The 288358-nt window shown below is 39.1% G+C and overlaps 8 protein-coding genes and 1 long non-coding RNA gene across 26 annotated transcripts in view; 5 read left to right on the forward strand and 4 right to left on the reverse strand.

Moving 5' to 3' along the window:
* Window positions 1–13914: 13914 nt before the first annotated feature.
* Window positions 13915–37578, reverse strand: LOC136760417 (TBC1 domain family member 20). 2 transcript variants are annotated; one of them, XM_066715811.1, is made up of 8 exons: window positions 37307–37578; window positions 36245–36430; window positions 35389–35469; window positions 34858–35044; window positions 31062–31163; window positions 24731–24872; window positions 22996–23180; window positions 13915–15922 (listed from the first exon to the last, which is right to left on the reverse strand). In XM_066715811.1, exons 1-8 carry the CDS (start codon window positions 37380–37382, stop codon window positions 15670–15672), a joined length of 1212 nt encoding a protein of 403 aa, XP_066571908.1. In that variant the 5' UTR covers window positions 37383–37578; the 3' UTR covers window positions 13915–15669. The 2 variants fall into 2 exon arrangements, with proteins under 2 accessions (XP_066571908.1, XP_066571909.1); XM_066715812.1 differs by lacking the exon at window positions 31062–31163.
* Window positions 37579–38127: 549 nt separating this feature from the next.
* On the forward strand, window positions 38128–63086 carry dgat1a (diacylglycerol O-acyltransferase 1a). Its single transcript, XM_066715813.1, has 17 exons — window positions 38128–38523; window positions 41430–41517; window positions 50222–50262; window positions 51439–51524; window positions 52503–52555; window positions 53174–53279; window positions 54783–54911; window positions 55847–55921; window positions 56004–56107; window positions 56564–56602; window positions 56859–56900; window positions 56999–57043; window positions 57771–57883; window positions 59386–59451; window positions 59909–59996; window positions 60785–60847; window positions 61046–63086. The coding sequence occupies exons 1-17, from the start codon at window positions 38285–38287 to the stop codon at window positions 61202–61204; spliced, it is 1536 nt and encodes a 511-aa protein (XP_066571910.1). The 5' UTR covers window positions 38128–38284; the 3' UTR covers window positions 61205–63086.
* Window positions 63087–63368: 282 nt separating this feature from the next.
* On the reverse strand, window positions 63369–66782 carry cfap20 (cilia and flagella associated protein 20). 2 transcript variants are annotated; one of them, XM_066715814.1, is made up of 7 exons: window positions 66628–66782; window positions 66038–66176; window positions 65256–65335; window positions 64928–65039; window positions 64503–64691; window positions 63917–64027; window positions 63369–63546 (listed from the first exon to the last, which is right to left on the reverse strand). In XM_066715814.1, exons 2-7 carry the CDS (start codon window positions 66119–66121, stop codon window positions 63541–63543), a joined length of 582 nt encoding a protein of 193 aa, XP_066571911.1. In that variant the 5' UTR covers window positions 66122–66176; window positions 66628–66782; the 3' UTR covers window positions 63369–63540. The 2 variants fall into 2 exon arrangements, with proteins under 2 accessions (XP_066571911.1, XP_066571912.1); XM_066715815.1 differs by having other exon boundaries at window positions 66038–66315; window positions 66628–66769.
* A 4323-nt stretch (window positions 66783–71105) lies between these two features.
* On the forward strand, window positions 71106–92021 carry trpn1 (transient receptor potential cation channel, subfamily N, member 1). Its single transcript, XM_066715817.1, has 28 exons — window positions 71106–71466; window positions 72227–72328; window positions 75533–75628; window positions 76968–77081; window positions 77236–77340; window positions 78260–78358; window positions 78613–78714; window positions 78865–78966; window positions 79360–79458; window positions 79813–80013; window positions 80233–80334; window positions 80685–80783; window positions 80905–81033; window positions 81298–81426; window positions 81826–81942; window positions 82302–82400; window positions 82563–82763; window positions 83198–83296; window positions 83622–83828; window positions 84739–84840; window positions 85264–85362; window positions 85794–85940; window positions 86094–86201; window positions 86687–86884; window positions 87304–87510; window positions 88215–89574; window positions 90075–90221; window positions 90786–92021. The coding sequence occupies exons 1-28, from the start codon at window positions 71326–71328 to the stop codon at window positions 90998–91000; spliced, it is 4926 nt and encodes a 1641-aa protein (XP_066571914.1). The 5' UTR covers window positions 71106–71325; the 3' UTR covers window positions 91001–92021.
* LOC136760423 (uncharacterized) lies at window positions 84203–116832 on the reverse strand. 2 transcript variants are annotated; one of them, XR_010820202.1, is made up of 5 exons: window positions 116707–116832; window positions 87722–87784; window positions 87267–87462; window positions 84678–84823; window positions 84203–84338 (listed from the first exon to the last, which is right to left on the reverse strand). It is a non-coding gene; the product is annotated as an uncharacterized LOC136760423 (long non-coding RNA). The 2 variants fall into 2 exon arrangements; XR_010820203.1 differs by having other exon boundaries at window positions 84678–84826.
* LOC136760421 (G-protein coupled receptor 20) lies at window positions 100514–109393 on the forward strand. The gene is made up of 2 exons (XM_066715816.1): window positions 100514–100897; window positions 107579–109393. Exon 2 carries the CDS (start codon window positions 107603–107605, stop codon window positions 108677–108679), a length of 1077 nt encoding a protein of 358 aa, XP_066571913.1. The 5' UTR covers window positions 100514–100897; window positions 107579–107602; the 3' UTR covers window positions 108680–109393.
* A 5472-nt stretch (window positions 116833–122304) lies between the features above and the next one.
* Window positions 122305–182840, forward strand: slc45a4a (solute carrier family 45 member 4a). Its single transcript, XM_066715818.1, has 8 exons — window positions 122305–122477; window positions 146128–146807; window positions 174227–174415; window positions 177788–177967; window positions 179298–180400; window positions 180832–180931; window positions 181104–181315; window positions 181573–182840. Exons 2-8 carry the CDS (start codon window positions 146561–146563, stop codon window positions 181936–181938), a joined length of 2397 nt encoding a protein of 798 aa, XP_066571915.1. The 5' UTR covers window positions 122305–122477; window positions 146128–146560; the 3' UTR covers window positions 181939–182840.
* A 9162-nt stretch (window positions 182841–192002) lies between these two features.
* Window positions 192003–220433, reverse strand: dennd3a (DENN/MADD domain containing 3a). 2 transcript variants are annotated; one of them, XM_066715819.1, is made up of 25 exons: window positions 220212–220433; window positions 216420–216557; window positions 215996–216266; window positions 213766–213881; window positions 213132–213256; window positions 210775–210886; window positions 210303–210422; window positions 209116–209334; window positions 208577–208692; window positions 206726–206881; window positions 206105–206201; window positions 205224–205327; window positions 204731–204912; window positions 203873–204397; window positions 201572–201661; window positions 200419–200678; window positions 200122–200292; window positions 197685–197814; window positions 197404–197511; window positions 196289–196431; window positions 194952–195112; window positions 194689–194828; window positions 194255–194373; window positions 193704–193841; window positions 192003–193500 (listed from the first exon to the last, which is right to left on the reverse strand). In XM_066715819.1, exons 2-25 carry the CDS (start codon window positions 216501–216503, stop codon window positions 193300–193302), a joined length of 3888 nt encoding a protein of 1295 aa, XP_066571916.1. In that variant the 5' UTR covers window positions 216504–216557; window positions 220212–220433; the 3' UTR covers window positions 192003–193299. The 2 variants fall into 2 exon arrangements, with proteins under 2 accessions (XP_066571916.1, XP_066571917.1); XM_066715820.1 differs by lacking the exon at window positions 201572–201661.
* A 12415-nt stretch (window positions 220434–232848) lies between these two features.
* Window positions 232849–288358, forward strand: part of LOC136760427 (focal adhesion kinase 1) — a 127033-nt gene continuing 71523 nt past the window's right edge. For 8 of the 14 annotated variants that reach the window (XM_066715821.1, XM_066715822.1, XM_066715828.1 and 5 more), the window contains exons 1-3: window positions 232849–233056; window positions 263604–263630; window positions 287992–288218. In XM_066715821.1, the coding sequence (XP_066571918.1) occupies window positions 232864–233056; window positions 263604–263630; window positions 287992–288218 (447 nt within the window). In that variant the 5' untranslated portion in view covers window positions 232849–232863. Of the gene's footprint in view, window positions 233057–243328; window positions 243417–257298; window positions 257503–263603; window positions 263631–273695; window positions 273934–283282; window positions 283685–287991; window positions 288219–288358 lie in introns of those variants that run through there. The other 6 variants (XM_066715833.1, XM_066715834.1, XM_066715830.1 and 3 more) reach the window with 5 other exon arrangements.

The raw sequence follows: 288358 nt of genomic DNA on the forward strand, positions 1-288358 counted from the left end.
GAGCTTTCAGTAGCGGTGTCAAATATTTTTTCTTTAGAACAACTCCCTGAATTTGGCACATAAAAGCAGAATCTGGCTCTTAAAAATAAAAAATGAAATAAAAACCTTTGATAATCCTAAGACTTTTAAGGGCTCTTTATCATGAATGCTATCTCTCAGACAGACCTCGTCTTCCCCTCTCTCAATAAGCAGCCAGCATCGTTCCCACCAGAACCAGCCTAGACCCCCTGTTCTTCAGACATTTCTGTCTTTTGCATTTTCGAATGACGCCTGTCAGAGAAACACACACCCACCAACACATGCACAGAAAACTCAGGCCAGACACATTGGGAGTGTGGATATCAATCATATACAGAATTGAGGTCATTTCTCTCAGTGATGGGGTTAATAGTGGTTACTCCAGGGAAAATACAAATCAGAAACAATTACCTACCCTCATCAGGACAAGCCATCAGACGCTGACCAAAACAAGAGGATACTGGCAGGCAATAACAGAAGTAGCCTTCCAGCCTACTCTTATGTGGTTACAGAAACTCCACTATTAGTAGAAATATACTTGCTTCCCATTACCCAGGTAACCGTACAACATCACACCTGGGTGATACTTCGGAAGCAATATAATATGACTGTGCTTTTTAAGGCAATTTAATATGTTTTTAATCAAATCAGCTGCTCCATTTGAAAAATAAAGACTTACACTTGACTAGATAGGCCATGTATTGCATCCCTGCAACTGAGATGAAATCATCTGATGAAAACATTGCTATTGTATTTACATTTGTTAATGGAATTTAAAACGGAAGCTTTGAGGGGATGCTGCTCTCTCAAAATGCCAATGTATTTTAAATCACCCTATGAGGTCAAAATCCATCTCCCTGTGCTTCACCCTGTTAAACACCTTTGTGCTAGATATTCAATACAGTATCAAATATTACAAGACTTAAGTCAGATATAGAATAATTCAAGAGAAAACTGTGTTCTATAATCTACCTTTCTAAAATGACGTTCTTCTAAGTATTTCTCTCTTTCCCCAATCAAACTTTTGCTTCGGAGAAAAGACATATAACAGTGTCTTGTATCGAGTGAATCCCATCATTTTGTGGAAAACCAGAGTCACTTTGTACAATCTATTTCAATGATTGGAAATGCCAAGGGCATGAATAGTTTTGGGCTGTGCAGGCTGCTCTAACTGTACAGAAACCAATTAGTTATCTTTGACATGCTGTATACATAACATTTCCTGCATACGCATGTTTCTTGAGCAAAGTATCGAGATGCAACACATAACAAGACAGAATCCCTGCTGAATTGTGTGCTTCCATAATTATAGGCATCATCGTTTACATTGCGTTCTCTTAAAAAAGAGGGGGTGGTGTGTGTGCAAACTACATTTTATCATTTTTATTCATGTTTGAAGAGTCACTAGTTGGTCGAGCTGTTCCAGTCAGCATATTAAATTGCACCTATGAGCTATCCAGGATGTTCATGCCACAACACTACTTGACAATACTCTGGTGAAGTGCTCTGCAGCAGTATACAGGCAAGGCCACAGTAAGCAAGCAGCAATCTGGAGAAGGAAAACAAAGTGTCTCCCCTACAGCAACAAAAACGAACGGACAGAAACAAGACTAATACGACCTTCCCAATTAGCCCGGCCCTTGTTGGAAATCTCTGGCATGTCTTGCTAAAGGCCAGGATCAATCATTGCTTTACAAAACAAATGTTGCTCTGCGGTTACCATTATATTTGAATGTGCACAAACAAATTCTATGCACTTGTGTTAAGCAAATGTATTTATATTAAGTGTACAGTTTAGTGTGGGTATGGTTTGGTTGCTGGAGGCATTGCAGATATAAATGCTGTGTACTTCAGTGGCAATTCAGAGCTAAGGTACACCTTACACTGGTGTGTATCACAAATAGAAAACAAACAAAAAAAATGAATCGACCCCTCAAGAAGCATAATCATAAACTGTTATAATTGAATAGAAGTGTTTTAAATTGCGATTGTGAAAGGTGAAGGACAGTGGCACACACTACAGCCAGTCACTGTCATAGCTGGCATGAGGAACGCTTCCTCTCATAGCTTTGCCAGAGGACCTCAATGCTGATCTGAAGACCCCCTGCCATTTCCCCCTGGTTCTCAGCCAAGAGCAACTTCTCCGTTGTAACAATGTGCTGTTGGTTTTGTGACTTGCAACTCCACTGGGATTACCAGACCAATTTGGCTTGTATCTGCATTTGACCAAAGCCTTGCCTAGGTAACAGCAATGTGATAAAATGAAACAAATTAGTTAAAATAAGGACCATTTCCTTTTAAAATCACCAGATTTCCCTATTGGCTAGCTACAAAATCTATTAACTTCAATGCTGCATGTATACAATATAGAGGAAAGATAACAGAACAACACACAATCGTGGAGCAAAAGAGTATGTATCTTAAAAGTACATTGATTGATTTGTATAATAATAATGAGTTCATGTTCAACAGGTTTGGTACATTTAATTATATAAAATAAATAGTTCTCAGAAAATGGAAATTTAACATAATAAGGGGATCTAGTTGCTTTTAGATTCTGACCATGCTATGGACAGATATTGGCATGCAATTTTTTTTCTTCCCATCATCTACAAACATCCAACCCGTCAGAGATAAAAGCAAAATATGAAACAAACACCCTGTATAAATATAATCCACTGCTTCGCCACACACATACCCTACGAGCAGCACAGGAAATACTGCTAGACTGTCAAAATTATTTAACCTGCCATGCAACTTCCAATTTAACACTGGATTCACTGAAGCCCCATCTTTTGATTCCAATTACTTTTTGGCAGGAACCCATCGGCTTTGAATCAGAGTCTTCAGCAATTCTACCCAAGCCCTGCCACAGCTGTTCAGCCATCCACTGTCACCTTATTGGGACTGCTGTGTCCAAGTCAACCATGACAAAGACAATGGCTGACAGGTCGAGAGACTGGGATGCCCAAACTGTCCTCCTGCAAAAACACCTTGGAGCTGCAGAATGAGGGAGTGATTTGGGAGAGAGAGTGAATGATGGATCTGACTCCAATTAAAGCTGGCCAGATGGCAACACATGTCTGCAGATCACAGTCTTTTTTGGGGGGGGTAGTTGTTCTTGCTTCTTTTTATTTTTTGTGGTCATGGTAGCAGCAGTTGTATGCAGATCGCCAACTGTTGTGAACCCAAATGCCCTAGACTACAATTTGAAGCCATGTTTGCTTTTTTTTGAATGACAATGAAGTGCTTAAGCCTATAATATCAAATACTTTCCCAGAGTTTATTCCTTTATAATAGATAATGGTAATTATTTGTCCGAATCATTATTCAATTATGACTACTTTTTATGGCTACTGCACTCCAATGGAAACAGCCAGCGCTCAGCACTGTTAAATTACTTAGGTTTCAGCTGGATTGGGGAGGTTAGGCATGCTATGATCCTGAAATATCTCCCCCACTGTGTAAAACCGCAAGAAATTTAAATACAAATTTAAAGAAATTGTATTGTAATACATCGCTGATTCATTTACCCATTTCCTCCCAGAATCCCTTAGAAGCATGATTACTTGAAAATATATAAAACACATTAAGAAAACAGTATTAATGACAATGGGCCACATTCATATTGTTTTTAACATTGTTTTATACATAAAATCTAATGTCTCTTGAAATATGAAATAACTAAGGAGCTTCTTGATGCCTTACTGTATGTAATCAGTTTGATGATGATAGCTTATTATCATAACCCCGGTTCCCTGAAAAAGAAAGACAGCCGTTACCAAATGGGAAGAGCCTTCTGACCTGCCAATCAGTGAAAACATTTACCAAAGCGGCCCAATAGGGGCCCTGCTGGCAGGAGGGCGACCCGCCCCCAGCGACTGTGAAAAGTCTCCTCCTGACTGCAGCTGCCTGCCATTTCTTCACCAGGAATGTCATCTGGCCGAGCGACCCCTGAAGGGTATTGGCTGTCTTTCATTTTCAGGGAACCGGGGTTATGATAATAACCTATCGTTCCCTTTCAAATCGAAAGACAGCCATTACTGAATGGGAAGACTATACCAGAGCTGTCACGAGTCCTGATACCTGATTTAAGCCCCAATCCCATCATGACAAGCATAGCAGAGCCTCACAGCACCTGAGGGCCAGCTGTTTGAAGTACCTGGGGTCTGCCACGTTGTAGAACCTTGTGATGGTCTGTTGACCGGACCAGGTTGCAGCAATACACAAGTCTTCAAGTGTGGTGCCGTGAAAGAAAGCCCACGACATGGCCTGTCCCCTTGTTGAGTGCGGTGAGATGTGTTTAGGCATGGGAACGTTAGCAGTCTCAGGTGAGCCGGATCTTGTCCGCTATCCAGTGCATCAGTCGTTGTTTTGAAACCGCCCTCCCTCAGGTTCTGGAACTGTAGCAGAGAAACAGCTGGTCAGATTTGTGGCTTTGCGCAAGCCCAGACAGGGTAGACTGCGTGTAGTCTGTGGTCCTCATCCGATGTATGTGGAGGGGGATGGAAAGACTCCAGGACAACAGGTTGGTTTATACGGAACACGACCTTAGGTAGGAAGGCCAGGTTTGTCCTCAGAGTAATTTTGTCATTGCTTCCTGAGAAGATCAGATAGCCTTTATCCACGGACAAGGCATGAATTTCACTAATTCTCCTTGCCAACATTATTGACATCTCGGAAGGCTGCCTTGAGCAAGAGAAAGCGAAGCTCCCTTGTGGACAGGAGCTCAAAGGGAGCACCGCCAAGTCCTCGCAGAACCAATTCCAAGTCCCAGGTTGGAATTGTATTCTTTATTGGTGGTCTCAAACGTCTTGCACCCTTCAGAAATTGGGTTGCCAGGAAATGGGCTCCTGGGGAGACATTGTCAATATTATCATGGCATGCTGAGATGGCAGCCAGATGTACCTTCAATGTGGATGCAGATTTCCCATCTTCTAGCAGCTGTTGCAGGAAGCACAGGATGGTCGACATGGAGCACGACAACAGATCCACATGTCTGGCTAGACAGCAGTTCTGGAAGGCTGACCACTTATAAGTATATTGGGCCCTGGTGGAGGGGGCCCTGGATGACTGCAGTGTTTCCACGACATTATCAGGCAGCCCCATAGACATTAGGTGGTGCCTTTCAGGGGCCAAAACCACAACTGGAGCTGAGCTGGGTTGGGATGCCAAAGCAATCCCTCTGCTTGGCTCAGCAAGTCCTGTCAAAGCAGAAGCTGCCATGGATCCACAAGCTGATCATCTGTGCCACAAAAACCACAACTGTCTCAGCCACTGGGGGGCAATCAGGAGGACTTGGGCACCATCCTGGTGAATCCTCTCCAGTGTCAGTGAAAGAAGTGGCAGTTGGGGGAAAACGTACAGCAGTTCCTGCGGACATCGCTGAGCAAAAGCTTCCACACCCAGGGTACAGCCTCCTGTTTCCATGGACAACCACAGAGGGCAGTGGGTGGTTGCCTGTGTGGCAAAGAGGTCGACTCAAGCTCGTCCCATCCTTTCCCAGATTTGTTCCACCCCCTGAGGATTCAGTCTCCACTCCGAGTTGTCTGGACCTCCCCTGAAGAAAATGTCCACCGCTGTATTGGACACAACGGCAGGGCAGGTGTATTGCCCGTATGGAGCGAAGATTGTCCTGTGCCCACAGAAGAAGTCTGCACACCACACAGTGTAGTGTGGGGGAGTGTAGTCCCCCCTGGTGGTTGATGTAGGCCACCACTGACGTGTTGTCTGTCCGAACCAGGACATGCCTGTCTGTCAGAACATTGCGAAAGTGGTGCAGCACCAGCCGGATGCAAGGCTGCATCCATGCACTTCTAGACTGAGCCAGTGAGAAGCCGAATGGCATCACACTGAACACATATGCCTGGCATTGGAAGGTGGAGCACAGGTATTTCCTGTGTGCTATGAGGATGGGGACATAGAAGTATGCGTCCCTGAAGTCTATTGACATGAACCAGTCACCCACCCAGACAGAATGGAGGATACGCTGTGCAGTCAACATGCAGAATTTTATTTTCTTCAGAAACATGCTGAGGCCCCTCAGGTCAAGAATGGGCCTGAAGCCTCTGTCCTTCTTTGGCACTAGGAAGTACCCCGAGTAGAACCCTGCTCAAGAGTCCTCTACGGCCACTAGTCGTATCGCTCATTTCTCCCGCATCACAGAGATTTCCTGTGACAGAGCTTTCACCCTTTCAGGGCATCTGACAGTAGTGGTCAGCATCCCCATGAAGGGGGGGCCAGAGTGGAATTAGAGGGCGTATCGGTGGGTCATCGTTGTTTGCACCCAGGATTCCTAGCCTGTTGGAGATCTGCATACTTTGAAGCTGTCTCCTTAGCTTTAGCCGACAGCTCAATCAAGAGGTCCACCGTCTCACCAAACGTCCGGCCGGGGGTGATAGGAGCATCAAGAAGCACCGCCTTCTCCGTGTCCTGGAGCTTGGCCTGCGTGAGCCAAAGATGGCATCGGGCTGCTAGCATGGCTACGAGGGATCTCCCCATGGCTTTCCCTCCCTCGCGCAGCAAATCTGTCATATATGTCGACACAAGCTCCAGCTCCTCTGCATCTCCCGCAGAGTGTCGCTCCCTCATCCAACACGCCGGGTGTCCCATGTAGAGGACTAGGATGGCCTGTATGTTGGCTGCCCGGACCACTGAAGTTTTGTCGGAGTATGCTTTCTTGAGCATAGCATCCATGGTCCTGCACTGCTTGTTAGGACAAAGGGATTCTTTGCCTAACAACGTGTTAGCCTGCACCAGTCTGACCACTCCTATTGGTGGGAAGGATCCCAGGCCCTTCTGGTCCACCCCTGCTGTTGTGCACATCGTGTCTGCTTGCCTGGAAGTCACAGGAGTAGATGCTGGCAGGTTCCAGATGGACTGGACAGTGTCCACATAATTCTCGAAGATGGGCAAGGCTTCCGAGGGTCTAGAGGCTTTTTCTCTCATAAGCCTATTTCTCGGAACCTCCTCCTGAGGGGACCAGGTAATCTCCACTGCCTCTGCAGCACACCTCATCAGCGCCTTGCACTCAGGCCCGTGAAATGCTCAGAAACTGAACTTGCCTCTCAGTCTCCCCAGTGTAGGATGGGGGATCTGAGATGTCAGAGCGAGAAGCCACATGGGGAAGTGTCTCCTCAGGCGGCGGTGGTAGCTGTGGGGTGGAGTGGTGCCTCCTCTCTTCACGGCAGCTGCTCCCACATGTTGTTCAGCATGCGCTGCTGATTGGCCAAGGTCTCTGTCACTTCCCCAAATCGGTGGAGCATCATGCTCTTAAACTCCTCTTCTTCCTCTCTCCAGGAGGGAGTTGTCCCTTGCCTTCTAGGGGGAGGGGACCAGCGTGGTGAAACTCGCTGCGGAGTAGCCGAGATGAGCAAGATCAGAACCGTCTATCCCTCGGGGATCTCCTTCTGGGGGAGCGTGGTCTCCTCTCTGGAGAATGCCCGTGAGGAGGCGGACATGGAGAAGCAGACTGCACCCTCGCCGGGGAGGCCCTGGAAGAAGACAATCGCTGTCTGGCTTGTCGTAATGGAGAAACTCGCAGGGGGGGCCTGCATGGGGCTGAACCTGCAGAAGAGTGGTGGGCAGAGTTTCCACTGCAACGGCTTCTAGAAGGTCTTGCAGACAGCGGGGAGTTCCTGGTTCTCTTGTGGCGCATAGCCTCCGTGAAGGCTGTACAATGCTCGCAGCCTCCATCGCCTGTCAGTGCTTGTTGGGTGTGTTCAGCACCCAGGCATCGGACACAGAAGTCGTGCCCATCGTCAGAGGACAGCTTGCTCTGGCACCCAGAGCACCGATGAAATGCCCTTTTAGGCTTCAACCTGGACAGCAAAAGGTCTGTCCTGATGTCTTCCTCGTCCAGACCTTCGATATATACGCACAATTTCTGAGGTATGGGAACTTTGCCGAACCCCTCACAGGAAATACTGTCTACCTCAATGTTGTCAAATCGAACGTTGATTTTGGTCGAGGTTTGTTGACAGGTAATCCTGGCGCCTCAAAATCGATCAAAGTTGTCGACATCGAGTCGACATGTCGACAGGATCATCGGGACGTCGATGATGAGAGGTGGACGTTTCAACAGATGTAGATGTCGAGGGAATTTGGTCGTGTTGCTCTTTATGTGCTGAATGGTGTAGACTCCTGCCGGCAGAGATTGAGTCAACGTGGGGATTTCCCCGACCGGGAGATGGGAAGAGAAGCGGGAAGCAAAGAAGCAAAGATCCAAGAGTAGCGATAAAACTCTGAAGAGCGCAAGTGGATAGTTATCCAAATAATCTGACTCCAGAGAGCAAGAGAGCACACTTCTCCAACTTTTAGTATGCACGCAAGCGAACAAGACTAACAGCAGTATCACTGGCAAGGTGAAAGAAGAAATGGCAGGGAGCTGTAGTCATGAAGAGACTTTTCACAGATGCCGGGGGTGGGTCTTCCTCCTGCCAGCAGGGCCCCTATTGGGCAGCTTTGGTCCATGTTTTCACTGATTGGCATGTCAGAAGGCTCTTCCCATTCGTTAATGGCTGTCTTTCGATTTGAAAGGGAATCACATCTTTTTAAAGTGCTTTTTGCAGCAGCACTGACTTATTGAATTCGAACTCCAAAGGCTTCATTGAAATATTGAACTGCTGGAAGCGCTTTTAAATTGTTGGATTGTGGGATAGTGCTCCTTAATTTAGATGAAATCAGGGTCAACAGGCCTCTGCTCCACTGGTCCAAGCTGTACTTACAAACAGAGCTCTCTGTGCTGCCTTAGGAAGGAAACTTTGGATCCAATCGCCTTGGCTCACCAAGTCCCCAAAGACCCCATTTTGTGAAAACCTTGTTGCTTCCTTTATTTAAAAACCATCTCCCTGCTGTCTGCCTCAACAAAATGTACAAGGACTGTATATATTTTTCCTCTTTACTTCTGCTAAAGCAACTGAATAAATAATGCAGCTCCCTCAGACATCTGTGTGGGGAATTGACAAGAGATAGTCAGAATAGAGGAAGCCAGGGGGCATAACAACAGAGGAATCGTAAAACGACTGGGGAGGAAATCCCAGATCTGAATTGCACCCCCCACCCCCTTCCCATTTGCCCTCTACTGATAACTTTTTACGACATGGATTTGTACAAATCTGAAGTCTTCACACAAACTGGGCACATTTGTTTACACATGGCACAAATCAGCACACTCGGGGCAACAATAGCAACAGATAGAGAGAGGGACACGATCACATCATTAATCTAATTCAGCCCTCCAGAGTTTTGGGCTGTATTTCAGTGATGGCTCCACTGCTTTCTCTGTAAGTGGGGAAAATAACTAATAGTAATATTTAGACTTAAAATTCATGTTGGGTCTTCATACCTTTACAATTTCCCTTAATTAAAAGACAAACAAGAAAAGGTTTAGAGGATGACAACAACAATTACTGTCACAAATAATGAGACTTTCACATTTTACAACCATTCCATAGAATACTGCAGTCGGCCTGGCTTCAGAAGCAAAGATTGACATTTGGTTGGTCTGTAACTCCAAGAATAACTCTGAATAATTCAAATCATAAAATCTTTTTCACATAGAATTGTGAAAAACAATGTCATACCCACAGTGAATTATGGAGGTGGATCTGTTTTGCTTTGGGAATGTTTTGTATCCTCTAGTGCCCCTGCTTAGAAGTGAGGGAAGGGTGGATTCCAAAGCATACCAGAATATTTAAGACAGACACTTGCGGCACCCTCTATAAAAAGCACACTCTTGGTAACAAACAGATGATAATGATGCAAAGCACACATCAACGTCTAAGACCAAGTGGTTAAAGGAGCACAAAATCAATGTTTTTGATTGGCCATCACAATCTCCAGACCTCAATCCAATAGAAAATTAATGTTATGAACTGAAAAAAGACATTCATGAGCATAATCTACATAACCTGAGGAGCTAAATGGGTTCTGCATGGAGGAGTGATCAAATAGGCCTCCTGAAAAGTGGATAAACTTATTAAAATGCTACAGATTGTGCCTTCTCCATGTTATGAAAGCCAGAGGAGGATTTGCAAAGTACTGGTTGCTAGGGTGTAAACAACTTTAAACATGAACATATTTAGAAACCTACACCTCCAGATTTATGGCACCCTTGATAAATATGAGCACAAAAGGCTGTATAAAGTAAACAACAGAAGTAATGATATATTTTGACTATATTTTATGCTCACAAATATGGGGAAATTATATTATTTTATACTAATGCAATTGATCAGAGAAAAATAAAAATCCCTCAAAAAGACAGGTGTCAAAATTATTGGCACCCTTAAAGGCTCTAATAAATACAATCCAACAAATTTAAAACTGCACTAACATTCTATTTTTAAGTACATCTCAGTCTTGAGGAACTGCATCGTGGCCTCCCATGGATTCCTTTTTCACTGGGGAATAAAAATGAGGTAACACAAAAAATATGAAATCTTGCGGATATTAAGAATTAGGATTTCCTCTGTTACCTTATGAGGGGAACTGTCACCATTTCAATTGCTTCACTGGCCACATCAGAATTTCTCACAGTAGCTTTTTTATGTGCACATGCTGAATATCACAGTCCATGCTTTGAAAATCACAATTCGCTAATAAACAATCCTTAATCCCCATAACCTCTCGGAGTTTACCTGAAACATGCAGTAATATACCTATCATTCAGAGAGCAAAGGTCCTTCAAGGAACGGCACATCCTCAGAAGATAAGGGGAGCCTTTATCGGTACCTTTGAATAGAGAATATTTTCCGCTGTGTGTAGAGTTCAAATGTGAAACCAGAACAATCAGCCTGCTGTTAAATCGAGACACCCTGTGCCCTGGTGGATAACAAAACACATTGCAGACCAAATATGTAATTGCTGTGTGGGCCATAGTTCAGATTTAATCCAGCCCAGGTCTCGGTAATATACTACACATTTGTAGTTTTATGATGATAAGAAAAACAATCAGTGCGTTTTGGGAGTGTACGAAACATCATCTTTAAAATGGGATGCTTTCGAACAACTAGTCGTCACCAATGGCAGGCACAGAAAGACCAGCACCAGGAATGCCATACTTGAATGCCCAATGCAAAGAATGATAGATGCATATATTATAAATAAAGGAATCAAACACATACCAGACTGCAGTGCACTGTGCAAGAAAACCAAATCTGTCTTCTACACATTTTAATTGTTTACAGATCGAGGGTTGCGTGTCTGAGTATTTTTATCTCCTTCCAGACAAAGAGGCATTAAGTTAGAAGAGCCACACAGACAGACACTTAAAACCTTTGCATGCCAGAAAAGTGATCCTTACTGTTGCACATTTACTGGAACTAATGTTTTATAGATTTGACCCAATATGTGGCTATATATAGTGCTAGGAATGTCACTTCCTGATTCTAAGGTTATCTCTTCTGTTTGTATTTGTCTGTAATGGCACTGGGTATAAGAAACTTTACTTTGTATACATAATAGCACATTCAACTGTCAAGGTCATGTCTTTGACCCTTCTCTTTTCCAGATCCTGTTCCAAACCTCACTTTACAGAAAGACCATGATCAAAAAGTACAGTGATGTGACAGCCAGGTTGGTGACTCATTATTAAAGTTTAAGGAGCTCAGGGGCCAATTAACTGGAGCTCATTTCCTACCTGCAAATGGAAACACTTAACAGTCATTTTTCATTATTAATACTTTAATATTACAGACAGAGGGGATGAATTTAATTCCATCAATTAACCTGCCATGAACTATTTTGGAGAGTTTGAAGCTTCCCCCACCCCCCTGTCTTCCAGTGAATGGTAAGGAGCGACTTCTGCGGAATATTAATATTAATTTTCACCTTTGTTATTTGGAGACACTTCAGAGAACAACATGCAGAGCAGAGGCCCTTGACTTTAATTTCTAGAAGAAGTGTTGACCTTTGGTGACAGCAGATCTTATCACTTTCTTATCAAGATGTGCTTTTTTTCTTTTTTCTTAATACACATTCTGGTCACTAACAAAACTTCATATGTCTTCTGGGATACATGACAGTCTACCGATTAGTACAACAGGTATAATGGTGAGAACGAAACTAAGCTTTAAAAAACTTCAATGTGAATTTTCAAACAGAGGTACCAATGATGCGTCTTTTTCTCTGCAGTCGGACTCTTTTTTAAGGAGGAATAAAACGGCATCAAAGTGAGTGATTATAGGCACAAAACATCAGTTACATTATCATTTTTACAAGCCAATAATTTCAGTTTGGCAGTCAAAGTTTATTCTTCCAGTATACACGCTGACCAAAACCAAACAAGCAAATCAGTATCTTTCTGAAACATGTATTGTACCCACTGCTAAGCTAATGAAAGCATTTCAGAAACACAAAGACAGGGACTATGACAGCCATCAAAAGGCTTAATATGGCAGCTAAATACAACGAACAAACCCCAGATCTAATCCAACACTCCTGTTGCCTGTGTGTGTAGATCACGTTAGCTTTGAGATGTCAAAAACCAAACCATATTTAAGTGCAACTGTCACTCGAGAATCTGATGTGCAAGCTATGCTTTAATTCACCTCCCTTCTGTGTCTGGACAAATGCAGTCTCCCCAGCCACATCTCCTGTCACTTTCTATTCCTTGCACTTGATGTGTGCGTCGTCCACCTCCATCTCTTTCAAAGAACGACAGCATTTTACCACAGCGGCTTGGCACGGGCACCTGCTGCAGAGACGAAGAAGGAGGCCAGCGCTCCTGCTGTCTCCGTAGCCATTGGACAACACCGCTGTGGTCCTGTCGAGCTTGTGCCCTTCTACGAAGCACGGGCAGCACCACCCTCCCGGCTCCTCGGAGCGACTGTCCCCCTCCTATCATTGAGAGAGCTGTGGTAACCCCACTCTCAAGGACTGCACCGTTTGTTCTCTCTGCAGAATTAACAGCACATGGAAGGTTGTCCCGTTTTGCTTACTTCTATGATATACCGCAGGGATTCATCTACAGAAGGGCAAGGTATAGGGGGAAAAGGGATAAAAATAAAACGATTTTGGCAGGCATTTATCCTGCATGAGAATGACTGTGCTAGCATTATCGTACTCGTACCCATCACTTGAACGACAAGTTTATTTAAAAAAGTGTCGCAAGGTGGATATATATATATTTTTTATTATTATTATTATTATTTCTGTTTCATAACATTTATTTCCCTGTTAGACAAATAGGGAGGGGTATTTAATGATGTCACTCATTCCTTAGACATATATAACCCCCACCCCCATACACAAAAACACTCTGTTCAGCAGGTTTTGATTGAGAGGAGTATAACATTAGTTTTTGTGCAGGAAACACTTCAATAGTGACTGGAGAAAAAAAATAATGTCAATTATAAGCTCAACAATATGATTTTGGAGATTAAATAACTTATACATGGTATGTCTTCTAACAAACATCTGAGAGCAAAGAGATGAGATGTAAACATGGGAATAGATTTGCTTGGCCAATTGTCTTTTCCATATGTGTTGTACCGTTAATGGTCAGTGCAAAATCCAACAGGCTTTTACCACATTTAACAGTTTTTAACCAACAATGTATTTTTTCATTGACAATTAAACTTGCTACACTGATGTGGTCTCTTACAAAGTGGTGTGGCACATATTTTTCAAAGGCACACAAAGGGAGTCAAAACTTCAGTGGCTCTGAAAAAAAAAAAAACAGCAATGGAAGTTATTTTTGTACAAAATAAAATTATACACAAACTCGTACAGTACAGTATAGATTGATAAGGGGGATCATGAGAAATCTGCATATGTTTTTATAAAAGAAACCTGACAGGTACAGAACAACGAGTGGAGACACGATCAAATTTTGAGATAACTAATGAATACATGGAATCTACCATTGGTGAGGAATCAAACAAGTACAAACGGTTTACATTTTAATTTCAATTTTAATCAATTTTCATTCTGTAGGAACAGAGAACAACTATTATTACTTGCCTACTTGACCACATTTAAAATAAGGATTCAGGTGTATACATAAATGAAAAAAAAGTATTGCACTTCGTCCCTTTATTTCGGTAGATTAGTAATCATTGTGTCTGGTCACCCACATTAATTCGCTTTGACAAACACGTGTTTAGTAGATTCCAAGATAATGGCACACATTATCATGGTAGGACATCAAAATGGATGTGTTTAAACTGGGCCTTAAGGCTCACTGACCGGCAAAGAGGGGGACTAGCGGCTTGGGTTCAAATTATTATGATGGCATCGTGAATCTTGGCAAGAACTGGAAAACAAACCACAATATAAAAAAAAAATCATTCTGCACAAATTGCCAGTCACTTTGGCATTAAGGTATATGTTTAGTGCCTTTAATAGAAACCACAAATATCAGTCAGGGTGCAGTATAATGTTATCTGGAAGGTCTTTTCAGTTGTAGTGGTACTAGCATCTCTGAGTCATGTTCAACTTCTACAAAGTAGGGGGGAAAAACACCAGACCGCTCAGAATGACCGGAAATCGACAAAATAGAGTTTGACTTCAGTTGTTTTTTGTTTCTTCCTTTAAGTTGTTTTTGTTTTATCCAGTTGGAGGACAAAGCTAGTTTTAAGAAACTAATAAATGGGTAAAGCAAATAAAATTAAAATATTAATAAAAGGCTGTAAGACTTCAAAAGCAGCAGGTTGTAAAATTATGTGTTTTAGGTTAAGGTGAGGACATGGCAGTCTGTTAAAGTACTAGTCAAATAAAATGTAAAAAAAAAATAATCAAACAGCCTTCTCTGTGCTATGCTCCTTTGTAATGGGGGGAAATGAGTTTACAGCACCTTGGCCTCTCCAGACTCATACTCAGGGAGGCTGAGCATCTGTTTCCTGACATCCCCGTATCAGGTGTGACTGATAGCAGTAATTGAAGTCTTGCTCTCTGACTAAAGGGATTCTCTCAGCGGCAACAGGTTTAAAACAGTTAGGAAACTGAATTTGAAGCGCTGTGCTTTCCTGACACGGAGCCAGGAGGGATAAGCACACGCTGGCCGCAAGACACCCCTCTCCTTCTCAAAAGCTGCTGTGACAAGTCGAGGATCCTCATCTCGGTGATGGCCACCTCGGACTGAGAGTCAGTAGTGGTGCAGGCTGCTTCGCAACCAACAAAGGATACCGGGTGATGCGTCAGCTTTCTGCACGCTTCACTGGGGAGATGGTGGGAGACTCACAAGGACCTCTTTCTTCAGAGAGACACTTTTTTTTTAATAAACTAAAAAAATGCCTACTTCCTTCCGGACAAATTTAAAAAAACGAGAGAGAATTTTTGATAAAAGTACTGCTTAGCTGTTTAACACCCTCTCCACTCTCTCTCTCTCTCTCTCTCTCACACACACACTTTTGCCATTTCAAGGCTTTTTTTTATACCCAAAAATGCACTAATGGCATTTTGTAGTCAAGCCCCACCCCACCTCCCCCACCGCCACTGCAGCTCAGCTATTTGTGCATCTGCATGGCTGTATCGCTGACATGAATGCAATGACAGTGCTTTTCGTCGCAATAATTAAATCTACTTTTCTAATAGTACATGAAAAATGTAGAAAAAACTACTGAATAAATAAGACAGTAGTCTTATTTTAGACAATGTCATGTCATTTGGCACCGTCTCTCGTCTCCCTCTTCCTGCTTCCAGTGGGGTTTAAAAGAGCTGCAGTAAAAACTCGGGGGCCCAGTCCAGAGCCGTCTGTGCCACCGCCAGCGCAGCAGCACCTAGTGTCGCAGAGATGCCCCACACGGCCATCTTGACTAGCTGGCTGGTTCCCGTCGGTGCCACTTCCTCCGGGACGGCTAGCTCCAGGGCAGGTCTGTCCCGTACCTGACGACGCAGCACGGTGTCGGGCCGCTGCTTGAAGGTGGCCATCTGAAAGTCTTTGAAAGAACTGATGGTGATACTGTGGAGGAAGAGGAGAGAGAAAGGAGTGAAGTTCAACTGGGAGACTATTTCTTGCAGTACACACTGCCACATGGAAAAAACCCAAAAGCATGCCATTTTCAAACCACGCTGTATTATTTATGGTTGATTTTAGCGTGATGTCATTGATTTATTTATTTTATAGTCGGTGACCTTCAGAAATGCCTCAGCTTTTTCACTTGTTTGTATCCCATGGGCAGAGTTTATATAAAAAAGCAGTCTAAAAAGCGGTAACCTTAAGAAACAAGGAAACAGATTACAACTGAAAAGTAGGAGCAGGCTGAGCAAGCAACAAGCAGGAGGTTCACACTGCTCTTTCATGCCCTTTACAGCAGCAACGCTTTCAGTCTCACATGGAGACGTCGAGTTTATACTTTTTTTGGTGGGGGCGGATTAACAGATTTGGTATATTTGTAACTGATTCGGATCCTGCATAAACACTGTACAATGACAAATATGTGAATGCTCAAGACTTTTTGAATGTCATATTTTCTAAACAGTAGCTTAGTACACAATGTTACTCACTCATTGTTACGCAGGTTCATATTTTCACACAAGAATGTGTTCAAATAATCTGGAATCAAAGGCATAATTTATGGACAACAAACTCTCCTCCCAATTATATCCAGAGAGGTTTAAAACATAAGACTTTGAACTTTATGCAATTAGTTGTATCATCGCTTCTTCTTTTAGTACATTGGACAAATGATCTGGAAAGTTGTGTCTTAAAACCAAAACGAACCGAAAAAATATATGTAAGCTCAATGTCTTAAAGAAAACAAAGTAAATTTTTTAATTAGACATCTGATTTATCTCCTCCAACTCTCATTAGGATCTAGCACTAATGCTGTAAAGCTGAAAATAGCTGACAGGTAACTCCAGAGCAATTAACTTTTAAACTTTGATTTCAACAGCTTAAAACCCGAGAGACCTGGAGTTTTTTTAATCTTTTCTTTAAATGAAACTTATTCCCCAATAAATAACAGTGTATTCTTATTTGTACAAGTATCTCACTTCCCCCGTTGCAATAATTTATTTTAGATGTTCATTGCACAGGTGGTGAATGCCAAAATGTGCCATTTTTCATGTTGAAACATTCCAATACACTTGAATATGGAGGCCTTGTCAACAGGCATCAACAGCGAGATTTCCTTATTCATGTTCTTTCTATCTTTCTTCTTTTTTTAACTTTTTATAAAACTGACCCAAACCTTACATTCCTGGCATTCAAACAGCTTGATGATATTTTTATAAAACCCCTCACAGTGCTCAATGCATTGGGGATAGGGAATGCCAAAATTCTGTCCTTCCTGTCACTGCTCAGCCAGAACGACAGGGCAGCGCCGCAATCGCCAAACACCACCGATCACCTGCATTTCCCTATACTGCCCTCAGAGCACTCCTGTATGTATAAGCCGCAGAAAGCCTTTCATAGGCAGGATAGTAATATCCACCTTAAACATTCGTTTCCCTGCCCTGAGTACCATAGGCTCTCAAGTCTTTCTACTCTTCAGATAAGGCACTTGAAAGGGCAGCCCCCTGCAGCACAGTGTGCCCTTATACTGAAGTGGTGCAGAGATGGAGCTGGGACTTAAGACACTCCTCTAAGCAACCAGTTATGATCCAACATTCCTGGAGCAAATCGTCCTCTTATACCTTATTAGTTAATTTTCAAAGGCAGGGAACAAAGGAGACGAACGCAAAAACCATTGGGGAAAAACCACAGGAAAAAACCATGGAAAAAAAGGGAGTTCAAAAAGCACAGTAGACCTAACCTATATGTATTGTGCATATAGTAGTTAAGTAAAAGCTCTTGGATTCAAAAAGACTGGTACGAGAAACTTTTTTTTGTACTGGCCGCCAGTTTTGACATTACTGTTTCTACCAAAGACACAGAATTCCAATTATATTTATTGCAGCGTATTCATTACATGTTAGGAAACTGATTTTGTGACTTAAGTTGCCTTCTGTGTTTTCATTCACTTTAAAAAACACACAATCTTATTTGCCCTCAAAAAATGTGTTCCGAATAGATCTGTGAAGACGATGCAAAACATAATTTCTGTGCTATTGCTGAACAATTAAACTCCTTGAGGCAGAAAGTAACCTCCCCCTATTATTCTATGCACATTGCACGAGAAACTCATGCAGCTACAGACAGACAGTCTGCCTTTTCTTATGTTGTCTGATCTACTAACCAAAGAGTCAGCATCAAAAGTAGTTCAAGGGGTGCTGTCTGGACTGCAGGGAACAAGATAGAGCCTGTGGGTAAAAGCAAATAAATCTTTGACGATCTTTAGGTGGGCTATATTCAATGAGTTAATATGCCCCCATATCACAGTGTTTAAGTGCACTCGTATTGACTTATTTCCCTTATACTAGAGTAACAGGTGCATCTCTCGATTTATATTCTTTACCACTTAGCAGCGCCTGAATTACGCTAGACAGCACTCGAGCCTCTCCCTGGCTCGTTTCTCATTTGGATGTCATCCTAATTTGTCCTGTGCTGTCTCTCCAATGAGAAACGGCCCACACTGATTCAGCACAAATTCCACTGGAAACAAAGTACAGCTTATGGGACACCAGAGGGAATGAAAAGCAATTTGTAACTGACTGTCACTCAAGGCCTTTATGAAATAAATATGTTTGCGTGGTGGGGGGATGTAGATTAAATTTACAAAAGGAGAGGCTTGAATGCAGGAACAACAGGGAGAAACTGAGCTGTCGGGAAGACGCGGGCTGCGCTTGACCTTGCGCGGGGTGAAGACCCGATCCGACGTTGCCTGGGCGATGAGTGTGACCTACAGAAATCAACATTCCTAACCCAATGGATCTGCACTGCAGCCTTATCTCATATCGATCACTTCCTTCCTGATACTTTAATAACCCTCTTCCTCTTATTGAGGTATCTGTAACTGGTATAGAGCGAGAAGTGTGCAGAAAAAAAGATCAAGAAAAAAAACGATGAGGCAACATCAAAACACTGAAAATAAAAATTGGAAGCCTAAATCTCTAAATGTTTTCACAACGTGGCTTCCAAAGAGAGAGACTTTGCATTGCCCGTGTTTACCTCCTTTTGTCTATCTGTGGACTGTGCTACTTCCACCTTTTTCTCCTCCCTCACCTCTTCCCTCGATTCTCTCTGCCCTCTCATGTCTCTACCTGCTCGTCCCTCCCCCGCCCGCAGCCCTGGATCTCCTCTGTCCTCCACTCCTGATCCACTCTGCGCTCTGCCGAAGAGACATGGAAGAGGTCCAAACTCCCAGCTGCCCTTGACCTCACTCAGTTCTCCTCCTCACTCACCTTGGCCAAAAAGTCTAACTTTAAATCACTCTTTGAATCCTCTGCCAATAACCCCTGCAAACTTCTCTCCACCTTCTCCTTCCTCTTCGCCCCCCCCCCACCCCTTCCTCCTCCTCCTTCTATCTCTGAGGACAACGTCTGCTCATCTGGTGTTCTCTCTGCCCCAATTCGCAGACACTACTCCACTAGTCCGCTCCAGATCTTGGCTTGCATGCAGTCCAAGACATTGACTCTTACCTACCCATGCCTCTCCGTACACTCCCTCCAGACTTCTCTGGTCCTCCTGCACCAGAAGACTAAATTTGCCCCCTCTCCGCTCCCCTTCCTCCAGAGCCCACGCCTTTCAACCCTTGCCCCTAAGTGGTGAAATGACCTTCCTACTGAGGTCAGGACAGCAGAGTTCCTGACCACCTTCCAAGTGATTACTCAAGACACATCTGTTCATACTCTACTGATGCTGCTTATTCTCCTGAGCTGTTCAGCACTTTAATTTTACACTTCATATGCTTCCTTCTGCTCCTGCTCACTTCTACATTGTTAGAAGTCCTGTTGTTTTACAGTGATTTCCCCTATGCTCCCTCCCTTTAGCACTAGGACTTCACTGCATCATATCTGCACTTGCTACCTCTTTGAACTAGGATGTATGCTTTGTATATTAATTGTACTTCTGCCCTTTTGTCATTCTTAAACTGTACTTTGTATTGATTATATATGCACTTTTTGAATGCTAAAATCGAATGTTGTATTGATTTGTAATACTGCACTTTCGTAATGCTTGTAAGTTGTAAGTCACACTGGATAAGGGCGTCTGCCAAGAAATAAATAATCTAAATAATAAAGTCCAGCCAGAGTTAATACAGTAAATCACAAGATTTGGCAGGATGATGCCTGCCAGTGGGGAAAAATTTCACACCAAATGCTGTACACATTCTCTGATTTGAAACAGTCTGGAGAGTACTGTGGTACTTGTTACAGGTGGAGACTGCAGTGAGAAGGACAGCCTAACCGTATGTTGCTGGGCTGCTATCTTTAGCACAATTCATTTATATGGGCTATCATTTTACAATCCATAGGCCTATCTCTCAGTACTCCTCTTAAGAGAATGTGGCCCACACTGCAGATAGGCTGAACAATTGAGAGATATCCTCCAGAAAATATACATATATATTATTATTACCGCCCTATTATTAATAATACTAATAATAATATTAATAATAAATCATTATTGCTATTATTATTAATAATAATAACAATAACACTGGGGTAAAAGCATTTAAATTTAGAAGACATTATTCCCTCCATTGCTCTACACTTTCAGGTCAGGCAGTATAATGGAGAGAAAGGTTAAAGCATCATGCATGCTCATTTCATCACCTCAAACGAACAATGAGAGTAGGAGCACACGGGCCCCTGGCACCCTGCTGTGGAGCGCCAGCCTCGCGAGGCCGCAGATGCTGAGGGGAAATGTAATTTATGCAAAATTAGGCATGCACATAATTACCAAGGGACATGTCTTATTTATTGCATGAGGTATCTGCCCCCATGAGGGGCGTGAAGTCCCTTTGACTCCAGAAAGGCATTGTAAAGTAAATCTGAAGTACCTCCAACTCTAAAATACTCTTCATTTTCACACACTTGCTCTTTGTTGCTCTAAAAAGATATACATATTCCTGTACAGGGTGTTTTCTTCATAGTGATTTTGGATGAGAGAGAAACAAAATAAACTGTTGATGCTTTTGAATGGCAAAGTGGTTTTTTTGGGGGTTTTTTTGGTTGTTTTTAATAGAATCCTAAAATACTTTTTCCTTCTACGAAATGAGATCTACAAATTCAATCTCCAGTCTGACCAGTAACATTTAGAAATGTAGAATTGTAATTGAGACAGGCAGGACAGAGGGCTGTTATATTACAATACTGTTAACCTTATCGACCACAAAGGACTTCTGTTTGTGATTTCATACTCAACAGCCCCACCTTCTGGTCAAGCAGCTCCGGTGACATAAAATGATAAGTCTTCTGAGCTCTGATTTCACGTCAGTCACACACAACTATTTCCATCTCTTGGTAAAATAACATTAAGACATCTGATTTCCGTTTTTAAAATGCTGATTATTTTACATTTGAACAGGCAAGTAAAATAAACATTTAGAGTTCTGATTGATAAAGTTTAAAATCTATTATTTTTCAATTTTCAATTTTTAAGGAGCGTGGAAATGCATACACTACTGTTTTATTATTATAAACTATTTAAAAGATAAAACAGGCAGCTTTGTAAATGAGGAAAGACACATCAGATCAACAAACTGTTGTCTTGAGATGGCAGGGAGGGAGCCATGCCTTGAAACTGCACAATTCCTGTCTAAGCAAGACTACTTTCAAGGAGTTTCTGTAATGATCTGCACAACTCTCAATCAGTTCAACTGCCTTTGCCTACCTTAAGTAAAGCGCCTTATCCTGTGCATCCTGTGCATCCTGACAGAAATCTACTCCTCCCGTGTCTATGCACTTCTCTCGGGCATTGGCGCCTTCACAATGTAACAGTCAGCACTTGTGATTAGTGCTGAATTCTCCAGGTTTGGTTGCGTCTTAGCAAGGCTACACGCTGTCATTTACACTAAAGCTACACAACGGACTGAGTCCACTGATATCAAGGACAAACCAAAAAACAACACAATGTACTATATTTACCCCAAACCGCTTCCATGCTGAATCAGATTATATCTGTGTCCAGAGGGCACCCAGTACTGACCACACTAATCACATTGCACAAGGTGGCACCTGTGCTATGTGCCTGGAAGGTTTCTGGTCTATATTGAGACCATCCTTAATGGCCAATAAGGGAACCAGCTGAAGACAATGGAATCCATTGTCCCAGGGATCCCAATCCTCTATGCAGGAGTGAAGGGTGAGGTCAAGAGGAGACTGTTCAAGAGGAACAGCACCCTCTAGTGCACAGGAACTGTCAGGTCCAGCAATGAGAAGCGAGGGTGTGTTTGAGTTGCATGACCCTTGTGATGTGACAGACATGTGTAACCGGTCACTCCACATTAAAAAGAAAAGTAACAGTGTGCTGATTGTATTCATTAGACCCCAATACAGAGACTGCTTCATAGGCAATAACAATTCACAAAACCAAAGACAAGCAAACAGTTAGTTCAAGGCTGGCACACAGAGGCTGAAAAAAAAAATGAGGTTCTGCTTTTAAAGACAGCAGATAAGGAAGCAAATATGGATAAATAAGGAAGCGTTTTTCATTCTGGTTTCAGCCACACTGTTAGAGAAGCCTCAGGAAAACCCATGATCCTGTCTTTTCTACTAAATGTTTTCTCTTGAGTTTGTATCACTTTTGTTAATGGCTTTTGCAAACAGTAGGCGCAATGTACACTATATATTTCTTTGGAGCCTATAAAAGTTTTTCACCAGCGCAGCACTACTTGAAAAAGCCCACTATTGCAAGATCAGATCAAAAGCAGCTTTGCTGACTACTCAGTGATGCTCGCTCCATTCCAGCACACTTGAATCTGAGCATCTGACAGGTGAGAAGATACATAAAGTCGTTTTCAAGGTAACCCACCACTCGGTTAGGTAATCCAATGCACTCTGTAACACATTCAAACATGTCATATGCAAGCAATGCTCCAAGGTTACATCTAGGCACTGTCATAGGAGGGGAAAATTCAAGAAGTAAAAATCCCTCCAATTCCAGAGTGGTTTCACTGCACTTTGTAATACCTCATCTCTCCCACTTACCTCTTGCGGGGCTGGAGGGCCGCTTTCTTGGCCAGCAGTGTGGGAGGGTAGCATGTGAAGAGCTCGTGTGCGGTGCTGATCAGCTCCTCGTAAGGGAGATTCTGGGGGATCTGGGAGAGGAGGTGGTGGACGCTAGCCATATCACACTCACTGCTTTTCACTTCCTTTTCTCTGTGCAAAACGATCTGAAATGGAGGCAGAAGGAGAAAAGAAGTCAAATATTTTAGCTTTTTTGGTTTGTCTGTTTGCTTTTGAAAATAAAATCCACATTGGTTTTAAGTGGGGGAACATTTTTACTATGTTTTTTATGTCTTCGTAGTCTCTTACCACAATTCCACCGTTCAACTCTACAAGTCCATTCAGAAAATTGGTAATACATTTTGATCTGGATCAAAAAGCTCTGAGAATCATCGTGCTCCGGTTGGACACTAGCTACCTAACAAGGCAAGCTGAGCTATATTTTTCAGCCGCTTTATTATCCAAACTTCAAACACAAGCATGCCCCTTTTGGTTTCCATCCAGCATCTAAAGGGGGATAGGCTTATGGAGAAAGAAGAAAGGAGCCATTTAAACTAATCTTGCACAAACAGCAAAAGTCTTCCAAACAAACCTCTAGTGAGATCATTATAGCTTTTTAATTAACTGGTCTACAACAAAGTGCTCCAGATTCCCAAATGATGTGAGAATAAGAAACAAAAACTAATGAAAAGTTTTATTAAAACCTTGCTTTTCTTTTAAACTTTTAAAACAAACAAAAAACACTGAACGCAAATATAACTAAAAACATAAGCAATTCAAGTACCAAAATGTGCTCTTTACACCAGATTCCAATTAGTTTAAAGAGCATTAGAATGACTGGATACCGAAGAAAATTAAAATATAAAAGACAACAACAAAATTATATAGATTTAAATGGTTTTATGCCTATTATTCTAATCCAACATCCACAGATCTGACAGGATACTTACGAAAAAAACATTGTTTTATATGTATATGCCCTACGTGAGTATGTTTACACGTGTGAGTATGTGTGACTGAAACCTGGAACTTTGAGAGCGATTTCTGTCTGATTCTGATTAACATTCCTTCAAATCAGTGCTATTCCTGGGAAACAACCTCTCGATTTTAATTCTATGGTTCTATCAGGGGAATCTGTCTCTCTGAAATTAATCTTTTCCATAATCAACAAATTCTGGGGGAGCTTCGGTGCAGTTTACTGCAGTGCTTGTTTGCATTCTTTAATAATAATAATAATAATAATAATAATAATGTGTATTCCATCAATAATAATAATAAATCAAAGCTTTTACAGTTTTCAGCTTTTTCATTAGGTAGTAAGGAAGTGTTGTTGTAATGGAGGATCATGGGAAATGAAAAACGTCCGATGAACATGTGCACGTTTAGAATCATTCTTCTTCACTTATCATCTTAAAAACATTACCCATGTATAGAAAATACATCTTGAAAATCAATCTGTAGTAAAAGATAATTCCCTAAAATGGTGTAGCATTAACTAAATGTAACACACTTTACATACTGCTTTGAAATTGAAGGAATTGGAAGAACAGAAGAATTACAGCCTGGGCCATTCAGAGATGCCTGTTAACCTTTTTCTGAATCAGGCCCTGACTCAAAGTACCAAGTCCCACACCCCCACCTATTCCTGCATGCACATCATACACAGGGACAAGTACCAGAATGCAAAGAGGCCCCCGATAAGAAAACTGATTCATACCACTGCGGCAAAGTAAATAGCCATCAAGGGGTGGGAGGCCAGGAAGAAGTCGTAGAGCCTGAGGACATGTCGGAAATCTGAGAGCACATGACCATACCAGGTTATCAGCCAACTCAACGCAAAGATGGTCCCCACTTCAGCCCTGTGGAAATCAAAACAGACATGATGGGAAGGGTCCTAGTGGGGAATTAAATATTCATGAATAAATAAATACATAAAAAACAATAAAGGATTTTGTTCTCAGGACAGGTCATTCAAAATGGTTAAAGTCAGGCTAGACTATGGTGTTCTCACAGAGCCTTGACATGCTCAAAATGCTTCTCCACTTCCACAGCAGAAAATTGGTTGCTGACTTTTCCATTCGTTGAAACACTTAACTAGGAAAAACTCCTCAGATGGAACACTTTGTGCCCTGAAGCGAAACAGCATTTGCCCAGCTACAGGTACAGCATACATTAGCAACCGAATATCACAATTGATATTCAGAGTGCAAAACTCTGCTGTTTATACCAATACTGCGGTGCTGGACGGCCAGTCAATTAGTGCAAAACGAGGTCTGACACCTCAAAGTGGTTCTCTGAGGCAATTAATCAAATGAATATGGTATACTTAAAACTCCTATAATTAACTTTAAATGTAACACGTTGAAAAGCCTGTAAGACAAGTCACTGCCATATGTGAAAAATAAAGATATTATTTTCATAATAAAAGCAAAATGGGTTTTTATGCTAAACCTACAATATCAGTGTATGAGTGATGCACACTTAACAGTAGTCTGGATCTTGCTGTTTGGTGCAGGCCAAGATCTGGATTAAGAACAACTATAAAGCTCTGCCACGAAAGCATGTTTCCTAGGTTACACACAGCTTTCTAGCCCATCTTCCTCAGCTCTGCTTTCCCCAGTCTTCCCTTCAGACCAAGTACAGCACTGTAGTCCTTGACTTGACTGCGAAATTGCTGACAATGGTGCCAGTTATGATGCAGATATCTGTCTGCTGGGATCTGAACTGAGACAGGCTGGCTTTCGGTCACTAATGATTCTGAACGAAAGCGGCAAGGCAACACTGTGATAAAAGACTTTGGCGTCTTTTATTCCATGTTAGGATGAGTAATTTCTTCTTCTCAACTTCATTACAGCCCAAGGACAAGATCTTGCCGAACCCCATACTTTTCCAGTCCTGTGCTGTCACTTCGGGCTTATGGAACACGACCAGCCAAGTGTGACAGCTCTCGGGATCACAGAATGGCTCTGGGACTGTTCGGCCAAAGCAGGGGAGTCTTATCTGCTCTCCTGTGATTGCAGTGCAGAAAATTTGTTTTATTCTCCAGAAAGTGTACAACGGACACCAAAGATATTTTACTGAGCAAAGTAAAGGAGGGCAGCACTTACGCAAAAGGCTATGTTTACTTTATTTTATCTGACCCAACAGGAGCAGGCAAACCTTCCCCTCCAGCTCCTCAGATGCAAATATGAATTATTTATTTGGATCCTCTTATTCTCTAAATTTTGTATGTTCCTCTTTAAAAAATACCTTTATTTATGTTCTCTACCACTAAAGCTGCATGCAACCAAAACACCTTCATTGGCTGCTCCAAATAAACACCCAAAAGAACACAGAGGATTTGTCACTATAGTGAATTTAAAAAAATGTCAAAGAGTCAGAGTGCAAATCATTGTCCACTACAAATTGTGTTAATTGATTCATTCACTTACAGTTTTGAATAAAGGCCTCCACATTTTAAATTTCAAACAAATACATTGACAGAACTTAAAATATCAGTAAGGAAAACAACAGAAATACAGCACATACATTTTCTCACTTTTCTATGGGGAGTGATGTTAACGTTTCTTTACCAGACTGATGCAGTTACACCTGCCTGACACGTGAGTAGGAAAAGCAACCAAAATATGTCATTTTCAGAAGTGGGACAATATTAAGGCAGCAATAAAAACAAAACAAAAATCCAACTGTGCACTTTATACATCTGCCGACAGCTTCTTTCAAAGAGTACACAGTTCTGAGATAGTCAAACCTGTAGCTTCCCCAATTATATTTTGCAGAGGTACATTTTTTGTCAGGTGATCAATTATGCACATAGAGACATGGGAAAAATGTTCCTGATAAACAGGAAATTTATTGTATTAATTTACTGGAAAGTTTTTTTTCCCCGTACTTTTCCCTTCTCGCATTGCATCAGTCTTGCTAGCTCAGGAGCACAGAGGAGGAAGTGCAGTAGAGGAAATCAATAGAATAGATTTTCTCCATATCTGTTTCTTTTGATCTTCTGCAATTAATATCCTGTGACAGACTTGTATCCTGCACTCTCCAGACATACTACATACAAACTGCAAAGCAAAAATATACACAAACCCCCTCTGGAGAGGAAATGATTTATTACATTGCATCTGATCATTGCGAAGTAATCCAAATACTGTTCAAATAAGAATGCTATTAATTTGTCCTATGTGTATTTAAATAAAAGAGCATCTGCTTTTGTGTTTAAATAAAACATAACTTGTACTAAAAATAACCATTTGTACCATTTAAATATTTCACTGCCACCGCAGATTGTGTTAGTATAAATGGAATAGTACCTCTAAAAAAAATGTTATATTAAACCAGAGACAGATTAATAAAATGTTATTTGGAGCACATATGTTAGTGTGCGACTCCATTTTTACCTTTACATTTCTTTACAAGATTCCTTACAAGATTATGGATGCGAGTATGTTTCCTTTGCATCGTCCTCTCTGGATATACATTTAATTTTTTGAGTGGAAAAAAGTTGAAAAATTTAAAACGTACACTATGCAAATGCCTAGTCTTCAATCCTGAGGAAGATCATAGCCAACGAAACAGTGATTTGTACTGAAATACATAATTTTTTGGAGCATATATACATGTATGCAGGTATTAGTATTTAGATTTAATGCTCTCAAATGTAACCTTCTATTTTTTTTAAAAACTAACCTGCCATCAATTCTGCTGCATTTCTGAGACAAACACATGAAACACTGTTATCAGCAGTTTACAAAAGACGGATGCTGACTGACATAAAAGCTGTGCTGTTTTGAAAATGAACCGTGTGCATTCTTTCTGTGTAATCATTCAACAGAGAATATGGTTATGCTGGCAATTCACAAAGAAATTAATTCATTGCCTAGCAAATAGTTAAATTTTCATTCATGGTCCACCTTTCATGAAAAGCATCCAAATGATGTACAGTGGAGAAAAACATAAGTCACAACCAATTTATGGCATGGCTTCTTTTACTACATATTCAAAATACACAAAATAACAGGGCATAGCAGGGCATTTTATAATCATAGGACATAAGAGGAGAGTGTGCACAGGGTGGACCTGAGAAGACCGTAATTCTACCTTTGATAAACAAGTGTTATCAGGAGAATAGGTCTAATGCAGGTTATTTAAATATGAAGGAGCAGAGCCACTGAGTGCCCTGTACGTCAATACCAACACGCTGTCTGTTGATTTGCAACAAGAGTATAGAAAGAAGGAGAAGGGTCACATGCTTAGGCATTTTCTATTTAATTTGGAATGCAAAGAAATCAAATAGAATTTCATTTTTTGCAATACAAAATAAAGAAGAGCAGTAATAAGTTATATAGTGATAAAAGGATGTACTAGTTTTTCAGCATCAGGTGAGGAAATATAAGACTGATCAATATTACCTAAGTGAGAAAGGATATCTATCTGACACTGCAATGTCAAATCAGAATAAAAAAAATGACTCCAACAATTCTGATCATAGCATTGGAAGTACTGAGATGAAGAACTAGTCTATAATTATTAAAAGGTACTTATCTGATTCTGAGGATAAACCACCATGTCTTAAATCCTACCAGCATTTAACTACATTCAAAAATTAATATCCTGAAAGCAAGATGATAGCACACAGGCAATTAACAGAGTATCATAATTAGTTCTCAATTAAATTTGATTGTCAGCAACATAGAAGTGAAAACAAACGTCATGTTGCAGAATGATATATCCCAGGGGTAATATTTAAATACTCCATAGCAAAGGACCCAGAGAGGAACCTTGGGGGACAGCACTTATAACAGCTGTAGAGGCAGATGGGTAAACAAAACAAATCATGTACTGATACAAACATATGAGGTGCAAAATTCATAAAGCGAATATGGCCAACACTAACAAACACAGCACCTACAACCAGTTATATAATAGAATGACTGCACTAATAACAGTAGTCTTTGGGCTATGTTGAGGAGTTAAAGCAGATTAAAGTGGCTGGCATGAATTATTATGATCTATACAATACTGCAGCTGATTGCAGTGGCAATCGGTTAATGTCTCTATAGGTAAACAGTTTTAAATCACGGTTATCCTAACTTCACCTGTTCTCTCAATGTATTGCGTGTTCACCCGGAGCATTTTCAGACTGTGCCCCTCAACATCCTTCATCAGTAGCTTCCCCGAGAAGATACTGTATGGTACTGGAGGTGATGTAAGCATCTGGGGTTTTTGTGTTAAGTGAGGGACTGCAGTGCATATAAAGGGGAAGAGAGGATAAATAGGGGCCCCATGAGCAGATTTAGACTAGAAGCAGAGTTGTATGTGAGAATTGAGAAAGAGATTGGTGTTGAGCCTGATATAACCGTTTCCCTGCAAATAGTTATTGCTTTAATCCTGACTCTCCTCTATTTATTATTTTACGCAAAATGGTGAATCCCGTAGAAAGAAGCCGAAAATCCTACATTTGGTGTCAGTAGTGGGATAGAATCTATGCCACAACTGGAAAAAATATATTATTAGACTCACTGCGCTAAACAAGAAGAGAGGAAATGTGGGGTGCTGTGGCCTGGAGTTGCCCTGAGAAAGAAGGTTTAAGTTTAAGTTTCGTAAGTATAAGTTCTGAAGGCTGAGACAAAAGCCTGAACACACCGAGTACTTCTGGGAGCTCTGGGACGCAGCCTGGTTGGTCTATCCAAAGTGGGACAGAGTTACTGCAACTTGTCCTATGGCAGTTCAAGTGGGGTGCCAGCGATGATCCCACGCCAGAGGCAGATACTGAAGACGTGAATGAGGCCCAGATGGCAGAGACGAACCCCCGCTAGAGGCAGCAGCTGAGACAATGAGAGGGGCCCAACAGCAGTACAATAGCAGAGACGAACCTGCGCCAGAGGCAGCAGCCGAGACGGTGAGTGAGGCCCAGAAGGGGGTGGCAGTGACGAGTCCCCGCTTGAGGGAACTACCGAGATGGAGAGCGACAGTGGCACAGAGCAGCAGCACAGCTACACTGAAGAGGCCCAGTGAGAGAGAAGCTACACAGAGCTGGTTAGCAAGGGCCAGCGACAGCTCTTGGCTGACGAGAAAGACATCCAACTGGAGGGGGAGCACCCGGGTCACGCACAACGAGCAGGCGATGATAGTGAGGCTCCACCAGAACAGGCCTGCACTTTACCAAAGAGTGCACAGCAGAATGACAGAGACCCTTGAGCAGCAAAGAAAGGAAGATACAGAAGCGAGTGAGTACCAGGAGCAGTTGGTGCAGTCGCGGCTTCCGCTCGAGGAGGGCAACATTCAGACCGAGTGCTTGCCGAAGCGTGATATGTGTGGTGTCCGAGAGAGGGATCCACTGCAGCAGCAGGCTGAATGTGCCTAAGAGAAACGCAAAGCAAAGCCTTCACCCAGCAGTGGATCCATATAGGCTGATAGTGGTGATGATATATATATATATATATATATATATGTATAACTATATATACACAAACAAACATTTAGCCCAGCAGACTTCTACCTACACTCAAGCTGACAACCTGTCACCACCAGAGAGCACAAATCCTCATTGTACTGAGGGGAGCTGCAGAAAAACAGACATCACTGGATCCTGATAAGTTAATGATATCTGTCAATGTGCAATTAGAAAACATTAAACACTGCCCAAGCCCTACTGCAATGTTTAAGTGAGAGACGTTAATGGCCTATTAGTTTGTGAAGTGTACTGAATTATCTCTTCAGGAAGTAACTCCTTTTAATTTGTGCAGAAGCCAGGTGAGATGCTGTTCAGTCCCAGTGGACGAGAGCTACTGATATTTTGTATTTTGTGTTTTTCTTCAAGATCAAGGTGAAAAAGCTTCGCCATTCTGTTGCCTACCTGTAGTACCCAGCCTATGATTGCTTTCTCTTTGATCTTCATCTGCATCTTCCATATATCTGTTCATATGCCAGTATGGAAAGAAATCTTGAACTATGTTCCCCGTTATTTTTTTAAGTTTAACCATAAATAAAGCTGTTTTTAAAACTGAAAAATAAAGAACTGTGGCAATCAAATTCAATGGTCATACCTTTGCATGAAAGTGTGAAGTTCTGGATCAACTTGCTCCAAAATTGGCATCAAATAATTTAATATGTGCTTTGTGCTGTCCATGGTGGGGTCCATAAAATCCCTAAAAAAATTAAAAAAATAAAAAATAAAACATTTTACATATATCTTTATAGTGCCCAATCCCATAACAAAACAACCCAAATGTACTTTTGAACTTCAGTAGCTGTTTTCACACTACACCATTCTTCAGTGGACCCGGACCAGCCCCAGGTGACTTGCCCCTGAGTTCAGCCCCGCTTGCATTACCATTGGCGCTACAAAACACAGGTTATGATTTGCCCCGGGGTTGGACATGACCATTTCACATTACATATTATTATCCCAGGTCAAACATAGTGTTGGGAGAGAGAAAAAGTAGTTTCTTTGCTCACTTCCCGATTGTTTACGATTGTAATCTTTAACTTTATATATATATATATATAATTTATTTATTTTTCTTGCAGCACTGAGATGCACTTCTGTCATACACAGCATTCTGCATGGCAGTCGACAACCGTGTGAACACTTTTAAATTGCATTTTGATCCATCCATCTGTCGCTGGATATTTTCATTTGCCCACAGCAGGACCAACTCCCGGACTTCATTCTCACAGCTCTCTTGCCAATTTCATTTACAAACACACACAGATACGTGTCCCTTGCCCTTTGAGTTTGTTTTTGTTTTCAATCCGAGGACAGCGTAACCCCATTGTATTCACATTCATATTTTGTAACCCAAGGTAAGTGCTTCGTCCTGGGTTGGAAATCCGAACCCTGGTCTCTAGCAGGGGAGAGTTCACACCTGCTTCAGAATTTCATCTAAGGTTGAAAATGACAATGTGAGAGCACTTCATTTTCAATGCAGGGCCACCGGGGTTCAACTGTCTAATGTGAAAGCAGCTAGTGTGTGGTGTGATTATTTATGACGCAGAAACAGCACTGACATTTTAGATCCCTGTATCGCAGACTTACTCTGTATTTGCGGATTATTGTCTCCAATTTTGAACCAATCCCATTTATTTCCCATAGATACCCTGCTCACCCGGTTCCACTTCCTAGCAAATACAATTTCCCCAGTATACAAAGAGACTCTCTGGCATGAAAGGGCTGTCACCATGATGGGTCAATGCACACAACAGCAGGGAAGTGAAGCACCATAACACCAACCTAGGTTGGAAAATTACTGCACTTTCACAATTGTACCTTCCTGGCTGGAGTCAGCTTCCTACTCTGATCTCTCAAAACCAAAAACAGCAGAAAACAAGGATTGCATTTGACCAGTATATGTGATCAGCAGTGCTCTGGATAGTTACTTTCCATAATTCAAACAGAAAGCAATCTGAATAATTAAATGGGGAATTTGCAGAGACCCAATGAAGCAAATGTTTGGATAAAAGGGAAAAATAATCAAACTCCTCATTTAAAACCAAGAACTAAGGATCTTGGGAATTAATTTGTATTTTTCTATTTTTGTTTTAGAACACAAACACAAACATAGATTTTGTTTAAAGGATTCATATAAACATATCAACACAATATGCTCTCTTGGCAAGATCCCCAAAATGTACTGAATACGATTTGATAATTTTCCAAAAATGTGCGTTCCGGTCTTCACTAGAGGTTAAGAGACAAGGCCCTATGACACTTTCAAGAAGAGCACATTTCTACAGCCTCTGAAATAATACCAACATGCTTACATTTATAAATTGGTGACATGTTTATGTGAACCCATTAAAGTTCAAATGTATTACTTTTTCTTAAATAAAAGATTTTTTTTTTTTTTAATTAAGTTTGAACATACACTACCATTCAGAAGTTTGGGGTCACTTAGAAATGTCCTTGTTTTCGAAAGAAAAGCACATTTTTTTGTCCATTAAAATTACATCAAATTGATCAGAAATACAGTGTAGACATTGTTAATGTTGTAAAGAAAAAGCCGCATCTCAGACTGGCCACTAAAAAGAAAAGATTAAGATGGGCAAAAGAACACAGACACTGGACAGAGGAAGATTGGAAAAAGTGTTGTGGACAGACGAATCTAAGTCTGAGTTGTTCGGTTCACAAAGAACATTTGTGAGACGCAGACCAAATGAAAAGATGCTGGAGGAGTGTTTGACGCCATCTGTCAAGCATGGTGGCGGCAATGTGATGGTCTGGGGGTGCTTTGGTGGTGGTAAAGTGGGAGATTTGTACAGGGTAAAAGGGATCTTGAAGAAGGAAAACTATCACTCCCTTTGCAATGCCATGCCATACCCTGTGGACAGCGCTTGATTGGAGCCAATTTCCTCCTACAACAGGACAATGACCCAAAGCACGGCTCAAACTATGCAAGAACTATTTAGGGAAGAGGCAGTCAGCTGGTATTCTGTCTATAATGGAGTGGCCAGCACAGTCACCGGATCTCAACCCTATTGAGCTGTTGTGGGAGCAGCTTGACTGTATTGTATGTAAGAAGTGCCCATCAAGCCAATCCAATTTATGGGAGGTGCTTCAGGAAGCATGGGGTGAAATCTCTTCAGATTACCTCAACAAATTGACAACTAGAACGCCTGTAATTGCTGAAAATGGAGGATTCTTTGACAAAAGAATTGGAAGTTGTAAAATGTATTATATTTTGAATTGCTATGTTTAAAGTAAATTTGAATTTGTAATGTTTGGTGCCTTGTACTTAACTGTATTCTTGCACTTTTTATGTTGTAAGTTGGCCTGGATAAGGGAATCTGCAAATAAATAGATTAAAAATAATAATAATAATAATAATAATAATAATAATAATAATAATAATAATAATACAAGTTTGAAGGACACAATTATTATTTCAATTAAAAATCATTATTTCTAACCTTGTCAATGACTATATTTCCTATTAATTTTGCTATATTTCCTATTAATTTTGCTATATTTCCTATTCAAACTCATTTCATGTATGTTTTCAAGGAAAACAAGGAAATTTCTAAATGACCCAAAACGTTTGAACGGTACGTGTCCATTTCATGCTTAAAGTTTATGTCCAATCTTGGTAAAACAGAAATATTCATATTATAAAATACAGTGAAATTCTATATATATATATAGGATATAGTAACATGTACCACGCATCCCTGAGTGTGGTGTACCGAGCAGAAACGAGTATTCAGTGACATTATTCCAAATACAAAAATGCTTTGTCAATGTTTTATCTGTTTTTGTTTGTGTTTACCGAACAAAATAGGTTACATTAGAAAAATATGCAAACAAGAGATCAACATTTTGAGATAAAATCGAGTTCAGTCTGTAGTGTCCACTCTGAATGCAGTGCATATATACTGTGCTGTTGCAGAGAGCATCGAGGCTATCCATTGCAATGAAGACACTGTGTTGGGACTAGGGTTAGGTGATATGCAGCCCTGCCTTTTAAAAAAAGGGTGGAAGGGTGCAGATACAAACAGCAGAAGGGATACCCCAATTCAGGATACTCATTCAACAAATAAATAAAGGGACAGAAAACGTTTGTGCAGTTGAACAAGTGTCGAGGTTTGATTTATAATATAACATCAGAGAGGCAACGTTGACCCATTTCTGAAACTATCTCCACCTTCGAATGAGAATAGGAAGGGGCGTTATTCTGATCCATGAATGTTACAGCTGTGTGATGCCAAGTTTCATATTCTTCAAGTACATAATTTAAGAGCCGTTCTGAATAGCGTACTATGTGTTTGTACATCGCTGTTATCTCTGTATATTCATGTGTGTGTGTGTGTGTGTGTGTGTGTTACAATACGAGAAAGCTTTTTTACCTGAGGTGATGATTAGACAGCTTCTCCACCATAGCTATTGCCATCCTCTCCCCAACAACCAATAAGAAGGTGACAACAATGTCATGGTAGCCTTGATAGTAATGAAGCTGGGGATTCTTCTTCAGAACGTCCAGGATGATGTCAATCAGTTGTTCCTGCAGGACCTCCCTCTGGTCAGCACGCATCCCTGAGAAAGAAAGACAGTAGTATTGTAACTGCAACAGACTGGACCATCTATGGTCTACAGCACTGTGCATAAAGTGTTCTCTATTTTCCACTTTGCATTATAACCTATCACTTTCTAGGTATTTTTTCATCTCTTGGTATCCATTCAATATCTTCTTCCAGTGCATCCAGCCCAATTGCCATTTTAACATTTTAACTCATACATATGTGTTGGATATCTTGTATAACCTTGCACCACTGTAATACAATGCAGGTTGCAAGTAATTTGTGTTTCCTGTGTACTCTGTGGTAATTGGGTCTGTCTTTTCAAAAGTTGTTAGCTCGCAGCTCCAACATTAACTATACCTTTTGGGAAACGTCGCATAGACCTGCGGACATCAAGGAGCACTTGGTCGAAATCCTTGTGGTTTTCCCTGACATCTTTTCCTGGAGATAGTCAAGCATATATGTTAGTAATTTTTCTAGTTTCATTTGGGGGGTTTTCCTGGAAGTACAATAAAATAATGAATCACATTTGGATTGCAATTCCAAAAACACTACATTAAAAACAACAATGAGCCAAGACTCCTTCTCATGGTAAAGGATTTTACAACGGGATCATGCGTTATGAAGTGCTTTAAATTCACCATAATACATAACATCGAAACCTGATATTCTGGACAAGTGTACTGATAGTGCTGATGGAATTGTGATGACTGTCCAAATATCTACCATCATGAAAATATGATGTCACAAAGCTGAGAGTGTGATATAGTGTACAAAACATTTAATTGCCTTTTCAGACACCTAACCTCCATCTCAGAGACCACCTAAACTAGAAACTGCATGGCACAATCCATTTATCTTATCCTCAGTGTCTTTCCTTTGCATCTCACCTTTCTGAAATTGTATGCAATAACTTTTAGTAAAAGCCAATACAATTTACTCTTCAACCAAGTCATTCAAAAGCATATTGCAAGTCTGCCCCTGCTATGTATCACTATGAGAGCATTGCAGTCACACCAGGTGCAACGAAATCAACACTTGTGGCAGCACAGAGGGCAAGAAGTCATTCAAGAGCAACAGATGACTAGCTTTCATCTGCACCCTGTGAAATGTAGATTCTCGTGACTCACAGGCACACACACCGAAACAGTGTGTGTGACGACACGTGTGCACGCACATACACAGACCCATGTAGAGTTGACACTGCACCACTCACCCGGCTTGGCAGGCAGATCATACACATTGACGCTGAGCAGTTTGGGCCACACTTTCCGTCTGATCTCATCTGTCAAGAGGCCACCTTCACTCACTGCGGCTTTCCGCAGGGTCTCAACATCCACCGGATCGCTGTTTAGAGCCTTGTGGATCTCCACCAGTTTCTGCCTTTTCCTCGACTCTTGTTCTGCAGGAGAAGTTAAAATGGCAATTATTTTATTTTAAATATGTCCTGTACGATCACAGTATGGGTCTAAAAGTGCCATACCCTTGTCTTTGCAGGTAGGCAGGTCTCCAGTAAGAAAGTACCTCAGTGTAGTGTAGAATGTTGTTCTTCTGATAGTGTATATCAATCTTAAATAAATGATTTGTTTGTGCATGCCGAGATTATACGCATTTTAAAGATGTTTTGTATTATTATTTTATCAATCGGAAGACCTGAGTGCTCATGTGTCACTTTGAGGTCAGTCACCATTACACTCATTCCTCAATGTACCTGTAGTGACATATTGTTTACTCTAAATACTTTGTCTAAATACTGCTCCTCATAAAGTGGAATGAAGGGCGAATAACAGAAAACAGTACAAAACACCTGAGAAAGGATTAGACTTTAGTTTCATGAAGAGGTGTTTGTGTGTGTGTGTGTGTCATGTACTAGCCTACATAGGCCCACTTAAATGAGCTGTACCGCTTTATTATATGAACTATCTGAACTATCTTATATGAACTGTTCAAGGATATCCATGCAAAAAATACAGTGTGATGGGATGCATAGTCCGAGACAACTGGACTGTACCTGTAAATATCATAGCTGTGCTTTTGTTTAAACATAAATGTGTCTTTTTCAGCCCCACATCTGTTCTAGATCGGCGAGAGAACAGTACCACGTAAGCACATATGGAGACAGATCCAGTTATGATGACAGCTGTAGTGTTATGGAATGAGTATTGTTACAGTGTCCCATACAAATGCACGTCTGCCTTTGCTTGAGAAAAAAAAAAAGATACACACATGCAGGACAAACCGAAAAGTTAATAGTACAATCACAATTTAATCTTCATACCTCCCTGTTTCTTTACGTTTCCATTTCCAGGCACTTGGGGTACAGTATTCTGCTGAGGTTTCTTTGCCTTCTTCATGTCCGTTTCAAATACGATATTATCGCAATTGTTTTCAGTTAAATGCCCAATACTTTTTAAAAAAGGAGGTGGAAAAAGTTGTACAGTATAAATCAGTAAAGCTGCCTTCTGACATCGTATTATGTGTCGCTTGACTGGTATTGTCTTTTGAAGCAAACGCAAAAAAAAAAACAAATAAAAGAAGGAAGTGTGGTTTATCTTTCTCTGATTGGCTGAGGCGTGAGGAAAACCTCAAGGACACGTTTCTGATTGGCTTAATTCTGTGCTCCAGGGTTCTCTTCCACAAGGAGCTGTCAAGCAAGTTTAAACGAGAGGGACGTGCCACGCAATGGATTGTGGGACGTGTAGTTTAACGCAATCAACAACTAAGTTTGCATTTATTAAAAGTATAGGGTTATATGAACAGCAGAAACAAATAAATTACATTTATAATTACTTTAATTATCTTTATTTATTTCTTCATTTTCTTAATTAGGCTATTGTTGTAAATACTACTAGTAGTATAGGAATAGTAGTAGAAGTAGTGCTAATATACAACTAGTTCTATCTTCGCCTTTTCCAAGCAGCAGTATTGATGTACTCAGATACGTACATTTAAATGAGGTACAATATACGTAGGTTGTCATTTAAGTGAAAGGCAAATAAACCTTTCTTAAATCTCTTGAGACGATGAAACTTCAACTCCCAGCATTCCCGGTTTTCCCATTGAGACAAGTGAACTACATCTCCCATGGTCAACGCGACTTTTCGCCACACTGCCTGTGGAGGATGTCTTGGCAACAGAGAAGGGGTTGGTGAAAGGCTACCCCTTTGAGTAGCCAAGAGACGGGTTGAGCTGCCATCCAGTAAACTTGAGGACAACTTTCATTTATACACCAAGCTTTGAATGCCTCCTCCAGAAAATGGGAGATAAACACGAGAAAGGGCCTGCGAGCCGTAAAAGGAGAACCACCATCTCGGGTGGATCGGGGTCAAGTTTGAGAGCGAACGGTAGCAAGTCTGGGGGAGAAACTATTGATACAAAGTACAGCAGCAGCAATAACAATGCGAGAGGGAAAGAGGAAAAGATACAAGATGCGTCCGCGGTATCGAGAAAGGAGAAGGAGAAGGGAAAGCCTGAAAACAACTATGACAGACTCAGGTAATCGATAGTTTGTCCATTGATCTTTTTCTGTGACTTACACTACGATCAGGCTGTGTTTGGTATACCTGTCCTTAGGCTGTTTGCAAGAATGCGGAATAGTGTAGCTACACGTCCAAATGACTGAGGTGACAACACCCATGAGTGTTTCCTTTAGAAACTGCTTACTTGCACAAAGAAACCTAAAAAGTATAGTTGCATGTAGTGCATAAGTCGCCCCCCAAATGCTACTGTTTATACCATGGTCAACATTATCCCAGGCCATCACATTTCTTTATGTTTCCCACTGCCACACATACTTGTTAGGCTGGATCTTTGTATTGCTGAGGTTGTTGGTTTAGTTTTTGCAATGTCCTACACTTTGAAACTCCTTATCTGTTTTATCATGGTGTAGTGCTTTAGGAGCTTGCAATTTAGATTAAAAATATATAATATTAGACTACACGGTATGTAGGTAAACATGTTTCATTGCAAGTCCAGGCTGCACAACTTGTGTTTGCACTTGGTTTGACTTGATGTTTTCATTGGCTTATTGATACTTCAGATCTTAAGTTGTGAGCAAACAAGATGAAAATAAAACACGTTTTGCTTGTTGTTCATCCCATGCCAGCAACAGGGTAAGATACACTTGCACACATTTAATCAAGTGATAATATAAGCATGCACATTTACAGTTGCCTCCTGTGTGTAGCCCTGTGCGTAGCCCTGTGCTGGTATTGAGCTGATCTCTATATATATTTGCCTAAAGTTGACCTAAGATCAGCTGTTTCTTAAAGGATAAGGGATCTGTTTCAGAAATGAATGGAAGTCCTTATTCACTTGAACTGTTCTGCCTACTGCCCTGTTGCTGGATCTCTACCAGAATGTAAACAACATTCTCATAACTCATAACTCATAACTCATAACTCATAACTCATGGCTCATGGCTCTGGTTTCTCATACACAGAGCAGCCGTCTATCCAACCTTATTTAAAAGTTAGGATCGTTCAAGACTAATGCTCATTGAGGTCTATGAAACCAGCTGAAAGGGTTTAATCTGAGGAAATCGTTAACAGAGCTAGATTACACCCAGTCATTTGTATTGCTTATAAATATGATGCTATTGTTGAATTGTCCTTTTCTTGCTAATACCTGTTAACAAAAAAATAAACCGGTTAAGTTCATACCACAGGTTATAGTGTCAGTACATGTACAGTAGGTAAAATGTCAGATATAGCATTTCCCAATAATGCTGTTGCCTATCGAACACACAGAAGGTCCACTCGTTGCGCAAGTCTGTTGCAAAATGTGCAATTTTACGGCTCTTTCCGGAAATTGTCTCACTTTGAAAGTCAAGAGTGTAAATGTTGTAGTACAGCACTGTATACAGCATGGCTCTAAGTCATATGGTAATCAGATATTGTATTGTGTGTGTATTAGACTACATTGTGCAAAAAGTAGAAGGATAATATTAATTTACTCTGCGTACACAGACAATAGCCTCCACAGGCTAGGCCAGATGGCTCTTCATTCCTATGCTATCCCACAAGGTAGTAGAAGGGATGCAGAATTAATTCACTTGCAAACCATTTTCTTGATTACAGTGAATGTCTTATCAAACTTTAAATATTTAATTTGCAATCATCAGGTATTTTGTTTCCCCATATGAATAAATCCCTTGAGAATCATCATGTCATTTCAAGCATACCGAAACATGTTATAAAAAAACTTTCCCCACATTTTACCATTGATTTGTACAGGTTGGAATGTGATTGTCTGATAAATATGTATGATCTGCCTTTTTATATTTTTCCCACCCTAAACTAACATCTCATGTGGCACATTTTTCATAGTAATGTTCCCTAGTCTTCGATATTCGATTCTATCACTGTGTGTCATTGCGATGTGGTTTGTTTAGTTAGTGAAACTTAAAAGCTTAACTAATTTCTTTGTGTCGTTGCCTTGAAAGGGATGTTCTGTAGATATTCAAGGTGTGTCCTTGGTGTTTGCACAACTCAGAAGGTTTAAGGTCATTAAAGGCATATATTAACCTCAGCATGGGAGGGGGGAGGGGGCAGCAGGAACAGGTATGTTGATTTAAAAAGTACACTTGCTAAGTATAACCTTTTTAGACCATAACGTTTGTTTCAGTTATTTTACAGGATAGGAGAGCAAGTATTCGAAGTATGAAAGCTGACTGTTTGACTTCACAAAATATGTTTGCCTGAAAAGTAGACCTATTACCCTTTTCGTAGTGTAGCCCAGAGCTGTATTAAAAATTATTGGCTTTTTGGGGGGGGGGAATAAAATATGAGGGGAAGAAATTGATATAATTCTAGCTGGCCTCCCCAAAATGATACTTTCTACAGAGCACAGCATGGCGAGGTAATGAGGACTCTGGCAGTTGTGGTTTCCGATTTGTAGAGCACTCTGGGTTTTCATTAGGTCAGTTGTCTGAAGTGCTGAGATTTAAGCTTAAGGGAAATATTTTGAAATGCTAATACATCTAAGCTAATGACATTTTAAAAATTGGAAAAAAAAATAATCCTAATTTAAATGCATTAAACTTTGAGGCACTAACAAAATGTCAGTTTCAATCCAACAAAAAAAAAAAAAGTTGAAGGCTCTATATTCTGTGTTATATTTTATACACACACACGCATGCATTAAATTAAGTTTGCCAAAGCTAGTTGGTAACCGCAGTGTTATAATAAAGTCCAGCTAAGGCAAACCATAAATACAAGGAGTAATCCATCCAGGATTGTAGCAAAGATTTAATTTTAATTTATTGACTTTCTCTCCCCAAGCTGTAACTTGAGTTCTGGCAGGTGTTATTGATGCTCATTCTTTTTTAGAATGATAGAGGTCACTTCACTCAATTTAATATAATTGTGTTTATTTGCCCTGTGTGTTTTTGTGTTCCCTAGTTGCCACAAGCTACAGGAGTCCCTGCTCAGCTCAGCCAGTGGCTACAGCAACTACAGGGGGATACTGAACTGGTGTGTTGTCATGCTGGTAAGTACCTAATCATACAATTTGTTCTTTAGAGGCTAATTCTGTTCCAACTAAAAATGAGAAAATCAAGCTTTTGTTTTAGCTGGTATTGCATGCCATAAGTAGTGGCAATGAAAAACCCATAAATCAATGAGAAACAAAAACTCTATACAGTATCTGTTTATTTTTCCCACCAAACCATATTACGGTTGTAAATCAAATTTTATTGAAAGATTAGGCTATGCAGTTATAGTGCTGAGCAGTGCTGTTTTAAAAGCAGGCAACTTGCAAAATAAAAACAAATCTTTAAATATGTCCATGGCAGTTAAATGGTTTCAAATACAACTCAGATTTAACAAACTAAAAATATGTAATTGGGTAAGAAATAACCAGGATATAATTTTCACACGGATCAATAAAAACGTATAAAAAATCTAGTTGTAAGCCTATACCAACTTGATCTATTGTATGTGATCAATAAATTGCAGGATATTATGAATACTTTTGTCTAAATACTGTTTAGTGTTCTTAATGCTATAGTTGTACCTGTATTATGAGTTCATTAGAAGTGCCTTATCTGAATTATTTCAAACCTGCATGCATTGCTTTCTAAACCAAAAACTCAATTCTTCCACCCAGCACATTCTGATTACATTAATTAATTTATGTTTTCATTATGAAATTCTGATGTAATGAACATTCCTGTTGATGTGTAGTACCATTCACGGATGTTGGAGCTTGAACTGATCTGCTTCGGTCAGTTAGTGGCTGCTCCAGCTCCATGCTCTGGCTCCGATTAAATAATTAACTTCATAATAATATTTGAAAGAAAGTGATATCACTGATTGGCATAAAATAATTATTTTATTTTGTCCATCTGCACTAAATCCATAAAACGCTTGAATACCATGCAGACTGATACAGAGCAACTAAAATCAATTGTATAATGGTCAAATAGTAATGTTTTGTAATAAATTTAAATTCTTATTCCTGAAGGATTGTGTTGTATCAGAAAATTTTGAAACAAATGCAGACAGGTCAAATTCTACCTGTTGCTCAAATGCCTGGTACCACTTCCCACCGATTTAATTCTAACTGTAATTTTAAAGAAGTTAGGCTAGTCTTTTTGCTATGATTAATGCACAGAAGGTACTGCAAGCATTTAAGGAAGAATAAATGTAGGTGGGTTGAATGGCACAATAATTAAAAATAAGAATAATACAACTTATAAATAGACAAAAATGTATGTGCATATATCAAGAGATATATACAAAAAAATAATATAATGTATCTATTTGGTATTCATGGTTAGAAAATTACCACATAAATTGACAGGTGTCACCAGTGATGCAAAAATGGGCAAGTCTGTATTTTTCCTGATATGTGCACTTCCATTGTTGCAACAGAGGACGATGCATACTATTTACCAAAACTGTTACTGTAAATTCCCCCGAGCAGGGAGGAGTCAAAGTAGGCAGAAAAAAAAACATTGGCTTCTATGAGTGTGAACGTCACAATTTAATCTGCTCATGTAGTAATAATTAGAACCGATATTAAATTGAAACAGCTTCAGTACGCAGTACGATGGAAATGCCCCCTAGCACTTTTGGAGAGTTTTTTTTAATACTTATATCTAAAAGCTTTTGCTGATTTTCTCACAGGTTTTCAATGTGTTTCCAGTTTGACAAACCACTGCACCACAGGGCATAGGAAAGCACATGGACTCGAGGATTTCCTTTTTCCACAAAAGTGTAAAATCAAAACCATATGAGCACTTAGTCAATCACTTAGGCCTTGCAATAAAACAAATGTAACCGGTCAGATCTATACACATGATAAACTGTAGAAAGAATAACACTGCAATCCTCTGAACTATGTTTCCAAACCTATAAATTACACAGCATCTTCCACTTATCTGTGTATTAAGCCTCCACTTGTTTGCTTCATTTAAATGGTTTTAATTTAGAAAAGCATAATGTTGGCACACAGCAGCTTTCAGTGTTTATCTCTAATTATGCCTTTGTTTGAGTGACAACAATTTGACAGAATTATCACAACAGAAATGGCTAGATTTTGTACTGTGATAATGTTTTGTCTTGTTTTTCTTGTTTTTAAAATAATAATGTCCTGGCACCAGTTTTCCTGTGTGGTTTTTGTGTCAAAAAGTCTCACTTAGGATCATGGTTTATATCCTCATTCATAAATCAAGCATACTTCTCGGGTGACTTTGACTACACAGGGAGGCAGAAACAAAAGAGCATGTCTGTGAATAGGCTATATCTGTTGGTCTTACTTCAAGTTAAATGAAGCGTTCATTATGTCTATAGTTCCTGTGTAATGCAACTAATTCTGTTAAACCAACCAGATGCTATTGTGGCTTTGTGTCTGCTAGTCTCCAGGCTGTAGACTAGGCTTGCTGGTATGAACTGTTTTTTAGAAGCACTCCCTGACTTTAAAGCAGGATATGTTTAGAACTGGGCCTAGTTCAAAAATGTATCCCAGTGAATTTGTCATCTCCTAAAGTAATATCACCCCTATTCAATTGCTTCCATAGATATAATGGGTATAATCATTTGGCACCAACATAACATGATGTTAACATGAGTTATCTTATCTTTTCATTTCAAGAGTTTATTTTTCCATCTATTTTATAGGTAGAGACAGTTCATTTGTAACTTGGATCTTACAAATGCACAGCTGCATGTTTTTTTTAACAACAGGAATCAGACACATTCCTGTCTCTTTCTAAATTAATACCTGCTTGAGTTTAGTTTCTTACTACCTGACAATTGAACAGCAACAGTAAAGCTGGTAAAGTAGTGTCCATAAAGCAAAATGCATCTTTAACAGTGAATATTATCTGAGGTGAGTGGCATGTTCTGAATGGCGTTCTTTCACTTCATGTGTACGAACTGAGATCAAAGACAGACATACTGAATGGAAGAGGACCTGCCTGTGGGGCATGTAGGAAGAGAACACACACACAAAAAAACTGAGGAGAGGAGACCTTTTAGACCATTTGTTCTGGGTGGGAAACGCAACAAAAAAATATACAGATTCATTAAAACTGAAGAGATCTCAAGGTCTTCATGTTTCTGGCTGGGGGTTATCACAAAATGTGTTGGTTTGTTCCCTTAAAGTGCTGCAAATGTCACAGAATTAGGTTTACCTTAATAAGTATGTTCAGATTATTATTTTCAGGATTTTGTGTTTTCACATGAAAAGTAATATTTCACATATATCACATTTCTAAAGGTCAGGCAGAAATAATAGGGACCACCCAGCATTTTTGTTTGATTAATTCTAACCTTAAATCAGTGTATGCATTATATTTTAGTCCAATATATATTCTTGCTAAACTTTATTCACCTATTCTGAAAGCTATAATTAAGTCCCTGCATAATATATTTTCTGAATCCACCCTCACCCCAGTGATATTTCCTCATGCAAACCCTCTGTACAATACATGTAAAATTGTCAAAAATGTAATGATGAAAAACACTTTTTCACTGAGGCAAAACCCATCTGCAGTGGCATTACAGTGCTGAGGCACCAATGGCAGCTTCAGAGTGAATGTGTCTAAGCATTGTGTGCTATTTTTAAACGCACTGAATAGCATCCTTTTCATGTAGCCAAGAGAAAAGACACTGCAGTACCATAACGTTGCATTACTAGGAAGCCCTGCACCTATACATTATTCATTCGGTGTGTTTCAATGCGGACTGTCCGTCCCTAATAGAAAGCAGCTTGATAAACTCTGACCTCTACCACTGGCAATATGGAGACATGGCATATCAATAATGACCAGCTGTTTCTCTACTTTTGCTTTAAGGACACCAGTAGCAAAGCTTTAAATATGTTAAATATAAGTGGTATGCAGTATTTCGCAGAATTTTCTTCTTAAATCCACAACATCGGCTGTATACTGGCAGTTGCAGTGATTTAGGCAGAAGCTTTATTGCACACAAACTAGTATCAAAGTTCTCTGTTGTTATTGTTATTCAATTTTTCGAGTAGAAAAGCAAATTAGGCATATTTATTTTTAGTTTAGCTGCATGCTGAAATTCTGAATTCGTTTTTTCTGCTGATCCCCATTGTCACACACGGGTCTGATGAGGATTTGGGCAATTCCTTTGTTCTGTAAAGCCAGTTGTTAAACAGAAGAAGCACGATTAAAATACCAGAAATTACCATTACAATACTATTTTTTCTTTTATGGTAAATAAGTCTAACTGTAAGTGGATGACTATACATCAGTAGCAGTATACATCTTATAATCCCTGTACTCCACAGTTGTCATAGGAAAGAACTATAATTTTGTGTTTCGTTACAAAATAGAATTCTATTATGAGCTTTAATATGAAGAATTAAATCAGTAATGTAGTTCCCCCTGCTGTGATGTGTGGTTGTGCCTGCTGTGTACAGTTTACTGTGGATTTACTGGAGCTCAGTATCAAGGTGCTCGAAGGTGACATTGGTGCAGTACAATGCCTTGGCTCAGTTTCATGCAGCTCACTGAGTTAAGGGCAGGCCAAGTTATCTTTTGCATACAACATGTATTGAGCTAATGTAGAGATTAAAATGTTTCACTGATAACACAATGAACTGGTACAACACAATTTGTTTCTAATTTTGCTCAATCTTAGAATATAGAAACAGATGGTTTACAGTAGTGCTTTCTTTCTATTTAAGGAGTGTCCATAGTCTTTTAGAACTAGTAAAGTTTAAGGACTGCTCATATAAATACTTTAATTGTTGATTCTGTATATTTTTTAAAATAAAATATATAACTTGCATTCTGCTGTATTGTAGGTTACACACAGTATACACTCCCTATACTGTTATAATACAGAATATATGTGTTGCACCAGTAGAGGTTATCCTGGCCAGTTAATAATAATATAATAATTTTAAATTTAAACCTTTTAGTAGTACTTGTTTGATCCCCCTTATCAACTTATTTTAATAGCATTCAAATATATATTGTTTCTGAAGTGTTTGTTTTTCAAATCCTCAATCCAAGCATTGACACTTAGTAATATATATATATATATATATACACACACAGTGAGGGGAAAAAGTATTTGATCCCTTGCTGATTTTGTACGTTTGCCCACTGACAAAGAAATGATCAGTCTATAATTTTAGTACTTGGTGGCAAAACCCTTGTTGGCAATCACAGAGGTCAGACGTTTCTTGTAGTTGGCCACCAGGTTTGCACACATCTCAGGAGGGGTTTTGTCCCACTCCTCTTTGCAGATCCTCTCCAAGTCATTAAGGTTTCGAGGCTGACGTTTGGCAACTCTTTTCTATGGGATTAAGGTCTGGAGACTGGCTAGGCCACTCCAGGACCTTAATGTGCTTCTTCTTGAGCCACTCCTTTGTTTCCTTGGCTGTGTGTTTTGGGTCATTGTCATGCTGGAATACCCATCCACGACCCATTTTCAATGCCCTGGCTGAGGGAAGGAGGTTCTCACCCAAGATTTGACGGTACATGGCCCCGTCCATCGTCCCTTTGATGTGGTGCAGTTGTCCTGTCCCCTTAGCAGAAAAACACCCCCAAAGCATAATGTTTCCACCTCCATGTTTGACGGTGGGGATGGTGTTCTTGGGGTCATTCCTCCTCCTCCAAACACGGCGAGTTGAGTTGATGCCAAAGAGCTCGATTTTGGTCTCATCTGACCACAACACTTTCACCCAGTTCTCCTCTGAATCATTCAGATGTTGGCAAACTTCAGACGGGCCTGTACATGTGTTTTCTTGAGCAGGGGGACATTGCAGGCGCTGCAGGATTTCAGTCCTTCACGGCGTAGTGTGTTATCAATTGTTTTCTTGGTGACTATGGTCCCAGCTGCCTTGAGATTATTAACAAGATCCTCCCGTGTAGTTCTGAGCTGATTGCTCACCGTTCTCATGATCACTGAAACTCCACGAGGTGAGATCTTGCATGGAGCCCCAGACCGAGGGAGACTGACAGTTATTTAGTGTTTCTTCCATTTGTGAATAATCGCACCAACTGTTGTCACCTTCTCACCAAGCTGCTTGGCGATGGTCTTGTAGCCCATTCCAGCCTTGTGTATGTCTACAATCTTGTCCCTGACATCCTTGGACAGCTCTTTGGTCTTGGCCATGGTGGAGAGTTTGGAATCTGATTGATGATTGCTTCTGTGGACAGGTGTCTTTTATACAGGTAACGAGCTGAGATTAGTGGAGATCTCCCTTTAAGAGAGTGCTCCTAATCTCAGCTCGTTAGCTGTATAAAAGACACCTGGGAGCCAGAAATCTTGCTGATTGATAGGGGATCAAACACTTATTTCCCTCAATAACATGCAAATAAATGTATAACTAAGTTTTTCTGGATTTGTTTGTTGTTATTCTGTCTCTCACTGTTAAAATACACCTACCATTAAAATTATAGACTGATCATTTCTTTGTCAGTGGGCAAACGTACAAAATCAGCAGGGGATCAAATACTTTTTTCCCTCACTGTGTGTATATATATATATATATATATATATATATATATTTTTTTTTTATTATTATTATTATTCTTTTTTTTAATTATTATTATTTTTTTTTTAAAGGGGTGTGTTTTTCCTAAAGGAGACATAATTCTATGAGTCAGTAAAAGGGTTTATTTAGAGGATATCCATTTGCATTACAAGTGCAAATCCGTAGCCTGTATTACAATTGCCTAGTATATGCTAATTGCTGTACATCTTTCAGGGAGAAAAGAAAGAGAAAACCGTATCGTGTGACATCTTAAAATAAACAGCCTGCAACAGCTAGCCCCTCTGAATTGTAAAATTTGGAGTGCCGCCAACTAAGTATTTTCCTTCAAAGCAACCCAGAATAAATATAAAATTCTTATGATGGTATTAATCCACTCTTTGAAACAAGATAATTTTGACATCAGAATGGGGATATGTTTTAATACTTTGTGAACTTTTATCTTATTGCTGCAGAACATGCAGCATTCTTTGTATTTTTAATAATGAGAAATTACAAACCAAAGTGGAAAATTGGCACAGTGAAAAAAGACAGAAAGGAGAACAAACCAAATTGGTATATAGATTATTATCCGCAATGACATTTCTTATTTTAGCTCTTGAAAGCGAAGCCGGAGTATTTACCAAGCACCCCTGGCAGTTCGTACTTCGGAATTACAATAAATGCACACTACCATAATGCATGTATGTAAATAAAAAGCATATTAAACTATTTCATAAATGTTTAATATTGCTTGTTTTTAGTGTAAAACATACAGAATGCTGACTTGCATAATTTAGTTTACCTATCACACAGGGAATGTGAGGCAGGCTGTTCCCTGGGGAAGTTGCTCCAGCATTCCCACACTTTGAGATACAGGGGTAGGGAGATTTAAAGAGAACTTGTTTGGAAGATACAGCTGTTTATTGCTGATTGGCACACAGCCGGAACAATCATAGCCCGCTTGTACGTACACACAAGGGAGAATGGATACAAAAATAACAACTGGGAGATGAAGATTAATGTGTGCTGTATTTTTGTGGGGAGCCAGCACACAGCTCTGCAGTCCTGTTCCAGAGAGAACCCAATGATGTATGCAGCATTTTTAAAGGAAATGTAAAAGTAGGCACTTTTTTCTTACCTGCAAATTCCTTTTTTTTTTTTTTTTTCTTCCTCTTCCCACTCTTCATATACTGCATTTTACTCCAGAACTTTCAGTTCATATGAATTTCACACTATGGAAGAAGTCAGTCTCTTTTTGGTTTTTTAAACATAGTGGATGAATTGGATAGAAAAATACTGCTATTGATTTTCACAAAAACGTCAATGCTTTAATTAACACAATTCCTTTTTTTAATTTAAGAAGTATAAATCTCTCTCTTTCTACTTCTAACATAAGGTCATAGCCCTTTCTCCACCACAAGTAGTACCACAAAATATACACGTAGTGGCAACCCATCGTGAGCAATGGAATTACATCTGTTTTCCTTTCTGCCCCAACTTGTGGAAGATGGATGGATGTATGTCTGTCCCCGTTGAAATGTTCTATGGGGTATGAGGTTGCTGTACTATTCAGAGTTAATTTCAGCCCTACACAAGTTCAGAGAGTTTAAATGTATTACTCAACATGACATACAATTGAGGTCATACCAATGACTCGACACCAGTGGTTTGTCCTGGACCTTCTCCAAGTGTAGTATATGAAGTAATAATTTGAATCTAAATCTGTTTGTTCTTTTTGAGTTACAAATTATTGAAGCTTTTATGTTAAAATGTGTATCTTTGTTAAACACCAGCAGATGCATATTCTTTAAAATGACATAGGACTATCAGAGAACTGCTGCTCTTTGTAAATCATGAGCTTAGCATTTGAGAAAATGTAAAAATGATTGCCAAACTCTTAAACCTAAGACGTTTATTAGTTTTTTCCCAATAACGATATTACTGAAGACTGTTTAGTGTTAATTGCAGATTCTATCGTTGCTACTTTATGGCTGTGGTAAGTGAGTATGGCTCTCAGATCCATATCTTTGAAGACTTTGATCTGTCTTTTACACCTTTCATCCAGCTGTTATCAGAGTGAACTCTCTCTTCACATTGGAAAACCTCTTTCTATCTCCTGAAGGATGGAGGTAAATTCTTAAGTGGTTAGTTTGGTGATAAGAGAGATTATCAAATTCTTGCAACAGACTAGTTGTACATATGTATTGATTACAGTATGTGTTGTCTATTTCAGGTCTTGAGCAATGCACGTCTTTTCCTAGAGAACCTAATAAAGTAAGTATTAAGTATAATACATCATATGTACACCAAACATGTTTTCCTATTTCTTTTTGTGAACTTGCACATGGTATTATGTTTAAAGATACCGTTACTGCCCAGTCAATACTAGTCAATATATACATATAAAAATGTCATACTTTACAGCAATGTACAGTTTATAAATGGTTTTAGGGTTTGGAAGACCAGGGTTGGTTTTAAAAAGAGATGAAGAAAATATGATGTTAATCTCCTTCTAGTCAGAACCCTTTACAAAGAATATTATTTCAGTGTTTTAATTCTAACAAGTTTGTAGTCCTGTTTGATTAATGGGCCAATTGGACAGATTTTTAAAAAACATTGAAGAACTCTCTGAAGACTACAGTTCGATTTTGTTGCTTAGGAACAAATAAATGACATATCTAATCTGAATTATCCATGTGTTCAAGTGTTCCCGTTTTATTTTTTTTGGTTGATGTTATTTTTGACAGGATTAACATAGCTTTTATGCTTGAAACTTTTAATCCCATTTAATGTGTTTATGTATAACCACCTGTTAGCTTTTTATTTAAATAATTAAATCTCCCTGTATATCACAAATTACAGTTCATAGCACATTTTTAATGTAGTTGTTTCAGATCTTTATTTACACAACCTTTGACAAGAAGAAATATGAACTAATATTTCAAAAAGCGGATAGCTGTGTAAGCCACCATGCTGTATGCCATATGCTGCAATGTGAAATATTGCAAGTTTGAAGCGTGCTGTTTTTCCCAGATGTCACTAATTGCTGCATCCTCTTTCCCCCATATTGCCAAGTAGAAGTTGCCAAGGTTTAGGGGCATTCTTTGGGTTTGGTTTGGTTTGGTTTGGTTTGGTTTTAAAATAACTGCCTTCTACAGTGCTGCCTTATATATTGTTTTTTTTAATTATTTGTAATTATTTCAGATCTTTCCTTGTTTTACATTTCCTCAACTGTATGAAATGTGATACTTTTCAATGACAGTTATAATGAAACTGACTGAACTGAGCATCTGACACTTAATATCCAAGTGCTTATGTTCTGCAGACTCAAAAACGTTCTGTGTATATGCTAGGTCTTAGTTTAATAGCTAAGGTAAAATACTGTTCAACACAACACCTATCTTATCTTTTAAGTTGCCTTTTCTTCTCTTTTCAATTTCTTTCAATTAGGTATGGTATATTAGTGGACCCAATCCAAGTGGTTTCACTGTTCTTAAAGGACCCTTATAGCTGGCCAGCTCTGTGCCTTGTAATTGGTATGTATTCCAGATTTCTCTGGGGGAATTTTCAGTGCAGTTTCAGTTAAGTTCATTATCTCTGTTTGGCGTTGAGGTTGCCTAAAGGGGTGGGCCTTCTGTTCTAAAAGCAGTAGCATGCTCTGTAGTTTTTGGAGGAAGGTTATTACTTGCTGCCTTGCTGTTATCGTCTCCGGAGATGCTTCTCCCTGCCCTAGTTTATTAATATACTGAAGCATACAGCAAAAAATGAATCTTCACGTGAGCTTCAATCACATGACTGGTTTGCAGGAGAACATCCTACACTTAAAGATACAAGTAAAAAAGTGCCCTCAGTGCTTATTTCTGTTAAAAGCAGCACTTCTTGGCAAAGGACACGTTAATATGACTTTCCTAGCTCATGCCATAAAAAAACTTGACTGTTTTAGAAAGTCATACGTTTATTTTAATTTTATTTTTTTTAAGAATCTGTCTCCAGAAAAGCATTATGATTCATAGAAAAGCACTAAATGCTTCTTGCCTCAGAGCTTCACTGCTTGTGTTCTTTAATGTAGTTGTTCACTAGCAAAACTGCCCTACTGACAGGTTGTCGGTATCACACAAGGAAGTGACAGCAACAAGAATAAAGAACAACAGAAGCCTAAAGAATTTACTATAAAAATAGCTTTGATTTGTTTTATCTATATATTTTCCCAACAGTCTTTTAAAAATGTTGTTTCATGATTTCAAGACGTATATAACTGGTTTTCAGTTCAGGCAGTTTTTGCTGATTATGTTTTAATATGTAACTGTATATGTTTTGTTTCAAAACATGCAACAAAACCTTAAGTTGGCACTTCAATTGGAAGAAGACTTCAGAAATTCTAAAACATTCTGATAAAATACACTTAACATACTCTAAACACAAAATATAGCTTATGGACATACCTGTTGTTATATAAATTAGGAACAGTTCTGTGTCTGTCTTTTAAATCCTTGTATTTTCTGTTTCTTTTTCAGTGTCAAATGTATTTATATTTGCAGCATTGTACACTGAAAGAAGGCTATCAGTGGTGGGTATAATCTCTTAAAATGGGCATTTTAATATGTGCATTTATGTTAGTGTATTCTTTTTTTATAAGAATAATTTAACTACAGTACTTGATGTACTTCATTTTGAAGATTATTTGAATACATTTTTATCAAAATCAAAGGTTTTGTAGCTTTATTTTTGAAAATGGGATAGGGTACCTTGAATATTCAATTTTCACTTTCTAAAATATAAATTGTTTGTTCCCGTTCTCTCTTTATTGTATAAAAATCAATGCCCTTTGTATTTGATGTACACACCCATTTACTGGATGGCTATTATCAGTCCAGCGATTTACATGTTCAAAGGGTGTAGGTGCTGAATCTTACAACTGGCCATAAACCATTCAATAAAAACAATAGATATAGGTCTTTGAGTTTGTGAAAGTATATATCCAAATGTTAGTTTCCTATTCTGTAAGTGTTTTAAAGACATTTCTTTTAAATTACCTTTTCAAGCACAGAGGAATAGATTTGCATATGAAATGTCCCAGTAGCCAGTGCAACCAGTGAACGTTAAACTGTATGCAGTATACAGAATACTGATTTCCGTTTACAGGAGACAATGGTACGAGTCTAATTAAAGGATGTGGTTCTTTCAGGGCACCTTTTCAGAGAGTGTGGGATCCTTTATCCACTTTGTCAGCCTGTCTACCATCCTGTGTTTCCCAGTTGCTGTCGTCCTAATGGTTAATTCTATGACCCCAGGTAAGCCTTGCTAGCCTGGTCTATTTCATTACTGCTAACCTCATGCAAAGTAGTACAAAAAAACTGCCACCTAGAAGTTGATATGTATGTTTTGAAGGCATAGCCCGAAACATCAGCTACGATTTGAATAAGGAGCAAGTAGGGGGCTGACACAGTAAGGGTGTAAGGGTGCAATATAGCTGAATGAGTTGCTGCATGGAAACATGGTGGGTTCCAAGATCAGAGAGGTAATACTATTCTGAGTGGGTTAGGAGAAGCATGCTGAACATCATTTCAACCTGGATAAACTGTTAGAGAAGACTTCAGTGAGAAGTTGTACATTCAAAAGATCACACTTACTTTATTTTTAAACTTGCTACAATATGGATTGAATGTAGTAAAATAACTTCACAACTCTCACTGTGTGCTGCAGTGTATCCACAAGCCAAAGTTTCCTTTTATTTCTTTTGACAAAGAGCATATTTTAATCAGCTCCCAGCTTCTTTCAAAATTATATTCCTTTATAAAAAAAAAATAAGGATGAAGAATAAGGTAAGACTGCATTCTATTGTTACCTTGGGAAAGTGTTTAATGACAGTTTTTTTTCTCTCATCTGTTAACACCACAGGGTGTGACAAAGATCCACCATCTGTCAGTTGTACCTCACACAGGGTGACTGTTTATATATCAAGGTCAGGTGATTGTGCTACTGCTGCCTGTCTAGGCAAGGGAACTCCTAGCTTTATCTCGGTGTTGATAGCATCCATAGGAGCTCCAACAAGGAGTATAGTTTATATGGGCAGTAGTCTGTCGTGAATGTATTGGTGATTTTTTTAACTTGTTGCTTTGATTTTGTTTTTGGTCTAATTTGCATGTCACTTCCTGGAGTTTATCCAAAGAATCTTGAAGTTTTAAGAAATACATGTGAGATCCAAAAATTCATTTTATATATTGATAGTTGAGCAATGCCATTTGATTTAGTACTTGCCTGAATACAATGAAATACCATGCAGACAAAATTCCACATATAAAAATGTAAAATATGCATTAGCTGTACAAGTCTAAACCATACCAGAATGCATCAACCGAAATTTGGAAATAAAATTAGGCTCAATCTCAGACTGAAAAAATTTGCTAGGTTATGGATCTGCTAAGCCTAAAGCATTACATTTAAAGTTGGCTTCTTCTTTTGCAGTTTTCTGCATTTCAAGCCACCTGGTTCTTGCTGTGAAATGAGAAATTAGCTTGGCTGACATATTTATATTGTATAACAGCCGAAGTTGTATGTGGCGTAATGACAATGTAGAAAAGGCATTGCAGGTTATTTCTATATCGTATAGAGAAATGTTCTCAAGCGAGGGGGGGGGGTTGTGAAAGCAGGCCCAGAAGCTGTGTCCAGATCCTATCTAAGGCCATGAAAGTAATACGGAGGCAGTAGCTTATGAAATGGAAAACAACAGTTTGAAAATTTGACCGCTGGGCCTTGAAACTCATTCTTTCACTTTTCTTTCTTTTTTTTAATAGTTGGTGCAGTTTTTGCACTTTCAGTCTACACTATCCTCTTCCTCAAGCTGTATTCCTATAAGGATGTGAATAAATGGTGCAGGGAGATCAGGCAGGCCAAGGCCCGCACCCTAGCCCGATCCCAATCCTGTAAGTATCCATGTGTCGAACGCACCTTTACACTATTATTCCGGCTTGCATTGGATTTATGAGTAACACTCCTGAAAATACTTGTGATTATGAAACCTTTTTGTAAAAAAAATTTTATCCCCATTGAAGAATGCATTTTTAGGACACGTTGCGGCTTTTGTTTCTTATTCTTAAAATGTGGGTTTGCGCCTTCCGATTTGCAGTGCGTCTCTCGGTTTGATCTCGGCAAGAACCTGTGATCAGCAGAATAAGTCCTAGAACACAACAGTGCTTTTCTCACCCACCCAGGGATGGTGATATTGTACTGAGCTGTCTCGCCTACAGAACTCGTGCATAATGCAAGAAATTATGCTGACCTTCCTACATACCTACATGCATCTGGAAAGTAGAAAAAAAAAAAGCCTTAATCAGGTTTATGACTAATGTATAAATAAATTCCATGACCCATTTTCTCTTGGGCACTGTTCTGTTTACTGCTGATCTGTTTTCTGTAAGTCTTTTTTCTTTTTTCTTTAAATATTTACATTGTACCCTACATTCTACCTTTAATTTTGAATCGACTGCAGCATGTACTGCCCTCTGCTGGTTTGTGAACATACGACAGTCCCACCGGATACTTATAGTGCATGTGTATGTGAACTCGTGTCATGGTGTGATCCTTGCGTTTCTTGCGTTGCCATCTCCAAAAACGTACAGCACAAGCAGTAGGGTAAACAAACGATTAACAACACACATGCTGTAATCTATATCGGATTATACATTGCTAACTGTCATTCTATATATAATTCTGTGAGGAGAAATGACACAAATCCTGTATACAATGAAAACAACCTTTGCTTAGTTGTGTAAACTGGTTAAGGAAAAGGCTATATGTGTGTTTGTAAGCAGGAAGTCGTCCTATACTGACTAAATCTACTTCCTACACCATTGAACAGGTCCAACGGTGCAGAAGTCGAATGGTTCTGCAGTGCAAGCTCATGTGTCCTACCCAGGGAATCTCACACACCGAGGTCAGTATAGCTCTGGGTGTCCGCCACGAGAGGAAGATGAGATTATCAGTATTGTGTAATATTTTCTTTTCCTTTTCCCCAGATCTGTACTACTTCCTTTTCGCTCCTACCCTCTGCTATGAATTAAATTTCCCTCGCTCTCCTCGGATACGCAAGCGCTTTCTGCTCAGGAGGCTTTTTGAAATGGTGAGTGGTGATGCTTTCAAATCTTCACTTAGAAGGGTAATGCCGTTGTAGGTTTTTGTTTGTTTGTTTGTTTGTTTGTTTATTGCATGTTTTATTTACTTGATGGCCTCGAACGAAGAAAAACTGCAACATAATTTAATTGTTTATAATACCTTTATATGGCTTTATAAACCACCATCTGAATATCAGACCCGTATGGAGTGCTACAATCTCACAGTTGAGGGTCTGTTCACCTAAAGAATTAAAAACAGAAAGGAAGGCTTCTGTTCGACAAACCATATTATACACAGTGTTCTTTAGTAGAGAAAGTTCAACTTGAAGGCAGCCCTACACCACCTAATTTATTATTTACATTTGGGGAATAAATTCCTTGTGCCCTAAGACACTTGTTTGCCTGTTTAAGATTTATGTACTGTTTAAGCCTGACCTGTTTGTTTTGTTTTGTTTTTTCTCCAGCTATTCTTCATACAGTTGTTGGTGGGATTAATACAGCAGGTATGAATTGTGTTATCTGTAATACTAGAAGGTATGGGAACTTCATTTTAATGGCATTTCCAGTACTGAGACTTACAGTTTCATCATCTCCTCATAAATGCTTTGTGTTTTCCTCAACTAGAGTGTATTTTTAAGCGTATTAAGAGTCTATAAACAGTCAGCTTATAACCCCAATAAAGCATACATATCACTGTTATATATTTCTGCCAAAATCAATTGGATAATTCTGTTGTAATATGACCATTTTTCTTTTCAGTGGATGGTTCCAACTATTCAAAATTCAATGAAGCCATTTAAGGTAAACTGGTATTATTAGTCCTGTTTTTTTACCCTGCTGTATATTGTGTTTTGTTAGCCCCTGTATCTCAGTGTCTTTCTCATTTTCTGTTTTTGTAGGATATGGACTATTCGAGAATGATTGAGCGCCTCTTGAAGCTTGCTGTAAGTACACTTGGTATGATAGTGGTCTCAATAATGTTATGTGTTTTAAGATTAAGGGCTGTCCATCTTTCCCCTGAGAGAGGAAATAAATATTAGCTGGACTGGCAAAAGCAAACTTGTAATTAATCCAATTTGGTGATACACTGCCATAATTATTTAGAATTGTTATTTGTGTGTGCCCTTTTTTTTTTTAACCAAACTAAAGTCATGAATAACGAGTCACTTCAACCCAAGTCTCTTCTGCAGCAGCTTAGGGGAGTTGAAAACCGCACACAAGTAACCACTACAACATGTGCATTTCTGAGCCACCCACTTCATTTCACACATAACACAAATGGCAAGACTGGCACAGCCCTTGCAGATAGTGCACAGTTTCACATGGACCCCAGCACAGACAGGGTTCACTGGTGCGTGAAGAGGCAAGGATGTATGTATGGTGCTTAAACCCAGCATACATCAACCCCCAGCAGCTCCCATACACAGTGGGTTTGTGGCATAGCCTGGACTGAACCCACAAATGAATCTCCACAGAGGCCTTCTGTATGATTGTGTTAAAGAAAACTCAATCAAAAGGGTTATTTTAATTGTTAAAAATACAAAAAAAAAAAAAAAAAAGAATTAATTTTTCATGTTTGATTGCCTGGATGTTTTTTTTTTTTTACGTCATATAATAACCTGTTTATTTTAAAACTGTTTAAAAGCACAGGGTTTCCCTTTACCCCAACAGGTCCCCAATCACTTAATCTGGCTGATATTTTTCTATTGGTTTTTCCACTCCTCCATGAATTTTGTAGCTGAGCTCATGCAGTTCGGAGACCGGGAGTTCTACAGAGACTGGTGGTAGGTGAAAAAACATCGTTTCTGTCACTGGCATAACACGCACCACTCAAATGATGCAAAGTGACGCAATACTTGAGAGCACTTAGCTTGGAAACCTAGCACAAGAGATTTTAAAACGCAGAATAAACAAAGCGGCTGAATGTGTTTGTGACTTTGCTCTTCTGTTAGCATCGCTGTATCTTTCAGACAGGTGACTTTGGAAAAGTAAACAATCTCTGTGATTTTGTGTCAGAGCAATTTGTGGGTGTCATTATCGTGAAGCTCACCAATACTCCATATAACAATTTTCTTTGACTTTTATTTTTAGCCAGTGTGTTTATGTGAAGGGCTGGAACTTTTAAGAAAATTAGATTGGAGTTTTCTTGCAGAGAAGAATGGGGATTATATAAGAATGACCTGGAATTTCACTACTACAGTGTCAGTTATTATTCTTATTTTCAGACCATCCCTTTCAGTAATGTGTGTTAAACACCACTTCCTGCATAACGAGATAACAAAGTAACAAGACTAGCTATGAGCCAGTCTAGTTGAGGATTTTGAAACCACTGCTATAAACTTGACTGTTTCATTATAATAATTTCGAGAATGTAATCAATGATGGTCTGCTACTGAGAATGTGGTGCAGTGTCTTGGGTAAAGGAGAATTTATATTAGTTTTCAGATTTGCCCCCTTGGTTCAGAAGGCCAAAATGGACCTTCTATGTTATCCCAGCTTCTGAATTTATTGCTGAGGAAATTATCTCACAGGGACAGTGCTTAGGTTTAGATTATGGATTCTTTTTCAAAAGTGTAGTTGCCAGTAATGAGCTGTGAAAGGGGTTTCTATTTGTAATTTGAAACAGCCTAATTTCTCACACTGTTTTTAATAATGAAGACTGAGTCACAGGCCTCAGAAATGAGTCGTTCCTTATTGCTGCCAAGAGGAGGCCAGTCCAAATCATCTGCTTGTGTGTCTGTGTCTGCTGAAAGGTATTTCTGAGCAATGCTTTTTAAATGAAGATTGTAAGGTAATCTTAGTAATAAATCCTTCCTTCCAGAGGTCTTCTCTTTTGCCTCAGGACTGGTGCCTCTTGGAAGTAATTTGGTAAAAAGGCTTAAGTGGCTATTGGCCTGGAGTGCCAGTGATAAGACAGTGTATTATGAAGGCTTTGACAACACTTCAAATCTAGGACAAACACTGCAACATAATTTAATAAATATCTCCTGCTGTTCCATGCTGTTAATCTTGCGTGTACGTTTGAAAGAAACTTATACTTTTTTGATTGCGGACAAGAAACAGCAGAGCTCTCCGCTGTGATATTTTTCAGCAGGAAAGAGATGCCTGAATAATAAAGTGAATAATTGTGAAATAATCTTAAAAATCTGTAACAGGGTGGGCTAGTTTAAATTAGCAAATGATCTACAGTTGTTTTTAACACTGAATATGTCTTATGGTGCGTCAATCTAACCTCCATTATCAGGCGTCTGTATTCCACGTACATTCAAGAGGTTGTGTTTTGCAGGAACTCTGAAACAGTCACATACTTCTGGCAGAACTGGAATATTCCTGTCCACAAATGGTGTTTACGGTGAGTCTCCCTGTGAGAGATTTATTTTACATTTTTAAATATTCTTCCGTCACCTCAAACAAATTCTACCTGGATTCCTAAATGCTAATTCCTGACATTATATTCACAGTACTATGAAAGCTTCCCCAAGTACAGAGTTTGCAGTCAATGTTGCTAAATTGATTATTTATTATATTAAAGGATGAGGTATGAGAAGCTTATATTTAAAAAGTTGAACATGATGAATGGGAGTAGTGGAGTAGTGTTGAATTTTAAGGAAGAATATTTAAACGAGATGATCAAATAATTTTTACACATCAGTTTCCAAGCAATCTGGTATTTATTGGCATTCAAAAACTTTCATTTGAACACTGAGAGGAAAAAAATCATTTGTCAGTTTTCAAGGCCTAAACGTGTAACAAACTAATTTGAGTTCACAGATGTCCTATTATTTTTAATCTCTTGATTTCCTTTGAAGCCACTTTTACAAACCTATACTGAAGAGAGGCGCTAGTAAATGGGTGGCCCAGACAGCAGTATTCCTGGCTTCAGCTTTCTTTCATGAGGTGAGGACTGACGGCTTATCTGCAAATGGTTTCTGGGAAGCTCACTTGTTTAATAATAGATTTAAGAGGTTTCTTTTCCTTTTTTTATTTCAGACTTGTCTCACGTCAATTATGTATTGAAATCCTTAGTACCTGTCTGATAAGCAAAACTTTCCAGTTGTAATTGGTTTCTCAGATAAGAAGCCTGAAAACACTAGAATATAATTTAGACCGTCGGTTAACATTTTAGTTTATTTTTTATTTTTTTGAAATACATATTTTTTTCCCTACCATCTTAGAGGGACTTACACTGCTGGTGTGACTAAGGTTATATCTGGTAGGATTCCTATCTATGAATCTATGTGGTCTTCATAACCAAGAGGTTGCCGTCTTATGCCATAAGCTAGCTGCTTTCATTGTTTTAATTTTTATTTTGTAATAATTTTGCATGTGTCCATCTTTGTATGCTGAAATGATCCATCATCACAAGAAATTCTATTTGTCAGTTGTAAGAGATGGAACTAGAACAACCGGAATAGAAAGAATAGAAAGTTTATCCGAGTTTTAAGATTTTAACCTTCAGGAACACCTGCATGGTCCAGCTATGTTCTGTCCCTTATAAGGTCTCTCTTTGATAACGAGAGAGGAGACTAGTTGTCCCTGTTTGAATGATACCTAAAAGTATTAAAGCAAAACAATAACTTGAGCTCTCTTCTTTGCCTCCTACAGGCAAGGTAAATATTTGGATTTTACGGTTCTCTGTTATAGGAGTCTTTTATGCAAGTCTTATTTGTGTTCCCGTTTCTCAGTACCTTGTCAGTGTTCCTCTGAAGATGTTCCGGCTGTGGGCGTTCATGGGCATGATGGCTCAGGTCAGAGCTAATTACACACACTATCCCGCTTCTGTTTTAGTCCCGAGACATTTTATTTTCCTTTTTTTTTTTTTGTACTTGTATGGAAACTACAGAAATGTAAATAGTCACCTTTTTTAACGTCATGCCTCTTGTTATAAATAGTACGATATCTAAACACACATCCAACTTTTTCATGTGCCCTGTCTGCATTTTCAGATTCCTCTGGCGTGGTTCGTTGGCCGATTTCTAAGAGGCAACTATGGCAACGCAGCTGTGTGGATCTCCCTCATCATTGGCCAGCCCGTGGCGGTGCTAATGTACGTCCATGACTACTACATCCTGAATTATGAGGAGACCCCGGCTGCAAGCGTTTGACCGTAAGACAGAGCAAACCCCAAGAGGCCTGACAGTTACTGGTTCAAGAATGACAATCCCTTGTGTGTATATATTTTTTTCTTTTAAATGAGGGGAACAACAAAAGTTTATACATCTTGAAAGAAATTGAGATTTAGAGGGGAAACATGGTACATCCCTATAGTATTACCTGAATACAATGAGGATCTCTTTGGCAACACCAGTAAGAGGGAAATCATTTGCCGTCCAGTATCAAGCTGTCTTTACGAGCAGGATTGTGATTCTGTTCCCTCCATAGGAACTTGCTCACTGTGGTATTGTCTTTACTGATACTCTGCACTTTACTATTGCAGACGCTGGGCTCTTAATGTTTTTGTGTGATTGGTAACTTTGAAACACTGCCTAGTCAAAGCAAGATTTCAAGACGTTTTTATGCCTTTTTCATTTTTTTACTTAAGAATGACGCTCTCCAGTAGAATCTGATCAATGCAAGTGTCCTCATTGAACGTATCATCTTGGCAATATCTTTTTTTTGTTTGTATTGGCTTCTCATGTCAACGGGTCATCTTTGATGCCTTTTAAGATGGCCAGATGTGGTCTTTCAGGGGATTTTATTAAAAACGGTTCTTAGAAATATTAACTGCAAACTAATTCTGCTTTTCATAAATGTGTATTGTGGGTTGGTTTTGAGGAAATTTCTAGTCAATTTTGTGGTGTCCTTTAGTTTCAGTTGAGATCCTCTTAGCAATTAGACTTCAAACTTCAAACTCTGAAGGCAGAGTTTTAGAATAATCTCTGTGTCAGATCTCTAAATTTAAGATGCTGAGTGTTTTGGAAGTATACATTGTGATCATGTCTCATTGAACTTGTTAAGAGTGCTTACACAGTTTAAACACATGAAAAAGCACCTTATAGACCAGCCACGGTCACAGCCTTTTCATTTTCCTATTATATGGGGAGAATTGAAACATGTGTTCAGTATTCAGTATAGCTCATGAATCTGCTATACTGTAACTCTTAACTTGCCAAATAATAAAGTGAAAAAGCATCGTCTACCTTAATTACCTTCATGTTAATATGTACCGCTGTGGAAATATCTGAACAATTTTAAACAAGTACATTTTCTGGCAAACGAAAGTTTCTCAGAAGAGGTTTCCTTCTCGGCAGCATTTTTGTTTTGTTTTGTCTAAATTGTCGATACTGTAACATGTTTGTATTCAATCTAGGCTTTTGGGTATTTACTGCTGCATTAATAATATTGGTTTAAAAAATATTGTGGATATACAGTGGACAATGTTTTGATTTATTCTCCGCCCCCCAATACTGTACTGAGTATTGTCACTCATGGAGTGTCTGGCAGGGTAGACAGATCTACTCACATGATTTCTTTCAGGTAATGTACAGTATTCAAAGGCATTTATAAGAAAATGTGCATTCAGGGATGCAGATGCTCCAGAGTTACTTTGGATTCTCATCAGAAGACAAGCAGAATGTGTCAGTCACATAAATAAATATTTTACTGGTTTCATAAGTGAGATAACATACTGCTATTGTAGTATTTAAAACGTTTAATTTAGTTTTGAAAAAGGGATTTTTTTTATTTGATTTTTTTTTATATATATATAAAAAAAAATGTTTTTGTTGTAAGAATCTACTTTAACCTTCAAGGTACAACTAGTGGTACATTTAAAGAAAATGCATAAAGGGCCGACAGGGAGGAGACATTTGAATTTCTCCTGTTGATGGATCAGGATGTTCCAGAAAATACCTGTTTTGTGATTTGTTTTGTTTTTCGTAATGGAAGTGTTTTGTACATTTCAATACTTGCCGTTTTATTTTTCAGTGTGTTTAGCTACCATTGTGTTAGCTAATGTGCTTGTAAAATAAAAGCTTGCCTTCTGAATTTTGTTAACATTTCTTTCAATTAGTGTGTCCCTAGCCAATGGAGAAATTTTTCAAATAAAGATAGAGATAGTTTACATGTAATGCACAGTAAACAACTTATTTAAATTAATAAGTGAATGTTTGCAAGGCCTTTTGTTTCAACCAAATGGGTTTTTCCATTAATGAATTCTCAGCTCATCTGTTTTAGCAAAATAAAACCTATTAAAATAAGTATTTTTCCCTGTTAAGTTAATTATAATGTTACTGGATTAATTTGTATGTTTAAACCTACAAACAGCAATTTTTAGTTGTTTTTTTTATATACAAAACTTTTATTGTGCACAGGATATACATAGGGTAAAACGGAGACAATCACAGTTTGAAATCGAAACCATCATCTTGTATCATTGTAGGGGTCTTAATCTGAAGATAAATTAAAGTCTGGAATGAAGTGACACGTTGCTGCATAGGTCCTACTGCTGCAAAGAAAGAAATGGACAATGATGTCATATGCCTGCAGAATTAATGGCTAATAAACAGTAATGCATACTATTTTGAAAGGTTAATATAAAATCAAAAAATACAGACTAGTTTAAAATAAATGAATACAACACCAGCTGTCAATGACATTTTAAAATACTGTTGAAGGATTCCTATATTATTTTATATATTATTTTACTTGTGATTTCATCATATCCTCCCATGATACTGCACTTGAAAGACCCATGCTTTTAGAAAAGGTAGCAATGTCTAACTTCCTTCATAAGCAAATAGAAAAGGGATAGAAATTCATAAAACAAAAGTACAATGGCACCTCCCCAATTAATATTTTTGTATCTGAAGCCTTACCTTTGCTTTATTCTGAACAGGTAGATAAAGTTTAAATTCTGCTGGGAGTTCATCTTCTGAATACAGTCTATCTGAGAAATATACCCTTCGGATACGGCAATTTGCATGAATCTAAAAAACAAAATGACAAGAAAAAAACATTCAGTCATAATGATTGAACTGACATCTCCAGGAAGAGGTTCTGTAAGCTTTACTGTAATTCAATTCAAGTCTTTCCTGAATGAGGAAACCAAAGAATACAGTGACACACATCAAATTTTAATTTCAATAAATCAAACACGCTATGATGTGGTGAGAGCCTTCCTTTCCCAACAACACACAATCTGTCTGCAGGTAAATCAAACTTCCATCGCACCCAGCAGCTGCAAATTCAAAAACCAATGACTGACAGTAGGTTCTGTTTAATAGAGAATTCCTCCTTAGACAATTGATGGACAACCTGCCATTCATGTACTGTTAGGAATTTGCAACTCAGTCAAAGTTTTGATGTACTCTGGGCCTTCATATCAGTCCGCAAACTGTAAAGGTACTTATTTAAGCGACTCCACTAACTATTTGATCTGGTCTTGAGCCAGTCTTCCCTCACCTGTACTCGGAGCGTCTCGATGTAATTGGTGCCGTAGGCTCGACGAGTGAAATCCGACAGATTGAACTGAATCTGGTTCCAGCCGTCATCAAGCCTCATAGGCATGGTGCAGATGAATGGTTTCACACGTGTGGTGCTCTGGTAATTGCTTGCCCGAAAACGCCGCCTGACATTTTTGTCATCTAACACCTAGAAACAAACGCAGGACAAATACTTCAGAAGACCGTTTCCCTAAAAGAACTAAATAAAAGTTCACCCGTAAACACTTTACCAAAAAAATTAAAATCGGCTTTTTCTTTTTGTAGCAGGGTTGCCGATTTACTTCCACATTGTTTTGACAGACAGCAGCTTTGTCTTTGTACAACTGTGCAGAAGAATACAAAGTGTCCAGGAGACCGAGCCAGTAACCAGGACTTTCACCTTACCTGGACTTCAAAGGTGAAATACTTCTTTAAATTCTTGATGATCATAACCAGAAACGGAAGTTTAATTCCCAAAGTTTTCTTGGGATCAGCTGGACATGTTATATATGTTGTGCTGCAAATGCAAAAAATAGTAGTTTAACTCAATATGGACTTCTAACACTGAGGAAGACAACTATGACCCGAACAGTAATATGCTTCCATTTTGGCAGTTTAAACTAAACAAAAAAGGTCAAATATCAAATGCAGTAGCTCCAAGAAACAATACGTGTTGATTTGTTTCTTTGCATTTCAAGTCAATGAAACATAAACCATTATTGTGCCTCCTTACCTGACATTAGTGCCTTCCACTTCCAACACCAGTGACTGAATGTCGTTGTCCGTTATCCGTTTAATGTGACCATTTCTCACCTAAAATAAGGAAGAATCGAAGTTAGATCCGATCCAAGGCTTGTTATCCCTCGACACAGATCGTATTGGAGAATCGATCCAGTGAACAACCAGGCTTATTTTCACTATTAGGAGAAGCTGGTGGTGAAGAATATATTTTAAGTAGAATATTCTTCTAGATGACACCACCATTTTTTGCTAAGCATACCTAAAACTAATCTCAACTGTGAAGTCTTCAGTTGCTATGATATATTAGTGTGTTTTGGTAATAATACATCTGTTTCCTTCATTATGTGCACCATCATTTTTGATTCAATGGCAGTGTGTGTGGGTCAGGTGATTCCTTAGCAACGCAGCATCACTAACATGTGTTGGTGCTTAGATACCGAGGGACACACATCCCATCCCTCCAGCTTTCATTAGAAAAACACACCTGCTGAGCCAAATACAGTTCATGTGTCAGACCTAACTTGAACACTGTAAAGTACTGGATATCATACGGTTGAAAGGGTGTCTTTCCTTAATCATCCCCTTAATTTTTCGGGTGATTTATAGTAGGCTAATGAGTGCTGACTAACTCAATATATGCCGAGATCATCATACTCATAATAGGCTACTGTCATTTACTGTGCCAACAACATTTCAAAAGCAACCAATTACAATTAGATGTCGATAGCTGGCGTGCAAAAACACAAACTTAACTACAGTATCCCAACAATTTACCTTTTTATCCCAGATCTGAAGAGGTTTGCTCCCGATGCTGTACAGAATGGACAAGAACCCACTCTGGAACGTGTTTTTAAACATCTTCTTCTCCTTTCGCCGACTTGTTACCAAACTGCTCTTCTCTCCCACACCGTCACTGTAGTCGGATCCAAACAACACCAGCGACAACCATGAAATAAAGCTCCCCGATTCAAAGCCCCGCCGCCCCTTCCGCTCCGTGCGCACTTGTGCTCCGTGTGGCAGCCAAACCCGCCGCCGCAGCGCTTTCCGTTCCGCTGCCGAGAGAGGGCAATTGACAGATATGCATTTAAAACGCCACTTCATTATGACACCGGGGGGCAGGAATCCGTCCATAATGTGCAGCTGAACTGTAACGTTAAGCAAGAAAAGCTACTCGACTCCTAAATCACAATGCAATGCCGTCTCGCCGCCAATCAGGCCTATAAAGAGAACATTCAGTCACACTTTCGACTTCTAAACATTCTTTTCACATTCTACTAGCTATATGACGTGTGCAAACGTGTCCCTGCAAAGACCTATTCACCATCCCCATGAATTCCCTTTTTTTAAATAATCTTCAAAATTACCTTTTGTTTCTGGAGAACAAACCCGATTAGTTTTAGTGTGAAAAAGGTGAAAATGAATGTAAATGGAGCTGTCCGGGTGTGTTCTGTGAGGATCCCTGCAGCAGGAGCAGTCCGCAGCTGCACGCCCGCTGTCTGCGCTTGTATTTTTGAGTTGCTATGAAACGCCGCACTCCTCACTGTTGTCACATCATAGTTGCCATCGTAACGCAAATATATGCAAAAGGGAGGTGCCTGCTGGATCAAGTCCTGCCTATAATATCACCCTTCCACATGAAGCTCAAATATTGTTCTGTAGTATGTCAGCTAAGTGTCTGAATTATATGTGCATTTTTATTATTTAATGTATTTGAATTTAGCAGTAATAACTTTCTGCAAGTTCTAAAGCAGAGGGGGATTCATTTGCATTCCTCTAGCATATCCCCCTTAGAATCTGAATGATGCAAATGAAGCCTGGGTGTATACATGTGTGTTCTAGGCATGTATGTACAATGTCTGCATATCTGCAAAGTAGTGCCTGCTATTCCCATGTCGATGTGGCACTGCATGCCTATACAGGGAGTCGGAGCAGGATGATATTGAGTAGTTATTGTTATTGTTATTGTTATTGTTAGACTGAGGCAGCTGTACTGTCTGTGTGTGGAGACAGTGAAGGAAGTGCTGACAGGAAGTTTTATTCTCAATGTTCTGGGTGAGGAGCTGGCAGAGGCAAATCTTTCCCTGTCATCAGCTGTAAAGGCAGATCTATACAGAAAAGTGAGAGATGAGACAAGCTGCAGAGAGAGGTCTCCACTACTCATGTCAGTTCTCTGTATGCAGTGCAGAGAGACATGTCACAGTTTTACTAGGAGAAAACAAACGCAAAGGAGAAATTAGATTGTAGTTAGGCTCTACTGTAGAGATGGAAGTGGTAAAGGAGAAGTTCATATTTGATATCTTACACGGAGAGCAACACATAGAAACATTATATCATCAAGTTTCTGAATTACTGAATGTTTTGTCCATATACATTTGCCTAAACCACCTACCATGGTTTCTTCAAGAAAAGGCTGGGTGAAATTCTGGGAACGATAAACTACCAGAAATATGCCTAAATATGCCTGCTTGATGTTTAGTAAGGAGTGATAACTGTATTTTACACAGGAACATTACAATGAGCCAGTCATGCCGAATGGAATAATAAATCAACACTTGGCCAAAAATCACGTATGTGTTACCTATGGCCCACTTACAATAATGTATTTGATATTATCTATGTGGCAAAACTTCAGATAATACACCTGCTTGTCATAGTATCATGACATACTGGTTATGGTCTGATATAATATCATGTCTGCTGCTCCCAGCATTAGAAGTCATACTGTGTTACCTTTGTTGGAGAAGAATTATGTGTCAATCGCTCCTTTCTTATTACCTGGAATGGAGGGTGCAGTAACAGTTATATATTAGGGTTCAGTTTCTCATTAATGCAATTATCTAACCAATCAATCACATGGCAGTTGCTTCAATGCATTTAGGGGTGTGGTCCTGGTCAAGACAATCTCCTGAACTCCAAACTGAATGTCTGAATGGGAAAGAAAGGTGATTTAAGCAATTTTGAGCGTGGCATGGTTGTTGGTGCCAGACGGGCCGGTCTGAGTATTTCACAATCTGCTCAGTTACTGGGATTTTCACACACAACCATTTCTAGGGTTTACAAAGAATGGTGTGAAAAGGGAAAAACATCCAGTATGCGGCAGTCCTGTGGGCGAAAATGCCTTGTTGATGCTAGAGGTCAGAGGAGAATGGGCCGACTGATTCAAGCTGATAGAAGAGCAACTTTGACTGAAATAACCACTCGTTACAACCGAGGTATGCAGCAAAGCATTTGTGAAGCCACAACACGTACAACCTTGAGGCGGATGGACTACAACAGCAGAAGACCCCACCGGGTACCACTCATCTCCACTACAAATAGGAAAAAGAGGCTACAATTTGCACAAGCTCACCAAAATTGGACAGTTGAAGACTGGAAAAATGTTGCCTGGTCTGATGAGTCTCGATTTCTGTTGAGACATTCAGATGGTAGAGTCAGAATTTGGCGTAAACAGAATGAGAACATGGATCCATCATGCCTTGTTACCACTGTGCAGGCTGGTGGTGGTGGTGTAATGGTGTGGGGGATGTTTTCTTGGCACACTTTAGGCCCCTTAGTGCCAATTGGGCATCGTTTAAATGCCACGGCCTACCTGAGCATTGTTTCTGACCATGTCCATCCCTTTATGACCACCATGTACCCATCCTCTGATGGCTACTTCCAGCAGGATAATGCACCATGTCACAAAGGTCGAATCATTTCAAATTGGTTTCTTGAACATGACAATGAGTTCACTGTACTAAACTGGCCCCCACAGTCACCAGATCTCAACCCAATAGAGCATCTTTGGGATGTGGTGGAACGGGAGCTTCGTGCCCTGGATGTGCATCCCACAAATCTCCATCAACTGCAAGTTGCTTTCCTATCAATATGGGCCAACATTTCTAAAGAATGCTTTCAGCACCTTGTTGAATCAATGCCACGTAGAATTAAGGCAGTTCTGAAGGCGAAAGGGGGTCAAACACAGTATTAGTATGGTGTTCCTAATAATCCTTTAGGTGAGTGTATATTAGCTTGGGATGCTCCCAGATTAAGTAAACTTGGATAAACTGTGACATGTGTTGGCTTATATCATGTCCAGCTGTAATGAAAGTACTGTACATACAGCATGTGAGCATCATCCATTGTAAACATATCCCTGGAAATGAATTAAAATTTGTAGTTTGCTTCTTTTACCCTTTTTCAGTCTTTTTGGGAAAAATAAAATACATCAATCTCAGAAGGTTACGGCACAACATGAAAGGAAAGAAAGAGCAGAATTGCATTCCATCTGTACACTCTCATTCCCCCGGTGACATCTGAAGTGGCCCCTTGATAGTTTTTGTAATATCTCAGAATTAGGAAATTTATTACTTTTATATACTGTAATTTTATAATAACTTTCGTACGGATATTTGATAGAACAAAAACTCCAAAGGAAACTTGGTTATTGCACATTGCAGAGCAGTAATTTGTATTGATTACCACCATGTTGTAGATGCAGTGGATAATCTCTTCATATCTAGGCTTATTAGCTGAGGTGCAGTGCAGTGTGGAACGCTTATTGTTATGTCTTGTGGCAATCCTATGATTGCGTATCCATCAAAGAAAATCTAATGAACACTAGCACATATCATTTTTTCATAACCTAACCTTATCCAGCAACCAGAATGACACTGCTATTTACAGATACGGTTTTGTGTATTAGCCTCAGATTTGATTACCCTTGCTTAAGGTTTCGGTTGAGAAAAGACGAGTTCTTGAGGGTATTGTAATGTTTGGTTTACTGCAGATTAGAGGTATTGTCTTTCCTGTGTCAATCCAGTTTTTCTATTTTTAGATATTATCTAGTAATTGGATCTCAACATCTGAGCCAGGTAATGGATAATCGTAAGCATGATACAGTCAAACCACTTATTTCCTGGTAATATACAGTTACTTGGTAATATACAGTTAGCTGCTGATACTACTATATCATTTCTGTAAATATACACAGATGAGCTGAGGATAATGGGTAAACTAGATTGCAGATGCTACTTATAGTTTATATAATGGTATATCATATTTTTACAGAAAGGGCAAAACAGTTTCCTAGATATGTAATACATTTAAAGGAAAGAACATTAACCAATAAGAGTGAAATACAATCATTAACATATGGTATGACGATATAACTAATAACATATTGTAGTACAATTAAATTATAGTCTTCTGAAAATGCCTGTACACCTTTAATAGACTTGGATGTCACTCACTTAATATAGGCCCAACATACAATACATTCTAATATTTAGGATGGGGCTGACATTTGTATACATCCAGAAGATGTCACTGTGATAAAGTTGAAAACTTCAGCCCTTTAATTAGGGCACTTTGTTAAAACAAAAGTGGGGGTTTCCCTACATATTCCCTCATATATAGGCCTATATATAGTTGTGGTAATTTGAGAATGAAGCTGGGAACACCAAAATGACATGAAATAAATAAACCCTCTTCTAATAGTCGATGTTGGATGACAACAACTATTACAAGATTAAATATTTAAATTTAATTTCATACAGAATATTTCACGAGGATGTTTTACATCATTTAAACAAAATAATACATAATAAAAGTCATACGTATTATTATTATTATTATTAGTAGTAGTAGTAGTAGTAGTTAATAATAATAATAATAACAATAATAATATGTGTACAAAAACAACTTTTTCAGGATTAGTGGGAATGGGGGTGGGATAATAAAAGCCTTTCCCTCTTTACTGTTGGAAAACAAGCCTTTTTGGCTAATCTGCTGCCGAATCCAAGGTAACAGGAACACAAAGGCGGAGTTGGAAAAGTTTAACCAGCGGCTGGACAGAGGGGGTCTGAGCGCCAGTGTGGAGCCGCAGACACAGAGCCGGCGCCTCCCTCCCAGCACAGGCCAGCGGCCAGCCAAGCGCTCAGGGACAAGGGATGCGCAGATCTGCAGCTCCCACTGAGCACACCGCTTGATCAGAGGAGGGATAGCTCAACAAGTTGTGTATTTTGCATTTGAAATCGTACTGAAATGGAAAACAGCTGGAGGTGCCTGCGGGGGGTTTAAACATGTCCGAAAGTTGCTCTGTCAGCCCGGGCTGTTGCGCTCAGCGAGTCCTGCTGTTGGCCAGTAAGGGGGAGTGGGTCGCACTGGAACAGACTCTCAAAGCGCTGGACAAGGGAGACCCAGAGCTCTCCCAGCCTGAGGAGGTAAGGAAATACAGTCCATTAGGACATTCGTCAACAGATACAACTGTGTCTTTTTGGAGCAGAAACGCCACGCTTTATACATGCTGTAAACAGAGAATAGATTTGCTCTTGTTATATTATTTATTCCGACACAATGTAGAGTGTAATAAAGTTACATTTTCTGCAATGACAACTGTAGCATTTCACAATCAATGTTGCCTGCAGAACTGATACACAACTGCCACTATCTATAGGCCCCGGTTGAAATCAAGTTTACACAAAATCTACTTTTAATGCAAAGATATATCTTGTGGCCTGAAATTTGTTTTAAAACTTGTATTCTGTCGCAAACAATATATGCAATAATACAAATATGTTAGAATCAGTGGTTGTTTGTAAACCAACATTCTGAATTCCTTGAAATAGTTCATTCATATAATTACAAAATGTTATTAAGAAGAAAAGAAAATTGCACAGAAACAACCCATCAAAAGAGATAAATACAGGAAATACTCATCGCATACATTGCTACCTTAAAATCGTACAATTTTAAACATTGGTATAAGGCAGTGTGCTTGATGTAATGCATAAAGTTCTCTGAATTTTGAGATATGTGAGTGTGGATCATATACTGGACATTCTGAAGTTCAATGAATGAGTCTGAGACTTCTTGAAGACGTTCAGAAAGAGCCTTCATCAAATCCTGCCTCCAAAAATGTATGTCAGTTATTTCCTTTAATAAACTAAATGTCACTCATTGAAATGTCTGGTGATCTCACAGGAGTCATGGTTGACCCCGCTGATGATTGCTGTGAAGGAGAATCGGCTGTCCATAGTGGACAGACTGCTGGAGCTTGGAGCAAACCTCACTGATCAAACAAAGGTAAGGTCATTGATTTGTAAATAGTAATATTCATAATTGATTGATTTATGGATCTTGCAACAAACCCATCTGGTGAGAAAGACTGAATTATCAGGTGGAAGAGAATTTTCGAAAAGTCATATTTTTAGTCTTTCCTCCCTTGTTTTCAGTCATTGTTTTCAGGATTGTTGTGTGTTTTTATTCAGATTGTTCATTTTTGATTTTGAAAAAAAACATAGTTACATAAATAAATAAAATACATTATGCAAAACACCAATGCCTAGAAGGAGCTTGAAAGCACCTTGCTACACTCCAACAAGCTCATCCTTCTTCATTTTACGGTGCTGGACGTGAGAAGAATGCAAAGCTGAAGTTTATGTGAGGAAGGTGGGGGCACGGGGGTTGATGTTCCTCAAGGAAAAGGTCAGCAGCAGAAAAAGGGGAGGGGGGAGAGACAGACATAAAGCAGCCTAGATATAATACTGACCTTTAAATAGAAATACTGCCAATGAGTTCTCCCAAACTTGTGAAGTGCTTGCCCTGTTGCATGAGGAGTCTGCACAAACACAGCATGGCTTTGGCTGTGAATTCATGGTGAAGAGTTCAGTTTCAGACTACAAGTGTAAATTATAATGTGTAAAAACAATAGCCTTGACCAGAGTTTGTCCAGTTTTGGCAAATGCACCTGAAATACACAAGATTGTGCTCCAGATGGGACAGTGGTGGAAATCAAATTGTGTACAGTGCAAAAAAACACACTATGGAAGTGATTAAGGGCCTGACTGAATGGATTCACTTTTTCATGTTTTGTAGTTTGGTATTTTAAAAAGAATCAACAGTAAAGGCATACCGATATAGAAATGAATACTACAAAGTATTGAATGTATTACATTTGTATGCAAAACAAGACCACTCATCCCTTGAAAAAATAAAGTGTTTTGTTCTGAAAGGTATTATTTTTTCTTTCACTTTCTTAACCACAGGCCTTGAGTGTTTTTGTTAACACAGTAACTCTGCGCTACATGGGACAACAATGACGCAGAGAAAGAACAACAGACTCGGGCAGCCGGGTTATTGTTTCAGTCACTTCTCTTAGTCTATTTCATTGGCTAGACCACCCCCAGGAGTGCCGACATGATTAGACTACTTTTTGCTCAGCTGCACAAGCCACTACAGGGAAAGAAAGAGGGATTCTTTTATTTCCAAAGTAATAAAGACAGAATGGGTTTCTTGTTTGTAAATGCCAGCAACTCAGTGATTAAAAAGAAAAAAACTGAATGCTGCACTTGGCTTTAGTTCATCTTCTTATTTTTCTTCTCACAAATAAAGTAATGTATGATATTGGTATTATATGATTGTACAGTTCTTGAAATGTGCAACCGGTGAATTTCACTTTTAACAGGAGCAACAGCGTGTTTCATTTTGTTGCCTCGGGATTGGGATTGTAATTACTTGTTAAATAGTTTGGGATTACATGCGCTGTATCCTTTAAAAACTAATTTAACCAGGGATTACTCTGAGGAACTGGTGTAAAAACTATTAATAAGCATTGGGTGAGGAGTAAGAAGCGGTGTTAAATTTTGACAAAGTTCCAAAAGGTCATGTTTGATTAGCCTCCCAGGAAGGCTGGTCTGGGATGGACACAGTGCCTTTCTGTCTTCTCTATTATAATATAGAAAGCAAATGTCTTCAGAATAATACAAATTGAATTTGTAAGTATAACAAAACAACAATAACCGGGATATTGCTTAATCCCTAGTAACAATGTATTTTTAAAAAACAACAACACTATTTGCTCTCCAACTATCACATTTTGCCATGTATTCTGTGAGACACACTTTTTGTTCTAGATATTCAAAAAATACAATATCTGCACTTAAGAACTGTACTTAAGGGATTTTATTAATTGAAGGCCTTGGTAAATCCTTTATGGATGGCAGATCATGAGAATGAGCAATAAACAATAATGCAAATATCTTAACAAATCTGCTCTGATTGTAACAGGAACTTTTAATCTTGCACATGAAAATGGTCGTTTAATTTCATGTACTTTTCTAATAAAAACAAAGTATACTATAACATTTAATTTACTGCTCAAGGTATAATAGCTTTGGAAGCTGAAGTCCATTGTAAATGTTCCCAGATTGCACAGCTCCTCCTGGTACGTATTCGCAGTCTAACAGAAGGAAGTTGCAGATATCTCGGTTTTACTCAGGAGCCTGATAGGTTTTCCACTTGGTCACTTACAAAGAATGCATTCAGGACTCTGGCAAAGCCTGTGAAAGCAGACAACTGAAGAGGAAGCTCTGAACATGTAATATAATTATTCATATACTTGATAGTTCAGCAACTTTTGTCAAGGTCTGACAGTTTCACTAAGTTTCCTCATAACGTTCCTGGGCCTGTCTTTATTAACTGAAGAAGGAATTAAGCCACCAAAAGCAATTGGAATCTAAAGTGCAATTTGAAAGCAAATCACACTGTATGGTTTGTGTGCTGAATCCGTCTCTCTGGATTTTCTGATTTAATTAATATTGTAGCGTTGCATTCTGTTTAGTAAGGAGCATTCAGCTTTCCATTTCTAAAGGGGTAGATGTTATAGTCAGGGGTGGTAAAATGCTCGATACATTCAGTTTCCTCAGGACGAAAAGCAACCCCAACCTTAACAAAAGCCTAAGTTTACTTTTGTTTACCCTATTGTGTTCCTCCTCAATGTTCCTAAGGCAGTACATGACACAGCAGGAAGTTATTTGTATTTTACATTACGATAATTGATATCTCAAAGCAGAAAGACTGAACGTTTGATTCTGTGGCTGAAACTTCTGGTTGTTTTCCCCATTTTCCGCATCTCTATGCACAAGAAAGGCCATCCACTACATCAATCACTCTCTCAACCCTGGAGTGATGAAAGAAACTTAGATGGTCTTTACAAAGTTTTATTGCAGTCAGAACGAAATGGTTCCCACACCATCCCCTCTCTACCCCAGTGCTTGCCAAATTAAACCATTAGTGGTTTATTGCTATGAAGATCTTCCCAGTTCTCAGCTTGGTAGGCAGTCTACCAGCCTCCCACAACAAGCATAATTTTAGTACTTGTGACTTTTGTTGACCTTGGCTTGGGATCAAATCTAATACCTAGAACACTTCCAGTAGCCTTTTACCTCTCATTCTCCCCCTCCCCCCCCACCCCTCTGTCATATTAAGAACTTGTGTTTGATTGTCTAGGATGGCAGGACAGTTCTGCATGTGGCAGCAGCTCATTCCCGAGATGAAATTGTGAAGTTGCTGGTGAAGAAAGCTGACTCTAACGTGCTGGGAGGGGTAGGTGCTACTCGTGTGTTTCCTTTTGCTTTGTGCAAATTGATTTCCTCTATAAAGTGTAACAGTGACATCAAACTTATTTTTTTTTAAATATGTATATACTAGATCTTTAATGAGAGGTTTACAGTGAGGAAGTATTTGCTTGCCTGCATTAACCAAAGTAAATTGATTTTTTGAAATCATATTGTACAGCAGTAATTAAATCTTATTAAATGTTTTTATAAGAGACATTCTGAGTGTTCGTGCAATCTGACAGCGGTGTTTGAGAGACAGGGATGCAGGTTGACATACTAGGGGCAAATTGCTCCAGTGCAGCCTCTCAAAATGTAGAGCTATAATGTAGAACAATTTGCTGTTGTTGACTCTGCAGATTCAAGCCAAGATAATGATATACACATCTAGTTATCCTCTCAGTCCTGGTGCCTTCCACATGTTTATTTTTCTAACAAAGCTGTCTAAGCTGTAATGAATGGTTTAGAAATGCATTTATAGGTGAGATTTCTTCTTTTCTTTGATGCACTCATATATCCAGTGGAATGGTTTCGGTTACTAAGGAGGATAGATACATTGATTTATGAGGGAGTGTTTAAGGTTCTGTGGTTTTAGTTATGTGTTAATACAGATAAATATTCTGAACACTCTGTATAGGACTTTGCAGTAGAAGCAATAGTTGTATAAGAAGATGCACAAATGTAGGCAGATATTCTGGCATTTGTCAGCCTTGACTAAGAAAGAAGACAGATGTTTAGAAATCTCCAACAGAATGAGCTGTACCCCCTAGGAAGCCTGTTGACAATACCCTTTGGAAAAACAGTGATGCCTATAGACTTCAAAAAAGCCACAGAGGGAAAATCCGCTCATTTAAGCCTTCCAAGTAGGGCAGCTTCCTGCAGACTTGCTGAAAGGGCTGAAGGAGAGGTTACCCCACACTTAGAGCTGACTGTATGAACCAGAGATAAAGAGTGCATTCAGATACACTGTACAGTGCCAAAGCACTATTTTGGCCTGAATAAAATGTAAATCCTATTTGCATCTGCAAGACAAGAACCACCACTTGAAATGTACCACCAAATAGAACATCCCCTCCCCAGCAACCTACAGGAAGTGCGATAGAGATACAATTTCTACAACTGCGTATCTGAACGTTTGGACTCTTATTTTGCAACAGTTTTGGAGCATCTCCGTGCTAGATATCAATGTCTTTGGCTGTGCTTGTTGTCCATTTTTCAAGCGCAGTTTTTGATTGCAAAACAGAGATGCTTACTGGTGTCACCACTGCCTGTCATAGCCACCTGACTTTAACATTTCATCTTTCTCATTTCCACCTTGTCGTTTCCAGCCAAAGGACCAGCTGCCATTGCACTATGCTGCATCTCGACCCACGGGTGCCCAGAGCGTTATACAGACATTACTCAAGTTTTCCCACAAAGATGCTCGCCTGATACAGGACAAGGTAATGAGTAAGAGTAGTACAAGCAACTTGGTCCCATACACCTACAAGTACTGATAAAGTTACATTATAAGATTTGCATTATATGAACAGTGCATGGAGGATATTGTGTTTTATTGGGCTATAATTGTACTGTTTGGACCCCTGTCTCCTGCAGGAAGGCTGCATTCCTCTGTTTTTAGCAATAGAAGCTGGGAATATAGGAGTTGTCAAGGAATTCCTTGGAGCAATGACAGAGGCCCAGCTCAGAGCTCAGAGGAAGGTAAATAATTTGGACCACCTCTGAATTTCTTACTTTTATCTTCCCACGGTAGTTTTGTTCTACACTGCAGACGTGTCTCATTTTGTATAGCTTCAGTGATTCTGCTAAGTAATTTACCCTTCGCAAAAACGTGTTATCAGAGCGCATGGTGAGGCACTAATTCATGCTTTCAAATATTTGTGAGCTTGCTCCTCTATTAAAGAGCAACGTTCAGATCAATTTAAAATGGTGCTGTTGCTGACAGTACAGCTATCGAATTGTCTGTCAACTACTGCTTCTTTTGATCAGTGCGTGTTTGTTTGTGTTGTACAGCTGTACAAAGCAGTCAACTGTTCTGTTTAACTTCACAGTCACTGGAGTTGTCCCACATATCTTCCATTCAACATGACTGTACCCAACTTTATGCTTCCAAGTAACTCACAGCTCTTTCCTTCTTTCAGAGCCTATTTGAGTTGTGTCTCCTTTACCTGGGCAGGTGAGCTCCAGGTGTAGCTTAATTTAGCCTCCTCTTAAATAAAGGGTAATAATGATCATTGCTGGGAGGTACAGATATTATCATACAGTACTTTAAGTGGTGAATGGAAAAACACATTGGAACTGAAACTGAATTTAACTGAGACAGTCCATGAGCACATTGTTCTTGGTCAATATGTATGAAACCTAAGAGGTGAAAAAGCCCTTGATATTGTGTCCAGTGATTCTTATCTTTAAAACAGTGTTTTGTGCCATTGCCTTATTCTTCTTAGTTATCTAAGTTATCATTGATTGCCGTGTCCTGTTGTGTTTACATTTTAACAGTCTCATTCTGCACAAATGGATGGAGATGTCTTGATTAGTGTTTGGTAAACTCTTTTCCCTCATAAAAGTATGCTGTCTCATCTATTTTATTAGTCTATTTATCTGTTTTATGTGTCTTCAGGGGAGTGGTGATGCTGCTCTCCATGTTTGCTGCAGAAGGAAAGACGTGGAGATGGCCAAACTGCTAATGGAATACGGGGCCAGTGTAGATTTTCAAAACGTAAGCATTTATTGGTGGATCCTTGGCATGTCCCACCCCGGACAGAAGTATTAGCCTAAAGAGTAAATGCCGATACAATAAGGACACGTTTGTGAGATCCATATATCTTATGTAAGTGTGAATGCAAGTCTTCAGGAACATGCTAGAGACCGGTGCACAGAATGATGAATGTTCAATAAGCTCCTTTGACTAAGACACAACATGGACCCTTTTTTCAGTTTAAATTTGAAAATGTTTCCATTTTCTTAATGCAGGATGAAGGGCAGACTGCTCTTCATGTAGCAGCCTGGGAAGGAGATGAGGCCATGCTGAAATATTTCTACCAGTGCAAAGCCAACCCCAATATAGTAGACAAGGTATGAAGGAGGGTATAATAAAGAAATGTGGAAGGAAAATACACCTTAAAAGACACTTAATGTGGCTTAATGTGGCTAACCGAGTATTCTTTAGATAGTCTTAAACACTCTTTATATAATAAATATATCTCTTTGTGTGCCGTTCCCCAGATGGACAGATCTCCGTTGCATATAGCAGCAGAACGAGGCCACAGCAACGTTGTGGAAGTACTGACAGAGAAATTCAGATCCAATGTTTTGGCCCGGACCAAGGTACAGTACCAGGCTAATTCAGGTTAATGCCTCCTGAGTATATTTTTGTAACGTTGTCTTTGGTTCAAGCTGATTTCAGGTTAATCTGAAGTCATTGTATGTATGAATTCAGATCTTTACATGCAAAATCAGTAGAGCATTCCTTCATTATGGTCTCAGATATCAAATTTAGTATCTGTTATACTGATTCGAATGCCATGCAGGTTCAGGTCTGTTGGTGGATGTTGCTATGGTATTGAGCGGCCTCACTGGGCAGCTGCTTAGTAGGGCTATATATACATGGTACAATTCAATCTAGTAAAATCGACCTTGTTAACAAACTGGAATTCACATAACGTTGACTCAACCTGAGCCCATTTTGTTCAGTCACAGGAACCAGTGTTTCTCTTGCAGGATGGCAGTACGCTGATGCACATAGCCTCCCACTGTGGCCATCCAGAAACTGCGCTGACATTCCTGAAGAAAGGGGTTCCTCTGCACATGCCGAACAAGGTAAGCTATACGACAGACAGGGATTTAATATCGCCGATGCATTATACTGAGTTATAATCATCATTACTATTACATACCTCATTTTCAGGACCCATTTGTGTCAAAGAACATCTAGATGTTATAGAGAAAGCATAATTTAAGAACCTGACATGTGAAGAAAATTCCATCGTATCTTCAACAGGAATTTGGGTCTCGTGGGTTTTATTTCAAGACTTAGTGTTTATTTTAAGAATTTATTTCTCTCTTCCCCCAAATTGAAGCAAACATTTTCAAGTGGGCACCTGTGATTCACTGCTATTTTACAATTTTCCTGTTCCACTCACTGACCCGACACATTATGCTGTGCTTTCCCAGACCGGAGCAGTGTGTCTCCATACGGCTGCCAAGAGGGGCCACACTGCCGTGGTGAAGGCCCTGCTGCAGAAAGGGGCCCACGTGGACGCCACAACCAAGGACAGTTACACTGCCCTCCACATCGCCGTGCAGAGCTGCAAGCCGCTGGTGGTGCAGACCCTGCTGGGCTTCGGGGCACAGGTCCAGCTGAAAGGAGGGAAGGTTTGTTTTGTATATTTGCTCAGGTTATTAAAATTGATGTTTTTTAATACACATATCATTGTTCCACCTGCTTCATATAAGGACAAAGAACAAGACATATAATACAGACAAAAAATACAGTCTGTTTGAATATAAGCCATATTTTTATGTGGTATGTGATCAATCATGCATGTACAATCTTTGGCCCTGTGGCTCTGATTGCTGTGCCCCTGTGTCCAGGCCGGGGAGACCCCTCTGCATATTGCTGCCAGGGTGAAGGAGGGCGAGAAAGCGGCGGAGATGCTGCTGAAGAGCGGGGCGGATGTCAACGACGAGCAGGAGGTTCGGTTTGGGATTTCAGGTTCATTCGGGGAATCCAAACATATGTAGGATTAGAAAGAGAAGTAAAGACAAGAAAGTTCAATTCACCAACGCACAGGGCTTTGGTGGGCTGTATGAATCTTGGTGAAGGAAATAAGTTTACAAATGTCCTCCATAGGCAAGTCTTGAAATCAGCTTTTAATTTGCTTTAATTTGCTAAGAAAAAACAATCTTGAAGGTATTTTGAGTTTTGAGACAATCAAACATTGAAAATCAGTACGTACCTCCCTCCGTGATTGGATGACCAGCTGCTAAACCTGTGCCATTACTGACTAGGACAGCGCTCTGACCCCTGCCGGTCTTTTCTGTAGAACGGGGAGACGGCCATGCATATTGCAGCTCGCCACGGTAGCCTGAGGATGATGCAAGCTCTGATCGAGGAAGCAGGGGACCTGACCTGGAAGTCTAAGGTTGTGACATGTACTCCTGTGATGTAAAACATGTAGTGATTAATACCTCACATACTTTGTGTTTTGACAAATACAACTAGTATTTCCTGAATTAAATACCTGTCTGTCTGTCTGTCTCCAGGCAGGGGAGAACCCTTTGCATATTGCAGTGCGCCACTGCCACGCTCATGTTGTTCAGGAGATACTCACCTATCTGGACAGTGAGAGGAGCCCCGGAGAAGCTGTGACCTGTGTCAGCCAGGACAACCAGGTGAGGTGGCCAGAGAGATGGTGTGTGTGTGTGTGTGTGTGTGTGTGTGTGTGTGTGTGTGTGTGTGTGCGTGTGAGTGTCTGTCCACGGCCTGGATTAGATCAAATCTGATTCACCTGACAATTGTAAATTACGTACCTAGTACTTTTTGCCATCTTCTGGAAACTACAAGGAGCAAGTGCCATCCTGTGGTTGGGAAGTGCCATTACACTGTGAGTATATTCAGGCAAAGTTAATTTAGTTCTATTAAAAAACTGTTTGTAGGATGGAGAGACACCCTTGCACCTGGCAGCTGAAATTAAGAAAGAAATGACACACTGTGAGGGGGAAGACACACGCATCATCAAAATCCTCATGGAGTACGAAGCTGACATCACTGCCGCAACCAAAGTGGTAATGCCCTGAGGGGGACTCTGTTCTGTACTGTGGGAAAGAGGATTGTTTTTTCTTCTCAAATTCCTGTATAACTGTCCCTTGAGTCACACCTGCTATATCAATAAAGTTTCTGCCTGTCTTGCTGTCTTAAAACCAACCTTAAAAAGCAGGCAATTATTTCACACACATGCAAAATCCAATCCAATATTTATCAGCAGTGTTTATCTCTATAGAGGTAGATGTCAAAGTTAACTGTGATATTGAAAAAAAATGATCAAATCAAACAACTGTAACACTTTGAAGGAGGGCAGATATGAATTGAAAGAGTTACATAAAAACGGTATCTATAATTTCCAGGACACAAATCATTGAAATGTATGACTACTTGGTTTGTTTGGTGTTTTGGGATTGTTGCAGTGTGGGGAGACTCCCCTGCACTACTGTGCCAGGGTGGGCAACACAGCTGTCCTCCTGGAGATGCTGCAGAACTTCAAATCCAGCCGACTGCAGCAAGCCATCAACAAGCACAGCAAGGTACGGTATATCACCTCTCTGCTCACATATGTTGTACACGCCATGTTTGTCCTTTCCAGAAGTGAAGAGAAACTTATCATCAAAAGAAAGACAGGCCAAAGACCCATGAAGAGATCTGAGGGAAATCTTAACCAGTTGTTTTTGATATTGATACAGAAAGAGGAACTCAAAAAATAAATAATAGTAAGTGGTCATGGCACTATATAGGCAGTGAAACTCTAAATACTATTTCTCGATTTATGTGAAAGATAGTTAAACCTTGCTGCTCATATGGTGTGTTTTGCATAATATAAAAATGAAATACACTTGCTATTATTTGTGTGTATTTGTTGTAACTTGTCCCTGGGGTGTTGGGATAGAATGGCTGGTCCCCCTTGCTGCTGGCCGCAGAGCAAGGCCATACCGAGATTGTCAAGATCCTGCTGCAGAACCACGCTAGGGTTGATGTCTTTGATGAAGTAAGAGATCAGTTTTAACTCTAATATCATTACAATGAATCAATGTTCCAAGTTTCATATTACTCAGTTTCATTGTCTGGAACTCTATAAGATACCCACAAAGTTCTTGACCTCAGTTTGACTTGACCCTTGACCCTTGACCCTTGACAATGGTTTGTTTAGAATGGCAAGGCTGCCCTCCACCTGGCAGCAGAGAATGGTCATGAGGAGATTGTGGATATCTTGCTGTCACACAAAGCCTTTGTCAACGCCAAAACCAAGCTGGGCATGACGCCTCTCCACTTAGGGGCACAGAATGGGTACAACAAGCTGGTGAGGCTGCTGGTGGAGACACACATGGCCAGCATTGATGCCCTGTCTTTGGTAAGATTCCTCAAGGCCTTGTTCATTTGTGTTCTTCTTTTATGTATCTCTCACTATTCAGTTGGGTGACACATTACAGCTTTATATTTCATTTTATTGGCTCCTTTTGAGAACACTAAAATCTGCTGCTATGTGAATGTTTCTGGGCTGTATTTAGTGTTGGGTGGAACTTTCCTGTAAAATGTTTAATATTATATTCAAATTATTATTCAATGCATTGTGAGTGTAATAAATATATATCCTCAGGTGTTACAGGTCACACAATGGGTTTCGGTAACCAACATATAATTTACCTCTCATCTGTAAATCAGTTTTAAAGATACTACTAAGTCATATATGTAAAATATGCAGTTTTTAACTCACTTTCCCTGTGTTCATAAAAGTTTATCTGGTCTGCAGCTTAAAAGACAGAATTGTTGTGTTGTCTCTTCTAGAGTAAACAGACACCTCTTCACCTTGCAGCCCTCAACGGGCAGTTGGACGTGTGCAACAGTTTGCTGAACATGAAGGCTGATGTCAATGCCACAGACATTGTGAGTATGACCTGTGAGCCATGAGGATGGATAGATTTTTTTATGATCAGTACACATGCAAACCACGGTTGACTTATCGAGGGATCTTGTCACAGTTTTTGTGTTTTAACCCATAGGAACCCATTCTGATATACGTGTAAATAGGTAAATTGGCTAAACCACTTTGGTCACATTGTGTACAATTTTGTAAACCACTTCTATCAGGCATAAATACTTAAAGGGACAAAATACGGTAACTCCGAATAAGTCATGTTCTGAGGCTCTTGGTGACTAGGCGTGCCCTGTGCATTAGTCTCTGTGATGATACAGGGCCTTTCCTCTGCAGCATGGACAGAGCCCCCTGCACCTCGCAGCAGAGAACGACCACTCTGAGGTCGTGAAGCTCTTCCTGAAGCACAGACCTGAGCTGGCTACCCTGGCCAACGTGGAAGGGGCCACCTGTGCCCACATCGCCGCCTCCAAGGGTAGCGTGGCCGTCATCAAGGAGCTGCTCAAATTCAGCAAGGGTGGCATGACCTCGGCGCACAACAAGGTGAGTTCCTGTAAAGAGACAATGTGTCTGTGTGCAGTGAAGTCAAGATCCAAGCTCCCAACTCAAGCATTCAGGTCTGGACTGTTATGAGGCTGACGTTTTGCTTCCTCTAAGCAAGTTTATCTCTTTATGAAAATCAAGTATAATCAATTTGGAGGAGGAATGAAGATAAGAGATTGCAAAATTGAGGTTTAAAGTGTAGCTGTTCAGACTTGGGGGAAAGAGAGGTATCAAGTAACATATTGCATCTATAACTACCAACCATAAGCTGACACTTATCTGTTTATTATCACATTACAGAATTATTGAAAGCTTTTAAACTGTAATACAAGCCAAATGAACAGGAGACTGCAGACAATCTGAATTGTGGGAAAATTAGTGCATAATTTAATCAACTAGGTCAACTAGGACACATTGTTTCAAATCAATACACAATGGGTATTCTGCTCATTCTGATTGGAGTGGAGTCTGTTGTGTTTCTTTAACTCCCGTGGTTTCCAAAATGACACCCTGTGAATGGAAAAGCAGGAACAGTAATTCAAATCTCAGGGGAATCTGTGGAATTTGCAAGTGGAAACATAGAAAAATGCATTTGGAGAACATCTGTGAAAAGGTCAGGATAATATCCCCTAGTGTAATATGGAGGGGAGATTATGGTTTCATGGATTTTTAGAAGTCAGTCTCTTGCAGTTAGTATTTATTTTCTTACTGCAATTTAATTAAATAAGATAACCAAACTGAAGAGCAGAAAGGAAACACTTTGGTGCTTTGATATACTTTAATAAAGCCGAGTGTATGTTTTTAGTGTACTTGTGCACTGGCAGTGCTTTATGATTTAGCCAACCTTACACTGGGGTTGCCCTTGAAGCCGAATGTTTTGGGATTCTGTATTTGTTTGGCTCCTTCCCAGACGAATGGCTCGAGCCCAGTGCACTTGGCAGCTGCCGGAGGTCACACGGAGGTTGTGAAGGTTTTGCTGGAGGCCGGAGCTTCAGCTGCTGAGGAGAATGCAGTGAGTGAACTTGCTTCATAATACTGTGAGAACAGGTCGAGGCACTGAGAGATTTGACTTTGGGCTGGCTTCACAGAGACTAATGCAATCGCTTAATTAGCTCTTCAGAGTGATAAGGTATTCCTGTATCAGTGCCAGCCCAAGTCTGAGAGTACTGTCTGAATTTCAAGTACATAATTTATGGCTATATTTTCTGTGTAAATACACCTCCATAAAGGCTTTAAAATCGAGGTAGCGAGATAAACAAAATATAGAGTATAAATATAGAAAGCATTGGTACCATAGCAGGAATACAGAAAGATGTTTGAGATTTATATTTGATATTTTCTGTGCTCTGCCATGTATGACATTTTGCATACTGTATGTGTCACTCTGTATTCTTCACATAACACTTTAATACCTTTATGTGTTCTTTTCCTGTAGGAAGGAATGACTTCTATTCATTTAGCTGCCAAGAATGGGCACACGCATGTGCTGGATGTGTTGAAGGACAGCATTTCCTTTAAAATTACCAGCACCAAGGTCCCAACTTATCTTTGCTCTACTTATCCATTTTCATTAGTGACTACTCAACAATGACTTGATTAGTTTTGTTACGAATTCTGTCTGGTTGAAGTTGTGTTTGATTTTGACTTGATCTTACTTTACAGTGGAATCTGTATATATTTACATTGTATCAACACTGATTTTTGAACAGCAATAAAAGGTTCTGAACCATGTCTCTCTATATTTCTAGTGATAGTAGTTCCATAATTCATCAGTTTAACACATCACAACATAATTCTGAGGTGAATGTGGAGTGATCTTAAATTACATCATTATAGGTCAATAAAATAATATCTGAGTAGCATGATAGTGTATCACAATTACTCATTGTCTACATAAATGGGTAGCTTAAAACTGTGTCCTTTTTTAGGTAGTTAACTGTCTTTTTTTCCTGTTCCCCCTTGTAGACAGGCCTGACTGCACTCCATGTGGCGGCTTCCTTTGGCCAGGTGGACTTTGTGCGTGAGATTCTCACTAAGGTGCCCGCCACGATGTGCAGTGAAGCCCCCCGGAGCGCCACCGAGGGACTGCCCAGCCGAGAGCGGCCTGCCGAGGTTTCAGACCTAAATATACACCCTGCCCCTGGTTGAATGACACATCTCAGCTCCCTTTTATTATAATCATTAGTATTATCATCATTATCAATATCATTCCTTTTTTTGTGACGTCCTGTTCAGGCTGTTCTCTGAACTGTCTCCCTCCCTCAGTCAGGGTTTACCCCCCTCCACCTCGCCGCACAGTCTGGTCATGAAGGCCTGGTACGGCTTCTGCTCAACTACCCCGGAGTGCAGGCCGACGCAGAGACCAGCCTACAGGCAAGTCACTCAGTGGGTTGGATTCAGGGAGCACAGGTTACTTATCTCAGCACTCACTAGAGAGTAAAGGGCTTTTAATGGTACAATGTCATAATGCACTGCTGAAACAGGGGTGTTTGACATGGACGAAGCAAGCTCCAAAATGTATTATTCCAAATGTTAGGAGGGTGTAGTGACTATATGAAAATATATATTATGTCTGGAGGCACCTATTATTATGTTTGACAAGTACAATGAAAAATTAGGAATAATATGTTTGCCTCCAGAAGAAGGGTGTTTAAATCGCAGTTGACTGGTATGTGTAGGTGAAAATGCACCTGTTGCAGCAATCAGACATACTTATCTACAGGTTCACTGCCAAATTCAGTGTTGATCTGTCGAGGGAACATTTAGAAGAGGCATGTTTGGGAATAGACATGGATGTCATTAGTGTGTGTTGGTGTTTGCCAGTGAGTGTCTCTCCTCACTGTGCTCTCCCTCCGCAGGGCTCGACTCCTCTGCACCTGGCTGCTCAAAATGGCCACACAGCAGTGGTGGGGCTCCTGCTCAGCAAGTCCACCTCCCACCTGCACCTGAAGGACAAGCGGGGCCGCACCTGCCTCCACCTGGCGGCTGCCAGTGGTCACATCGACATGGTCAGGGTGCTGCTGGGCCAGGGGGCTGAGATCAATGACACAGACAAGGTGCGAGTAACACCAGCATTGAGAGGGAGAAGGCACTGGGTGATGTTTCATTCTGCCTTGCTTGGAAACTGCAGCATGGACTCTTTTGTTCAGGCTTTATCTTTAATGACACTGGTTGTGCTGCTGGTAGTGGTAAATATGTAGTCGTGATTCACAGGATTTACCATTTCTTTTGTAATCTAGTACAAGAGGAGATGAGGTACCTTCTTTTTCATTGTCTTAGAACATGCACTGACCCCAATTTCTTTCAGGAAACATGGCTTCACAGACATATCAAAAATAGAATTGTGAAGCTTTATTTTAGGTGGCCCTGGGGGAAGAAATCAAAGAACAATAGCTAGGAGTAAGCAGGTTTATATGAGGTAAGTGAAGCAAAACTCACAAATTCCATTGATACTTGTTTTTCTTCCCACCCTAAGAACGGCTGGACGCCCCTGCACTATGCAGCAAAGTCTGGTTCCCTGGAGATGGTGCGCTTCCTGGTGGAGAGCGGAGCCTCGGCCCGGCTGGAGTGTAAGGAGGGCAGGACGCCCATTCAGTACGCCGCTGAGGAGAACCACCAGGACACCGTCAGCTTCCTGCTCCGGAGAAACAACAACACCCTCAAACTGGTGGAGGACAGGAAGGCAGGCCATGTTTCTCTATTTCTCAATGCACACAGACACAAAGCAGGGCTGAGCTGATAAGTAAAGCAAAACTGAACTTCCATTTTAAAGGACAGGTCTTAGTAGTTCTGAAATTATGTTTCTGTGTTGTTATAGTGCTTAGGTAAGATACAGACCACTCTTCCAGATCAAATCCATCATATAAGCAAGTTATGTAAAATTGAAAACTTACCAAATAATGTCAAACAAGCATTTTATCTCTCTCGATGCGTCAGAAGTGTCGTGTTATAACATCCTATTGAGCAGAAAAAGCATGAATCACCAGATTTTTCTTCCCCACGGAAGTATTGTACATCAGAAGAAAATGTTGAATACAGCTTAAATGTGATCTAAGCGATTCAGCACTGCACTGTTCAGAATTAATTATAGCCCATGCCCAGTAGTTTTTGCTAAATTGACCTACGACTTTGCACCACAAGATGGCAGTGTAAATTAATAAAGCGACAATATGCTGATACAGGGACATATTGCCATCACAGTAACTTTAATCATTATGTGACCAATAGTCACACCAAATGTTTAACACCATTTAGAAAGGAACATTAGAGGATATTATAGAATGTCAATATCACCTTAGTTTCAGGGCACCATTTGTGGAATCAGTGGAAATATTACATACATTTACGCTGACACTTTTTGTTTTATTCCATGTTGGTTTTTTTCAGTTTATTTTTGACCTAATGGTGTGCAGCAAGTTGAATAACAACACTGTGATCGAGGACTTTGTGCTGCACTCCCCTGCACCTCTGGACACAGCAGTCAAACTCTCGCGCGCCTTTGGCCTGACTGCGCTGAAGGAGAAGGAGCGCTCCATGGAGCTCCTGAATGCAGCCAAATACTGCGAGGGCATGGCCACAGAGCTCCTCACTGTCGCATCGGGGGGCAAGAGCGCCGGCTACATCCTGCGGGCACTGGATCAGCGCAACACAACCATGCTAGACTGCCTGATTGAGGGCCAGCAGAAGGACGTGGTGGCCCACCCCGCTGTGCAGAAATACCTTACAGAGGTGTGGTACGGGAGTCTTAAGTGGGCATCCTGGAAGATAGTCCTCCTGTTCTTCTGCCTCCTGGTCTGTCCACCTCTCTGGTTGCTCTTCTCCCTGCCACTGAAGCACAAGTTCAACAAGATCCCCATCATGAAGTTCATGAGCCACCTGGTGTCCCACATCTTCCTGCTGGTGCTCTTCATTCTCACCATCGTCTACCCCCCGGTCAACCCCATCTATCTGGGCAATCTGCTGCCTGGCTGGAACGAGTGGCTCCTTCTCGCCTGGCTTTCAGGGATGCTGGTGTCTGAGCTGACGCACCCAGGCGAGCGGGCCGGTCTCGCATGGATCCGAGTCCTAGTCCTGGGATTCTCGGCTGTGGCTTTCTTCTGTCACTTGCTGGCTTTTGCCTTCCACTCCCCAGACCATTTTCACTGTCTTTTTGCCCGCAACATCTTCTTAGCTGTAGCCATGACACTCAGTTTTGTGCAGTTCCTGGAGTTCCTGACCTTTCACCACCTGTTTGGTCCCTGGGCTATAATCATCAGGGACCTCATTAAAGACCTTGCCAGGTTTGCAGTCATCCTGGTTCTCTTCCACACTGCATTCACCATGAATCTCTGCGCGGTCTACCAGCCAGTCTACCCAGTGGATTTCTCGTCGGGCAATGGAACTGCAGATGTCAATGGCACAAAGATACAAACCCCCTTGGAGATATCTATCAAGCTGTTCTTCGCCCTCTTTGGGCTGATAGATCCCGACTCAATGCCATCCCTCCATCGGTCGCCCGCTTTCACGGGTGTCATCACACACTTTGTGTTTGGAATCTACTTGGTGGTGACAGTGATCGTGCTGGTCAATCTGCTGATCGCCATGATGAGCGACACATATCAGCGCATCCAGGCACAGTCTGATACCGAGTGGAAGTTCGGCAGGGCAGTCCTAATCCGGGACATGAATCGGAAATCTGGCACGCCATCCCCTTTCAACCTCTTCACCAACCTCTTTTTCTACATCAAGATGCTCTGCAAACACGGAGGTATCTGTATATTTTCCTCTTTCTTTTTGTGTAAAGTCCTTAGCAACAGTTTCACAATCAAATATCAATGCATAGCTGAGAAAAAGCAGGAAGTTACTGAGAAAGTACGGTGTGTGAAAATTGTGTAAAAACCAGGACTTCCTTTGGGTTTCCCTGTGTTGTAATCTATATATACCACAAAATCAATCCAAAACGTTCCTGAACTGAGCTTAGTTCAAGTCTTCAGCCTTACTTTAAATAAGTTAATTTATTTTGGGATATTCAATGTTTACATTTGTACCCAACCTCAAATCTAATTAGCATGATTCACGATAGGAATTTGCATTTCATACCTTTTATGTCCAAGACATCACCTTATAAATCTTTCTCGTTCTTTGTTGTTGCAATAAAATAAATGTTTTGACAGGAGCCCATGCAAATCTGCTTTCTCAGAAAGTGTAACAGTCACTCATATACTATCTAGTTTGTTTGTGGTGGTTTTAAAGCCCTGTGTTGCTCAGGAAAGATCTGCTCGTCTGAAGGCAGAGAGCTGATGACAAATGAGGAGGACCTGGAAGCCATCTCAGACACCCGCTCCCTGGACCTGCTGGCTCACACATCTGTCGGCTGGATGAGAACCAACAAGAGGAGCCAGATCTCCCCAGAGGGCACGTACACCCTTCATCGTCACTATCTGTGTGTTTGACATCGCACTGTTGTCTAGTGCAGTGTTTCCAAACTCCAGCACAGGGGACCATCCAAAGTCTATCTATCAAACATCTATCCTGTTATTTTAAAACTGCTTTACATTCCATTAAAAACACCCCCCTGTTCTGGGAGCGAAATTGGCTCTGGGAATTAATACATGTGCACCACTTGTCTGCTTTCTGTTTTCTGTACAAACGTAAAAGGTGCAAACCTGGGTGGTTAGTGAGTTCCTAGAATTAATATCAGGGATGAATTCCCTACACTTACTGTGGTTATATAATTTTCTTTACATCTTTTGAACAAAATAAAAAAAGAACACAGGATGTTTTTCTAGATTAATGTTTTTTTTAGATACTTTATTTAACATGAACCTGAGTGCTTGAATAATATATATACATTATACCTTGTTTGGAGTATGCCCCACACCTTTGGTGCATAGAACAGGGCCTTTTTACATACATAGTTTGTTTGGCATTCAACACTCCTGTGACAGAAATCTGACAGTGCTGCTGTTTGTTTTGTAGGCGGCTTTATCCTGCCCTCCAGACAGAGTGGGCTTGTGCACATAGATGAAGTGACTGACTGGCAGGTGGTGGCTCTTCGATACCTGGCCCTGAAAGGTCAAACTGATGGAACACTGCTGGAGAAAGAATCCTCTCCCAATATGAAACCCACTGTGGTGCGTTTAAAAATTTCCACCGACACAAATATTTCAGATTGCATCTCACGACCAGAATGATGCTTAATGTTTCAGTGTTATGTTATCTCTCATCTCTGCCTTTCATGCAGACAGCCCTGCAATCTGTATGATATAAGCATACTTGGAAGTCCAAAATTAGGCCTTCCTGTCAGGACAAACCTTCTTGCCAACACCTTACGAGACCCAGTCTGAGGCTGTCAGTACGTCCTGTGATTTTTAGTAATGGCACAAAACGAAATAGAAGAGGAAAGCCACTGTACTGCCTACCAGTGTTGCAAGCTCATTTCCACAGCTCTTCAATGCTGATTAAGAAGCTGATAATGTATATTAGTGTAACCTTTGCAAAGCATCAACAGGAAACTCAAGGGTGCTGATAAGTTTCCTGTACATCAAATAGTGGATGTCAAATCGAAGGGGGGGTTTGGTTATGTAGTGTTGGTTATGTATGTATTTAACACTTAAATCTGAAGATAATTCTGAATATTCTTTACCCTGTATTATTTAGAACACTGTCACTCACTGACTCACTATGCTATACACATTTCTCTAACAGGACAAGATATGTAGCATTCGCTTATATATTGTATTTTCTGTTCCCACTTTACTTCCTTTAGTCGATGTAGCTTATTTGCTCTAAGGGATGCCAATGTAATCATTCGATCGGTTCTACACGGTGCTCGAGATGTGGTCTGTTGAATCAGGTCACATGACTTATCTTCTGTTTAAGTTTGTTTTGCTGAGCTGTGCATTAGGATATTTATTATCCCTGCTCATTCTCCTTCCCACCTGTACTGTGTTTGTTAAATATGTCTGTGACTTAGCTGCCATTATGACCACAGACAATTTTTTTATGCCTTTTGAGCACTTTTCTCAATAATACAGACATTTGAGTCATCATGACAGGTCATGTGACCACCTCCAACCCTGAAGAATGACATCTCATTACTTACATCTTCATTTTGTAAACATACGCCATTTGGCCTCACATTGTGTTTGTTTAGAAGTGCAAAGCTGAATGATGTACATTTTGTAGTAATAAAGTGCATTATCCTTCTTAATAATAAAAAAAGTAATTGTATATTTAATGCATGCATTTTTATTTGTGTATTTCTCTGAGCTTCAATTTAACTTCACTTTTGAATGGCTGCTGATACCTTGGTAAGATTAGAGGTCTTTGTGGTGTGTTCTCAGTACAAAACCTTCTGCCCTGTGCAACTTGCTACCAGCAAGAAGCTGTGGTTTGCCTTATATATGTCATCACCTTTCAATTTTCCACTCTTGATATGCACAAACCCTATACAAAACACCCAGAAAGCATATGGTGCTCTAGTTAAGAAATTATTAGCTTACACTTGTCCATAAAATACAGCACATTTCTTCAAGTAAAATTCAGGAAATATAAATAGTTATTTAAATCTAAATGGAAGAAATAGGGAATACTTACATTTTACATTAAGTAAAATCTAAAGAGTAAAGGCACAGGTGACCTTTCCTGTGTAATAAAATGTAATGATACTCTATTACATTGCTATTACTATTATACAATGTAGTAATAGCGCAAATGCCCAACATTTATTCCATTATATTTAATCTTTAAACAGCACAATAATTCTGTCAGACAGTAGCCTCTATGTGACTTTTTCTGTTACAAAAAGCATGATAAGACTATGTTGGTTGAACAAATATAACCCTAGTGCTATTGCTGAAAACTTGCAAAACTAAGACTCATTAAAAACAAAATAAAAATCTACTTTTGCCAACATATGCAATATCCACTTTTAAGACCTTTATAGGCCACAGCAATAGCTGCTTTCTGCATATTTCTAACAGTGAATAATGTTTCCAAGCATGAAATGCCTCAGAATATGTTCATTTACATTTACAGCTTTTAAAACTGACAGCATAGTTTTCACATTTAATGCATTTAATTATTTTTTGCTGCATAGATTTGCCAAGTAGCAATAAAAGTGGCATTACCTAAAGATTTATTTGATAAAGGCCTAATGCAGCAGTTTCGAAATGTGACCTATACAGAAATCCAGAGAACTGAGATATCAGAATATAGAATTTAGAAGTTGGAAATGTTGAAAAGGTTACAAATGCAATGAGGCAATCTGCTTATCGATTTAGTGACCTTATGAAGCCGTATTTTGAATTATCCTATTCTCTCAGCCTTCACAACATAATATGATATTAGTTCTGTATTCCCAAACCTTTTCAATTTAAGACCCAGGGATGGAGTACATGAGATTTGCCAAAAAAGTGTCCAATTTAATTAATTATGAATTTCGCATACATTTTTTTCTTCTTCTGTGAATAAATTACAATTGGCTTTGCTATGACAGTTAAGTGAAATACAGCGCCATCCCTGGCATAGTCCCTTGTAGCTGTCTTAATTACCTTTTAGACTAAACTTCCGTTTCACTGATTCTACAAACGTCTTCGAGGGCAACTTGCATTAAATTCTGCTGGATTTCAAACTGCAAGAAAAACTGAAGAGGTCATTCAAACATCCTGTAGCTGTGTACATGAATCTATTTTTTCCCCTTTAATTTTTTTTTAAAAGCTTTTACCCAGCATTGAAACGAAAAGGAACCAATGTCTCCAAGACCCGTTCATATTGCTCCAGTGAGCGATGACACAGATGCATTAGTCTGTGTGTAAGATGGTGTTCATCATCCTAGTTAGAAGGAAAAGAAGAGCTGGCCTGACTTCTAAATGATAAAAGTGTCAACACTGAAGTTTTAACAATAACGCAGTGATACAAAGCAGGGACCACGAATGTCCTACTAGACTGATGCGTGAAGAAGATGGAGTAATTTTCCAGTCTTATGCTGGTGTCTCAAGTTCAACCTGATGTTGCAAACGGCCATCTCCTGTCAAGGTGAAATTAGCCAAGCAGAGCAGCCGTGCTGCACGTGGTTGTCTGTACAGGGAGTTTCCATTCTTTGTGTTCCTCAGAGAGTTACCCCTGCACTTCATTACCTGTATTGCTATGCTGGGTGTGCTGGTGTTGTCAGAAATCCAGTCAGAGTTGTTACCTTTCTCCCCCTATCTAACAGTTTAATATGGTGAAGATTTGTACAAGCCTCAAGAATCTGGTTTCGAAATTGGTCACATTGAGAGGTGGGTTGTTGCTCAGCATCTGCTGCAAACTGTCTCTCCTCTACTCTACATCAGATACAAGCAGCACAATCAAATGTTGTGTTCATGAACTGTATAATTTTGACACCTTCTGTGTGTTTCCATCTACTGTAAATTGAGAAAGTGCAGTTGCCTTGCTTTTCCTTGCAGAGCCCTATTGTATAATTTATGTGGATTCTCAACAAGGTTTGGCTCTTAAAAACGATGAATTAACCAATATGCCTAATTTATTTAATAATGCTAAACTGCTACAATAACAACATTTTTTTGTAGACAGCATTTATCTTAATTTGCAGTCTGCGGAGCATAAGCTTTGCGACTGTTTACAAATATAGGAGAGGGTCATTATTTTCGCCCAGCACTGTACAAGAGATTAACCTCTATCTCTCTCTCTGTAAACAGTGGGAATGGTAAATAACTGAGTGAACTTTGTTGCTCTTTTCATTCTGTGTTCATTAGTGTTGATAAATGATATGTTTATTATTGTTGGGTTTACAACGAGGTGTTCGGAGATTTCCACTTCTGTAAGTAACAATTGCTGGGCATGTATTTATAAAGTTGTAAAGATCAGCACCAAAGTAACTTTCTCTAAAGCAGAACAGAAAGGTTAAACTCAATAATAACTCTCACGCAAGTCAGAATCAGAGCTGTGTGTTTATTAACACTTTGCACTGTGTGAGCGGACTACTCCTATTGCTTACTAAACTTGCTTTCACTTCTCTGCTTTTCTAACTGTGTTTGAGTCAGTGCCTTTCTAATTCTCCTGTGATAGCAGCTTTATTTCTCAAAGATTTGTTCTGGGAAATAAAGCCTGTTGTTTTGTTTAAAATGTCATTAAGACTAAGATTTGTTTGCACATTGTTCATGGGGTAAAATAAACTAAGTGCTAGCTAATTTTTTTAAGAAAAGCAGGGCTTATTATAAGCCATGTAAAATGTTAATTGTAAGCAGGAGATGGGAGAAACAAAACATGTTGCCAGCTCACAATAACATCAAGAACATCTAATGTTTTTCTTAGATTCCATGAAGCAGTAATGAAAAGAAGTGCAGTAAACATTCTTTTGCATACAGGCTACTTGTCTGGGACAGACAACAATTCCCTGCTGTCAACATGCCAGTATTTCAAATATAGGCCTAAGCAGTGCAAAATGTCCTAATTTAGCCACAAGATGAATTATTGTCATAGATGTTCATTATCGGAAAAATAACATAAATATAGATAGATAGAGCTAGACTTTTTTCCCAGGCTGAAAAGCATGAGTGAGGTCTGATGAAAGTGAAAGAGAGCTAAATCTATTTAGCCTTTTGTAGGCATCACTGAGGAGAGGGTAAATGTTTTCAGCAGGCTTGAATGACAAGAAAAAGGTTGATCCCTGCATTTCCAGCCTTAACACAAAGCCCGAAAGTGACATGCAGATGTAGAACAAGTTGTTAACCTTTATTACACATAAAATATATTAAAAATGAAACCATTATTTTGTTTTATTTTTTCAGATATTTTGTGTGAGGTTTAATTTAGGGATCTCCTTACAGCATTTTCTTTAATTGGGGGGTTGAATCAGTCTAGACTGATTGAAAGAAAATAATCATAGCTCTACAGTCTTATTTGGGACACATGTTCAGATTGATGCCACTTGCTTTGTGTTAACAACATATTGAAGACCGTTGATTACAGCTTTAAAGGATGTTAAATAACATACAAACAAGTGTCACCACTGAACACACTTCAGTATAATTTTTCTTCCTGTGGTACAAAAGTATTCTAAAGGGATTCCTCCATGCCATTAATATTTTTAAGAATCACTGATTATTTCCATTTTTGTCTATGCAGGGTATGTTCTCGAATGACTGTTCACTGCTATTTTTCGGTGTCTGAAAAGAAACATTCATCCCCTGTTCTTTGTCACGGTGACATCCTGTTTAGTCATGTTTGGAGACTGTTGGCCGTGTTACTAGCTGGCTATTCTCCTGAACGGTACACTCACATACGAGATTGCTATAGACCATGTCACCACTCACAGAGAAGAGGTTTAGTATGTTCATAATATAGCTGACTCGTTAAAAAAACAAGAAAAAATTTGAAGTTATTTAGAATGAGGTTGTCATGCCCTATCCTCTTCAAACATTGTGTATGTTTTGTGTGTATGTTTGTATATATATATATATATATATATATATATATATATATATATATATTCTTCACCATTTACTTTAAAGAGCAAGCTTTTTTGGTATTGTATAAATAAATTGTTCTGGAAAACATTTTAACTTCATTGCCATTTTGAATGAAGAAAACAGCTGATGATGATATTGAAGAAGATGAGGAAGTAGATGCTGAAGAAAATGTTGATTATTTTAAATACAAAGAAAACTGAAATAAGTATCCAAATCTCTGACATTCTGCAAGAATAAGAGAAAAGAAAAGAAATTTTAAAAAGCAGGCCTTCAGACCACCCCAGACTCAATCCCTAAATGGATTGTATTTATTCCCAAACCTCAGCATTAGACTGTACAATGTAAATGCATTATCTGTGGAGAAATCAAAACAATGACTTGACGTCAGTAAATCAAAAGTTGGCCCGTGTCAGCCTCTTTGTTCCTATTCCAGTCAGCAGGCTCAAAGGGGAGTATAGATGGCTGACTGTGTCCTTCTGAAAGCACGGGTTTCTTTAAAATGCTGTAGAATGGGAATGCTGATGGGAGCCTATGTGATTATTTATGTGGTGCATGTTTATGCATGATAGAAAATATATTCACACATATATAAGAACTCTCACATAAAATATTTGGATTAGCAAAAGACATTCAAATCACACTAACAGAACAAACTAAAGAATTAGAATAAGTTGATTCTACTGATATCTGTAGTGAGGATGCCGTGTCTGTCATTGAATGAATTGGGATCTGATGGGGGTGCCCAAATGCCAGCTCTTGTTTATATTTATTTTATATGTTGAAAATATGTTGTAGAAATTAACCTCACCGTGTATTTTCAACAATATATGGAGTACAGTCTAAAATATATTTGAAATGCATCCCATATATTTTAAATTTACAAAAAGGGGAAAATGTTGGCAATAAGGATGACATATTTCTGCCATATATAAACATTATATGTTTGTTATGTGTGGATTGTGTGACAGACCAAGATGTCACCTGCTTTGCAATTGATTCAGTTCTTGTTTTATCTGAAACTGTGCAAAATAGATTTTTATTTTATTTTATATTTTAATTATTTTATATACACCGATCAGCCATAACATTATGACCACCTGCCTAATATTGTGTAGGTCCCCCTTTTGCCGCCAAAACAGCCCTGACCCGTCGAGGCATGGACTCCACTAGACCTCTGAAGGTGTGCCGTGGTATCTGGCAACAAGACGATAGCATAACGATATGCAGATGCCTCCAAACAGGTGTACTGCATGATACAGTTAAGCAATTAACATCCTATCAAACTCTGTGGGATGTATACAAATGCTGAGCAGGCCCCGATGACCTCGATTTCGGATCAAGATGGCAAGAGGAAAGGATCTAAGTGACTTTGAAACAGGGGTCATTATTGGGGCATGAAGACTGCTCAACTGGCTAGTGTTTCAATAGGAACATTACATCTGCATTTAGTTCTATGGGAAATACATCAGTAAATAGGGTTGGAAATTGTGGTGGAAAGCGCACATTCGATGACCATGATGCTTGTGCATTACTGCGATTTGTAAGGAAAAACAGAAGAGCAATTCTTTCCCAAGTGACTGAGAATGTAATTGCAGGACGTGATCAGACTGTAAACAAGAACAGTCCATCGAGAACTACACAGAGAGGGATATTATAGCAGGGTTGCAGTGCATAAACCCCTCATTACAAAGACAAATGCACATTTGACAGTTCAGTAGTGCAAAAACCATAGGCACTGGTCTACAAACGTGGAAAAAAGTGATATTGTCAGATGAGTCATCCTTCACCATATTCTCGACAAGTGGGCGAGTGCATGTGTGGCAACACCAAAAGAACGGCACAGGTCTGACTGCTTGACCCCTACAGTGAGGGGGTCCGGAGGCTCTGGGGCATTTTCCTGGCATGGTTTGGGTGCACTTCAAATCATTACAAATATTCTGAGTGATCACCTTTATCCTGTGGTGACACATTTCTATCCTGATGGGAGTAGTCTCTTCCAGGATGACAATGCCCCCATCCACAGGGCACGAGGGTCACTGAATGGTTTGATGAGTATGAAAATGATGTGAATCATATGCTATGGCCTTCGCAGTCACCAGATCTCAGCCCAATTGAACACCTATGGGAGATTTTGAACCGATGTGTTAGACAGCGCTCTCCACCACCACCATCATCAAAACACCAACTGAGGGAATATCTTTTGGAAGAATGGTGTTCATCCCTCCAGTAGAGTCCAGAGACTCGTAGAATCTGTGCCAAGAGCATTGAAGCTGTTCTGGTGGCTCGTGGTGTCCAACACCTTACTGACACACTTTATATTGTTTTTTCCTTTAATTTGTCACCCATCTGTGATAGATGTATGTATATGTGTATCTCACATTTAATCACAGAAACAATTTGATGCTGAAAGTGCTTAAACTGAATTTAATTTAAAATAAGAGGAAATCATAAAATAAAATTCTAAGCGATTCCATTAATGCAAGGTTTCCCTCAAATGTCTCTTTTAGAGATACAGATTCCACATTATGAGTTTCAATAAAGATTATTACAAATGAAGTTGTGATAAATGGATACTGCTCATTCACAGACCACTGGCCATAAAAGGTGTAGTGACAGTTTTATATGTAGTAGTAAGTCTGCCAGAGGGAATTTTGTGGAGCTGTTGGAAATAGTTTAAACATAATTTGAATTAGAGTATTACATTTCATTACCCTGTGTGGTAATCAAATGATGGGTGTCAACACTGCAACTTCATTAAATTAATTTATATGTATAATATATATTTTTTACAATGCTTTAAAAAATATATTTACAGAAAAAAAGAAAATGACCCTTTGCGCCAAGGAAACTGTTCATTGTATTTCTCCATCTATGCCTCCAGCTATCCAAATCTCCTCTGCATCTCCACTGAGCCACAGTGTAATTCTCTCAGTCTTCGCCGTAGTAAATGATTCCTTCTCATACATTTCTCTACAGGTTTGTCAAGCCGAACAAATCCTCATTATACAGTTTGAGTTTCTGGGAGTTTTCCAAGTAATTGTCCTGGGCTTTAATTTGCTTTTACCAACTGGTTTTCTACAATACAAATAACCTCTCACCTCAAAACTTTCTCTTTTCAAAACCAGATTTGCGGTAACATTTGAATTCACTCGTAAAAGACTGATGCCCAAACTGCATAACAGAAATGGATAATAAGGTGAGGATCAACGTGAAAGATTAATATTGCTCATTAGAGAGGTATGAATCCTCAGATATGAACTGTTGCATTTCGGTCAATGTGGAGACTATGTCAAGGTTTCTTTAAAAGGGCCTATTCCTGTAAAAGCGGATGCATTAAATAACCCATCTTTCAAAATGTATTTCAGTGTAGTATCAGCCAGAGAAATATTTGGACAGTCAGTGAAACGTATAGTTTTTAAGGCACATCAGAAACTGACAAGATTTCTGTAGGCGTTTTTATACAATTGTAAGTAAAGTCTAGATAGAGTCTTTTGGAGATTAAAGTCATCAACTGAAATAAAATTAAACAGACACCAGGAGTGAAAGCAACCTGATAAACTACACAACTGCTGTGCACCTATATGTCCCGTTTCCTGTGGAAATAGGTTGTGGTTTGTTTGTTGGGTTTTGTTTCACTGTTTGAGGCCTGACTTTACTGGCACATTCCACAGATAAGAAAGCCCAAGTCCAGCAACACAATCAATGCAGTTAACAGTGACGGTCACGTAAAAGTAAAATGGAAGTAATTGTGTAACAGTTACAGTTTCCAGAGTTGTAGAGGATTTGAGGAGGGTAGAAGAGAGTTGCCCAACTTCAGCTGGGTAAACTAAACAGTTTTTGCATATTGTATTATACTCTTTTATTACAAATTTGTATTTGTACGTATTTTACCACTATCTTATATTTGTATTGTTAATAAAAAATTAACAAAACACATTAAAAATAATTGGTGCACATCAGCTTATTTGTTCGTTCCCAGTATTTAGCAGTTGGTTGCATGTAGTAGATACACACCAAAAATATAGAGCAAATGAATCAATTAATGCAAATTAAAACACTTCAGAAAAAAAATGTGCACAATGTGCTGTAGATTTGCCTTTTTTCCCTTCAAAAATGCACCCTGCCCTTTCAATAAGGCTATGACTGTAGTAGGGAAGAGTAAGCTTCTAAACTTCTTGTCCTGACGTCACTCTAAAAGTAAACTTAGGAAGATTTAGTTCCTCTTCAAGTGTCCAGAGCTGGGGGAGAAAGCTCAGGCAGCTCTGTCAGTGATTATAGTCATCTGGGAAACTGAGAAGTAGAGAGACGCACTTTCACTGCAGCAGCTGGCATCACTCAGTGGGGCTGGGGGAACCTTCTCCTCTAGGAAAAACAAGAACTGCACTTGAAAGTACAAGGCATGCATTCCCATTGGGTTTTTTATTTTAAAGCTGAAACTTGCCACCGAGAGGGGAGAAAAAAAATCAGTAGCAGAAAATAACAAGGTCAATGAGTCACTAGTGTAAGGCACAGAGTCAAGGCCCTGGACTGACTCCACTGAAATTGTTCCTCACTGGCTTCAGACCTCCATCCAGAGTACAGCCTGGTCTACAGCTCACACAGTTCCCCTGCTTAAAGGTAGGTAAACCATGATCCGTGGCTGCAAATTAGTATTCGGAAAGCATTGTACCTGTGTGGACTTACTATGCCTACTGCACTGTATTTTTACACTTTGTATTGTGCTTATATTTTGTAAGTCGCCCTGAATAATAATAATAATAATAATAATAATAATAATAATAATAATAATAATAATAATGGATAATTTTTTGTTAAACTGTGTAAAAGGTTTACAGTCAAAAGATTACTCTGGAAGTGCTCAAAAGAATGCTAACATGTATTGATGTATTGGTTTGTATTAGGAGATAGACTGTTTATTATACTTAATTATGTACAGATATTATTAGATTTTATGCCAAATGGGGATTTTACACTTTTACAGTAGAATGTCTATTGTCAAAATATATCAATTCCTATTTTATTGCAGTTAAAAGATCACTTTGTTTTACATCTCTTGAAATTCTTGCTCATCTACAAGTATACGCATTCTTTGTGGATTCATTATAGATATAAAGTTACAGATCCTGTCATTTATGAGAAAAGCTGAACAGCATCAACTCCTATAGACTTTAAACAGTACTCACCGTCATGCACAACCCATGTAACAAGTTAAAGGAAAATGTATTCTCTCACACATTCAAATGTAATATAATACTTATAATGTAATATAAAAATTTCTACACTTTAAATTCCACATGCTTTTGAGAGTGGCATTGACGCAGCTAATTGGAAAAATGAAATGTCCACAATTACATTGAACATTCATTAATATTTACTGGAGATACAGTTTTTAAGCCTACAAGGTCTATAAGGGTTGTCGTTATTACGAAAAATAGCATACTTTTTTTTTTTACCAAGGTTGATCTAAAATTAATCTTTCTTGAAAACTGCAGCTAACTTTATCTTAAAATATCTAGTTATGTAACCTATTTATGCAATCCTTAAGGAATTCTGCCTCCTCAGTGCTGAGTTGGTGATGCTCTTTTCACTGTTTGTTCTCTTCTAAACTCTTCTGCTTAGGAAACCGTGGTAACGGCCGGGCGACTGTGTTAAAATCGTAATTTAATAGCAATCAAAAATAAATGGGGGAAAAAATTACAAAGACAAACTGTATCACTCATTTAATTGTGAAAATCAGACACAGCTAACTGATCAATTTAAGTCACCACGTACTACCACTATGTTGTCAGGTAAATTGAAGGTGATTATATACAAAACACATTTTCATGCATTTAATTAAATTATTATAAAATATATTGTAATTTTTTTAAATATGTGATTCCAAGACTTCATTCCAACACTATACCATAGCCTGAGTAATTGTGTCTGTCACTAACAAAGGATAAATCTTCTATGTTTAGTGCAGGATTTGAGACAATCCACCTTTATTTGAGTGCATTGCTCTTGTAAATTACTTGTGAATTATGTTTTCCTCCATACTTTACCTGGAAATGTACTATATTGGAGGAGAATGTGCACAAAACGGTCAGAGATTATCTTCTACTTTCATTTGTCGTGTATTTATTCTTTATGAAACATCATCCCATCAGTAGATAAATTCCTCAGAGAGTGTAATAGTGTAAATTGTTGCTTGGAAATGTGGCCACCTTCAATTTATGTGTAAACCACTGATGAAAAGTTTGCTTTACACTGCAGCTTCCTCCTCTTTTGAACAAAGATTTATCCCAGGTTATTGTTATTTTAGAGCAGCTGCAAACACATCCTTAAGGGTAAATGTTTATCATGAATTCAGATTATCGTCCGTTAATTTTAAAGCTGTGTCAAGTACTGCAAAGGGAGAGAGAAGAAACTTAAGGAGAGCATGAACTCTCTCACACAGTAATGCCTACCCCATTTTTAGATGGGTTATACTTGTCATTTTAATTGAGACAAATGTCTTGACATCTGAATTGCCTTCACAAATATTCAACATCACTGGGAACCACAGTAGACCTTCTGCTGGAGTTTTGAACTTTTGAGTTCCCTGTTGTTTCAGGATATCAATCAAACTCTAACCAAGTGTAGCATTCATTTACATTGGGAAAACAAAATACAATAATTAATGTAAGAGGAAACTCTGGATTGTTTAAATCTGAAGAAACATTACTTCTACAGTACTTTATATTGTCCTTTCACAGTACAAGAAAGCCTACCCAAGGTCAGCGAAGAGAGTCTTGGAGTCTGGAAGAGAAACTAGGAAACAGTTTTTTTTTTTTACAGGTTAATTAGTGTTTTGAGATGATTTAATTGCTATCTTTTTGAAGGTTTTGAAAATAAGCAGCTTCTGAAAACCATTAAAAAACTGATGAGCTATACAATCTAGTTTTAACTGTATAAGTCCCCTCGTGGATTTCTAATGTGATTTCTAAAACATGTTTCTAGTAATTTCTGAAGTAGGCAAAGACATTTTGGCTCAAATCTAACATACTATAAATTAGAATTAAATCTAAATAATTTACATATCTTTCTGAATTATGGACGTTTAGCTAGGCAAGTGAAATGAAAGCAATTGATTAATGGCTTAGGCACTATGACATCTCGGCAAGGGGCCTGTCAGCCTTTCCGTGGTGCAACAGAAAAAACGTTCTGCGGTGAGTGGGGTTTGATATCCTCCGTTCCTCTGTTAATCTTTGCTCTGGCTCATGGCGTCTCTCTCACGCTCGTTCCCTAATTTGGTCAATTACAAGCTGAGGACATGGATAAATCAAAAGACCTGCATCCTTGAACATTTTGCGATTCGTCCCATTATTGCTAACAAGTCAATAAATCTGGGCTGAGAATTAAACAAAGAGGTTCGCAGTAAGATAAAGGAAAATTGTTCAGGACTCCATCGTTACTATGTGTTCCAAGAGTTCCCTCTCTGTCAGGCTGTCTGGTTCCTTCCTGGCATATGTAAATAGTGTAAGTAGGCAGTTGCTTCTTATAAATCATCAATGGTAAAGCCACCCGTCTGCTGTCCAGCTGGACAGTGTCCAGGCACTTTCCTTGCCTTCATTGCAGGCTTCTGGATGTGTTTCCTCAAGGGTGGCTGACAAATCGATGACTTTGATGGGAAAGCTCAACCCCAGAGAATATCCAGTAACACTGTGTTGTGGATTGTATCATATATATATATATATATATATATATACACATATTTTTTTGTATTTGGATTGCAGTGAATGGCGTGAGGAAAGGCAGGTATGCTAGTCACTGTCCAATTTGACCATTTGAGGATTGGAACAAAGCTTATTCTTAGGCTCATTAATTCTGAAACCTGAATTGCTCTTGAATTTGTTCATTGCAGGAGCACACTTATGATCTAATCCAGGCATGTTTTTGTTTGTTTGTTCGTTTGCGGGTTTGTCTGTTTTGATTCAATAAGTTTCGCCTTCGTTTTGGAAGTGAAAACCTGGCATGTGAGATGTCTTTAAATAAGTATTTATAAAAGTTTAGTATTTACTTTCAGCATTCTGTATCAAATGTTTTCTGAATTATTTTTTTATATCATTCACATTAAGACAACATTATGCCTTGTGATTTTGCCCAGATGAAAAACTCTTAGATAGTCCAGTCTGTAATAACCAGAAACACAATCCATAGTGGAACCAACCAAAGATGCTCAAAGAGCTAATTTTCTTCTGTCCCTCGTGGCTGAACTTTGTACATATGTAAGGCAATGAATCCCAGCACAGTATTTTGCTTTCTTTTATGTTAATAACTAAATTCTTCTCTGGCCTTCCGGCAGAACCTTCCATAAATACATTTGTTAACTTGGATGAGACACTTGAACACAAAATTCCTCTGTGGTGACACAGTAAGTGACAGTGAGAAAGATGTTTCAGCTCCAAAACATTTTACCACCACTGAATTATGTTGTGCAGTGCTTATGAAACAGTTTAGATTATGAATGCATTTTGCACCATCATTGGAAATAATACTGTGTCACAATGCTACAGACATTTTCTTGAGGCGTAAATGGAAAAAAGGAAAACAAATATTAATTTGCATAGTGTTATGAGACTTCTAGCATCAGCTAAAGGCATTTCAATATAACAAGAGAAACATGAAGAATATCACCAGTACTGTTTTTACTAATAATAATAACAATACAGGGAACTGGAGTTTAAAAGTGTTTTTACAAAATGGTTTATTCATTCCACATGCTTGAGGATTTCGGACACAATTGCTATTTTTGGGTAAATAAACTTTGAGAAGCAGTGGCTATCTCATCCAGCTCGGGCCAACCTAAATAAATACGTCCTGAGTTCAGAAAGAAAAAAAGGCCTCAGCACAGAGTCTGCAATGACAGAGTTTATCAGCTCTGGTCAAGCTTGTGCTAAAGGTGTGTTTTGCTTTGGCCTGTCTTTCCTTGTTCTCATGAGCCCTGGTAAAATCATGCTGTGGTGCTGAGCTCCGCATTATGGACCCGGTCCAGGCCTCTGGGTCTCCATGCACACTGTCCCCCTGATACATACACAGCCAGGACTTTGTGTTCATGTTCACATCCTTCTTTATTTTCTTAGGATATCCTGAGATATTTGCTTGGGTTCTGCTGGTATCTGATTTCACAGCTGATCTGGCTATGAAACACAGATGTGACGGATCTTAGGAGAGTGTTTGTGTATAAAGAGCAATATCAACCGAAAATAGGAAAACGGACGTATACACATATGTTTATCAGCAAAGCTAATTTTACCCACTTAATTCAGCAGATATCTGAACCAGCTCAAGTTCACTTGCTGTATTGGAAAAAAAAGTCACCACTTAGTCCATCAGACAAAATAAGGTCAATATAAAGAACTTACCATGTGAAAGTGTATTTAATTCAGTACATTCTTAAATTCATTTTAAAACATGGCGTAAACGTTCCAGAGCAACAAGCAATGTGTTCTGTGTATTCTCCGATTTTCTTCATCGATCTATTCCTTTGAATAACCCTAATCTTTTTGATTTGAGACTCATCATATATTTTGACTGGTAACTAGGGTATTATAGGACATGACCCATGACACATTAATGTTTGACTTGTAGGTGCTGAGAATCATTTTTAGATTCATTTTGGGGAAGGATATGTTTTGGAACGCTGAAACCCTGAAAGAGGTAGTTAGAAGGCTGACACGGAAGCTGTTAATAGTTTTTTGCAGAACATTTGTCAGTGCAGTTTTCAGACATTGTACAATACAGATATTGTACAATAAGCCATGTTGTGTAACTATAAGGAGCAGAACGCATACCCTGACAGTCACTTTCTCAAATTTCCCAAGAGCAGAGGCCACCCACCCAGCAAGGCACTTCTCTTATTGCTCCCAAACGTGTTTACTGAAAATGTGCATTGAAGGTGCTGAGTAATTACGAAAAAACACAGAGAAACACACACAAGTGCACAGTTTCTAAATTTACATCAGAGAATACAATGCAATAATATGCAGTAAAAGAGCTAACTATCCGATATGCTAAATGCCACATGCTCTAGCCAAAAAAATATTTAATTACATCATGCTTATTAAAAGGAATGCCATTTTAAACAGCTTTTTATTAGTAAAATAACAGTTGCCACCCCCACATCCCCTCCAAAAAAGGCAACTAAACCAACTTTAGGTATAAAGGCAATGGATGTAATGAAAAATGGAAGGGCCCTATTTTTTCTTAGTACTCTTTTTAAGAATTAACACGACAGCAGTTAATTGCATCTGAGTTCATCCTGCACAACAAAGGGACATCAAAATATACCAACTAAAAGTAGATTGAGAGCAGATTCGAGGGGAGGATGGTGGCTATTGTTTGGAATTGTGTGATTAACTGATTAACCATGTCACCAAATTAAAAAAGCTGGTAGCTTAGTTTGCCACCTGGATCCATATTAAAAAGAGATTTATTTATGTATATATTGTGATACCCCCCAACATTTACACATTTTAACTGCATTGACACCAATGCTTTATATCTTGCAGGCAGCATAATCATTGAATAAAAGCACTATTGTGTATCATGTCATGTCATTTTTTATTTTCATGTGTTATTGTTTTGATTTGTCTTTTAATTATCCATGTTTTAAAATAGCTGTTGACATTTTGCTAATCATCACAAGAGCCTTCATTTAATCCAGTCACATCTGGAATATGTGAATTGCTTCCAAAAACAGTACATTTCCATTTAGCACACTCTGTAGTTAGAACTCCTCCAAACTCAAGCTGGAAATCAAAGAGAATTGTTTCTGACATTTACAGCATCATCAACCTGTTCTAGTCATGTTGATTGATAATGGTAAAGGCATTGGGAGGAGCAAGATGGTCTAAAAATCCCTTGACACATGGTTTCTTTTGTGGAAGGCATGAGTTGTCAATCTCGTGACAAATAGCACACAGGAAACTGCAAGTCAGGAAAGTTAAGGGGAAGTTCCCTTTATTTTGTAAGACCAGTATATTTTGGGGAACGGGCACATGTAACATGTAAAACGTTCAAAGATTGACAAATAAACTGACCCAGTACCAATGTAATCCAACTCCCTACCCACATTAAGTGACATTGGCATGACAAAAAGAGAGTTTGTGGTGAGAGAGAACATAAGTGCAGCTTTGGTATTTAAGATAAGATTTTTGTGGCTTTGCCCCAGGAGTAAGAAGCAGGGTGGGAATACTACCAGTATGTTGTTGTTTTTATTCTCCACTAGTCTACTATTCAGCCTCTTAAATCTAATTCATTGCTTGTCACTTTCAGACTGGAGTATTCTCACAAAGGCAAATGGAGTCCTTGTATACTGGAGGGCCACTGTATGTCAATGTGACCCCCGTGCCTGCGAACAATTTCAGCCATCTTCACAAAGAGCCCTACCTGCACAAGCTGGCACACCTTGACGAGGGTCTTTACAAAGACTTCTACAGCCTGTGGATATCCCTGGTGGTCATCAATGCCGTGATCTTTGTGGTGGGCATTGTCCTCAACAGCCTGGCGCTGTACGTCTTCTGCTTCCGGACGAAGCCCAAGACCACCTCCGTCATCTACACCATCAACCTTGTTGTGACAGACCTCCTGGTGGGGCTCTCTCTGCCCACCCGCATCGTCATGTACTACAGTGGTGGGGAGTGCCTCACCTGCTCCTTTGTGCACATCTTCAGCTACTTTGTCAACATGTACTGCAGCATCCTCTTCCTCACCTGCATCTGTGTGGACCGCTACCTGGCCATCGTCCAACTGGAGGCCTCGCGCCGGTGGAGGAACCCCAACTTCGCCAAGGGCATCTGCATCTTCATCTGGTTGTTTGCCATCGTGGTCACCTACTCCATCCTGACCACGGCTATCAAGTACGCCGCCTGCTGCCTCTCTAAGCTCTTCGCCCTGACCGTCTTCGAGTTCTTCCTGCCCCTGATCATCATCGTGGTCTTCACCATCCGGATCATGTGCGCCCTGGCCAACCCCAACCTGATGCAGCAGAGCAGGGAGCGCCGGATGAGGGCTGTCCAGCTGCTGGTCACCGTGCTGGTCATCTTCACCATCTGCTTCACCCCCTTCCATGTGCGACAGGTGCTGGTGTACGCCTACCCGGATATGCCCCACCACATCAGCCTGATTGTCTACCACATCACCGTCACCCTCAGCAGCCTCAACAGCTGCATGGACCCCATCGTCTACTGCTTTGTCACCAACAACTTCCAGTCCACCATGCGGGGCATCTTCCGCAAGCGCGAGGTGGAGCATACCAGTGGCGACGTTATTAGTATGCAGAAAAGCTCCAAGGGCTCTGGGACAGTGACGGCCATCGCCCGTAGCATGGTGCTGATTAGCCTGCCCAGCACCCTGGAGGGAAGCTCCCAGGTGTGACACAGCCTCCATATTAGGCAATGGAAAAAGCCACCAAATTTCACTGGATTAACCTACCTGCCATTTCGTTAACAGGCCCCTGTGTGTGTGTGTGTGTGTGTGTGTGTGTGTGTGTGTGTGTGTGTTTGCTTATATGTGTGTCTGTGCTGTGTGTGCTGAGGATGCATTTGATTCTGGCTGTATATATTTCAAGTAAAAAACTTTTTATGGGGATGCATTCTGAGTGAGTGTACTACAGGTGTTTTTGTTTTCCTTGTCCATGAATATATCAATTCCAGATTGAGGTAACAAAAGGGGGAAGTAATTGGACAATTGAAATAGTAATTTAAACAAATATAAATATAATATTAATAATAAAAAAAACATGTTGTATTAATGCTTATGGTGCACTGTCTGACTTTAAACTCATGCTACGTAGCTGTAAATACGATCTAAAAGTGATATTTAAGTTCATCTTCAAAATGTTAAATGTGTAAAGACATACAATATATGTATACTTCCTTAGAAGTATGGGACTGTTTCATTTGTTTATTAATATTGTGAAAATGTTTTTATTTTGTGACTTCTTCAGCCAATGTAATTCTTTGACAGCTTTTGTACTTTTGTAATGCTTTCTCTGTCTAAGGAAATTAAGTAGTATGTGTTATGTGGAAATAGTGAGAAACGTGTTGTATTATTCACTTGTAATAAACAGTCAACACCATTCAAATAAAACTGCATTGGGAAGTGATTCTATAACAGCTAGGTTCCTATTGCTTTGTTAGCTGTAGACATAGTCATATTAATACACAATGTTCACCTTTCTAAAGAACTGTGATGTTTTCATTTCACTTAACTATGTTATCATGCATGTAACCACTAATTCTTAATATGTCATTTGCCCTTATGTGAGATTTCCAGTTTGTTGGGATGTCCTTTCTTAGGAAACGGTAGCACAACTATTTGTGTATCGCTTCCACTATTCTCCGTGGTCCTCACTAGCCGCTTCATAAACAGGAATGACTCCAGCTCGCAAATGAAATAATGTCTTGCTTCGGTTCGAGTCATTAATAATCGGAGAAGAAACACTGTTGAAAATTAAAAATGAAACATAAGGTAAACATTTTACACTTTGTTTAAATTATATTCCATTAAGTGCAAGGAGGCCTGGCAACCCTTTTTTGTGTCGTATAACTTGAACTAATAAATATACAGAGATGACGAGGATGTCCATGTTTGACCACCCCTCGTACAGTAATGGAAAGAGTCCCTATCTGGGTTTGGAGTCAAGGTGAAAAGGTAACATCAGAGAAAGGCCTCTCCAATCCATGTTATTTAGGCTCCTGTGTCAGAATATACAAAAATCCCTCCCACAATCTTGCTAGGTCTGTGTAATCCAACTAGCTTCCTGATCTGAAGCTTGTACACGTTCCTAAGCAGGGCTGAATATTATACCTCTTCAAAACAGTATTTTCCAGATGTATTTCATTTATTTAAATTGTTCTTATTATTCAAGTAAATAATTTCATGTTTTAATATTTAATATTAATATTATGTGTGAGTCTCATATGTGCATTCGTCTTGTGGGCTAAAGAAATTGTAAACAAAACCTAAATTCCCTGCCACCTCAGTTTCCACACTGCAATGGGAACAATGACATCATCCTCTGAATATTCTACCTGACAGCCATGTAATCACTATTTTACCACTGACAAATTGTTTATGTCGAGTTATAAACTGTTTCATAAACAAGTGGTGCAGCCAGGACCTCGTGTTCATAAAACGCTGGGGGAGACTTCTACAGCGCCCCTATGGTGATTCGAGATTTTTGTGTGAAACTGATTTATTGATTTGGTGTAGTGTCACACCTTGCTTGGATGAGAAGACATTTCTGAGGTTTGCGCTTCCACGCTGTGCTCAGTCTCTCACCATGACATTCCTGACAACAAGTGGACACACTTTTAAATGCTCAGGCTGACCTACTGTCGATATATAAGTACACATTCCAAAATAATGAACTTATCTGCTGCCAGCAGAGCCACCCACAGAGACACCGCGCTCTGTAATCCTGGGACAATTTCAAAGAGCAAGTTTCAACGTTTCGCCTACATTGAAAGAAATGCAGTGCTCAGAAATTAGACTGTGTTCAAGTCGTTTGGAGAAATCAAGGAAGTATCATGTACAGTTTAATATATCCTCACCACCCTCTGGAACTGTCAGTCTTTGATCCCAGACAGCAAATTGTGAAATTGAATTGGAAGTACAGCATTGTGAATCCAGACGTTTGTGTTTCAAAGTACACCACTAGGTGGAGCCTTTGTCGTTATGTTACAGTGGTGCACCTAACACAGAACAAGTTGAACAACCTCTGTAAACGGAAAACCACATCTCCATGTTGAATCTCTTCAATTTCATAATTTGAAGAAGGAGACAAATGTTTCAGGGTTTTATGATCTGTGTGTTTACCTTCACACTTGACATTTCTAGACCATAAAGTGTGCGGTTTTTAAGGGGAATTTAACACTACTCTTCCATATCAGGTTGCTGCTGTTTATACTCTAAAGTCTACAGGACTAGAGAGTACAGTTTCATCGACGCATGGTCCAGTGCATCTGTACATGTATTGCTGTTTTTGGAATAGAGAAAAATATTATAATAATCTGTCTACCTTAAACGCACTGTGGGAAAAAAAGACAAACTACTGCATTCATTTCTTAACTGATGATGAAAATATATTCTAAAAATACTAGGTTTGAAGAAGTCAATAGAAGAGTGTCCAGATTTTTAGTTTGGAAGCAGAAGGACTCAGGATTGGGGCTGGACAGCCGCAGCCAGGACCATTGTTACAGAAACACAAAGAGCCGTGTTGCTGCACTCCAGCCAGCACAGGCATTCCTGTGGGTAGGACGAATCTGGCTGGGGTTCACGTTCGCGCAGCAGGTGTGGGGTGACTTTTATGTGACCAGAGCTCAGCACATTTCGAAGATCACCATTATTTTATAGTTTAGCTCCCAGATTCAGGAATACCACTTCATCCACGTAATAAAAGGTAGATTCCCGTTCAGGACAAAAGACTTGATGGTCTTTTATGAGTTGCACCCCTGTCCAAATCCACTGGAATTTCCTGAGCTTCAGACTATTTTATAACTTACAATGAGTACAGAAACCTGGCATGACAGAGTTCTTTGACTGTAAACTATAAATTATATACTGTAAATTATATTTCCTGTAAAGACCTATTGAATGGAGGAGTTATATCATGATGCACCTGCAGATATCTGTGCTGAGCCTGTTTTCTGTGGAAGGTTTGATCAGCTGCATTTGTAGTTAAACTATTGGCGGGTACTGAACCCTTGATAAAAACAGTGCCATATTTTTTGTGTTGAATTTATTACATTAAGCACATCAGCCAGTCATATGGAGCACAACCTCAGCTCTTCTTCATCATTGTTCTCTTTTTTCACATTATATTATGCATTTTTATGCAATTATATATTTCACATTATACACTATTATGCATAATAGTTATAGAGTTATAATACAATTTTAAGGCCATTTCAGAGTATATTATTAAGAATATTATAATGCCCCCCTGGCTATTAAACAAAACAGGGGAAAGCATGCGCTATGAAGGAAAAACCTAAATTAGCAGGAAAAAGATTCAACTGAAGCAGCACTCTGGGGTTTTAGTTATCAGAGCTGTTTTTCTGAAAGTATATTTAAATTGTTCAACAAAACTCGTGGGCTTTAAAGAATTAATGGATTTAAATCTCTGGAGATTTTTTTCTTCACAATTGTAATTATTTTTTCCATTTATTTGATAACTCTTCATACATACAGTACTGTGCAAAAGTTTTAGGCAGGTGTGAAAAAATGCTCTGAAGTAAGAATGTTTTCAAAAATAGATGTTAATAGATTATATTTATCAATAAACTAAATGCAAAGTGAATGAACAGAAGAAAAATCTACATCAAATCCATATTTGGTGTGACCACCCTTTGCCTTCAAAACAGCATTTATAACAATTTAAAGAGTTTTTGCCTTCTTACATTGAAAATATCCTCCAGAAAAGAAGACATTATTGATGGATAATAACACAGAAATTAAGTTTTCATTACTTTATTATTAATTAATTGTGTTAATGACAAAATAAATGTAACATTTCAAAGATAAATGTGGGTACTACAGTTCCAGGACTTTCATTTGGTTCTCATTTTAATGCTTTACTGTCCTAAACAAATGTCTCAGAAAGGCCACCGTCCTGCAGCTTTTATACTGTTTATCAGGTAAGCTTTTTTTTTGTATTGTATTACAATCCTTCACTCAACTTTAGTATGACTATAAAGTATTAAACTACAACTTTCATCAGCAAAAGCTACAAGATCGTTCAATAAACTAAATTTACAGAGTGTTACAGTTTGATCTGCTTTTCTTTGAATTAGTCTCATGTACAGGTATTTCCAAAAAGCCCATTCGTGTGTTTTGCGTCTGAAAAATAAATACAAAAACCTTTATCCTCCTCTCACCAAGCATTTTCTCCTGGGAGTAAAAGTGGACTAATTTGGTTTAAAGGATCAGTTTACTGTGAGTCACAAACAACTCATTACTGATAACCTTAACTTACTTTGCACTAGAAAGACCTTTAGCAAGTTCAGACAAGCGTTGCATGGAAACACGCATTTTAACACTCCCACATACATGTCATGAAACTGAAATACATTTCAGTGATTAAACTGACAAGTCTGAATGATCTAAAACTGTTTATTCGTGGGAAAGAGGGGAGGTCAAAGGTCAAGGATTGTTGGATGGGTACAAAATCATCATTAGTCCAGTTATGTGACTTCTTAGGTGGGTAGTTGAAAACACATTCTCTCCCCTTCTCCCTTCTGAAGCGACATCGTAGCCAATTTCATCCACCAAACTGTCATCTATATCCATTATTGTACAGCTGTATTGGAACAAAATCACAAGGCAGCATTCAGGGCTGAAAAAAACAATGCACATCAATACTGGACACACATAATTCAGATATCAAGATCACCTGACGACTTCTGTGCCCGTGCAATCTGATTAATAACTCTTAATTCTCTCACGTCCAGGTTTAATTCCTAATTCCTTCCTCGTTTGTCAATGGCATTTAATGAGGTTGTGTTAAATCCAAAGAATTCAAGGTGAAAGGCGAAAGAAATGGTATTTATAGACGGCACAAACCATATCCCATAGAATAAGCACAACAATGAACAAAAAAGTCTTTTTTAAAACACTGGGCAACCACTCAAAAATATTTATTAGTTCTATTAAGGCCAAGCATGTGGATGGACTTGAAGAAAGCAAGCCGGGAGTTTAGGAAAACTAATCTCTTGAGATTAAAGAGCTGCTGGTTTTTAAAAAGAGTCTGTTTGGCATATCCATGGAAACATAAACATATGTTGCAGAGTTAGCAGTGTACGATTTCAAGTGACTGAGATGTATGTTCTTGCTGGTCGTACTCAGTCAGAGTCCTGCTTTCTTATAAGAGACAGATAAGAGATTTCTAGTTACCTTATTAAGCCTCCCCCTGTTCTGGCAGTACAAACTGTAATTGAATCTCTCATGCACTTTGCCATGAAGACTTATTATAAATCACACAAATGAGGATTCTCCCCACAAAGTAGCTTTTAAGCTTAATTAACTTGTAATCTTTGTATATACAGCACTCTGGCAAATTCCTCTTTACACTTGTGATGCTCTGGTCAGCTGTTTATGCTACATTTCAAAGACAAGTTGGGACTATTGTTAACTTACATACATTTGTTCATAAAAGCCAGTGAAACGTATTTCTCCAATATGAGCTGCCTTTTATGTGGAGATGTTCCTGCAAACGTATTAAGCCTTTAAGGGAAATTCAAACTGAAGTGAAGTTACAGAATCTGTTCTAAACCCTCAGCGTCCCACGTGCATTGCATTCTTACCAGGAATAGTCTTTAACTTTGCTCCATTCACAGTAAGCAACACCGTAAACATCTCAGCTCAACACAAGTAATGCTCTGTTTGCTGAATTGAGTTTTCTATTACTCCTGAGTGAGTGATCCAATAAATAACCTCGGCCTCGACTACAGGGTCTGAGCCTAGTCTGGGCTCCCAGGAGGATGAGTGCAACTGGGTGAGTGCTGGGATTGATGTGGCAGATGGTTTTCTCGGTTTGCCATGCCGCACCTGCTCTACTACTGTGACTGGGTGCCCGAGCTGACAGTAAATGCTGGGCCTTTGTCTCGGTCTTCCTCGTGTTGACAGTAAAACCCCAATGATTCTGTGTTCGTAAAAAATAAATAAATAAATAGGCAAAACACCCGCCTCTGGAGTGAATAATAACTGGTTACCCAATGTGGGCTGTATAAAAGAGAAAAAGCAAGGGCTCGATTTGAACTTTGATCTCTAATTATGCAAACCATTTGATCAAATTGTACATTATGATATCTTATGAATTTGGCAACTGCGCCATTTTTTATACTCTAATCTAATTGCAGTTTACTTCTTGCTAATCACGAACACACCCATAAATGGAAGACTATGAAAAAGGACATGCAAAGGCTGACATATTAATTATTTCATCTATTTATTTACTTCATTAATTACTTTAAGGAAGCTGAATACATTTGGAAGCTGACTGCAAGCTGTTATATAGTTGTACAGTTTTTCCATTTTTCAAAGATACTTTTGTAGATTTTCATTACGGAAATACGGGATGTTTTTATGTTTCAAATCGGCTTGACCATTTTCACACATTTAAGCGCTGACCCTAATCAATATGCAAAACCAATGCATAGGCTAATGTGCAATTTCCCATCACAGGGGTTTTTGTCACATCACGGCTGTTTAAAAGCGAAGCACTGTACGTGCCTGCTCAGCAGAAAATCACAACACAGATTTTGTTATGATTACATTTAAACTATACTAATGCCTACTTTGAGATGCCTATACATTATACCCCACAAACATACTTAAACAAATCATATAATTCATCAATATTTTATTGCCATAACTTAAATATCAGGTGCATACAATTATCCACTGAAAGCAACGTTTGTTTAACTGCGTCACCGTGATAAAGTATAACAATGTGAGTAAGAAGGAGACTTGGCAGATAGAGCTTACTGTAAAATTACTGTAACATTTGCAATTTTCTTCTTTATTTCCACTGCAAATATTTATGTCCAGCTTGATTTACAGACTTACAACAGTTCAAAGCCTTTTCAATGTCCTTTTAACTTCACTAAGGAGCATGCAGTACTTTCTAATAGAACAGATTGCTGTCAATGTAAATTAAATAAATTAACTTTCTAGCTTTTTTCACATACAGTGCATTGCAAACGTATTCAGACCCGTTCCTATGGTGTCCCATTATGTGAAATTACAAAACAATGCATACACATTTAATTGCATACACAATGCATTCACTTCAAAATAATTTCAAAACTTGAATGTTCAAACTGGAGACTTCTAAGAGTAAGATCAATTATGGTATGTGTTAGCAAGAAAACAATGAAATATGTTGATTTGAATAAGTATTCAGACCCGTCAACTCAGTATTTGTTGGAAGCACCTTTGGCAGCAATTACAGCTGCAGTCTTTTTGGTTAAGTCTCTACCAACTTTGGGCACCATCTTGGTGCAATTTTTGCCCATTCTTCTTGACAAATTTCCTCAAGTTCTCTCAGGTTGCTTGGGGATGGCTTAAGAATAGCAGACTGAACAGGTTTTCCTCTAGTACTTGCCTGTACTTTGCGCCATCCAATTTTCCTTCAATCCTAACAAGCTTTCCAATCCCTGCTCAGGAGAAGCATCCCCATAGCATGATGCTGCCACCACCATACTGTGGGGATGGCATTGACTGAGAGATATGCAGTGTTGCTTGTCATTTAGACCAGATATTTCCAATTTGGTCTTGCCTGATCACACCTTTTGTACAATTGTTTTCAAGGCTCACTCACACCATCAGTCCCTTACAACACTTTGAAGGTCGAAAAGTGACATTGTATACCAACAGTTAAAACAGAGATATTTACTAACCTATCAGCAGCATTCTTCTGCCATCAGGGGCCTGTCATGATTTTGGGTGCTGAAAAGGGATTGTTCTGATGCTGTCTTTCTAGAACAAACAATTAATCACACTGTGGTGCGCTCTTATTGATTGGCTGTTGCTTTGTGGAGTAGACATGTGACTGTTGCCATCTGCGGCCGTACTCTCATTACTTTCATTCCAGTATCACGTTGTTCTAGCTTAGCCAAATATGATCTGATAATGCACTGGTATTCTGTAATGTGCTCTTGTCATCCTCACATATTTATAGACCGGTTGACTGTGGTTGCCAGTGGCACACTCTTAATCTAAGATGTGTGGGTCTTATCAGTGTAGTGAGTCAAGTGCAGTTTTAGGTGAGAATTTAAGGCCGTTGAAGGTATTATTGTAAGAAAGTGGATATGCTGATAAGAAAGAGAAACAATAGAATTTGAAAAAAACGCCTGAGTCAGGTTTCCTCTTTCACTGAGGTATTGCAAAGCAGGAAATTCACCTTTTGTATTATTTTTCCCACAGTGTGGCAGGGCCAGGTAGGGTGTTGAGAGACTTGAAGGTGAATCTGTCATTAATGTGGTAAGTGTGCTCAGCAATTAAGTCGTTCAGCTCCTTGCCTATCCATGTAGTGTTCTGATCCGATTTGGCAAGTAGTTTCCACATTAAATGTTTGATTTGATTTTCTTGTACTTGACTAGTTTCTAGGTGTATGGCTGTGAGAGCTGAGGTGGTTACTGTGGTGACAGTGTTTGGCAAATCTGAGGTTCAGTCTTTGTCAACCTTAAAAGAACAAAGCTTTCATGTTTCCCAGAAGAAAACATCCAGTGTTCAATCAGGAAGTCTTTTGTGAAGTTTTTTTTGTTTTTCTAACACATATAGTATATAGCACTGGCAAGTAATAACTTAGCATCTGTCTTTTAAATATTTGTATTTCTTACTTTCCCCCCTTTTAAAACCATAACATAACATTCATCAGATTCAAAGTGTGGATTTCAACATTATCCCACATGCTCAAGTGATTTGTTTTGTTAGTTTGTTGGTAATGATTGTTCCCAGTAAGAAATTATGTAAGACTTTAAAGAAACTGGTGTTTCAGCGTTCCTACAGAAGTGCTTCTCAACCCTTTAAAACACAGTGGGAACTTTGGTATCAGGAAATACAATTATAATTTTTTTCATACCACTAATTTAATCACCTTGAGGAAAGAGTCACATGGTTTTCATTGAAATCTCTATTCATATATGAAGCTTTTCTGGCGTGAACTAGAAAAGAGACACTATACATTGAAACAAGGCCTTCATCCAGCAGTGGATCGATATAGGCTGATGGTGATGGTGGTGATGATGATAATGCTATACATATTTATAATTTAGTGAGTCAAAATGTGTTTATTTGTCCTGTATATCTCAAATATGGGGTATTATATGTACTCCAAGTGGGCACTGTATACTTGCTGTAAAGCATGCTTCAATTTCGTTTAAAAGTCATTATTGGTCAGTCTGGAACTAACGTTGGAGATGTAGCAGCTTGAAATACATTTGTCAAACAGGAGATACATAATAGATGAAGCGGACACAGAAATAAATGAAGGCTCTATTATATGATAACATGTCTTATATATACATAGATTATATACAGATATATTGGGATGGGATACAAAGATGGGACCCACAAGTATAGAACTGCTATTCTAAACAGTACTTTCTTCACTTTAGTTTGAAATCTTTTTTTTTTTTTTTTTTTTTTTGCTAATGACACTTAAGAAAAATGGCTTTTGGATTTCCTTCTATGAATAATACGAGTTCTGCCACATGTTTGCTTAAGAACAGAAACCAAAATATAAACTTCCTTAAAAGAAGAGAATGACCGGCCTTACGTTTCCTGAGATATCTTTTGCAGAATCAACACTTTCTGTGCTTTGCTTCTGGAAAGACCAGAGTGTTCTTGTTTTGTTCTTAATTACATGAATCCCACTTATACACCTTCAGTATATTGACAGTGGGCCCCTGAAAGGTGTTTTGAATTATAATTCATCAATCTCAAACACCTATATTATCAAACATATTTGGACAACAGACAAACCACCTTACACCATCGATGACAATGCATTTGACTTGGTGTAGTCACATGGTACAGACCTCCTACAGTACAGCTACTCTCGAAGTCAGAGATATTGTTCTCTCCCTGAGTCACTGGGTTTTCGATAGAATTGTTATTTGTGATTAAGGGCTCTGGTGAGGCCATTTTGTTACAGTTACAGTTTGTGGAAAAGCTCATCCCATTGTGCTTGGTGCTATAAAGTATGTGTATGAAACTACAAATGTGTAATTTCAGTCCAGCTTCTGAACACTTCTCTAATGTGTCCACCGCCATCCTTGAACAGTCTCCAAGTCCAAATGGTGTCTAAAGATGAAAGGTGGTGTCCTTCATTTCGCCTATAGACGAGTTAATCTGATCCTACTGTTCAGCCTGTTTTAGGGTGATTATTGCCCTGTGTTCTTCAGGTGATGCAGTCAAGGCTTTCTACACAAACATTAGCAGCATTTTCATAGGGAATGACGGAGGTGAAGTTAGAAGTTTCTTCCTCTACATCTGGGCTTTATCAATCAAACTGTATTGCTACACTCCCAGATTTCAAAAGGCAACAAAACTAAACATTCAGTACTCTGTAAGCATATGTGTGAAAATGTTTTAATCTTAATATTATTCTTCCCTATGCATTTACATTAGGGCGTAATGTAGGCACCAGTATTGTAGTTTTCCAGTGAGTGCCTATTGCTGTTTGTCACTGGTATATGACACATGAAAGGATATCTCAAGGTAGTTGTTGACACCTTTGTCATTCCTGTTTATTTTTATTGTTATTGTAGTGGAGTCAAAACAAAGAGCTTTGTCACATGCACAATGCGCTTGTTTGGATAAGGTTGTTAAATTGACACGTTCCAGTGTATACAAAGGCGTTTCCTATTATATGATTGTGATGGGTACTACCATTTCAGGAAGCCAATGATGAGACAGGAAATGCTGGTCACATGGTACATGTAACATAAACATTAAATCCTCAGACTGCAGGATGAAGCTATGGCACAGAACAGACATCTTGGGAAGATATCATCAATTCCCTCTTTGACAGCAAAACTGGTTTAAATACCATATATCTTCTCCACCCTAACCAAATGCAAAAAGATCTCCTAAAATTCAGCTCCAGGTAGAGAATTTGGTGCACTGGCTTGATATTACTAGACTTAACTCTTGGTTGCCAATAAATACTGTTTGGAAAATACAGAATGCAGAAAACACAAATGCAGAAAGAACATAAGAACATAAGAAGGTTTACAAACGAGAGGAGGCCATTCGACCCATCGTGCTCGTTTGGTGTCCATTAATATCTAAGTGATCCAAGGATCCTATCCAGTCTATTTTTAAATGTTCCCAAATTTTCAGCTTCAACCACATCGCTGGGGAGTTTGTTCAGATTGTGACGCCTCTCTGTGTGAAGAAGTGTCTCCTGTTTTCCGTCTTGAATGCCTTGAAGCCCAATTTCCATTTGTGTCCCCGGGTGCGTGTGTCCCTGCTGATCTGGAAAAGCTCCTCTGGTTTGATGTGGTCGATGCCTTTCATGATTTTGAAGACTTGAATCAAGTCCCCACGTAGTCTCCTCTGTTCCAGGGTTAAAAGGTTCAGTTCCTCAGTCTCTCAGTAGGACTTTCCCTTCAGACCTGGAATAAGTCTGGTTGCTCTCCTCTGAACTGCCTCTAGAGCAGCGATATCTTTCTTGAAGTGTGGAGCCCAGAACTGCACACAGTATCCAGATGAGGTCTAACTAGTGCATTGTACAGTCTGAACATTACTGCCCTTGATCTACACTCTACACTTTTGACAAAATACCATAACATCCTATTGAAAGAATGTTGATTTCAGTAACATGAAGATATTTCTAATGATATAAATCACCATTCAAACATTGTAACTTCACCTGAAGTCCTTGGAAATAGCTGACATTAAGCAACATAAGGTCAAGAGAAATCTCTAAGTTGATAAGGGATCTAAGGCATGTGAAATATATAGACCAAATTCGCATGCAATAAAGAGTAAGTCATTAAAATATTATGTCTTTATTTAGGCATTGCAACATTTTACAGCCAGTGTGAGACTCCCAGATATTAAAAAAAGAGTGGCATGAAATGGAGATATTACCCCAAACTAGTCCACACCCCTTGTAATACGCTTGCATTTACTGCCACGAAACACCCCTTAAACAGCCAATGACAGGCTGGCACACAAACACTTACGTAGACAAAAACTTGAGACATAAAACATTGTGACACACACCAAACAAACCAGCTCAACTTTGGGCCTTAAAGTTGCTGATCACGCTCGAGTCAGGCATTCCTTATTTGTCAATCAAAACAAAATGAGACCAAAATGTGAAGTCTATATAGAGCCAATGTCAGAACAGTAGTCCAAAGAATGTGCAGAACTAGCATTTACATTATCTGACAATTACTGCAAAGGTGTCTGATAAATAAATCAAGCAATTAATAAACAGAAAAGCCTATTCAGTCTAACCTATTACTCAGGCATACATATACAGGAAAATGGGATAGAATTACATTATGCACAAACAATGGCCATAACTTAAGCAGCTGGTGTGAAGCGAAATAATAGGAAACAAGTGCAATCTAAACAAGTGAATTTTGAGGAGGCAGAAGGCAGTGAGAGCTGTTGTAAGCATACACTTGGGGATGTATAATACATATTAACATTTTAAATGCATCTCAATTTAAAAAAAAAAAAAAAAAAAACCTAAAGAACAGAAATGCTTTTTTAAAGGCCTGTGAAATATGCTTGATTTACACACAGACTTAAACAAATAGACCATAAATCAAACGTATTAATATCTGGAAATCTGGAAGTGCCTTTGCCCGGAACTGTATCAGGAACATTAAATAACCATCTAACCACATCAAGTACACACATCGATACAAGTAAACTGATTACACGTACTTTATTTTCTGTGAAATCAAAACATGTCATGGAGTATAAAGAACACCCCCATCCCTGCCTTCCCCCATCAGACACACACCCAACAAATGCTGCAGGATTCCTGCAATCAACTTCTATATACTGAGCATGTAAATACAGCCTGGTTCAGGGCCCATGATCAATATGGAATTTATATTACCCTAATTGAGATCCCCCACATGCTTTTTATGTGTGCTTAAATTACAGTAGCCACCCTGAGAGATTCCACTGGAATAAAAAATGTGGATGCAAAACTGCAAGACTTCTGAAGACACCCTACAAAATGTACTACTGTAATATTCTTGTACAGGAGAGGCTGCAATAACGCACCCAGCGATCGATGCTGTGCGCTCTGCCCCTTTAAGCAGCTCTGGCCTGACAGCGGACGGCCGCTATCTCATCCCTTTAAGGCCGGCTGCAGTGTGCGGCTCCGCCTCCAGCCGGCGGCGATCAATTGCTTCATTTACATATCCTCCCCGTCACTTCCCCTTTAAATCCGAATCCCCGCCTCCTCATTCCAAATCCGTCAGCGGAAGCGGGGAGATTTTATTTCCGACAGAAATATCCTTTTAAAGGAGAATTATTAAGTGTGGAGACACAACTGCAAGACCTGTCGGAGGATAGCGATCCCTTTAATGCACCAATTCCCCAAAATACCTTCCGAAGGGGGTTAAAAAAGGGGGAAAACAGCACCAGCGGCAAGGTATTAAACTAACACATTCCAGTAGAAAGAGGAAATCAGGTAATTTTTTTTTTTCTCATTATATATGTTTATCATATTTTATGCAAATGTTGGATTGACTGCTTCGTTACGCTGCAGGGCAGTGTGTGCTGATAACCAAAATCTATGTAACCAAGCCATGCCTTATTTACTTATTCTGTATTGTGTGTAATGAACATGAAATGACCCTGTGGGACATTAGGATGCCCGGAGTATGGCAGTACGGTTATGACAAGTGCAATGAAACCATGATCTAGCGACACCTGTGTCCCCATCGGTGAGCTGGACCGGCTGGCATTATCGTATGGTGCTGTGCGGCTGCAGTGCCGGGACGGGGGCCGTGTGCAGGTGCGTCGGACACCGGGCTGCAGGGAATTAGCGCGGACTCCCTCAACTGCTGGCAAAAATGGACACTTTGTGAATTGTGTGCTACAGCAATATCAGTGCAGCACGATCTGTGTCGGTTAGATAAATAATAACATCAGTGCAGAGTAATCGGTATCTTTTTTTTTTTTTTTTACTTGGTCGTGCGATCGTCGACTTTTGCCACAAAATGAAAGAAAGTCGTAAAAGAAAAAAAAAAAGCACAACTCGCGTTTCGCTTGAGTTGCTTTTACGTGTTGATTGACCTCTCTCTGCAAAGGCGATCGTGCCAGGTAGTCTTGATGGACAGCGTAGATGCCACGTTTTGTCTGATATGAATGTGGTTTGATGTTAAATGTAAAATGTGAAAGTGTGAGAGAAAGTGCATCCTTAAACTACTAGCCTTGCCTTTAGCGCGAATAAGGAGGCATGCATGGGTGTGTTGTCAAGCCCTTGGATTACTGGATTTTCTACACACTATATATATACATATATATATACATATATACATACACCCAATATGGATCAGAAATAATACCACGCTGTTCTATACGGACAAGGTTGTAAACGCCATACTTTGGGCTTCACTTGTGTTTTTTGAAATCCCAATTTGTTTCGTGCTCACAAAGTCATTTACATGTCTCTGCTTTGCGTGTTTATCCATCAGATAACATGTCTATTGTCCATGGAGTACATACCAAATGTCTGCAGTTCATGCTTAGACAGTAGGTAGCTATGATATTATATACAAGCAAATTAGAGTCCAATGCTGCTGGGCAATGAATACAGTTAGTGTGTCTGTAACAGTGTATGTATTATGTCCTCTAACATCCCATAATAATACTAATTAGTAGTAAGTAGTAGTATCTGCCTCACAGGATTGTTTTCTTAAACGTACAATTCATTCCTATATATACATAACAAAAAACATGTGCGGTTTGGCTCTCATGCAATCCTGTACTTTTCCATCCTCTTGTAGGTTGTCAAGTCATGCTTTCCAATTGTTTAGCTTTCTATTTCTCCTTCCCGCCCATCCAGTTAGTCATGAAGGTTCACTCTCCGCAGGAATAATATTACCAGTGAGCATACATACTGGTAAAATGTGCTTAACTTGAATTTCTCTCTGTTAGCCTTTTATTTCGCCATAACAGCCAATGAAGGCAGGTGCAATATTATGCTCAAAGCAAGTCTGCCGTGTTTGAGATATTTCTTTTACAAGCCAATTCTACTTCAACCACTGGGCTACGCTCCTGGGTATGTGACATGGGGCGTCTCCGTGTTAGATGCACAGGTTGTTACCATACATGTCCATTGTGGCGTTGATGTCCAGATTGTCAAAATAGGTGGTGGCGGTCATTGCACCCCTTGGAAAAAACTCACCAGCCCTAGAAAATAAACATCCACACAATCACAATGCCATCTTCAGTTTGGGATCTAAAAGTGTTCCCTGAAACCTGCACTCTGTCACTGTGTAAACATTGTAGCTCTCAACATGCATGCATTGTGCATAATTGTCAGGAACTGGTTGTTCTAGATTGTAGTTTTTCCTTACACTTACAGACCTTCTAAATATGGTAATGCGTGGTCTTTTGTATAATCCATTACTGGTTGAGGGTAGCTTGTCCCAATACCTTTATTAATCAGGTTCTCTATTTATATGATATATGCTGCATTAATGCACATCATCAGTAGAGCATGGGGCCAAAATGAAACTGATAGGATTTAACTACTTCTGCCTGTTCTGGGATGTTAACTGTGAGAATGGTGCTCCTGGTCTAGGCTATTTTTTTCCTCCCCTTTGCCAGAGAGAAGGCAAAAGAGTTTGGCAGGAGGTCAATACCAACATCGGCTACTTTTTCGTAATAATTAATGTGTCTCTGCCTATTTGTTTAGTTTTGGAAATTCCGCAGATGCATGCCTGAAATTATAATAATTTACCAATTCTTGTGAACAATGTAAATAGTTCATCAGCATAATTGTTTACCAGCCAAATTTCAACTTGCCTTTTTTTGTATCATCGGCTTTTTCACATTTGCTGTACTGTTTTGCAATTCTGTGGCTTACTGTTCCAGTAGAAAACTGCAGTTTGCCGATGCACAAATTAATAAAACAAATGACAGCTATATACTTTTATAGTTTTTAACTGATATTTTGACATCCCTACTGGGCTTGGTTTGAGCAGACAATTCTGCTGTATGCATTTGAATAAATGTAAATCATACACAAATGCAGAGCATAAAAGGATTCTCCTTGAAGCCAATCTCTACATCGTGTGTCATTCCTGACAGAAAACATTGGTTTTGGATTTCTGCATTATGTGAATAACATTTAATAAATATTGATAAAGATCACCACTCCCTGTTTTAACAGCACAAGACTCTCTGCAGAAATGGTTATCCTCAGTGATACACCTCCCACACCATTGTATGTGTGTCTGTGTGTGCGTGCGTGTGCGTGTGCGTGTGCGTGTGCGTGTGCGTGTGTGTGTGTGTCTGTCTGTGTGTGTAGTTCACAGGAGGCAGTCTAGTATTGTAAGTGTTGCAGCTTTAGTCAGTGTCTGAGTAAGAGAGAGTTTTGCCTCTTTCATGAGGGAATTCAGTATCTCAGAGATAATGGAAAACTCATATTTATGATTTCATTGTGTCTTGGGTCAGACCGCTGCGTGCTTGAAGTTTGTTGATTTGTATTTCACAGTGGTTGAACACTTGATATTTTCTGTGGCCTGCTGTTTTTTGTTGATTAATTTTGAAAAAAATGTTTTGCCATGTTGTTAATCACCTTTAACAACCATTTTTTTTATTTGCGTTGGTTTTGTTATGTTTTCAGTTTTTTTTCTGAATCTTAGAAAGCGGGCACAAATATTTTTATTACTGAATGCTCTCCATGAGACATACTGTAGTATTGCCTTCTAGGCCTTACTTTTATTGGCGAGACTACAGACTGCTGTACACACTGGCCACTGTTTGCATCAAGTGTCATTAAAATCCAGCTTACATCACTCCCCAGAGGGAGCTGAAATTCTAAGCAGGATACATGTTTACTGTGCAACACTGTTGAATGTGCAGATCAAATCAAAACTTTGGCCCATCCGCAAATTGCAAATCATGAAGTTGTACCCTATCATGAATTGATTTATAGATCAGAAGGTGGCTTCTAACAATAAATTAAAATGTGATTTACGGATTATGGATTTGTACTTTGTGATTCACAGGTGGTCAAAGTTTGACTTTGGTCTAGCCCCTAGTCAGTCTTAGTCGTGTGTTTAGAAAAATACATTTTAACTGCTGTCATTTATTGACCTTTGCGGATGCCAAGATTGTTCTACTTGCCACTTACTGCATTGCAGCTTTCTAGCCTGTGTAATTGTTAAAGGCTGGGAGATATTTATGAAGCATACAAGGCTCACGGGTGAGTCAGACTTTGCAGATGTACTGTAATGTAGCTGTTGAAAAGAGAGTGTGGGTGCTTAGAGAAAAGTGCTTTGAGCATGTTTACATGGTAAAATATGATCATTAGAGAAAGTGTACATTAGATTCCCTTGCATTTATAATATTTATTGAGATTTTTAGAAAAAAGACAGTCAGTGTTTACCTATTGTATTGTTTTTACTGGTCATTAAAGGTAGTGATTTATTGCAGTAGGGCTAGAAACAAAAATATGTATTTAGGAAGCACGTATGTATAACAAAAATCACATTGTGAAGATATTGTGCATCAGCCTTGCTTTGGAGCTACAACTGACTGAGGAAAGTAGAAGAGTCTGATTGTTGGGCACCATCAGATTCTCCTGTCATCAGCAAAAGCTAATCAGAACATTGAATGTCACTGTGAAGAGCCCTGCCTTTGAAAGGTGCAAATCAGGTATTGAAAGCTTTCTATTTATGCGTTATCTTTTTATATTTAGTCTAAAGACGGATGCAGAATAGTTCCAGATCAAATTAAAGCCTAGGCCTACCCTCTAAACACGTATTATAATCCCTTGTATGGGTCCAGTGCAGTCTTGTAATTTGCAATTAGCACTTGGGTCAAAGGTTTGATTTGGTCTGGGTCACCATTTCAATGTCATGTGAATGTTAAAAAAAAAAGCTGTAAGCATGTGATATTCTACATGGTCTTTGAGCTGAGATGGCAACATCTAAATCTTGCTAAGTCTCAACATTGCTGTGTGGCTGCAGTGAATATTTCATGAAATTTAACCATTACTTCCCGTTACTGTTATTGATTAACTGCACTCCTGCTGGCTCAGCTGAAAATTGCACTGGACTGTAGAGAACTAGAGAAGGAAACGAAACAAATTCTTTCTTGTGATCACATAAAGCTGCCCTTGTTCCCTTTTGAATGAAAAGAAGAAAAGCCTATGAGGCCAGTAGAAGTAAACTGCCTGAATGTACCATAGATGGTCAATCTATAGGCTCCCTTTAATATTCATAAAGCTTCTTAAATGTCTAGCCTATGGAGTGTTAAGTGAAGTAAACATCAGGTTACTGTTTAACTTTTTGTGATCAGGGAAGCTCAAGCCTTTTATTGTGTTATACCCAGTTCAACATAAGCTGGGTACACAAGCAGCACAGATCTTGTAATCATACACATAATCTTGTTATTTTTATTGTGTAACATCTTGCAGTAATACGCTTGTATAATCCATGCTTGAGTAAGGTGTGCATCTGGTTAATGCTGTTTGATAGATAATCAAAGGCAGTTGTGACACCAAATAACCTTTACTTCTTTCATTGTGCTGTGGTTAATGCATTGCCCTACTTATTACACTCCTTCTGTAGTCACATCTAACAAACCAGGTGTTCCACATTTAAACATTGTACCTAACAGTAAATGTACTACAAAGTATAGTACCTACACAGCAAATAAGGTTGAAGGATTACAATACACTATGCTTGAATACAATCATATAATAAAACCTAACAATGCAAAAATAGGTGCTTTTGATCTTGTCTTCGATGCCTGGCAAAGTGAATTAATGTTGTACTAGTAATACTAGTAATTGTTTTTGGTATCAAATCAGAGTCATCCAGTGTGTGGGTGCAGTCTAAATAAGTGTGCTTTCAGGAGGTGTCAGTCTGTGGTCAGTGAGGGTGCAGCTCTGATTATATCTTAGGTAGCTGGTTTACCCACAGGCCATTGGGGTGGAGAAAGCACCCAGCAGAAGATAAGCAGAGCGAACCAAGGGCTTCAAGATTGGAAGGGCTTCATTTTACTCTTTGGGCTCGGATCCCTCTTAAACCCTAATCACTCCAGTATGAACTGCTTGCCTTGCTACTTCTGGGCTGATACCACGAAGTGTCCGGCCACAGCGTTTCCTCCTTCTCCAAGACCTTGAAACTTAGGTGAAGGGGACCTTTTCTTCCTAAAAGTGTGGCATCAACGAATGAAATTCAATAGCTATGATGGGTTTCTCTGAACGTGGTCCTGGTGCTCTACTGCGTGGGCTGTTTGGTTTAATCAGACAAGGTCATTGTGGCATATCATTATGAGTCTTTTAATATCTGTTTTGTACTTTCTTGTGTCATATACTCCCATGGACTCTTCAGCACTATAATTCACTACTCACTTCTGGGGTCCATATAGCAAATCCTTAATTTAGCCTACCCACTTTGTGTCAGTACTTAGTGTGCTATTCATTAATGCTCAACACCTCAACACTGTTAATAATAGGTGATGTGAAGAGTGAGACAATTCATTAATTTGCCTCCCCTTGGAAGATCTAGGAATACTGCTCTGAACCATCAAGTTAGTAGGCCAGCTGGTTGCCTTCTCTGAATAAACTAACTTATTGTTTTCCTGAACTTGGTCATAAGGTGTACTACATAGAAGTTACAGCATCATAAGTTAACTGCACCACTGAAAATGCCCCTAGGTGTGTTGTATTTATTTATTTAAGTATCTATCTGTTTATCTATTTATCATTTTGCTTAGCCTGATGGGATTTATTCTGCATAGATCAACTGAGATCACAGGACTGAGAAATAAACCAGGAAAGGCTATATGTTTGTTATTTGTTTTTGGTTTCATGTATTGATATGATATTTATAAGCTTCACAAACCAGAGTGTAGAAGCCTTTGACAGTTTAGTGTCTGGTTGGACTCACTGCTCTTGTAGTATTTTTTTTCTCTTCTCATGCAGCTGTTGTGAGTGAAGATGGATGTTGTAGTTGTAGTTTATCTGGGAAGAGGCTTCCTCCTGTGTTGTTCCCTCTGCCCATGAGCCTGGGGCACTGGGAGGGTGGGACAAATGAAGAGAGTGGAACAATCTTTTATTTTAACATTTTCACAAAGCAAGGCAGAACTGTGAAGGATGTGATATGGATATTTCCCTGCTTGATTTTGGTTCACTATGCCCAGAGAGTGTGCATAGAAACAGGCTAACTGGCTCTACAGAAATCCAAGATACAGCTGGAAACGTAAAAGAAGTTTACCACTTTCTTGCCAAATATGTTTTTTCTGGCTTTTGTGCAAAAGCTGGGGGTTCTGGGTGGTTACCTTTCCTTGGAAGTCTTATTTTCTCTGCACAGTGTTGTCTGAAACAGGCTGTTGTTGTTACCTGAGTTACATTAGGTAAGTTTCCTGGGTGTGACCATGTTGTTTCCAGGGGAGAGCTGGCAGTGATGCAAGAAAGACATTTGAGTATGCACAGTCACTAACAAACAAATAGTGTAAATCAGAATGCATTTCCTTTGATTGTACATTGTCTTAAGATGTGTGGACCAGATCAGTTAATGCATGCCTTGTCCTTCAGTGAAATGTGTTTACCTGAGATCATGGTAAAGGATACTAACTTAATTATTAAGATTCTGCGGAGTCAGCATAATTACAAATACACATCCCCCTACTTTGAGCAGAAATAAAAAGTTGAAAACTCAAATTTTTGCATTTGATAGTTTATATACTGTCATGCCTGATTTTCAGTGCATTACAGTCTACACAAATTTAAATTAAAAATTAAAAATAATTATAATAATAATAGTAATGAGGCTTTTTGATCTTAATAGCACTTGCAAACTGAATGTCAGTTTTTCTAAGTCGATTTCTCATTCTTAGAAACCTTTACCTAAGTGTAAGCACCATGGTTCCTTGTTGATCATTTTTATGCTGATAAGCAGGTTGCCATTCATTAAATTATGTTTTGCATGCAAATAGCACCGAACCCATTGATACGGAGGGACTGACCAGATTGTGAGCTACGTAAAGGTTTAAAATTGAACTTTGACGTATATTAAGCAGTGTGATGTGTTTTATGGGGCTTAAATTTTAAAATTTATTTCCTAAATAATCGCTTCACCAAAAAGCTTAGCCAGCTGTTTCAGACTAGTAGAGGATGTCAGCTAATAAGTAGCCTATGCCTTATATAATACTTGTAAGGTTGTCTAGTTGTTTATACTAACAAAACAACACAATCTGATGAATGTTATATAATAAGTTCCTCCTTCAAAGGTAGCATATAAGCTTTTCATTCTACTGGAAATCTACAATGCATGTCTTGTACTGAACTGGCCTGAGTATAAGGCCATTCATAACTAATCTCACTGCTTAAGATCTGAATTGTGGTATTTGCTCAAAATAAGTAATTGTAGAAATGCCTGAACTTGTAAATATATTCAGATGGAGTGTTGCAGTCCAAAATATTTTAATCCTCCTGGTTTGATATTTGGTGATAATGCCTAATTACAACATTCTGTATAATATTTGTGTGTTCTACCCTTTGCAATTCATACCATGTACATATGGCCATAATATTATTTTGTTGGTTCAATTTATTTCTGATGACCAAGGGAAAATTGATTAATTTAAGTTCAGGTTCTCCTTGCTTGTTGATAATCTATGTGAGGGTGGAATTTTATTTACAAACAAAACTTGATCAATTTCCAAACTTCTGATCTTAACAGCAGGGAGATAATTCAGTGCTGTATAGATGGTCTTATCCTGAGGTCAATTCAGTACAAGAACATTTTTTTTTAACCTTCTGTGCTGGATTGTAATGACAAAACGGTTATTTTTAATATTTTAGATTGTGTTGTTCTGATGTATGGCTGCTAACTGTAAACAGTAAAAAAGCAGCTTCAGAGCACAATGAGGAAAGTAAGGCAAGGTTGGAACAATACTTGAAAGTCCAAGGGTCATGCTTTCAGGCTCTACCTGGTAGGCCTATCTCTCAAAGTGAATTAGACCTCCTTCGGACACCAGTCTTACGATCCCCAAATTAATGCCTTCTGGTTGCCCAAAACCCAACCCCAAGTGGCAGGTAATTTGCCTCTTATGACTTATGGCAGCATATAGTGTAAATGCAGAATGAGGGCGGACATATTAATAACACAAATTTCTTCTGACCTGGCCTGAAATAAACCAACACAAAACTTAATTGTCAAAAGTACCTGCATTTAAGTAATAAAAATTGATATGTAAATGAAGAAATTAAGATGTAGGCCTACACTATGCAGCCATTAGTATTTTAAACTTGTAATCGACTGTAAGGGAGTGAAATGCAGGCAGAATGTGTTGCGCTTTGCATGAAAATCTGTAAACTTTCACATCAAACCTAACCTTGCTTTTTAAAAGCAATTAAAAAAGCACTTGTCATGAAAGTGTGTATAGCATTTACCGGCAGTGGTTTGTGTTTTGTGTACTGTAGGTGGGAAAGTTTTCTGGTACTGAACTGAGAGCTGAGTAATGACGCATTTCATTCAATTTAAATTGCAGTATGATATAAAAAAATACAATCAAACTGTAATGATTCGAGTAAAAGGCCATAAAGACACAGCATTGAGTCACATAAGTTTATCAGAGTCAAGTAACATTATATCTGAGACATCCAGAGGATGCCAGGGGATTAATGACGTTTCTGTTTATGCAGGCATTTTCTAGTAAGTTCTATACTGATGGGTGGAGCCATACTCAGAAATGCTTATTGCTGTGTTTTAACTTTACAAACCCCTTTATTTAGCTGTTGTAGTTCTAAGTATAGCATGTGGGAATATAGAGCAAAGGCAAAATATCCATCACATTTTCAGAAGGATGGAGTTGTGAACTTCGTATAAACTGGGTGAGTTTGTAAGGTGTCATGAGTGATGTAAAGGATTGCTTATCCATGCTGTACCAGGTATTTGGGAAAGCACCATCAAGGCAAAGCTTTGAACAAAACAAATCAACTCAATGTCTAGATAATCAATTGATAACCGCTAATAACCAATGCATGATAACATATGTGTTATACCACTGTCGCCAATGCATGGAATGGAATGTCAAGGCACAATCTATTGCATAGTCTGTGTACTTTTTAAGGAACCAACAGGATTCAACCAACATTTTGTCCAGGCTTTCTTACAACAATCTCTTTCTGGTTAAGGTGACCTTAACATGAAACACTATAATAATAGTTGGTTGTAAAAGAATCATAAGTTAGTACTTCCCTATAAAACTGTATGAACAACTTGTGTAGGGACTGTGCAACCTGGAGTTTGTTTTGTTTGTTTAAAGTTTTTCTGGCTGGGTTGCCCTGCTCTTCTTAGACCTACTACCAGTGTACATTCATTTTTGTGTTTTGAATACATTTATTGTATCAAATGTGCCTAGAAGATATTATCTGGAGTCAACTTTCTTCAGGTCTTGAACACAAATGATCTCTTTACTGCACTGACTTACATAAGTAGAAATTACTAAAGCGACTGATGTAATTTTAAATAAAAGGAGTTTTTAGATTGAAAGCTTGGGAGTCCTTTGAGCCAGTGTTTTTTTTTTTTTTTTTTTTTCCTCCTTCCTTGTGCTTCCTTTTGCTTCAGAATACCACCCCTCCCCTCCTCCACATGCATACACACAAAACAGTCTTTTCACAACTCTGAATGGATAAAAGGAGATTCCTGCCAGTTGTCAAAAGAATATTGTATCATCCTAAAGACATGATCAGTGCGTGTCATCCACAAGAGCAGCTGTTTGTTTTTTATCCGAGCCCTCCCCGGGAATGTATTTTAGTAATCCCGTTCCCAACTCTTACCTGAATTGACCCTCATTTGGAAAACATAGAAGCGAAATACTTACTCAACGGAAAAATATAAATATAAGTAATAAAAAAACAGCAATATTTTAATTACTCTTGATAAATAGGTGAGAGAGCCTGTTGTAACATATGTTTTATTGATTATTAATTGTGTTAATCTTTTCCTGACTGACAGTGAATCCCTCCTGTTCCCACTAGCTTATCTCTATTGTTTTTGCTTGTGTGTTCCCGTTTACAGATTATAAATGCATATTGGCAGTTGCTTATTAATTATTCAGTCATTTGGCAGCAGTTGGTATCTGTTAAAGATGGTGCTTGTGGAAGGCATTCATTTCAAAAAGAACAAAACATCAAAATAGACTTTCATTTATTACAAACTGCAGCAAAGCAGCCAAATGTGAAATGCCAAGCATATTTTACACAGAACTATTTTACTTTCAAGAAATTACTTTGCAATTATACAGTTTATATACATTTATTTATGTACTTATTTATTTTCATCAAATGGCTTTAATCTGGTGGAAAAATCTGATGCCTTTAGCAAAAATGTCAAATTCAATAAAATACCAATTGTATTTAATAACTCGCAATTTCATAAGAGGGATTAAAATGCAATAAAGTGAGGCAGAGCAAATAAGGTCCTTGTTTCTGTGTTTATTATCCATCAATCACCTATGTTTGTTTGACGCTGACATGTAAAGTAAACATATGCGAAGGCCACTTAATACCACAGGCAAACCCAACGCAGGCAGCTTGGCCAAAGCGCTGGGCCGAAAAGATCTAAACATGAGCAGTGCGGTGCCTTGTGACTGTCTCTTGTCAGGCTTCATCCATGCGTACGGCGCTCTTTGCTGCAGCTTGGTGACTCAGGCCGGCCCCTATGAAACAATCAGTCAACCAGCTGAGTTGTTGCTGCACTGCAGCTGAGTAATTGAAGAAACCCCATTAGCAAAACTGGCTGTGCACCAGCAATGAGTAAGAGCTTTTGTTAGGTCTGCCTTCCTTTGCCCTATGAAGATTGTTGCGGGAACAAAATGAATAAAATCAACATGCCAAAGTATCTTACTTTAGGACATGTAGATGTTGCTTTGATTAGTCCTGGCTTTATAGCAGCTTTTACTTTGTTTTTTAAATCCCAGGTTGAATAAATGGGTATTATTTATATAATAGGCTATTCTGTTGGTGGATTTGGCCGGCCCCAGGTGCATTGAGAATGGAGGACCTCATACTCCTGGAAATGCCTCATCTGGCATTTCTTTCCCAGAATGCATTTGTGGGACCTATGTCAACAGTGGGTATGTTACTGAGTGGCTATGTGGGAACGGAGAGTTGAAACATCCAGAAAAACTCTTCAGGTTTTTTTCAAAACTTGAACTGAGTGTTAGTTTTTTTTATATCTGGGCTAAATCAATAGATCCGTTTATGAGGCAGTTTTCTTTTTTTTTTTTTTTCCCTTGAGTAAAACTCCTCCAGTGTCTTGCAGATCTGTCTTCTAAGCCCACAACTATACACTCACATACACCTTTGCAGCAACAAACCCCTCTTGGGCAGGGTGTAAATCATCTTAATAGCCTATAAATAACTTACCCTCGATTCCAGCAGGCATCTTCTTTCGTTTTTAGCCATCATCATGGTGGAGTGGTTGGAGACTATATTCTTAAACATTTGTAAATTTGACTCGGCTTTACATTTCAACACCATCAGCATACTTATAATTCTCCCTCCCCCATTATCTGAAGGGTTTCTTAGTGAATACTGATTGTATAATGTATTTTTCGTGAGTGCGTCAATATAAAAATGTTTTTCTATTTAAATTGGCCCATGGTTTAACAGGTTTTTATTAAAAGTGTGATTCTGGCACAGTGATTTTCTGAGCATTGCAGTTAGCCTGGAGTGTGCAAAATGCATTATGAGTTGGCTGCTTACACGTATTTGTAACATACTTTTTGATGTGTGTGATTAAGTGTCACCATAATTTGACACTCTGTCACAGTAGGCAGCCTATTGAGCTTTGCTGGGTTCAGCTCATCCACAGAGAATTTCACTTTATATCACTGAACACCTTCTCTGTAAGATTGATTTTAGCATGATGTGGGGAATCATCCCTACACTAGGCCTTAGCCAAGGTCAGCATCTCCTCAAAAATTGGATTGCACACAGACCTGACATTTTGATATGAAACTTGTGACTTTTCCTGAATAGATAGTTATATTTCAATAATACAAATTAATAATAATAATTATTGTTATTACTAATCAAAATTAAAGTGTTTATGTTATTGAGGAAATGACACAAGAATAAAATGGTGTTACTATAGTTGTTTTTATCTGGACCCTCAAAGCATTCTTTGAAAGGATATATTTCAGTGGGGAAACCAGATACGTGCATAGACGATCTGGGTTACAGCAGGTTACATCTGGCCCCTCAGTGTGCCCAGAGAAACGGGAGAGCAGAGGGGGCCAACGTCATGAATTTAGGAGCGCTAGGTTTTCTAAATTAAGCCTGGGATGGATAGCCTTATAATAGTCTAGTAAGCGTGTACAATCTTTGCCAGGACTGTTAAAGAACAAGTCAGTGACCTGAAAGCAGAATTGTCAAGGCCATATACCAAGTCTCCTACAAGCATTCTAACTTTCTCCTTTCTCTTCTCGGTTAATTTTCCCAGCCATGTGAGTACACACTACACATTTCTTGTGTAGAAGGAAGATACTGACTGTGCCCAGCAACAGCAAATGCTGCTCTGTAATGTTGGGCTGACTGTTATCAGTGCCGTCCCCGCAGTTATCTAGGAGCAAGAGTTGCGAATCACAAGGCTTGTTTGTTGTCAAGACTGCCCTAAGCTGTTTTACATGTCAAACTTCAGCTGTTTACGGCCACACAATGGGAGCCAGCACGTTTTGCAGCTCTTGAGGTGCAGAGGAGGTGGGCAGCCAGCGCGGTAGTGTGCTGTCATTTTGCCTATTCACGTGTTCATGCATGTGGGTTTTCTCCTCTGCAGTTGCGAAAAAGAGAGGATGCAAGGCTTCATTTTCTGTGTGTACGTGTGTACGTATGTACGTGTGTGTGTGTGTGTGTGTTTGCCTCTTGATTTATCCACACAAATGTCTCATTGAGAAAGTCTGGGGCTGCTAAAAGGTTTATGTAGCAATGGTTTGCATTGTTTCAGGAAAACAATGGATGGCGTGAACAACATTTCAATACCACAAACTGCTACTACTACTCCTAATCCTATTCCTAAGGTCCAGTTTCCAGAATCTTAAGTGTTTTTTGTGTGTACTTTTCTTGTGTTCATATTCCTCATGACTGGAAAGACGTCTTCTGCACTTGGTTCATGTTCAGATGACCAGAATAATCAGTGGGTGAGTCTAAACCCATCCTTGACAAAGCACAAATAATCATCAGTATTGAAAACTTGGGAAATCTGGGAATATTGTACAGACATGAAAGGCCGTATTAGAACCTGTACCAAGCAGTGTGGTAACTGCACAGGGGTCCACAAGAGGATTTATGCCAGATTAGCCACTCACAAGTCAATGATGCTCCGTGCTACACTGTTTGGGAGAGGTTTGGTGTTGGAGCAGCAAAGAGAACAGTGGACCCACAGTGCACTGCCCTAACTTTTAACGGTGGAGATTGCAGCATGATAGCAGTGTTTGTCCTGGCCTGGATGTGGCTGTTGGTTGTTGTGCAGTGTTCCATGACAACTTATAATGACATTGTTCTTCCATGGATGGGATCTTATGGTGAATGCCCTAAAACCAAGCTATACAATCCACTATGTGACAAAGCTGGGATGTAACATTGTGTTTCAAGGAGAACAGCACTGAAAACATTGAATGGCCTGATTTGAAATGATTTTGAACACCTAGTCTGACAAACTATTATTTGTATTATTTGTGCTATTTATATATTTGTATTTGGTTTATATCTGCTGTTAAGGATGGAGAAAGTGAGTTGTATTTTATTACTTAGTTTGTTTAGTCTCTGATGAATCGTTGTTCTGTCTTGTGCTGATTATAGAAATCTGTGAACCAAGATCTTCTGTTACCAGATTATTCCTGGTCATCTGATGTAATCTAGAGTCTCTTGGTGTAATGAATGAAGCCTGTTTTAAGGCTGTTTTTATTTTATTTTTGTTCACATTCCTTTGAAGAAATCACCCAGATTTACAGTGGATATGTATTGGGTCATAAAGTTCACAAAAATACATAGGCCTATTTTTTCAGTTTCCTGCACCCATTGTTGGCACTGAATTTCAAATTGCAAAAAAAATACTACATACACGTAGCAGCTAGAGTATCATTGAGGTAGCAATCTTTGAAGACATGTTTTGGTATCCGGTTTGCTTGCAGAGAAGCGTGTATGCAGACCTACAAATTTAAACTTGATAGCCCGTTCCCATCAGCTGGCCTCTCCGCAGTAGCATGTAGTGTAATCCATCTCTTGTCTTTTTTAGATCAGCCGGGCCTTCTAGGCTACTGGTTGTTCTCTAACTTATCCTCCGATCTTTGCTAGAGTTGGAAAAATAAACACTTCTGAAGAATAACACTTGCTATGCAAAAACTGGAGCTTTCACGAGCCAAAAACAAAGAGGAGGAGACCTTCACAGCACAAAAATGACAGAAAAGTAAACCCACCTCAAATCGTGGACTGCAAGAACAGCTGCATTATATTCAAGTTTCAGATCGTGGAAAGTCTGTGCCAGTGGAATTTCCTTGCACAAGCAAGTACAGTAATGTTCTTTTGTTTCCGTTCTTGTGTATGTATGTATATATATATATAAAAAGAATGAGCATTGAAAAACAGTAATGCTGAGAACAGTTTCTCTATACCTGTCATTGTGTTTAAAAATAAATAAATGAAATGTCTGCAGCTCAGGAGGACTTCTAAAAATCGGTAGTTTGACGTGTTACCCTAAAGTCTCCGGATTCTTCTTGGTGAGCAGTTATGTAAGAGGGTGAGATCTGAGGGTGCATGAATTCATTTTGTAACACCAGGCCTCTAAATACTGCAGGTGCAATTTTTAATGTGTTCAGAATAGTATGATATGTCAAAATCATAATGGTTCTAAACTTCCAATACAATACAATACAACTACCCAGATTTAAGTTTCATAATACCGTTACTTAACCAGTTTTCTAGATTGCTTTAGAAAAACAGAACTGAGAGAAGGCATCAAATATTTACTTTGAAAAGATACCAATTTATACCTCATTAAGCATGGGAGCAAAGGGGGAAATAGGGTATTTAAACTTCCTTTTGTACTATTCACAAAATCAGGAAAAGAATGTGGCATGTTTTAACAGGAATGTGATACATTTGCCAGGAAAAAAATAATATTTAAATTGCTTCTGAGGACTCTCTGTAGCTGGTAGGGATGTTAATTATTTAGGGTTTATTTGAAATATTTAGCCTATAAATTGTGTTTTTAACAAAATCAAGTACCCCACATCACTGGAGTTTGTAGTTTTATTCTTTCAATTGTCAATTTACTGCTCTGTTTGTCAAGTTCAATGCCATGTCGACTAACTTTAATTTACATTTTTTTGTTGTTGGTTAATTATAAAAAAACTATTTTAATATTCAACAAAGTTGGCATCACAATGTACCATAACTGAATTTAGGTAAATAATTACATTAATATAACCATACCTGCACTCACTGGTTAGTAGGTTACAGTTTAACATTGGACCAATGTGTCTAGCACTATGCTACAGATTACTGTTTTCTGCTGGGCATTATTTCAGTGAGTGGCATTTTCTGGTCAGCTCACTGAAAACACTTTACAGAGTAGTCGAGCTACTGCATTACACGTCCACTGTAGAAAATGACATGTTCAAATTTCAAGATAGAAGAGCCGATAAACTCCCGAGTTATTTTGTTATTGACCTTGAACTTCAGTGGTAGCAGTCTGGTTTCCTTGCTCTTACCTTACTGTTTATTTTGGAGGCCTCTGTGGATCTGCAGGCAAAATGTTTTCTGCAGTTCAGATATTTGCACTGGAAGCTTTGGGAGGTGTCATACAAAGAGATAGAGTTACAAGACCGTACAAACCAGTTGTTATGCCTTTGCATGGAGTAGGCTTTGCGTGCTTCAGCTCTAGCATTAAAGTGCTATGCTAAGGTAAAGTATGGGTGCTTTCATTATTGCAAGCACTGTTATCTAGCCTTCAGTTGAGCGTCTTGTCTTTTTCAATAAACTGTGATCTGATTAACAGCATGCAGTTGAAATAAATATAGTGGAGAGATGTAATGTTTGTATGTTTACATGAGATTGGCTTGCTTGAATTAGTATTTTTTAAATTCATTTAATAACTGTTAGGCTATTTATTTTGTAAATTCTCTCCAAACCATATAGTGTGTGTTTACATTTCCATGAGTATTTCAGAAAGTGGTTTCATTTGTGACCTAAATGGTCAGTCGCCTGTCGATTTAAGCAACAAACTTACGAGTCTCCTGTAAAACCGCATGCCAGGCAAGCTGCTCTTATCGGTGACAGATTAGTTTCTTCCAGCTCAGTCGGATCTTGACTGATTAAAGGGTCACGGTTGTGTCATCTAAACTGACACAATTGAATGATTGAATTCCCCTATAGTTTGACGTCTGCTGAGGATTCAATCAAGCACCTTTCTGAAGCTCACGAAAACATCCTCAGAAATAAATCCGTGGTGTACAATGTGGTGTATTACTTCATGTAGGCCTAGATTTATTATTAGTAGGGTGTTATTCACCCACACCAGCTTGCATTGCTGTAAAACTATGTAATAGAGTTTGAAGTGTTTATTTTTCTTTCTTTTGTTGTTGTTTGGGTTTTTTCTCACATGCTCATTAGATGGTGGGAGCAAATGAAACCTGTTGGAGTTTCACAATTCGGAAGGAAAGAGCAGGGTGGGAGAGAAATACATTTCTACTGTGTAGTTGGTTTCCTTGATAATATTAACTGGTTATCAAGGGAAATGGAGAACTTTAAAGCAAGGAGGAAAAGTATGTGAAATTATATTCTAGAAGCTTATTATCTTGAATACAGAACATACTGTTAAACAATCTGATCAACAGAAAATGGATTCTAGCATTGCTTAAAATTTCATTATTGCATACAAATTCCATGAAGGCAACTGAAAAAATGTGAAATATGTCAACACAGGATATTTAGAAATGGAGTGTCTGTGAAATGTTAAATGTTGTACCCATCTAGTATCACCTGCACCATCAATCCAGCTCCTGCATCAATCAATCACTTTAGATTTTGTAATGATGCACTTTTGAGCTCTCAGTATGCTGGCTCTGACAAGCTGAGTTTTAGCATGTAAACAGCTTAGGTCAGCCTTAAAAATAAGCTTGATATATATCATTCATATTCCCGGGTGCAGTTTATCAGAGCAGACTGTAAATGCTGTAACTTCCTTTTTTTTCTTAACTGAGCCTTGCAGAAGCTTAGTATTTGTAGATGTCTGGACATGAATACAGTATAATTTTGTTACTTTTAATCATTGTATTAATTTATTTGTACACGTGTGTGTGTGTGTGTTTCCCTGAAATGTAACAAAGAGTAAAGCTGTTTATTAGAGTAGAGTTACATTTATAATGTCAATAATTAATGTATTTCATTGCCAATATTTTCTTGTGTACCTACTTCACTAATATGAAGGCCCATTCATTTCAGTTGAACCTGCTCTCTAATTTGTACTCGGGAGAAACCAGTGAGGTTTTGGTGGAACGTGTCCCGTGTTCATCCCTCCTCATTTGCTCTGTTATGCGTGGAGCTAAAGCTGTTGTGTATTTTTGCCACTGCACCACTGGTGCCAGAATTTAAAATTTTAAACAGACCATAAATGGATTGGAAAGGCACAGATCTGGATACATAAAAAAATAGTAGAGTGCTGACTTTTGCTGTCTTTTTTTTTGTGAGGAGGGGGGTAGAAAAGCATGGTGGTTTTAGAGAGCTTCTCATAAACACCCCAGAGGTTGCAATCAACAGCTGGCAAATTTATTTTAATTATCTCTTACTAGTCTTAAGAATATGTGCATCTTTACAAACTTAAGGATTTTATCACGTAAATAACATGAAAGCACTGAAACCACAGTGATACAATTCTTCACATACTAAGCAAGCCATTTAGTTTAGCAAATAAGTGGCATGTGTGCCATGTGCAATGTTTAAGAGTTTTAAAGTACAATTCCACACAAAGGTTTTAAAAAGGAAACTCTTTAAGGAATTAACTGATATCCAAAGGCCGTGTTAATATATCAACCTCTCTTTAGCTGGGGATGTGGATTTTGCACAGTATCCTTGGGACATTATGTCAGCTGTATTAGTTCCTTTCAGCTCTTTGATCAGGTGTTAAAATATTTATGATGAGCTACTGTGTTTTCTATGCATACAGTAATGTTTAGTGTTTTCCTCTGCAGTTTTTAAAACCGCCTCAACACCCACAGGTATTGTGATGCTGCCATCTGCATTGGCAATATCGTCAACAGTGTAACAGAATGCTTCCGTTTACGTTTTCAGTACATGAAGGGTTTTTGGTTCTTGGGAATTATACGTTTTTATTTTTTTTATTTTCTCATGACGGTATCTCTTCTAAAGCAGAGTCACGGGGGAAGACTCAAGAAGATTTCATACAGACAGTTGCTAGAGTGCGATTAGATTGCAGGGAAAATGTAATCTCGGCCCAAGTCTCCAGAGAACAAAGCAATTACTCCTAATGGCTTTGCCATTTTTAAAGGCAGACTGCTACTCCATCGAACAACTTTTGATCATAATGTAAGTGTGTGAAGTGCACATAGAGTGCCCAGTAGTGGAGAAAATAGGGGGGTATTTATTTATATTCTATTCTTTTTTTTTTTTTTTGTGATTTTTCTGAATGCTGTCTATAATACTACTTGCATAAGTGCCTTTTCAAAGGAAGTAAAGAAGATGCAAAATGACTGATTTTAAAGGCCAAATAGAATACTAGGTAAAGATGGTGAAATAGCCACTGATGCGACTCTGCTATAGAAAGCAGTGTCCCAAACTACCCACTTTGAAAGTCCTAGACCTCTTGGAAGAGCAGGCCTACATTTCCCCATTATTGATATATAACTTATTAAGGAGCTCTTGCTGTCAGACTACTTCATACTGACAATATGATCACACAAAGCAGGTTGCATGTGTGTGCTTTTGGACCTGAAATGGTGGTAAAAAAGTGTTTTACCGGTTATTGGAAAAATCATCATTAGTTAAGGAAGCTGCTACAATTGTGCCCAGTTCAGCCCAGTTCATCAACACTATATGAACTTGACTTTAGTTGATCCGTGTCCAGAAACTGTGGTGTAAGAGTACATTGTAAATCGATATTGTAAACTAAAGCATTGCTTTTGTGCTGTAATCAAAGGCAATTATCATTCTCCAAAGTTTTAGACTGCAAATTATATTTTGTGAGCTCATGCAGAACTGGATAATATTGATCTTTATCGTCCTAGTTTTCAGGTTAGTCCCGACACCTCAGGGTGAATCGGCAAGTGTCTAGTCTTTGAGCAAGGTACGAGTAATGCTAGTGCAGTGTGAGTGTATTCATATCTGTAATTAGGGATAATTATTATTTTGCACTACCTAATAAAGTATGCTCTGTCTAAACAGGTTAATACTCCCTGCTGTAAACAAACTATCTGTAAACAGCAGATAACAAAGATGCCTTTGAAATGGGATTTTCTGTAGATGGAGTTTTCACATTGCTGCCACCCTTACTAAGAGTATTGCTATTTGTCTGCTTTTCATCCCCAAAAAAGGCAATGGATTTATACAGAGAACTGTCGGGGCGTACTACAATATGCTCCGGAATGCAGGCCTGTGCCATTTACTAGCTTTAATAAGAACATAAGAAAGTGTACAAACAAGAGGAGGCCATTCGACCCATCATGCTCATTTGGTGACCATTTGCAACTAAGTGATCCAAGGATCCTATCCAGTCTATATTTAAATGTTCCCAACTTTTCAGCTTCAACCACATCGCTGGGTAGTTTGTTCCAGATTGTGATGCCTCTCTGTATAAAGAAGTGTCTCCTGTTTTCTGTCTTGAATGAATTGAAGCCCAATTTCCATTTGTGTCTCCGGGTGCGTGTGTCCCTGCTGATCTGGAAAAGCTCCTCTGGTTTGATGTGGTCGATGCCTTTCTTGATTTTGAAGACTTGAATCAAGTCCCCACATAGTCTCCTCTGTTCCAGGGTGAAAAGGTTCAGTTCCTCAGTCTCTCAGTAGGATTTTCCCTTCAGACCTGGAATAAGTCTGGTTGCTCTCCTCTGAACTGCCTCTAGAGCAGCAATATCCTTCTTGAAGTGTGGAGCCCAGAACTGTACACAGTATCCAGATGAGGTCTAACTAGTGCATTGTACAGTCTGAACATCACTGCCCTTGTTTTAAATTCTACACTTTTGACAATATACCCTAACAGTCCATTTGCCTTTTTTATTGCTTCCCCACATTGTTTGGATGGAGAAAGTGAGGAGTCCACATAGACTCCTAGGTCTTTCTCATCCGTTACTTTATCTAGTTCTATTCCTCCCATATATAGTGGTTATAGTGGACATTTTTGTTACCTGCATGTATTACCTTGCACTTGTCCACATTGAAATTCATCTGCCAGGTATCAGCCCACAACTGAATATTATCCAAGTCCCTTTGAATAGCCTGTGCTGCCAAGATTGTATCTGCTGAGCCACCTATTTTAGTATCATCTGCAAATTTGACAAGTTTGCTAACTATCCCAGAGTCCAGATCATTAATATAGATTAGAAAAAGAAAAGGCCCTAGTACTGATCCCTGTGGAATTCCACTAAGAACCTCACTCCAGTTAGAAGCAACTCCTCTAATCGACACCCTCTGCTTCCTATACATCAACCAGTTCATAATCCATCTACTTACATTACCCTGAATGCCTACAGCTTCCAATTTGAGGATCAGTCTTTGGTGTTGAACCTTATCAAAAGCTTTTTGAAAATCTAAGTATATCATATCATATGCTTTCTCATGGTCTACAGCTGCAGTTGCATGTTCAAAAAATTCTAATAAATTAGTAAGACATGATCTGCCTCGTCTTAACCCTATCACCAAGAATATGGTTTTCATTAAGATGCTCCTCTATTTTCTGTATAATAATTTTTTCCAACATTTTACAAGTGATGCAGGTGAGACTGATTGGTCTGTAATTTCCTGGCCAGTTTTGTCCCCTTTCTTGTGGATTGGTATGATGTTTGCTTTCTTCCAGTCAGTTGGCACATCCCCTGTTCTAAGTGTCATTTGGAATATTTGAGTTAGCGGCCTATAAATAAAAATACTGTTGGAAATATCCCATCTGGCCCAGGTGATTTGTTTGTTTTTAATTCTGCTAGTCCCTTTAGTACCTCCTCCTCATTTATCCTGATCTCTTTTAGGGTTTGACTGGACTGGTTGTTAACCTGTGGCATGTTATCCGTTTTTTCTTTTGTAAAATCCTCTGTGAAATACTAATTTAGAACATTTACCACATCTTGTTCATTTTCCAAGATACTTCAATTTTTACCCTTTATCTGTTTCACTTCCTCCTTTATTGACCTCTTGCTGTTGTAATATTGAAAAAAGCTCTTTGCATTAGTTTAAGCTCCAAGAGCTGTGTTTCTTTCTATTTTCCTTTGCTTTCCTGATCCCTTTCTTAAGATCTCTTTGAAGTTCAACATATTCTTTGTATTTTGTTTTGTCTCTATCCCTTTTGTATGCGCTATACAACATTTTCTTTCTCTTGATATTTTTTTGCATACTTTTTGGCCAGTGTTTTTTGGTCCTCAATTTGCTACATTTTGGTTCAAATTTCTCCTGAACCTCAAGTAGTATTTTCTTAAAATATAACCATCCATTTTCAACTGAATCTGTATCCAATGTGCTCTAGTCTAACTCTTAAAAAGTGCTGCCTCATACCTTCAAGGTTTGCTTTTCTAAAATTGTAGACTTGGTCTTTGTTTTTTGAAAGAATGCCTCAACGCTAACTATATTGTGATCACAGTTTGCCATTGGTTCTCTAACTAGTGTCCCTCTGACTCTATCTTGGTCATTTGAAAATATCAAGTCAATGTATGCTCTCTCTCTGGTTGGTTCCCTGACAAATTGAATTAGAATGCAGTCGTTTGCCATCTCGACCATTTCTCTGCTTCTGTAGTCCCAACTGGGCTGTCCCAGTCTATGTTTGGGGAATCGAAATCCCCGATTATAACAGCCACATCCTTGCTACATGCAGTCCTGATTACACTGTACAATGCAACATCTTTCTGAATATCAGAATTGGGAGGTCTGTAACACACTCCTACCACTAATCCGCTGGATCTTTTATAAAAGGTAGCAATTAGTTGCAGCTCTGCAGATTAGTTGTTGTACTTGTTAGAAACTTTCACATTAATAAATGAACAAAGACCATTATTTTACAGTTGTATTAAAAAAAGAAAAGAAAAATCAATAGAATTTGGTAGCTATTTTTCCAGATCTTATTCCTTTTAAGTAGCTTAAAGAGGGGCATGGTTACATGAGCTGTTTATTATTATTATTATTATTATTATTATTATTATTATTATTATTATTATTATTATGCCTCTGTCTGTTTGTTTTCAAACAGTTTATTTCAGGAAAACGCCTTTAGTGTTGTGGTGCAAGGCTAATCTCTGTAAGGGGCAGCAATCTGCAGAAACATGTTAATGCAGCTAAGTGCTCAAATACCTTAAGAATTCAAGTTGCTGCTCCTGAAAGTGGTGTTATTCACAAAACACAAGAGGATGTTTTTTTTCCTCTTAAATGTACAGTTTTGTATCTGCCTGTTAACTTTCTTGTTTCTTTTTTGTTTTATGTAATTGACATTACAGGTTAATCTGCTTCTGATGCACTGACGTGTGAATGAAAACTGAGCTTGTCAGTAAAGTTAGCTTTAGTCCTTTTTCAGTATCTCGGAGCTCTAACCAGAAGTGTGAAGTTTTTCTCTATTTGACCTCAAAAGGCTTTAATGTGGCACCCAGGATTAAGCCTCATGTGGTCTAAAAAGAAACCATGGCTTCTGTAGGCATGGTTACATGAGCTGTTATGCCTAGAGCAGAGGGTTGGCCTTTTTGTGGTTCATAATGTTGCGATGGGCATCCTCCAAGCATGTTCCCCTGGACACACACAGTCAGCGGTGGCTTTGGAGCAGCTCCCCTATTGGCCTGCTGACATTGTATTGTCCTTTGAACAGAATGAGGTGTGTGTGACTGTTTTTCTTCACTAGCTTGCTAACTTTTTGTCTCTTTCTCTCCCTCTCCGGACCTGGGCTCTGCAGATCAATCAGCCACTCGATGGGGATTCACAGAGGAGCTCCCACTTGTGTCGCCCGCCCACTGCTCCACTGCTCACCTTCCCTCTTCAGCACCTCTTCCTCCGAAATCATGAAACTCGTATTAACTGAATGGCAATTAATATGGATTTTTACTAATTGTAGTAGACAGTAAAACCCACGACAAAAGCCATATGTTTTTCAATATCCTTACCAAAAACCTGTCTGTGCTCAGACGGACACATCTGAATACCTCTTTCGAGACCCCGAGGGATGTATTCCTGTTTTGAGAAATTTCTGGAGTGTTGAAGGAAGGAAACCGAACAAAAGGAACAAAGTGCAATCCAAGAAAAAGCAACGAGATATTCTGTTTGAGTTGCCTCTCTCTCTCTGTCTCTCTTTCTCTCTATATAATATATACACATATATCATTTCATATATGCTGACAACAATGGCTCCCCAGAATGCTGACTCGGATACTATGCAAGTCCAGGATATTGCTGTGGCCCCTGTGAAAAAGGCCAGCGGTGGGAAAGAGGTCGAGAGCCAGGATGAATCGGTCAGCGAGGGCTCTATAGACCGCATTCCCATGCGCCGCTGGGTGATGCATGGTGCCGTGATGTTTGGACGGGAATTCTGTTACGCCATGGAGACTGCCCTTGTCACACCAGTGTTGTTGCAAATCGGTAAGCAATGCTCGTTTTAAATGCAACTCATCAACTCATTTGGCAATTCCTTTTGTCATACACAAGTTAAACAGCCATACGTGATGAAAAGCATGTCAACAGATATTGGTCGTGTAATCAAAGTATCTAAAAGTAACATGAGCTAATTGAAGTTAAGGATTGGTCCCATTCTTACAATACAGTGGTTTGGCATGTTTGTGAACCTTGGGGTATGTGTATAAAGCTGACTGTGTTATTCTGTGCTGTGCCAATCAAAGTAAGCACCACAACTTGGAGAGAACAGATTAATACAATGTGAGAAAATGTTCCAAATACACAGTACAGTACCTGCAGTCCCTGTAAGGGCTCTCTCTTGCAGGGTATAGAAGTTGTCCTATTTTTCAGATTTTACCAGTTAAAGACTTGTATAAAACTTCAGTATGAATTCAGCCAATGAGGTTGCATTGGTTCCTTTGGACAAAAACAGACTGTTTATGCCCTAAAATTATACCTCTGCTTTAGTTGTTGAAACAGTACACATTGAAACATACCTTCCGCAAGCTGCACTGGCACAAATTATCTTGAGGTGTTTATTGTTGCTGAGCACAATAGAAACACAATCCCCAACACTGAAAAAGAATACAGATCTACTTAAGCTTGCCAGGTCAGTCATTCTTGTGTTTTGTTTTTCCTTCCAATCTGAAATGTTAGTCCTTTTTGTTTTTAACAGATAGAGGAATTATGCAACTCTTATTAAATACAGATGAGTATGAGCTGCAGTGGGACATCTTAACAGTGCTGGAGAACTGTGATATTTGCATTACACCTTGTAGGAACTAAAAATGTAGTTATTTTTTTCTTTCAGGCCATGACTCAGACAACAGAGCACAGAGAATTGACAATGCTATTCAGCTCTGGTGTCAAAGAAAGATGTTTCAAACTAAACATCATACGAGCCTAAATTCTCAGAATGCTACTATTTGTGTGGCATTATGTACATTATGGAAGAATAAAGGTTGAAAAAAATCACAGCAGCAGTAAGAAAGACATGGAACACATAAGGGCTTTTGAACCTATTTAGGAATGATCAATTGTAAGTGAATCCCATAGGTACTTCAATTACCCAGGACTTTCCCTACCTTTAGTTGCTGTCGTAATCCACCGGGATTAAATAATAGATATGATTTAAAAATAGATGGGTATGGTGCAGAATTTGCATCAATAGTGACTGACTTAAGTACAGTATTTCAAATAAAAATGTTAGTGTTCTGTGTGAAATCAATACTGCGTAAACGGACCGCAAAACAAAACCGTTACTGTACGGTGTGATGAACCCCGCTGAGAATATTGTCTGTTTTACTTCACAGAGAATGAGATCAGCTGCCGAACATAGAAACAGTCTTTTATGTTATTTATAATTCGTCTTTTTTTTCCTCCAAGCAGGTTTGTATTTAAGAACAATGGATGCTTTAATACTGTTTTATTGAATAAGTATTTTACATTACATTATAAAAACATTAAAAAAATATATTCTTATGATAATTTTTTTTTAATCTATTCTAAAAAAAAATCTAAAACATTAAACTCTTAAAGTGAAACAAGATACAAAAGTGAATTCAAAATAAATGCATTAAAGCATAAAGCAATTAAATTTGTGCTTAAATTTGGCAAACTGCCAAAAACAATACAACAAAAAATTATCAAAACAATCTGATGCATTTAAAAAAAACATAAAACAATCAATACATTAGATAAAATCAATCGAAACAATAAAACATTTTTTTTAAAACAAGTCTTTATAAAATGTTAAAAGACAAGTAAAAACACTTGGACTCGGGCTCCAGCAGGGGGAGCATCCGTCCCCGGAGGTGGGATCCCATCATGGAATTCTAAGCTCCCCCAGATCTTGGATTTTTCCAGTTCTTAAAGGCTTCCTCCTTGCCCCTCTGTTGGATCTCCAGATTGATGTGGTTTCTCACTAGGACCATGCCCCTCCTTGCGATTGTCTTTGGGTGCAGCTCCTGCTTATTGAACAAGCAGATGTTCCGTCCCTCCCACAGGGCCTGTTTCACTGCGCAGACGACACGCCACCAGCACCTCAGAGTGGATGTTGTCAGTCCTCAGGCTGGTCCATATAGGATCTGCTGGCCGGTCGTCTGCACAGGTACGGCAAACCTGTGGAGGAACATACAGAACGAGAGCCAGACCCTCCAAGCGGAGGGGCGTTCCTTAAAAATGTGAGCCTCTGTCTCCTTTCCGAGGCAGCCCTTGTAGGGGCAGGTGTGAAATAGGCCAAACCCATTCTGTACATGAACACTTGAGTGGGGAGACACCGACTAACAGCCATCCAAGAGACATCTTTCTGCGTATTTGTGAGGCAAACATGTGTAGTGTTAGCCCAGATATTTCTGCAGGTTTCGGGAGGAAAATCTTCTATTCTGCTGGTCAACTGGCAAACAGCGATGCTTTGTGGAGGCCTACTTCGAGTGCGAAGGCTCGGAGCGCCCTGTAGAACAGCAGGGGATCCCACGAGTGCAGCTTGGTGTTATCCATGGCACAGAGGCCTAATGGTCTCAGGCTGCTGGCAAAGTAGAGGCAGTTCATGAAACTCACTTTCTTGCCAGCAGCCTGGATGTTCTTAACCACAAATGCCAGCCCCTGCGCCTTAATGAGCCGCACAACATCAGGGATCCCCCTACCTCCATCCAGGGCACCCTTTACCATCAGTACTCTTTTCAGCCTCTCCATTTTACTCCCCCAGACAAACCGAAATATGATTCTAGTAATTAACTTACTGGTATGCCTGTCTGGGGGAAATATCATGCCTACATAGAGAAGAATAGGGAAGAGGGTGGTCAACCAGCACCTTACCAGTCATCGTCAAGGTCCTTGTGCTCCAGCCGTGGATCTTTTCATACTTTAGTTACAGCAGCCCCCATCATTCTGCAGAAGCTGTCCAGCAGTTCTTCCACCCTGGCCTGGCAGACCACAGCCGCGGCGTTGATGTAGGCCAGGGCTTTCAGTTGCTCTCTGCCGCTGCCCGGGAGGTGGAAACCTGTCACCCAGGCATCCCAGCGGATTGCCTGCATGAATGGCTCCAGACAGAGGACGTACAGCAGGGCCAACAGGGGAAGACCCTGTTGAACCCCCAACCTGACCGGAAATGTTTGGGTCAGGTGGCAGTTCACAAGTACAATGCTGCTTAGGCTGCTGTAATTGATCTTTACCCATCTCCTCAGGCCAAGAGCGAGACCCATCCTCTCCATCACAAGCTGCAGGTATTCGTGGCCCACTCCGTCGAAGGCTTTCTCCTGGTCCAGGATGATTAGGACCAGGGGAAGCTCTCTCTCATTCAAGTAGGCCACAACATCCCTGAGCAGCATGGTGTTGTTGGCCGCCGATCTCCCCCAGTCACCGCAGATCTGGTCGGGACCTAAGACTTGAGGGAGTGGCCGCTGCAGCAGGAGCATGAGTGCTTTGGCCAGTATCTTGTAGTTGGTGTACAGGAGGCTGACCGGCTGCCAGTTCTTTAGATCCTTAGTCTATCCTCTCTGTATACTGACCCCAAGACCTGTGCCAGATCTTCCTTAAGCACCTTCCAAAATATCTTATAGAATTCAGCAGGGATCCCATCATGACCCAGTGTCCTTCCAGAGTGGAGACTCTTTATCACCTGGGAGAGTTCAGTGGTGTTGATCTCTGGATCCTCCTCCTCGTCCCCTTCCTTTCAGGACTCCAACAGGGACAGAAAGTGTTGGATCAGATTTTGATCCACCACCTTCTGATCGTACAACTCCCTGTAGAAGTCCCGCAACACTGTTTCAACAGCCCTCCACCTCCTGCCCCAAGGAGTCGATCATGGAGAAAATTGTAGGCCGCCTCTCCTTCGTCTTCTTGAAGAAGTGGCTAAGTTTCTCATCGTCCTCCGTGATTCGGACCCTGGAAAGCACCTTGATATTTTCCTGTTCCTCTCTATAGAGGGCGGAGATGCTCCATTTCACCCGGGCCACCTCATCAGCCAGGTCAAAGCCTCTGAGCTGTAACAGACTCAGGCGCTGGTTCAGATGGTAATTTCTCACCCGCCTCTCACAAGCTTTCCGTTTTCCCTAGCTGAATGAAGTAGCCCTTGGTTCTAACCCTCATCATCTCCCACCACTCTATGGGAGAATCAAAAAGGTCTCTCGGGGTCCTCCACTGCTCGAAGTTTCTGCCAAAAGTCTTTACAACATGAGGGTCATCGAGCTTTGAGACTAGACCTTCAAGGGTTAAGTATGTGAGGCTACGGACACTCGTTCTTTCCCCTGGAGTGTTAACAGGCCAGGCCCAGCCTCCCATGGGAACCTGCATCCAGAGGAATAACAGCTGCTGTAGGCCTCAAGACAAAGTGCAGTAGTGCAGGATTTGACATCAGAGTTTTAATACACTGTTATGCCTTTTGTGAAGTAGAATCTGGCTCTTCAGTTTGTGTAGCTCATCCTTTGAGTTGTGTTTCGGCAGAAAAATAATAAAACAAAAGTTCTATCTCCTGATTTTATCTTTCAGCAAAATATCTCAGGCTGGGATCCAATCTGAAAGAGAATAGATAGGGGATTAAGTCATGCTACTTAACATGTTTTGATTCAGGATAAGACCGCCTCTCTGCTTCCTTTCTTCCCCATCAGTTTTAAATGGACACTGCCAACATCTGTGAAATTGGACCTGTTTTATTGTATAGCTAGTAATGTACAATTAGCCAACAGACCATAGCTGGTGATCAGTACGGTGGAAGCTGAGATTAAATGTAATTGAGCTACAATAATGAGATTTAAAGAATTAAATTTTTCAATTGATTTATCATTTTCAGACAGTGGAAAATAATGCTTTTCGTACTCTGAATGTTACAAAAAAAATAATAAGGCCATCTACTGTGAGGCATGTTTTAATGGAATAATTTTGGCACAGAGTGAGATATGGATCAGCCATAATATAAAGTGAAAACCGAGGAAAAGGATAATGGCTCCACAGAGGATATGCTCAATGAGGAGCAGATGAGGTGTTTTCTCATGATCTGTGTATGTTTTAGAGCCCATGCCATTTTAATAGAGTTCAGGTTGATTTGTGCCATTTGTGTTGTGTCTGTCCAACCCCGTCCAACCCCGCCCACCCCCTCCTAGTAAGACGTTTTCTTTTAGGAAACCTGTTAAAAATCACTGAAAGAAAGTCACACTGCTCCTGTAGAGGAGTTTAATTCAAGCTACAGAGCAAGACCAACACCGAGAGCCAGTATGAGCTATTTAGATGGTATAGCCACCAGAAACGCACACCATTTTGGGTTACTTGATATAGTAGGGGCTATATCAGCTTGCTTCAGTCCTTTTTTTCTGAGGAGTTCAGTGTCATCATTTGTGCTGAACCAAGCAGTAAGATTGCATTTTACTTGCGGAGTCAGATTATGCAGCCATTATTATTTAACTGTTATTCATGTCCAGAGCGTGTCCACAGTGAAGAGCAGCCTGCTGATTTTGCCCTGGAGCTCTTGCTTGGCCAGCGAGTGAGACGGATAGTGACAGGGCAGGCCAGATAGCACAGGAGCTACTTATCTCCAGTGACAGCATTTCCTGAGACAGCTCAGTCAGACGTGAAGTACCCTGCGAATGAAATGGCATCATCTTTGAATCCTATTGTGGGTCGATCCTAAGCAGAATGCCAGTGTCTGCCGGTCTCAGATTGGGTGGCTGGCACAGACAACGCTAACTTATGAGTGCTTACATTGTGAAACGCAGGATTCAGGTCAGCATCTCCTCTGTCTGAGTTCGGCTGCTTTCACATTGCTTCACTGGCCCAGGGTCATCGCCTCACAGGCCTTTCTGACATTGTGAACATGGAAAAGCAGTGCATTTCCCAAACTCCAGATTGGGTCTGAAAATATCACCGCATGAGTGGGTGGTTCTGCTTTTGTCCCCAGTACATTTTTTAAAATATTAATTGTAATACATTAATTATTCAGTGTTAACATTTTTATAGCATGTGTTGCATGCTGTCAGTGTGGATTTATATGTTAATAATTACTTCTATTAATAACTGCCTCTCTTAAAGGAAATTAACTATGCAGAAATCATCTTAACTAAATGGTATGAATAGCACAGTGATGTGGACTTGATGGAAGAGAGTGCTTTTTCAGGCTGGGGTGAGAATCTGTACTGTAAATATGGATGGATGGGCAGACGACCTTATCCAGGGAAACATGAACCAGATCAAACCTTTCTCTGTCATCATGCTGTGATTCTTGTATTCTGATTTTCTTTATGGTCAGCTGCCATAAATACAAAGGGAATTAACTTATTAAGTAGATACCAACACAAGTTTATTTTAATTCATAAGTTATTTGACAATCCGTGGAGTATCCACATAGATGACTGCTTCTCAATAAAATGTTATCATCATTCTAAGTCACCGGAACATAAATGCATGTTGTTGTAGTGATTTAGTGTATAAAACCAGAAGCAGACAGCTTTCTTTAATGGCCTAGCTATCAGCATCATATTTTCATTAGATCATCCATTAGACCTTGACATTTTTTCTCAAAAAAAAAAAATCTTCACGCTTTTGTCTTCGTTTTAAAAGTTTTGACCATGGTTGTGCTCTTTGTTCTTCGTGGTGGTAAGCAGTATTGGCTTTCAGAGACCCCTCTTTAGGGCCGTATGAAAATGATTTAGTGTTAACCACTTTGTTTGGCCTTCAACATTCTTGGTAACAAAACAGTATTTGCACAACTGAAATATATGACACTGCACTGGTCTGTTGAGAGTTACTGACCCAGGATAGGAGTAACAGTGCATAAAAATCCAAATGCTTGAAGTCGTATTGAAACAACAGTATGAAGAAATAGTGTGCTGGTACATTTTAAAAACAACTCACTATTTATCAATAAATGATTAACGGAATTTTTCACAGTTCTCGGTGAAAAACAAACAAACGGAGGTGAAGGGTTATGAATGACTGCAGCAGCCCTTTGAGAATTTTCATTGCGTACTGTATGACGCACTGAACAAAAACTCCTTCAGCTGCAGCCTGGCTTTGAATGGTATTTGCTGGAAAAGACTGGAAACCAAAATAAACATTATCTTCTGATTTAAGGATCCAGTGCCTAGGTCTTGCAGTTCTAAGTGCATGTGTGCTATTTATGTCTCAAGTCTGGTTGACAAATTCCACAAGGAACATTTAAATGTAACAACCAGACTAGAGCAACAGATTATAAACAAGTAAGGATTCTTATAGTGATCAGGCCACTAAACAAGAGAAAAAGTCCCACATTCTTAGACCCCTGCCTTTAACTGCAGTGTTGTGCCATTCCCTGCTTGCAGTATATTCGTATTGTTGATAGCTTTTAAGGATATGTAGTAGAAAGAATAATACCCTCATCAAAGAACATATATTCTACATTTTCCCTCATGTATTATAAATGAATAGTGCTTTGTTTTCTTTCACTTGGCATATTACTGAAACCCATTCTATGTGTGAGCGTGACTGCTGCAGTGCTCTCTGGGAGACCTTCCTCTACCAAGGTGTGCCCTGGTATCTTTATTGATTCAGTTTCTAGGTATGATTTTTTGGGACTTGCCAAAGTGACACTGTCAGTTATTTTTATAATAACCAGCAAGTGACAATAATGGCTCGGTAGTTCCCAGTTTCACAAACCAATAGATACCGGGTAGAGTGAGAATTGCTCCGCCAGCCCCTTAAATACCTAAACATCCTAAACCTGTCCTTGGGCTGACATACTTGCTGCTCTGGGAGATAGCTGTCATTTCTTTTCTGTCACCTGACTGGTGAAGGCCAAGGCAACAAGGCTTGCAGATATGATGGCGTTTTTGTTTCTGGTGAATGAAAGTTATCATTCATTTTCAGGTGTTTGAAAGAGCTCGACGCGTCAGAGATATGAATGGAAAGATGGCATATTGTTTCTTTGCAGGAATGCATGGACATGACTCATTTTTGAATATGAATATTTGATTCATTTTTGAAGCAGATTTTTTCTGGACATCTTTTGATGAGAAATGTTAAGGATCCAGGGGGAAAATATTGTTTTAAGTGCCCGTTTTGGGCTTGACTCTTTTACAATGACAGGCCTCATAAGTCAAAGATAATTCTTTGTGATGTGGCTTCAATATGCAGAATATTTTCATAGTCTTCCCAGCCTTAGGTCCTGTCTGATAGGCTGCATTCTGTCAGGTTAGTTTGGATGAAGAGTTCTTGTCTGAGCCATCTTTTCTGGGCACTTTTCTGTTTGAATTTGTGGGGTCAACGGGCAAAGGGGGGAACTATAAAGAAAGCGTTCCTGTTCATCATAAGAACATCTATAAAGCTGCATCCTGAATTTGGCCAGGATTTCCAGCCTTCTCACTCTTACAGGATGGTTTTAATAGTAAAATAGACTTTTGGTTTAGTCTCGTGGAGCTTTGTATCAGTAACAGGTCAGTAACATCATCCATCTTATTCTTTGAACAGCTTCAGTTCTCAGATAGATACAGTTGAAAGTTTATTAATCCATCCCAAAAGCAGCTTCAGAAGTTGAAAAAGCACAACGATAATAATATTCATTGATGTGATCTCTGATATGCCAGGAATCATATTTAAAATGTCTTGATAAAGTGACTGATATCCCTTTCTGGTTAATTTGACAGCTTGATAATAGCCCCGAAACAGTCTCTCTAGGTCTGCTTACATAACAATATAAGGCCTACCAGGCTTTTAATCATGCTCTGTTAAAAATAAAAACCTTCATACATTTCTTTTCCATATGGCATCATGGGTTTGATCCTAGCAATTCTGAAATAATACAATTTCTGTAATCTGACTGGCTCCTGGAGAGAGATTGAGAGGCCATTGGAGTGCCAGTCTAACAGATTGTGCCTGATGAAATAATGATTACGCATTGCCAGCTGTGTGATCTGTGGGTATATAGGCGTACTTTGCGAGTGAGTTTGTGTGGGAATGCTGAATGTTTGTGCAAGTGTGAATGCGTGTGAAAGGGGGCAAATGTTCATCTCCCTGCACTTCTATCTATCTCCAGAAATTCTGCACACCACACATGCTTGGCTCGAGCTTTGTTTGCTGGAAATTGCTTATCTAGTTGAGAAACAAAAAATCAAGACTGAAGGCTTGCATGGCTGCAGATTCTTCTCCCTGACCTTGAGTTTAATAGACTGTGCAATGTTTTTTTCTTTGGAAGATCTACATGCAGCTGTTAGTCGCAGAGTCCTTCACTTATTAATCCCTGAGACTTGCTATTTAAAGAACTAGTGTTAGACTTCAAATAAGAAAGGCCCAGGCCTATGTATTCTTTTAAACTGAGTAGAACCTTTATTTCCAAATGGGAATACGGCTCATTTTCAGGTCATAGAACTCAAGTAATTGCAGGGCAACAGTACTAGCCCAGCTGATTATTTTTAGATAATTCTGCATTGCATTTTATGGGCAAACTTATTCCAGCATTAATACATAATGTGGTCTGTTTGCGGTTGCAACATAATATGATCATAACATGGTTGCTCGATGTTTTACGGTTTAAAGTATGTTCTAAAACAACTAAGCTTCAATAATAAAATTAGGTTTCAATTAAGTGGTCTGAGTATTCATGTTTGTATAATGGGAGAGGGGATAGTATAATGCACCCTAGAGGATGGGAAAGGACTTTCTTCACCAAGCCACCTCACTTTACTCTCCTTTAAGCCTTCTTGGTTGACAGTATTGGATTAAAGTGCTTGTACAGCATAAGGCCTTAATAAGATGGTGTTTTTCATATTGCACATGGACTCACAGCAACGGTCTTTTGATCCCTGCTCTGTTTAAGCTGCCGGTTTTACTTGCTGTGTGGTACTCTTAATGGTGCTGGCACCATCCAACTAATAGACACATCAAAAGCCCTTGGGTCACATAATCCCTTGAAAGGGTGGGCCATGACCCTTCATGTTGTGTGTGGTGTTTCTGAAGTTTGTGGGTTGTGTATTTAAGAACTTTAGCATGGAGAGTCTGAATTAAAGCTTCCAAATTAGTCTGTCTTTGAAAAGAGATCATAAAACTTTTAATCTACAGAACCCCTATGTAAGGAGGTGAGAGATAATAGTGGTTGAAGTAATGGAGTTTATTTGGCCTTGACCTGCTTGGTTGAGGGAACGGTGGTCTGTCAATGAGGAGGAGGCCATCGGTGGGAGGAGCCAAGGGCTGCTGTAAAGTCATAAAGATGTTATTTGTAATGTTTTAAGCAAGTGGGAGTGTGGTTGCAGCACTATGGGAGTGAGCTACTGACACAGGGGAAAGGAACTTGTAACATGGCCTTTATGATAGTGTGTTTAGTACGCAATGGTGCGTCTGATTGGTTGTGCTTGGAGTAAGAGTGATGTGAAATTGGGGGTTGTCGTCCTCCCAAACTTTAGTTTACAACTCTATTTGATGGATAAACTGCCACTATTGATAGTACTTACATTTACAGACATTCTTTTGACTGTAGACAATTTTGAGCCTTAAAATTTAAAATCAAGTAAAGTGAATTGTGTTCTGGGATTGGCCAACAGACTACAATAGATACCACCACTAGTAGTACAATTGTATTGATTTAAATTCTATATAAAAAAAAAAATCATTCTCCATTTTGTTTGTGCGCAGAATGAAGGCCTAACATGTCACTTCATTTGTGCCATTGATTAGTTTTGCTACAGCGAGAGTTACAGCTAGTTTAGATGGGAGATCCTCTGTAGCCCTAGGCGGGAAACCGTAGCTTGCTTTTTTTTAATTATTTTTCTTCATCTAATGCCCCAGAGCATGGCTTCTGTATTTATGATGTTCAATACATTTTAGAAAAATGCCTTTTGCATGTAGTGTCCGCAGTGGAAAACGAACGCATGATGAACAACTGTAAGATAAATTGATAAGGAAGGACTGAGATTTGCAATTTGTTCCAACATGATAACCTGTAAGATTCTAATGGCTTGAATATGTGTGCACAAAAGTAGAGATTCAATGAGATCAACAGAATGAAGCAGAAGGGTTTGACTTGCACTAATTGTTAAATCAGTAGTTAGCAGATACAGAACTTATTCTTAAGGTTTGGTCTGCATTGATGTGAACAAGCTGAAATAGCTGAAAGTGCCCATGTTGCTGCAACACTCAAAGATATAAACAGTAGAGCTCTGATATATGGGGAGACACATAAATGATCCACTAATGAAGAGCAAGCTAATTCACAAGAGTTGCACTTTGTATTAAAGAGAAAATGGTATTCATGCCGATGGTGTTAGTTGCTGGGACAAATCAATGGATTGAACCCTATTTGCTGTTTATGTTGGGTGCTGGGAATTTTCCGCTGCGATTCCTGTTCTGTGTGAACTGCGGAGTATGCATGTTGGGTGTATACTGTACAATGTAGGGGAATATCTGATGTTCAGTTATGCTATAATGTAGGTTAATCCCTGTAAATGCCAGGTTCACCCCTTTTAAAAGGAAGCGAGAAATGTTAACTATTTGCAACGACAGCAAGAAGGAGACCATTTCCACAAATGTTTACCTCCAACACAAAAAATAACAATGGAGGTTACAAAGATTGGTAAGTATGGTGGGAATGTTTGAGTCAGCACATTTTTAGCTTCCTGTTTTTCAGTTGTGGATGATTTAAGAGGGAGGTGAGCACCAATCACTGCGTAGATAAGGCATTGTGAATCCCATTTGTCATTTAAGCTTTTTTTTTAAGTGGGGGGGGGCTGATATAATAGTCTTTTGTGTATTTTAATTTGATTGTTTAATTGAGCACTATAGTGAACAGAAATAACCCTGCAAATTGCCACAGACTAATATGCTTGCCGCCACATTAGTCTTGTGGTACATCGGTCAAGAAATGATCCTGTGTATATTTCAAACCGCAGAGAATGCCATGGCACAGTCAAGGCTGCTGATCACATGGCCGTAGGTCTTTGGATTCAATGGAGCTCTCTTTGGCATTACTGGCAGATAAGAAAGATCCGCTGTTCTCAGGAGGTTACGTAAATATTAAGCACTGCATTCGAAAATATGTTCTACTGTTACGGAATTGTTTTGAGTCTGTGCCCCCATTTGATCAATCACTCTGCCCCCGCTGGCTTTTGAGTTGCTTCTTTTTCATTGAGGCAAAATTTGTTTCACAACTTTTCGCACATTTTCACATACTTAATGCATCGTTGGAAATGTTTTACAGATGGAGTTGGAAAAGCTGCCATGTTTGAGCATTGTGGTTTCGTTTTCTAAACCAGAGTAGTACCTGAACAATTAAGTAATGTTTGATTGCATTTTAATGCAGTAGACCAACGTCCCAAGCACTTTCATTATAAAACAATACATTTACAGATGTGTATTTTTTTTAGAGACCGTCACTTTTTTGTTAAAATGTATTACTAAAGTTTGAAACATTTTGGAACTGTGTAAACTGCAGTTTTATAGTGTAAAATCCTAATTGTCAAATTTTCTTAAAGAACAGGCACTTATTTACTTATATGTTGTCAGCCACATGGCAGAAGATGCTGAATTCTTGGAAATTAATATAGAAGTACTACATTTATTTTGCACTTAATATATCGGCAATACAGTGTACCTTTAATAAGGACTATAAATGCATAGATAAGGAATTCAATAGACAGTGATGCATTGTACCATATGTCCTGAAGGTGAAAACATCCATGATTGCTTATAGAGAAGAACACTACAGTTTGTTAAGCTCTTTAAATATACTTGTTTAAGCCCCTTTCTTTTAGGAGAACATGTCAGGAGACTTAGAATTATGTTCTTGTAGAAGAGAACACATGAAAGACTCCCAGAGCTCCTGTGCATCCTGGGAGAGAGTTTCGTAACTTCGGTCTGTATTCCTCAAGGGCAATCCTATGAACAAACTATTCTTTCTATTAAAAGGGGGTGTTCATTCTTCCCTCTATCACATCCCAGCCATACAGTATCCAGCAGAAAAGGGTTGTAAACAACTGAAATCAAATATTTACATGTGTATTTGTTTACAATTGTACAGTATCTGTGTATACAAACTGTTGCCTGCTATATGGAGTGTATGGGGAGTTTAAAGTTATAGAAAGGCAACCTGCTATATCCACTTCCAGCCGTTGTGACACACAGAGCGGTGCTGACAGCGTTACAGTGTGAAATGGAGGTTGGTTTCCATCGCACACGTATGACTCGGACTAAAGCAAATTGGTTTAATTGCAAGCCAGCCACAGTTAGCTACAATGGCTTCAAAACCACCGAAACTGGGGTTTGGGGGATATAAAAGGGAAACTTAATAACATAAAATAAAATAAAAACATTGTGTTTGTATTTGTGTATTAATGTTTTTTTGGTTCGGTTATGGTTTTTGAGGTAATTGTTTTTTACTATTTATTATAAGCAATGGACTAATAAATATAATCAGGATAGTTGTTTTTTCCTTTTTCTTTTTCTAAACCTTGCATGCATACACAATATTTCAGTGACAGTCCCTTGATGTTTCAGAGAAAATCATGTTGGCTGAGGACAGACTCCAGCTTGGAGCCCTAGTTTCCGATTACGAGCCTCCGAGACGTGGTTCGCAGTGTCGTGCCAGGCTGTTGCTTTGGCTCAACAGGCCTTCGTTCAATAGTCTGCCACATTTCACACACTGGTGGAAAGTTTGGCAATGTGCTGCATGGCAAGGTCTATGTTATAATAGCTTGTTAGCAGTGTATGTTGCATTGAGGGTAAATTATTGACTACATTATGATGCTTATATCAGTACATTTCTTTGTGTTGAAGCATATTTTTATATATTTTTTCTTATTGGGAAGCTTTTGCAGAATCTATTGAATACTGTGCTTTAGTGAAGTATTTGTGAATTTGAAAACGTTTCCTTAAGTATAAAATAGCTCTGTTCTCTTTATTTCCGAAACCCACTGTGTTTAAATAAATCTGCATTCGCTGAAACCTTGAATTATTCACTGGAATACAAAGAAAATCATGAGCATCCATTTTTAGAACCTCATTGTTTTACTCTGTTGTATTGTTTTGCTTTACTTGTGCTATTTTTTAACACATGGGCTGAGGTTAATCCATGGTAGTATTGTCTGAGATTTCCATCACAAGGATTTATTTGAAAAAATATATAAAATCTCCAATACAATATGAAAAGTCAGCAGTAGTTGTAAAAGCTATATTTATTCCCCAAAGGTTGAACCGTTTAATTATAATTAGTGCCTACATTGTTTTTTTTAATGTAACCTAGCTTGTGACTTCAGTTAATTCACTTCTCATTGTTTTTAACCAGGGTTGATGAGACCAAAATCATAAATAACCACAAAACGTTTGAGAGCACCATATCAGTGGCACTATTTTCTTTCCCTTGCAGAATCATAGTGAGTTCAGGGTTAAATGCTGCAGTATTATGTAATGGGCACAAGAGAGGAATAGAAGTGTTCTGTGTGAAATTCATGCAGTTTTAATTATGCCCTTCAGGATGTGGAACGGGGGGGGGGGAAATACATTGCCGCAGAAGCAACAACATCCCCACATTAGGAGTCAGCTCAGCAGCTACCAATCAATGCGGCCCCCGTGTAAACATCATTCAGTGCATCAGCCACCGCTATGCCGGTGACCTTCACAGAGCAACAGTGGTTTACACTGATGCTATGCAGGGAAGAGGAGAGGAAAGGAGGGACGGAGAGAGTGCAGCTGTGTAACGAGAGCATTGGGTGTCAGGAGCAATCGGGTTTTAAAACCTAAATGACATGTGACTAATATACATGTTTAATGGCACACCACAGACATGCGAGTGTTACTAATGCACATCTTTAATATCTGTTTAAAAGACTTGAACAGGGCGCTGTAGTGTGCTTTTTACAGACCACAACATTCTCAAAAGGAAAGTAATTTTTGTCTTCGAAGCACCCTTTCTTTGCGCATTGTCCAGCACTGTTTCGTTGCTGGCGCGCAGTGCCTGCAGATTAATTATTTAGCCATAATATTTGCATCACTTTTTTGATCAATTCTAATCTTAACCCGGTGATACATTACTGAGATGGAGAAGCTATAGGACATCACCATTTATAATCAAATGCTTTACATGATCGTGACTCCCCAGACTGCCCTGTGTGGTAATTGAAAGTCGTGTGTGTGTCAGCCACCTTTGTAAACTAATTAACGTACGTCCCAAGAATAGCTCTACTTGCTGTGTCACCTCCTTCAGTGGCCACTGTGTCTGCGTCCTATCTCTCAGAGGTCAGTGGTAATAATGACGTGATCTTATGTCCGCACTTAATACCTCCACTTCTGTTGTCTTCTTAAAGTGTCCCAAAATCCTTCCTTTAAAATCACAGGCACAATGCATTAGGTTTTAAACATTTATGCCTCATGGATGTCTGACAGGCTGACACTTTCACACCTTTGACCAGATGTGTTTATTAATCTCAGTGTGTCTCTTGTTCATTAAACTCTGAAAAGAAAGCATTTGTAAATGTGTATAATTGAATCAACCATATTTAAAACTCAATGTATCACAAAATAATAGGCCGACAGTTTCAAATGTTCAACCCCAACTATGCATTTTAATAACCAGTGTCTGTGTCTGTGTTGCTTTTCATTTGCAATTGATACAGGACAAATCACTGAAGACATTAGAATTGTTTTAAGTAAAAGATCATTTATTGAGCCAAGTTAACAATTCCCATTTGGTTCCCTGGTGGCTGGTAAGACCAGGAGGAACTGGTGCACTTGCCCGTGTTAGGCTCCACCAGCACACTAAACAAGTGCACGCACCTGTTTCCTCTCCACTTAACAGTCTCTGTGCCAGCATTCATCAAGTCTGAAGGCACTTAACCCCTGACCCATTGCTTCCTATTTCCCCTTTTCCCTTTTACTTTTCACACCATTGAAAAAGACTCAGATTTCTTGGCAAATCCAGATTTTCTCACAAAAAAAAACCGCTAAACGGATTTAGGAAGAATGAAACAAAACAAAAAAAGGCAATGTTTTACTTAAATGGATGCATTCACGACTCCAACATGAATCACTTAATTAGGTTCAGCAGAAACTGTAATGATTCATGGGATCTTTCGAGACCAGTCCAGAAGAATTTCTAATCATCTGGCAAGGAATGGGATGAGTTCGGAAGAGCACTCTCTCTCAACTTCCCCTCTTTTCTACAGTAATAAAAGGCTTGAATGTGCAAAACTGCTTCTTTAACAGGGTTATTGTTTTAACCCCTTTAGCATAATTGTGTTGATTAGAAATGGATTGCAGTTTTTTTTCCCAGACTTTTAAGTTGTATGAATAAAAATATAAACACAAATAATAATAAGACACACACCTATTAGTAATAAGGTTCCTGAAAGAATTAGGATAAATATTTGACTAAAGGATGAAAATTATAAACAGGTACTGTTGTTAGACTGTAAATAAAGCACTCCCCCCAAACTCTGGTAGTCAGTTTTGTTGACAAGTGAATCGGCAATCCTGCTTCTGTTATAGAGTTCTACTGCATTTACCTGAAGGCTACGATGATTTTGGGTTTGTTTCACTAATTGGTGCATATATCTCTTGTTCTTCTACAATTTGAGTCAGGCCTACACATAGTCAGACTACAGTCTCTGCCCTACATTCAGACACTTATTGCAATGCATGTGATGAGAAGACTGATGTGAAAAGCGAGATGTTAAATAGTCTGAGAAATTGAATGTGTACTAGATTTGTTAAAGGGCTCCACTGTCTGATTTCTTATTATGTTGTGCGGATTGTGCATGAATACACCCTTTGTGGCTGCTGCTTTAGTTTTCCAGAAATAGATTACCTGAGATCCATTCCTTTCTGTTAAATGTTTGTTTGGGCTGATTATTTATATTATTCAAATATTTCTTTCCGTTAAATGTGATTTGTTTTAAAGAAAGCAGCACATGGATGTGTTTTGGAAGTCAAAAGTTGAACCACGTCCTAGACTAATAAGAGGAGATGCACAGTAAGCTACTATTGTATTGTTGGGACCTAGGGGGTCTTGTGAATGACCTACTCATTGTCAAGCACTGGCTTTACTCAGTCTGCTGAGTCACTGAAGGCAGCTATCTTGCACGGTAGAGTTATGTATTCCATTTTCTTCTCCTGATATAACATTGAGCCTTTGTTCCTCTCACTGTTTTATCCAACACCTTGTTTTTGGTTTTAGTTCATGTGAGTTTTCTCTTGTTTTGCTTCTTTCTGACCTGCTGTAAACCCCCTTCTCCTCCAACCGCTGTGGCACAATAAGTATTTCCTGGAGTCCGTGACTCTTGCAGCTCTCAGTATTGTTACCCGTTTTTGTACTGATGGAAAAACACAGCATTATTTACTATAATCTGATGTCCTGTTTGGATGTTTACGAGACTTGTTTGAAAAAACAGAACTATCTGGCTGATTAAATCTGTTTATTGTTTTTTGTTTTGCAACTGAGAATTGTTAGAGAAAAAAAAGGCATTTTTTCCCATAATCTCACAACAACAAAAAATAGGAAGAGGAAGTTGAGGCTGACAAGTGATCCAGGAGCTCTGTCATTAAACCGGGAAGAAAGTTGGGTATGAAATATAATAATGGGACATGTTCCCAAGCCAGGTCACTAATATTGTCAATTGTTATTTCATGTGAATTCTGAGAACCTGTCTGCATAAAGGCTACATGTCTACTTTGAGGTAGCAACTGATAAGGGCTTCCAGAAATTTCTTCTCACGCTAACTGCTGTACTCGGTGGACTACAGCAATGCAGCGAAAGATAACTTCGCTTAAACAGTGATGTTTAAGCAGAAAGAATAATTTATCTTTAGGGCTTCTAAACTTAAGAAGATTTACAACACATTAAATAAAAAAAAAGATTATTCTACTAGTCTTGCTAACTTATCATGACCTGACCCTTAAGCAAGTTACAGTCATTAAAAAATAATCCATTATGTTTATTGAGAGAAACTTGAATGTCTTCACTTGACACGTGTGCACTGAATCCAATAATTGCTGCGGCACAAAGTTAGACTGAATGAATTATCTTTTTTTATTTTTTCTGCTTACACATTATACTGCACTACTGGAGATTTTGAGTGCGTCTGACTGTGAGCAAAACTGAACACCTTTCACTTAAGTGCCCATGGTGCAGGGTGGTAACACCTGCATGACGCAATGAAATTTGAGTTCCTACTGGTTGTGGTGTTTGGTGATACTCTAAAAGATGTAGGTGGAAAATTAAGTAGGGATTTTTTTTTCTCTCATTTTCAGCTTCATGTTGCAGTTTGTTTTTATAATTTTTGTAATGAAATTAGGCCAATCAGCTGAATATACCCTGGAGATCTACTGAGCTAAGAAGAATTAATCTGGTTAAGTGATAGTACTGTAAACTCACTTACTGAAAGGTAATTGTGGGCTAGTTCTCGATTTCTTCAACTCTTCACCTTTCGTGATGCAGAGTGACATTGAAACTAAGTTGGAAGCTAACAGAACAACCCTAAACACTAACCACAACATTGCATTAGCATATGAATTGAGTGTATCCTCTTCTGCATCAATACAGTCTGTCTTAATAATTAATTGAGATCGAAGGAAACATGACGTTAGCGCTTGCTGAAAATGTCATGACAACGCAGGCTGCCAAATTCCAGTTGTGTGCCTCTCATTATGTTTATTTGTTTAAATTGTTGTGGGTTTCCTACCTGAACAATGGAGTACCATCCCCGGTGGAATGTGCTTAAGTGTCATAATTCAATCAAGTATCCTATTACGCAGATTACTTTATTTATCAGGAAGGTTGTCATTATCCAGGGCTGTTAAACCTGTTGTTCTTAGACCATAAATTGAGGATATTTTGCAATTGGAACACTGTGAAACTGTATTGTCACATTAACAGAGTTTTCTATTTTGTTTGTTAGTGTTTTATTATATATATATATATATATATATATACACTCACCTAAAGGATTATTAGGAACACCATACTAATACTGTGTTTGACCCCTTTTCGCCTTCAGAACTGCCTTAATTCTACGTGGCATTGATTCAACAAGGTGCTGAAAGCATTCTTTAGAAATGTTGGCCCATATTGATAGGATAGCATCTTGTAGTTGATGGAGATTTGTGGGATGCACATCCAGGGCACGAAGCTCCCGTTCCACCACATCCCAAAGATGCTCTATTGGGTTGAGATCTGGTGACTGTGGGGGCCAGTTTAGTACAGTGAACTCATTGTCATGTTCAAGAAACCAATTTGAAATGATTCGACCTTTGTGACATGGTGCATTATCCTGCTGGAAGTAGCCATCAGAGGATGGGTACATGGTGGTCATAAAGGGATGGACATGGTCAGAAACAATGCTCAGGTAGGCCGTGGCATTTAACGATGCCCAATTGGCACTAAGGGGCCTAAAGTGTGCCAAGAAAACATCCCCCACACCATTACACCACCACCACCAGCCTGCACAGTGGTAACAAGGTATGATGGATCCATGTTCTCATTCTGTTTACGCCAAATTCTGACTCTACCATCTGAATGTCTCAACAGAAATCGAGACTCATCAGACCAGGCAACATTTTTCCAGTCTTCAACTGTCCAATTTTGGTGAGCTTGTGCAAATTGTAGCCTCTTTTTCCTATTTGTAGTGGAGATGAGTGGTACCCGGTGGGGTCTTCTGCTGTTGTAGCCCATCCGCCTCAAGGTTGTACGTGTTGTGGCTTCACAAATGCTTTGCTGCATACCTCGGTTGTAACAAGTGGTTATTTCAGTCAAAGTTGCTCTTCTATCAGCTTGATTCAGTCGGCCCATTCTCCTCTGACCTCTAGCATCAACAAGGCATTTTCGCCCACAGGACTGCCGCATACTGGATGTTTTTCCCTTTTCACACCATTCTTTGTAAACCCTAGAAATGGTTGTGCGTGAAAATCCCAGTAACTGAGCAGATTGTGAAATACTCAGACCGGCCCGTCTGGCACCAACAACCATGCCACGCTCAAAATTGCTTAAATCACCTTTCTTTCCCATTCAGACATTCAGTTTGGAGTTCAGGAGATTGTCTTGACCAGGACCACACCCCTAAATGCATTGAAGCAACTGCCATGTGATTGGTTGGTTAGATAATTGCATTAATGAGAAATTGAACAGGTGTTCCTAATAATCCTTTAGGTGAGTGTATATATATATATATATATATATATATATATATATATATATATATATATATTGGGGCATTTTCAGGGCCTGGGTCCTGTCAAATCTTGTTTCCAAATCATGGTTAAAGTCTCACTTGGAATACAACAAAGCCAGGGAAGATAATGTTTTTTACGAAGTCAGAAGAGATCATTTGACTGTAATACCACAGCACCAGTCTGACTGTCTAAATCCCTCATTTTTAAGATACAACATTAACTCCTAGAGGAAAACAATAATAGTTTTCACTATCATGAATAGTCATCTCATTGCTTGAAATGAGGAGCAGAGGCCAAAAACAACAACCCTAAAATAAGTTCTATAAATTACATATCTTCAGTGTTTTTATTGTAAATGCTGTTCTATTAATAGTTGAAACCTTAAGAAGAGAGCATTGATAGGTTTTCACAGTTTGTTTTATTTTTATTTTTATCTTTCTGGATAAATCTGGTAAAGTGTCTGTGTCTAATGAATATGCCTTGTTGTGTTTCATCAAGTATCATATGATAGATATCAGTACCGCAGAGTTTTAGGCAAAGGTTTTGATTTTACTACAGATGGTAAACGCAGTGCACCAGTGAATAAACAAAGGAAAGGTATTTAAGGCCCGTTTTCAGAACTCCTTGTAAAATATCAGCTTCAGCTGGACTCTCTTTCTCGGCACATTGAATAAAAGGAACATTGGCAAACAGGTTTGTACAAATTGTGTTAAAATGAAAATATGTAGCAGTATATATATATAAGATGGACACCTCCAAGGTACGATCCCTACACTTTGTTAATAATACTACACATTCTAACAGGAGATGAGACTGAAACATGTCAGTCTTGGCAAAGCATTCCTAATGGATTTTCCCCAATTCACATTTTGATTCTTACAGTGCCCTATTGATGCCATGTATTCTCACTGGCCAGTAGGCTACAAGGAAAATTCCTGTACTGAGAACGTTACTTTTAAGTGCAAATATATTAAGCCAAATTGGTGACATCTTAGCTTACATCTGATTACGGCTCAACTCAGATTGTTCTTTTTTCAAAGCCGTGTAGGGAGCTGTTAATATAAACACTGCTGTTTTAAGAACTTATGTTTATGTTTTCTGTTTTGATGTAATTGTACAGAGTACAATGCACATACTGCTTTCAGATTAAGTTTATTGTAATGCCTAAAACAACCAAAGGTGCAAGAAAAACAATCACAAAACATTTAACAGTCTTCAGTGACCCAGTCTGACCGTTCCTCCATACAGTTGCATACCTTTATCAGTGTTTCATCTGAAGATGCCCCTGTCACCTGGATCTACCATCATTTTTTCATTTGCAAATGTAATCAGTACAATACACAAGGTTCATTCTGATGAAGGGATTTCTAGCTGAAGCTTTGTTTTTAGAGTGTGATTAAAACCGTTCAGATGTGCAGAGCTTTCACTGAATGCATCCTGCAAACATAACAGTCACTTGGGAGGTGCTCTGGTGTAATTCTGCCTCCCACCTTTCTTATCTCCAGTAATCTACCCTTTCACACAAAAGCAGGGTTAATGAACAGCAGACATGATGAAACTGGTAGCTCCACTGTATTTTGTCAGAAGGGGACGTTCTCCAGAGATTATGAAATTGCAGACAGAGGAGTGGGGGACCTTACAAAAATTAAAAAGGACTTTGAACCATATTATGGCCATAAAAATACTGTTGAATGTGCCTTGTCATGTATGGAGTGGTATGGATTAATAGGTCATTACCTTTTATTCACCTTCATATTATTTTGCCTTATATGATAACACATCCAAAGGGATAGTTTCCTGTTTTCTATTTTAACCAGTATAGTTTAATTTGCCTTTGATATGCCCTTACATGAAAACACCCATTCACATGTTAGGCCTCCCAGCTCACCACAACCCACAAATGATTTGATTGGATGACTGATGATAAATGGATTTCCTCTATGACTGTAGTTTGCCGATAATAAACCATTATAGGGTTCAGCTGTTCTGTTCTTACCTAGGCTTTCTGGGCAGCTGGTTATATGGGATGTCTGCAGTAAATCAAATATCCGCCACTCTGTAAATGAAGGCCAATGGAAAGCCCTATCAAGGACGAGACAGATGACCAAAAATTATTGAGAGGAGACATAAATCACTGATCTCTCCTGATCTGTCAGTGTTATTCTGTCCCCAAAGAACTTTGTGAGCAGCAATGTGACCGACAAAAAGGTTTGCCATCACCGCACTGTAGGAGTCTGTGCTGTCCAACACTAGGTTTTGCATTATGGTGCTCTTAAAGTGCTGGGCAACGCATTACTGCATAGGTTAACCACAAAATTCAGTTTCAGTATGAAGGACTCTTGAATTCAATGACAAGTGTAATGGTAAATCCCTCTCTGAGTTCATATAAGGCAGCTGTCAGCCCAAAGTGTACATAGTCTGGAGGCCTTTAGTAGCTAAATATATGGTTATATTGCTAAGGCACTGCTGCATTCTCTTTCATAAATACATGCAAACAGTTCTCTAAGTAAGGATCTGAAAAAGTAATCATATCTCCTGATGATTCTGTACTACTGAAGGATACTACCTAGCATTTTATTTTACAAGGTTTCTTTTTTACAATTATGTTAATAATCCTTTTTCTATCCTTCATTTAAAGCTGAATTGAGATTGTACCATGTCCTCGTAATCTTGTATTTCATCACCCATCATGCTGTATGAGCAGCTTTTAATGCCGTCCCTGTGCAATACCCTATTGTGCTCTACCTTCAAGGTGCAACTTCAGGTGTCTGTCACATATTTGGCTGAAGACGCCTAATTGTAAAATATTGCAAAACCCAGGGCACACCTCATGTGTGAGTTAAACTATGCAATCTGTTGTGCATTTTACTAGCCCATATCATACTTTTTAGAATAATCTAGATAAAGTGATTATTGCTTAAAGCTTATAACAAGCATCAAAAGATTAGATTGTGTTTAAATATCCCGGGTATTTTATCTCATGTAAAAAATTTTTTTACTTTTACCTGATGTGGCAAATGCACAGCCTGGAAAGCCACTTTGTGTTCATATTGCTTTTAAGCTTTACATGAGCTATTTTCTTTTACCTCTTGGCTATTATGTATGACCACAATGTACTGTGTGAAGTGAGAATGTTTAAAATTATAAGCCACACACAATGGAAAAAAGATGATATTACTAAACCTATTTTTGTTACCCCAGTGTAGCCCTGAAGTGAATTATGCAACGCTACTTGGCAAGGGATTTACCAGAGATTACAGATGTTCTTTTGGCAGTTTTGAAAGAGTAGTGTTTATTAGCAAATAAAAATGTCAATAATATATCCTATTTCTTATTGTGTGAAAGCTAAATAGTGTGCATGTTCTTTGAGAGAAAAACTGAATTAATTGTTCATGTACTGTATTAATTTCAAATCATGTATTTAGCCTAGAAAATCCCATTGAAGAGCGAGATCCTGTTTATAGTTTCTATGGATTTTGCAGGAAATTTGAGATTTCAGGTGTTGTCAAAATCTGGAGGTTGTTTTTAGTTTGTGTTTTGAAAGTATATTAAACAAAAGCCTGTTCTTCAGCCTATGAACTCCACAACCATGAACTATTAGAGTGCATTTAGCCTTAATGTGAAATAATGTTACTGTATTGTGTTCTGCTTGGCTTGTGCAGTACAGTGCATCACCCTCAGCCCTGTGTTGTGTCTTGAATTCCACAATAGGTGGACTACAACCGCTTGGGTGTATTCTTTTAAGCACATCTTTAGACCAGATCCCCATATGGAGCCGGTCTGGCCTCTGGCTGTGTTGTCCAGCGCTGCACGTGTTTTTGAATCTGCATCGTCTTAGTGAGACATCCGGCCAGGAGACAGTTTCTTTGATATTGGATTGCATAATGGGTTTCTTTGCCTATAATAGCACAAGGTCACAGAGCGTCTTGACATCTGAAGGCTCTGATAATAACCTTAAAGTCTGATTAATCCTGATCCTGTTATGTGTGGTTGCGGGACTAGAAGCCAATGCCCTTGTTGTCTCAACACCCAGCTTGAAGGCACCTTTTCACTTATGGATGTATAATCTGGCTACATGTAATGTCTTCTGGTTGTGTTTGAATGTTGGGCTGTGTTGCACCTTCTTGGGATGGTCGTTTATATTCAGTTCCCATTAATTTTGAAGTACAGTGACTGAATTAAACCTTAACAAAGAGGGTGGAGTGGCAGTCCCCATCAAACATCTAGGTTATTTTTAATCAAATCTTGTATACCACGTTTTCAATTAAAAGTTGAGGCACAGACACCGAGTGGTACAGAATAAACTACATTTGCTTTTCTTATCTCTGAAAGAATAGGAAATAGGAAAAACAGGTGTTAACTTCACTCAGCAGCAAATGTTTTATGAATATGACCCCTCATCGCTTGCAGTTATGCCCGACTTGAACATATTGTTATTCTGTGTGTGCCATTGTCAGAATTTGATTCAGGAGGTAGAACTGAAACATGTGCCCTTGCTGAGGGCTATATTACTAGCATACCATGCTAAGCCAAACAGAATGTGTGCCCAGTGTCAGTCGGTTGTTAGTGTGAAAGCCAACTATGCGATCTGCCTTTGAGACACTTCTTTTTGCTGTAAGGATACTCTGCCTCTGCCTGACCCAATCTTAAAATGAGTGGTTCTCTCAGTAATTAACTCCTTTTCATAAACGCACACATCAAGGAAATGTTTTGTTCCAAAACTTTTCTAAAACAGGGCTATAAGCCATGTTGCACTTATTATTATACAAGTATTCGCTTCACCTATGGAAGATTTTAAGGATGTTACTCCTTCAGTTCTGAGTACCAGGAAGATGAATAATTGCAAAGGGGTGGCTGTTTGTTCTTTCTACAGTGTGAGTTTTTCTGTGTTAAGACAGAAATTAAGAAGACTTTCCTCTGTCCAAAACAGCGCCGTTCACTTTGTCTATATTTGGGCATTTATTTCTGATTATTGAGGTTGCCACAAATGTTTCAAAACAATGATCTTAAATGGTAAAAAGAGGAAAACTACTTCCTGCTTAAACTGCTTTCATTACTGATTTATTTGTGATGAATTTTGAGATCAGGAAGAATTCATGGGAGAGAGCAAATTTAAAATGTGGTTATATGCATTTCCTGAAATTTCACATTGATTTTGAATGTAGCCTATTTTTTGTTAGGGGGTTCTGGGAAATGTTTGTTTGCTCTCATTTTGCTTAGTATTTTTGTAAAAGAGTTCTTGCTTATTCTTAATGAAACGGTGTCAATAATTATTTCATGACTTTTTTAAAAACATTTCTTGTGTAGGCATTGGGAGTACAGCAGCTAAAATGTGAAGGAAACAGATGCGTGACTTGATTATGTAAACATAAGCTGGCCAGTTACGTTATCTCAGCACTGGTGGTTGTAATTAACTGCCGAGTCATGGTTTGGATGCTGATTTAAATCGGATGCCTCAAGAAAAGTATTGACAGGCTGCAGGAAACCAAAAAGCATTATTGACTGAATGGTCACCTCTTTTTGTCACTTATATTCTCCTGATATTGAACAAATATTGGTTAAAATGAAATCTGTGGGTTTCGGATTGAATGTGGTTTTAACAGGGATGTGTTTTTCTATTGATACGCATGTACAGACAGAAAGGAAAAAGTGGCAGGTGCAAATTAAGTGACATACATTTTGGCAATGTTTAGGCCCTTAACAAGACTCTTGAGATATTTGCATGCTGAGTTGATATATGTCTTATGTTGCCATTGCTATTAAATGAGACTTAATAAATGATACGTCTATATGTATTTTAATGTTACAATGTTTAGATAACATTCTATCTATTATGAAAATATATATGTACATATTTGAGTAGGTCTTTGTGGTTTGACATTGTAGTGTCAAAGGGGGGTGGATAAATGTTAACGGTTACTGCATATTGCAGCTCGATTAATTTATACATAAGACAGACATGCTAGCTAAGTATAGCATATGTTTTCTCCTTCAAAAATATGGGTTTCACTTCTCTTGCAGCTATTTCCCAATTTAACCTTTTTCAATGAGTTTTTGTGACTCACATTATGCAACTTTAATCAATATTTGTGATCTACAGCATTGCATACGCATTATGGCCTCTAGCATTGAAAACAAAAGAAATCTTTACCATGGGGATTTGAAATTATATTCGCGCACACACATAAGTGTGCATATGTACAGTATATACATGTTTTATTTTTTTGCACAGCATGAAGTGTGGCATGAATGTGGCACAAAAGTGTTCTTTATTTAGGTCTGTGCTTCCATTTTCTATCTCAGAGATTAGCTGTCTTCATACAGCCCAGTATTTTGAGTTGGGAACATTATAATCTTTCTTAAGCCTTTAGTTCTAAGGGTCAGTTCTAGGATTAATAAAGTACTGAGGTGGGAAAGCAAAGGCCCAAAGTCAGAAGTTGGCATTTTTTGAAACTGTTGTTCTGTTATCCTCCCAGTTGATTTTGTAATATTTTCAAGATAAACTCTCATATTTAAGGCTATTCAAGGATCTTCAGTATGAAAATGTGTTCAAACAACAGTGCCTCTTTAATGGCACTGTATTAAGATGTATTTTTTTTTGTGAGATGAAATCATTCCTCTCATGACGTCCTGTGTGGGAGAGGGGGATGGAAAATGGAGGGACATCTTTTCCCTTTAGTTGTGTGAGAACTGCTCAGTTCTCCAAATGTTTTTATGTATTTATGTATTTATATATTTATTTCCCCCCACTTGTCATGACGGTTTACCTTTGATAGGAACCACTCAAGTGGAGTAACACTAGCTAGCGCTAGGCCTTTATTTACCAAGCAGAGAAATCTAGTAGAATATTTACAAACGATTACCCAACTTTATTTTGATTCATCTTGTGGGACTTCTGGATAAAAAAAAAAATATATATATATATATAAGAAATACAAAGTAACAAAATGTTGGAAGAACAGTATTGATTAATCAAATATATAGGCAGGTTTAACCTTGTGAGCAGTTGCATTCTAATTTCAAGACATTTTTCCTTTGGCGTGTTTACATTTCAAAAATTGTATTGAAGTAAATATTATCTGTATTAAAGGTCTTTAGTGAATATTTAAATCTGATTTTAAAAACTTGTTTTTAACAACTCCATACACCAAAAAGACATTTACCAGGAGGGTATGTGCCATCACTTGTTGCAGCCATTTGAATGTGGGTTTGGAGTTTAAACTGGAGTTAAGCGGTGGAGAAGTGTTGACGTTTGTCCCGTATTACTCTCTGTGCAGGTCTTCCAGAACAGTATTACAGCTTGACGTGGTTCCTCAGCCCAATCCTGGGATTGATCTTCACCCCTCTGATTGGATCAGCCAGTGACCGCTGCACCTTGAGATGGGGCCGCCGGCGGCCATTCATCCTGGCTCTTTGCGTGGGTGTCCTGATGGGGGTGGCGCTCTTCCTCAATGGATCACTCATAGGTAAGGAGGCTCTGCAGACCAAATCGTTTATTTCATGTTGTCAGGCCTGAAACATGGTTTGTGAGCCTCAATCCTCAACAGAAAGCGGATTGTTAAAGTTAAGGATTTGATTTGTGTTATAGCTTATTTTGCACTAAAGATTTACTGTAAATGTAAATTTGCAACTTAGATATTTAGATTGATTTACCAATCCTCTTGAAATTGTTGACCCTCCTGAAACATTGTTTGTGATTTCTCCTTAACTTAGAATCCCTATGGCTTTACAGTAAAATATACCTGATTCAGTTTTAATCTTATTAAATTGTTTGCAAGAGAGAATCTCCACAAACAATGAGGGAAAGACCTGGCCAGTACAATATCCCTGTCTATGTTTTGTGCTGTGTTCCTTTGCTTGTAGTGAATTCAAAACATTTATTTATTGCTTCCCATTTTTCAGAAGAATGTCGAGTTTTCTGAAAGAAAAAAAAAAACTAAACAATAACACAAACAAGTTATTATTCAGACTTTTTTCACAGAGAAAGGAAACTGTTCTTTGCTGACATATTTAGCCATTGAAGAAGAGAAAAAAAAAAAGAAAAAGCAAATGTCCCAGTCATAAGTCTGAACTGTGTGTACAGTGGCCGTGCAGTGTTCCTGACAATGGAGCAGACGTGTAGTAGGGAATGTGGAGATGCTTTTTTTAAATAAGGCTGGAGACAGGAAGTATTTCCAGATAGGCAATGAAAGGTAAAAGGGGCACAACAGGAAATATTACCCTGTGAACTGGTTCCTACTCCTTTCCCATGTCACAGAGACTGACAGAGTCTGCGCTTCCCGCCTCGCACACTGCAAGCGCTGGTGTTACTCACTGACCTATTATTCTGACTAGTTAAGGTGATGAATTATATATGGGTATCTGGGGAGCTAGGGGACTATGAAAGACATAATGCTACAACTATTTGCGATCAAAGCCAGACCGCCACATTAAAAGAGCTCACTCAGAAGCATCAGAAACTCATATTAAAAACCCAGCAGAGCTACAAACTGCGACATGCCACATGTGAACATTTCTACATGCATGTGCAGTTTACCACATGCAAAATAGATCCAAGGCAAAGTAAAAACTGTTTTCCATGGTTGTTTTAGTTTCTTCAGATTTCACGTCCGCATTATCTCTTCCTCGTTTGGATCCCACTTTGGATTCAATAAATTCTTCCAGTTACCAAAAATGTTCTTTTGTGAACAACTTTCACAACATATGAATCAAATCACTGGCATGATGCTGTTCCACTCAGTTCTGCAAAACTTTTTTTTTGTTTTTATGATCCTCTCTTCAGAACTTCAGTTCTCACTCCCAGTTGGTACAGTAAAGTAGGGTGGTGATGTTTTCCTGTTTGAAAGCCCTACCTCAGTGCAACTAGGAACTCTCCCAGACCCTGTTGATGCAGACCCTCAGCACAGCCAGGTCTTGCAGCAGAGTGTCACAGAAATCGGCCACAGCCCTCTCTGGGTGCATGTGATGGATTGGAAGCGACATTTTTGCACTGATTATTTCTATTTTGGCTCTGGCACGAAATAGTTAAATCAGCACTCTTGTTGCTGCGTACTAGCCGAAGTGCTTCAGCAGTCCCATTAAATCAATAAATGTTATTAAAGTGCTTTTCGCCGGAATCCCCACACACAACATTGAGTGGGTCATTGGGGTTTTGTAATGCAGAGAGAGCATTGAACAGTTCAGAGAGCAGCAAATTCAAGAACCAAGTCCACATGCAAATAAACTAGGAACAGTAAGTAAAGCATAGATCACATGGCTAAGCACATGACCTGTAAACCTAATGTCAACATTTCGGATTGATACTGTGCTCTCGTTCATTGTGTGTGCATAGATTTTACAAGGATGGAGAGATGGGTAATATTTTAGATCAATAGGAAATGAGAGCGCGATAGGTCAATTGTGTGTGTGTAGGGATAGTATGCAATGTATAAAATTACCCCCTTTTCTTCTAATAGGTCGTATACTATAGCTTACTTTCGATCAAACATTACTACATATTTTGGTTTCTCTGAATGAGTCTATACATTTAGAAAGTTCTGTATTACATATGCTATGCAAAAGAGATCTCGCAGTCTACACAGCAACATGATACATGTTAGCCAATTTCTCTACATGCACACAACAGAAGAAAACCCAGTATTTTCTGGAAAATAAACTTCAAGATCAATGTCCCTGTTTAGATTGGACACAGTTTTTATTTCCTTCACTCTACTGTCAGTGCTTGAGCTGCCGTTCTAAAAACTGAATGTGATTTTATGAGAAAATGGCATTTAAATCCCATTCATCACTGGATGCACAGACCTCGGCAGATTACTCAGTGTTGATTGTCAGAACGATACGAGTGTTGGAGAGTTAACATTCAGTCATTTCGGGAGTGTGAAATGAAATAGACGTACCCGTGTGTGTGTACAATGCACTGTAATCAGATTACAACGTCTCAAGAGTTCACATTCCAACTGTTCTTAAATTTTAATTAGTCTGAAGTGACACATTGTTGGATATGATCCCTTTAGAGATCTGCTGTTTGAGGGGGTCCTGCTGTTTTGGCTCTAAAGAAACAGTTTAGTAACTGTTGGTTAATGAAGTTGAATGTGTGGGGCGTGTGGCGTCTGCCTTGGTAACCAACAACATGTACAGATTGAATTTAAATGTAGGCCATGTTTGCAGTCTCTTATTTCAGAAAAGGACTGATGCCAAATGTTGTCCTTCTGCCAAAACTTGATTTGATTTAAAAAAAAGAAAAAAAGAAAAAGGAACTACATATAAATATTTAAATAGCTCTGGTGGGATTTTTATTTATTTATTTATTTATTTTCAGCATTTCAGTTGTGATTTTTATTGTCCATTGTTAGCTTTTGGAGGGAACAAATGCAATTAAAAATGCATTCATAGCCATAAAAAGAAAAAAAAAATGTGCACCAACGTATGTTTAAAGAAATTAACCCAGGGTCATTGAAGCTTTAGGACATCTTAACAATACTGGGAAACTAGGATGCTTCCTTGTGCAATTTTCTACCTGTTCATATTTTGTAATATGGCACTGCAGTCAATGCCATGGCAGGGGTTTACATGAAGCTCTGCATGTTTTTTGAAGACAAAATATCTAAAAACTAAAACGAAAATAAGTTAAAAGGACGTTGTTTTAATGAATCAGATTTCAGGGGGAAAACCTGACTGTTGTGTTGGTGTTTTTTTTGTGGTTGGTTTTCCTTACGGGACTGCAATTGTGTGTAATTATGGTAACTCGGAATTGTACAAGTGTTTCTGACATAAAGCATAGTTTTCCACAGTGGCTCTTATTTTCCACTGTTAACGTGTTTGTTTGTGTTGTGCTGCAGGTCTGGCCATTGGCGATGTTCCCGGCACCCAGCCCATTGGGATCGTTTTGACTGTCCTGGGGGTGGTGGTGCTGGATTTCTGTGCAGACGCTACTGAAGGGCCAATCCGTGCCTACCTGCTGGATGTGGCAGACACAGAGGAACAAGACATGGCACTCAACATCCATGCTTTTTCTGCTGGTATGAAGCGAGCTCATAGCCTCCCTCACACAACACAGCCTGGACAGTCATTTTATTGAGGTTTATTGAGTCGCACGGTTTATTAAATTCCTGGGAAGATTCATGTCAAGAGCTAGAATGAGTGGGGGAAGAGGGGGAACAGATTATCTTCAAACTCATCAAGGGAATTGAGAGTTCTTGTGAGCCGCTGCTTAATTCACGGCACAAGCCCCAAGTCTGGACTGCAAAGGCTTTACTAAGCCTGCTGGGGTCTTCTGTCTGCTCAGCTGGAGACGTCTTTTTACATATCTTCATATGTCATACTCTAGTCCCATCAATAGCCAACATGTGGAACAGTGTGGTATTAAGCTTAGTGGACACTAATAGAGATTGAGTCCATTGGCTTTGTTGAGTTGACCCACTGCTTGCTGAACTGTCCTGTCTCAGTGCATGCAGAAAACAAAAGAGAAATTTGAACTCGGGATGCTTGGCAGAAGCCCCACTCTCTGTCTGTTCCAGAACTGGAACACTTGTAAAGTTGGCAACGAGTAACACAATGCAGTCAGTGTTATTTTTTTAACCCAGTAAACCTAATCCCACGAGTAGCCTATACTGTGCATTAGCTATGCTCTGATCCAGCGATGCTGCATTTTAAAGTGCATCTTCTTTTCCCGGGGCTACAAAGCCTGTGATATTTTGCTAAAAGTAAGTCGAACAGACTTCATTACAGCACAGAAAGTGTGTAATCATGCTGCCTGTTTTAGCTCTGACTCATTATTACAGCACAGCTACAAGGCCCCTGCTGGGAGAGAGAAGTGAAGCTGGCTGAACTCTTAATTTTAGCATATTCCTTGGTGCTGTCAGCAGGACACTTGATCCAGCACTTTTGGGCTTTGCCTTCATCAATATTTAAGGCTGATGAATAATAAATAAGAGGAGCCATCCATCTGAACAGTGTTTGTGTTTGCTTGGCTGCCCCCAAAAATTCTCCAGCAGAATAAACAAATTAAGTTTCTCTAAACAATTGCTCGATCTTGGTATAGGTGGACAGTGCAATCAAAACAATGTTGCAATTCTCATCCCGGATTTCTCTATATGAAGTCCAAAGTCCACTCAGTTTGTATAAGGTCCCACTTTTCCACAATTCCTGACATTAGTAGATGTATAAAGACTTTTGCTAAAGGCTTTATTGTTGTGTATTATATTGATATGGGATGATATTCTTTTACATGATGATTATATTCATTGATTTATTCAGTGATTAATCTTAAAATAAAAGGTGTTCATTGGCCTTGCACAAAGAAAATATCCGATGAGTCTAGTAAATGTCTGTATTGGTCCGTTTCTACAGGGTTGGGAGGAGCGGTGGGCTATATGCTGGGTGGTCTCGACTGGACTCATACCTTCCTGGGCCTTGCCTTCAAGTCTCAGGAGCAGGTCCTGTTCTTCTTTGCTGCCATCTTGTTCACCATCTCTGTGGGGCTGCATCTGTGCAGCATCGAAGAGCAGCAGTACAGCCCCCAGCAGGACCGTGTGGACGAGGAGGCGGATGCCACGTCGTCGGTGAAGCTCAACGGCAGCCTTGCAGTCCCTGCCCTCCCTAGGCTGGATCTGATTGGCGAAGAGGAGCCCTACTGCCTTTACGACGAGGCCCGCTCTGAGAACGACCTCGACATGGACTTCCTGGACCTGGAGATTGTGCGGAGCAAGAGCGACTCGGTGCTGCACATGACGGATGCCACCCTGGAGATGGACGGCGAGGCCCTGTTCCTGCGGGACATCGAGCCCTCCATCTTCCAGGACCAGCTGTCCTCCTATCACAGCACCCCCCCACGGCGCAGCAGCAGTGTGGGCAGCCAGGAGCTCCTCCGGGCCAAGTTCACCCGCCTGTCTGGCTTCCTTAATGAGAACGAGAGAGACGGGGAGGAGATGCTGCTGAACAACCAGCTCAACGAAGCCAAAGCGCCAAACGGAGACACTGCGGGCTCCAGCAGCAATGGCATCAACGGGCACGCGAACATTGGCATGAAGCAGTCCAACACCACGGCCTCCATGCGCCGGCGCCGGCACACGTTCTACCGCCAGCCATCCTGCACCTTCTCGTACTATGGGCGCGTTGGCACCCACCGCTACCGTTACCGGCGGGCCAACGCCGTGGTGCTCATAAAGTCCTCGCGCAGCATGAACGACATCTACGAGATGCAGAAGCGCCAGAAGAGGCAGAGGCAGCGCCAACGGCACCAGAGCGGCAACACCAACTCCAGTGGGGACACGGAGAGCGAGGAGGGGGAGACGGAGACCACCGTGCGCTTGCTCTGGCTCTCCATGCTCAAGATGCCCCCAGAGCTGCTCCGGCTGTGTGTGTGTCACCTGCTCACCTGGTTCTCCATCATTGCAGAGGCCGTCTTCTACACAGACTTCATGGGCCAGGTCATCTATGAGGGGGACCCCAAGGTAAACGCCTAGCTGTTTCAATCTGTTTCCTTTCGGTCTCACTCTCCTGGAACTGTTTATAAACTTGATCTTTCAGTAGCTCAGACATGGAAACATGTTATGAGGGCTTTATCTGACTTCTCAAATGAACATAAAGGATTCACATGTAAGAATGTCACAATGCCTGCTTATGTCACGTTTCTTTAACTTGAGAGCTGAAGAACAGGGGACTGAAGAATAAATAATTAAAACCAAACGCATAAATGATTGAATCCCAATTTGGTTCACTGTGGAAGATTTGCCAAGCATGTAGCCTTTAATTGGACATACTGTAAGGCCTGTGTCCTCATTTGTTTTGATTATTAAATGTGATGTTTTGGCATCTACAGCTTGTAGGTACAGTTGTATAAATAGATTTTTAAGCTGTTGTTTGGCTTTCCTTCTTCCTACAGGCTGCTGCTAATTCTACTGACCTTCAGAGCTACCATAAAGGAGTCCAGATGGGATGCTGGGGGTTGGTCATCTATGCTGCTACTGCTGCCATATGCTCAGGTGAGTGTCAGCACCCCCAACTTTTCCTGGTACAGCTGTGTGAACTGAGCATTTTGACATTAGCTCGAGAATACATGGTCACAAACACAACGCAGCGAGCACAAGAGTTGCATATGAAAATGTGAAAACGTTTCTCTCAGAAAACCAACAACATCCTCTTCTGTGTCTGCAGCTGTTCTCCAAAAGTACCTGGACAACTATGACCTCAGCATCAAGATCATCTACATCCTGGGCACACTGGCCTTCTCCATTGGCACGGCAGTGATGGCCATCTTTCCCAACGTGTACGTGTCTATGACAATGATCAGCAGCATGGGCATCATCTCCATGAGCATCTCCTACTGCCCCTACGCCCTGCTCGGCCAGTACCACGAGATGAAAGAGGTGCGGCTCGCAGCCTGTCAGGGGCTTCTGTTATATCTGTTACAGTCCAGCTGCATTAGGGAATTAGGTCTAAGATAAAGTCTTATTTATTTATTTATTTATTTATTTATTTTGGAAATTGTATTTAATCTAAGCAAATTAATAAGATAAAATAACAAACAAAAAGTCTTAATTTTATGTCACCAGTAAGGAATTTGAATGAAATCTGCAGTTCAATTCAATGACCTTGCTATTTGAATTTGGTATTTTCCCCGCAGTATATCCACCACAGCCCTGGCAACTCCAAGCGAGGCTTTGGCATCGACTGCGCCATCCTCTCCTGCCAGGTGTACATCTCCCAGATCCTGGTGGCCTCGGCCCTCGGGGGAGTCGTGGACGCAGTGGACAGTGTCCGGGTCATCCCGATGGTGGCCTCGGGGGGCTCGTTCCTGGGTTTCCTCACCGCCACCTTTCTGGTCATCTACCCCAACAACTCTTCAGAGGAGGCCAAGGAGGAGCAGGCTAAGGCCCTGGCTCCGAAAGAAGGGGGCGGCGGGGACGCGGCAGAGAAGCCCAGTGTGCTCAAGCTGACGCGCAAGGGCCCCGCCACGACCTGCAAGGTGGAGTGCGAGTCCACGCTGTGAACCGGCGGCCCGGTGGAGAGGCGAGGAGATCCCAGAACAAAACATTCCCATCGCAGAATCAATCCGTGAAGAAAAAAAGTGTAAATCTGACAGAACGCTTCGATGAGAGAGACGTTCTGTGTTTATGCCTTCCGTGGTGGCTGCATCGTCTTAAGCTGCAGTGTAGTGTGATGTTGTTTTTTCACAAGAGAGTCTGGCTCTAGGGCGACCTCTGGTGGTCTCCTTCAAGATAACCGCCCGACGCTCTTGATTTGAAAACATGCAGTACGGAGAGAAATTTAGATTTCTGTAAAATCTAGAATCAAAGTTCTAATTAAGTTAAGTTAATGAGAATGTATATTCTTGATCCGACTCAATCAGTTAAGAAAAATCAGTTTGTTTGATTTAGATTTGTTCTGCATGTGTTTCAGTTGAAAACAAATGTCCATACCAAATGTTTTTGGGTTTGAAAACATTTTGCAAAGAACAGCCTACAAATTTTATATTTTACACTTTATAGGCTAAAAGGCTTTATATGACAACTGAATATACAGTACAGGGGTATTTGGGGTGACTATTAAGACCATTTCATTTTGAATAGCAGGAGAAGTAACCATGTGGCCTCATCTCACTCATTTATGTCTGTTTATTTTGAAGTATCCCACAGTCGAGTGCTTTAACACACAGACACCTTTATATTTTTTGTGTCAGGGCATTACGAAATGTGAAAAAACTCATGGGGGGGTGGTTAAATGCTGCATGGGAGATATTTTATGCTGGTTACACACCCCCTTATGTGTGCTGTAACAGTATTCCAGCACAGCCTGTCTACCAAACTGGAGCAGTTGGGACAGAAAGCAAACGTCTGATTGAAGCTGGAGGTTATTTTCTTTCGATATAGAAACCTATTAACATTAGGGAAGGCCGGGGGTGGGGGGGTGGGGGGGTGGCGGTGGGCTCAAGGGATGACATTGAAAACTATGGCTAGTTGCACTTTCAGGCAGAGCTTATATTGTGCAGGAATGCAAACCTAGACACTCGGCAGTTATAATGACGAAAAACGAAACCGAAAAGAAGCACTTTACTGGGATTCTGTCCATCCGTTCCCTAGTACTTTGTTTACATTTGAGTACAACTGATCCAATTGGGTGTTTTTTGGCGGTTGAAACTCTAATGCACCACATTGTTCGATTGTAGAATGACCGGTGTGTAAGTATTATTGATTTGCGGCTGTAGTGGCTTGCCAGCAAATTCTGCACACTGTCAGCTCTGCCTTTTGGGTCAGAAGTGGCCTATTCTGTTGCAGTTAATGTGCTTGGTAACAGTCACTGGATAGGGAACAAGGAAGTGACTCCCAGCAGTTATTAAACACTATACTATGTGTAAGCGACATGCGTTATTGAAAGCATTGGCTGGGTAACACTATGCACAGGTAACACTGTGAAAGACACGGGCAAACGAAATGAATGTCACACTTCAATTCATAGCACTTATTGTATGCTGTGCTGACTGCTTGCCAAGCATGAAGGGTCTTTTAGTAGTGTTAGTTTAAGCTGCTGCATCCATACAGAACTAGTGGACAGCAGCCTGTTAACCCTCAGGAGCTAGTCTGCAGTTTTGTGAGTGGTTGGGATATCCAGGTTTTACTGCCTGTCAACTTGGCAATTCCTGTGCTGTAGAAATTTAAAAAGCATTAAGAAAAGAAAAAAAACAGCATCCTGCTTATATATTCAACAATTGTTCAACCAAATTCTTCAAGATGCTGGTCAATTCTTTTTTTAAAACATATTTAAATACGTGTTAGCATGTTTGTTCATGTATTTGTAAAAGTATGTGCGTGCACCTAATACAATCTATACAAGTAAACTCCATATGAAGAATATATAAAGTAGGAAACTAAGTTTAAAACCTGTCTTACTATTTTGAGAATGTAATGAGAAGAGAAAAGCAAACTTGAAGACAAACAAAGATCAAGTTTTTTTGACAAATCATATAAAAGTTGCAATAATGTATCTGCCTCATTAAGCGTAGTTGTAAAATGTGGGGTTGAGAGTACTTTTATAATGCATGGGAAGACATATGTGTATCCTGGTTATCTAACAAAACAACAGCAGCAACAATATATTCTAGCTCAATCAAGAAAGACTTTGTGAAAACATTTCTAAGTTCATTTTTTGAATACTTGAAGAACTTTCTAAGACACAAGAAACATGTGACACTCCTGCCTCTCTGGTGAGACAGTGGCATGCTGGGATGGACTACAGACAAGTTCTAGTTCAGATATTGGACTGCTTTGATTCCATTGAGTGACAATGTAAAGATGATGAATGTAATTTTTTGTTTCATTTTCTTTCCTTTTCTTTTTCTGTTCTGAGCTGCAGATCTGAAATTGCACAGGACTTTATATAAACTTATTGAGCTAAGAAAAACGATAATCTTGCAAATGAAAAAAAACAAAAAAAAACTGTGTGGATATTTATTTTTGGAACTTTGTGAAATTGACTTAGTTGACCTATTTAAAGAATATTATATATATATATATATATATATATATATATATATATATATATATATATATATATATAATCTTTAGACTTCTGCTGAATGCAATTGAGACATGTTCTCACCAGGTGAGGACTGAGACGTGCCGGAATGGCCTTCTGGCCTAATGTCACCTCTACAGTTCTTCATTGTTCCTTTGTTTCTGCATTTATCCTTTGCTTACCGTTCAGAGATTATCTTCACAGTTAGAAGTGACTTTTTGCCTTTGGTTGTCTTTTTGAAGTTGTAAATATTTCTTTTCAAATAGTTTTCTTTTGCTGCTATTGAGGGAAGCTGATTGTTATTTTTGATTTTTACTACTGTATATATTAATAAAGTCTATGTAAATTTGCTGAAGCCTTTTCATGTAGGACGATGAGAGAACACTGTATACAAAGCACCTTTTAACCTTTGTTAATTAACCAAAATGCTTTAAAAGTTAGTTTATTTTTTTGGTTTTGTTCTTACATGGTGACTTTTCACACATGCCTGTGCAAGCTGCACTTGTTGCTTTAAAAATGCCCAGTATTGTTGCATTACTTCAATTGTTTAAATTTAATTGCAATTAATTAAAATGGTTATTTTTGAAAAGGATGCAATGATCTCCTTGAAATAATCTCCTTGGCCTGGTCTGCACAATTTAATGTATTCGATGTACAGTGGTAGAGAGAGATATTTAACAAGGTCAGGGATAATTCTTCCAGGCTGTGCATGTTTCAGAAATGTAAAACATAATATTCATGTAAATAACAGGTAGCCATATTTAAAAATGTATACATAACGCTTTCCTTTCGCCTTCTGAGAAAATGGTAGAAAATCGAATTTAATTTTACTGTTGAGAAGAGGAATTGATTATTTTTATTCCCAAGGATGTGAAGCCACACTTTCAATGTGCTAATAATTAAAAGAGTTTTGGGCTGTCTGTAATAATCTGATTTCTGGTCAGGGTTGGTGGGGGGCATGCACATCACAAGTGTAATTACAGGAGCTGATTTGGCCTGTTTTGGGACTGTCCATCAGTGCACCGTGGGATGTCCCATCGTCTCCTGCGTTCCCTGAAGGAGAGACACAAGTGTAGATTATCCGTGGCATGAAAAGATTGCTTTGGACCGTGAGTGCTGGCTTTGAATTTGTTTTCTCATTTCTCGTTTTCTCTGGTATTTGCTCAGCTCTGCAGTGTGAGGCCTGCATTGTGAATTGGGACAGGTTCAGGTTTCTGTGAGTACAGCAAACAAAAAAGGTGCGATTAATTGTGTTCTCCTCAGAGCCGCTGTGAACAATATTGTAAATATCTGGTTACAAGTTATGTTGTTTGTAAAACTCCCCAAAATGGGAACAGGATACTTAATTTTGGGGTTGGGCTTTGAAACACAAATGCAACACAACATTCAGTCCCAGAGTAACATGAGAGGCTTGGAAATAAATGGACAGAATTAAATTTTTTGTTTTGTTCGGGCCATAGGTCTCTTCACTATATAAATGACAACCAAAGTGAAGCATCCTTTCTCATTGCTAGCATTCATTTCCAGGCTTTTGATTTCCAAGGCTACCTTGAGTGGCTATCAAGGTAATTACTACACATCATGCCAAACTGTGATCCCCGGCAGTTGCAAAATGAAATAATCCACGGCCTGTTATCTTGAGACACTTGAAGAGCCCCATTTGAAATGAGCGTTACTGTGCGCAGTGCCCGTGTCATATCCTCATGCAGAGAGGAAACGTGTGACGCCTGAACAATAAATTGCAGAATCAAAAGCTCTTCACACGACCTTTCTTAATGTCCGCAGTCACTTTGTCTGATTAGATCCCAGGAGGGGAGTTTGCTGAGGTTTTAGTTTCTAGATCTAAGTGTAGTTGACATGGCACAGTTTCAAACCAGGATGGACGGTGAATGTGTGAGAAACAGTGGCTATTCTGTGAAGGGCTTACATTGAAAACAGCGTTTCCAGCTCTTCAGGTTTAAGATGGTAAAGGTGTTTCCCTGCCGTTCACAGTCTCCTCTGCAGCGTTTTGTCGAGTTGTTTCACTTTGCTTAGCTGTTAAATACGGTGCTAGGCTCGGCCCGTGTGTGATTTAGCAGAGTGTACAAAATGTGCTCTAATTAGTATTGAGAGAAAGTCAAAGCGATTGATTACCACTATTAATACATTTTCCAAATATAATTGATATAATTACAGAACACATTTTTCCTGTACGGGATTTAGTTTAAAAAACGAATGGATGGGTCAAAGAACGAGATTCGCCTGACCTTTAAATTCCACTTGATTTTGATGGTTATTATTCAATCTAAATAAGAGACACTGCTGCACAGAAAGTGACAGAACAGGTCTGTACTGTACAGCAGGAGCACAGATGGCAGACCCTGAAGTGGGGTGTTTATTGGCCCCATTGGTGTCATCGCCATCCCTGCATTTCAGTTGGATCATAGAACATCTGCCAAGCACACAGCACACCTAAACACAAATTAGGTGTTGAAAATTAAAACCTAATTAGGGCTCAATGAATACACTTTCTTATCAAGAGAATGGGAAATGAGGACGTTGGTGGCAGTTGAGTCATTTAAAGGGTTACTAACAAGCTCTTGTGTTTCTGTGCAGATTAGACTGGGAGCTGAGGAAGCAACAGGACTTGTCGATGTACAGAAAGAAGAGCCAGGGTCTGTCACGTGTAGAATCCTTGTTTTGTTTGAGGTATATAGGGGAAAACCGTTGGAGATACTTAATATATAAAGTAATATCTAGTTAACTTAAGACAACATGGACTGTTTTCTGATATGCTGGAAATGATAGTGAAACCAATCTCTTGTACTACAGAGCCATTTCAACGTCCCATCCCACTAAAGAAGACGCATTGTGAGGTGCTGAAATAATATTTGCACAAGTGTGTGGAATCCTGTTCGCTTTTGACCACTAATAAATGAAGCCTTCGTATCGAGACAATAGAATCGTAAATCGTTTATTTTTCTTGTATCTGAATACCAAATCCAAAAGCATTCTCTAGGTATCGCTGGTCTCTGTGTCCGATCTACCAACAGATTTCCTTTGACCACTGTAATGTACGGGGAGGCTCTGTTTTAAAGGTAGCTGAAAGATAAAATAAGTTTTAAAAATAGTGTGAAAATACATGAGGTTTTGAAAGATAAAAGGGATTAGTGCAAAGAAAGCTCAAGAGCAGGCTGAGGTGAAAACTGTTAAGTGAAGGCACTAATTAGAGTCAGGCTTGCTTTGTACAGGGCAGAGAGACGGGCTACTGCAATGCACTAGATGAATTCATTTGCAATGCAATTAAAGCACCATAGCCACATTTAAAAATGAGCATTAGCTATACAAGCATATTCAAAATCACTTTCTAAAAGTAGTATTGTCTGTTGTTTACATCCAGCTTTTTCCCCCAACTGCACTGTAATTAAGATTTGAAACCAGGAGAATAAAAGTATGAATGTATTTTAAGATGGTAAGAGAGCGTGTGTCATCAGGTAGCATCTGCAGCGTTTCCACAGCAGCAAACCTCGACGGGTGAACAGACGCACCATTTGAATTCATTTGCATCGGGCCGTGCCAGGTGCAAATGATTTAAAACGGTGTGTCTGTTCACCTAGACGGCTGAGTTTGATCAGACATGGTCTTTGTTTGGTTTCTTTGTGTTGAGCTCTTGAGTTCTCTCTCCCTCGCTCTCTTTTGATGCTGGAGTATTTTGAACGTTACTGTTGCATGATTTCCCTGAAATAATTGTACGATTTTATTGCTTGTTTTGTTTCCTTTCCTGGCTCTGATACTTTTCAAAACCCATGTATAACCTCTGGTTTGGTTGTGCAAGGTGAACTATACTGGATTTAATTGAAAGTGCAAAATAACTTTTGTCCACAGTGTTGTATTAAAAAGCTTTTTTTTTCACAATCCCATATAAAATCATATACATTTAATATACATTTAAAATATATATATATATATATTTCAGTTAAACATGACTGGCCTTGTCATTCTTAACAGTGGGTGGTGTAATTTCTCTTGGGGTGGAAAGGGAACAGTAGAAGTGATTAAGTCATTTTGAATAAGGTATTAAAAAGGTTGAGGTTCTGCTTTACAAACCAGATATTATGGTATGGACACTGTGATTGGGACATTTGAGATCAGCAATAGCTGTAGTAGGAAATGTTTAAATCTACAATGGTGGAATAATTTTTTTCCTGCAAGACACCAACAGATCTGTAAGTATCCAGCTGTGCCAGTGGACCATCAGGTTAATATTTTCACCTCATGCTCTGCTGCAGTCTCACAAAAAAGAGAATATTGATCCAATTATCAGCTAAATAAGATCTATTCAGAGTGTAGAGAGTGAGTGAGAGGTGGTAGTTCTGTTTAATATGAGAAAAATAGTTGCTATCGATCTTCCATCCATGCAGTCATCTGTTCTGAGAGAGCGGTTATCGAACTGGGAGCAGCACATGGGGACGGGCTGATGAGATGACGATGTTGTTGTGCCGCCAGTCTGAAACGTCATTATGTACTCGGCAAAAAAATTCAATGTCTCTTTTTCAGGACACTGTATTTTAAAGATAATTTAGTAAAAATCCAAATAACTTTACGGATCTTTATTGTAAAGGGTTTAAACAATGTTTTCCATGCTTGTTTAATGAACGGTAAACAATGAATGAACATGCACCTGTGGAACGGTCGTTAAGACACTAACACCTTACAGACGGTAGGCAATTAAGGTCACAGTTATATAAACTTAGGACACTAAAGAGACCTTTCTACTGACTCTGAAAAACACCAAAAGAAAGATGCCCAGGGTCCCTGCTCATCTGCGTGAACGTGCCTTAGGCATGCTGCAAGGAGACATGAGGACTGCAATGTGTCCAGGGCAATAAATTGCAATGTCCGTACTGTGAGACGCCTAAGACAGCGCAACAGGGAGACAGGAAGGACAGCTGCTCGTCCTCGCAGTGGCAGACCACGTGTAACAACACCTGCACAGGATCGGTACATCTGAATATCACACCTGCGGGACAGGTACAGGACGGCAACAACAACTGCCCAAGATACACCAGGAACGCACAATCCCTCCAGCAGTGCTCAGACTGTCCGCAATAGGCTGAGAGAGGCTGGACTGAGGGCTTGTAGGCCTGTTGTAAGGCAGGTCCTCACCTGACATCACCGGCAACAACGTCGCCTATGGGCACAAACCCACCTTCTCAAAGAGCCCGGATCTCAATCCCATTGAGCACGTCTGGGACCTGTTGAATCGGAGGGTGAGGGCTAGGGCCATTCCCCCCAGAAATGTCCATGAGCTTGCAAGTGCCTTGGTGGAAGAGTGGGGTAACATCTCACAGCAAGCACTGGCACATGTGGTGCAGTCCATGAGGAGGAGATGCACTGCAGGACGTAATGCAGCTGGTGGCCACATCAGACACTGACTGTGACTTTTGATTTTGACCCCCCCTTTATTCAGGGACACATTATTCAATTTCGGTTAGTCACATGTCTGTGAAACTTGTCAGTTTGTCTTAGTTGTTGAATCTTTTTATGTTCATACAAATATTTACACGTTACGTTTGCTGAAAATAAAAGCAGTTGAAAGTGAGATGACGTTTGTTTTTTTGCCGAGTTTATAAATGTGCTTATGTGCTGCTGCGGACACAGTATCGTTTTACTGCAGCCTCGGCTCCGCACCGCAAGAGTGGCTCAGAGCAGGAATTCGCCCAGTCAGAGAATAGAGGGAACGGAGCCAATCCCACAGCCTAAAGAAAAGGCGGAGCCCGAGGCCTGTAGTGACTGAAAACATTGCATGTTTCATCAGGAAAAACAAGAGCACAGGACAGACACCAAGCAAGGCCGAGGCCATGGCACAGTGGGGAAAGCAACCACTTTGCCGTGGGAATCTAGCCCACCCAAGTGACCTATTCCAGGCCGTTTAAAAAAAATGTCGGTAAGCCAAGTGTATAAATAGGGAGGAAAGTGACAACAGCAAACCGGGAAGGGAGGTTTTGGTGAAGCACGGTAAAAACAAAACATGTCGAGTCCAATGAAGTGAAAAGGCTTGTTGAGGCGGTGCAGACAGGATATTATCCCTGGCGAATTTAGAACTGGGAAATGTCTGCTATTTCACTGAGAATCCTTCTAAGAATAACTCACAAGGCCTAAAAGCTAGGAAGATAGGAAGCAAGCCACATACAGAAAACATGGCAGGTTGGCGATGACAAGCAGAGCGATCCAGTGTAGCAGATTAAGAGGGTTCAAGGATAAGGTGCTTGTTTGGCTCCTGTTACAGGGTTACCATCGCACAGCACGGAAAACTGCCAAGCCCAGACTAACCTTCAAACACGAATAGCAGTCAGTGCAGCGATGTGGAGTCTTTTGATTCCCAACAGGGAGAAGCAAACACTACAGAGCAGACTGATTGCACACGACAGGCCAACATGATGATCAGCCATGTGTCTGCAAGGTGCCGAGCAACGCAGATCGGTGTGATGTAACCGGCGGAGTTTAAAGGGCCGGCTCCGACACATTGAGTTCTCCGCGTTGGCAGGAAACGATAAACAAACCAGGTAGGTTCTTGCTCCCGTCCTGATGCACTGCGAAAAGCTTTGTACATCATGTTCGAGAAACACAAACTTGGGTGAGTGTTGGAGAGAGTAACCAGAAATGCTAATGCACAATTACAGCTTTTAAGGGCAACAAATGCAGACAGAAATGTGATGCGACTCACCCAGCGGGATGCAGATTAGAACGTGCCCCCTAGGGATTCTAGCTGTCTGTGGACAAGGTATGAAGACCCTCCATTGCAGCCCAGAAACCAGCATCTCCCCTACACATCCCTGGCTATGGGGGATGTTGTTTAATTCAACACAGCATGCATCTTCCAAACCCTCGTGTCACTCCGCTCTTGCACATGCTCAGGTGGAGGGGGTACTGCTCGGTCACTTTGCCAGTCACAACGGCAGTGCAAAGCGGTCAGGGAGAGGGCGGTTATTGCCGTGGTAGAGGTGTCTAAAGCACAGAAAGCACAACACTAGAGTCACGCGGCACTGACTCCACACCTGTTCGATTATGAATGATATTAGACCTTCCAAACATACAGCACAATATAAATACATTAATGTGGCATCTTCCCTTCCTTTATAGCGGGGTGTATGTAAATGCAAGCTAAAAAAAAAAAACTTTCACAATGCTTTAATTTAGCACACTACTTTAACTTCTTAGAAATCACAAATACAGATAGTTTAAGCACATAGAACCTGTAGTAATGTCGCAGACAGAGGCGAAATGGAAACATTGTGCTTTAAAACGGGGCAAAGCTATAAAACACCGTTCTCATGCCCAAATACTCATGAACTACTGCTCCTCTACGTAGAATACATGCCAAGTGTGAATAGAGCGCCATCTGGTGGACAGAATGAAAATCCCTCAATGCTCTAGTAGCAACAGTGACACCTGGTGTTCACATCCTGAAATGCACTATAAGCTTGGTCTTCCAGAATTAAACAAGAATATTACCGTCAACCTCCCCAGAAAAAGCTGACAGACATAATGAATACATTTAAATGTTTTGAATTGTATGAAATACATATTTTTATTCATATAAATGCAAAACCAATTTAATTGAAAGGTTTTACAGACAGAAAACCATATGAAGAGCACGGATTGCTTTGACCATGTTGGCGTATCATAAAACAGCATTGCCATTCGCCTGAATATTGCACTTAACATGATGTACTTATCCTGATCTTACACTCGTTCAACTGCATAAAAGCACCTCACGCTGAGAACCAATTCTGACTAAAGACATAATAACCTTGACCTTTTGTCTAGATAACACCTTCTTAAAAAACATAACTTTACTGTATGCATTTATATACGATGTTGTAAAAGCTAGCATTTGTACACAACCAATACAGTACGATGCTTCCTGTAAAGAAATATGACTACAGATCAGAGAGAAAAAAATGAAGACGTATAAAATAAAATACTGTTAAAAAAAAAAAAATGTTGTCTAAAACCTCAAAAGGAAAACAACAATTATCTTCATTGTGAAGTAAGCTTGTGCGTTATGCTGGATTGTTTGCCCCAAACATAACAATAATTATAGGCTTATACTGCAGGAACAGCACATTGTTTAAAACCAAATGGGGCTGTTCAGTTGGCTCAGCTTAAAACCTGCAGTTTTTTTGTTCTCATAAAACAGAAACAGAAACAAAATGTCAATATTGGTTTCTTGGAACTGCATGATATTGAAAAAGCATCCACTGAAGGAAGGAAAGTGCCGGTTCAGCAGCAGCAGCAGAACTATCTGAGCTCTGGTTCTGCGTGAGAGTGACACCACCTCCACGGAGGCCGTCGGCCCGGAAAGGAGGGGACGAAAAGGAGGAGGAGAGTCCCTCGCTGCTCATCTTTCCTTTGTTGCCATGGAGTGCAATCCCAACACCTCACACAGAAGGAAAGCGCTGTCTGAACCCTCTTGCACACACATTCAGAAACCATGCAGGTAATTCAGCCCATGTCCTGCAGATAGATGTTGGCCTTTATCTTCAAGTAGATGCATTTGATCTGCAATAGGCCTTTATGCTCCCAGAGTCCCACTGTCCCAACTCCTACTCCAATGGTTACTCCTCTATAGACTTAAGCAGCAGCACAGCATCGTAGTCACTTTGCTTGTGTCCCACGTTGTAAATCCCACATCCCACCCAAACAATGATCTGTCTGGATTCAGTGTAGTCCCCCGAGTGGCGGAGGTGGATGGGTGGCAGGCTCCTGAATTGAAAATCCTCACTACAAAATTAATTGGGTAGGATCTGCCATCTCTAGTCTGGTTTTCGGGGTTGAGCTCTGGCTGCAGGGTCTCCTACTCCACTTTCCAGATGGCGATTTTACCGTCTTCAAAGGCCGAGCCGCTGAGCACGTAGCGGTCCTCCGCTGAGCATAGGGCCTGGACACAGTCGGTGTGGGCCACCAGCTCCTTCTCCACGCTGTACTTCTCCGTGTCCACCACGTAGATTTTACCCCTCGCTTTCCCGGGAGCCCTTCCTTGGCTACCCACCCAGACCTGAGGAACGCAAGAGCAGAACACGTCAGCTGGACGCCTCACGCCACCCAGATCATCCACGTCTGCGTCACAGTGACAATCAGACAGAGTTCAGATCAGTGGCTGGTTGTTTCTCTCTTTCACATCAATAGATATTTCTAAGAGACTGCGATCACAGCTAGGAAGGGTCTATTGCTCTACTGCGCTCCACTGTTGGTGCTCACCTGGTTTTTGACCTTTATCATGCAGCTGACCCCAATGCAGTCCGGCAGCTGGATCTTGTGAAAGGGCTTGGAGAGATCTCGGTCATGCCAGACCAGGAGCTCCCCACCATCCACACAGGCTGTCCACAGCTGGTCCTTCTGCAACGGAGAATGGGAAGAGTCAGAACTGAGCACACTGGTTCGCTGCCACACACCCAGCACTGTTTTATTCGACTGTAATGAAGCCGCGTTAATGGGACACAACACTGGTGTCATGAAAACGGGACTAACTGGGACTAAACAGTTTCCCATATCCCAGTGCAATAAAGGATTCTACGTGCACAAACAAATTGCATATTTATGTTCCATAACTTCAGTTAAACAAGAATCTTTGTGCTCTGTAAATCACGTATCTGTATCCTACAGTGTAGTGCGGGTCCCTCGGCAAAGGGGTCCGTGACATTTGACCCTGAACTCTTTCGTTCGGTACTTATGTCACACAACTTTATATTAGATGTATCTGCTTGAATGTAATAAGTCGAGATGAAATACAGATTAAAAAGCGGGCTCACCTCTAGAAACAGCAGGAAGCTGCTGAAGCACGTGGGCGCGTCTCTCAGCAGGTCGGGCAGTTTCAGCTTGCGGTGCAGCGTTCCATTTTTACGAAGTTCCAGGATGTAATCTGTACTGCCTAGGCGTCCGGACACACACTATGAGACACACTCCTGTTCCACTGTTCCATGAGTACCCCTGCGCTGTCCTACCCCATACTTTTAGTACTGGGACCCCCTTAGCCGAGATTCACTTCAAATGATATTGTGTAAATAAATAAAAAAGTGTAAAAAAACTGCAGAGCTTCTGTGACCCACTAACTTTTCATTCCCCTTATGTATTACATAAGATTAGATGAATTATTCAGCAAAAGTATGAATTATAACTATTATACTCTTAGCCAAAGAATAATAGCACAGTTAATAACTTATTAGTGCATGAATATTGTGCTTACAGCACCACAGAGTCCCATTGAAGAGCTTGATGGAGTGCAGCGCGTCGCTGGTCGGCTGCAGCTGCTTTTTCACTTTGAGCGTGGAGACGTCCCAGATGATTAAGCTGCCGTCCGCGCTGCAGGAGTAGGCCTGCACCTGGCTGAGGAGGGCGACACGTTTTGGCAGGAAGATGACGTTACAAACCCGAGACATGAACAGACTTCCAGGCATGCGAGTGTGGCAGCGGTGACATGCGTGGCTTTCACCTGAACCCCGAACTCACCCGAAGCGGTCACTCCTCTCCTCCATGGCGATGTCAGTCACCTCGGCGCGGTGCTCCGTCAGCTGCTTGTTACAGGACATGCTTCGGATGTTTATGATGTAAATGGTGGAGTCCTGGGAGCCAATCCACACTTGATGCTGGTCCAATCTCAGCATGCAGTTCTGTCCAAATACGAAATACTCACGCTCTTAACACGTCTGCGTTTTAACAAGTACTGCACCAACTTACAGTATATTGGGGGAGAGTTACAACTACTTCAGTGCTGTATTTAATGTATAGAATTACAGGCCTTTTTTATTGCCATTGAGTGTATGTGTATATATATATATATATATATATATATATATATATATATATATATATATATATAATTAACACCAGGGGGCGACATAACAACTGGAATAATTTTTAAACGCCAGGACATTTTCTAAGTTTTAAAAATAATGTCCTGAATACCTGGACCTTCTTCAGATTTATTATTCTTATTTTCTTAGTTTCCACATATGTGTCTCAGCAGCTTCAGACTGTTTCATTACAAAACAAAAACAAAGCTGAGGAAACGGATTTGTGTGCGACAAATTACGTTCCGCACTACCACGCCTCACTGACTCGCCTGAATGGGTTTTCAACCACTGCAGAAATGACGCTTTAAAGAGCAAATAGGGATCAGAAACAGGCTGCGGTGTGCCCCCTTATGAGTACGTTACACTGATTAAGTAATGTCCCTGTAATTGTGTCTGAACATCTGTCACTCACAGCTGCACAGAGACTCGTGTGAACAATACATCTAGCAGCTGCAAATGACATCAGTTTACAACCTAAAGGAAACACCTCTCACACAAAGAACGCAATTTAACTTTCAAGTATTATATGTATGAATATAAATATACAGCAAGAATAGAGTGTCTTTTTCATCAAAATAAAATAAACAATCAGAAACCTTTTTCCTCCGAATCTTGTTAGATTAAGCCCACTTCATTGTAACCAAGAGAATGCCCTATTGCAATTCCAGCCTTTTACAATTGCTTGCTATACCCTCTTGGGATTGTATGTTTCCCTCCCCAAAAAAAGTATTTTCCCACTGTAATCTAAGCCTTTATGAATGGGCACTTCCTGTAGGTTTTTGTTTCCCATAATGCAAAGAGTGAAAAGGTATTTCTTGTGCGTTTCCTTTAACAAATGCAGTTCTTAAGTAAGCAACAAATAAGATCCAAGATAGCAGAAAGCAACCGTTACTTATGATGAAAAACCAGTGACTTGACAAATCTGAATAGCAGTAGTTCCTGGTTGTTACAGCACTGTGGTTTCAGGCGCCCTGTGGTTGCGTCTTCCCTTACCAGTCTGGAGGCGCCCACTTGAATCGAGTTCTGTTGTATAGACCAGCTGGCTGCATCGAACACCACCACCTTCCCATCACTGAGCGCACACCACAGCTTCGGATTTCCATCGCTGTCTGCATCAGCAGAGAAACTTAACTGACCTGACAGAGAGAGAACCAGAATGACTCCACCCATCACACCACTTTTAGTGCTCCTTTTCTTCCGTGTATCCAGAACGAAACCCGACATAGAAATGAGTTCCCTCTCAAAACGAAATGTGCTGCAGAAAAGCTATCCGTTCTTTATAGATCTACTTAAAGCTACTTAAACATAATAGAATTCAAAATCTTGTTTGCATAATTTTTTTCCTTGCGTCGACAACACTCATGATTAACGAGGAAACTGCAGGCAACGACATGGACCTTTTCCCATGGGCAATTCCTGACTGTGCAACGAGGTCAAAAGTTTTAGTGTTGCAGTTTTATTAAAGAGCTTTACTAATGTCATCAGGTCAGTTTGAGATTATTATTATTACTCAATTTCTTAGCAGACACCCTTATCAAGGGTGACTTACAATTGTTACAATATATCACAGTATTTTTACATTTTACCCATTTATACAGCTGGGCATTTTCTGGAGCAATCTAGGTAAAGTACCCTGCTGAGAGCAGATTGAACCCACAACCCTCTACTCCACCGTCCGGAGTACTAACCACTACTCCACACTACTGCCTATGGGACTATGGGACTGTGTGGTCACTTTTACAGTAATAGGGTTTGTGTTAAAGCCATGTAAAGTAATGGTTAGGGTTAACATTCAAAATATTCATAGACCACAATTTTGAGGGGGAGCATTCGTCATAGCAGAACAAGGTCTGATTGTGATGCAGTAGGAAGATAACTTAAAGGAACAGAACTTCATTAAATGTAGTGTCTATGCTTACCATTACTTTGAATATTGTGTCTATAAATAAACTACGCCGAATACACTCCTAGTAGTTATATCCCCAGGCCTTTTGCAGAAACTGAAACATAACACTGTTACTGAAGCCTGCAGTGGAGAGAGGAATTCAGGTGAATTCTGACGCAGGTAACCAGGAAACTGGTAATGCAAGATGCTACTATTGTCCTACCTGGGGTGTACAGCAAGACGTCGACAGCCTGGGGAGTTGTCAGATCAAGAGATGGGTTAATCTTGTGCTTCAGAGTCTCAGATGTCGTTTTAGGAACCATCATTGGAACTGCAAAACACAAGCGCATTTAAGTGTTAAAGGTGGGGGTGAACTGTCTAAAAAAAGGTGAAATGTATTGAATAATGTAATCCTATAATTCACTCAAAAACATAATTAAAAAAATAAATTCACATTACTAAAGGCTTTAAAACGGCTTGATCTAAGAAAAATCCCAAACACACCCTCGCTCTTCATTTTGTCAAAGTATGCCAGCTTGTTAGCCGCAAAGATGGCCTTCTGTGACTGAAGACAGCCAACGACAGCATCCATGAGGAGAACATTGGTCAAAGCTTGTTGCATATACTGTGGATCCTGAAGAGGAGAAAAAACAAACCAACATTACATTTTGCATGTAGACTCCTAGGTCTTTCTCATGAAGTAACGCATGTGAAAGACCTAGGAGTCTACATGGACTCCTCACTTTCTCCATCCAAACAATGTGGGGAAGCAATAAAAAAGGCAAACAGGATGTTAGGGTATACTGTCAAAAGTGTAGAAGGGAAGTAATGTTCAGACTGTACAATGCACTAGTTAGAGCTCATCTGGATACTGTGTGCAGTTCTGGGCTCCACACTTCAAGAAAGATATCGCTGCTCTAGAGGCAGTTCAGAGCAGAGCAACCAGACTTATTCCAGGTCTGAAGGGAAAGTCCTACTGAGAGACTGAGGAACTGAACCTTTTCACCCTGGAACAGAGGAGACTACGTGAGGACTTGATCCATGTCTTCAAAATCATGAAAGGCTTCGAACACATCAAACCAGAGGAGCTTTTCCAGAGCAGCAGGGAGACACAAATGGAATACTGATACTGTCCGATCACACTGGAGTTCACCAAACCATTTAACCATATTTACAATTGATACTGTACTTTAAATTCCTCACGTTGTGTTTATGGTGATGTAGATGTTGAACTTGTGATGTCATGAATGAAACCACTACCTGATTCATGTTTCTTGGCAGCTTTTTCAAATGCAATTTTCTTATATTTAGGCTATAGTGCAAAACATTACACAATGTATATATATATTTTAGAATGGTATTATAATGTAGTTTATGGAAATACAGATGTGTTTTAATACTAGGGTTTGGGGCTTTAAGCGCATATTCATCTGCAGATTTCAACAGTCTCTCGATGTCCATTTCCAGTGGCTCTCTCTTGTTTCTGAACTCATGGAGTCCAGCCAGTGCTTGTTGCTCACTCTTGTTTTCCAGACTGGACATATATATTTGCGCCAGAGGCACACTGCACAAGTTACTTTGTGATCTTTACATTGTTAACGCTGCAGAGATATTTAATGTGATCAACAATATTTATTTGTGACATTAAAGATTCCTCATGCAAAATTTTCTATTTCCACCTCCGTATTGATTGAAAAGCCACACTCCGCGGTCGCTTCACCGTGAGATAAGAGCAACTGGCAACCAAATATCTGCATTCGAGGCATTACTAGCCATGCAATCATGAAAAAGCACATCGACCGGATCACTGGGAACAAACTCTCTATTCGACAGGGGTTGGTGTAACAACATTTTCAATTCAATTATTAGTCTGTATCCACTTTTGAGCGCTGAACCGATATTGCTATATCGACACTTTTCTGCCTTGTTTTGTTCTTTTTATCTTCTTTCAGCCAATCTTTATATTCCTTCTTCTTAAGTCATGTCCAATTACAATTAAATCTTCCAGACATTTTGAAACATTCAATAACTTATCCTAACAGACAAACTATAAGCGATTTCGCACACTTTACTCATGCTCAACAAATGAAAGTTTCTCTACTCATTAAAATATCACACAGTTCATTCAACACTCTGACCAACCTATAATAGCTTACGAGCTGAGAGGTTTTTAAAAAGTATTTGTAAACAAATCAAATTTACTTAATCTGACAGGCCTGGAGGCAGCTGGCACAAGTCTATGCTGAAACGTGTGAAATGTGGCTTGCCAGTGACTCTTGGGTTTGTCAGCTGTTTCTGGCTGAGCTCTTGCGGGACTTGACTTCCTCATTGGCAGATCTCTGTTTTGGTAGTAGTTCTGTGTGTGTGTGTGTGTGTGTGTGTGTGTGTGTGTGTGTGTGTGTGTGTGTGTTTGTGTGGGGGGGGTTCTCAAGGCTTCTGAAGGCAGTAAGTTTGATATTCACTGAGGCCATGTTAAACTGAAAGTGATACCCTGACATATAGGGCTGGGGTGCTCTTATGCAGTCAGTAATTATATTACTTGTAGGCAGGGAAAGAAAACATGCAGCCTGGTACAGCATCTGACTGGAGGAACCAAGAGATCTCTTACAAGTGCTAATTGTATGTTTAATTCATGCTTTGGTTGTACCTAAAGTTTGCAAGATAAAGGAAGTGATCTTCAGTTCAGTGTAAACCAGTATAAACGAAGTGCAATATATTCAAAGAGCACGTCATGCATCACACACGGTGTAGGACGTTGTTTTGTTTGATTTACAAACCAAATCAAGACAATGTGCTGTCTGTGTACACGCAAGTCTTTAAGAAGTTCTTCAGCATTTAATATATATTTTACATACATTTAGGTCTTCCCTTCGCCTTTTTATCACAGCATATACCTGCAACCCTCCTTGTTGCTTCTCCTCTGATAATGTACACTTCTCACCTTGTGATCATCTGCCATTTTCCGCCCGGCCCACATTTCCTTCACCATGAGATTCCAGAGATCGCATTCAGACTTCAGATTGGCTTCAAACATCTCTTTCCTCAAGCTCATCTTAATCTTCAAGGATGGGACTCTCAGCAAAAGGAGAGGTGCTGAAGAAATTCTCACTTCCTGCGTAAGGAGCAGGAGCATGCAAAAAAATCATGTAACACATTGACTGTAACATTAACATCAACCACAGTGAATCTCTCCACAGTCCACTATGCTCCCATAACCGTTGAGGTTGCCGTTCTGTACCTCGATGTCTCTGAATTTGGTGATCTCCACATAGCTGGGCCTCCCGTCGGTGAGGAGCAGCAGCCTCTTCTGCGTCATGGCGATCTTGCCGACGCCGTAGTTGGTCTTCACCGAGCAGGACAGCTTGTACACACACTCGTTCTTGTCCAGGTGCTCGATGACCTCGGCTGGGAGGTGGACGTCCTGGGCCTCGGCCTCCGTCTCCTTCCAGAACTTGTAGAAGACTCGAAACACCTCGGGATCAATCTGCTTCTGCTGGCCTGAGCCCACCACATACACACACCCCGTCAGCATGCCCGCTCACGCTCTGCCTTTGAACTTATTCAACCATCCAGGCACCCACGCATACAGTTAGATCGGGTTATGAATGAGTCAAGAAAGTCAGTGTATAATTATAAAAAAGGACTGGAAGTAAAACAATTAACTTGTAGTGCTAATTTGAATCGTTAAAACTTTTTTATATGTCCTTCATTCTACAGACTCAGTTTGGGTGTGACTTGATTACCCGCTGCTTATATCAACATCATAAACTCTGCGGTCTGGATTATCAAAACAGCCTTTACAGGAAGATCTCAATTTCTCACAACTTTTTTTTCTTTTTAAACAGACAGCAGTGTGTCGTGGGGGTTAGTGCTCTGAAGCGTATCATCACGGGTTCAATCCCAGGTCGGGGACACTGCTGCTGTACTCTTGAGCAAAGACCTATACATAGATTGCTCCAGTAAGAACCCAGCTGTATAAATGGGTAACTGTATGTGATAGATAAAGTGATAGATTGTAACAATTGTAAACTGCCCTGGATAAGGGCATCTACAAAGAAATATAATAAACTATGATATGCATAACAAAATAACACACTGCATCATTTAACACAGACAAACAGGTCCTGGTCTGTAGTGACATTTTAGTAATTGAAAAAGTATTAGTATTCATTATTAAATCAGAAGCTGACATTCAATAACTGCCAAATGGGGGGGGGGGGTTAGCAGCATGAATTCAGTGAATCCTCCAGCATGCTGAAAGGATTGCATTTGGAGCAAAGCACAGAACAAACACACAGAGAAACTGAACACAGAAGCGCAAGCAGAAAGGCCAGTGAGCCAAGGCTCTGGTAGACACAGCACTTAGCAAGACTTTCTATTGCTTTGCTTACCATCCAGAGAATCAAGGTAAAATACAGATTGGGAAGATGCCCTCATTGCTGCATCCACACCTTGCCAACTCAAGCCACTCTTAATTGACTCTAATGAAGTGGATTAAGGGACAGTCAGATTAATTGTATACACACCTGTTCATATGTACCGATAATAAACACACACATACATTATATATATATATATATATATATATATATACAGTACTGTGCAAAAGTTTTTGGCAGGTACGAAGAAATGCTGTAAAGTAAGAATGCTTTCAAAAATAGACATGTTAATAGATTATATTTATCAATTAACTAATTGCAAAGTGAGTGAACAGAAGAAAAATCTACATCAAATAAATATTTGGTGTGACCACCCTTTGCCTTCACAAGAGCATCAATTCTTCTACGTAAACTTGCACACAGTTTTTGAAGAAAATTGGCAGGTAGGTTTGGCCCAAACATCTTGGAGAACTAACCACAGTTCTTCTGTGGATTTAGGCACCTCAGTTGCTTCTCTCTCTTCATGTAATCCCAGACAGACTCGATGATGTTGAGATCAGGGCTCTGTGGGGGCCACACCATCACTTCCAGGACTCCTTCTTCTTCTTGTTCTCCTTGTTCTGAAGATAGTTCTTTATGACTTTCACTGTGTGTTTGGGGTCATTGTCATTCTGCAGAATAAATTGGGGGCCAATCAGATGCCTCCCTGATGGTATTGCATGATGGATAAGTATCTGCCTGTACTTCTCAGCATTGAGGAGACCATTAACTCTGACCAAATCCCCAACTCCATTTGCAGAAATGCAGGCACTTTTAGACGTCTTCCGACTGCGAAGGGAAGTAAGCATGATGTGTCTCATCTGCTGCAGTAAGTTTCCTTGGCCGACCACTGCGTCTACCGTCCTCAACGTTGCCCATTTCTTTGTGCTTCTTCAAAAGAGCTTGGACAGCACATCTGGAAACCCCTGTCTGCCTTGAAATGTCTGCCTGGGAGAGACCTTGCTGATGCAGTAGAACTACCTTGTGTCTTGTTGCTGTGCTCAGTCTTGCCATGGTGTATGACTTTTGACAGTAAACTGTCTTCAGCAGCCTCACCTTGTTAGCTGAGTTTGGCTGTTCCTCACCCAGTTTTATTCCTCCTACACAGCTGTTTCTGTTTCAGTTAATTATTGTGTTTCAACCTACATATTGAATTGATGATCATTAGCACCTGTTTGGTGTAATTTTTTAATCATACACCTGACTATATGCCTAGAAAATCCCTGACTTTGTACAAGTGTACCTAGAATAATTGATGCTGGCAAAGGGTGGTCACACCAAATATGGATTTGATTTAGATTTTTCTTCTGTTCACTCACTTTGCATTTAGTTAATTAATAAATATAATCTATTAACATTTTTGAAAGCATTCTTACTTTACACTTACTTTGTACATATACACACACACACTATATATTGATATATACACAAATATCTATATACACATATACATACATAAATACATATGCATATATATATATATATATATATATATATATATATATATATATATATATATATATATATGTAAATCCATACATATGCACACAGATATATGTATTTACGTATATACATGTATACAAATTATATTTGTGTGTGTGTATGTGTATGTGCGGTTTAATATTTCTTTATTTTCTTATTGGAATGCCCATATGTCAAAGGTTGTGTTGTAAGGTGATGCAATATTGTAGAGGGTAGAGCATATTAATTAGAAAGGAGAATTAATTTGAAAATATCTCCCAACAATTTAATCATGCACAGAATCATCTGTCAATGTCAATTAATGCATACAAGCTTCTTGCAATAATCACTTAAAGCATGTCTGATTATAACAAAAGAAATAAAGCAGTAAATATATAAACAAAGTATAATAGTTTGTAAGAACTGTAAAATGAACAAATTTAAGAAAGCTTTTTAAAAGATAAAAATCACCCAAAATAATATAATGTCTATATAGATTCAGCTCAACTGATACACCATCTACAAAACCTGTTGTACATGCATTCCACCTGCACGACAAATACCCCCCTCTCACTCAAAGCTCTGGACGTTTCCGCTTTTGCTTTCTGTGTTCATTACTGGCTCTTTAATATGTTGTTCAATTAACGAGGCAGTTTCACAGCTATGCAGTGATTTCAGATAGAATAATAAACATATTCTTAAAATCGTATGAGAGATCCATGAACCTGCAGGAATTTCAACAATATTCTCAGCCATGTGCAAGGGCACTGAAATCGTATTGCTCTTGCTCTTATTTGTGTCGCTCCCACTCACCTACTGTCAGCGCCTCGAACAGCCGGTGAATCGTCCCGACGTCCTTCACGATCCCAGACTCCTGGATCCGCTTGACAAAGTCCTCGAGCTGCATGTGCTTCTTGGGGAGTTCAAACTTCTTGACGTGATCATCGGTTTTCACCAGGTCCTTCTCATTCTCTTTCTTCACTTTGCTGATCAGACGCTTCAGCTCCGAGTGCTTTTCCGCCTGACCCCTCTCGTCCCGTTGCAAGGAATCCACAAGGTTCTTCACCAGATCGGTGGGGAAGATGGCGATGTCAGTCTTATAGAGGTTCTGGAAGTCACTCAGAGCGTCCAGCCGCTTCCCACTGATGGTGTTCAGGAAGCCGCGGAGGTAGAAGTACCTGGCCAGGAGCGCTGAGTCCTCAGGAGGCAGAGTGGCGATCGCCTTACCCAGGAGGTTGATCAGCTCTGAGTAATAATTCTGGACATAATGATAAGATAAGGGTGGAGGAAAGTCTGGCAGCCTGAAGTGTTTGATGGGCTTCTGTGAGATCTTCAGTGCTACAGAATGTAAATATAGAAATGTTTAAAGAAAAATAAATATGAGAGAGAGAGTGAGGGGGGGGGAAACACAAAACAAAGTCAACATATACCAAATCTACTATATACAAAACTCGTGTAATTACCTACATTAAAAAAAAAAAATGAATAGACTAATTTCAACAATTAACTTCCGGAGAGTGTGAGTGTAGATAGGGAAATACCCAAGATAAGCACGTTAATAGTTGTCACAGTGATCAGGGTAATAAAAGCGATTTACACCTTTCACAAACATGTATTTAATCTTTGATGACAAAAGGCCTCCTCTGTCCCTGAAGAAGGACCAATGGTTACCGTTCTCTATGCCCAGTTTCTTGAGGGATGCCTGTCTGAGCGGGAGGTCCACAGGCCGCTCCTGCACCAGGTTTGGCATGCTCATCCCCAGCCGCTTGCTCATGCGGTTCTCGGGACTGCTGTACTTCCGGGCCATTTCCTGCATGGTAGGCCTTCGAGGGAAATCCATCATGGGGTTCATTCTACAGGGCGAGCCAAACAAAGCCCCTTGAGAGATCTCTTTTTATGGCCTCTTTCTACTGAGGCAGCACAACAGAACACAAAATGGATGGCAAACAAGTAAGACAGAATTGTGACACTGTAGCAGTCCGATTTTCCAAAGATGCTAAATTGTTTAAATCGCAATGAATGAGTCCTTCACCAACTTTGAAAAGTCAGGTTCTTACAGAAACAAAATAAAAACCACTTAGCCTGAGATTTTGAAAAGCCAACGCTCATTGGTTCAGCTATCTCCCTGTATCTGTGACTATCAGGACCTGGGGCTGAGATTTACCGATGTGCTTCAGATCGCGTGTTCAGCTCCATCCTAGTGAAAGCATCCATCTTCCTGTTGAGGCGTTCTTTTAAGAAGGAGTGGAATATGTGGGTTTCCAAGACCTGCAATGCACAAGACAAGAGCTTTGCAAAAGTGTCTTTTTTAATACCATGTCCTCTCTACAATTTGGATGTCTCATTGAGAAACATTGTGCATATGAGTTTGAAGTGCCATGCTTGTGTAAGTAAAATGATATGCATTCCTTTTTATAGAACAAAATGACTGGATTTAAAAAATATATCAGTTTTCAAAACAATCATCAAATGCAATTCAAACACTAAATAATAAACAACTTCAAATATTGAATGTACTGCTCTCCACTCTATTATGGAATTTTATTATGACTTTTCAATACAGTCCCTGCTTTTTCTCATTGACTGTGGTTTAGAAGTTCAATTTCAAGGGACATTTTATTCACTTAATCTTTTAAAACTGGAATAACCCAGAGTTCTTGAACTCTGATATTAACAGTTGCACACAAACAACTCAAGGAGTTTAGTTTTGCAGTGTGTATGTATCTGAGAAACAGACCCATTCCCTTATACTTAGTGGCTACAAACAAAATCATCAATATTACATATTTATTTCTTTGAAATTAAATAAAAACTAAAATGATCAGATAGACAGGGGTATGCTGTATATATGTATAGATTTGTTTCAATCAAAATCTAATTACCACAGTAGTGATTTGAAAAAAAGGTGTACAGAAATAAATAAATATCTCCACCTTAAAAGGCAATCCGCTGTATACTATCAGTTTGAATTAAGCCATGTGGTATTCTGCAGTTGTTTTTTCAAGGATCAACCCTGTGACTTTTTTACAATGACGTTATCATTACCTTTTTATAAAAGAGCTGGTCCTCTGGCTCTCGTGACTTCAGAAACTCTTCACTGTTAAACACTCGATGTTCATAATTGAGATGATCATTGACTTCCCTACATGAAGACAGATTTTTGTGCTTTAATAGAATGACAAGCCTTTCCTTGTTTTATATTTCATATATGTAACCATTCTTTTATCAGCTTAATAGTCTCCTTCACTATAGCTATGGAATTGAATATGCTGCTGCTTCTGCTTGGACTTCATTTAGTCCTCTGATTTGGAATTAAATTGTACTGTACAACGTCCTCCATTTCTACTTTCCAAACTAAGACCAAAGAATGGTGGTTCAGGGGTAGCTTAATGTTTTGCCACCCTAGGCAACATCACAATGTGAGGCTACGCACAATCTGACACTCATCCCATTTGAAATTAACCAATAGAAACACAACTCTAAGACTTATGGGAGTTAAGATTTACTAGCTTAGCTAACCCTTACCTAGTCAGTTCAAGTACTGTCCCTTTATCCTATCTACTTAAAAATCCAATTACACATTTCGGTTTAAGACTACCCTTGGTTTCTCATAATGGTCAATCATCTGTGACTGTGTCTTTGACATAGAAATACAATGGGACTTACCTAAAAATATTGACTATTAACTCCAAGGTGACCTGCTGGATTTCCAAATTCAGCTTTTGTTGCCATTGCCTTCTCTGCATTCGTACATCATTGATATCAGTGCCGACCCCGAGATGAGACATCTGAAGATCATAATGGATTTGAAGCTCTGTGCGCCTGCATTCAGGAGAGAGACACACTTATTAGTGAACTTATCTTGAGTTTTTTTTTTCACGTTACTTAACGAAAAGAAAAAAATAACTGAAGTAAACTGAAACTCTCTCGCTCAGAGTGGACAACCAGCAAAGGTGCAACATTTTGAGATCAGTGCTAGATACTATAGACATATTATGTGGGAGTAAACAAAAAGGTATTGAAAGTATTTCAGAATATGAAAGTAACAGACAAAAGCAGACTACTCTAACAAACAACAGGAATGGCTGAACTGGAAAGCCTTTATCTCTCAATTTCCTGTTCAGCAATTCATCTTGACATATCTGTGGAAAACAAGAGGAATTGCTGAACAGGAAAGTGACATATAAAGGCTTACTCATGTATTCTGTGAGAAACAACTAAAATAAATGTATTATGTAGTAACTGGAGGTTGACAAAATATTATTGAAACTCGTTTATCTTTTAACTTTGTTTGTTACTTCCTTGCAAAACAAATGGGTATATTTCAGAGTTTACCGAGTCAGGGGTACTCACTGTATAAATACTGTGTGTGTGTCAATGTAAACCTCAGAGAAGGTATTGGTATTGTGAGAACTGATCTCACAATCTGGTTCTTATCTCCCTGGGCCTTGGTAATAAAAAACTTTATTTTGCTGAAATCCATTGGTGGCTTCTTATATCTTCCCTACTATGGCAAGCCAAATTATCATTTAGAGATATCTGCAAACCATTTAGAGATATCTCATTTAAAAGTACATTTAGAGATATCTCTAAATGATTTGAAGATATCTTCAAATCATTTAGAGATATCTGCAAATCATTTCAAGATATCTTCAAATGACTTCCTATATTTTGGCTGAGATTATCACTTCCTGTTTCCTTACTCAGTTACATAGAAATGAATGAACAAGTTAACAGGAAGTGATAATCTTGGGCTACATACAGGAAGTCATTTGAAGATATCACTAAATGATTTGCAGATATCTCTAAATGAACAGGAAGTTATTTGAAGATATCTCTAAATGATTTGCAGATATCTCTAAATGTACTTTTAAATGAGATATCTTTAAATGATTTGCAGATATCTCTAATAGATTTGCAGATATCTTTAAATGATTTAGAGATATCTTTACATATTTGAAGATATCTTTAAATGATTTAGAGATATCTCTGAATGATAATTTGGCTTGCCATATCCCTACAAACTCTTGCCCATACTGCACACTTCAAAGGCTGCCTTAACAATTTATTTTCCCCACACATGTATAAGTGATGTTTACCCTGAGAACATATATAGGGTAGTGCTGTGTTCATTAACACTGTCACATGACATTTAAATTGACAAGCCCATGGAAAACCAGGTGTGGATATCACATTTTGCCCTTAATACACAGATGAAAATAGGGTTGTGATACAAGAGCTCAGAAACTTTTGCCAAGATTGTCAAGAGTCCATTAGGTTTAATTTATTAGTTAGGTTTCTAAATAGTTTTTGTGTCAGTGCACAGATCTGCACCAACTCATGAATACTGAGTTCCTCTTTTTCATCACAATGATCTTGGGAAATTAGCATGTTCAGGTTATGTGTGTGCACAGAGACACTGTGTAAATAAAAGCTTAGAATAAACATTGGCAAAACTGGAACAGAAAGCCAGTCACTTAACAAGTCTTCAAATGTTTACACAAATTCTGTTCCTACCGTTTCAGGAAACATTCAGATGCAGCCCATGGTGTTTTTGGGATCTCATTACCCGGTGAGCATGAAAATGCCATTGTGCCATTGTCAATATTTATTAATATCAAGTCATTCGTTTCCTGGAACAGGAATTAAAAAGTGAATCTATTAAATATAGCAGCAGAGGTCAGCCAATGCATATCATGAAACTAAGGATGCTGACACCAAAGAGAGAGGTACATAGGCATCACAGGATTACACTATGCCATTGAAATCAAATCTTCAAAAACAAAGGCTGAAGAGGTTTAAAAATAGATGATTGTAAATTATGTTTTGAATACTGTTATGAAAAGAATGAAACCATGCATTATCAAAATATAGCAACTTTGAAAAGATTTGTTAAAATGGTTACTTAAACCCCAATTTATCAATTTTAAGAAATACATTTTTGTCAGTATTGTGAAAATAGTTTCATATTTAAACACATTGCCACTTTTCTAAAAGGATAAAGTTAGCATTAAGAACTCATCCTTTTAACGCTACAGAAAAACTGAGGTCTTTACCGCTGCGACTTCTTCAAAGTGGTCGATGTGGCAACCCATGAGGAAAGACGTGGGAGCCATGACAAAATCCAGCATCTGCCTGGACAGGATGGGCACAAAGGTGTGCACCCACTGCAGCGGGTGGATGTACAGCATGAAGCACTGCGAGATCAGGGTGAGCAGGGCCCAGTCCGAGGAGAAAAACACAATCCTCTGCTCCGTCAGGATGCACGTGATGATCTGGTGACGGAATGAGGAACACAAGGCCCATTACAGCCCACAGTACAACAGTACAGTATCTCACCAATCACATATTCTAATGTATCTACAGATGCTACCCTTCTCAATCAGTTGGTTAATGCCTTTAAACACCGCATTGTAAATGTGATTAATCTTTAATAACAACTGGAAAAAGTAGCAAAATAAGAACAAAAAAGCTGGTTAGCAATATAGTATATATTAAAACTTAGTCGATGCTAGAAGACAAAAAATTGGCATCAAGACTGTAATTATGAGGTTTTAAATTATAACAACTCAAGGATTTTGTGAACATATATATTATCATGCAACATACAGGGCAGCAGGGTTAGAAACTGAACCAAATTGTGCCGCACTTCCCCAGACCCAGGTGGAGGTACAGCACAGTTTGGGGTGGTCTCTCTGGATCACGATATAAATATATATTTAACATGCTGCATAAGAAATACAGATTTGGTCCTCAGAGAGTTGTCCTTAAACATGATTCAGGATATTTCCAGTTTGAGGTAAAGAAAACGGGGGGCGAAGAACCGGGGAAGAACCGAAGAACAGCTCCAACAACAACATTACTTGCATGTAAAAAATGCTTAACTATACCACACCAGATGTTGCTTATCTTGCAATCCAGGAATGTCCAGTGTTACATTTTACATTTTTTAGTCCAGTTTTACATTTTATGAGCACAAAACTAAAGGGATTGGAAACTTGTACAGCCACACTGAATCAGACCGATTCTTTCAAATACAGGTTAATAGAACTTCAAAAGTCCAGTTGAATAAGATACATTTATATTTCCTATGTTTACAAGATACTAATCCCAATAATACTCTTAAACATACAGGGTTTATTTATGAGCAATTGTTCGGTATTCTGCATGGAACGATTTGTATGCTTGTTTACAATGTAGTTAAATTTGATTAAAACTCTGCTGCTCTGCTGAAACCACTCACCTGCAAAACCTGCTTGGGTTTGAAGCACAAGAAGGGAAGATGAAGATCCAGGTCAACAATTGGATGATCCAAATCCTCTTTAGAAGGAAGCACAATCTGCAGCGGTTTGAGGTTGAACACCTACATTCACAGAGATTTAATTTCAGAGGAGGCTGGATTTGTTTTTTAATTCATCCTAACAAAGCCATGTCAATACTAATCTGATTGAGCAGATTAAACACCTCCAAGAGGCCATTCTTCATCAGAGTAAATCATCTACTTCTAGAACAGTACACAGACTATTTATTTATCCTTCAACTGAAAGAAAACACTTAAAATAAGCATCTGCTTCACTGAGTTCTCTTATTCATTAGCTTTGCATTCTTCCAAATACAGGGATCACGGTCTAAATCAGTACAGTGGCCAGAGCACATCGTGTTTATTGATTTGGGGGTCCAGCTGGGATGAATGAAGCTCAGTCTTCAGTTCTCACCAGGTGTAGCTGTCCAGGAGGAGGGGTGGGAACCAAGGCCAGCTTTGCAGCAAATTCCTTCACCCGCTCTTCAAAGTCTGACCCTCGGCAAGTCTTGAGCTGCACTAGTAAACTTTAAAAGGAATGAGCAGGTCAATGCATAAATTACAGTTACTGCCACTTCTGGGCCACGTTTAAGTTTTTAACTTGGCAGTTGGTAAGGGCTTCAGCTTTTTCACTTTTCTTCCATGTGTGTGTTTTCTTTCTCAGTTTTGTCAGATTTGTGTCGTATGTAAGTATGCAAACCTTCACACTGCAAAACAATGCCAAGGAATGTTACCACCTGGTCCATTTGGCAGGAGATTAAATATTTTACTGAGTACCTCACATACAGTGAGGGAAAAAAGTATTTGATCCCCTGCTGATTTTGTACGTTTGCCCACTGACAAAGAAATGATCAGTCTATAATTTTAATGGTAGGTGTATTTTAACAGTGAGAGACAGAATAACAACAAAAAAATCCAGAAAAACACATTTCAAAAAAGTTATACATTGATTTGCATGTTAATGAGGGAAATAAGTATTTGACCCCTTCGACTTAGTACTTGGTGGCAAAACCCTTGTTGGCAATCACAGAGGTCAGACGTTTCTTGTAGTTGGCCACCAGGTTTGCACACATCTCAGGAGGGATTTTGTCCCACTCCTCTTTGCAGATCCTCTCCAAGTCATTAAGGTTTCGAGGCTGACGTTTGGCAACTCGAACCTTCAGCTCCCTCCACAGATTTTCTATGGGATTAAGGTCTGGAGACTGGCTAGGCCACTCCAGGACCTTAATGTGCTTCTTCTTGAGCCACTCCTTTGTTGCCTTGGCTGTGTGTTTTGGGTCATTGTCATGCTGGAATACCCATCCACGACCCATTTTCAATGCCCTGGCTGAGGGAAGGAGGTTCTCACCCAAGATTTGACGGTACATGGCCCCGTCCATCGTCCCTTTGATGCGGTGCAGTTGTCCTGTCCCCTTAGCAGAAAAACACCCCCAAAGCATAATGTTTCCACCTCCATGTTTGACGGTGGGGATGGTGTTCTTGGGGTCATTCCTCCTCCTCCAAACACGGCGAGTTGAGTTGATGCCAAAGAGCTCGATTTTGGTCTCATCTGACCACAACACTTTCACCCAGTTCTCCTCTGAATCATTCAGATGTTCATTGGCAAACTTCAGACGGGCCTATACATGTGCTTTCTTGAGCAGGGGGACCTTGCGGGCGCTGCAGGATTTCAGTCCTTCACGGCGTAGTGTGTTACCAGTTGTTTTCTTGGTGACTATGGTCCCAGCTGCCTTGAGATCATTAACAAGATCCTCCCGTGTAGTTCTGGGCTGATTCCTCACCGTTCTCATGATCATTGAAACTCCACGAGGTGAGATCTTGCATGGAGCCCCAGACCGAGGGAGACTGACAGTTATTTTGTGTTTCTTCCATTTGCGAATAATCGCACCAACTGTTGTCACCTTCTCACCAAGCTGCTTGGCGATGGTCTTGTAGCCCATTCCAGCCTTGTGTAGGTCTACAATCTTGTCCCTGACATCCTTGGACAGCTCTTTGGTCTTGGCCATGGAGGAGAGTTTGGAATCTGATTGATTGATTGCTTCTGTGGACAGGTGTCTTTTATACAGGTAACAAGCTGAGATTAGGAGCACTCCCTTTAAGAGAGTGCTCCTAATCTCAGCTCGTTACCTGTATAAAAGACACCTGGCAGCCAGAAATCTTGCAGATTGATAGGGGATCAAATACTTATTTCCCTCATTAACATGCAAATCAATTTATAACTTTTTTGAAATGCATTTTTCTGGATTTTTTTTTGCTGTTATTCTGTCTCTCACTGTTTAAATATACCTACCATTAAAATTATAGACTGATCATTTCTTTGTCAGTGGGCAAACGTACAAAATCAGCAGGGGATCAAATACTTTTTTCCCTCACTGTACAGCTGGCTGTATGGTTACTAACCTGGGAATTACCGAAGGGTGTCAAGCACAGGAAAATGTAAAGAGAGGCAATGGATTACACATTTAAGGCATTATGAATACTGTGTGAAATTCCTGATCATATCTTAACTCCACACACATAGTTATTACTTTACTTCAGTTTAGCATGAAAGCAAAAACTATTGGAAGAAAATTCTGGTCTATCTACCCATGCAACACAAAATGCCAAAGCAAGACAATAGGAAGTTTGGTGTAGCAAGCAGTTATGAAGTGTGCAGGGTAAGGAACACAGCACAAAAAATAATCTGCAGTACACTGAATTATAACATTAATATATAATTTAATAACTTAATCTAACAAATGAAAAAAATGAAAGGTCATGAATTATTCTTACCATGAAAGACAGTCCTTGAGAGCACTGAAGTAAGCGTATTTAGATATGATGCAAATGGCACAGGCAGTGTAGAGTCGACCTGTCTTTGAAGCTGACCAGTGTCCATTTTGATAGTGAGGTCCCTCCTGTGAGAAAAGCAACCCATCATCTTTCAGAAATTATATAAGATTTCTTCCATTGACTAGGATATTGGTAGAGCAGCAATATTCTCTCACATAAATTATTTAACATTCAAAACTGCTTCTCAACAGCGTGACCTTTTTGGGTCATGTCACTGGTTACTCTTTTGATAAACAAATGACTGGATGGCTCCCTAAGTGTGGTTGACAAATGTCCAACACAAAAAAAACAGGCTTCCAACAGCTTCTGTGATTATGTGACCCATGAGATTATTTCTCCATGTCAATTATCCCCATCTTTGGGAGTTGCATAGAGGACTTATTATTAACAACACAAGTAATTAATGAAGCATACATTTATGAAGTAAGACCTTTTAACAAAAACTTTGAATATACATGGTTTAACAAATATATATAATATGAAAACTCAAACTCAATTCAATAAACATGCAGGGGAAAGCAATGACTAAGTTAAACATAAGTGAACCTTAACATGTGAAAAATTAAACCCACACCTGTACTGGCTTGTAGTACTGCATGACAGCACCATAGGTCCTGTTCCCAAAGACATCTGTGAAAACCAGGAAATGGAAGCGCTCTTCTTTCAATTCACTTGCTAGCTGAAGACCTCCTGATGAAGACATTTAAAAATAACCAGTTTTCATTGCCATTTGACTGTTTTTATTATGCATTTACATAACCGTTCTTAAACAGTGGCAGAGAGTTCTCATATATAAGAGACAGATAAATAATCATCGGTATCAGATACAGTGAGTATAAATAAATTATGAACAAATAAGTGGTACATTTACAGAAAAGCATGCAATGTTTTTAATCTGAGTAGGAATATGGAATCAGTACAGGGATTGTTTTTCCAGTATAGCAATTCTGCAACTCAAAATCAGATTTACACCGATCAGCCATAACACTATGACCACCTGCCTAATATTGTGTAGGTCCCCATTTGGCCGCCAAAACAGCCCTGACCCGTCGAGGCATGGACTCCACTAGACCTCTGAAGGTGTGCTGTGGTATCTGGCACCAAGACGTTAGCAGCAGATCCTTTAAGTCCTGTAAGTTGCGAGGTGGGGCCTCCATGGATCGGACTTGTTTGTCCAGCACATCCCACAGATGCTCGATTGGATTGAGATCTGGGGAATTTAGAGGCCAAGTCAACACCTTGAACTCGTGATTCATCAGACCAGGTCACCTTCTTCCATTGCTCCGTGGTCCAGTTCTGATGCTCACGTGCCCATTGTAGGTGCTTTCGGCAGTGGACAGGGGTCCGCAATGGGCACCCTAACTGGTCTGCAGCTACGCAGCCCCATACGCAACAAACTGCGATGCACTGTGTGTTCTGACACCTTTCTATCAGAACCAGCATTCACTTTTTCAGCAATTTGAGCTACAGTAGCTCGTCTGTTGGATCGGACCACACGGGCCAGCCTTCGCTCCACACGTGCATCAATGAGCCTTGGCCTCCCATGACCCTGTTGCTGGTTCACCGCTTTTCCTTCCTTGGACCACTTTTGATAGGTACTGACCACTGCAGACCGGGAACACCCCACAAGAGCTGCAGTTTTGGAGATGCTCTGACCCAGTCATCTAGCCATCACAATTTGTCCCTTGTCAAAGTCGCTCAGATCCTTACGCTTGCCCATTTTTCCTGCTTCTAACACATCAACTCTGAGGACAAAATGTTCACTTGCTGCCTAATATATCCCACCCACTGACAGATGCCATGATAATGAGATTATCAGTGTTATTCACTTCACCTGTCAGTGGTCATAATGTTATGGCTGATCGGTGTATACAGTAAAACTCTGGATTTAGAAATTAATTTCTACATTTTTATTTTTAATGACCTAATCAATGTCTGTATTGGCAATTTGGAGGTAACAGTAGTTAACATCCCATTTATCAGGTCCAGATGTGAAAATTTTGAGATATTGGGCCGGATTAAATCAAAACTTTTACCCACCCGCTAATAGCAAACTACAAACCTATACATCATAGCGGTTACATTTATGATTAGAAGAAAGTGGCATCCTACTGAAAATGAAGCCACAACTGAGTACAGTTCTGTAGTTTTCTATTAGCGGGTTGGTCAACTTTTTGATTTAATCTGGCCCATTGTTTGGAAATATGCTTAACAAGTCCCCAGCAAAATATTACTTCTCATTAAACAATGCCAAGCTATTGTCTTTCAGATGACAAATATGCCCTTCCTAATGAAGGTGTTCCTGCATGAACAGCAGTTCAGTCTTGGCAAACTAAAAAGGGTGGTCTTTCTAAATATCCCCTTGGTAATGAAATGTGGGCTTGATCCAGGTGTTGCTGTGTTTCATTTTATTGTTATTTTCTTAATTTGGTTTTATGAATGTATTTGAAAATCTGTATTAAATAATTGTATCACATCAAAACAGCATATCTTACAGATTAAAACAAAGTAAAACAAAAAAGTGGTTGTAAGACATTTTTAGTGAGTTACCTTCATATCCCATGTTAAATGTTCAGCAAGTTGAAAAGGGTATGACAGACATATGATAAACACCTTCCAAAACACAGATGTTGAGACATGTTAAATGAATCTGGAGTGCATAGATATGGTAGATATGGTGGAGCAGGCCTTGGCATACTTGTAGGCTTGCATGCATCACATGGTGAATTCTAAAAATAAATGTTATTTATTAAATTGTTGAAATAGTTATAATTTAAAATCAGATTATTTGTTAATAGTTTTACCAGGAAAACACAGCTGTGGTAGTCCAATAAGATCAATATCTTTGGGAACGCTTATATCCTCGGTCTCCGGCTCCTTGCTCTCTGCGTTTTGATTGGACGCTGCATTTGGCTTTTCCCTCTTCTTCTTGATGAAGGAGCGTCGGCGCTGGACTTTGCTGAAGGCACTGTAAGCCTGTGACTCATTCTCTCTGGTCACAAATGGAGGAATATGGACTTGCAAGACCTCAGGGTCCAACTGAGCGAAGTCCACCGGCCGCCCCTGCTGCTGTAGCTGTGAGAAAAATGGCATTAATGTTCTTCCTGAGAATGCAGCTCAACACAAAAAAAAATTTTTTATTAGTTTAAAGACATTATATTATGGATTATACATACACCATTAAATACAGTACAATCTTCATACTAATGATTGTTCAGGCATATTTACCTGGTGAGCTTCCTTTAGCTTATCATTTGATGCTCCGATTACAACACACGCTTCCAGCAAACCAGTGGGAAAATAATCTGCCATCAGAACCTGCCGTGTAGCCTTCTTCCCTGTCCCTGTCTACACCATCGTCACACACTGGGGAACAACAACAACAACAAACAGACGTTCTGTTGGTTGCAATATACAGATAAGTTAAGATGAAAGTCCTACATTAGAAACCCCAAATGAAGAGCTATAATTCCACTAATGCCTAGTTTACTGTTTACAGATTAGCTACACAGTTTACTGTAAATATGGCAGATCAGGAACAAATGTATTTCTCGCTCTTATAAACAAACAGGAAACAACAGCGACATTTGATACATTACTCTCATTCTATGTTATGAGTTTGATTATAGTACTCTTTGACATCAACATTTCACAATTAAGTCAGTGTGGTTTTCTACGGGGTACAAAACAGATTAACAAGTAATAAAGGATTTAGAATTATTAAACGACAAAAATATTTCAAAGAGATTAATAGCATATATTCATGTATTTGACTTCCACTCTGGCCTATTTTTGAATATCGTATGTGCCACATGCTTAGAAACAAGGCTTTTCCTCTTTCAAAAACACCTGAAGATATAAATAGAGCTCACATTTATTTCAGGGTAGACTACTTAATTTCCCCATTATAAGGCACATTAACATATTACATTTATAAGCATAGTAAGAACAAACAAACACAGTACTGCCATCACTAAGACAAAATATTGCTGCAGTAAACCTTAAAAAATCTAAATGTCATTTTATATTTTATCTACATCTAAAAGGAAGTACTGTTACTAAAAAGTAGCTCGAAGTCCACCCTATGTGCAATTCCGGTTTCCTGAAAATTGTCCCTAAGGGATCCAGTTTACAGTTGGCATAGTAACATGTGTGCTAGTCTGTGCTCAGAGAGAGAAGCTTTTTTCAATTTTCAATTTTACCCAGCAGAATCAATGCCAAAACTGAACTTACTAGACCACTACTACATTACTCAGTAAGCTACACTTTGATTTCTTCAAACTCAGAACAGCACGTCTTGAAGTGAACTTGTCTGTGGTATTTTATTTATGGCACAAAGGTACCTTTTCAAAGATGCAATCTAAAGGAAATAATCTGTAATGTGCTTCAGAACTGGTTTCCTGTAGTGTAACGTTAACTAAGCCTCACTCACAGCAGAGGCAATAAATCAACTTTTCAGCAGCCTTGTTCCAAAGCTTGATTTTTTAGTTTTGAGAATTTGGAGAAAACATACTGTTTTTGCTCTCTTTTAAACCAGCTTTCCATTTTTATTCTTAAATCATAATAAGAATTACACCCATCAAATTGAACAGGAACAGCCCTCCAAGAAATTAGAAGGAAAAAAGATTAATGTCTGAGACACTTTCTACTTTCACTTTCTTAAGTAGAAGCTTAATCTCTCTTTGTCTTACTTCATAACAAATTACTTTACCAACAACATCAGCGTAACAGCCAAACATTCTTCTTGCTCCTATATTCACAGAACAAGAATGAACATGAGCAAAAACTGTTTCTCAGAAATAGCAGCAGTACAGACAAGAAACATCTGACACCAATCAGAATTCAAGTCAAACACCAAGCATTACTGATACTGACTAGACAACTGTATTTTATATTTTAATTGTAATTGATGTATTTATTTCTTCTGTGGTGATAATCTATGTTTATTTGCTGAAATGTTTCCTATGAGTGATTAAATGTTCATTAACCATTCCTTTGAAGTTACTAATTAATAAGTTACATCTCTCCTCATCAATAGATCTCAAACAGTAATGTAAACTGTGGCGATACACGTGGCTACGAAAACTTTTTAAGTATGTGTAGTTAACCTGATGTGTAAATAACATCAACATGTCATCTCTTCAGAGGAACACGAATAAGTCTGTACTGCAGAGCATTATTTTTGGCAATTCTTTATAGATGTGGGGCAATCACATGACCTACAGGAAAACATGGTTTAACATGATGTATGTAGCCTACAATGCAAAGCATCGAAGAACTCCTTAGAAAAGACAACAGATATGTTCTTAGATACTGGCTACACTTTCTGCATGCATTGGAGAGAGGAATGATTAACAATTTTTGATTTTTTTTACAGAAAAGGTTAACACTTGTGGGACTTTCCAAAATGAATAAGTCTCATTAGTTTGCCATTTCAGTCAAAGCAGTAAAATGGCAAGAGGGTACAAAATTGATCACCAGGCAAAACAGATATGCTGGAAGAATTTTATTTTTGTGCCTCATATAGACCAAACTAAAAACAATATCCAAGTCTTGATTATCCAGGATTGATGATACGATAAAGGAATAGAGGAATGCATTTTCTTCAACCCAAACATCATGCAGTCTGTAACAGGAAGGTTTTCAATTTACATAATCTACTTTAAGTAACTCCATTAGCGCCAATATTAAAAAACGGAACCAGTGTTGTGCAACTCTGGTTAAAATTGAGAGAGGATGTGCAGGGTTGAGTTCAATGTCAAAGAGTCTACAGAATTGGAAAACGGTTTACCATTGTGCTTACATATAAACTGAAGCATTGCAGCATGCCTAGAATGCAGAATAACAATAAAAGCTACTCAAATATGTGACCTTGTGCTAAGTGGTCATTTGCCTTTTAGAAGAAGAAAACTGACATCTTTTGATCTTTATAGAGTTAAATGTACCTCTACTGGATGAAACAACAAACCAGATGTTAGCTGTTAGTGGACAGGCAGGACTTATTCCTATTTTATATTTAATATGGTACATAATTCTAAATATGGAGGTAGAGTTTGGCCATTAGCTATAAATAGATGTTTCTTTCAGATTTTTGACAGTTCAAGCTGATTTTTCATGATAAATAAATTAGTTACTCAACTTTGTGAAGTGTGTGCCCTGTCTAACTTTATTCTTCACAAGTTATCATCGGAGCAATGATGACCTGTGTTTCAGAAAATGCAGACATCTATATGCTAGATGTCTTGCTAACATACTCAAGTGCTTTGGAGCAAATTGCTATGTAGAAAGCCTGTAGCAGGCACTCAAAATTTGACAATGGACCTCATAAAAGCACCTTCCCACACAATCACCAAACCACTAAACCTGCACACTGGTTTAAAGTGTGGTAGGAAGACAAATGCAGGGTAGGAGACATTATATTACACTGTACAAGTACACTGGTTGCATGTGACTTTTCTCTGCCTGAATTCTCAGAATAAATGGTTTTGTAAAGTGTGTGTCTATCAGGAAGCAGCTACACAACACATGTCCTCAACCACCTTTCAATTATTAACACCTGCCGTCACCCTCACATCTCCTGACACCAGCCATCCAGCCTGATGGCGAAATCGAGGACACAGTCAGAAGGAAGTGAGCAGCTCTTCAGGTATGTTGCTATCGGCAAGATGCAATACTAACTTCAGTGTCTTTTGTCACATGAACAATGGATTCCACCACATGAACTGACTCGGTCCTGCAGCCACGTCTATCACAATCCCTTCACCTGGTTTCAGCAATGCGCATCCCAGTACTGTAGAAGTGCATCCAGCCCCCTTATACAAAAATACAAAAAATGCTAAGCTGCACAATTCTGATCACAACTACATCGCTCTAAAATTAAGTGTTGATTATTTGATTCAGGCAACCACACGTTTACTTGAATGTGATTTCTTTGGTAGTAGTGTGCAAGGACAGAGGTGTTGAGTTTGCTGTCACTGTGGGGCAACAAGTGTAGTGTAGTGAGCTTGTGGTCAAACTCACCTCCCCGCGATCGCTCTCTGGTCCAGATCCCGAACCTGTACTATCGGCTTCCGTAATCGATTATCCGGTCAATTGATCGTGAATGAACGCACTTTTATTCGCTTTAAAACTGAGTAATGAAAGAGTTCCCAGTGCTCATCCGTCCTAACGACGACACTCACAAGCCTCCCAACCCCTGCATTGGACTGTGTGTACGTCTGCGGCGCTGTCGTCCCCTGCATCGGCTCCTTCCTGAACCTGAGGCCACACATGCGCAGTGCAGTCGCGGGAGTTTCGGTGCCTGTGGCTGGACGCGTGTGCGCGCAGTGCGGAGAGGAGCAGCGCTTCTGTGTTGGAGGGTCTCCAGGGGGTAATAGTTTCAAGAAGGGTGCAACTGTGTGGCACAAGCACAGTCATTTATTGTAACAGATTTTATTTTAAATATACACACATTAGATATGTATTAAGAAGAACATTGTTACATGTTGTAATATTCTCTTCTGGGTATTTCCCACGTACACCTGAGATTGGTGCTTGTGGTTGGCATGCAATTTCAGTGCCAATTATTACCTCTACCTGTCGACTCTAACTGTATTAAATCTAAAGACTTAATTTATAAATGTTATTGACTGTGACACTGTGGTGCCCTCTAGTGACCACTGTTCACTTTGATAACTTATAGACATAACCAAACCAAACAACCATAAATAACCAAACTGCTTTAATTATTATTATTATTATTATTATTATTATTATTATTATTATTATTATTATTCCAACATCCCTGTCACAGCTGCACACAGACACATGTAGACACAGAAAAATAATAACCCAAACAGACACACACATATTCTCTGAGAAATCAGTGTTTTGGGTTTGTGTGTAGTAAAGGTTTGTGTGTATCTAGGAATAAATTAAATACTTTTTAATTAACCTGGGGTTTGAGCATTTGGGTGGGCTTTCTTTTCACAGTGGTTTACAGATTACAGTCTCCACATGCTTTATTACATTCATACATTCTAGGTATGTTCAGTTTTTTCACACACTGTACACTGTATGTATAATGTACCTCTGCACAGGTTGTTGTATGTATGTATGTATGTATGTATGTATGTATGTATGTATGTATGTATGTATAATTTAATTTGTGGAAGAAGGAGTTAAATTCATAATTTAATGTAATTTTAATTCATATTAATATTACCTATTTCTTTTCCAGCCTAACCCCAGGGACAGTAAGTGCTAAGATGAAACTTCCTTCACTTTTCACCAAATGTAAGCTATAGGCAGTACAATATAAGATTGAAACATACAGGACTTTACGTGAAAGGAGACACAAAACAATGTCTGGCTAAGGGAAAGGTAGGATAGCATCTTGCAGTTGATGGAGATTTGTGGGATGCACATCCAGGGCACGAAGCTCCCGTTCCACCACATCCCAAAGATGCTCTATTGGCTTGAGATCTGGTGACTGTGGGGGCCAGTTTAGTACAGTGAACTCATTGTCATGTTCAAGAAACCAATTTTAAATGATTCGACCTTTGTGACATGGTGCATTATCCTGCTGGAAGTAGCCATCAGAGGATGGGTACATGGTGGTCATAAAGGGATGGACATGGTCAGAAACAATGCTCAGGTAGGCCGTGGCATTTAAACGATGCCCAATTGGCACTAAGGGGCCTAAAGTGTGCCAAGAAAACATCCCCCACACCATTACACCACCACCACCAGCCTGCACAGTGGTAACAAGGCATGATGGATCCATGTTCTCATTCTGTTTACGCCAAATTCTGACTCTACCATCTGAATGTCTCAACAGAAATCGAGACTCATCAGACCAGGCAACATTTTTCCAGTCTTCAACTGTCCAATTTTGGTGAGCTTGTGCAAATTGTAGCCTCTTTTTCCTATTTGTAGTGGAGATGAGTGGTACCCGGTGGGGTCTTCTGCTGTTGTAACCCATCCGCCTCAAGGTTGTAGGTGTTGTGGCTTCACAAATGCTTTGCTGCATACCTCGGTTGTAACGAGTGGTTATTTCAGTCAAAGTTGCTCTTCTATCAGCTTGAATCAGTCGGCCCATTCTCCTCTGACCTCTAGCATCAACAAGGCATTTTCGCCCACAGGACTGCCGCATACTGGATGTTTTTCCCTTTTCACACCATTCTTTGTAAACCCTAGAAATGGTTGTGCGTGAAAATCCCAGTAACTGAGCAGATTGTGAAATACTCAGACCGGCCCGTCTGGCACCAACAACCATGCCACGCTCAAAATTGCTTAAATCACCTTTCTTTCCCATTCAGACATTCAGTTTGGAGTTCAGGAGATTGTCTTGACCAGGACCACACCCCTAAATGCATTGAAGCAACTGCCATGTGATTGGTTGGTTAGATAATTGCATTAATGAGAAATTGAACAGGTGTTCCTAATAATCCTTTAGGTGAGTGTATATTCGTGAACCGCAGCTTCCTCATTAAAGTTCAGCTTAATGTGAGGCTAAATGGTGGATCTGACAGCAGGGGTCAGTAGAGACTTTCAAATGTTTCAATGTTGGCTTCAGTCAGCTTTGGATTGAATCTTAACCTTGTTTACAACAACAACTCGAGTGTTGTGCTGTTTCTGTCAAAGAGCATTACTCCAAAAGTTTTTCAAGACCAACACATTAATATGAATGCCTTTCATTCTGTGGTTTCTGTTTCTGAACAAATTTCTAAAGGAGATTGTTTTTCGTACTGTAGGGATTTATATTCAAAATAATGTATCGAACAAATAATACAAAAAATGATTATTTGTTATTTCAGTCATGTTTACAAATACAGGTTTAAAGTTGAAAAAAAAAAACTATAAACTAAACAATACATTTCTAATTCATGTAAGTGCTTCTAATCCTAGAAAAAGTACAATCTAGTAAATCCAACCTAAAATATAGGCTAAATGAAACAGTGCCCACTCATGCAGTTAAATTAAGAGTTAAGTATGACTTGTAGTTCATCTCAGCAGTAAACGTAAACGTCATGTATGAGAACGAGTAATGATTAACTTCTACAGTGAGAGGCTTGAGTCTTTATTTGTTTTAGTGGTCATGGATGATTTTAGAGTTTGTGCTAAATTTATTCCAACCCAAAGTTTAACCCTAGTCTGAACCCTAAATTAGATCAATGCCATAGTCAGAGAAGACAAGAGCAAGTTAATTATATATTTCAAACACCTATGTCTCAAGTTGCAGAGAAAATAATGACAGGAAGCATTTAAATTTAGTTTACTTTGAGTCTTTGCTGGAGTTACTCCCAGCTGTGTCCTGGATTTATTCTGAAAACTTCAGGACAATGTGTTCCATATTTTTGATAGAGTTTAATTGTTAATAATGACAGATGGGTTAACATTTGTGTGGTGTGAGGTGACACAATTCTTAATCTTTAAGACCTTTGTTTTCTGAGTATTCAGATATATCCAGTGAATCAGAAGACGTAATGCAACATTTGCAGAATACATAAACAAAATGTCACAAACCAAGCCTAGGGCTGGCAACCCACCCAACAATTCCATTGGCCCAGAGCCTAACCAACCAGAGCCTTGTACAGACAAACAGCCATGTAGGCCGACCAATGCGCACAGTCCCACTGTTACTACATACAATTGTAGTATTAAGCATTAATATCTGAAACAATTACATTTTAGTGAATCATTTAGATTAATACATTTTCTCAATTAAATCAATTGTAATCGTTGTTTTCTCTAGGCTGAATTGGCTGTTGGAAGAACTCGGAAAATAGGTGACTATTAAGGTAGTAAAATAGTAGAATAGAAGTTCTATGTTACATTTGTTTGTATTTTCTTTTAATATCATTTTCATATAAATAGTTTATTTGATAATTCATTTCTTATTTCTGTTGCAGATCTATGGTAAGACTGTCCATGTGGCCCCATCAATTGGACTGAATATATTAAAATCCTTACTACATTTATTTGAAATGTATTGAAAATATATTTAAATATATTGAATAGCATAGTCAATGTCCACTTTAGATTTAAGCTAAAGAACAGGTTTATGTCTGAAACATTGTTACAATAGTGTTACACTTGTTATCATTACATTTCTTAGCAGGGCAACTTACAATTGTGAAAACGTATCACATTAATTTTAGAATTAACCATTTTTACTGGAGCAATCTAAATAAAGTACATTTGCTAAAGGGTACAGCAGCATTGTCCCCGACATGGCTTTCAACCCATGACCCTCCGCTTCAGAGCCCTAACCACTGCTCAGCACTGCTCTCTTTCTTGGAAAATAAATCCTTTAATCAAAATGTATGTGAATGTCAGGCTTATTTTATAATAAACATTAAGTGCAAAAGACTGCTTCTCCACTTAACATCCGCAACACTGCCTGTCCTTTAGCTTTAAAATAAAAGTTTAGTATGATGGGGTCCATCTGTGATGTCCTAGCAGTGTTAGTAAGACGAATCAAAACTGAAGAGTGAGTGAAATTATTTAAATGTCCTTTTCCTCACTGGTGATGGACCTGAAGAACACGAAGACACCCTCGAACATATGTTATTCAGTGTATGAAACAGTGTGTATTTGGAGTGTGTCCTGTTGCAACCAAGTCATGATTGATCCATTTAAATGTTCCCCTACCAAAATAAACACAGGCAGGATGTCTGTGCTGAGGCTATTAAATAGGTCAGACTCAGTTTACAAAAAATAAAATAAAATGTTTGTATCAATACATGGACAAGATAAGCTAGGGCAAAATTGAGAAAATGTACATTGGAGGACTAACCTGTATTTGATTACTGTGGGAGATCACTGTAATGCACCATTCTGGCTTCTGGAAAAAAACTGAAGCAAAAACTGAGAAATCTGAACATTATCCCAACATTTAGGTTGATCTGGGCCTGTGTAGCTGGAGCAATGCTTATGAATGCTTGTCAGACAGCAAGATTAATAATGTATTGATCTGTGAGCTGTGGTATTACTAATGCTGTGGCTCCAGCTCTGTGGCAGTGAAATGCAGTAATAAGACCTCCAGCTGTATAATTTATAGTCCTGGTATGTCTTTGTCCTAATCTGTTCTTGGGAATATAAATTACTAATGAAGCAAAGCTATTCATAGATTGTGTCCTTTTTTGTCTAAGTGTGTGTTCCTTTTTCATACTTTTAGGATGTCCAATTTAATTTCCCTTCACATACATTGCAGTTATTGCCTTCATATTCCCATCTATAGTGAGGTCTTTGTATAAGGAGGATTCACAGCAATCACCATGTTATCCTTCAAAATGTGTCCCATTATATCATACTTTCTCCTCAACCAGTGTATCCCACATGCATAGTGAAGTGGGATGATTTGGTCTGGGCTCATGGTCAGTCTGGGATTCTCATCAGAGATTCCTGAGAGCTACTAAACCCAGAAAAATGAGGCCGGGTTGGAATTCCTCTGGGGTTTGTGTATCTAGTTGCCTGTCCATGTCACATCGGGCAAGTTGATCCCATCTAGTTATTATTGTATTTTCAAAGCATCAACTGAAGTTCTGTGGTAACAATTGTCAATGAGGATGAGTGAGTTAAATGTAAACCTTCACTAAAAGAGACAATCTTTTGAATATGCTATGAATATTGATAGAGTAGTCCTATAAGCTTTGTCTTCTGGGAAAAGTCCATGTACCTTCTTAATGGTTTCCATTTGGTCTACAGCCAACTTCAGCTTCACATCAGTCACTCAACCCTCTTTATCAAACGACCCACTAAACACTCCTTCAAGCAGCCCATATTTTTTCAACAGTTTCCATATTCTTTTGATCTTTAATAAACAGATTGAGCCTTCAGTATATCTGTATTTAAGCAATGCTGCATAAGACCCCTCCTGCTCAGCACTGTGCATTGAGAATACAAAACAATACACGCTTCATGATTTATTTTAATCAATTTATATTGATTTCTCTGATGTCATTTTTGTAGAAAGTTTAAAGCACACTGTTTTGCATTGATACGATAGCCTGCATGTTTTAAAATTCTGTGCGTATTGTTCAGAGGTTACTAATCTTGACTCTTAAGATTTTGCAAATGGATAACTGTCTCTAAAGTGGTTTGAACTTCAAAGCCCTTTAGGTTTCTTAAATGAGGCATTTCCTGAGCTGTCAAGAGCCAAATTCATCAGCACTACTGTTTATTTTACTCCTGTAGTATTGGTCTTGTAAGTTGCTAGCAAACACACTAGAAAAAAAAAACATTCTTTGTTACAATATTTATTGATTTGAACTTTGAAGAGAGATTTAGTGTTTAACATGAACACTCAAATAATAGTATTTTTTGAAGGGAAAACACTCCTAATAAAAATTATAAATTTTTGGGTGAAAACTACCGAACTCATAACTCACTATTTTATTTCTCTCATCCAAGTGTAGTACATTTGATTAGTGTCTGACTGTGTGTATTTTAATGACACTTAGATGCAGAGAGACATCGTCATGTCATGTCAATGTGGACCTGACTAGTTGAGTAGTCCTAGATGAAAACTAACCATAAACAGAGATCAAATATAACTTTGCAGCCTTTACTTGGTTTGAGAAGTATCCTTTACCCTGGAGATGCTATAATGAAACAAGGAACGAGCACATTCTTCTCGCCCATGCTGAGGGAACAAAGATTGCTCACCCCAGCTGCATAATGTGGGAGGCCATCCTGTAGCATCCCTGACCCCTGCGGCTGCTGTGCACTGCATGATCTAGGAAGCAAGTGGAAACAATTTGTGGGGATGTGTCTGTTGGACAATGAAAGCACATTGCTTATACAGGCTTTCGCAGTGTGTGGGTGTGAGTGCCATGTGGGAATCCATTGCCTTTTATGTGCAGTAAAATGTTAGAATGAATTCCCTTCAGTATGCATTTTAAACACACTTTAATCAGACTGCAGCAGTACATGGAACTGAAATCTATAGCACGGAGCAGAGTATAATTAATATGTCTTTAATCTTTCTGGAAGGGCTAATACAGTATTAACACAGCCTGTCTACTTACACTCTTTCATTGTGAGAAACATTTCATTATCTCAGTCACAAAATAAGATAGGCCTCCACACTGACTAGGGCCCAGATAAAATCAAAGCTTTTACCCGCCCACCTATCACAAATTACAAACAGCATGATGGCAGGTTTCCATTGGGTAGAAGTAAGTAAAGTAGGTCTGATATGGTTAGGTTAGATTAAATTGTTCTAGGGTAAATGTTAGTAAACATAGTGGTTGGAAAGCATTTTTTTCTTCATATTTAATAAATGATTGCTTTGTAATTTCAATTGCTATTGACATTCATAAACATTCACATACATGTACAGTGAGGGAAAAAGTATTTGATCCCCTGCTGATTTTGTACGTTTGCCCACTGACAAAGAAATGATCAGTCTATAATTTTAATGGTAGGTGTATTTTAACAGTGAGAGACAGAATAACAACAAAACAATCCAGAAAAACGCATTTCAAAAAAGTTATAAATTGATTTGCATGTTAATGAGGGAAATAAGTATTTGATCCCCTATCAATCAGCAAGATTTCTGGCTCCCAGGTATCTTTTATACAGGTAACGAGCTGAGATTAGGAGCACTCTCTTAAAGGGAGTGCACCTAAACTCAGCTCGTTACCTGTATAAAAGACACCTGTCCACAGAAGCAATCAATCAATCAGATTCCAAACTCTCCACCATGGCCAAGACCAAAGAGCTGTCCAAGGATGTCAGGGACAAGATTGTAGACATACACAAGGCTGGAATGGGCTACAAGACCATCACCAAGCAGCTTGGTGAGAAGGTGACAACAGTTGGTGCCATTATTCGCAAATAGAAGAAACACAAAATAACTGTCAGTCTCCCTCGGTCTGGGGCTCCATGCAAGATCTCACCTCGTGGAGTTTCAATGATCATGAGAACGGTGAGGAATCAGCCCAGAACTACACGGGAGGATCTTGTTAATGATCTCATGGCAGCTGGGACCATAGTCACCAAGAAAACAATTGGTAACGCACTACGCCGTGAAGGACTGAAATCCTGCAGCGCCCGCAAGGTCCCCCTGCTCAAGAAAGCACATGTACAGGCCCGTCTGAAGTTTGCCAATGAACATCTGAATGATTCAGAGGAGAACTGCGTGAAAGTGTTGTGGTCAGATGAGACCAAAATCGAGCTCTTTGGCATCAACTCAACTCGCCGTGTTTGGAGGAGGAGGAATGACCCCAAGAACACCATCCCCACCGTCAAACATGGAGGTGGAAACATTATGCTTTGGGGGTGTTTTTCTGCTAAGGGGACAGGACAACTGCACCGCATCAAAGGGACGATGGACGGGGTCATGTACCGTCAAATCTTGGGTGAGAACCTCCTTCCCTCAGCCAGGGCATTGAAAATGGGTCGTGGATGGGTATTCCAGCATGACAATGACCCAAAACACACAGCCAAGACAACAAAGGAGTGGCTCAAGAAGAAGCACATTAAGGTCCTGGAGTGGCCTAGCCAGTCTCCAGACCTTAATCCTATAGAAAATCTGTGGAGGGAGCTGAAGGTTCGAGTTGCCAAACGTCAGCCTCGAAACCTTAATGACTTGGAGAGGATCTGTAAAGAGGAGTGGGACAAAATCCCTCTTGAGATGTGTGCAAACCTGGTGGCCAACTAAAAGAGACGTCTGACCTCTGTGATTGCCAACAAGGGTTTTGCCACCAAGTACTAAGTCAAAGGGGTCAAATACTTATTTCCCTCATTAACATGCAAATCTATTTATCAATTTTTTGAAATGCGTTTTTCTGGATTGTTTTGTTGTTATTCTGTCTCTCACTGTTAAAATACACCTACCATTAAAATTATAGACTGATCATTTCTTTGTCAGTGGGCAAACGTACAAAATCAGCAGGGGATCAAATACTTTTTTCCCTCACTGTATATATGTCTTTAAAATAAAAAAATAAGTTATCACATATATAATTACATATATAGAATAGGTGATGTATGTTACATACTCTTATATATAGAGCACCCTGGTTTTATTTACACTTAAAGTAGATGCATATCTCTGGTATTAGATAAGGGAATATTTCACAGACTACATTGAAGAGAGATATATTGATGATTAGGAAACGCAGAGGAGGAGATTAGATATATCCAGCTTGGATTAAACTGTAATTATTGGAGAGCAGTGTCAGTGAGGCAATGGGTAGTGATTATTGTTTGCTGTCTCGTTACCATAGTGCTCAAATCAGTAAAAAGAGACACAAAGAATTGCTGCTGCCTGGAGGTCTGTGTCCATCAGTACTACATTGTTTCTGCTGCACCCTTTTAATACTTCAATACACTTGCTGTGCAGTTCACAGGTTAAGGGGGGCTTAAACATTTGAGTGGTAATCACTGTCATGTTTCCCTTTTATTATCCAGATGGTCAATAACCAAAGGTACACATTACAGAGCAGACAGACAGGTTTGCAGGGAGTATATGAATCACAGAGGACAATGAAAGCAAGAGAACAAAAAATTACTCTCCCTCCAGGTGCAGTCCAGTGGATCCCCCTCACCTCATTAGCTGTTAAAGGTGCTCCTGCTTAATAAGACCATGACTGAAGTTCTTTCTCTTAGCAATTCATTAATTTTCTAGTGTTTTACATACTGCAATAGAACATTAGGTATTACATTACATGGAAAAAAATGTTTGGCATGCCTAAAATGGCTTAACTGTACCATCATTCATACAGTGGCTATAGGAAGTGTTCACCCCCTTGGACTTTTTCACATATTGTTGTATTGCAAACTGAAATTTTGATGTATTTAAATTGGACCCCAACCCCCTCCATTTTCCCATTTGAGTTATACAACCTACTCCACACCTTCAATGTGGGAAAAACTGGGTGGTGGGTGAAAAAACTAATCAATAATTAAAAAAAAAAACATCCTTTTTCTATAACACTCCTAAATAAGCTCAGGTGCAACCAATTGCCTTCAGAATTCACAGAAGTTTATTTGTGTGCCATAAAAGTGGTTCACATGATTTCAGATTAAATACATTTGTTTCTGCAAGGTCCCACAGTCGGGTAGTGCATTCAAAGAAAATATACTTCCATTAAGGAGTACCAAGAAGCTTTCAAAACAAATATGGGATAAAGTTGTGGAAGGCACAGATTAGGAGAGAGGTATATAAGAATTTCAAAGGTGCTGAATAACCCTTGGAGCACAGTCAAGTTTGGTGTCAAAGTATTGACTCCCTAACATAGACCTTTCAGTTTTTTATTTTTCATTTACTGCTGTTTCACATAAAATTTCTCTTGCCTCTTCAAAGTGCTGAGTAGGTTATGTAATAAAAAGTACTGGGGGGGGGATAATTTCTATAGTCACTGTAAATAAACTGGCTAGTTAAGTTTTTACATTTATTTGACCTGGATATGATCCTGTTTTATTACATTAACATCTTTATACAAATATATTTTCTGTGTTATAAAATTGATGTAAGTGTATGATCTAATTAAATAATAAAGAAATATGAACCTGAAAAAAGTAACAGTTGGCAAACATCTTAACTGTGATGTGCACAGCAACAGGTATGGGAAAAGTCCCAAGAAGAGAAGTTGCAAAGGAGCTAGAGGCAGAATAAAAAGCAACATAGTTTTGTATGAGAGGCCCATCAGGCAAAATATGCAAAAATCCAATCTAAAAAAGAGCTGAGTACAGTAGGTTCTTTAGACAGGGTAAAAAACATTTAGTTACAGATTAGAAAAAGGCAGTGAGATTGTGTCAGGGAAGTGGTGTGGTGAGATGGACAGGGTTTGAGGGCAACACCAACGTTTTTAGCTGATGAGGAGGGACAGAGGGTGTTATTATCAAAGTAAATACAGATATGGGCATTAGAAGAGGGGGGTGAAGACAAAAGGACCTAGTGAAGGTCATATTTGGAAAGGCTAAGTTTGAGGTGATGCTAGTCTGTCCCTAGAAAGATAAAGGAATGATCAATAAACATTCACAACATTCAATGATGTATCATTGACAAAAGTCAATAGGATAATACAACTATTTGGAGCACTCGATAATGTAGCGAATGACCTTGTTTCAGCTATGGTGCAGTTTGTGTGTTTACAGCTGTACTGTATATAAACAGTTCAGTCACAGGCTTTATCTAGAGACTTGTGTATTCGTATGCTGTTCCCTAAAGGGTTGCAATGGCTTCAGTGGGTGGAATTTGGAATGACAACTATGCTGGCTGATTAGAATGCAAAATGCACATATACATATGTAAAAGTGATATTCTGTATAGTATTTTTAAAATGGTATGACACCATCTGGGTCTCCTAGGACTGCCCACTGAATTTTTTTTTTTTTTTTTTTTGGAACTGAATAAAATAGTGAGCAGTACAGAATAAAAACACAAATGGCTAGTTGTGAACTGCCTTATCTCAGTTAATAAACTGCAGGTACAATGTTTACTCCTAGCTAATGCTGTCAACATAAGTTTTTCAGTTGTGATATAGTAAAATGTAACCATCACTCTATAATAACCTATTTATATGTATACAGTAACCAACAGGGTTACATGTGTACATATGTAAAAAATAATGGGACATGGTTTTGTACCTTTAGTGAATAGAAAAAGGAAATGTAAATTATTGTCAGTAGTAGTACAGTATGATATGTTTCTGGAGTAACTGTATGATTTCAAATATTTTTTCTTCTCAAAAAACATGAAAAACATTACATCAATGTGGATGTAATTCCATTGAAAGTTTTTGTTCACAAAAATAAACAACCAATGTCTGAAAATAATACACAGAGGTTAAAATGTACCTCTTACATTATTAATTTAGCTGTACTTTGCAACTGTAACTTGTAAGTCTTTGCTGTTTAATGTCTAGTATTATGTCCTGTATGTATAGAATGCATACAATTCCTTGCTGTATCTGAAACTAAAATGAGATGTGGCTAAAAATTATTTTAATTTTACTAGAACACCAGATCATTTCTACGATACCTCTGGTATGTCAGTATTGCAGGGATTCCCTTTCATTGTATTGCTGGTACCTCTGAATGAATTCAATGAACAGGCCCAATGCTATGCTTGCATGTACACATGTAGAATCAATTGGCTTAATTGATTTGCCTGTACAATTTGAAGGTGCAGCGCAAAAAAATCAATTTTCTTTTACTAATTCCTTACATGACTGAGCCCACTTTCACTCAATCACATCATTGAATGATTGAAGAAAGAGAGAATTAATTACTTCGCATTTCTAGTGACAGTGACAGGGGGCCCCTACATAGGATGGGATACGGGACCCGGGTCCCAAGGCACGAGCCCAGAGTTGTCCCAAAGCTAATATCACAAAGCACTCAAATGGATGCGGTGCAAAAACAGTTTGATTCTAAAACTAGATCCAGTGGGAAATTGTATTACAATAGGACCTGGGCTGGGAAGAACTGGGAAGTATGGCGTAAATGCATGCAGCTGGTTTAGAAACATGACCTCACTGTACACTGTAGCTGAACTCAGCATCTGTCAAGTACTATTCAGAAGAAACAATGAAGAATTGTGTCAATAAATGGCACAGTTATTTGTGTATATATTTAGTATACGCACTGGATACATGTGTAGCCTTGCCAGCTGGGTTGGCCGTCCTCCTGCTCTCTGCGAGGGTGTAACTGGTCGCTGCGCGTCAGCCATGTTGGAATGCTCTGCCCAGGATGCAGCGCCGCTGCGCCGCGTCAGGCAGTGCGGGAGACAGAGGGAGGCTGTGCTGGATGCGGGCAGGGGAAGCGGCGCTCAGTCACCGCATATTTCACGGGATTAAAACACCTAATAACAACAAACGGGACCGGGAAGCTCAAGGAGAAACTCCAGACTCTCACAGGGGAGGATAAGAGTGAGTAGCGTGTGATTATTTGGTGTGCCAAAACACATTTTAAATGTATATATATAACTTCAGTATATCTGTGGAGGGGGTTGCTGACACTGGGTTTTATATTTCCATGCCAGACTCCAGAGTAGTGCCGTGCAGGGCTAATGTCAAGATACGTGTGTGTGAGGATAGTTGCGTATTGGGAATACTGACAATATAACGTGGTTTCTATGTTTCAATTGACAGTGTTGCTGGTAAAAGCGCTTCCTAGCTGGGCTTGTTATGCTGGGACTGGGAGTGAAAACCAACCATTGACTTTTGCACTTTCCCCTCCCCTTTCTCCCCAAGGCCACACGGAGGATGGTGTGTGTCCCCTATTATGGGGGCATTTTCGTCACAAAATAGCTGGATTGTTCCTCGGCAGAGATGAATGCACGAATGCTTTGGAAACCCACGGGTTTCTCCTACACACGCTAGTGCGTAATAATGCCCAATTTCATCAGTCTTGTTTCACTCTGAACACACAGATAAGCACAGACACTCCCGTTTTCACTGTGAAATATAATGTGTGAGAGAGAGAGAAATTGTTTTCTATGCTGCATCCCATCGTGTCAAGGCTAGATTGTGCTACATGGGCTTTTTCCTCGTTTCTCTTTTGTGTAGTAGCCTTTCCTGCTTGTTTCATGATCAAGGCTGTATGGTCAGGGTTGGGTTGGCTAGTTCGTTGTATTTCATGCCAAGTATAGATATGTATGTATTTGAATTAAAATGACTTTATGGCATTTGCGCCTTTGTTTGAAGTATTGTCTTGAGCCCCCGGACGTAGGAAATTACAGTGCAGAGGGACGTATTATTTTTAGACACAATTGGCTTGCTTGTGCGTGGTATAGTTCACTCCCACCCACGCCAATTGTATTGTATTTTCTTTTCTTTTAAAGAGAAATGTAGTAGACGGATGATTGGCAGTGATGAGCACATCCCAGTCAATTGAACGACCACCTAGATGCCGGGTTTTACGTCATAAACCTGCACCCGCTGTAGCTGGATATAAACAGTTCTGGGTTTTTTATTAATTAAAGTAAATAAATAAAAACATCGACACGTCCGACTTGTTTGCTATACAGTCAGTAATATGTAGACCTCAACATGGTGATTAAGCGACATTTGATAGTGTTTGGTTTAGCGATCAGACCTGTTTTCAGGTGAGATTTTGTTGACAGCAACAGATGCATTGTGATGAAACGTTGGTCTCCATGACTAAACCATGAGTGTTTTTCCCAGTGTTACTAAAGTACAAGTGATCCTACATAAACTGGGCGTGCAGCCATCCTTCCCAGAACAAAGGGTATTGTTTTAATGGTGTTATTTCATTATTTTCATTGATTTGTTGAAAGAAAATAAAACATTTTCATTTTCATTAGTTTTCTTATTGTGTAAGTAAGGCATGTGCAAACACCAGTTAATGACAAACTTCTGGGCACATTTCTGATTAGATGTGTCTGGTGACGTGGAAGGAGAAAAACACATTTAATTAACAGACTCAGAAATCAGCAAAAAATGCAACACATCAATGGGACTCCCCCCCCCACCTCCCTCACACCCCCTTCATACTCCACAAGAACATATTAAGGGCAGTGGACCAGATGTTATAAGATCAGGATGAGCTCAGATTACATGCATTCAAGCTCAAATTGTGAACTCTTATTAAATATATTCTCTTTATATTCCCTTTTAAAAGTGGCCTGCTTTGCTGAGCTTCTCAGAACTTCGGAACTGGATTTACATGGCATGCACAAAGCAGACCTCACCATGTTTTTCAAATAAATGTGCTTAAGGTTTGTTTACTTCGAGTGAATTAAAAAGGCTTGTAAAAACAATCATAACAAGCAAACAAAATGTTTCCAAGATGTTACATTTGCAATCACGTAGCCAGTCTCCCTTCAAACAATACCCTACTTGAAATACTTAGTATGTTAGAATCTGTGTTCTACATGGTACTGCTGTTTAGGAAGAGGAGTTCTGTAAGAGGAAGCCTGCATTAATCTGTAGGGTTTGCTGCTTTATTCTGCACAGATTGCAGATGCAGGATGTTCTACCTCATTTCACATCCCTCAGGATTTGGGGGGAAACGCCTTTGTCCTTACAATAGCAAATGCTAATCCCTGTGATCAGTATTACAGCTCCAGCATTCTTAAAACAAATATGTTTATTAGTTTAATATGCCTTACCAAATACACCAATCATACATAAGCCTTTCTTATCCTTCTTATTCTTGTTAGGGGAAACAGTCCTACAGTGTCTCTTATTTCCCCTGTTGTACCTGTGTGGAAATATTCAGCTCACTGTTGATCATGACTTCACAGTGAGAACAGCTGGTCTTGAGAGGGACAACAAAATCCCTTAAATATTCTTGACACTTTTTATTCTTTCTCTGCGTTTAAAATACCTCAGTGGTTGATGTGGACAGTGATTGGTTCTATGTAGAGGCCGTCAGTAATTATTCTGCTCTGGAAATAACCATTTACTTTAAGATGCCGTATTAGACAAAGTAGGCTAAATATGCCTAAATCAAAAGGGCCCTCTGTTAAACAAAAATAGAAATCCAATTTAACCACAGAAATGTAAATAAATAGAATTTACTGCTGTGTAAATAAAACAAATATATGATGTAGAGTTTATAGTCTTCTCACTGCCTAGGGCTGTGTTTTCTTTCATCTACTTGTTTGAAGTTTGAAATTACTTAACTCTAATTAATTGTATTAATTAGTTCATTCTTTTTTGAGAATGAAGCAATCAGGGTTCTTGTTCTATTATGTTCAAAGAAGCAGTTTAGCAAGTTTTTCTGTGTAGGCTGAATGTTTTCATCTGTTGGATATCAATTGCCCCCCAAAAAATAAATACATATTTTGAGTTTGTGTATTGTTTAGTACAGTATTTAGCTGATGTAAACTTACTTGTTCCACACAGTTGTGATAAACATGACCATCAGAAACAGCTGTGTGTGTTTCCTCACAGCATCCTACAGATTAAAGTGTGCTTGTGTCAGTTTTGCCTTCGGCTGTAGAAATCATTTCCTTATTCAGGCAAGTCTTCATAATTAGCACTTTAAAAGACGCTGCAGTGCACAGCCTAATGAGCTCAGTACGTGTTTCACGTTCAGCATGCAGATGGTTCCTTCAGATCCTCCATGGCAAGAAACCTAAACAACTGGAAACTAGGGTGTGTGTGGTAGTTATAAAACTCAAGTGTTCAGTATGAATAGAACAGCAAGCTTCTTATTAAATGTGGCCTTATCATCGAAATAGTGATTTTCTTTATGGACTACTCTCAGAAGAATTCTTAAAGTAACGCAATAATTGTCTGACAATGGGCTAGAGAGGAAAAAATAAAGTCTCTGGATGCAAACTCAGTGTAATATTAGTAGACTAAAAATGAATGAGGGCTATTCAATATGTGGAGCTGGCTAATGTGAGATGTTCCTGTACTGTACCCTAACAATCTCCAGCTCGTAGCACTTCTCCAACTGTATCTAGGGTCTGAACAGGAAGGAAAGAATACGCCCATTGATTCTCCAGCAATCCACAATAGGCCTACATCTTTAGTGAGATGTTATGGATATGCATTCTTTGCTCTGGAGAACTTACATTTCCAAGGGTCTAATAGAGATGTAATTGTGCACTGCAAAGAAAACTGTTTGCACTGTAATATATTTCAACATTCTTCACTAACTGAGGAAAATGTTTCTTGCTCACAATCCCCACAGAACGAATACACTACAATTTTAGAAAAATATATAAACTTGAATATATTTCTGCAACTTTCATCTTTACATTTCACATTAATTTAGTGAAGATTCTGGTATTTTATTTCAGATCTTGCACATCTGTATTATTTCTGTACTGTGAATTGTTCTTGTTAATGTCACATGTATCAGGCAGTACAGCAAGTGCTCTATGCAGAAACATGGTTGCATCACTTATCAAATAGGCATGGTCAGAGGGAAGCTACCGTGACTATTGGAAACCGGTCCAGTGCTTTAATGCATCACTCTCTTCTTGAGGAAACCCCCATCTTCTCAGCACAAGTGTGTCTTTCAAGGATCATGTTCAGGAGAAAAGGTGACTTTCTGTTGTTCTGCTGCTTTGTTTACTGGACTGCTGCTAAAGCGGCCAAGAAAGACAGGAAAAGGGAAACAAACAAGTGAGGTTACAGCTCAGTGACCCAGGCAAACGTTGAGTCTACCAACTATTCCTATAATAAGATTAACATCAGAGAACATGAGCACAAGCACAGCACTCTAGACATACTGAACAATGGCCTGGTGGTAAATATACAGAGAAGGATGTCTTCTAGTTCTCAAACTGGCCAGGTTAAATTAAACAAACAAGCAAAACGAAAATACATGAGAGGGTCAATGGGTAGCAAATAAAAAGATAAGCCTAGAAGTTTGCTTGTTTTGTTTTGCCTGTGATAATGGTAATGTATATTTTAAAGATGTACTTATTTTCCACATTTTTCAGTTTGTTTTTCTTTTTTGTTTCATTTTACTTTAATAGTTGTTTTTTGGTTGAAGTAACACTCAATTCTCAAAGGTGTCTCAATTCTGCATAGTATAATACACCTCAGCTTCAGTTTAAAATGTAACCCACAACCAAGTTAATCTATAATTATTATTATTATTATTATTATTATTATTATTATTATTATTATTATTAACATTTTTAAATATTTTTGAACAAGGAAAGTATTGTTGTTTTTTTATTTATTATTTTTTTATTTTTTATTTTTTTTGTTCCAGTTTATATTGTATATTGTGTCTTGATTTCACAATTTTTAAATCAAAACTTACTGGAAGGCTGATGGCCAGTGCTGTTTCTCTAACCTGTTTAATACATATTGCCTCAAGTGTCACTTTGCTGTCCCCAGGAAGGTGGTCCGCTGTCTGTTTAGTGTGCAACTCTGGCAGTGAAAGTGTTTGTGGTGTGCAGAGATTAAGGATGTCCTGAACTTTATTATGCCGTCTTTGTTACTGTACAACATCTGTCAGTGCCTCCAGTGGCCTGAGGTCTATGTTTAGCTCTCTGTTTGTGCTAAGGAAGAGTTTTTATCTTTATTAGTGGTACAGGATAAACTTACCACAGAAGCTCTTGCATGGGTTATTAGACTATGATCAGTCCTTGGCTTTTCTGGTTAGTCTCTTTGCTCTTACTTACTACATTTGGAGCTCATGGATAAGAGGGTTTGCAAAATTTAAGGACTGTAACACCATTTGAGTACAGAGCCTCAAATAAAGAATGACCATTGTAATTAAATATTTGTACATTTGATCAACTGTGACTCCTGTCCTCTTGTGGAATCACTGTGCTTATGTCACTTGTGGCAGTTCTCTAAAATATGTCAAACTGGAGATCCAACCTTGACAATATGTGAGTTTTGAGTATTTCATTATTTCAACAGACAATAAAAAGTTTTGTTTTTGTTTTTTTGGAGCTAGCCTTGGGAATGCAGTTAAAATGGACAATATGGTTGAAAGTGGTGAATTTAATTAAATGAATGCAGTTTATAAGACTCTCACTGAGTCGCAGTGTCCAAGTCCTTCAGCTCTACTAAGCATTCCACTATCATTATCAGTGGGTTACCCATAAATAAACTGTGGTGGTTGATTTATGAAGTGCCCCATCACATGCTGCTTACTTTATGGCCTGTATCTTCATTTTGGTGTCCAGCAGCACCTTTTTTTTCCCCCTCTCCCATCTCTGAACCACTTCACACCTTGGGGATAATGACAAAATGTTGTCCCTGGTGTATGGATGTTATAAATTCAGCAATATTTCAGCCTTAGAACCAGTGCTTTCCTTAGCTTCTCTCAGGAATCTCTGTTTAATGATGGATGAGTGTGTTGTATTTTTCTGTACACTAGTGGGGAGGGATCTCACTTGAATGCTGACCGTCAGATGTCAATGTGTGGGTTATTGTGCAAGGGACAGACCAGAGTATTTGTTTCTTTTCCACTGAAATATTTTATTTACAACAAGGCCTTGTTTTTTCACTCTTTTTATAATATCACTATTTACTTTTTGTTTTCTGTATTGTAATGCTGAATCTCACGGGGAGGGTTTTGCAAACCCAAGAGGGGATTTGGATAGGATTACTGCCACATAATAGCACATTGACAGTTCTGGTTCAGTGCTAGATGGTAATATTTGGTAATAACCGGGTTTGCTAAAACATCTATAGTAGGATTATTCATTTTTTAATTAGTATTAATAATACTCTAATTAATAAAACTTGTTTTCATTGCCATATTCATATCTTTATCATATTAATTTTGCAGTGATGGAATAGTTTGCTGCCTGAGGTGACAGTTCAGCTTTCAGTCTTTTAAATATAATCTTCTCATATGTAAGCATTTGTCAGTCAAAAATATATCTTTTCACCTAAGCAATTGTTATCTGTCACTGCAGGGGAAAAGTATAATTGATTTAAATGTTCTTTTCCCTGCATTATTGATTTATATGAGCATAATTCAAATAACAGACCCATGGGCATTATTGGACATGGGGCTTGTCATCATAAAATGGTTTAGATTTAATCTTTTTGTTGTCAGAAACAGGCTTTATGTTTGATCACAGTTATTTCTTGGAAATTGTTATTTTTTCCCCCATTAACATCTTTGTAGATACAGAGCAACATGTTGAGGTGTGTACAGGAAGGTGTTTATAGCAATTAATATGCCCAGTGTAAGTCTATTTATTTCTTAGCAGATGCCCTTATCCAGGGCAACTTATAGTTTACACAAGAAACATTTTAAATCATGACAAAAGTTCAGTCATTCAGTCACTACAAATTACAATAAGCACACATCCTAGTACAATGAGCTAACAAGTGCAGACATAGGCTAATACAGTTCAGTCCTTGGTATGTGCTAAAGGGAAGGTGTGCATAGGAGAAGTCACAGTAAAACCGTAGAAGTGCTAACAAATACATGGAAACATAGTTTATAAAGTGCATAATAGCTAGAGTGCTGACCAGCCCTGGAGATTACGCTGCTGTGTTACCAGTACAGTCTGAACACACCTTCCATTGTGGAAGAGGAGTATAACTTATCTTATTGAATTTACAGGGTTATTCACATTTATGAAAATAAACTAATCCTCCTGTTTGGCATAGTAAATATTGAAATTTTAGAAACTACTGTCTCTTAAAGATATACTTTAATTTTAATTTTAATTTCTTGTTTCATTACCTGTTTTGAGCATTCCCAAAACAGAAACCCACCTTCAAGTTATGCAGTTTTAAAGCAATGAGGAGTCTCCCACTGCCTTTCCCTGCATCCATCACTCACTGAAGAGGGTGATGCTTTATTTCCTTTCAGATTTCCTTTGGAGGAAAAAAAGCAAAGCATAAAGCCTGTCTGAATGGTTCATTACTGCTCAAAATCACCCCTGGAATACCCAACCCTGCCAAGAACAGAAAAGTAATCTGCCATTCTACCTACATCCTGAAATGGCATTCTTGCTTTTGATTTTTGTTATTGATATAAATATAATGACCAAAAAGTAGGTTTTTTTTCTTCATGACTTTTCTTGATTTCCCTTCCTTTGGGAACTTCAGCATTTCAGAGATGGCTAGCAACCTTTAGTTTTAAGATCTTTGTAAAAAAAAAAAAAAAAAAAAAAAAACAGCAGGTAAATAACAATAGGGAATACACTTTCGGAAAAAGCTTTGGAATCATAAGATTTAATGCAGAACATGTGACTGTCCTGACTGTTAACCACTTTCATATTTACCTCCATTTTCTTGTTTTTTTAAACTGTGCACAGCTTTTTTGTTGGTAGCTTTTTCTCACTGTAATTTCCTGATTATTTTGAAAAGCACCTACAGGCTATAAAATGTATAGGTATCATAGGTTTGTTGAGTTAATCTGTAAAATGACAGCAGACTCTGAGATAAGGTGGTTGGAATGAAGTCTGCTCTCTTAACAGTTCACTGGACAAGTCCAAGCATTTATTTATAGCGGTGGGGCCTTCATTTCTCTCATGATGCCATTTCCTTGCTGGAGAGCTGCAAACATTTATTTATGTTATGTAGTTTACAATTGATCATTTTGGCACGATGCCTTTTAGCTAGTTCACCACATGAACAAGAATGACCGCATTTTAACATTTCATATCTGCATCAATAGATCTTCATAATGTGTGATATCTGCATGTCTAATTTTGAACCAATCTAGTCCTTCTTCTAGGGGAATTGTAAGATGTATCTGTGTTTGCTGAAATGCTTGTGAATTGTATGTTACTTTAACTGAAAGGTAATAATTGAAAACAACACGTGTGAGCCCTTCACACAGTTGCACCTAGACATTGCAGAAATCAAATGGCACGCTAGAACACTTTTCACATTAGCATAGAACAGCGTGAAGAGCACTGCACCCATAAAATGTAGTACAGTAGACCAACTGCCTGAATTGGGATTAAAGATTCCCATCAAAAGGATGCTTTGGAAAGCTCCAGGTAGCTCAAATTCTTGAACCGAATTCACAGGCTTTGTGCTTTAAAATGCACAGGATTCCAACCACCGTTTCATCTTCAAGTCTGTATCGCTCAGGGTCAAGTAACTAATATTCCCACCTCTTCTGCAGTGAGGCCAATGCAAGGTTATTTTGAGCAGAACCAAGAACAAAAGCCAGTTTGTCCTTTTCACGTAATCAACATGTAATCCACAGATCAATGAAAAGCCTAGTTAAAATGAGAACTGTGGAGCAGACCTTAGTCTGCAGGTCACAGAGATTTACTCGAGTTTACTCACACTCTTTGCAAAATGTTATTCCTTACTCTACAAGCCTGCATTTCCAAGTGCAATTGCAAGTGCATGGTACAACTAGATAGCTGCCAATTACTACATTACCGATCCAGCCATTTTTGGGATGCAGTAACAAGGTTTCCTGCAGTACTGATGAACCACATTTGAATCCAGCCCAGGCTACATATCCCTTAGTTTTACTATTGTCTTAATAGGGTTCTTATTACCAATTTAACTGAAAGGAGGAATGATACGGTTTAAGGAACCAGTCTTAACAAATCAAATGTAAGGTACTGCGTCTTGTTACAGCTGTTTACTTAAGTGATTTAAAATACATAATAAGCAACAGACATCACAGGCTATCCTATTGCATTCTAAAATGTGTATTGATTTTAAACTTCCTACATAAAAAGCACTTTGATCATTCCATATAGTGTGGTTCACTATAAAATTCAGCATACGAATGTTAAATGAAATGTGTGTTTTGTTTTTTTGCCTCCTGAGTTGAGATACAGCTGTACCATAAGCAGATGTCACATTTTGGCTTAATAAGGCTTATTTCACCTTTCTATACTGTGAGTTATGGTGCAGTTAAATGGGGGGTGGTGGTAGTGGTTGAAGATAGCCCTTGTGTTTCAAAAAACTTCCTCTATCAGACAGAAACAGAAAAGTGTGAGAACGTCTTAAAAGCTGTAATTTTAAAGATTTCTTCTGCATGGGGATTATCCATGTCAAATTGTGATTGTTGTATTTCAGAAACCTCTGTTTATTTGTATTTTGTATGTGTGTGTGTGTGTGTGTGTGTATATATTACATATATATATATATTACATGTGTATTATAATTACATAACATTCAACATGACAGTACACAGGATGGTGACATTTGGAAAGGTTTAAATCATCTTGTTTGTGGACAGTTACAAAAGTAGTTATTTTTCTTAAGTTCTATTGGAAATATTATTGAGGCCTTGTTTCATTATTTCATACCCTAGTGTTTTTTTTTTCTTTTTGTAATGTATAGTCTATAATGTACCCTGTTCAGTTTTATTCAAGATTCTCGTGCTTCATCGAAGGTGTTCTGATATTTGACCTTTTTAGTTATTTCTGAATAAAGAACCCCCTCAATGGGTGGTGCTTTCTCCAGTTCAGAAGAACAAACAGCTCTGTAATTAATACTTTGAATTGTTGCCACAGCATAGTCACGTTAGAGGTCTTATCATTTTTCTTTTTTTGTGCTAAGTTTGAAGGCACTCTTCTGTTCATTTTAGAATATTTGTGTTTGTACATGAATAACTTTTTTTTTTTTTATCTTGTTGCAAAGGCCTGAACACATTGTGTGGTTTTCATTACATTTATTTTTTCTTTCCTTCATTGATATAGTTTAGTTCTTAAACTGTTTGCTGTTTTTGATCATTAATTAGAGTGAGGGAGGGAAGGAAGGAGGGAGGGATTGTGTAAGTGAGTGTGATGTACAGTCGCAGTGTCAGGAACTGATTTCAGACAGGATTGCTCTGGGGCTGGATCTCCTGATATGTAGCTCAAAATGCAGTTTTGGAATTTCCTGAGCTGTGCAGGCGGAGGTATGTGATTTCTAACTCTGCTTTTTCAAAAACGCTCTTATGTTTATCTGTGAAGTCAGCTTTGTATTGTTGTACTGTACAGCTAAAAGAAACAAAAACTAGTAATGTCGCAGATCTTTGCGGCCTTGTGAGTGTGTGTTTCGAACTTTCATGAACGAGCGAATGTGCATGAGCTGAGGTGAGGAATTTTGTTCGGTGTTTGCCCTGTGCAAGCAGCTGCTTGTGTAAAACGTCAGAAGTGAAGCATTTTTGTTACAAAAATGTAAGCATTGTTGTTTATCTTAAAATCTTATATGACATATACCTAACATAATATGCACGTCTCAGTTGTTACTCAGAAACACTGTGAACAGCAGGCACTTTTCACTGCTGGCATGGTTTGTACTCTAGTGCTGTGGATTGGGCTGAAAAAGGAAATGCTGTCCAATTACACAAGTAAAAGTTCTGGACTCATATCGGTTCAGGACATGTATTTTTTGAAAATGTTCTGTCTTTGCTTGTGAATTTGCTAAGGGAATCCATGACACATGTATTTATAAGGTAATGATAAAAGTTATTCACGCTTATTTCACTACCTAGGCCTATATCATCATCATAGAGTGAAATCATATTTCCTAGCTTGGGTCATTTAAATGTGTTATACGGGGTGCACAGCTATAAATCAGACCGTGCCACATGTCATCAGTTCTAATTTAAACAAAGTTAGTATGCTAGAATAATTTTGAGCCCTTCTAGTGTAATTTCTTATAATATACAAAACTAAGTTCATGAATTATAAGAAAGTAGTTATAGCACTGCCAAATTATGGGTTTCAACTGCACTGCATCTAGAGCTCAAACTCAAAATATCTAAAAGTTAACTCGGTGCAGAAAGTAACGCAGCTGTTTTTCTGAAGTATTCTGTGAACGTGTGGATTTAATTAACCTCTTCCCCTACAGAGTAGGATGGCCCTTCCTGTGAAAGGGAGTAGGTTAAAATTGCGATGCCTGCACTAGTGTTCATTTCACCAAAGCTACGCACAGTGAGAGGAAAAGAGTGAAAGAGGCTTCCAGTATAATAGCTGCTTCATGGTTTAACTAACATCCCTTTTTGTCCCTTACTCACTTTGATTAAGAAACGTAGAAGAAGATGACCGTATTGTTAATCATAAGTGTTAATCACTTAAGGCAATAAAAATGACATGGTCTGCATCACACTCACACACAATATTGAATACATCATTAATACACCTTTACTGAGGAACAGCATGCTGAAATACAGTAAGTAACCTTGTCCTTTAGTGAGTTTCGATCAGGTCATTGTGAACAATATGCCAGAAAAACTGTTGAAACTGAAAGTATTCATGCTCTTCATTTGAAATGTTATTTAGTTATTTTTCATTAACATGCTTAATAATGGATACTTACTCATCTGTTTATTTGTAGTGTTTCTTGAGCAGTGATACAGAAAACTTTAAAGATTTCAGTTGATTGTGCTGAGATTAGACCGAGGGTGTAAGCTTTACACTGACACTCCATTGACTTATCTCTGTTCAACAAACTGCAAAAATATATAATTCATTAGTATAGTTTAATACAAAATATTTAACTATGGTAAAATGTGTATTGCTTAACTAGACATGACAAATGTATGCTACTATGGATTCATTACCCACTATGAACCCTAAAGTCATATGCTGTGGAGAAAATCACTATACAAACTATAACTATACTAGTTATTAGAGTATTAGAAATCCATATGTTAGTTCTGTTTGTTTTTGCTTTTTACTGAACTGAGTGTCACTTCTTACATATAGATTCAATATCTTGTGTAATTCACAGATTTTACATGGATTTAACGGTCTATAATGACCACATCTGGCATTGAGCAGAGATTCACAAAAATATTGCCCACAGGGACTACATAATCCTCAAATAATGTGTAGCTTTTGGCTGTCAATGACATGCCACATTGAGCTAGCTATTGTCTCTCTGACATTCTTTAGCTGTAGAGATAACAAATATCAGGTTCATTCTTAGCAGACTGAGTGTTTAGTTAATATTTACTAGTATTTGTTAAATATTATGTAAAGGTATACTTCTTGCTGTAGTTATTCTGCAGCTTTTACTTTCTCAGCTTGCGCTAAGTGAATAATGGTCACTGTTAACTTTTTCAGCGCATTAAGGTTCATCCATTTCTGACACTAGGTAATTATTCTACCAGCATCGGACAGATTATAGCAAAACTATCATGTGAAAGACATTAAGGGCATGAATAACTTGACAGATTTGCTTAAACAAGATTAAACAGACAGACTTGATGTATGTGAGTTATGGTTACTGAGAATAGCTTTAACAAACTTGTAAAAAATCAAAGCAACAATGTATTTTTTAAAAATATCTAGATATTTTCAGACTTCCTCTAATGTGTTTTCAGTGAAAAAATACATATAAACCGATATGTAATGCCCTGTATTATTGGTTTCCTCACTACTTTTATAGAGAAAATAGTGTTTAATACATGAAATCCAAGGTGGTCAACTTGGTTTCTAATGTGTTACATATAGCTATCCTGTCTATATCTGCTGCTGAAGCTTTGTCACAGCTGTTTCACACGGGAGCTTTTGTAAAACATGACAAGCTTTATCCCCCTGATTGACGGTATCTGAATATTGCCTGTGTAGTTAACACTAACGTTCAGAGATCAGGCAGATTACTCTGTCCAAAGCAATCTGCCCATGTCAGCTGAGCTCTGCTACCGAAAGGTCATTCTAGTCCACATCTCCTTTATTGGAACACGATCCTCAAACCTTCACGCTTAAAAGCTTAATTTGTGAATAAATACAGTAGAGTTGATTTTTGTCTGTTCTTTCTCGTTTTATTAGGATGAACCTCAAAATACGTCAACATATTATTTTACTCAAAAATGTTCAACCATCCTCAGAATTATGTACAACTTAAAGAAAACATTACTTTCACCAACTGTCATTACAGAATGCGCACTGTAGCACCCCCAAAACAGAAATCGGTGCTCATGAAATCCTTTGCTTAAGAGTGCTGTTTAATCTTGGTATGTGTACATGCAGGTGCGTGTCTGTGTGTGTGTTCGTTCATGCAGTTAGGGGAAGACTGTAGATTACCTAGTAAGTCAGTACAACTCGGCAAAGTCGCAGAAGGAATGAGTAAATATGGTAACCGCTCTAATTCATGCTCCGCGGGCCTGAGGAAGCTCTGAGAGCTGCGGGTGTTTCCCTTCGCTGTGATGATCTGTAAACGCTGCAAATTGTGTGACTCAGCCACTGACCGCCTTCCTGCCGAAAAGAATGGGGTTATAAAGTGACCTTTGGGACTGTCTCTGTAATTATAAGACTATGAATCACAGGGAACTGCGCACAAAATAAACCAAAGCTGATACTATGACCTAGAGTCCGCTTGCAGTCACTGCCTTCAAAAGGAAAGAACAGGGTGTGTGTTGGTACTGTTTTGACTCTATAGGTTTTTGTGTTTTTCAAACCTTTTAAAACGTATTTTAAAATGAACAAGTATAATGCTTATCTGTCAATATTTTGTCTATAGCTTATAGTTTTTCTGTATATCTTCTTCTACTCAAAAGACAAGCAATTACTTTAAATTGCTACAAATCTATACTTGAAGTGCATTGTTTGATCTAGAGGGTATGTAGATGGGAAGCACTTGTAATAAAAATAAACTCTCACCACTGAACTATTGAACTGCTATTATTATTGTTATATTTGCTGGAGGGAAGGTCTTAATACTCAGCTGCGTAAGCATGCTTTTTCAATCTCCATTTAGGGTAAAGACACAGGAAATTGAATTAAGTTTTACAGCCCATATTGCAGAGCCTTGCATTTCCTTGAAAGCTAGGCTGTACTTGGTGACCAGGCTGGTGCCAGGGAAGCCAGGTCAAACCATGAGGTTTCTCAACTCCAGCATGTTATGAGAAAAGTTAATGCTATTTTCAAATCCACTACAGCACCATTCATTTTTATCTTTTTAGAACTAGTGTAACTGTGTACGCTTCTTATATATTTTTTTTTCCCCAAAATGTTTTTTTTTTTTTTTTATGTATTTGTTTTATGAAGAACATAGACCTTGGCTTCTGTTAGACTAATCAAATGAAGTAAGTTTTGCTTTGAGAACTGGAGATTAACCAAAAGTTGAAGGTAAGGAAAGGTGGAAGTGTTAAAGAAAATACCTGGAAATGGGGCATTTTAAGTGAAGTTTAAAAACTTAGTTGTGCACTCAAGAGACAATCCATTATTTTGCAGTAAGGAAAAATAATCTAAATCTGAAACTTTTTAGCTCTGGAGAGAGAATTCTAGGTATTTGTTGCCTAATATATTCATCCTTTGCTGCCTTAACCACTAGAGGGATAACTTTTCTCAGATTACTTATTCATTAAGGACAGTTAGATACCTTTAAACAATAAACTGAAACGGGGAGTCTTTGAGTTGTTAAACCTATTTGTTGTAAAACAGTGCGTTCATTCTGTGGATGATGATCAACACCTTAAAAAGACTAACCACACACACACAAAATATGATTTAAATGAATGGAAATCGCTTTGTTCAAATTATTCATAATTTAAAAGACAGTAAAGGATATTCAGAAACTACTAAAAATAAGCTATTTATTTTTAATTCTGTACTAAGGAGGCACTGTGCTTGCTGTGCCAGGCTTTATAATCTACTGTATGTTTTTAAGAAGCTTTTAATCTGAATGTTGCTGATCGTGAGAGAACAGGTTTTCCTGTGAATGGAATGTTACCAGTCTTAATTAGCATTATATAAAAACCTGTTAAGTACAGTGAAAATGTGTATGCTGGTTTACATTTTCTCCAATAAATAATAGTATCAGACTCCTGACTACTTCAATATATTGTACAGTATGTTCTATACAGTTTTTGCTTGTACTTTGCTATGTATACTGCAATCATTTTCTTTTAATGGTAGTAATATCTTGTTAAATACAAATTGCTAAGCAAACTATGTAGTTTTGTCTATTTATTTTTTTTGCATTTTCTTTGTCATATCATGAACATCTTTATGAAGAGAAAATTCAGACAAGATGCATTAATTTAAGGTTATTGAGTTATGGGGTTTAGAAAAATCTAAGTGGCCAAGTGAGTGATAATAATAAATACATTTACATTAGATAAATAAATACATGTCCCTGGTTAAGTGCATCTGCCAAGAAATTTGATTATTTATAATAATTATACAGACAAATAAGACCTAATAATACTGGGGAAAGTGGAGCTACATCTGTATGGCCTATCATGGTTAATAGTTGTCATCCTGTTAATTATAGAAGGACACTGGGTCATTAACTGTGCAAACATGTCTTTACCTGGAATGGCAGCATGCTCCTGCTTCTGTTATCTGTGAGAAGGGAAAGTGACAGGAGCATTTTTCAGAATGCAACACACAATTTGTCATACTCACATCCTGCACATAAGGGGAGTGGCTAGCCCCGTTTTAAAGGGCCTAAAAACACAGAAAAGGGTATCCGTATTATTAGTAATACACAACCTTTAGAGGTTTTTGCTACAGTGCAAAATGTATTGAAATAAACTCAATTATTTCTATGCTGCATCTCTCTGTCCCATACCTATGTTTTCTGATGTGAGAGTTGTATAATTTATTTCAGAAAAGGGGAATGTGTTGTATGCCACATTATAAAACTAGTTATTGCCTACTACTAATACTAATACAATTGGATTCTTTACTTGTTAATGTCATTCAGTAGTGCATTATATTAAGAGTGATGCTTTTAAATAAGCCTTTTAGATCACTGATGCAGAAAATGCTTTACTTTAAACATCTAAAAAAGTACCTTATCTTCCCCTTTGAAATTCAAACACAGCCTGGATTTCCTTATCCACAACATTTCTGGTTGGGCTAATTTTAAAATGGATATGTTTACAGTGCTGATGAATCAGGAATTAATTGGCAGTAAAAAGGTTTGTTTTGACATTTTGGATTCACCTACTTCCTAATAGTATGTGTGGAGGGGGGTTACTGTGACTACTACTCCAGCAGGTACAGTCCAAATTACTGCCATCTTGAGCTCTAGGTATGTTTGCAATTTAACTGGGATCAGATGTGTTTCGTGCCTGAGGAATATCAATGGCACATGCACACGTATAGGAGATGCTAAGTTCAGTTACATTCCCACCATGACATCTTTGCATACACCAGTTTTCCCAACCAGTGTGTCATATTTCACCTGTTGTGCCTTTGACATTTTTTAGGCTTTTAGTTTTACGTTACCTTCCCAATTGTAATGCTTAACAACAGCCTGATCCCCAGCAATATCCAAAACAATCATATTAAACTAGGCCCATACCAATGTACACACAGTTTTAGTTGTAGAGAAGATCACTTTTCCCATAGTTATTTATTTTGCCACCATTATTTGAGCTGATGTCTTTCACTGGTGCTTAATAATCCCTAGTAAATTAAACACCTTCCCGTTTACATTAATAACGTTAAAATAATTCTTCATCAGCTGTTCAAAGAGGGTTCAAAGGTGTATTTGGAAAGGTGAGTTTATTCATCACAATTAGTCATACCCAGTCATGCCCAGTTTAAAACTACAAAAGGTAAAACTATGGAGACAATTGCAATATATTTTTTATATTTCCTGTCTCAAAACAGGGTTGCAATCTTTATTTCATAAATATAAAGTGGGAAATAAAACATTTTGCATGGCTCACTATAAATAAATGCAATAAAGCATCCTATTTAATGAAATTGCTATAAACACATTAATTTCCTAGTTGATTTTTCTGCAGCCTTTTGCACTTCAGAAAGGACCAGACTCAGTGTGGTATTTGTCAGTGTTTGAAATCCTAGGTTAAAATAAATAAATTGAGGAATATTAAAGTACACAGCTTGGAGGCATCAATGTGGAATTAAGTTGTCAGTTTGAAAGATCCCCAGTTTAATGTCTGTGTTTGCCAGAAGGACGATAACTTAGATTAAGGTGCTTAAATGCCACATTAAGATTGCAGCAAGATTGAAAGTAGGTTTACTTTTAATGTGAATTTTAAAATCAGTATACACCAGACTAGGTTGCAGGCAATGCTGTCGAGCTCTAGTGTAAGTGCTTGTGGGAGTCAGAATTCAGTGTCTTTCATGACAGGGAATACGAGATCTAAGGTCAATGTCTTGTCTTGTTCTTCCTTCAAGGTCTAGAGTAAATCAGATTTGTTTTCTGGAGAGTATCAGGCCAAAAGAGAAATTTAAAACACAAATAAAAAAAAATTAAGTAATGAACCTATATAAGCAGCTTTAGGCCTTCCTATCATGTGTCTATGTATCTATCATCTGTCTATGTATTTATTTATTTATTTTCTTTGCAGAGTACTTTTCCAAAGACGACACATTTATTGTAAGTAGTTTTTACCAGAATCATGCTGAAATGAATTCCCATAAATGATGCACCAACTAGTATTGCTATAAGGAACCAGGTCTACTGACCCTGTCTGATTTGCCTGTATTGCAGTATTATGTATTGCAGTATGTATGGGCTTAAAGTAATCCTTGTGTAGATCTTCTACAGAGAAACTCTGGATGGGGTTAAAGTTTATTTGCAGATTGAAGAGAAAAATAAAGCTTGATTCCACTATTTGTCTGTTATTGTTGCATGCTCTCTTCTGTAAAGCACTTTGAGGAAATTGCTACAGTTGTATTGTATATTTGCAGATATGTAGTCTTATGGAATTTATTCATCTGTTCTTCAGAGAGGTTGTACTGCTTGTAATAGGGGAACAGACTGTCTTCTGCACATGTTCCAAAGGCAGTCACACCAAGCTATAGTCAAATATTTATCTGAAATGGTCTAATAGAGAGATTTATTGTCAGTATGGATACAGTATTTGGTCTCCTGTCACTTTTACAGTTAATTGGAGCTATGGCTCATAGAGATGCAACTCCCTTGAGAGAGAGAGAGAGAGAGAGAGAGAGAGAGAGAGAGAGAGAGAGAGAGAGAGAGAGAGAGAGAGAGAGAGAGAGAGAGAGAGAGAGAGAGAGAGAGAGAGAGAGAGAGAGAGAGAGAGAGAGAGAGAGAGAGAGAGAGAGAGCGAGCGAGCGAGCGAGCTGGCAGGTGGACAGACCCCTTTTGTGTGCAGTTTTTAGCCCTGCAGGAATATGTTGTTGATTTAAGTGCCTTCAGTCCTTTAAGGTTTATATTCAACTAAACCACTACTTTCTGTATTTTGGAATAATTTCTTTGTGGTTGTTTCCCTATATTTTTATTTGACTTAATGATGTATTACATGCTCCCAACACATTTTTCATTTCCAGTAAAAAAAAAAAAAAAAAAAAGTGGCAGAGGAAATGGTAAAAGGACACTTCTTCTTGATCTGACAAGGAGAATGAGAATTTGGAGAGCTTGTGACTTCATGCTATTTTCTACATGGTCTAAGACTGCATCTTTCGTAAGTTTTGTTTTTTTCTAACATCTTCACTCGGTTTCATTTGATCTGAGGAAAGCCTTTGATTAGTTCTTGGGTTCCCAAACTACTTTATAACTATGCAAAATGTCAGTGTCATTGTACTTGTGATACAGGTCACTGGTGAAGTAACTGTTCATGTGGAACATGTAATTGATAAGTAGGCAATGATCAGCCGGTCATCAGCTGCTCTCAGACTACTCCAGGGTGGCAAACATTTAATTTGCATATTTATTGTATTTTGTAAAGCAATAATGGGCCACGCACTGTACAATGGAAATGTTGGAACTTAACTGTACACTTCATCTGCTGTATGAAAATGTCTTCAATAAAGTAGAATGCACATCTATGAATGGGATATTAAAGCCAGCACACTGACTGCATTCACAGCACTCGGCAAGACAATATCTGCCTAATGACTATTTAATGATTATGTTTAAGAAAGAGTGGATTGCTTTAACAAAGGCTAGTTCATTTTCTCCGCTTTTATTTTGGTCAACGGGGAGTTACATTTTAAGGGTCTGTTTCAATCAAGCATGTGGCCGCTGATCCTAATCCATATGGACAGATGCAAGGTCTTGAAATAATGGGACATCCTTTTGATTGAAGCAGCCTTGCTAATAGGCTTTCAGATGTCTGCAGACTGCCTTGTTTTGAGTTTACACGTATTTCTAAGCCTGAAGGGTATTGGAGAAAATCAGCTTTTTTTTATTACTTGTATTCAAATTTGTAAGCTTTTACTAATAACACATTACTCAACTCTGAAGACCTGAATACGATTCAGGAAACTGGATAAAGGAAGTGTGTGTCAAAAGCTCTTTGGAAGCCAGTGCTTAAGTTACAGCATTTATTTATTCATTTTATAACATTTGGTTGTTGTTTGCCTCTCTGCATTCATGATTATTTAGTAAGAGGTGCTATAAATTACTACCCACTTACGGTTTGGATGGGGCTTTGTCCTTTTGCACTGTCAACATGGCCACTAAACTGCCCGAAGGCATAAAATGGAAGAGAACATTTGATAATTCTTTCGACTGAATGATTAATTGCTTCCTCATCCCATGGGATTGTCTGCCTTGTCAAACTATATCCAGTGCAGAAACTATACACATCCAGTACTAGAGCATTTTCATGTATTCATAACATAAATAAATAATGTGGCAAACTTCGGACACAGTGCACTGCCCTTTGCCACTTCATAGAGCAGTGCACTGCTGAGACTAATTAAGAGCACACTGCGATGGTTACATCCTAGTATTGTACGTGGAAGGGCTATGTTCTAGTGTTTCTCCCTGTACAACGGCTTCTGGCAACAGGATGCGCATGCAGGGAAATGCTTCCTCCAAACCGCACTGCCTGCCAGCTTCTAGTTCCTGCGGCTGCAGATTATGAACAACAGGGCTTGTCTGTGAATACCAGGGTACAACTTTTTAAATGGGCTTTGAACAAGAAAAAGTATATTAATTAAATCTCTTGATGTGGGTAACGTTTCTAGTTTTACACCGGGCTGTGCTGTACCAGCTTCATAGATGCAGCAATTGCAGAGATATTAGTGTGGGTGAAATAAATCTGTCAGAATTCATTAAACCATACAGCAAGATGGAAGTGATTTAATAAGGTGTTGGCAGTATGGATGTATTTCTTGTTTGTTTTGGGGGGGTTAATTATTTTTTTTGTCACAAATCCAAAATCATAGTATTACTTGTGTTCAAATGAAATGGGTTTTTCAGACCCTTCTAACGATTACTTGACAAAACTACTGCATTTGTAAATGATCATGTATTGAGCCATTAAACCTTATCTGTGGTTCTGGGAAGCGTCTGTTCATTTTATGTTGTTGAAAACCTGTAGAAGCCTAAATGGCATCAATGCTCTTCTGAAGTCTCATCCTCGCTCAAGTTGACTGTTTCCTTTCTCTGCTGTATGTTAATTCAGGAAACTTGCCCTCCATAATTGGTAACTAGAGATGTGTGGGACTGCTGGTATACATTTGTATGCTTTATTAGAAAGGGGAGGTACTGTTGCTTAAAGACCCCTTTGATGTGCATAATATGTAGTTTTGAGTTTCAGCTATAAATGTATCCATATCCATCCTGTAATGTGAATACATATAGTATATTTTGACTTTTTGATAGTTTTTCGGTTAGTCCTGTTAATGTGTTTTTATTATTATTTATTTTTCCTGTAAATCCTGAAGATTGGAAACCTGCATTCAAAGATCTTGTGGAGCTTACGTCTATTGTTCTGCATCTTACTATGAACAAGATAGTAGACCGAGATCAGTGGATACGCAAGAACCTTCTGTTGACTTCTGCATAATTACCCCAAAACAATGATGTGTAACCTGATCTAGGTGTCAGCTGTTACATCTAAGGATAAGATTTGATATTAGTAGAAAAAGTGGCCTGAGATTTCAGTGGTTTCCTATCCATTTTAGTGTTTTGGCATTTTATTGTAGTAAACTTTTCTGTGTAAACAAATTACTTTTAGAAACCTTTGTTCAGACATTAAATACATGTGAGGCCAAGTGTCTGATGTTCCCTTCACACTAAAACTTTTTTTTTTATCTTCCCGCCGTCATGATTCATTATTTAAAGTAAAGATGTATTTGATGCCACGAAGTTTCTGTATTCTGTTACTGCTGAAAATAATCCCTCTAAATTAGATGAAGTGCATCACCTTCTTCTCTCCTGACGGTAAATCAGAGGAGCATCGCTAACGGAATCACTTTAGAAAAGTATCAGATTAACCTGCAGTTCAGGTTAATCTTCTGTAGGTGTCCCACTGGATCTATATGCATCAATAAAAGTGGCTCCTTTTGTTAAGTGTATACATTTTTTCTTCTTCCATGTGTAGCTTTGGAATTGACACTTTTAGCTCTTCATATTCCAAATAGCACACACTGAAGTCACTGGAACGTTCAGGCCCACCTCTTCTTTTGCCTTATCTCTACCTAATACCCAAGTGAAACCAACGTTTTGTGTCTTGATATTCCCCTCGTTCAGCCATCTATACTGACTGCCTCTTGGTGGCTGTGTTGCAGCCTTTTATGGCTTTGATGAGATGTTAAAAAAGTTAATCCAATTATGATTTAACGAATACAATAATATTGAAAATTTACCTCCACTGTCCCAATTGGCAAGTATTCCCATTATAAACTGGACTCTCTACTTTAGTAGAGTGGGCTCAGTGATTTTCTTTCTAATCCTTTTTGGTTTTGGAGTCGAGAGAGGGATTTAGGTTTGGCCTGGGAATATACTGCAAGCAATTTATTGGCTGCCATGGTTTATAGATTCTTTGGCCAATATTATAGAATGGTTTGGTGTCAACACTAGCTGCTCAACCTGGGGTGAAACTATTTATTTTCCCAAATCTCTGAGATCTTGCCTTATATTAGTTTCCGTATAGCAAACAGTCAGTTGTTTTGTACAGTGTGTGCCATGAAGTTTACAGCTGTCAGTCAGCAGCTAATATACAGTACAGTTTTCTAATTTTGGGAAGATTTTTAAAATATCCTATTCTTCAACAGTGCTTTGGGAATATTTGGAATATTAAGTCTCCCAGCAATAAAGATATTCAAAACATTTGTTCTCATCTGCTTTGTTACAAGCGTGTCGGATGCACTCGTCTTTCAAGCTGCATTGAATAATTAGCCCTCTGAGCCCCCTGAGCTCTCCCTGGCATCGTTTCCATACAAGGAAAGAGGAGGGGGCTGCAGGTTGTCAGTCTGGGGATTCTGGGTTTGAACAACTTGGCAGATTTGAAAAGCAAAAGGGTGAAGTTTATTATAATGTCAGCTGTATCTGCTGAATCACTTCTTGTAAAATGCTCCATAGCTCTGGCTTATGCCTTGGAGACTGGAGTTTTAACATGCTTGCTGTATGAGAGTGAAAGAAAACTTCCTCTAATACTGAGTATATGGAATCTTGAGCCTTGCAGCCATTCAGACCACAGCCAGTATACCCTACATGTTGCAACACACTTTGTCAACACCCCAGTCTTACAAAGTGATTTGTATTTCATCTTTATCTGTATACATGTTTATTTAATGCACCCCACATATCTGCAACACCTCTACATCAATACAAATGAGTTCATCTTTGTTTAGGGTGCCTTTATTTTGTCTGAAGCGGCGCTTGTTCATTCAGAAACTGTTACCTTGAACAATAGACTTCAGTCTTTTCTAGTTTGCCTCATGGGCAACAATTAACTTCATACTGTGATGGGGGTGGTCATAGAGATGGACTTCTGTCATGTTTTCCATTTTCAAAATTGTCTGAATTGTCTGAGTTTACTTTTGTCAGCAATATGTTAACACCCCTTCACTTCTCCCCAGGCTGGGTTGCTTTACAGTCACTTTTTAATTATTAATCTCCACATTAAAATAATCTGAAGTAATCAAAATGTAACAAATGGCCTTTTTGTGTTTTATTAAAGGGAATTTCCCTGTTTTACTAATTGTAATCTAACAATTCGTTTTTCCAAATAATACCTGTTTTGTAACTTAAACCTTTTTACTTTTTGAGACCACAATGCATCAGCCACAGCTGCAGGTTCTCATAGTCTGACATGGAGGAGGAAGACTATACTTGTTTCTCCTGGGGAAAGGGTTAAATTACGTGGCTAGTGATACATCCCCTAACCCTTTCTGAATCAATTTTGCATGGCACATTTCTGTTGACATGCATATCTAAAATGATTTATTGCAGAGTGCAGGTAATTGTAGCTTGAAAACCAAGGATTTGAGTGAAACATTTATTCATTTTTTTTTGGGAGAAATATAGGTTTTTAGTGTTAAATGATTGTTTACAAAATTCAGCATTTCAGCTTACCAACCAATATTTTGAAATGTCCTTACATCTGTAAAAATAAAACACCCTATTAATATAAAGGCATACAGACTCACTTGCTTTGTGTGGCCTCAGAACTCGATTCCAGAATCTGTTAGCCGCCTGCCCTCTCTGTTTAGTTGAGAGAAATCATGCTCCCACTGACTTTGCAGAAACACACCAGAAGAGACCAATTGCAGCAGAAATGTTGTTAATTGTGAAGCTGCAGTACCCTGTTGCCATGATAATCTGGTTTAATTCCTCTTCCAGATAATTCAGTAGTGAAAATCACTTGTAGTAAAGGCTACTAGTCCTGGAAGTGCTGATGCTCTGTGTCTAGTGCTGGATTCACTGTAGCTGTTGTGTAAGATAAGGAAATGGATTTCTTTACCCATCTGGCAGGACTGAGTTGTCTCGTCAGCGGAAGCTAATGGACTTCCATTGATGGATGCCTTTTGTTACGTCTCTCTCTCTCTCTTTCCCCCGTCATCTCGCTCTCCCTCTTGCTCTGGCTTTGAATGAGAGACAAAGACCCCCCCTCTCATTTCCTCTCCCTCACTCTGAGCGTGTCCACTCACAGTGTACACACCGATCTGCAGCAGAGAAGGCTGAGTGAACATTCAGCTTGGTGGTTATTTGTTATTTTACTATGATTGAGGCTGGAGAAAGGAAACCGCTTTTACATTGGTGAGCTTCACACAGCATTTCTGGTGAGGAAGAAGATACCTTAAGGAATATATATTGCTTTCAAATCCTGCTTTAGTTGGAAGAATTTATCTTAATGGAAGGACTGTATCACGGTAAGCATGATCATTTTCATATGGTTTTCATAGAACGAATCTCCTGCTGTTTGAAATCCGGGTGACTGGATTGTTCTGAAAACATGAATTAGTGTTTAGAATATGGTTTGTAAACCCTATACTCCTCTGGGGTTAAGGGTTTGTGAGGGTTATATTGTCTATATGGCTGTTGGGTAGATTTTTCCTTTTAATACTGGCACAGTGCATAAACAAACAAGCAGCTGCACCTTATTCCTATTTATGAAGGCAGTATGTGATCAGAAACTAAAGTGATTCTTCAGTAATTTAAGTAAAAATAGCAAAACTAATGGTATCTATATCCATCTAATGTATTTGTGTAAATAAAAATAATAATCCTAATATATGTATACAAATATACATATAATTATGTAAAACAAAAACAGAATGTATAAATAAAATTAATTACCTGGACAGATTAATGGAAATGAAAGAAAATAGCTAAATTGCTTTTAATGGTTTCCATATCATAATTGTGATACATTTTTGCTGCTGTCTTTAGGAGGGACATTTTAGTCATTCACTTGCAGGAAAAAAAATCTTCTTACTCTGAATTGATTGACCTGAGGGGATCCAGTTTACCTGAAGGGAAAGTTGTGATCTTAACTTGATTTAATTGTGCTGAAAAACATTCATTGCAGTAATGAGTTTTCATAGTGATGATGTTGCTGATATTATTATTGTTAGGTTTTTGCATAAAACGTAATCCATGAGTCATGTTAAACTGGAAACATAGTGGTGCAATTCACATTTCTAAAGGAGTCTTTTGTTGAAGTTTCCTCCTGCTTGTGCAACCAGGCTGTATTTTCTTTTTGAATGATGAGTTCATTGTTTTCTGAAGTAGCTCTGGCAATAGGAATACTGTGTGATAATTCTCAAGAATTGCAGGTTATACAGGGAAGTTACAGTTGCAATTAAATCAATTTTTTCTTAGTTTGAGTGTTTTGTATACACCCCAACTTGAACAACTGTTGGATTGGTGTTCATATAAAAGTAATCCAATTTAATATATATTTGATAGGCAATAGAAGTCATTTTATAAATATTTAATATTTTATTATTGTTCCCTCATCAAATATTTATATTTGTAACTTGCAGAGCAAGCAAAAATGCAGATACATGGCCAAGTGCCCTTTAGTACAGTAATGATGTAATCCAGATGTTTTATGCATGTTTTCTTTACCTCACTTTTAGAACTGAGAACCTTAGAAAATTTGGAGCAGAAATTAAATAGTCCCTACAGAAACTTATTGCCATGTGATTGCATTGAATGTCCTACCATGCCTATGTTATACATAGGTTACATCTTTTCTGTAAAAAAATGAGTGTGAACATTTGTTGAAAGGTAGAATAGCATCCCTTTGCACTACTCTCCAGAGCATTTTGAGAACAGGAGGTCGAACAGGGTAAATGCATGCCCCCTCTTGGCTGGGGTCCTGTAATTCTTGTGTGTGCGCGTGCGTATGTGCAGGGTTGTGTGTGTTTTGTGGCAGGTGCTAGGACCTGGGGGATTCCTGCTGCCTGCCTCCTCAGCACCAGGCTGCTCAGCACACTCCAGTGTCGCTGTGTCCTGGCCTCTTTGTCTGACACTGAGCCTGATGGCCTTGTGCTGCACTGAGAGCTGAAACGGGATGGGATTGGAGCCAGCTGGTCCTGAGGAGTTCCTTTAGAAAAGCAGAGGGTCTGCACTATTCTCTAGATGTCTCCTTTTTATTTCAGGAGATACCTGTTTTCTATTGGTTTTCAAAAGCAATGTTGTGTGTCTTGTTTTTAATCTTGTGTTTCCCCATATCCTTTAGTTATCTGCTTTTTTTTCCAGACTCATGGTCAAAATAATAATCTTGTTTTTTTCAAAAGGGGAACTAGATGTATTCTTATCAGTTTCTGCAAAACTGCCAAGTCAAGGCTACCACAGATGTGGTCTTGTAATGGTGTTGACTTTTCAACCACCTGGAAGACATCTATTGGAGGCCTGTGGGGAAACGGTAGTGGTCAGAGTTTGTGTGCTTTCTAACAATCATAGCGTGTGACTTTGGTGAAATAATTACAATTGCTCAAGACATGACCAAGAATGCAGAACGGACCTCTAGGTTTTCTTCATGATTTCAATCACAGAAAAAAATGTGGATCTTGCAGATGTTTATTTGAATACCACAGATATTGAAACTCCTCTGGTTACGAATCTCGACTGCTTGTCAGAGTAATAATTAGGTCTCAAATTTCAGAAACTTATTTGGTTTACAAATATAATAATTGGCATGTGAAACGTTAATGAAACGAAGTTTAACTACCTCCAGCTACCAGTCAGTCAGTCACAGTAGACTTGTCATGTAGACTTCTAATAGTAATACATCATTAAAGGTAGTTTGCATGAAGTGAACATTTGCTCAGTTCATTACTTCGTTACCTCATTCATCTGATTAACATAACCATAGAAATGAAGCTAACATTTGATAGCTTCAAGTCAACTGTTAACATTTTAAGTTATGAATACCAAAATGATATGCGTTATGACAGAGGTGTGCAACTTATGGTAATGAGTGGACAATATTTGCAGCCCTCACCCTTCTGAGCCACAAGATCCTCTAGGGTACAGTAACAAACTATTTTATTTTCATGGAATTTATTTTATTTTTTAGCATAATTGAAGTTGCAGTTGGCTGACAATGTTGTCATTGCTTATCAATTCAAGCCACAAGACTCCAAGAAACAAATTATGTAATGTTTTTCTTTTGAAAAAGTGGGTCACAGGTTCATGTATATAGGATTAGGGCTCTGACCAGTCTAGGTACAAGTACTTAATGGATTCAATCTTTATTGGATTTTGAAATAGTTTTGGTTATTAATGTTGAATTCATTTCAGTTCTTGCTTCTTCTCCCTTCCACCTGCACTGGAGTTTTATCAGTATGTGTCAAACAAAATCACAACCTATATTGGTCAGCGGACCTAGCTCAAGGTCCACGAGGAAATCTTAAATCTGTTCTTCATTTCAAAAGTGGATGGAATTTAAGTCACCCTTAAAGACCTGGTTAGCACGGAAGTTTTATATATTGAATATAAACATTTTTCCCTTCTTTACATTCTTGATGGGAGTTGCTCCCGCAGACCAGCTTGTGGAGCAGGTGTTTGGGAACCAGCCAGCTTGACAGACAGAGGCTTTTGTATAGCTGTCTTCAGAAGGAAACTCAGTCTGCTTCATCGCCAGCCACATTGAAGTTCTCTCAACTTGACACTCTGACATATGGGCATGGCAGGTTAGAAATTGTATGGAAGATGAACATATGTAAGAGAGTGTGATCAGTTGATTAAAAATAAATAAAGCAAGTGACCTTGTTGTTTCCTAAATGTCACATTTCTCAGTTTATATCAAATTCCTATATTACAAGTCCCTTTGTAGCAGTTTGTATCCTCTCATCAATAAACAAGGAAAAGCCCTTCCAGCAGGGTCATGGCCAAGGTGATGCAAAGTGGAATTTCCACTGCACACATTCCGAGACCATTATGACCCAGACGCGATCAGCCACAAAACGTGAATCACTGTCGAGGTTTTTCTTTGTGGGAACTGTTGGAAAGATGAAGGGATAGTATACTAGTTGTATTGTTGAGGTGATGGGATCAAGAATGTCAAGGGAACTTTCTTGTTTCAGGATCATCTGACTCAGAAATGCACACAAGTCATGCCATCATTTCCTTTCTTTTTGCCTTCTGTTCTAACCGGGGAAGAACATTGCCATTCATGACATAACTGTATCATGAAATAGATAACGGGAATAGTAAAATGGAAGGAAGTCCTAAAATGGAGACTTTAACTCTTGTAGAGGCAATATTCAGTGAGGTTTTTGTGCAACAGAACAGATGTGTCCTTCTGACCTTGTCTGTCCAAGTGCAGAATAAATAATGGTGTTCAGTAATCACAAAGTAACCCACTACTAAAGGTTTTTGTTCACTAATTTCTTTTTGTTTTAAGGTTCAGTTTTAGAGATCAGTTTCAACAAATTACTAATTGTTTGCAGATGTAGCCTCCTCCTTTAAGATTATTCAAACAGGGATGTGCTGTTGATATGTGAGATAAGTTGAAAGGGGCTTTCCTTGCTGTTCTGTGTGAATTAAGATGCTAACCTCCAGCTAGTATATGGACTTATTCCAATACTCTGATGGTTTTGGGGACAACATTAACCTAATGGCTACATTGAATCTACACTTAAAAGTGGGTATTTATTTGGTGCTCAGCTTTTAAATCTGCAGATTACCATGTCAAAGGCTTCAAGCTTTAACTTTTTGGTGAGCGACAACTAAATATTTAAGCAAATAAATTGTGCTATTGAATTAATTGCTTCAAGTTTAATCTTATCTGCTTTTTAAAATATTGTAAATAATTTGTGTAATGTGGGAAATCAGATGGGAAATCTGCACCACTGGTCTATCTTTCATATACCTATTCTGGTGATATTCCCTGTAGGTTTGTTCCTCAAATGTAATTTCTATTGAAAATATTTCAGGTAACAGGGACTATAAAACTGGCACAACGGAGTCTGTTATTCTCTAGATAGTGCCCTTCTTCTCTTCTATTCCAGACAATAATTAATTATTTCAGTATCTCATGAGCAACAGCAGAATACTAATAACGTGACAATATGCTAGGTGATCTTATCAAGATCTACTGCTGTCAGTCTGTGTGCTGCTGTTTCACAGGGCTGTGTGCTCTGCCTTTAAACGCGATACGGGTTTAATCCCTGCTCTGAAGCAGAGAGGGCTGCTGTAAGAATGAGTCTTCCTTCAGGAAATGGATAGGATTGCAACATTCAGAGCACTTTGTACTTTTTGTTAAAGACAAAGGTAATTTCTGATTTTTCTGTTTTTTTTTTTTGTTTTTTTTTTTTTAAGTACTCCAATTAATAAGTTTCCATAGAATGATTAATAAATTGTAGCCAAATTTAATCCATCAAAACACTGATGTTACAATATGGTCTGCAGTGTGAATTTGGCTTGCGGTTCCCATGTATTCCTTGCAAAAAGAAGTCTTACTTTGAACTGCTTCCTTGCTGTCAAGATCTGTGGTTTAGAGAGAACTTATCAAGAGACTTCTTAAAAGCCTGAAACCTGACTCCCTCCCATCTCATATTAATGGGGTTGGGATCTGAAAGCCTTTAAATTATCATCAAATTGTTTCAGCTTGTGATTCTATGTACATAGAGAAACAGTTAATCTGGACATGATTACAAGTATCACTAAAAAGTGAAATGTTATGAATTAAAACCACTTGTAACCATGATGTTAAAACAAAGCTTTAGACCTGGAAGTCAGGAGTTTGAGTTGCCGAGTGATGGATTTTTTCACTTAGTTCTACACATTATTTGTTTTATCGTGGAATCTTTTGGATTTCTTTTTGAAAATCTATACTTTTAAACCTTGCACTGCTTTTGACTAAAGGTAATTCAGATCTACTGCTACAACTGTCAGGGTAGACCAGTATTTCTACAGAAAGAATGGGTTTGAAGAAATACTAGCTAATAGCGTTAATGTATTGCAAATACAATTACAAAGTTAAAGGACAAGTTCAAGTAATCCCAACCATGTCGCTAATTTTCCCCGGACAGTTTACAACAAGCTGGTTCTGGAATGATCAAAATCAGATGATGCAACATGAGCTGGTACTGTAACATATTCCATGCTCCCGCTCATGTCACTGTGTACACGCACAAGCACTTTTATTTTCTGCCCAGAATCTGTTTCCACTAAATCCTATGGTGAGCAAAAAAACACCAAGCACATTTTGCAGGGCTGGAAAGCTGATGCTGATTCCTGAATCACAGTTTGGCTCAGCAGTGGCAGGAGTGTGTCTGTAGTGTCTGTGGGTGCGTGATGTCAGTGTTGTGTGTGAGAGAGGCTGCCAGCTCCTGGCTGTGCTAAATGCTTGACAGCTAGAGGGCTGTCTCAGCCCAGGCTTTGGCAGATGGAGTGTCACTTATTTTGTCTGTTGGTGGACAAACAGGCCTGTGCAGTGTATACACACACACACACACACACCATTTTAAACATTTAATTACTGCTTATTAACTTTTTTTTTCCTTATTTCTTACAGATATTTCAAGAATTTCCTACTACACAGGTAAGTGTCTGGTGTCTTCAACACATTAATGAGGCTGTTTCTCCTAGCTGTTGAGTTTTGAATTTGGCAATATGAAAGGATATTTGGTTTTCTACACCTCCTCACAGTAACCAGATTGTATTGAAGAGTATAGTATAGCTTTCCCAGTTTACAAAGTTCTGTCATCATCCTCATCTTTCTAAAACCTATTTGGAGTTTGTTTCCTTTGATAAACTAACTCATCAGCAAATCTGTACCTTTGCTATTCCTATAATACATGCAATATTTTCTGATCTGATGTTATTTGCAGTGCAAATGTAATGAGCATTGCTGGTCTGAGATCAAACTCACCCTCCTAAACTACACCACATTGTGAAGATATTATATGGAATATGAACCCCTGGTTGAGGATCCTGTAATAGAATAATTACCACCCCCCCCCCCACACACACACTCTTGTCAAATTTCTAAACCTTGCATCTTTTTACTACCCTAGTAAGGTTATATGGTCAGGGTTTGGATTAGGTATTCATCACATGAAGAATCTTCTTTAGGTGTGCATAGTTCCCCTAATGTCTTAGATTTATTAAGGTTTAATAACATTGACTCCTGGTATGTTTTTAAATGTAGTATTCTTGTTGCAAAAGAGTAATTTGATAAATGTATAAATAAGCTCTCTTCTGTAGTGAACATGTTATGAAGTGTTATCTCTTGTGTTCATATTGCAATAATCAAGTGAGCTCAGTTTGTTTTGTATTAATAAAACATTGGATATTTACATTATATATGACTAATGCATGTAAGAAATGGCAGCATAACGCGTACATTAACAAATACATATGACGGCAATAAAGTAACTACATACAGTAGTCTAACACATTTGACAGTCTACTTCTGATACAACCAAATAATACACGGGTGCGTTCACGTTGTGCAGGATGTGCGCAGATCTGACCAGCAAAGCAATTCATTTTCACAATCTGACAACAGTCTGAATAGTGAACACGTCCAACTGTCTATTTAAACACACTGTATGCAGTTATTAAATGCACCAATAAGTTACTCTACTTTATATATCAGTGTTGCGCTGCCGAACGGTCATTGTTTTGCCTATATAAAAATATACAATAACGCAGTAGTGTGACGTCCCCTAAATATCCATCTAGGTGTATTTTACTGCTACTGCCATACTTAAACATATAATGCTACTTTACACCCCACTATTTTTAAATGTATTATGTATTCATCACAAGTTTTTTCTTTTCAGTAATTCGTTATTTCTGAAACTTATTTTCTCACACAAACGAAAAATTATTCGCTCCCATTCGGCATCTTTAGATCAAATTGTACGCTCTATCTATTCATGTTAACTTTGTGCTTTTTTTCTCAGTAATTTCAGTTGATTTAACTGCAGTGTGTCAAGACCCATACAATGCCTCTCGTCACGCGACCATGAACCGAGAGCCGAGGCTCATACAGCGTTCACTGGTTCAAATGATCTGTGACCGCTGGGTCCAGTGACCACACCACAATCATACTGCCAGATGAACTGGTCACTGCATGAATACGCACCTAGATTGACGTATCGTTTGCCTTTTCCTCCTGACTAGTTCTTGGTAGTGAGTCCAAACCGAACCGGTGCCCTGGTTAGAACCAATAGCCCAGTAAACACAATGGAAGGAAACTGGCAAAACGGGGAAATGATCAAAGCCATTGTGAATGGGGGGCAACTGGGAAAAGGCAAGCAAACGTTGCCTGCAATTTCCGGCATTTCAGTGGGAATGGGGCTTTAGTTATATCCTATAGACAGCAGCGCTTATGTTCTTCGCTCAGCTTCTTTTTTTAACTTCCATCCAAATTGTAAACAGTGCTTTAATTTCTGCATCGTCCCAGTTGTCCAAAGCTGGCATTTTGAATTATACTACAGTCAGCTCAATATAATTGCATATTGGATTGCATAGTAAACTGGTCCCGTTTTAAAATGTGTTGTTTTTAATTGAAACCTGCTTAGGTTACAATGAATAATTTGGTTAAGTGAATAAAGTTACGTGATCCTGTTCACAATGCATTTTACAACTGACAGTAGCATACTGTTCAATTTCAGACTTCAGTCATACTTAGAAGAAATATCAATAGAAAGTTTACCAGCGACACACTTTATTTTCATTGACCGAGTAGTTTGAACTGTTTCCATTTGAACTCGTTACCTATACGTATTTATATGTATATACTGCTCAAACAAATTAAGGGAACACTTAAATCACACATCGGATCTTGATGAACGAAATATATTAAAGATCAAAATCTTTACTGTACATTGTGTAATTCATTGAGAACAAAATTACGTAACAACGGTCAATGGAAACCAAAATCACCAACTGTTCCAACTTGTGTGAATTTCATCATGGCAACTCATAATGTGACTCAGTAGTGTGTATGGCCCCCACGTGCCTGTATGCACTCCCGACAACGTCTGGGCATGCTCCTGATGAGACGGTGGATGGTCTCCTGGGGGATCTCCTCCCAGACCTGGATCAGGGCATCAGTGAGCTCCTGGACAGTCTGTGGCGCTACTTGGTGGCGTCAGATGCATCGATACATAACGTCCCAAAGGTTCTCAATTGGATTCAGGTCTGGGGAACGTGAGGGCCAGTCAATGGCATCAATGCCTTCATCATTCAGGAATTGCCTACAGACTCTGGCCACATGAGGCCGGGCATTGTCCTGCACCAGGAGGAGCCCAGGGCCCACTGCACCAGCGTAAGGTCTGACAATGGGTCAGAGGATTTCATCCTGGTGCCTAACAGGGTACTGTTGGCTAGCACGTGGAGGTCTGTGCGACCCTCCAAGGATATGCCTCCCCAGACCATCACTGACCCACCGCTAAACCGGTCATGCTGGATGATGTTGCAGGCAGCATAACGTTCACCACAGCATCTCAAGACTTTCACGACTGTTACATGTGCTCAGTGTGAACCTGCTCTCATCTGTGAAGAAAACGGGGCGCCAATGGCAGACCTGCCAATTCTGGTGTTCTCTGGTGAATGCCAATCGAGCTGCATGGTGCTGGGCTGTGAGCACAGGTACCACTAGAGGACGTCGGACCCTCATGCCACCCTCATGGAGTCTGTTTCTGACAGTTTGGTCAGAAACATGCACACCAGTAGCCCGCTGGAGGTCATTTTGTAGGGCTCTGGTAGTGCTCCTCCTGTTCCTCCTCACACAAAGGAGCAGATACCGGTCCTGCTGCTGGGTTGATGCCCTTCTACGGCCCTGTCCAGCTCTCCTCGTGTAACGGCCCGTCTTTTGGTATCTCCTCCATGGTCTTGAGACTGTACTGGGAGACACAGCAAACCTTCTTGTGACGGCACGTATGGATGTGCCATCCTGGAGGAGCTGGACTACCTGTGCAACCTGACTGGGCTGTAGGTTTCGCCTCATGCTACCAGTAGTGACAAGGACACTAGCAAAATGCAAAACTAGAGAAGAATCAGTCAGGAAGGATAAGGAGAGAGCAACTGTCTGTGGCCACCACCTGCAAAACCATTCCCTTTTCGGAAGTCATGTAAGCTTTTTGGTGCCTGTGTTTACTTCTGCGTTGGCGAGAAGCGGCATCTCCTTTGACTTTGGGGGCATGGCTTGAGTTGCGTCACGCACTTACGCTTTCCACACGGCCCAGGGCCCAACGCATTCATATTCACATTCAGGTCGCCTTTAGGCCGCCTCAGAGGATTTAGGCCGGGTCAAAAATCTGGACTAATTTTCACACGGCCCAGGGCCGCCTTAAAACTATGAGGGGCCCTAGGCAGGCCTAAAACTCAAAGTTGGGAGATGATGGCATTACATACAAATTCAGAAACACCAGATTCTGATAAAACACAGACTACAAAGCTGAATTATGTGTTTTTTTCCCCAGAAGACTTTAAAATCTTCCATCCGTAACTTTCATGTAGTACTGGCTTTCAATTCATCAAGTTTAACTGATAATGATGTCATTGCCAGGCACAGAAAGGGATGTGGGAGAAGGCAGTTTCCCTGCAGAGACTGGGGAGTGCAGGCTTGTATTGTGGTATTCTCCCTGCCTTTGTTATGGACCTGTCCCTGTGTCCTTGAGCAAAGTACATCAGACCCCTGTGCTCAGAACAGTCTGTTCCTGATTTCGGTACTGCTCCTTTAAAACCAAGAATAACGGCTAGCCTATACAATGAGCAGAGTATAATGAGAGATTTTGTATGAAATGGTAATTCTTTTTGTATTTCTGTATAATGCTACTGGATTTTGCTTTCATGGGACTAAATCTTGTTTTGTTTTAAAGTTACAACATTTGCCTTAGAGACACTAAAAGGCACTTGGGAACACTACTGTGATAACTCCACACCAGGCATAGTATTTTAATGACATGCACTAAATATTGTTATTACTGACTTTAAAGTAACTGCATGCAAATTTACTTATCTAGTGTATCCATGACACAAATTAATCCAGGAAGTGGGAGCTTAGCATAATTTAAAAGAACACTAAAAGCTAAATTCTCTTACATTTTTGTGCAAGATACAGGTTTCACTATTTGTTACCATTTTCTTGAAGCTGCAGTATTGGAGCATCCCCAGAATCCAGGTAAAGACAGAGTTTCACTAACAGCCTGAAGCCGGGGCTCTGGGCTCTTGGGACTGAAGGACAGAGCAGGGACAGTGAGACTTCTCCCCAACTCCTGAGAGGAGGAGACAGGGTAGATTGCAGGGAAACTGCTCTCCATGCTATTAGGCAGGGACTTGATTAATGGTTGTGGTGTGGCTAGACTATCCTAAGGAAGCTATTCATGATGTTAGGATATGCTGTTTATTAGTTGCAAGTCTTTGTAATTTTTAACAGCTCTTATACTGGTCACAAAATACTTAATTAGTTCTACTTTTATATTGCCTTAATCATCCCTTCCAAAGTGTGAGAGATTTCCTGTAAACCTTTCACTGAAAATTCACTACTACAAACAAGTACAAACTAGAAACAGTGCACAGTACATGTATTAAAAAACTAAAACACCCCTATGCTTTTAAATGTTTGAAGAGAAAAAAAAAAAAAAAAAAAAAAGTATACACTTTATCCATTCTAACCCAATGTCATGATATTTGCTAGTTATCCAAAGTGGCTACTGTGTCTTTGTGGTTCTTATTTGTTCTGATGTTGTATGCAAGGAGGTTGAAATTCAACCTCAGCCAACGGATCTCTAATTGGGATTTCAGAGATGTAGCGTACTGTTTCATGATTCATGAGCCCAGGAAATGAATTCAAATCTTTCATTTATCTTGACCTTAATTTGAGCTGTTATCTGCCATTTTCCACCAAATATGAATAACTACAGCAATGAATCCTAAAAGGTGAATATAGAGCAGGGAAAGCTGTATATTCTTGTACTGTGTAACATTGTCATATAGGCTATAATTGCAAAAAGTTAGGGGGCAGATTTATGTAAACCCTACTTGGCTTAAATGGAATTGATGGAGCTATAGCTATAATCAAGGATTAATGTGAATATTTATATTTTAAAAGTGTAAATTTAACTTAAGATACTGTGTGATTATGCTTGACTTAGTGATGGTTTAGGATTCTTAAGTATCCATGTTTGTTGGAAATTCTGTGTGCCTAATATTGAGGTATTTATTTATTTTTATAAATTAATGACACTTCACTGTGGTCATTTAATTGACTTACTCGTGATTGATGGAGCGTGTATGTCTCTTGAAGAGGAGTTCTTAGTTTATTTTGTTTAAATGGTGAGTGAGTCTAAACTTTGTAGAATAAAATCTTTGGACAATGATCTCTAGCACTGTTATTTTTGTGGTGGGGGCACAAAGTCACACTATGCGGTTCTGTGTGTCTTCTGAACACTGATCATATATGCCTCTTGTCTATTGAGCTATTGCACAGAAATGCAACTCCTGGGACTTGTGTAAATCTTATCCTTGAGTGGCCTTTGTAGAAGATTTGAAATGATGACTTTATTCCCTTGCTATGAAATGGATGATTTTATCCATTTGTATCATATCAGACAAGGATCTACCACTCAAAGTGACCTTTCCAATTGTAGCTTTAAAAATAAAAGAAACAGGTAAACTGTCAGATTTGAAAGGAGTTGGTAGATGAGTGAACAAGAATTGGTGGCCAGTTCTTCAGATTAGAAAATGTGAAAATTACTCTTTACTATTTGTATTTAATTATGAAATTGTATTTATTTTGTATGTAGATTTGTAGATCTTTTCATGATTCAGTTGTTTATTGATGGATATTGCTAGTATTAATTTTTTTAACTTTTGTTCTGGTTTGTACTTACATCTGCTCTTAACAATTTCAAAAGATTGTTATTTTCATTTGCTAATCTGTTCTTGCAGAAAACAAGAGCTTTTTGTATGCTTATTTCAACATGTATGAAGAATGTTAGGTGGAACATACGAGTAGCCTAACATCTCTATGACTCCTATCGAGTGTGTAGCATTGCATAAAACACTCTACTGCACTCACTATAAGCATTTATTAGGCTATGGATTTATTTATATTTCACTGTTTTTATATTGAATTGCTGACACATGGTATTGCATTTAATGGCCCTACATGTGTTGTCATGGAGAAAGCTTGGTTTTTCATACATGTCTTGGTACAGATCCTATGTTAATCAGTATCTCTCAACCCCACTCACATGCACAGCTGTGGGCTGGATGCATTATTTTGTATTGAAAGAGCACATTGGCTTTCTTGGAATTTCAGATTCCTGGAGAGCTTGTCTTTGTCTCTGTGCTTTTCTGTTGGAGTTCGTGTCTTTGTTGCAGACCTGCAGGCTCTGCTTAGACTCTGCCCTTTGAGCATTTCTCTGCTAACACTGCAGCTCAAGTTAATTGTCAGAAAAGATCACACCTTACAGCATTCTGCAGAGTTGTATTATTCAATTAATGATGTTTCAGTTTGGAAACACAAAGTATATGGCTTAAAAAGATTAAACATTTGCAATACCTGCTTATTGGATGCAGGACATGCATTAAAAATCTTTCTGAATATACTACAATTGAAATAAATATGTTTATTAGTATAGCATCGGTGATGCTTCTCTTACATTTTGACATTTAAATCCTTGGGTTGATAATTATTTATGGAAACAGTTTCTCTCTCACTTGCTTCCATTCACACATGCCAATGGGAGATCCCACATATCCCTGCATGGCTTCCTGCAAGCTGTCCCAAGGACAGGTACAATCTGTTCACTAATAGCTGCAAAGAAGTCAAAGGCAGCTTTAGACCATGGTTTACAGTTTTTGAATTAAAGGAGTTTTTGGGTTAGAATTTAGGTTTGTTAAATTGTCCCTTTAAAAGAATGTATTTAAGAATGCATGTGCTGTTCAGTGAGAGGTCTTGGTCTCAAGTAATTATTAATCATCATTCAATAATTCAGTGTCTCGTGCACAATGCAAGAGGAATAAAAAACTGCAACAACGAACAATTTAAAAAGGACAATATTCTACATGTTTCATGAGTGATGGCAAATGGAATTGCGAGTGATAAGTTAAGGCTTCTCTGAAGTGCTGTTGTTTTCCAGAGGTATCTGGGTGAATACAAACAAGGCAAAGCATTTCCCAATCATCTCATTTACTGGTATCAGTTAGAGCTGTGGGAGGACGTGGACGTGTCTGTGTCTGGAGAAGCTGGCGCTAGCAGTGGTGCTGATGGGTTTAGCCTGTTGCATTTAGGAGTGACTATTACTACGTGCTCAGCCTACCTTACCGGTTTGTCTCTACAATGAACCTGAAGAAAAGCATCATCTGACAGTTATCTGATGGAGGCCTGTACTGCATTTGATCTGGAATAGCATATGTAAACTGGAAAAAACTCTGTTTAGTTCACATGCTTTTGCAAAAACATACAAATTCACATAGTACTTACAGAATGGTATTCTAGGCCAAGATATTCAAGGAGGTATGATGTAACTCAAAATACGATTTTAAGAAATGTTGGAATGTTGTTTTTTTTAAATGGCGTCTTAGAAACTGTTTTTGGCTATCATAGCCCTTAAAAATAAGCAGAAAAAGTTGCCGTTTGCTAAAAAATGAAACCAATCTGTTGAAAACACAAACTGCCCTAGCATTTCCTCTGTAATCCTGATATAGCTTATGTCAATAGGCCTGTAATGAATATAATTACACATCAAAGCTTAAGTATTCAGGGTCTAAGCTTTGCTTGTCCTTCTATGTTGTAGAAAGGACATACAGTACTGCATAACAGTATCACCCTTATCTTGGATTTTATTATTCACATCCACATGTTGCCCATGGGAGGAAATGAAATAAGGGTAAACAAATTGAGACATTTATATATAAAAAACAAATAAGGCTTCAGATATCCAACATACTTTCTAGATCAATCGTTAATTACTCTGTTCTAGGATCTTCACATATTTAATTTTTCAGTTACATATGCTGCAGTTTCTGTTTTAATTTTAAATTGCTAATAACATGGTAGGAACAGCCCATCAAAGTTTTTAAGGAAATAAATAAAAACAAAATGTACTTTTCAACATTATTATTTATTTCTTGGCAGACACCCATACCCAAGGCAAATTACAGTTGTCTGAAAATATACACATCAGGTTTTGATGTATAAATGTTCTTTTCTGCAGAGAGAGTTGGGGTTCATCCAAAGCCTCTTCTCTCCTGTTGTCATTAGTTCTCTTTTTTTCTAAAATGAGAGAGACACCCCATAGGAGGTCAAATTAAAAATAGATTGGAACTCATCAACTGGGAATCTTTTGTGTTTATAGCTTTGAAATGTTGTATTCTCCTTTCATTTATTTAAAGAAACATCATATCTTGAGGATATTTCCAAATCTCTGCTTAAAAGCCTAACAAAAGGGATAATTATTTGCATGGGCATATAGATCACAAGCTCATAATTACTCAGACTTGAAATGCACCGCAGTAGAAAGGCCATGGATTACTAATGTCTTCTCCAGTAGAATTCAACACCTGCATTGATTTCTCTGCAAGAAAGTATCAATATTGAATTGCATGCTTGCTCTTTGTAAGTCAATCTTCATTTAAATTTAATTTCAATGCAACTTATTAAAAAAAAGGGGCAAATGCAGACTGTACATTAATATGTAGTACCCGTTATTACAAATGGTGACTTTGTATTCATGGCTGATGTGGGGAAAGTTTGAAACAATGGTTTTAACTTTTAGTTTTTTTTTGCATTCCTTGCCTGACCTTTCTGCAGGACAATCATTGCTAATCAAATGCTGGAAAAAAGAGGGGAGAAAAGTGGGTGGAGCCCAGGAGCTTGGCAAAGTGCCAGATCCATGGATAAGCAGGCTGGGGGTGGATGTATGTGGGGGAGGGAGGGGGCTGTTCATTTGGGTAAGGGAGCTGCAGACATGACCTGGGTCAGCCTTGATTTGCAGCCCCGGCTCACTGTGGAAAAGCGCTGTCAGTTTTGTAAACACAAGTAGGCTGAGTGAATTGGAGCGAGGGTGAGATTAGCATATTAATAAGGCTGCCTCTCCTATAACCTCCCCCCTCCCTTATTTTCTCTCTCTCACTGCCCTCCCCTTTTCCCGATTCCCTCAATGAAGCACTGCTATACACAGGCGCGCACACTCCCTCTGAGTCACACACATACAAGCGCAGATACATACTCTCCTGATACAGCCTGCTTGGGTGAATTTTTTGTGCGGCAGCTGCATGCGTTGGATACAGAATTAACGGAGCCAAAGGAAGTGTTCTGTTGGAGCCTGAGAGTATTCTATTATTTAAGATTTCTTCCCCCCCCACCCTCACCTCAAACAACTACTAGTTTCCAAACGCTGGTCTGGAATAGTTTTCAAAGGAATGCATCCAGCAGGGGATTTATTCTAAGGCTGCTGCTGTTGCTCTTGTGGATTCTTCTTCTGGGAAAAAAAACAAAACGGAAGCAAAAATATTTGTTTTTGTTTTTATAATTTTTTTTTACACCTACTGATCTTTGATGCCTCTGACCATCCTGTTCCATGATATGATGTGGATGTAGTGACCTCTCTCTTCGGGACTATTGTAACCAGATTCCTTAGTCCCCTTCCCCTCACCCCGACTCTTCCAGATCCCCCCCTACCCCCTAGCCTCCCTGCTGGGTGGGTCAGAGAGAGGGGGTCACTGGACAGGGGCAGTGCTGGCAGGGGAGAAGCCTGGCCTCTATGCGGTTGTGTGTGTGCAGTGGGACCTGGCTGGCCATCAGGCCCGGGATTGAGAAGCAGGGGCAGTCTGCATGGAGAGGAGCGGCTGCAGCCCATTCCCCATGTGCTGGGCGAGAGGTACCTGTACCTGCAACCTTCTGATCACATCTGTATCCATTATTTTTGTAATGTCTTCTTAAATTTTTTTATCTGAAACGTTAACTATCCATCTGGGTGTAGCACTTACAGGTTGTTGTAGCAGAAGGATAACCCTTTGTAATTTAGTTTGTTTTCCCCCTATTTTTGTAGTTGTCTTCTTATTGATATTACAGTATAGTGGCTTGTTAATTTTAGTAGGTCCATTTCATGGGCTCTAATAGTGCCCTGGCTCTCTCACTGATTACATCTTCCTTCTCGGGGCTGATTTAGTACCTCTTCAGGAATTGGATTTCTCACAGAGGAATTTTGTGAGTTCCTTGCTATCTTTTGGCATAATTGAATGACTGTAGGCAGTGCAGCATTCATTTCACTCTGCAGCGAGTTTGATTTTTTTTTTTTGTTCCCCCTTTTGTTTTGTTCCGTTTTGTTTTTATTCATTTAGCACATGCCTATCTTCCATAGATCATGTGTGGAATAACACCCTGTGTTAAGGGACATTTCATTATCAAGGGTGAATTCCCATTTGACTTGATCTGATTAAAGTGTCGTCTTCTACTGTGATTAGTGTGCTTTCAGAGCTGGAGATAACTAGGGCAAGCCATTGACTTCGCTGCATGTCTCACTCGTATTTTTCACATTTGCAAAACTGTGTATTTTAAAGCAAATATTGAAGCATAAGACCAAAGCAAAATGTTTCTTTTAAAGTTTGAATGTGGGTGTTTTACATCAGGCCCATGGCATTTTAACAAAACATCTGATGACATGAAAAACTGCTGTGCAGGAAAACAGCGGGTGAAGAAAGAACTCTTTCACTGTGTGAAAATATGGCTGTGTGCTGCTGTCAGAGTCCAGGATATAGTGGGTGCTAGGCACAGATTAGAATTGGCTGAGATGTGCTGATGAATACAGGTAATAAAGCGAGTCCTAATGAGAAGCAGAGAGAACAGTGGGAGGCTGCATTGTGTTGCCCTGCCGGTAATGGGCAGCCAGTGTGCTCGGGAGCAGGTGCTGGCTGCTGCGGTTCAGGAGGCATGTGTAGGGGATTGTAGCTGAAGCTATCGATTCCTGTATAGAAGATGGGGAAAGATGGAAATCTGCATGTGTCCTGCATGCCAAGATGTACCTGTGGACACTTAGTAATCATGATGTTGCTTAAACATGGTTTCCTTATTTATTTCTATTTTTGCATTAGTTACCCTCAAACAGTATAAGAATTATGGAAATCTGAGAATTTGATAGCTTCAGTGTGTTGCTGAAATCGAGATGGTTTGCTACTGCTTGTTGAAATATTCCATAAAAACTGCATTTTGCATTGTTTATCTGACCTATTTTCACTGGGTAATTTTTTGCTGTTCTGAAGCTTTGTTGTCCGAGTTACAATATTGGAAGTGATTTTTGTTTTCCTGAATGTACTGCACCCTTTTCTACTGACGTATGTGAGGTAATGTCATCTGATAAAGGAATGAGTCTTGAGTTTGGGAAAGCTGAAGATGATAGGTTCTCCGTCAATACAGTACAAATGCTGGTCCTTCTGTTTACCGGACCCTTGTGGTGCACTGTTACAGTCAATTTGAAGTATTCCTGGTAAACCACAAACTCATTAGCTGTAATTTTATCAAAGGGCTACTGTTAATGACTGTGCAGGAACAAAACTGATTTATACATTGATTCCCCTACCAAAGATAGAAATGTTTTTCATCTTTCCTCATGTGCCAAGGAGATCAGGGGTTTGGTTTTTGGATTTTTTTGTCAGATGATGAAATGCAGTGTCCTTAAAGGAGAGTACATCCTACTGTGAATGTGAAGGAGTTGTACTGTACTAGTCTTTTATACTGCTTGCAGTTTACATAGACACCACATCACCAAATGCAAGTAGGACATTAGACAAATGCCAAAACACACCATAAAGTGAAATGGGGAGATGCTATCACCACACTAACCTGCTGTATTCCAAAATGTCACACTGCAGTACTGACAGTCATGTTACCCATCACATAAACTTCTTAAAGACACATGACCTCTGGTACTATCCCATTTCCGGTAGTAATATTGTGTGTCTGCATATACACACTGAGAGCAAGGTTGTTTTACCCAATGTGACTCTTGATTGTACCCATAACAATGAGTTGATTTCCTACCAGCTACTATATGGTCATTGAAGCCATAGAATTAGATGGATAAACAACTGTTTAATTGAAAGAAACATAACTAAAATGTAAAATTAAGCTACAGATGAGAGACAGTTTCCTCCACAATTAAATGCTAAAGAAGAGTGCATCACATTTTTCCAAATCACACAGGGATGATTTAAGTATTCCTTTGGGACAGCAGAGTAGTACAAGGTGTTGTCTGCAGTGTGATGCAGATTTGTATATTTGTCTGTTCACAGATCACAAGCATCAATAAATAAGCCTATAACAGATTAATAGTGATACAAATGTGTCATCAAGCTTCATGGGTTATTTTTATTGCTATCAAGGCTAATGCCTGATTTGAATTTTAATGTCTTTCCATTTAATGGGAAATGTAATATCCTGTTCTATCTCAAAGTGAGCATGGAGCCTTAAGCTCACTCCTGAAATGATCAATATTGAGCGTTAATGTATTACATGGCGTTCTGATTTATTTTGCACAGATTTTTTTTTTTTTCTTCATTCTACAGTTCGGTCCATAAATATTTGGAAAGTGACACAATTGTCATTGTTGTGGCTCCGTACACCACATCAATGGATTTGAAAGGAAACAATCAAGATGTACTTTAAGTGTAGACGTTCATCTTTAATTTGAGAGTAGTTGCATCCAAATTGGATGATCGGTGTCTTTAGCCCCATGAACAAGCAGGAACTAAAGACAACTGCAGTGCAGGCCTGGCAGAGCATCACCAGGGAAGAAACCCAGCATCTGGTGATGTCTATGGGTTCAGACTTCAGGCAGTCATTGACTGCAAAGGATGTGCAACCAAGTATTGAAACTCACAATTTAATTCATGATTGTTAGTTTGTCCAAATACTTTTGAGCCCCTAAAATTGGCGGGACCACATATACAAATGGGTGTAATTCCTACATGGATGTTCCTTGGATGTTACACTTAAAGGACATATTGATTTTCCTTTCAAATCCATTGTGGTGGCGTACAGAGCTTAAATGATGACAATTGTGTCACTGTCCAAATATTTATGGACATCCTTTTGTATATTATGATATTGCTGCCCATTCAGAAGACCATACGAGTCACCTTGGATAAATAATACTAATAATTTCATCATCATCATCATCATCATCATCATCAAGTGTCACATACAACAAACACAGGCATCACATAGTGACTGAATTGGAGGATCCATTTGTCTACAGCCCTCATGGACAGTCAACCAACAACTTCTACTCAACTAATCAAAGAAATGAAACTGTTCAATCATAACCCCATATAAAGAAAAACACCCAAATTAGCTTCTAATATATTAATAATGTCTGTATTATAACCTGAGCTTTGAAGAATCATGAAGAAGCAACACAACCTGTATAATGTATTGTAAATTATACAAAATGCAGGCAGTAAAACCACATAAATATATCAGGAGCCAGGGGCTGTACAGAAACTTTTCTTCCCATGGCTTACCTCTCTCTGCAGTTAAGGCATGGTAGTAAGTAATGTTTAAAATGATGTTGTTCACAGTATTTACTTTTTTGTACACTAACCTATATCCTTATATAGAATTTAACTTTGTTGCAAGCTTCTGTACAAGCAAATAATAATGTTAGGACTTATTGTGCTCTTTACATTTCTTTGTATTGTGCCTCTTAGGCCAGCTATAAATTCAAGCCTTTTACATAGCACTTAGGGAGATCTATGGAGAGTGTCGACTGTATTTTACAATTGTAAAATCATCCCTTCCTGAAAAAATAAGCCCCGCTGGAGGGCCTGATCCTGCCAGGAGATTGGATAAATCTGCTTAAAACGGTTTCCATTGTGTTCATATTGAGAAGGAATCGGGCTCTTTATAAAACGGGAATATCCCCCAGCCACAGGAGGGGGGGGCAGGCTGTGTGGAGTCTCTCTGGTGGGTAAACATAGTGCACTCCTATTCATGAAGCATGGTGAGTAACATTTTGCTTTAATTCCACAGTCCTGCATGGTTGCATGTTTCAGCATTTTAGGGTAACTGGTACAGGTGAAAAAGCTTTATTATATGCACACAGAATTATATACACACCCAGCATAGTTTTATGGCTTTGAAGACAGCGTAAAGTCTTTAGGTTATAAAAGAATGCCTTAAGTTACCTAATTTCCATTGTAATTGAATCATGTTCTGGGGAAAAGACTGCCACTAAGTTTGCTACTGAAACTCCCACTAGCACGAGAGGTGTGGGTGTGTGTGTGTGTGTCTATTTATGCAGATACCACCTGCAAACCTGCTACAAAACCTCTTGACTTTAAAGCAGGATTAAAAATATAAAAGGACATTGCAGGTTATGGAAATATTAAAGCAATTGTGATCATGTTCCCCTCGTCTGGCCTAGATGATGTTAAATCACACAGCATTCTTGTTTGGGACAAGCGGTATGCAGTGCATCAGGTGTGGTGCTTGATTTGAAGTGAGTGTGATTTGTAAGCCTTTGATTGTTTATACTGACACACGGTTTACAGTGAGTCAGTCGGTCGGTTTCACTTCAGCAGGCTCAAATTTAATGTATACCGAAAGCCAGTGCTCATCTGTCACTTGAACAGACTTACTTTAACTTAAAAACACACATTATCTAAGCCTCTGTAAGAGGAGGCTTATTGCTCAGTCTTTCAGTCCGACTTAGTGAATTGGAGAATACTGGGAATTGTATGCACAGATGGCCTCGGTTGCTAGGTTACTATCAATAGGTGACTCCTCTGGTGATGTAGGTTTTCTTAGTTTTTTTTGTGTTTGTGGCAGATCTAATGCTTTAATAATGGAACTGCAATGCAGATGTTATAAAGGTTAATCAAGGAACACCAATATTTTGTGAGTAAGTAAGGTGATTCATTAAACTTGCACATGGTTTTAATTTATATTCTGCTGTAAACAAAAGTTCCACACACATCATTTAATACCTGCAGAAACACTACATTAAAATGTACAAAATAGAAATAAACCAAAACAAAAACACACTGACTACTACAGACCACAATGAGATTTTTCTTAGCTTTCATTACATATTCCTTCACTTTGGTTTGCGTGTGTGTAGCAGATGACTTTTGAAGAAGTGTCCAAGAATGATGGTTTAAAATAGGACAGGCTAAAAAAGGATTTCCCAAAGAGCAACTTCTGAATTCTGCAGAGTTTGAGAGCAAGGCTTTGCCCTTTTAATGAGTGTTCCAAAGGTTAGTCTGCGATTTATGTTGCCGATTTAACTTTTTTAAGCTTTTAAACTACATTGACATCATCATTGAGATTGAAGAAGTTGAGTTTTCTGTGAAGTGGGATCACAGTTTCCCAAAGTGAAGCATGCTCAGCACAACGCTGCCTTGGGCTCTTGTCAGTTGTGGGTTTTGGAATGGCACTTTTTGTCATATGTTGACACTGCAACATTTGACCTCCTCCTGGCTCTCTATATGGCTGTTCTGTTCATTCTATAAACTTTGGCTTCTGAATTGACACTATTAGAGGTAAGATTCTCTCAGTGTAAAGAGCAAATGTTACATTTGCAAATCCTTCTCTGTGTAATGTTGAACAATGAATTTGCATTCATGGTCCATTTTCTTTAAGAACTTATTTGATCTGTGTTGACAAGGATATATCAAAGAGCTATATGAAAGTATATGAAACCTATGAAAATTGTTTAAAATAATTCTGTATTTTAAAAAAATAAAAAGTCTAGTGTTTCCTGTGTCTATCTTATTAGGTGCAAACACTAACTATGTACAGTAAGCACATTGTAGTGCCAAGCCAGTTTGTTGTACAGTGTAGACTTAGTGAAGAAGCCCTTGTCTCTACTTGTCCAGTGGACAGAAGCATTGCTTTTGTTTCCCTGGCAGATTCAGTCCAAGGAATTTGTAAACCTCTGTGTGATGACCAGCTTGGTAAAGGCTTTTCTAAAAACTGCTTTTAGCAGTGCTCAGTGAGGCAGAAACAGCAGGCAGGAATTGTATCAGCTCCTCCTTTGTTACATCCCTGTCAGCTGATCATTTGGAGGAGTAGAATTAACCCTTTGTCTGCCTTGACCCAGTTGTAATACCACTCCCCTAAAAAAACAATGATGTAAGAAAAACTGGCATCCATTCTTTATTACTCTGGATTGTGATAACACAATCTCTACAAGAATCCACATGGCCAGTTAAAGCTAAAGAATATTATTCTGCAGTAATGATTTCAGGTGGACTAAGAACTGCAGAGATACTGAAGACACACATTTAAAAATAACCTTTTTAACAATTCATTAACGCAAATAGTTGTTTGAATCCGAATCAGTGGTGGAAGGTTTTTTCCTGAGCATATTTCCACAGGGAGAGAGCTATGCCTGTGGGTTTGTGGTGGTCATGGCAGGACATGCTTCAAACCAGAGAATATGCACCATTGTTTATCTAACCCCCTGTAATACCTGCTGGCCAATTTTCACATTGTTCTAGTTCAATCAGGATGAATGTGTATCACTTGATCTTCTAGAGTGAAACTTTGCCGTTTGACAAAATTGAATTGGAAGAATTGTCTTGATTTCAAAGTAATACAATGTTTTTCTTTCTGTGTGTAATTTCTCCCCTTTTTTGAATGAGGGATTTGTACTCTACTGGTTAAAGCCACATATGGGTCCATGTGTTTCACTGCCTGGCCCAGTGCTTTCTTCATATGCCAGCATCTAGTCTCCTGACGTTGTCTCTAGCCTAGAGCCAGCTTCAGCAGGCATGGATCATGAAAAGCTCTTTCTGTGTTGCTGCTACAGTACAAGGTGAACCTATAGCTAATGTCCCCTCTGACTCCCTGAAGACCAGTGAAGACCAAGTACCTGAACCAGTAAGGCCTTGGTGCTTTTTTGTGAGATGAACCAATGTGGATCTTAACTCTCTAAATGCACTTAATTTACCTGTTTCAAATGCATTGTAATGGGAAAAGTAGAAACAAAACAAAAAAGAAAAGAAAAACACAAAAACTTAGTGATTTACTCCTTTCTCTAGATTATGCTTTCAGCAGGGAATAGTTCACAAACTACCAGCTTTCATGGACAAGGAAACCATTAAACTGCAGAGCAGTAATTAAGAAAAACAAACAAGTGGTGTGAAATATTTTTCTTGTTTATTCCTCTCTCTCTTTTTAAATTTTGGCACACTTCAGAGCACATACTTACACCAATCTAAGATTTATTCTACTGACTGGGTAATTATATCGTGCTGGTGGCACTCTGGGCCCGAAGAAGCACTCATTTAAATCTTAACAAGCGTTATTGAGGAGTGAGAAAACGGCTGAGGCAGCATAAGCGTTGGACCCTGCCAGTCACACCACCCACGTACGCAGCACTGTGTTAAACTGCATGGCATGGACACATGAATGAAAACGACCTAAACCTTATAAAATGCCTGTTGGCCCTTCTGAAGCAAGTGAAAGCAATTGGCAGATGTCTAGGAAATCTTTGTACCGTAGCGCCTATTCTTTTTATTTATATTTTGCCCAACAATAAAGAGCCTCAACAGTGAAAAGACTACATCTGTCTAAGTCCATTAAGCCTGCTGTACCAAGCAGTATGTAGTGTATTAGTCATAGTGAACTTGACTTACAAGCTGATGAAGATGTTTGTTGATATCAGTGTTAAACGGAACAGAGCCAAGAGGAATCCACGATATTTCAATGGTTGGAAAAATTAAGAATATCTTGTCTTAACAAGGGATGATTAGGGGCTGGAACACAAAGAAGTGGCAAGAAATATGTTCTCGGTAAAGTGTATTAGGTGTGTTGTGGAAAGAAACATTCAGCTCATCCTCCTGCCACTTGTTCAGACACTGGTAGGCTTAAGGCCCAATCGCATTTGGAATAATACGATATTAACTTCAATGCCAATTGGAAAAAACAAAACAATGAAACATCCTATACATATGAATGGAGGAGGTAACACCAGAATTAGAACTACAATAGAAATTGTGCAAATGGGAGAATCCATAATTTTGCTTGGGCTTCTGTTGCCGTTTTGCTTCATTCAGGTCTTGCAGCCACAGTGTCTTTACTCCTGTCCAGTAAAGACACTTCCATATTGATGACCTTGTTTTGCAGTTGTCCCAGTGAGTAACGTATTGATCCGATTCTTCAGAATACGAAAAAGCTTCTGGCTGTCACGATGAGGCAGATGTGATGTGCCCTTTTAGGTATTTTACCTGCTGTATTTCCTTCTCATGAAGAAAGGCACAGTTGTTTATTCTAGATACACTTAATTACTTTTTTTTGTTTTGGAAGACAAATGCCTTCAATGAGTTGAATTCAGTAACTATGCCCTTACACATTGTTGTGTTTTCTCTCCCTCTGTGTGCAGGTTTTGTTTGACAGCCTTTATTTTTAACAGATCTTAGGCATGTTCCTCTATTTGACTCTTCAAATTGCTATTAGCTTTGTTGTGTTTTTAAACAATATGTGGTGTAGGGAATGTCATGTACAGTTATCCTGAATTATATCATGAATGATTTATAACAATTTATATAGATATCTAATACATAGACACAACAAGAAATTAAAACCTACATAAATTACAGTTGGCATAACTGTTAAAAATACATATATGGGTGTATGCATTTTAACAGTTATGCAAATGGGACATTACATGCCTTCTTCAAACTGTAATTTATGTAAGTTTTCATTTTTTGTTCTATATGTATTATATATGTATATAAATTATTATAAATCATTCATGATATAATTCAGGATAACTTTGTACATGACATTCCCTACACCACATATTGTTTAAAAACGCAACAAAGCTAATAGCCATTTGAAGAGCCAAAGAAGAGGAACATGCCTAAGATCTGTTAGAAATAAAGACTGTCAAACAAAACCTGCAATTAAACTAAACTATTATTACAATTCCTGTGTAATAACATCTTGTTTTTGTTGACTTGGTCATGGTGCTCTTGAAATAATTGAATTATTTGGAAGACTCTTTTTCCTATATCACCTGGAATGTGAATCTTTCCACTTAATTATTTTTGGCAATTTAAAGGTTAACTTAAGCATAATGAACAGGTATGTATAGAAGCCCCACCTTGCAGACATTTACCTTGGCTGGAATCCAATTTTATCCACACAGTACTTGTTTACCTCTTGTGAAAGTCATCCTGCATGCCTGCAGAACCTGGGTTTCATAATTGCGGTGCTGTGTAATAAACGTGTATTTTGTAATCATCTCTGGCCCCTTCTCTGCACCAGGAAGGTGCAGTCTGATACCTGAGGGGTTGGCTGTAGAGACAGGAATGTGGGAGAAGCCGGTAGCGGCCTCTCTGCATGATTCAGACTGCTGCTTGGTCGCAGGGAGTATTGTGATAACCAGGATGTGACGTGACTGGAAAGGAAAAGAGGCAGGATATGTGTAGGCTTCAGCTGTGAATGGAAAAGCCAAGGAGCAAAAACAAAAACTACTACCGTTTCCTTGAGACGCCTGAGGAATAGATGTACACGGAGGATATCTGAAGAGATTGTTTTACACCTCATGTTTTCAGAGCATTATGGTGGTCTGTCACTCAGAGACTCCAACGTACCATGTACCTGCTGGCCTTTTCTACTCAAAGGTAGGAGCACTGTGGGAGCCGGAGCCTGTGGTGGTGTTGAAATCACAGGGACAGGCGGAAGACACTCCTGCTTATTTGGGGTAAAAATAGAACTAAAGAGGATGTTGGTGTAGGTAGCAATTATGTCAGATTGACTCTCTAGTTGCAGTCAAAATGTTATGAGTCTTTTTGTGTTTTTGGTTCAGAGAAGTCTTTTTAAATTTAGTCAAATAAATGTAATCTTGTGGTACTTTTCACCAGCAGAATGATCATTAGTTGTGGTGCAGTTCCCTAGTTTGTCCTAAGAGACTTCTATTTTTATGTTTTTGGGGGAGGGGAGAATTTGGGAAGGGGGTTGCCTATAGTTGAAGTTGCAAGAAAACCTGATGGTATAGAATACATTACACAACAATTATCTAACACCTAAAAGCCTGTATTTAAAGTTTATTTGCCAGGTATTCTTTTCTGATGATTTACAGTCCTTATAGGTAACTGAAGAGTTAAGAAAAACTAACCATAAAAACAGTGCAGACCAAGCAGTGAAACCAAAGGCAATGACTCACAGACATGTTTACACCACTTATTTGCAACACAGCTGATAAACTAGAGGAAGGCAAAAACCACCTGGTGAGATGCAGCATTTGTGATTTTATGGAGGATACATTTCCTCTTCAACTAGGACAGTTCTCCTAAACAAAGGAGCTATGTGTGACAGAGCTTTTTTTTTTTACCTTTTTCTGAAATGGTTTGGATTCACTTTGAAGAAAACTCCTCCTAATGTCAGGTAGTAAGAAGCAAATCAATACATGCTCTTCCATCTACACATGGGGGAAACTGCAGCAATTTCTTTAAAAGTATTGTATGCCTTACAATTAAAACGACAATGTCTATGTAATATGTGGTATCTGTGGTAACAATCTCTGATAGCTCTACCTAAAAGGTTCCATGGAGTCCCTATAAAAGCAATACTAAAAGTCTTCTCTTCAGCCATTAATGTACAGGCCAAATTATCCTACACTGTCTCTTAATTATACATTTCACCACCTGGTCTTCATTAGCATCTGTTGAGGATAATAGATGAGGGAAATTAAATTATTTCCTCTGATATTTATTCAATGTGTGTAGGATTCTTAGTCTGCTTATCAGACATCTTTCCGTGTAATTGAGATTCTTAATACTGCCGGAGAGGAAAATGAGAATATATAAAAGGAACAAAGGAAACGTATGAAAAGGTTCTGCACCTTTCATCAAGAGCCATATATATTCATGTTAAGGCAGCTGTCATGTCACCAGGCTGCTTGTTAAAGCTGAGCTCGGATGGGGGTAACACATTCACCATTATTCAAGCTCTAGATGGGCATTTTAGAGTATACCATATCTACACCACATTCATAACAATGTGATGGACACACAAACCATACTAATCTTTGACTGTCTGTTTCACTGAATACGATTTGGAAGTGTTTAACAATTAACTTCGTGTTCCTTTTGATGCTGGCATTACATCTGACAACAGACAGTGTACAGCCCCTCAGGCTCCACAGCTATTTGAACATGAAACTTTGAAATGCTATAGCCGGTATACTGTACACCGTCCCCTGATCACCGTCTCTACCTCTTTGTTTTTCCATAAGCATCTCTGCTAAACCTCCAGAGAGCAGGCTGTGAAAGACGAGCTTGATGGCATCCTACTATTCCCTCAGCATGGCATCTATCATTTTAATTTGAGCTTGGAGTTGGAATTATTGACATCTTCCTTAACAGGGAACAGAATACACACTTTAAAGCGCTGTATTTTGACACCGGAGAACACTTTCAACATGGCTTTGGAAATGTCTGTAGGTTTGTTGTTCTCAAACAAAATTTAGATGTTAAGGTGCAGAAGACACGGCACAAACTAGAGAGAGACATCTAGAACATTATGACTTGTGACTCTTTAGTATGCTCCACTGCAATGTACCGATGTACAGCAGCAGTATTCTCTGTCATTTCCTTTTGTAACGGTCTCAGGATGTCAACCACTGTTGTACGGACTGTGCGCTTCTGACATTCTACTCTCATTCATACACAATATATAAAACTACACAGGCGTGCTATAACTGATCACGTGCATTTTCTTTTGAAATGCATTAATCCCATCATCTAAGGACATTACATTCCATCTCCTGAAACGATTGTACCGATTCCCAGACTGTTGAGGCCGATGTTCGATCTCTAATGTTCTGTATCATGAATGGGCAAATGCAGGAGCTGTTTGCTAGTCCACTCTTATCAAACATGGAATCCCATTGTTTAATTACAAATTGTCTCATGATTTAGAATGTTGTTTTTGTATTTAATCTCCTTAAGAGGGCATCAGATTACTGTATATTTTTAAATAGAATATGTGTATATAACAGACAAAGGAAGTAACGATGTTTAATAGGCAGAGATTTGACTTCCTGCAGTACCTTCTTGCTTAGATCATGGATTAACGAACCAGCAAATAGACTGTGATCTTTGACCCTAAATCCTTCTCTGAGCCAGGATCAAGATTTTATAAATGGAGTACCCAGATGGCCCTGTTTTTATAGGTTTTCTTTGTCCATTTAAAATGAAAAATGTTTGTGTACAGTAGCCAGTATCTATAATCTGCTGTCCATTTACAGTATGTGCCGGCCATACAAACTTTCATTCTAGTATCCCTAGGTTTACAATATTTTGTGTCCAACTTTTTAACATTCTTTACATCTTATATGATTCTAAAGTTTCCTTCTATTTTCGTTTTTTTATTTCTTTTTAATATTGGAATTTACATTGAAGTATCGTAAAATCTGAATTGATTTGGCTTCAACTGGGTGACATTGTTATTGGGCTTTGAGAGTTAAAGGATGCTGGGGAGTTGGTGTGCTTTGATTTATGGTTAAATATGGGTCCTCCTGTGTTGAACACTAGATGGGGGCTAGTTATCTGTATGGATGTCAGGGATACTGAGCAATTTGATAGTTGTTCATCTCTTTGTGTCCTAAAATAAATAACTAAATGGCAAGATCGGATGTGTTCAAAACCTAGTTTAAATCAAATGGTGAGTGAATTAATTTGAGAAGATGGCTTCATAGGCCCTATATTTTCAGAAAAGGAAAATTGAAAAGTAGGCAAAATGTCTTATTCTCACTGGTATACATGTTGTGGATTTATTAAAGTAGTCAGCATTTTATTGCCACTGCTTGTATCAGATGATAATTACATTTTAGTCTGCAAATACAATCACAGAAATCTGACCCTGCAGGGGGATTCTGTTATATTGCAGTATACAGCAAAATGATTTTTTTAGTATAATAACTTCTGTATTTTTATTGTATTCCGTTAAGTCGTGTTATATTTAAGAATCAATGTCTTTTTTTGTTTTTTCTTTTTTTTCTTCCATCCAATTTTACTAAAAGTGTTTGCATGCGTTTTTATACAGAATGGTATTTATAACTGGTCTTTTGCCTGCAGTTTTGTTCCTTTGGGATTTTTTTTCTCCAATAATTCCTTTAAAGCATTGCTGAGGGATGTTGAGTTCTAAAACAGGGTTTCTCCTTTAAGCTTCTTTTGGAAGTCAACTTTGCTTCAGCTTCCTAAACATTAGAGACTTTGTGGTGGGGGGGTGTTCAGAAAGCTATCAACCACTCAGTGACCTCTTCAGTGTCATTGTTTAGGATTTTTTGCACATCATCATCAGCTGAGTCTTCACCTCAGGAACTAGTCACTTTAAATTGTCACCACTAAAATGTACATAGACCTAGATGCCTTAAAACTTTTTAGGTTATGGCATATCAAACAAATTGTAATACAATTTCACATAGCTGTCAAATTGAGAAATTCAGATACCATGGGCTATGTGACATAGTTAATGCTCCTCCAGTGGGATGGATTTATTTTTTAAATGGAAAATGAAATGCAAATTTTGTAATGCACTGTCCATTTTCTGACTTTGGTCTATTTCAGCTAATATTTTTCAGAAATTCCCAAGTAGAAAAAATAGAACCTGAGAAAAACATCTACTGCCCGGACCGAATCAAAAATATGTCCTAGAGATTACAAACTTGTACCCCATCATATTTTTATTTATAAGTTGTAGAAATTGGATTCTGAGAATAACCCAAATCATGATGCGGTACAATTGTGTGATTCAGGGATATGTCAAAGGTTTGATTTGCAAGTGGCCAATATCATAGAATGAAACAATGGGAGATTGAGTGTTTTATTATTCACCACTTTGAGAGCTGGTCTTTGCATCAAGTGCTTTAGAAAACCTATGTGAATTGTGTACAGTAAGCTTTTTATTTCTTTATTTCCTCTTGTAGAATATGACAGACACCTAGCACCCAGCAAAGGCATGGCAGCAGCTTACCTGGACCCCAACCTAAACCACGCTCTGACCTCGGGGGCCAAGTCCCGTCTCAGCATGGGCATGGAGCGCTCCCCCGGCGCTCTTGACCGCGTCCTCAAGGTCTTCCACTACTTCGAGAGCAACAGCGAGCCAAGCACCTGGGCCAGCAACATTCGCCATGGGGACGCCACTGACGTCAGGGTGAGCCCCCCTCTTCTTACTGCAGGCCAGAACACACACGCTGCATTGGGCAAGATGTGACCATCTGGACAGCATGGTGTCTCTGCTTTGTTTGTTTGTTTCAACATTATTTTTGGTCTCAGAATTTTTTTACTTTTTTT

This window comes from Amia ocellicauda, chromosome 10, assembly GCF_036373705.1.
Source record: "Amia ocellicauda isolate fAmiCal2 chromosome 10, fAmiCal2.hap1, whole genome shotgun sequence".
In the NCBI taxonomy this organism is placed as follows: Eukaryota; Metazoa; Chordata; class Actinopteri; order Amiiformes; family Amiidae; genus Amia; species Amia ocellicauda.

Coding starts and splice junctions, on each gene's coding strand:
- slc45a4a (XM_066715818.1), top strand. CDS start 146,561: ATGCTGACAACAATGGCTCCCCAGAATGCTGACTCGGATACTATGCAA. Junction 177,968..179,297: donor CATCCATGCTTTTTCTGCTG/GTATGAAGCGAG, acceptor CCGTTTCTACAG/GGTTGGGAGGAGCGGTGGGC. Junction 180,932..181,103: donor TACTGCTGCCATATGCTCAG/GTGAGTGTCAGC, acceptor CTGTGTCTGCAG/CTGTTCTCCAAAAGTACCTG.
- dennd3a (XM_066715819.1), bottom strand. CDS start 216,503: ATGGCAGATTATTTTCCCACTGGTTTGCTGGAAGCGTGTGTTGTAATC. Junction 210,887..213,131: donor CTCAAGGACTGTCTTTCATG/GTAAGAATAATT, acceptor TTCCTTTTAAAG/TTTACTAGTGCAGCTCAAGA. Junction 194,374..194,688: donor CAATGGGACTCTGTGGTGCT/GTAAGCACAATA, acceptor CCGGACGCCTAG/GCAGTACAGATTACATCCTG.
- dgat1a (XM_066715813.1), top strand. CDS start 38,285: ATGGGAGATAAACACGAGAAAGGGCCTGCGAGCCGTAAAAGGAGAACC. Junction 55,922..56,003: donor AGGGAATCTCACACACCGAG/GTCAGTATAGCT, acceptor CCTTTTCCCCAG/ATCTGTACTACTTCCTTTTC. Junction 60,848..61,045: donor TCATGGGCATGATGGCTCAG/GTCAGAGCTAAT, acceptor CTGCATTTTCAG/ATTCCTCTGGCGTGGTTCGT.
- cfap20 (XM_066715814.1), bottom strand. CDS start 66,121: ATGTTTAAAAACACGTTCCAGAGTGGGTTCTTGTCCATTCTGTACAGC. Junction 65,040..65,255: donor GTGGAAGGCACTAATGTCAG/GTAAGGAGGCAC, acceptor TTGCATTTGCAG/CACAACATATATAACATGTC. Junction 64,692..64,927: donor ATTTCACCTTTGAAGTCCAG/GTAAGGTGAAAG, acceptor GTTTGTTTCTAG/GTGTTAGATGACAAAAATGT.
- LOC136760421 (XM_066715816.1), top strand. CDS start 107,603: ATGGAGTCCTTGTATACTGGAGGGCCACTGTATGTCAATGTGACCCCC.
- trpn1 (XM_066715817.1), top strand. CDS start 71,326: ATGTCCGAAAGTTGCTCTGTCAGCCCGGGCTGTTGCGCTCAGCGAGTC. Junction 72,329..75,532: donor ACCTCACTGATCAAACAAAG/GTAAGGTCATTG, acceptor TTGATTGTCTAG/GATGGCAGGACAGTTCTGCA. Junction 84,841..85,263: donor CAGCTGCTGAGGAGAATGCA/GTGAGTGAACTT, acceptor CTTTTCCTGTAG/GAAGGAATGACTTCTATTCA.
- LOC136760417 (XM_066715811.1), bottom strand. CDS start 37,382: ATGAAGAAGGCAAAGAAACCTCAGCAGAATACTGTACCCCAAGTGCCT. Junction 31,164..34,857: donor CTGTCTAATCATCACCTCAG/GTAAAAAAGCTT, acceptor TAATTTTTTTAG/GGATTTTATGGACCCCACCA. Junction 23,181..24,730: donor CTATTTACTTTGCCGCAGTG/GTATGAATCAGT, acceptor CCTCCATTTCAG/ATCGTTTTGCACAGAGAAAA.